This window comes from Agelaius phoeniceus, chromosome 5 (genome assembly GCF_051311805.1).
Source record: "Agelaius phoeniceus isolate bAgePho1 chromosome 5, bAgePho1.hap1, whole genome shotgun sequence".
NCBI classification, from domain to species: Eukaryota; Metazoa; Chordata; class Aves; order Passeriformes; family Icteridae; genus Agelaius; species Agelaius phoeniceus.
This window is the reverse complement of record NC_135269.1, coordinates 41182185-41470542: the sequence shown is the minus strand read 5'-3', so window position 1 is coordinate 41470542 and position 288358 is coordinate 41182185. Positions and strand designations below refer to the sequence as shown.

General features: G+C 39.5%; 3 protein-coding genes across 8 annotated transcripts in view; 2 read left to right on the top strand and 1 right to left on the bottom strand.

Moving 5' to 3' along the window:
• The window catches only part of USP15 (ubiquitin specific peptidase 15), a 60506-nt gene extending 26511 nt beyond the window's left edge, over positions 1 to 33995 (top strand). For 2 of the 4 annotated variants that reach the window (XM_054631992.2, XM_054631998.2), the window contains 16 exons: positions 7588 to 7671; positions 14000 to 14144; positions 22895 to 23068; positions 23391 to 23549; positions 24227 to 24451; positions 25830 to 25913; positions 26004 to 26098; positions 26271 to 26459; positions 27273 to 27388; positions 27518 to 27793; positions 28096 to 28166; positions 28526 to 28641; positions 30530 to 30679; positions 31060 to 31163; positions 31719 to 31807; positions 32109 to 33995. In XM_054631992.2, the coding sequence (XP_054487967.1) occupies positions 7588 to 7671; positions 14000 to 14144; positions 22895 to 23068; positions 23391 to 23549; positions 24227 to 24451; positions 25830 to 25913; positions 26004 to 26098; positions 26271 to 26459; positions 27273 to 27388; positions 27518 to 27793; positions 28096 to 28166; positions 28526 to 28641; positions 30530 to 30679; positions 31060 to 31163; positions 31719 to 31807; positions 32109 to 32294 (2263 nt within the window). In that variant the 3' untranslated portion in view covers positions 32295 to 33995. The remainder of the gene's footprint in view (positions 1 to 7587; positions 7672 to 13999; positions 14145 to 22894; positions 23069 to 23390; positions 23550 to 24226; positions 24452 to 25829; positions 25914 to 26003; positions 26099 to 26270; positions 26460 to 27272; positions 27389 to 27517; positions 27794 to 28095; positions 28167 to 28525; positions 28642 to 30529; positions 30680 to 31059; positions 31164 to 31718; positions 31808 to 32108) is intronic. The other 2 variants (XM_054631993.2, XM_077178873.1) reach the window with 1 other exon arrangement.
• A 10526-nt stretch (positions 33996 to 44521) lies between these two features.
• On the top strand, positions 44522 to 110654 carry MON2 (MON2 regulator of endosome-to-Golgi trafficking). 3 transcript variants are annotated; one of them, XM_054630899.2, is made up of 35 exons: positions 44522 to 44790; positions 57792 to 57855; positions 61798 to 61925; positions 62724 to 62855; positions 64307 to 64436; positions 65009 to 65106; positions 66306 to 66431; positions 67210 to 67404; positions 68122 to 68246; positions 68631 to 68770; positions 71378 to 71531; positions 74079 to 74308; positions 75398 to 75479; positions 76163 to 76344; positions 77608 to 77720; positions 78852 to 78956; positions 79208 to 79288; positions 79376 to 79449; positions 79528 to 79618; positions 80784 to 80885; positions 83112 to 83222; positions 83900 to 84075; positions 87267 to 87429; positions 87946 to 88239; positions 88972 to 89170; positions 90486 to 91114; positions 93984 to 94127; positions 94652 to 94669; positions 94936 to 95064; positions 97020 to 97210; positions 103872 to 103932; positions 105194 to 105317; positions 106085 to 106292; positions 107561 to 107643; positions 109547 to 110654. In XM_054630899.2, the coding sequence occupies exons 1-35, from the start codon at positions 44680 to 44682 to the stop codon at positions 109708 to 109710; spliced, it is 5157 nt and encodes a 1718-aa protein (XP_054486874.2). In that variant the 5' UTR covers positions 44522 to 44679; the 3' UTR covers positions 109711 to 110654. The 3 variants fall into 3 exon arrangements, with proteins under 3 accessions (XP_054486874.2, XP_054486875.2, XP_077034987.1); XM_077178872.1 differs by lacking the exon at positions 44522 to 44790 and adding an exon at positions 58700 to 58716 and having other exon boundaries at positions 57801 to 57855; XM_054630900.2 differs by lacking the exon at positions 94652 to 94669.
• Positions 110655 to 143590: 32936 nt separating this feature from the next.
• PPM1H (protein phosphatase, Mg2+/Mn2+ dependent 1H) lies at positions 143591 to 275269 on the bottom strand. The gene is made up of 10 exons (XM_054631771.2): positions 274656 to 275269; positions 217145 to 217313; positions 208199 to 208543; positions 201276 to 201388; positions 185774 to 185858; positions 178528 to 178646; positions 165376 to 165439; positions 163643 to 163750; positions 155043 to 155194; positions 143591 to 148463 (listed from the first exon to the last, which is right to left on the bottom strand). The coding sequence occupies exons 1-10, from the start codon at positions 274889 to 274891 to the stop codon at positions 148316 to 148318; spliced, it is 1539 nt and encodes a 512-aa protein (XP_054487746.1). The 5' UTR covers positions 274892 to 275269; the 3' UTR covers positions 143591 to 148315.
• Between the last annotated feature and the right edge of the window lie 13089 nt (positions 275270 to 288358).

Genomic DNA, 288358 nt, shown 5'->3' with positions numbered 1-288358 from the left:
TGTGCAGGAGGACCCCAGGTGGTTCCCTGCCAAGCTGCTTTCCATTTGTCACCTGCCCACACACCCACTTGTTCCTGGTGTATTGGTTCCTGGCATTGTTCCTCCCCAGGTGCAGGCCTTTGCATTTCCCTTGACTGGACTTGAGGAGGTTCCTGTTTGCTCGTTTTTCCAGCCTTTTGAGGTCTGTCAGAATGACAGCAGAATCTTTATTGTGATGATTGAAAATGAGAAACAGTAAGATGGAAAGATGTTCTGCACGTTTTCCCTGCCTCTTTCTCTCAGAAGCCTAACAGCAATTTTTCTATTGCTTCTTTTGGCAAATTTTCTATATTCCTCCTACTACAAATGATGATTGCTGTCAGTTTTTCATGAGAAGTATGTTAAATGTGTGAGCATCTTTTCTTATGCAAGAAAAGAACATACTTTGAAAGTGGCCAGGTTGGGACCTCAGTTCAGTACAGGAAGGAACACTTTTGAAAATGATAATTCTGTTTTTCTTGAGAGTATAATGAATTCGTACAAGAAAAAAAGATTAATTATCATCATAATTGTCTCTTCTTCTGAAATTAGAAAAGAGTGATTTTGAGATCCTTTTCATGTAGGAGCAGAGACCATGCCATACAACTTAAGTTCTGCATTGTGTTCAAGCTTGCCGGTGTTTGCATTTGTTTTATGTGTACTGTTCTTCTAAATTCTGAATTTACTTAATTTTGGAAGTAATTGCAATATCCACTGTAAAAACCCTGCATGATTTAATGATATTTGCTATCGTGCCATATTTTAATGCTGCTTAAAATATTTGTGAGTCTTGGGTTTTTTAGTGTGAAAGTATCTGAATGTAGTGTACATTCTTCAAATGTTCACAGGGTTAGTCAAGTTTAGGAATAGCTGGATTTTTTGATTGAGAGGTTGTTTATATCAGCTACTGGGATGTTTTTGGCTCTGGGAGGTTGACTTCTATGAAACTTTCTGTTTATTCTGGAATGTCTTAAACATCACCTGCTCCCGAAAGAGGTATTACTTAGCAGTAATGATTATTTTTGGAGAAAATTTAGTTACACTAACATGTCTGTGAGTAGCTGTCCCTCAGTGTCATACCCATGACAAATTTATACAAGTATACAGATCCCAGTTGTTTTTGTAGCTTAGTTGCTGCTGATCCCAGTATTTAATGAAGATTTCAGATCTCTGTGCAGACATCTTTTTTTTAATCTGTGTCCTTATATGAGAAATTATTCCACATGCAGAAAAAACAGCTAATCCTGTTTGAATGGTTTATTATTGTCAAGATGCTGTTTTAAACTAAAAAATATCTATAAATTTTAAAAATCTAAAATTGTAGTTCAAGTTACTTGAAGAACTGTACTACAAAATCAAGTGACTTATGTTCAGGAGAAACTGTACATAATTTAAAACCTTTCAGCCAATCTGTGATTTTAAAATTTAAGATGAGAAGAAATGAGGAACTCAAGTTTTGACATTCCATGGGTTACCGACTGAATAGCCAGGACAGGGTTTCTCTTAGTTTTCTCTTAAGTTATTTATATACCTGTTTATATGCAAATATAACAGCAGGTTAGGGAAGCATACAAAAAAGCTATAAACTAGTAGGTTATTTCCTTCTAATTTTAAAAAAGTGTTGTTGCTGGGTTTTTCTGGAAAACTTAAAAACAAGTTTTAAATCTACTGATCCATCCTATTTTTTAAAAGTGCTTTCCATATAGTAAAAAACTAAGAATTTTTAATTACCTGTCAATCTATATCTCTGTGTGTGTTTTAAAAGTAATGGATTTCATTCTGATACTTGGTTCATTTAGATAGCACTGTGGTGCTAATCTAATAGCTGGCTACTTAGTATAATTTACTGATGGCCTGCTGTTAACCTTAAACAAGTCTCATATGTGAAAGGGAATATATTGTTGGTAGTTGGGGCATTTTTTGACATACAGAAATGTGAGTCTGCATGCATTCATAGCTTAACTCTTCTTCTCTTTGTTATAATGAACATTTTCTTACAGTTTTTTTCAGATTTTTTTCTGGTTCAAACTATAGGCCTTTTTATCTTGGAAAAGCATTAAAGGCCCTTTCTCAACTCTTTTCTTTTACTGTGTTGGACCCCATAATGTCTGTTAAGAGGAGGGTAAAAGAAGGATAAAAGATGTTTAGAAGTCCTTTTTAAAATAATGTAATGCCCATTTATCTAAGTTTTTTAGGGAAGTATATCCATGAATCTTCAAAGGAAGATTGTGTGTTTGGTTTTTTCCTTGAGCAGTTGTTATGCAGACAGATGTGCATTTCTACGGACTTTTCTGTAAGAAAGAATTGTGGTGTATAGAGCTAACTGGGGACTTACTGTGATGTCTTAAATTCTATGAGCAAGAGCTGTCAGCTTGTTTGTCAACCAAGAGTTGGACTGCCGTTTGCTGATAACTAGTAATTGAGATAACCATGTGTCTGAGCTCCTGAGGGTAAACACCAAACATTGGTGATGTTCAACAGACATTTTCAAGTTAGTTTAACGAACTTTAATACAAAGTAATAGAGGATTGAAGAACTCTTAATAAATGCATGTCCTTAACATTATTTTTTTGATTGATGAATGTTAAAATATCAACCTTTTTTACTGCAAATTCCCCAAAGTGTGATTAGCTGAATTAGTTAGGGTTTGTAAGAAGAGAATAGTCTAACTAAAGCTTGCTATAAAATTGTATGCTAGCCCAATCAGAGCTACAGCTCTAAGGAATAGAGCCCTTGGTAATGGAAGGACCTCTTGAGAGAGAGTATCACCTAGTTGCCCTACTCAAAGCATGGGAAGCTGTAGCAGATTGCTTAAGACCATATCCAGGCATATTCCGTGTTCAGATGGAATTTTATTTATTTTCTTTTATACTCATAGACTTTAGTCCTTTTGGTGGGCACCACTGAGAAGGTTCTTGCTTCATCTTCTTCGTTCCCTCCATTGGGTATTTATACAAGTGGTAAGATTGTTCTGGAACCTTCTCTTCTTCAGGCTGCATGGTCTCAGCTCTCTCAGCTTCTTTGCATAGCTCAAATGATGCACCTTTTTGGTATCTCATTATTCTTGCTCCAGAGTATCCCTGTCTTTGTGGTACTAGGGAGCCCAGAAGTGAACCCAGCACTCCAGGTATCTGTAGCCAGTTCTGAGTGGAGGAGAAGGATCACCTTCCTTGAGCTGCTGACAGTGCTTTTCCCAGTGTAGCACAGTGGGCCAAGGTGGTTGGCCCAAGGACACACTGCTGGCTCATGTGCAGCTTTTTGTGCAGGAGGACCCCAGGTGGTTCCCTGCCAAACTGCTTTGCATTTGTCACCTGCCCCTCCAGGGGTAGGATGGAATGTTTCTCAGTCCATCTCACTGTACACTTACACAACCCATGTTTGATCTACTTGTCTATGAGGGAGACACTGTCCAAAGACTTGAGGAAGTTGAGATAAACCACACCCATTGCTTCCCCCTCATCTGCCAAGGTAGCCTTCTATGAAGAGATTACTATCAGGCTGGTTAGGCAAGATATCTACTACTGCTTTCACTGAGACAATCTCTCTTCACATCCACCTTGGTCAGAAGCTCCTTGTTCATCCACTCAACCTTCTGCTGCCTTTGCTTAATTTTTTACTTCTCTGGATGGACCATTATTGAGCGTAGGGAACTTAATGATCTAAGGGTTCTTCTCCAGTGTAAATGATTCTGTGAATATCATCCAGCTCTCTTAGGGGCCCCTCTTCTGTCCAGGGCTGTATCCCATGACACTTGTCCAAGCTGATCTCTATAAAATCTAAAGTCTGCTCTGCAGTAATCCAGGGCTGGGTTCCTGTTTTCTGCCATGCTCTCCCTCAAGATCTCAAATTTCACCATCTTAAGGTCATTTTGGCCAAGGCCCCAGCCTTCACATTCCCAGCTAGTTCTTCCTCCTTGGTTTTAAGTATCAGATACTGTTGAGAAGCTCTCCTCATTACCTCCTCAGTCGCCTGCATCAGATAGTTGCCCTCATTGCATCCCAGAACTTTCCTGCATTTTTTGTGCCCTGCTATGTTGTCCCACCAGCAGGTCCCCTGTAAGGACTAGGGCCTGTGAATGGCTTATCCAAAAAAGTCTTATCTGCCTTCCTTTATCCTGATCCAGTCAGTCTGGGTGCCCCCAGAGGAAAAAAGACTTCCAGCTGCAGTTGGTTTTGCTGATGTCCATATTTATCTCCTTGCTATTGGTCCCTAGGGGAGTTCTACAGCAGTTTAACCATAGTGTAAATGAAGTATGTGGGAAAGTGAGTATCTAATGTGTTTGGCATACTACAGTTAAGTGGGTTTTTTTAACCTGTCTTCTATCTTTTGCTGTTAAAATGCTAAATTATAATAAATTTTTTTTGGGGGGTTGTTTGTTACATCATTAAAAAGTTACTTTTCAAAATTACCTGTTAGATTCTGCTGCTCTTGTGGCTATGTTGAGAATTTAGTTTACTCTTCTCCTGCATTTGAAAAGCAAGCCATTTACTGATTTAGTAGACCTTAACTGGTTTCCTCTGGTTTCTTTCAGTTTTTATATACAGCAATTATACATTGAGTTTTAAAATTTAAAACTATATTGCATTTGAATTTGGTTTAAATTATACACAAGCTTCAAATTGGTTTTGAGAAGTTCCATTTCAGTTCAAAATTATTCAAATCAAATAACTTCTTCTAAAATAAATACATGTATGAATGTCATAATTAAATACTGTTCTGGATTTAAATGGGATTAAACTGACTTCAGTTTGGTATCTTTTGTGGACAGTCCATATTTTACTTCTTTGAAGACAATATTCCAAGAGAAGGATTTAGATTGATAAAGGAAATTGCAGGAAAGCTTTATGAACGTTGATCAGAATACTTGAAAAATTAACTAACATGTTCTTTATATGGTGATACATAGAATGATTTAGGTTGGAAGGGACCTTAAAAGTTGATCTAATTTCTTCTCCCTGCCTTGGCCAGGGGCACCTTCAAATGGACTGAGTTGTGTGGAGCCCCATCCAACCTGACCTCAAATACTTACAGGGATGGGCCATCCAGTTTCTCTGCCTGTTCCAGTGCCTTACCACCCTCACTGAGAAGAATTTCTTCCTAATGTCTAATCCAAACCTACTCTCTTTCAGTTTAAAGTCACTCCTCCTTAGTCCAATGACCACATGCCCTTGTAAAAAGTCCCTCTCCAGCTTTCATAGCCCACTTTAGGAACTGGAAAGCTGCTCTAAAGTTTCCCCAGAGCCTTCTCTTCTCAGTCAACCCAGGCTGAACAGCTCCAACTCTCTCAATCTGTCCTCATTGGAAAAGTGCTCCAGATCTCTGATCATCTTGTGGCCCTGCCCTGGACACACTGCAGCAAGTTCATGTCTTTATGTCGTGGTCCCCAAGATGAACACCACACTCCATGGGGTGCCACAAGAGCAAAGCAGAGGGGGAGAATCACCTCCCTCACCCTGCTGGTCCCACTGCTTTCAATGTAGCCCAGGATACAGTTGGCTTTCTGTGCTGTGAGCTCACATTGCTGGGTTATGTTGGGCTTCTCATCCACCAGCACACCCAGTTCTTTCTCTTTAGCGCTGCTCTTGATTCATTCTTTGTGGGGTCTGTACTTGTGGTTGGGATTGCCCTGACCCAAGTGCAGGACCTTGCATTTGTTGTTATCAAACTCATGAAATTTGCATCAGCACATCTCTCAAGCCAGGTCCCTCTGGATGGCATTCATTCCATCCAGCATGCCAACCACACAACACAGCTTGGTGTCAACAGCAAACTTGGTGAGCGTGCACCAATCCCTCTGTCCATGTCACTGCTAAGCAGAACTGGTCCCAGTACTGATTTGTGAGGAGTACCACTGGTTTCCACTTGGACACGGAGTCATTGACCACAACTCCTTGAGTGCAACCATGCAGCTGGTTCCTTATCCATCAAGTGGTCCATCTGTCAAATCTGTCTCCCCAGCTTAGAGACAGTGTCTAATGCTTGGCAGAAGTCCAGACTGATGATGTCAGTCTTCCCTCATCCACCTGTCTGTTTGGTTTTAGAAGGCCAGGAAATTAGTCTGACAATATTTGCCCTTAGTTGACAATATGTTGGCTGTCACCAACCATCTCCTCAGTCTTCCTGGTTGGATGGCCCATAGCAGAGCCCCACTATAATGTTGTCTGTCCCTGCCCACCCTTTATTCCTTACATATAAGGGATCATGGATCCCTAAGAGGAGCTCCCAAGAGGTTCCTCTGCCTGTCCTTCCTAAAGAGTCTATATCTTTTCATTCCAACACACCAGGAATAGTAGCCATCCCACTATTTATTTGCCAGTGATGGCAATAGGACCACACCCCTCACAGGCACACGCACATCTCCAGCTCCTCTTGTGTTTTGCCCCTTCTTGTGCATTTGCATGGAGGCATTTAAGCGGGACCCTCAACAAAGCTGGTGCTGGCTGCAGTGGCTGGAGTTCTTTTGTGGTGTACTTCAGGTTCATTACTCCTGACCTCCAAACCCTTTCCAGGCTCTGGGCAGCAGCAACTCTTGCTAGCTCTGGCATCAGTTGGTGTGAGTGGTGTGGATTGAGGTTCCCCTTCCCTGGCAACTTTTCTTTTGGAAAAGGTTTATTAACAGAAAGTTGAAAACAAATGTGAAGATATACTTGGAAAAATTCCCAGTGTAAAAACGTTCATTTCCTTATGGAGTTTAGTTCTTGAAAGGTGCTTAAAAAGTCCTGAGCATGCAGTTCTTCTCTTAATAAAGCGATGTTTACTTCAAAGCTTTTCAATGACAGCCAGAACTCCCAATTCAGTTGGAGTTACATAGAGCCCACAAAACCAGGAAGTTACATGAACTCCTTTGAGTATGCTGTCTTTTCCTTGTGCACCTGTAAGATTTACTCGAGAAAAATACACTGCAGGATAGTTGGAAATATTGCATTTGTTGTATTCAGAAGTCTTTGTGATGAAAATAATCACTATTCTTGTATTTTAAAGTAGTCCTAAACCATGGGGATAAGTGATAATGCTTATCTTTTTGGCAAAAAAAAAGTTTTGAAAAATCCAGTGTTGTGCATCATAATATCCTGAAATTTTCCAACAATATTACTGAGACAGTTTTAACTAAATGGTTCCATGCTGCTGTTAAATTAATGTGAAGTATTTATCTTGATCGTTTTCATATCTCATCTCAACATCCATTTAGTTTGAAATGAAAAATTAATAAAATTCCCACATTAGAAACTTCACATTTTAAGTTCTAGAACATCAGAATATCTACAGTTGTCCTATAAGCTGAAAACTTTTTTTTTTTTTTCTGCACAGTGGCCAGTGCTTTCTTTTGGTTTTTAATATCTCTGTTTCTTCAACGAGTTATGGAAGTTTTAAGTACTGTGAAACATTTCAAGTGTTAAAAGGCAGATTCTGAGGGCTGCATGTCCTGGGTATTTTTAGTGCTTTGCCCACTTCTAAAAAAGTATTTCTTTTCCATGCTTGTTTATCTGCTTCATTCATTTGTTATCTTTCTTTCACAGTTTTTTATATCTCAGCATTTTTGTCTAATTTATCATTTTCATATTTTTAAAGGTCCCCAGGTGCATCCAATTTTTCAACTTTACCAAAGATCTCTCCATCTCTATCAAATAATTATAACAACATGAACAACAGAAAGTAAGCAATATACCTTAAAACATTCTTTAATTAATTACCCCAGTGTAATATAAACAAAGTTCAATGTATTATAACTCCTCTCTTAAGGATTTTGAATTGCTTTGCAATATTTGGCTTGTGAATTGTTACTGGTTACTATTTCATAGCATAGGTAATGCTGACACCAAGAAATGAAACAATATTAGAAATGTTTGTAACTCTTACTCTTGAGCAGGGAAGACACTAAAAAGAATTTCAGCAGTTGTAAGGAAAGGTATAGATTTCATTTAGAGTTTATAATTCTGAAAATACATTGTTGCTATTATTATCCTGCCTGAATTTAAATGGACAACGAGAAAGGTATAAAGTACTTATCCTTATGATCAGGTTTTCCTTGTTTATTGCTCCTAAGGTGTTAGAGCAGCCTATGTACCATTACACTTAGATTCCAAATCATGACAGCTGAATCGTGTTAGCTGTAATGTAGCCAGCAGCTTAACTTCTCTTTCTTAGTGCTAGAAGTCTTGAGAGAGATCAGACTGTGTGCTTGACTTTTGCAGTGAACAAAGGCTTAGTAAGAGACTTCTCACTTTTACATTATTTACCCTTTATATTCCAAATTAGAAGGTTTTTAAAATAAATAATGGGATAAAACTCTAAAAGAAGAGCTTTTCTATTGCATCGGCCAACTTTTTGTGTAATTTTGTTGTTGTTGTTACAGTACACAACTATAAAAAAAGTTGGTGAATATAGAAAACCATGGAATTATTTCACTTTGGCAGATAATGGAGCATCTTTGAAATGCTTGAAACCAAAGAGCACTCATGTTTAATGGAAGCTGAGGGAAGTTGAAGAACTTTACTCTTACAATTCATTAAAATTTTTAGTATTTTTCTAAACATGCATTTTGTGATCACATTTGAAGATGTTAAATATTAAAAAGGTGACATAAACATTAAATATACAATATCTTCCAGTTAAATACTGCACTTATCAGAAGTGATTTTTCCTAAGGGGTGAAGTGTCACTTGTGCTTCTACCAATTGTGAGTAGCCCCAACTCTCACTGTTGAAAGTTGAAATCTGTGTAATGAACTGCAATCTATTGTACTCTGTGTGTGAATGTGTCGTAAATAGGAAGAGTTTTGTATATATGATTGTGCAAAAAGTTACTTGATCAGAGCTGAGCCTTCAGCTGAGAACTAATTTCTTCTTCTCCCAGTGTTTAGGCAAAAGGCAGTGCTATTGCCAAGCACAGCACTTAACAGTGACACTTTTTTAGGGAGCTGTGTTTTTAAATCAAACCATCAAGGCTTTCTTATTTTCTTTTTATTTTTTTTTTTTATGTTAGCTTCTTGCTGGTGATATAGTTATTTTTAGGAGGCACTTAGGAAACTTGTTGCCAGCTATTGCAACTTTTAAAGATAGTTTGTTCACACAATTTACCTGATTTTAATTTTATTTCTTGGTTTATTTTGGAGCCAAAAGGTGAGCTTTTAGAACTTGAGAAAAAATTTTGGGGTTTAGAGGTATGTTTGTTTGTTGTTATTTTACAAGTTCTAATTTTCAACAGAAATACATTTTTAAAATGAAGTCATATAAGTTTTAGATTTGGTAAGGAATTGGTCCTTTTAAGTGATTTGACTATAACTTAAGCATTTGTAAATGAGTTAATAGGTACATGTACTCTGTAGTATTATGAAATACCAGTCATTTTTCTCTTCTCTATCAAAACACAGTACATCTGGATGTTATCTGAGACAGATATTCAGTGCAGAAGTATATGGTTTTCCTTACAATGCAGTAATCCAATTATGATGACTTAAAAATATTTTATAAATCACAAATTAATAATTTAATATAAGATGTAATACAGATTAATCTTTAGCAGCACTTATCTCAGAGTCTGTGTTCAGTGATGAAGTCATATCCATTATATACTTTGTACTTTAAAATACATACTTTTGCATTAAGAATTCTTGGCTTCAAATATTAAATTGGAAGATACATTTCTGTATTTAATTCTGTTATATAATTGTGAGTTCAGAATGTTCCACTCTTCTTGCAAATATTTCCTTGTCTAAGAAAGTATTTCTTTTTAATTAATTAATAATACTATCTTTGTTACTATCTTAGTTAACTATTTAATGTCAACTTTGTCTTGAATTTATTTCCATGCTTATGCTTCTGCCTTATTTATATTATATTGCACCTTGTCCTTAGTACGTTAGTGAAATTATACATTTGTAGCTTTCTAGAACCTCTTGGCATCCCCATATGGGCATGAGATGCTGTGACTCTAAAGGAGATACCAGCATTTGGTTTGAAGATAATTTTAGCTGACAAATATGATTTATAAGGCAGAAAAAATCAAACAGGTTGTGTGTATTAATGGTCGTAAATAGTAGTCATTGCAAATCTGCTTTTGCAATTACTAGAGCTCACCTGTAGAGTACAAGTTATGTTAAAAACCTGAAAGATTCATGGTTTTTTTATATGGTACACATTTCTGTAATGTTTTTCTAATCCAGGAGGTGTTCTGTGTAAGAGTAAGCCTCAGATTGGTAGATACTTAATTTTGTGTTAAGGTAGTTGTACATTAGATACCAGAAACAGCTTGTGCAAATTTTATCCAGTCTGAAGCCTTCATTTATGTAAATGTGAGTTTGCCTTTGATGGAATGGAGGATTCCAAATAATTGATCATTGATGTTCTTTTGCCTTTACTGGTGATCTTACTGAAAGAATAACACAGGAGGATTAGCATAGTGTGTGTTAATGGATTCAGAAGAGCAGGGAGAGACATGCATCTTTTAGGTCTTACTGGAATTTCTGTTTATTGTTGTTAATAAAGCAATACATATCATATACAGTGTTTTTTAAATTATGTGGAATGGAGATTAAAAACACCTGAACAGGGATTTTGCTTGGGGAATTAAGTGGGAAGTTGTTCTGTTTCCTTCATTTGTAACCATTGCTTTAGGCTCCTAAAATGACTTGTTTGCATCATTTAGTGGTGTCAGCCTGTCAAGGGCAGCTTTGTTTATATGTGTGGTATATTTCAACATGCTTATTCTAAGAAGTATAAGTGTTAATTACATTGCATTACCTCTAAAAACAGTTTCTTCATGTTGTACCTGATACATAACCAAATATTATGACAAAGGCAATTTAAATATAATGTTATATTTTGCTTTCCAGACAATGATAATGAGCAAAAAATAAACATAGTTATCTTTATGTAGTGACATGGGCCTCTCCTACTGCTTCAGGTATCTCTAAAATCTGATGAAACCTGATAATAGATTTCTTAAAGGGGCTGGTCACAAAAATACATTGGCAGTGCATTAAAATGGTTGAAATATTACAGAGCTCAGTAAGTCTTCTCAACTTCTAATTTTCTGTACTCATTGCAACTCAAATTCTTTTATGTATGTACCCGTTGGTACATGGCATTCCTCTGTCAAATTAGGTCTTTTTCAATTCTAGTGATGCTTTTCCAGTCTTCTCTGTTCAACATCGATGCTTCACAGAGCTCTAACTGTACAGTGAGTGCTCTGGGTTTGTCATCACTGTTTGAAAGCTGCTTTAATGTCTAAAGGCACATACAGAAGGTACAAACAAGTCATTTCAGATCTAGCACATGCAGTTCAAAATTTATAGATCTACAGATAGTAAAATCTCATTTGGAAACCTCCTTTACCATTTTTGCCATTTCAAGAGCTCTGTTCAAGGGTCTGAAGATGGTTTCATGTTTTCAGATCTTGCCTTACTTTTGTGAAGCTATTTTTTGTAAGAACTGTTAGTATTTTCTTTCTGTTACTGCTCTTACTTGACTGGCTTATCCTAATCCTAGCCCTCTGCTTTTCCCTGCATGGTTCCTTCCTTAAAGTTAGGAAGGTTTTGCAGGAAAAGCAGCTGGAGGCTTGGGGACACACAGTTATCACAAGTTACTTTTTCTAGGATATTTCTGTTTGAATTAAATTAGTGTAGACTTAACTTGCATCTTTCTTTGCTTTCCATTGTTAGCTACTTATTATTGACTGTTAATAATAATTTCTTTTTCATCCATCTTAAAAGCATAAAAAGCAAAGCAACAATGTAATTTATATAAAAATAATTTTTCCACAACAAAACAGTTTGCAAATTGATGGAGCTGTAAAGAGACATCTCCTAGTATCCTCCAAACAGTAGGCAGTGTTTTGTAGGATGTTTTGATAAAATATCATAGAACCATGAAATAAAAATAAATTAATAGACCTGACTCACAGGATGAGTGGTAACATTAATCTCTAAACCTCTCAAATATATTTCTGTGGGCCAGTACAGAAGATAAAAGAGCTCCTTTCCCTTTTGAGAAGTAAACTGACAGTTTGTCCCTTAGAGTAAATACACACTGCATCTATCTGCACTGCAATTATCTTGAACTAAATTATCGTCATGGTACTCAGCTAATTTGAGAAAATCTTTCACATGAGTAAGCTACAGCCACAAAATACCAGTTGCATTTCCTTAGCTTTCTAGTGTCCCTCCAAAGTTGTCAATTTGTGAAGGAGGGAAAGCTGCAGAGAAGGAAATAAAAATGAAAATCCCTAGAAGAATTACATTCAATTTGTTCATTACCCCTACATCTAAATTTCAAAGAGATTTCTTTTTTATTAAGCATATGAACAGTGTTATCTGTAAGTCAGGTCAGGACAGCAGTAGGAAGGAAGCAAGGCTGAAAGTGTAGAAGCTTGTTGTGTACCCTGTGTGTGTGCATTGCTGTTACTGCTGTGCACTGCTGGATTGGTTGTATTGTGGGGGTTGCATTAGCACCAGTGGCAAGCTTGTGGTTTTGATTCCTGGGGGAGCTAAGGCTTACCAGCCTAAGGGAATTGGAGTTCACTGCAGTAACTGGGCTGCAGCTGGGCGATTGAAGGTAATTTTTCCTGGGGATCTCTCATACGTGGATGAATGCTAACTTTATAGGGTTTTTTCCATCAAGAATGACCAGTGAAAACAATACCTCTTAGCTAGTTTGGGGGCAAGCCAGAGAGCAGAGAAAATGCATATCTATAGAAAAGGGAAGGACTAATGGGAAAGTCAGCTATTAAAAAGAAATGAGCAGATGTAAAAGTGTGATAACGGCAGCTTTATGGACAGTGGAGCTGTAAACTACACAAATTTCTAAGACCATTGAAAGAGGGAGAAATTTTCATCCCCGTCTGTTTGAAATTTTTAATAACTTCATTAAAAAACAATAGTTATTTATGAAAAGTGAGTAATTGTGCACTGAGGAGACAGTTGGAATTCAGTAAAAGGGCATGATAGTGTTCAGGAGTAATGGCTGGAGTCTAACCTTTGGGCACTTGCATCCTCAGACTTTTGCAATTACGAATCTCAGTTTTTTATCGGGATTGATTCTTTGCACAACATATTTTTCCTTCATTCTTAGCATCTGACTTTCAAATTTTTGTTTATGTTCTAATATGAATGATGCTTAATAGCTGCAGAAATACTCCTGAACTTTAGATAAAGCTGCTGTCACACAGATTTCATTATGATCAGCGCCTGAAATGGTTAAAGTGGTTGTGGTTGCTTGGTTTTTTCTAACATATTGCAAAACATTTCCTTACAAGATTTCTTAACCTTTCTAGTGTTCTCAGATATTCTCACTTTACTGTTCTGAGGGTTAGTTTATATTTGATATTTTTGTATTTCATCTGGAAACAAATTGTTTTAAATCTCATCATTTTACCTATTTCAGTCTTCTGCAGTTCCTTCTGTCTGCAAACAAATGCAGCATAGATTTATACTGAAGTTGTTGCAAGGCATTTTGCGCATTCCTTTACCTCTCAAGGCTTTTCTGCATTTGCATGCTGGATTGTGCTGTCCTAGCAGGGAAGCTATAAATAGACTGTCTGATGCAGTGAGGCAGCTATGCCACAGTGGCCTTGGAAATCTCAGCTTTCACCTGTAACTCTGCATTCCCATTCCCACCGACCTCACTCTTGCAGTTGCAGGATGCAAAAGGAACATAAATGATTGATTGCTGCTGGTGGTGTCTAAAGTCTGAGTGTTTTAAATATGATAGAACAATGAAGAATAGAGTAAGCTGTGAAGCTGCTCCCATAAAAAATGGGTAGGGATGTAATAATTGCAGTTACTGCAGTACGTTTGATTTTGGTTGTTGGTGACATTTAAATTGACATTAATGTAATTACATTAAAGTTAAGTGTTTTAAATCTTTACTTGTTCGCAAAAGTTAGTTTAACATTTTTAATCATTTAAGTCTATAAAGTACTTGTATGCTTTAAAGTACTATAGAGTACATGTTTACATTGTGAAAGATGTCTTGTTTTCTTACAGTGTGAAAAATTCAAACTATTGTCTCCCATCATATACTGCTTATAAGAATTATGATTATTCAGAGCCAGGAAGACACAATGAGCAGCCAGGCCTGTGTGGCTTGAGTAACTTGGGGAATACATGTTTCATGAATTCAGCAATTCAGGTATGTACCTTAGAATAAAATCAGCTAGTGTTATTACTTGAAAATAGTATCTTGTTTTATTTTGTCATTTTCAAAACTGATATTAAGAGATCTGATAAGTAGCGGGATAAGATTTAAAGTGAAGAAATAATACATCTTTATTGGTCTACTTTAAAAGTTGATTTACATAGCTGCATTCATAATGCTCAATGTCAGAAAGAGGTTTGACCAGTGTTCTACATGAGTGAACTCTTGAAGTTGGATTCTTTGCTTTTTGTAGTAATTGCCATTCATATTATGTTACAAAAACTGCCTTTTCCTTTTGAAATGCACTTGAGTACCAATTGCAGTACTGAAAAAAGTGTCAAAAAGTAGATGACTGATAGATTACTGGGCCTTTATTTCTCACTCATTATGTACTTTTATTGCACAGGTTAACATGCAGGAACCTTGGAAAATATTTTCCTTTGACCTTTCAGAATAGCTATTTCATGGATGGGATATTTTACAGGAATGCATTCGCTTGTTCTTTGCTATGAATGCAAGAGAAGTACTAGTATATCTAATACTCCTCTACCAAGATGAAGAAACCTTAGTGTTCTAATTTTAAATGGAAGCTGCAGTTGCTGAATAATTGACAGTCAGAACTAGGAGTTTTGTTTGGTTATGTTTAGTTCTCGAATTCACCTTTTGTTGTTGGAGCAGTCTTCTGTCAACAGAACTGTTATGTATATTTAAGTTCTTGTTCACATATTTTCCTGCTGAGTATGAAAATATTAGATCTTAACCAAGCATGCTGCATAGTTATCCTCGTTTCCTCCTTGGTCATGACAAGAGTTCTTGGCCTATGTTTATGATTTCTTTGGGTAAAATTAAAGAAAACCCAAAACTACAACCCAAACATTGCAGTCGTTATTTAGCCTGTTGGAGTAAAAAAGGAATTTCAGCTACATTTGTATGAAGCTGTTGAAATTTGTTCAGAAGAAAAAACACACTGTTCCAGAGTGTCATAGTGTGTGTAGATACTTCTGTCCCTTCTTTGTGATGACAATCAATGAATCATTTGGCCTTAGTTTTCTGTAGCTTCCTCTTAGGTAGCTGCAGAGAGCCAAAAGCTCTCCCCTTAGTCTTGTCTTCCTCGGATTGAACTAATGCATACAGCTCTGCCTTTCCTTGTATATTGTTGTTCAGTCCCTTGACCACATTGGTGTCCTTTCTCTGCTCTTTCTTACACTGGGGAGCCCTAAACTGGACAGTGCTCCTGCAGCAGTCTCACAAGTTCCAAATGGAGGGGAAGATTTGCTCCCTTTTGCCTCTGACTGCAGTTGCTAATACAGCCCAGTTTGCAGCTGGATACCTTCTCCATGGGGATGAACGGCAGGATCACATTTCCACAGAAAAGAACTGCTGGGTCATAATGCAAAATTGCTTTCTAGCCTGTCAGCCTTCACCTGTTAGTGGTATATAGGGTAATTCCATGCTTGTTCCATACTTATTGATACAAGGCATCCATAAAACTAAACTTGTTTGTAAAAATGTTTTCATGAAGATACTTGAAGAGCAGTTGAACAGTGCAGAAATTAAATATTTTTTTAGCATGCTTTGTGAAAGATGGCTAAACTGAAAGGGGGAAGGACACACATTTTGCAGTGTCCATTCTAATTAAAAATGCTACACATAACCTCTCATGATTACTGAATTGTGTCATTGTGTTGTTGGAAAGAAAAGCATGTGGTTTTGTCTTGTGCATCAACCAGAATTATGTTTTAGGTTTGAATTCAAAGAATATTCTTGCTAAAGTTTTTTTGATGATTCTACCTTGTTCATCAGGCTATACTGATTAAATAAGGATAATTTTATTTACTCATTCAAACCTTAATTGAGCTGGTATATGTGATTTGCATGTATGTAATTCAAAAGTAACCTTTAAGTTAGAATTTGAAGCATGGGTTTTTGCCTTTAGGAGTCCTGTGCAGTATAACAGACTTGTTACACATCATATCATTATCCCATTGTGTTAAACAGATTTCATTCTGAGGTCTGCATTAGAAATTAAATCAGCTTTGACTTCATTGCTTTTCAGTTACATCTAGAGAATTAAGTTTTCAAATAATTCTGAGAAACTGTAGTGTAAATTAATAAACACAGGTTTGCTGATTACCAAGACAGTGCTCTAGGTAAGAAAATGAGGTGTTTATTGAGCAGTGTAGCTTTTAGTTTGGCATAGTACCTTTAATATGTCCTTGAAGGTGTGTTTTTTCAAATGCATTATTTAGTGGCTTTCTTAGCAAGGAAGTGTATCTTTCAGTTCATCCTACTGTATGTCTCAGTGAAAGTACTATTCAGAGTTTAATGTCATCTAAGAAATCCATGGAAGTGCAGTTTAGTGAAAGTATATGTTCTTCACTGAGGTGTGACAGGCTGCAGTCTTCCTCTTGCCACCACTTTCATCTTTTCTCAGTTACACAGAAAGCGTGCATTTCGCTTTGCTAATTTGCTATTAATTTCATGTTTTATCAAAGTAACATTGGATTATTATGCCTATAGCTGGAGCACTCTGAATATGTTTTGATCTGTCTTAGTCTTGGAAGCAACAAAAAAATGGGCCCAAATAGTATGTGAATGGCAAAACCGAGAATTCTGCTGGGGAATATTGGCTGCTCTAGGCATTTACCTGGGTGATGGAGGACACCCTCAGCAAGATAAGAGATCACACAAATCTGCAATGAGGATTTGCTATATCATATGGCTGTGCTGCCATTCGGAGGGACTTCAGTGGGCTGGAACCTCATGAAGTTCAATCCCAGGACATGCAGAGCCCTGTGCCTGGGGAGAACAGCCCCAGGAACCGGTACCCCCCCTACTGCAGCAGGGGGTCAGCGGCTGGATGGAAGGCAGCTTGGCAGAGAAGCACCCAGGATCCTGCTGGACAAAAAGCCAGCAGTGTGTTCCTGTGGCCAGGGCAGACAGCAGCATCCCAGGCTGCACAAAGAATATTGCCAGTAGGCTGAAAAAGGTGATCCTTCCACTCAGCACTGGAGAGACACCCTCCAAGTTCTGAGTTCACGTCTGGGCTCCCCAGAGAGTTTAGGGAGCAAGTCTGGTGAGAGACCACACAGGTGACCAAGGATTGCAGCATCTGACCTGTGTGGAGAGACAGAGAGCTGGGGCTGTTCAACCTGGAGAAGACTCCAGGGTGATTTTACCATTTTTTGGAAGTACCTGGTAGAGAAAAGTAAAGAAAACTAAGCCAAACTCTCCTCGGTGCCCACTAAGAAAAAGAGGCAATGGGCACAAACTGAAGCATATGCAATTCCTAAATATAGGAAACTTTGTTCTAAAATGGGATTTATCAGACAGTAGAAAATGGTTCTCAGGGAAACTGTGAAGCCTCCGTTCTTGAAGGTGCTTAAAACCGAACTGAAGTCCCAGGCAACCTGCTCTAGGTGACCTGTCTTTGAGCAAGTGGGTTGGACCAGAGAATCTGCAGAGATGCCTTCTAATCTCCGCTATTCTGTGATTCTCTGATCTGCTCTGGTCACCTACTTTATCTTACCTATCCCCCTAAGGTGTATTCCTTCACAATTGTGCTAACACAGGGCTGGTTTTCTGGATAAATGTGTTTTCTTTAAACAAAATAGTTTAATGTAGAGTACTAGACTCTGAAATGGTTTTGATTCCATTAATGTACCAAAAGCTTTGCTTCGATCCCTTCCATTCATGCTGGGTGTGATCAGTGTAGCTTCCTTCAACCAAAGCAGAGTTTGGTTGATCCATTTTCCAGCTGATTGCCACTTCTCTCAGATCTCTCTGCTTGGGAGGGAGCATTGAGGCCCTTGAGTGTTCACATAGGAGCCATTTCTGCTTCAAAAACCACTGCATTTATCACACAGCTTCTCTTTGGTCCTGTCTGATGTACAGTGAAGAAAGTTTGCATCAGAGCTGTTATCAATGTTCCTTGACAAAGAGGGACAATTCCTTCACACAGCTTCGTCTCCTGAGTCTGACAAATTTGTGTGAAGGTTCTTGCCCTGTAAACACACTAGGTAGAAGTGTGAAAATCCTGGCAATGTCTTAAATTTTGTTGCAAGTTCTTTAGTAGTTCTTCAATCTATAGGTTAGGCTTGACCCTTTATCCCTCCAAGTGATTATTGTGGGGACCTTTGCCCTTCCAAGTAGAGGTTTTCAGTGTTAAGAAGCTCAGGACAACTGGAGGACAGATGATGAAGAAATAGGTAAGATCCTCTGTGGGATTATAGACAGCTGCAAGCTGAATTAGAGTAAGGCCAAGAAGGTTAAAATACCATTGTCTATCTCCCAAGTGCTGTTCTCTTACCACTGTTCCTTAATTTAAAAAAAGCAATAATTTGGTATTCTTATTTTGGTTGTAAAGGAATCTTTGTATAGGTTTTTTTCAGATTCTTTTGAACGGAGTATTCTATGTATTTATTTTATTTCAGTGTAAACATCTAAGGCTTGAATTTTTTCTACTTTGGCCTAAATGTCTGCTTTTGCAGATCTATTTTTGCATAAATAAAACAGGAAAGACAAAAGATATGTAGATTTTATGAAGTAGATAGTATTATGACTACTTGAACCCATATTACAAAAAATATTTGTCAAGCAGATTTTTCATTCACATTCACTTAGGTACATAGGTATATTCTGAGCTGAAAATAAATTAGAAAAAATGAGTCTCATTAAGCATTGCTGTGCTGCCACCTGTGGATGTTTCCCAAGTATTACTTTCGTCTTTTGGTGGGATATTACAGATTGGAGCTCTGTGGAAATGTTTGGGTTTTTTTTTCTTTTAGAGTGAAAATGTGAGAGATCCAGAATTTTCATTTTGTGATTAAAAAATATGAGAAGGAAAAAAAAATATTTTCACTAAAAAGATCAATTTTTTCCAAGATTTTTATTTTGATGCATTTTTTCTGTTAGTGTGATTAAATACACCTGACTTCTGAACGAGCTTTGAAATGGCTATTTCAGAAGTTTTTTTTCTTCAGAAAGCTGAATAATATTCCCTCTGAAGTTACTTATGGCTGTGAGTTTATCTAGACAAAAGATAGCATATTTCACCAATACCTGAAATTCCTAAGTTTTTATAGTTCTGCTTCAGTTGCCATAGGCATGTTGAGTTTGGATTAAGGAGCGTTTTAATTAAGCGCTTTTTGCCATGTTTGATAGCATACGGACAAAAGTAGGATAGACACAAGTAGGTGTAAAGTAAATCACTTTTTTTCCTGTGCCTTGGATCTTCTTTTCAGTCTGGCAGCTCTTAGTCTTTTGTTAGAAAGATGAACTACGAAACTTCAGTGTCATTTGCATAAAATTGTTAATAAGTAGTACCTGAAGCTGAAGAGCCAGGACACTTAGAGGACTGTTCAATTTTCAGTATGTCCATTAATGATCCTACTGTCTCCTCCTCATTTCCCCAGTTCACTGGCATGATAGGTAGTGATGTTTTCTTTGTTTTGGAAGTTTATTTTTATCATTATTTTTGTGCAATATTCCATATGGGATGTGGAGAAATGTTTCCTTGTTCCCTTAGGAATTATAGAATTCCTAAGGGAACAAGGAAATAGGATTATAGAATGATTTGTGGAACTTCAGGAGGTTTCTGGTGCAACCTCCTGCTGAAAGAAGGTTGGTTCTGAGGTCAGAGCGGGTTGCCCAGGGCTTTATCCAGTTGGATGTTGAAAACCTTCCAAGAAGGTGGAGCCTCTTAGTTCCACTACTTGACTGTTCTCAGAGTGAAAACTTTTTTCCTTATATTCTTAACCTCTCATATTTCAACTGATGCCCGTTGTTTCTTTTCTTCCTAGTATGTGCCACTGTGAAGAGCCTGGTTCCATCTTCCCCTTAACTTCATAGAGATACTAGAGGGCTGCTCTTGGGCCTCCCTCAAACATTCTCTTCTGCAGCCTGGACAAGCCCTGATGCTTCAGTCTTTTCTCACAGGGCAAGTGCTTCTAGGCCACTCACAGTCTTGGTGGCCCTCTTCATTCTTTTTTTTTTCCTTTTCTTTCAATTAGGTCTGTGCAAACTCTTACATCAGAATTATTCCATACTTAAACTACAGAGATTTAGAAGAGTATGACTTGACTATTTTTATTATTATATTTCCCCCTTCTATGAAGGTTTCATAGGACAGGTAGACTTGGAATCATTATCATGGGCTGGTATTGTACACAGTATTCCAGTGAGGCTAAAGCATTGAGATGTGTGTGTGTATATATATATGTGCATGTGTACATAACACTAAAAATAATGATTTCTTTCTCATTTTCCTGTGCATCTTAATAACTTTTTTCCAGGTTATTAATATGTAATATGGAAGTATAATTTCAGTGTTAACCTTTGTTATGCTGAAGATTAACCTTTTCTCCTGTGGTTTGTCTCTTGGAGTTTCTGCCTTCTGTTCTATACTTTCCATGATCTTTTCAAATGATCAGTTCAGGTTCAGAGAACTTTACAGAAATTTTGTTAGTTAAAGAAAACTTGTAGAGACAGTAGTACCTGAAATGAAGTGACATTCTGTTAGCTCTTTAGTTCAAAGACAGTTTTCTATAGTTTTACTGTATTTGTTTGCCTATTTTGGCTGCTATTATTCCTCACATTTTGGTATACTTTTAGTTTACTTATTGTCTGTGTTTTGAAACTAACAGAAAACCCCAAATGACTAGGTTGAACAGGACACATAAATCTGGTAACTTAACTATCCAGTAGATTGTCTTGGTTTTAATAAGCACTTTCCATAAGGCTTCCTTGATAACCTACAACATATGACATGAGAAAATAAGAATGTAGGATTCCCTTCAAATTGGCTTCTGGATGCTTTTTTTCTTCTGATTTTAATCATGATCTTAAATAATTCTCCATTGTCAACCTTTTCAAAGAGGAAACATGTTTGTAATCATTTAGCTTTGTCACTTACATTGAAAAGATCAATGCATATATGGCCAACTTTATTAGCTCCTCTAGAAGCGACTCTTTTGAAAATTTTGGTATCTGTTATTTTAGAAAAATATGTCAGCTCTGTACCTCAAAACCTGCTGTGTTGCGATAGATATTTTAGCATTCCAGTACTACCATTAGTGTCATCTTATGCTGTAATGTGAATACTGTTAAAGGAAAAAAAGGAAGTTATCTGTAGTAATCCTCCTGACTTGTACTACAAATATTGATTAATATTCTGAGAAAGTGACAAAATCAGTATATTAGGTGAAAACTAGAAACTATTGAATTATTTCTTAATGGACTCCACATTGTCAGGACATTGTATAATGCTTGACTAACAGAAAGACCTGTAGAAAAATATACTATTTTTTCATTATTTAGTTCCTTGTGTTGGACATTCCTCACACTAAACTGAACAGTTGAACTGATTTCATTTCCTAAACCAGCCCAAAAATCATCCAGAAGACAACACATCTGCACGGTAGGGGGAGTTGGGATCAGCACTACTGGAAGTAAAATCTCTTTGCCATATAGCAAGAGGAAAATGAGATTGCTTCAACCTCGAGTGTCCAAAAGTGTCTGTAATACCAGGAATTTTTTTTTGCAGTGTTGACAGATCCTGAAAGCTTTAGGTGAGGAGGAAGAGAAAGGAAGGAGTTTGATATAGGCATGAAACTCAGCTCTCTACAGCATGTGACTGGTTTTGCTTTGTAATATTGCACAGGTATGATAGGCAGACATAGGAATATTTTTTTTTTTGCCCTACTCAATAAAGTTGCAATTCTTCCAGTCTAATTCTTGTATCTTATGCAATAGCATATGTGGAGCTCTTCTCCTTGTTTACAGAGAGGCAGACGAGACTGGTGAAATACTTGACCTTTCCTCAAATCTTTTAATAAAGGAAAGAATGCAGAAAAGCTTACAATATTTAATGAACAAACTCTTAAGAATATATGCTAAGGCATGGCATGGGGATTACTCCTGAGTGATGGAAATGTTTATGTTTAAAGGAGTATGAAGAGAAACACACAAAAATGGAAAGTGAAATTGTAAATCATACTGCAGTGATTACATCCTGCTGTCTCCAAATGCTGAGAGAAGAGACAAACTGGTATAATTGTCTGTAAGTCTAAACCAAGGTCCTTGCTTTCCTTGGACTAATTTCAGCTCTAAACTGTATCACAAGATTTAAAAGAACATAGCAAGGGCTACGGCACTGTGATTCGAACTTTAGTCACTCTAGCACAGATTGCTGTCTCCAACAGCATCCATAAGCTGATATTAACAAAGAGAATGAAAAGGCCAAGCATCCTCACCTTCCCTCTCCTGCCAAAATAAAAGAAATCTTTTTTCAAATATTGCTCTGAATATGTTATAATTTGAAGTAATAAGCCCTGTTGCCTCTGTCTTCCAAACATGTGCACTCTCCACTTTGCGCGTCTATTACAACCTCCAGCAACAAGTTTCATAAAGCCATTTGTGTCTCAAGAAACACCTTGTTTCGTTCGTTTTAAATCTTGATACAAATTATGTTGTCATGCTGTGGGTTGTTTGGACTACTCTGTTTTATAAATTTTGAGGTAAAGCTCTTGACAGATACTATCTTTGCATAACTTGTAATGACAGCTGTTGCCAGTCTTGGTTTAAAGCCATTATTTGTTTCTGGAAAAGATTGTTTAGGGTTTTTTTCTCTTTTCCTTCCAGGCACTAGACATTGCAGTTCATGGCTGCTTTAACAAAATTAAAACGTTCTTTGTGTAGAACTGATTCAAATCACTTTTCTAAAAAGTCTGTATTATTTTTTGCAGTGTCTGAGCAACACGCCTCCTCTTACAGAGTACTTCCTCAATGATAAATATCAAGAAGAGCTGAATTTTGACAATCCTTTAGGAATGCGAGGTGAAATAGCAAAATCTTATGCTGAGCTTATCAAGCAAATGTGGTCAGGAAAATACAGCTATGTTACCCCAAGAGCATTTAAGGTCAGTAAGGAAATTACATGGAATTACGTTTTGGTTTTGTAATTTTACGTTTATAAAACTTGGAGAAATGTGCAAAAAAAAAAATGAAGTACTGTTTATCAGTATGCAGTTCATTCATTGCACTGGTAGAACACTTGAATGTATTTTTCAGTAGGTGTCACTTGTGCTTTGAGAATTAGTTTTGACTTCCTGTCTCCATTGAAAAGCTTACCTTTTATAACTACAAGTTTTACCTTTTCAATATGCTGCAATAACATCTTAGAAGTATCTACTCTTTCTGACAGTTCAGGTATCAGGAGTGTTTTGCATTTATTTTTTTTAGACACAAGTGGGACGATTTGCACCACAATTTTCTGGTTATCAGCAACAAGATTGTCAAGAGCTACTGGCTTTTCTCTTGGATGGTTTACATGAGGATTTGAATAGAATTAGGAAAAAGCCTTACATTCAATTAAAGGATGCGGATGGGAGACCAGACAAGGTAGGGATTTTGAAGCTGATCATCTTCATTTTAGTCAAAGTTGTATGCTGTAAGATACTTCTACATGATTATGCACTGGAAGGTTGGGAAACTGATTATGTGGGGCTTTTTCTGGGAGACATTTCAGAAAATAGGACAAAATTTTAAAATTGACATCTTGAGAAACTGTGTAAATTTCTGTTTATTTTTAAGATAATGAGGGGGGATGGGAGGATGGTAAGTTCTTTTTTAAGACTTCATTAAGATAATCGTTCTTGTTCAATTCAGTTCTGAGTTCAGTTGAAAAAACAATTCCTGTTCTGTTGTTCTTTTATTTTTATACCTGCAGGATGCAGCATTCTGTCTCTCGCCAGTACTCTTACTTTAGAGAAACCCTTCTTTTGTTATGAGTTAATTCAGATGGAATTTGTAGTTTTATCTGCTTTTTGTCTTCCTCCAAGCTACTTGAAAGTCACTCTCAGACTGTGTAATACCACTGGCAGGATCTCTGTCCTAGGAAAAGCATACATCTTTTAACCTGCAAACCTGATAGTAGTAACATTCTTTACGGGTCCTTTGGAGCGACATTTCTGTGTTTAGGTGGTTACTGAAAATGTTCTGTCAAGGGCTTTTACTAATGATTCTCACTATTCATTTCCTACTTCTTTGTCATAACCCAGATCATGCTTTGTTTACAGGTGGTTGCTGAAGAAGCCTGGGAAAACCATTTAAAGAGAAATGATTCCATCATTGTAGATATATTTCATGGCCTTTTTAAATCTACTCTAGTTTGTCCTGAATGTGCTAAAATATCTGTAACCTTTGATCCCTTTTGTTACTTGACACTTCCATTACCCATGAAAAAAGAACGCACTTTGGAAGTTTATTTAGTTAGAATGGATCCACTTGCAAAGCCTATGCAGGTAAGCAGCTTAGTTTATATACAAACACTTTGATTCATGAGGCATTAACAGTGAACCCAAGTTCCTTTACACAGTGCAAATTTATAAGCAAATCCAACAAGCTTTATTTTTCTGGTATGTGTTCTGAAGTCTGACTTAGGAAAGTGGGGAAGACTATACATACTCGAGGAAGACTCTACATACCTTGTATAGTTTCAAGAAGGAATTGGTAATTTCTTTACCAATTTTCTTTCTCTGGTTGTTATAATAGGGCTTCTTAATCTTTAAAATGTATGCTGACATAATTATTTGAGAGCAGCTGTGATGAATTTTTATGTTTATAAAAATATCTATACTTAATCTGTAAGACTTAATTTCTTGGTTTCTTAATCATAAAAGGCAAATATTTGTAATAAGTGGTGGAAAAAAACCTCATGACTAATTATATTGGGTAGTCTCTCACCTCACAGTCAAAACATTTCAGATGAGATTTCTTTGTGAAGAGTATCCCTTTTGCTGTTCTTGAGGAAGGGGATGATATTACACACCTTAGAATGTCATGAAAAAATGTACATAAGGTTATCATAACCAAGCCATGATTAAATGGTTCTAGCTGTACTTTATACAGTAAGTGGGGATAAGTGAAAAAAATACAACACAGGCACTTAGGTAGGCGTTCAAAAAGGCTCTGACACATGAAATCAGTACTATAAGAAGGAAAGTGGGAGAAAAGAGTGTTCTCAAAGGCAGTATGAGTTGAGGAATTTGAAGGTGAAGGGAGATGTATTAACTGATGGGAGATGAGCCTGCTAAAAATTTAATTGTGAAAATAGGGGATGCACAGTAGTTGCACAGGGGACAAAAAGTAGTTGAAAACTACTGAAGTAGTTGAACGTGATTCATGCGAGATGGTTGTGCTGGAATTAATAGTTTGGGAAGAGTACCAGCTCAGTAGAGTTTTTGTGAGTCTAAATTATTATAAAACTTAAGGATATAGCATGCAATGCTTGGCAGTTAATTACAGAGTTAATAACAGCTTATTTCTAATTAATCCTATCTTTATTATGCAAATAACAGATAAGAGTTTTGTGTGGAGTTTTATTACAAACTTCAGGAGCACTGCATAAGGGAAGCTACAGAGAGGTTTTCTTTGACTTTATTCAAATTCTCTCTCTGCATGTGAAATGAGAATCTGTAGTCAGTGTATGTGTATTTGTAAAGTTATGCATAGAATTACTATATTTTATGCAGGTTTTGGAATTTGTTAGTTGATCTACATACTTTACACCTTAAGTTTCAAAAATATGAAAGAAATACGTGAAGTATGCTGGACATGTGTTGTTTGGGCATTTTGTATATTTGTTCTCTTAATAAATTTAAATTATATTTTCCTTTTTAGTACAAAGTAGTTGTTCCCAAAATTGGAAATATATTGGATCTTTGCACAGCATTGTCAGCTTTGTCTGGTGTTGCTGCAGATAAGGTAAGAGTGATCTCTTAAATAAAGCACAACAAATAGCATTTTAATGTGTATTAACCTGGTTTAACAATGTATACTCCATTTTCTTTTCAGATGATTGTTACTGATATATACAATCACAGGTTCCACAGGATATTTGCCATGGATGAAAATCTAAGTAGCATTATGGAACGTGATGACATTTATGTGTAAGTGTAGATAACACACTTCATGTCTCTTTGCAGTTTTAGTTATTTGTCAAAGCTTAAAACCTAGACACCAGATAAAGATCAAACTAGGAGGGGATATTTTTTTCTTTTTCCCCTTTGTAGCTTTTTCCTTGACCATTTTTCTTTGTATTTCTGATTGTTTTTCTTCTAGATTTGAAATTGCTATCAATAGAACAGAAGATACGGAACAAGTCATAATTCCTGTTTGTTTAAGGGAAAAGTGCAGGCACACTAGCTACAGCCATAGTGGTTCTTTACTGTTTGGTCAACCTTTTCTCATAGCAGTGCCTAGAAACAATACTGAAGATAAACTGTATAACCTGCTGCTGCTAAGAATGTGGTAAGTTTATTGTTAAAAGAAAAACTAGTTTGTTAAGAGTAATGCTAATAGTTGGAGTCAGTAGGCATGTACATTCATGTGCATTTCTAACATACTGATTAGATTTGAGTACTTGTATTTGTTTTCTGTTGAATATTAAATATAAAATCTTAGCCACTAATGTGGGTTTTAATTTTTTTGTTAGCATGACCTCATCCAAAAAGTATTTGAGAAGACAAATAGTTTGACAAATAGTAGAGAGTCAGTCTGTATTGTTAAATAATTCTCTTGTATGCTTAGCTGTTGGTTACGTCTTGGTAAAGTGGGAATGTTTTCCAGTTATTATGCTATGGTTATACTTCCTGTAGCTACTGTTCAAGTTTATGCACTATTTTTTGTTGTAGAAGTACATGGTAGACACTTCCTGAAACTAGACTAGAATTAGTGTCATTACATAGAAGAAATTAAAATCATATAACCTCTAATTTAAATTTATGTTTCTTTCTCTGTGGATGCAACTTTCTCTGTAATATGGTTAATGAGCAATTTAAAAAACTGAATAATGGACAAACAAAGAGTGAGACTAACAATCAAGCTGTTTCAGACCAAGTTGCTGCCAAAAATATACAGTCACATGTGAGCAGGTTTTCCTATGTGCTTGTAACACTAGACACGTTTGGCAATAAAACTGATAATCTGAGTAAATCAGAAAGGAGTGCAGAAATACAGTACAGTAGCAAGGACTTGTGAAAACGGTTTAATTACCAGTTTGAACAATGAAAATTGTTTAACAATCCATTGCTTCTGACTGTTGCTTTCATTTGTTACATTTAGCCGATACGTAAAAACATGTACTGAAAGTGAAGACACTGAAGGTTCCCTGCATTGCTGTAAGGACCATGGTATCAATGGTAATGGCCCAAATGGAATACATGAAGAAGGATCTCCAAGTAAGACTGGAATATCTACACTTGTTTAATATTTGCTGTTGAATTTCAAATGGAAGTTAACTCTCTAGTGTTTTTCAATTACTGTCATTCTGTCTCATTTCTTCCTTTTTATTCTTCCAATTGCTCAAGGTGAAATGGAAACAGATGAGCAAGATGATGAATCCAGCCAGGATCAGGAACTTCCCTCAGAGAATGAAAACAGCCAATCAGAAGACTCAGTTGGGGGTGACAATGACTCGGAAAATGGATTGTGTACTGAGGATACTTGCAAAGGTCAACCACTCACGGGACACAAAAAGCGATTGTTTACATTCCAGTTCAATAATTTAGGCAGTACTGACATAAACTACATCAAAGATGATACCAGGCATATTAGATTTGATGACAGGCAACCTAGGCTTGATGGTAAGTCACAGGGAACAGAGTGGGCAATATTTGGTTCTGAGACTCTTTTCTGACTCTAACGTTTCATTTTCTTTGTGTGCTGTTTGATATATTTTTCTTTTAAATAGTAAATTCTGTATAATTAACTCAACTTTTATTGCAGTTGACTTTTAGAAATACAGAATTTTTATATGCTTCAGTTTTTTGTAATTAATTCATTATACCATTGTTTAATTTATTTTGAAGTGTGTTTGCCCAAAGTAATACAATTTCATGTAAAGCAGGAAATAATATTAAGAGAAAACAATTTTTTTTAATCTCAGAAAGATCTTTCCTTGCTTTGGATTGGGATCCTGAATTGAAGAAGAGATACTTTGATGACAGTGCAGCAGAGGTAAGCTGTTTATGTTGCTCCCTTTCCCAGCACAAATAAAAACTAAACATAAAAAATGCAGTGTGTGACATACGAGATTGTAAGTCTTCACAAGAAGCAGCAACTATATCTTTTTTCATTTTATTCTTAGTAAATACGTTGTCATAAATAAACTTCATATATACATCCATGTAATTAGCAAATCTGAGGCTTATGAACTGGGAAGTAAATCTGAAGCTGTGGAAACTTTTTACTTGAATGGTTTCTGATCAGTTTTTCCATATATAGGAGCTTTGTAGTTACTGTTTATAGTAAGACGACATCACTAAAATGAGTTTTGTTTCATTTGTTCTCTTAACTCAAGAAATACTTCTCTTTAGGATTTTGAAAAACATGAAAGTGTGGAATATAAGCCTCCCAAAAAGCCTTTTGTGAAATTAAAAGACTGCATTGAGCTGTTCACAACAAAGGAAAAACTAGGTGCTGAAGACCCATGGTAAGCACAAAAAATTAAAATTATGTACTGTGGTCTATTTCTCAAAATTAATCAAAACCACACTTAAACATAGAGATCAGTAGCTGATTTATTAATGGCATTTTGAATCTTGTTATTTCAAACATAGTTGAAAATTCTCAAAATGCCTTTTGTTTTGGTCCATTAGTTAACCAAAATTTTTACCATGTACCAGATTTTTACCAAAAGAAGGTTTTATTTCTAAGGAAGACATTTAAAGCATTCACAGTTAGGAGGAAGGGTTGATACTTTAAGTGCTCTAGTCTGTGAACTTCGATGGACAGTGAATGAATAATATTGTGACAAATTCAATATAGTGGTTTAAACAAAGACTCCTTTCTGAGATGAGAGAGGTTGGTGCATACTGTATTTTCTTTATGCAAATACATAACTTGCCTTGCATCGATACATTAAATAGGGATGTGCGTAAACAGCAAGTGTAATGGGATGGGGGATGTCTGTAGACAATAATCCCCTCAAATTCATGTGCTAGGCATGAGGTTTTTGGCAGAGACTTTAATGCTATTCATGGTTCTTCCAAATTCTAATTTGGAATCACATCTGAATATTCATAATTACAGTATGTTCCCTTAAGATCCTTTTTTCCCAGGAATTTTCTAGCAGATAATCTTTCATCAACACCTTTAAGCACAGTATTAAGTTTGAAAAGAGAGTCTGATAATTTTTCTTCAGTGTATACCCAAAAGTTTTGAAGCTCTCCAAACACTGTCACCAGAGTTTCTCCTATATTTGTGCAGGGTAGGGAGCTAACTTACAAAATCTCTTTTTTTTTGGTTTGTGTTTGCTAGATTATACAAAACTGGATAGATTGTTTAAGCTACCATATAACTCAGGTGTGGTATGTCAGCACTTCCATTTTGGCAGCACGTTTTAAGCAGAGCATTTTAACTACTAAATACAACTGCAGAAGTCAAGCAGCTGCTACTAGATGCATCTCACTGGAGGTCATTAATCACATTTCTCTTTATTTGTTAGGTTATCACAAGTGTAATCTGCGAGAGTTCACCATCCCTAGTCCAGCACTGTTTGTGTTCTACATATTCTAAGCCAACTGGGAAAACAGATTTTCAATTCCAGCCTGCCCTTACAGTTCTCCTAATTTTTTGTCATTATCTGATGTTGCTATTTAAAGACACTTGTGCAATCTTTTCATTAGGGTTCATCTCTTTTCTTTTTTTTTTTTCCCTAGATTTTTACTTGTTAGATGCTAAAGTGTAGAATATGCATAGATTACTTCAAAGAAGAGTTTCTTCCATTCATTCTTACTTATCTTCCTCCCTGAGCATTAGTTGCTGAATGGTTCAAGTATGCATTGCAGGGAACAGAAATTTCTAAGTCACAGCCTGTTCAATACTTGCCTACTAAGAAGGGAAATTTCTGGTAATGATTTTTTCCAGGTTCCAGGTATCACTGTAATCTGGTTTTAGATGGCAGATGGGATAGGGTGGTGGATGGATAAATTTGGAAACTGAAACTTGAAAGAATCACAGTTGCTTGTTATTTTTGGCTTTTTTTTTTAATAGTTAGTTTCCTAACACTTTATCTCTCTTTCATAAAATACAAGAATGCTGTGTTTTAACTAAGGATACAGGTATCTGATCAGGGATGTAGGAGATGAGAATCCAATGTTGGGGGATGCTGCTTCTGTGTTAATGATGTTGAGCTTCACTGGGATCACACTTGCACGTTGTAAGCTGGAAGGGATGTCTATGGCATTAGTAACAGAACATGAAGAATGTCTGGTTTTTGCTCATTTAGTTCCTCCCATGAATGTGACTTTTTCTTTGGTAATGTGTTTTAACGTTCATATGGACTACAGTTACTTAAAATTTATGATTTTTCCTTTTAGGTATTGTCCAAACTGTAAAGAACATCAGCAAGCTACTAAGAAGTTAGACTTGTGGTCACTGCCCCCCGTACTGGTAGTTCATCTGAAGCGCTTTTCCTACAGCAGATACATGAGGGACAAGTTGGATACATTGGTTGATTTTCCGATAAAGTAAGAAATTCAAATATTTTGATGCTAGAAGTATAAAATCGTGACTAGGGCATGTGTTTAATACAGCAATAAAATAGGTTTGTTCTCAGTTTCCATGAGAGGATCCAGTAAACTAATGACAAAATGCTTCTGGATTAAAAGTATAAACTTGGCAAAATAATTATAATGTAAAAGTATGAAAGATTGCTTGTTCCTGTTCCATTTCTTACAGAGTGAAAGAGATGTTTTGGCAGAGTAGTCTGGTGTATTTTTGGAGGACATATGAAATAAAGGGCTCTGAGACCACCAAACTGTGGTTAAAAATGCTATTAACATGACTGAATTTTGGTTGGGTTTTGTTGCTTGTTTTACTTTATTTTTGTTTGTTTTGTTTTTAACAGTGACTTGGACATGTCAGAGTTCCTTATTAATCCCAATGCAGGGCCTTGCCGCTACAACTTGATTGCTGTTTCCAACCACTATGGAGGAATGGGAGGAGGGCACTGTAAGTTGATTTCAAGTGTCATCATTCTAGATGTCAGCTTTTATTTCTACGTTGATTTTGATTGAAGTACTGATCACTTTGAATCAATGGTGCTTTTTAATGGTTGAGGGACAATTTTTTTCTATTACCTTGAAATGCTTTCACAAGTATTTCAACACAAAAATCTGTATGCAGTGAGCTTTCAAGGGTAATTGTAGGTTCTTTTATACTTCTAGCAATGCATATTGTGAAAAGAGAAAACATAAGAGCTGCTGTACTCTTACACCTGATTTTGTCTTGCTTCTCTGTACTTCTGTTCATTGTGCTTCTCCGTGAAAGCAGAGAGAAAAAATGACTGAGGGATTGTATTTTGACTGTCCTTTTCATTGTCTTTAGAAGGGAAATGTTGGTGATTGAACTCTCTTTGCTAAAAATAAAGTGTTAAAGATGTTTAATAGTGATAATGAGGTTTAGTTAGTTAAATATTAAGTGTTAGACAGTAACACACTCTAGTAACCGATTGTATTACATCTATGAATATACAAAGTCCTGAGACATTTTACTTTTTTGTCCTAGATACTGCTTTTGCAAAAAATAAGGATGATGGAAAATGGTACTACTTTGATGACAGTAGTGTGTCCACTGCAAGTGAGGACCAGATAGTGGCAAGTATCTTTTATGTTTCCAAGTTTGGGACTGTTGATGTTTTCGTGTCAGGGCTGGAAAAATGAAGAGTAAACCATGAAACCTGTGTTAAATTTGTAGGCAGTAGTTTGTGTTCTCTCAAAGGACAGTACAAACCAAAAATGCTTTGCTACAACATGCAAAAATAACTAACATAAACAGTCTGCATTTCTTTGTAATTTCACCTTGTATACCTGGAAGCAAAGAAAAAGAGTTAGTAACCTGGATTGTAAATGTTTTGTTTGATGCCTCATGAACATAATGTTCTGCCCTCTTTTACAGTCCAAAGCAGCGTATGTGCTCTTCTACCAGAGACAGGACACAATCAGTGGAACTGGCTTTTTCCCGCTTGACCGGGAAACTAAACAAGGTGCTTCAGCTGCCACAGGCATCCCACTAGAAAGTGATGAAGACAGCAATGAAAATGATAATGATATAGAAAATGAAAATTGTATGCACACTAACTGATGGGAAGAACTAGAAGCCATAAAAGAGACTCTCTTACTGGGGATACGGATTGAAAGAGTGAAAATGCCCACCAAATTAAGAATAAAAATCTGAGATGGGGAGTTTCAGATAATAGAATGTAAATCTTTATTACATTTTAACATGTGCAGTACTTGAAGTGAAACAATAAAAACTTAAACAGAAATTGTCTCTAATGCATTTACAGTCTCATATTCACAAGGTATATATAGGAAATCACAAATAAACCCCTTTTAAGTTTTCTGCTGCTGTTCTGATGGATTATGTTTTCTTTTGTTTTGGATGTGAATTAATAACTAAAATATTAAATCTGTGGACTTCTGACATTTACTTTCCTAGTACTGCAAGAATACTACTGCCAAGTCTAGTTTCTGGATGAATATATACATGTTCCTTAGGCTGCCAACAGAGTACAAGAAAAAATGTCATAAATACCTAAAGTAGTTTTCTTGAAACAACAAGTTTTTTTTTCTCCCTATTCTTCTTCTTTTGTTTTAATTTGGTCAGAATAGAAGAAATAGCTTGAAAAAGGTGTTTTAACCTTTTGTGACATAGTGGAACATCCAGAATATTACGTTTATCTTCTGCTGTGGAACAGGTTCTAGATTTCATGCTGCATTAACAGAAAGGGTTTTCAATTAAATGTAAGTATCCGTTGTTGCTTGTTGGAATCTACTCTGCAGACATAATTCCTGTTATCTTGCTTCTAAGACATGCATAATTTTTTATCTGGTAACAGTCCAAAATTTAAATTGTGCTATAAGTTCTCTCTCCCCAGTTTTTGTAGTTTGACAGCTTGCAAACCACTCTGTATTAAGGTCAGAGTTAATAGTATTCTGTATCCATAGTAATGACTGTTTATCAGGCTTAGTTGAGAATTTTTTCAATATGACCTGCCTTTAAAATGTTAATTGACAAAATCACTTTAAAGGTAGGCCTGTTAATTTTCTTTGTGTGTTCCGGATGGAATTCACCATAGCCTTACAGTGTATCTGAAAAGGTAACTCATAAGAGAATTGGCATTTGCATGTTCAAGTCAGAACCTGTACAGTATATAAGGCATACAAACTCCAAGTTGGATTTCAGTTAACTGTGTTCAGGGGTCCAGGATGCCAAAATAAGTGTGACCGTTTGAAATATTTTTTGATTTGCTGCTTTCCCTTTGATCTAGTTGGAAGAATGTATTGTTGATTTGCATACAATACTGCCTTTGAGAGGGGCTCTTAAATGTGGGGGCACATGTCACATATCTACTACCTGGAGAATTGCTTTGTGTCCCACTGTTTAAAATTAAAAAAAGAAAAAAGCAAAAAGTATGACGTTCTTCACTTGAACTAATCAAATACAATAGGTTATAAATTGTGTATTGTAAATAAAAGTTCACTCTGTGAGTGCACATTTTGGTAAATTATTTATTTATGTTAGCATTAAAAAGTTTAAAAAATTGCATTTGACCAGGATATAAATGAGATATGTTGGACATGGCTTTGCTTTATACCTTGATATTAAACTGGTGTTTCATCCTGGTATTTTAAAGCTGCTTTGAGGTTTTTTTTTTAAATGTAAACTAACCTCCTGCATGACAGAGGTTAAAATTTTGTCTGCACTTGAGTTCACTTGGGTTTACATTTGAAATGCGCATGTTTATTTATACAGATTTCAATAAAGCTATTCAAGGCCTTATTTAGTGTTCCATTTTGTTACAAATTCTCTTCCCACGGTGTTTGTGTCATGGGTAGTCTTTGTCTGAGACTTAGATTCTCAGTTACAAACTGGTTATGTAATGACCAACATAGAACAAGATTATTAGTATTTCAAGTAGATAGTATATATAAAAAGGTTTCTCTCTTTAGGCCCTCAAACATTTATAAGACTGTAAAAACAATAATGTCATGTTGTTTGTTTGTGAAAGTAATACTGGAACAATAATCAAATGCAAATACACTAATTGTGAGATGGCTGGGAAATGAGAGAATATATTTAAGATGAGACAAACCTAGGGGGTTGGTGGGGTGGGAAATGATACAAGCTTTTGGAAGCAATTCTAGAGAAGTGATCAGCTCTTTGAATAACACATACAAAGAGCCCCCCCTATATTCATGCTCCCATTTTTCCATATGTTGTGAGCCTAAAACTTGTTTGGAAAAACCACAGAGAGCAAAGGATCTGATTTGACTTATCAAAGTACTTTAGGAGTTTGTAGATTGGAGCTTTAATATCTGATAACTCGGAGGTCTAATGTACTTCGTTCTCCCTTTGAAAATGCAAATAAACACACACATATGGAAAGTTGTATTTGAAGGAATGTACTTACCTACTAATAATTGGATCGTCCAACTAGAACTTAAAAGGATATTGATTGAAGTAACATTTAATTAGGAAAAAAAGTACATAGATTCTTTTGTTGTTGTTATAGTTAATTCAGCTTCCAAGATTACGAACACACAGTTTGTATAATCAGCTTCCTAATCAGAGATAAAAATCATTAATATCTCTATTTGAGTGTCTCAAAGGTTTCTGGGAATTCAGTCATTTTATAAAACACATTCATGTGTAAGATACAGTTCTTCCAGTGTGGACATGCTTTAAAGTACAGAAAGTATATTATTCTTTACAGCGTTTATCAAAAGTTATTCTCATCATTTATATGGAGAAGAGAACCCTAACACCTGTTAAGAATCATGTCAGATAAAAATCTGCCATGCTTTTTTTCATCAAAAAGTTTCCTGTCAGTAAGTATCAGCATAAACTCTAAAATTACAAGATTCAGTTAACTTTGTTAATGTGACGGTCACAGAAACAAAACAAAGTAGGAAGTCAGAGACAGCTTGCAATTCCCACTTATTCCGTGGATTTTGTGACAGCAATATGTAATTTAAAGCCAGGCTGGGAGGGAAGGAGAGGTAAAGAAACCCTGCCCAGGACCTCTTGTTCTAGTTGGCTTCAGTGTTCTGCATGTTTTGGTACAGATAGCTCCATGCTTTGTCCACCTAAACTGAAGTCCCACCTGCCTTCCTGGCACACTGAGGTGAAGTTTGCAGCTTACTTTAGAGCTGATGAGATGAGAAAACTGTCAAGATGTTCCATAGTTGGATGATGTGGAAACATCTGCGGCATTTACAGCTACTTGCTATGGGAAGGCCACAACCACTTCTAGGTTTCCCAAGAAGTTAGCCCCCCTGTTTTGGAGTGTAGTGTATTTTTTCAAGAGATTTGAAATCTTTAGAGGGGAATCTGTACAGCACGCAAAGAAATTAATTGGCAAACCCACTAGGTTTTTAAAAAATTTATGCTGCTTTCTTTATGTCAGAGTTGTAGTTGCAGGGTATGGTTTTTCATTGTTTCTAAGTACTACTAACTTTGACAAAATCACCATAAATGTAGTGAAACAATAGGAAAACTATATCTGATAGAATAAGCATATTCTTAGTCTGCAGGCAAATTGCTCTCTTCAGATTATTTTAGTTCTCTTTCCCTGGGGGGTAAACATTGTGAAAACAGTTCCAGTTCTCTAGTTCTAAGATTGCATGCTTTACTGGCATCATGTTCTCCTGAGACAAGCAGAGAGACCTGTCATACTGAAATTACATCTTGGAATAACATGGAAAGCCAGAATAGTCTAAATGTGACAAATTTATTTAGGGAGTCAACTGAGGTGCTATATATGCCAGGTAGTATTAACAGTCATCCTGGGCCAAATTATGCAACAGTTAATACAGGACTCTCTATTGATAAAGAATTCACATCGGTCTGTATGGTTTAATAAAAGGTAAATTTTGTTATTTGTCAGGGCAGTAACTGAAATAGGCAGTTGGTAATACAGATGCGCCTAAATTATTATAGTACTTGGCACTTAATTGTCACTTCAAGTATCACAATACTCTCATCAACACATGAATGTTCCACAGTATCATCCAACACAAAGTTTAGGAAATTACCAACAACCTCAAAATAATTCCCATTAGGAAGTCATTGTGGAATAGAGATGTTGTTGAAGAAATTGGTGGCACTTGGTCTTAAATTAATGTTTTTATTCAGTGTGCAAAATATTCAGATCATATCTACAGCATGTGGAAAGCAGTAAGCACCCCTACATCCTCTGTAGCCCCGGTGAACAAGCATTCAGCACTGAAACAGTGGCACAAGAACTAGTCCTTGGATACATAAACAGAAATGAGAAATTGGCTTAATCTTTCTGGGTCTCCGGTAAGGAGCCTGTGAAAATACACTATTTGAGTTCCTACCTTTTCAAAGTTTGGATTGTAACCTGGGACACATTATGGAAAAAAAGTTACAACCCCAGAGTTTGCACTAACAGATGGGGAGAGGAAGAGTTACTTTCTCAGAAAAGTAACTTTCTCAGACTACTCCTAGGTGCCTCAATTTGCATGGGACACCTTATGAGTGGGGACTTAACTCTATGCAGGGAGTCTTGGAGTGTAGGGAAACATTCAAATAACTAGTGGTTCAAAACTGGAACAGGACAATCTGAAAATAGAGCTAAGTGTGGGAGTCCTTTATGCAATTTTTTAAAAATGAGAAGGAAGACACTGGCAGAACAACCAGCAGAGGCAAGTGGTGGGTTGTTCTATTAACTCTGGGCTACATGCCTTCCCTGGGCGACAGAGGGAGGCAGCTGAGAGGTGCAAAGGCCCTTCCTCTTCCCGGATGGAACTTAGTCTGAGTCATCTGAGCCACCTGCCCCAGCTTTGAGATCTTTGAATCCATAAACATCCTGTTCTTTTGAGAGGAATGTTCCTCCCTCTTTAGACCAACTGTACCCATTAAAAATCACTTAGAAGTTTTGAGTGGAGGCCTGAATAGATACGTATTTGCTCTGTGCTCACCATGGTTTGAGGGAATGCCTTTACTCACTAGTGTTATAATTCATTAACAGGGGAATAAAACCCATGCTCTTGTTCAGCATAGCAAATGGTATGACTTTCCTTCCCTTCTTTCACCATGGCTTCCAACTTAAACTCATGAAGCCACTCCAAACTCTCTTGTTAGACTGTCCTAGTTCTGGCCAGGGACATGAGGGATGGAGCCTGGAGCCATGTGTGCATGGCCAAGTCATTGTGCTATTCCATATTATCTTACATCATGGCCAGGGGCAGGGAGAGGGCTCATTTCCCGGGCCAGGGCAGGCATTCCTATTTCCAGGGAGAAGTGGGGTAACAATTGTCCTGACCAGAGGGTTTCTCTACCACTGTTTTCCATTGTTTTGGGCCTGGGGGGAAACAGGGCATGAGGAGGGGCAGAGGGACATTTTTTTCTTTGTCTTGGAGCTGTGCAGCACCAAGTTGGGTAGCTCAGTTACACATTTTTTGTATGTAAATCACCCTCCTTTTTGTCTACTTTTGTTATTAATAGTGTTGCTGATATTGTACATTTTCTTATCTCATTGCTGTTTCCAGCTGTTCTTACCTCAGGATCTCTCTTTTTTCTCTCTCACTAGAGGGGTGAGGAAGAGGAGTACCTGTGTGGGGCTTAGCTTCCAGCTGGGCTTAAACCATGAAAAAGACCTTTGACTTATCATTTCCTCCAAGTAACACTTTCCCCCCATTACAGCCTATACCAAAACATATATCTCCCTTTTCCTTCTTTCTTTTCCATTCTGGAGGAACATCCTTGCCTCTCCAGGACAATTTCTGTTAAAACACAATGACCCATTCCAGACATGTTCCTGTTGAAAAATTAGTAATTCCTTAAAAATGAAAATTAAAACCTACATATGGTGCAATTGGTAAGAGGTCTGCAACCAGCTCTGGAGGCATAAAGGCATTTTCCAGAACACAATGAATGCTTGTCTGGAAAAACTTCAGATGAGCTATGCTTGTTTTCAACATCTGTCAACATTCTAAAATACATATTATGCTCTGGGTATTGTATAAATGTGGCTTTTGCCTGAGAAGAAAGTCTGCAAACACAAGGGACAGTAATTACTGACTCTGTATCATCTATACCTATTAAAAGCAAATACAAATAACATATTGATTTTAGGTATAGGAAATAATGTCTTAGCAGATGTCTTCAGAAAATTTCACCTTAGCTATTTATATAATATTTTTGAGATAAGGTAGTGCAAATTAAAAGATAAATCAAAGAAGGCTGTAGTACTACTTAATATGGGAAGTATTAGGTTATCCTCTGTGTAATCTTTGAAATTCTCTTTGCTTTATGTCACGGTCAGTCGGAAATTGTAATTTAGGAAGCTCATTTTTATGATGCACATTGTTTCTGTAATATCAGAGAGGAAGAAATAGTGCAGAACTGTGAGTGTATGTAAAAATGATGAATCACACTAAGACAAGCCAAGAGTATGGACAAGCCTATACTGCATGAATAGAAAAGAGGAATGCAATGAGAAAGTAGCTGTAGGATACTAGTAAGGAGGTGGTAAAGGATTTCAAAAAGGAGCAGTGTCCTATGGTTAAAAAAAGCAACTACTGCAAAAGTCATTAGCAGGCAACTAGAAATTAAAATCTTCGATAGTGGTGGTTTGTCTTGCAGAGATACAACAAAAATAAATTTGGTTTCTAGCAATGGATTTAACTTGTTAGTGAAAGATAATGGTAAACCAGTAGAAAGGAAACAGTCTAGAGGTGATTCCAGCCCATTATAAGGACCGGGAACTGAGTTTCTAATAATTTTTAGGGACTAGTTTACAAAGGAAGGTTTAAAATATCCTGAAGGGGGGGAAAAAAGAATGACAGAATCAATTAGATTGGAAAAGACCTCTAATTGAACAGCACCATATCAACTGGATCAGCATTTAATGCCATGTCCAGTCTTTCCCTAAAATCCTTCAGTGACAGTGGCTGCATTACCTCTTTGGACAGCCCATTCCAATGTCTAATCATCCTTTCTGTGAAGAAATTCTTCCTGATGTCCAACCTAAACCTCCCCTGGCACAGCTTAAGACTATGTCCTCTCATCCTATCACAAGCTGCCTGGGAGAAGAGGCTGACCCTCACCTGGCTAAAACCTCCTTTCAGGTAGTTGTAGAGAGTGAGTGACCCCTGAGCCTCCTCCAGGCTAAAGAACCCCAGCTCCCTCAGCTGCTCATCACAGGACAATGAAGTGTCAATTTCTTTGAAATTCTACTGTTGGTAAGGCTGGTTCTGGCTTTCTGTGATCCTGCCTCCAACAAACTAAGACATTGAAGCCCACCAGACATTTGTATCACCCATGACAAAGTGTGGCTGAGTGGGTCAGGAGTAGAGCCATTAGGTAAAGAATCTATCAATACTTACTACATGTTAACTTCTAATTTTATAGTTGTTTATCAAATGTTCTTAGATCATGGCATGGTTTAGTTAGTTATGACTGAAGCAGGGAAGCAAGGCCCTTAGAAATAAACAGCCATAGGAATCCACTGATGACCATGCTGTCAAAGGGAAATAAGGTTTCAGACTGGCTGAACAAGTTTTACATCCCACTTCATCATCTGTTCAGTAGCTCCAGGGCTTGGCTCTCAGGTGGAACAGTGAGTATTCAGACCTGGAATTTCCTATGCTCTAGCCAGCAGGTTGCCAAGAGCACATCCATGCACTGGTGTGAGGAGACAGATTGTTAAGGTGGTAAGGATGGTCAGTGTTGGGTTTTTCTGTGTAAATCATGTAGCATCTCCACATTCTCTTTCTCTTTTTTCTACACTTGACAGAAAAAATATGTATCATGTATGGGCTGCATTACACATCATACAGGGAAAACTCAGAGATGAACAGATATTAATTCTGTTATTTGTGTAAGGGAATGAAAGACAAATTCAATTTAAAGCACAGAGTAATGCTTGTTTCCCAGGCCAGCCACATACTTTCTGTGTGAGCTGGAAAGTACGAAGGGCATGGGAGATGCTGATAAAATTTTGTGATTATTGTGTCTCTATTGGTCTGTTGTTACATTGCCAGCTCTAACACAGCAATAAATTAATTCAAGCATTGGACAGCAGTTCTTTCTCACAAAAGGTGTTACCAGGTTCAGCTGATTCAATTATCAGCATGCAAAAGGCTAATTATAAAAGAACAACAACAACAACAACAAAAACTCCACTGCTTTGAAAATCTGTTTAGATAAAATTCAAGCAGGAAAAATTGGAAAACAGCTTTGCTGGCTGGTTACACGAGAGTCTTGGAAACATCTAAGCCTCTGGTCAAGAGATTTGTGTGCAGGCTCTGGAGTTCTGCACTCAACAGGAAATCACTGCTGAGTACCTAGTACACATCATAGGTCTGACATTTTGGGCATTGTTGCTTAACAGTGCTGTGAGTGACCTTAAACAAAACATGACATAATTACCAATAGTTTGCTAATGGCAAAGAGGATGATCCCAGAGAGTAGCTGGGATTGCTTTTTTAGTTGACCAAATGAAATAAAATGTGTATTAGCTGTAAACATACAAACAAAATGGGTACCAACATGTAAACATAAGGTCACTCCTATGCAGAAAGGAACACAGGCTAAATTAGTGAGCAGTTTACACTGGAAAACATACTTTTCAGTCTGCTGGTAGATCTAACTTCCTTGCACAGCCACATCCTAAAGGAACAAGGACTTAATTTCTATTCCCTAAAAAAAACCTGAAGAATACTATATACTAGGGGGAAGTTTATTACTTCTTTTAACCCATTTGTGTCACAACAAGTACTCTCTTGGCCTGCTTCTTTGGTCTGTAATTTAAGGAGCTACTGAATTGTTCACATAGTAACGACCTCCTTCGTGCTTACACAGACCAATAGAATGCATAGTTTTTATAAAAGGCTATGGGACATATTTAGTATTAATCCATCTCTCACTGTCTTTTAATTTAAAATTTAACTTTGTCCTTTGATATCAGTATCTATGCTTAATCTGAGACAAAATTTTCTCCATTGTGATTCTTAACTCTGCAGTACAAAAAATCACCAGAGACATCTGCAAACACCTTTACTTTTCCACACAATTGTTTTTTCATATCCTGAAGTTAGTTTAGTACTGTAACTACTGACAGATTCATATCACTTACAGAAGTATACAGGAGGGTAGGTAAAGTGAACTCAGAGGAAAATCACAACTCTTCCCATAACGATGAAACCAATTCATTGCCACAGTGAATGAAATCTGATAATTTTGCCTCTGTACAGCATGATGACAGAACCCTGTTCTCATATACAAAGCCTGCATCTGCATACATCTGCCAGGATGGGCTATAACTAGGACTAAACACCTGAAATTAATACAGCCAATGTTTAATCCAATTAAAAGGACTGATGCACATCATTTGGAATGAACATGAGCTAACTTAATGAGTCACAACAAGTCTCATGAGCATTTTTGTTGCTAATTAGGGCCATAAAGCTACAGGGAATTATTTCAATCACCCACTGCCCATCACAAAATAACATATAATTTAATAACAAAGCAAACCACAACATAATAATTGCAGTGCAATACAAAGTTAGCTTAAAAGCTGAGAGATAAGCCTGAGATGCAGGCAAATGTCCTATTCCCAATTAAGTCAGCCTAACAGCTAACTAGCATTCTTAACTTGCTGGTAAAAAATGTGCCCTCAGAGATGTCCACAAACACTGTGCCACCTGCTGAATCAAAAGTGACTTGAACTGTAACCAGGGTATTTCAGTGTACAAGAGACTGGCAAGCACTTCTGCTGAGGGTTAGGACTGCATGCAATAGAATCTATTGAAATGAACTGCAACTGCAGAAGTCACATTCACAAACAAATCAGTGTATCTTAAAAGGATCCTGGCTAGTTTAAACAGTTTAATTGCACTGATTTAGATTAACTGATAAATCTCTGCATTTACAAAAGGCATACATCAAAACGGTGAGAAAGATGACCTTGTTGTTTAAGAGACATGTCTGAGATTCAGGCACATGTTCCCAGTTCTTGTATTCAGCAGATCCAAGAGGAGTTTTCAATTCTACAACTGTAAGAATTCTACAAAGTGTAAGATGCATTTCCAAACTCATGAACAATCTGGCAGTATTTGGCTGGCAATGCTGAGCAGACTGAGTGTCTAAGCTGGTAGTTGAAAAGATATGTGTGATCAATGTAAGTGATATCAAGTGTGCAAACAAGCAGACAAGTAGATTCAGGGAATATCAATGTGTCCATGGCTTACTATACAGTAAATCTGTGGAAAAATCCGAACATCAAAAAGGAAGTAAATCATTAAAGCTTACCTAAGAAATACATGTGCATAGTCAATAATTGATTAATTAATTAATTATCCTAGCTAATCATCCACGTTTCTTATTAAGGTATTTGGACTGGTCTGTGAAATGCATCAGGCCTGAAGCCCAGAACAGATGCACTAAGATGGGAAAATCCTTAGGAAAATGCTTATTGATTAAACACATAAATCCTTCTACTAAAGACAACAGTCTTGCTCTTTTGTTGCTGTTTATTTTTAAGCAAGCATAGAAAAATCAAAGCTTTTGAGAATAAACAAACTAATGCACTTTGAAAGTATAACAGTATTATAGAATCATGTTTGATTTTACTGGACACAGGGGGTGAAATCCTAATTCCTTGTCTGAAGGCACATAAAGCTTAACTATCTAATTCAATTGCAGCAGCATTACACACAGTTTTAAAAACTCACATCCATGTATCCATGTATCCAGTACTGCCAAGCTAACAGCCAGTATATTGAAAACAATACAAAAATAAAGATCTTAAAATAACAAAATAGTCAGAAAACAAGACTGCATGCTTTGCTTCAGAAAGCACCCCTAAATATTTATGTATACAGGTACAGTCAATGCTGTGCCAGTGGGAGCCTGTTTACTCTATCATTTGCAATGGTTCTCACAGTAAATGAACTCAACATACAAGTAGGGATGCTCAAATTTATGAAACATTTTTACTTTTTCATTACAAGACAAAAACCCCAGTATATTAGAACATTGTCTGAGTAAGACTGAAGACTTTCAGGAAAGTCTAAAGAAAAGCTGTTACTCAAAATTTTTTAAATCAAATGGCAGTTAAAATTTGTCCTTCATTTGGCTTCTTCATAATTTTTCTTTCAAGATTCCCAGGTTGGAAAACTACAGCATGTCAAAACTCGTGGATGTTTCCCAACTCCCTGAGTTTATAGATGGAGAACAGAACCATGCTGCATAACATGTGGGCAGCCAGCACAGTACAGCATTTGCAGTACCAAGAATATGGAAAAATTATTATTGCAGAGACCAAAATCTTTGTGAAATGTTAATTGTTATGGTGAATGATGAATGGTATCCTCCAGAAGGAAGCTCCCAGACAACCATCAGGCCTAAGCTCCCCTGCATTATAAGTAAGAGATACTGAAGAGCGTGTTCGAGTTGTTCAGGAGCCAGCTTTAGAAATGGGTTAAAAATTGCTGGTATGGAATTCCGAGGGACACTGCTGGTGACATGGAAGGTACCTGGGACCCAACCATTTCACATGCCCTCGTTTTTTGCCCTGCCTGTATTTATCTCAAAGCTTCTCAATGAAGGGTTCACCCTCGCTTTGCTTGGAGGAGACCATGGAGCGCTGCGCACGCCCACGGGCCGAGGAGGGCACAGAGCTTCACTCCTGCTGAAGAACCACAGAACGACGGACAAGGCTGGAAAGGACCACTTTGGGTCATCTCGTCCGATCTGCGTGCTCATGTAGCGTCACCCCAGAGCACATTGCACAGAATTGTATCAAAACGGTTCTTGAATCTCTGGCGAGGGAGACTCCGCAAACTCTCCGGGCAATCCGTTTCAGAGCACACTCACTCGCATTGGAAAGAAAGCAAGAACTTCAGGATTCTAAAGAAAAGCAGTGTACCTCGCTTTTTGCTTTTTTAAATCAAACGCTCCTGAGAGCCGGACTTGGCCACAGGGGACCGACCCCTACAGCCCTGGGGCCGCTCGGCGGGGCTGGCGGCTGCCGAAACCCAGAGAGCTTCGCCACCTCCTTCCTCAGTGACCCTTGGCGAACGCCGCAGTTTGTGCCCTCCCCACGGCAGCTCCCCGCCCTCGGCCCAGGTCCCAGCGCCTCTCCTGCCCCTTCACGCCGACCCAGTAACACTGCGGGGAAAGAGGCCCGCTCCCCGGGCCGCGCCCGGCCCAGCCTGGCAGCACGGCTCCGGGTGCCGCCTCCGTCCCTCCCTCCCTGCCTTCCTCCCTCCCAGCCGGCGGCCGCCGCTCTCCCCGCCCCCGGCCGTGTGTGCGGAAGCTGCCGGCGCCCGGGATTGTGGGAGCGGGGGGGACGCGGAGCGGGGAGGGGACGCGGCCGGGGCCGGAGGGTTCCGGTGCGGGGCGCAGACGTGTCGGCCGGGGCCGCGGAGCGACAGGCGCTGCCCCTGCCCGCTCGGAACAGCGCCCGGCCCGGGGCCGGCCCGGCGGCGCCATGGCCGGGACCAGCAGCCCCGAAGCCGTGAAGAAGCTGCTGGAAAACATGCAGGGGGACCTGCGGGGCCTGAGTCTGGAGTGCCGGAAAAAATTCCCCCCCGTCAAGGAGGTGAGTGGCGCTGAGCCGAATCAGGCCGGGCCGTGCTGGGCTGAGCTGGACGGCGGACACCGTTCCGGAGGGGCCTCTATGGCCCCGGGGCCGGGCCGGAGCGGAGCTGCCGGCGAGCCCATGCTCCGGTACCCAGCCCGGTGCCGTTCCCGGTGAGCTCCGACCTCCACGGCCGCGGGCTGTGCCCAGATGTGCCTGTGCCCAGATGTGGCTGTGCCCAGATGTGCATGTGCCTGTCGCGTGTTCTGTGGCTGCTGTTGTCAGTGCGCTGCCGAGGCGGGGGCCGTGGGCCGGGCTGTGCCCCTCGGGGCTGGCGGACAGACCGGCTGTCGACGGGCGAAGCAGGAGCGGCCCCTCGGCGCCCTGGGGGGAAAACACAAAGTTCGGCTCGGCTGTCTCGGCACCGCGGAGCGAGCGGAACTCGCCCGAGGCGAGCTCGGCGCTGGGGCTTGGCCGCCCCGAGCGAGCGGGGAGCCCGCCGGGCGGGCTGCGGCCGAGGAGGGCCGTGCTCAGCCCCGGCCGGCCCTGCGGCTGCCGTGGGAGCCGGGGACCCCGCAGATCTCCCTCGGGTCTGTGCCTTGCCCCTCTGTCGAAGGCTCTGTGCCCGGCCCTGGTGCCTTACTCCTCAGCATTCACACCCGTGACTGCCGGTGGGAGCTGTGGCGGTCGCTCGTCATCGCTACCGCGTCGTTTTGGGGTTGTGTGGCTTTCCAACGGTGTGGGCACAACTGAGGAAGCTTGGGAGACGCAGAAGTTTGGGTTACTTTTTTTTTCCTCTTCTTAAGAAACCCTTTAATATACTCATTACAGTAGGACTGTGTATTTTGTTTTTGAAACGTGACTTTATGCTGTGCAGGCTGAGACCTCAGTAATCTTGGTGAACAGGATTATTTTAATTGAAGAGGAATCCGAATTTTTCTTGCTAACTTAAAATATACTTTTTAACCATATGTCCTTCCGTTGTTTTTATAGAGTTAGTTTAACTTTCTCCCTATCAGCAGTTTGCTGCTTGCCCTTTAAAAAAGTTTTCTATGAAATAGCGGGAAGAAAAATATGAAACAATCAGGTCAGATTAAGATGCAGCCCCAGAAGCATCTGAGAAAGGCTTTGCATGTGTTATGTGACTTAAGTTCCAATTAAGTGATATCGTATTTAATGTTGTACAAAGTAATATACACTTTAACAGCTGAATTGAAGCTAATGACTGTGCTTGTTTTGAAAGACATGAGGTGACACACTGTAGCAGAGAATGTTGTGTACTATTTTAGTTTACAGAGGAATGCTGGTGTGTTACGTGAAATTTTGTGTGGTCATAGAAAAACGAGAGAAAGTTACAATCAGTCCTGACGAATTGTGTGTGGTCACATGTAAATAAGAAAAAGCTGCAGTCAGTAGAACAGAAACTTCTGTGTGTTTGAAGGGAGATGGGAGTGCTGCTTCCACTCCCTTCTGTCTATTACTATGTGACTCTTGTTTTGTCTCTGAACAAGTTTCCCCACTGTGTTAACATTTATTTTCCTCAAGATCTCCAAAGGACTTGGGCAGTGTCGTTCATAAGCTAGTATTTTTAGTAATCCTTCATTAAGTTTGCCATGGCTCAATATTAGAGTAACTACTGCGTGTACTTCATACTTGTTCAGCACGTTTATCATATTCTTGTGTAAGCTCAACCTTTGTGTTGTTCACTTTAAATTGACAGCAATTTGTATAGCTTTCTTCATTAAAAGCACTTACCAAACTTTTTCACAATTGTTTGGGATTTGGAGAGGTTTATTGGAATAGTACTGGAAGATGTTTATGAGGAGGTGGGACTTTCTGCTGGGAGTTGTGTGCTCTTACAAAGAGTCTGAGGTGAAAGCAGTCTTACAGTAGGATGCATGATACAGTTGCAGGAAACGATCTTACTTCCTCACTTCTGGAAGCCCTTTTTTTGTTCTAGTTTTAAAGAAAATGGGTGTCCTTTTTTTGTCAAATCTCAGCTGCTTAAAGAGATATTTTAATTGCATTCTTTTGGTCTGATCGTGATTAGATTTGGCTAGAATGATCAGAGGAATGGCATATTCTTCTTACTGACTTGAAACAGCACCACTTTTTTAAACCATGTTTAAATACTGGCTTTTAAAAACAGATTCTTACGAGCTCACTTTTTAACTTGCAGTGTAACTAAACTCTCCCACATGCATTGTAATTTATGAGTTTGTATTGCAGTTGATGTGTATGCTTTCATGTCACTTAATGAGCTTACCATACTGGGATAAAACTATTGAAAAACTCCTAGTCCCAGATTCATAGTTATGAGATGTCTATCAAAGTTGTTAGATTTGATAGGTACTTTATAAAGGTAAACTGCTTCTCCTAATCTTTCTAGTGTCTGACATAGTCAAAGATTTTGCTCACAGTTGTTATCTTCAGCCACTTCTAAAATGAACTGTCTGTTCTGGTTTTGTTTTTTCTTGTTTTTATATTAATAGTATTAAAATTCTACAAAGTGAATTTAGCTGATGGGTTTGCTGTGATAAAAATAGTAATGTACTTCTCAGTTCTGGTTTTTGCTCAGATGATTAACCTGAGTAAATTCTTTAACCAATACTGTAAGGATTTAGACCAGTTGTATGATCAGAAAAATAGAGCCTGTTTTATTAAAAGGGGTTTAGTTTTCACTCTCTAAACACCTTTCTAAGGCATATGTTATTGCAAAATTATGCAGAATCTCTTAGGTTCAGAGACACCAAAACAATATTAAATGATTCTTTGAACAGGCATGTATATGACACAGCTGAAGAAGTTTAGTGGAGTTCTTTTGGAGGAGGAGGAGGGTGGAGTTTGTATACAGAAGAGAAGGGGACAACCAACCATGGGATCTAGATCTTATACTCAATTAAAAAGTAGAAGTGAGTTCTTAATGAAACCTTATTGAAAATGGAACTTGAACTCTTGAATGTTTTGAGGACTTTAATTTCATTTTTTTCTGTTACTCTGAGTCTGTAAAGTTTTCTTAGTAGGTCACGTTCATGTGAAAATTTTGTAGTTTTAAGTCCAGTAACTTAAAGCTGTAGGGTCTGAGGTTTTTGCTGACTTCAATAATCTGTTAAGAAATGTTCAAATTAGTGAGTTTCTCCCATTGTTAAACTTGGACACAAATATGGCCAACTTCCTTCCCCTTAGTTAGAGCTTTTAACTGAGAAATAACAGGATGTTTGCTCCAAAGTATCCATATGTTGTCTGTGCTCTATGTTAACAAATAATACCAAAGTAGGATTTTCCAAGGTTATGCCATTTAAGGCTTTAAAAATAGGAGCTGCAGAAAGAACCTGAAATTGTATTGCTGACAATGTTTGGGGTTTAAATAACATAACAGACTTATTTTTCTAAAGGGTGTGGAGAATACCAGTTACTATTACAGTTGAAGCCCATTTCTCTTTGTTGCTAGATGTTTTTTATGTTTGATACTTCCTCAGATCAGCAGTGACTACAGAAGTGTACTAGGCATGAATGCTATACACTATGACCAAGAAGGGATATGGTGACTATGTCTCTGATATGCCAGACCTGTTTATACTGGCAGACATGCAAATAATGACATTGCTGGAAAATATGTTTGTATTTTCATGATGTATTTCTGTTGCCCAATTAGAAAAGTAGATGCCAGCCATGGATGGGATAGAAGCTCTCAGGGAAAATGTAAATAAAACATTGCCTTTTGGAGCTTGAAATTACAGAGGATGAAACAGTCTTTGGTAGAGGCATCAGTCCTGTTGATGTTATCTCAAATAATCTGGTGTTTCCCCTAGAAAACAATACTACTTGATCATTAATACAGTGGGCTCTGAGATTTGCTCTGGACTAGAGAGTATTGCAATGCTGCTTATGCTGCACTGAATTGCATGCTGCACACACAGAGCTTTATAAACTGTTTTGACCTGCTAGTGACTGGAGTTTTGGTATCATGTGCTGCATTTGGGGAAAGCTTGTGGCGCTCTCCTTAGTGAACTGGAGTAAGAATTTTCTCTTATCACTGAATTGAAGATGGTTTACTGTCCTAAATAGGTTTACCTGCTGTTTCTTATTACAGAATGAAAATACTGCTCAGTAAACTGCATCTGATTTGGTTAGATAATTCCACTGCATTAAAAAACTTAGAAATACAAGGGGAAAATACTTATAATTGGCAGAAGTAATGGAGTTAAAATGAGAAATAAGTATACCCAAAAGTTTCTTGCAGCCTGAATTCCAGTTGTATGTAAATCCTTGTTGTTTACACAGATCCAATCAAGCAGTCGCAACTTTCTTGTAGGCTTGTGGCTTGTATTCTCTGTGTTGTCTCAAGTCTTTTCTTGACTTTTAAATAGCAGTAAAAGCAAAGTAAGTTTAAAAAAATACCACCAAAATAAAAACCAAACCAACCAAAAACAAACAAACAAAAAAACCTCTTATCCAGGTCCCTGCACAGTTTCAGGCACATCTGTGCTGGTAGGAGAGGGGAAGGCAGAGGGCTGGCAGTGTTGGGGCAGACAGGGGCTACTGCATCATCCCTTGGCAGGATCAGCTTGGCCTGGGCCAGGGCTTGCCCTTTTCTTGAGAGCTGTGTAACGGGTTGCAGGTGCTTGTATGTTTTAGGGTGTTTGTTGCTATAATAGGGCTGGAAAAAAGGTTGTATTTGATTTGCCTCCACAGGAAGAGCATCACAGAATTAGCTTTGAATATTTTGATCAATAGAAGTGCTCTCTTGAGTCTCTTGGAAGAAAGCTTTTGGTAGCCTCACTGTGCTGTTTCTTTACCCAATCCTTGTTTGAAGGAGCAGTATTGCTTTTACTTAGCTACTTGAGTTGTGCACCTTTGGCACATAGACATCTTTTTGAAACTGTATTGTAATTTGCTGTATCTAGGAAAAAGAATATAATCCAATTTTTCAGACTTACTTTTTCGTCTTTTATAAGTAACTCTTCTTGCAGGCAAGTAGTCTTACAAAGCTCATAGGGTAAAAGTTAAAAAGGTAGGATTTGAGTGATTTCTGGACAAAGCAAACTTTGAATTATTTAATTACAGTAGATGTGGTGTGGACTAGCCTGAGGCAAGAGGTGGGATTTGCTCTTACCGAGAGGCTGTGTGTTGTGTTGTGTGAAGATGAGCATTATTCTAGATTTCTTCCTTTAGGGTCCAGTCTTGTTTGCATTGAGTGACATACATGACAGTTCAGTCCCCTGGGTTAAATCATTCTTGTTGAGGAATGATATGCCAAACACATTTTAAAGCTAATGTAATTGGGAAGCTTGTTCTTTTTAGAGAACCTCTGATGTCATTGGGTAGCTGTGTGAAACTAAACATGAGGATGAATTGCAAAAGGTAAACACTCATTAAAAAGATACAGATCAGTTAATTTAGTGTGTAATGTCAAAGTGATCATTAGGACTCCTAATGCAACTGGAAGGAACAGTTAAAACGTGTGAATATTTGTTAGCTGTTTGTTCTGTAATGGTGATAATATTTTAGAAATTTTGTTGAATATAGGGCAGTAGACATACTGCAGAAGGCTAAGAAAGAAATTACATGCTGAGCTGTCTTGTGATATGAGCATCTGAGTCACTTGATGTACTTCTAGCATTGAATAGTTTCTGAGTGCTCTGCATTCATGCTACTTTAGTGGTAAAAGGATGAGCCGAATGATCCTAGGAAAGAAGAGATAAACCATTTTCTGTAGGAGTAACCAAGTTTTTGGGTTTCCTGCTTTATTTTTTGAATAAAATGGTTTAATTAATTCTGACACTATAGCCCACAGGGAATTCAACCTACACTGAACTTTCCAGGTTTATTTTCAGGTCTTCACAACATTAAAAGTATGAGAACTAGAGGGTTTTGTTTGTTGGTTGGTTTTTTTTTAATGGGTATTCACTTAAATGTGTTTTAAGGGTTCTTTCGAAATAGAGAAACAATGCTCTGTAAAATGTATGTTGTCATACTTAGGCAGCTTGCACCAAAGCATGTGTTTTGTGCATGTGACTGGAGATTACTCTGTAGCATTCTTGAGTTGCCAGCCCATAGCTGAACTGGTAACTTGAAACCAGTAATGCCTAATATCTCTTTTAGTTTCTTTTATAATTTCTGATCTTTACCATTTGCTGTGTCTGCTAGCTTCATGTTTGGAGTCCATTAATTTTGCGGTGATTTTTATTTAATATTGACCTTTATACAGTAGTATTTTTTCAAAATTATGTTTTTTAAAATAAATTCTTACAGTTACAGGGGAAATCTTCTATTCAGATGTGTTCTAAGCTTCGTGGTCCATTGTAAATCATAAATTTCATGTGAGCATTTTAGTCTGTCTGTGAATAGAAATGTCACTTGTTCTGAAGTGATTCACATAAGGCACACAGGTCAAGTTTCTTCATCATGTAAAGCCTTGAAATGTAATGAATGAAGAAAATTGTTAAAACTTTCACTATATTGGTCTGTCTTTCTGCTTTCCAAGTTACACTTTTCAGTGCAGGATAAAGTTGCCTGATGTTGGGTGTCCGAGCTTCATTGATTGTGCAGAGCACCTACACACTGGATGTTCTGCATTGCCACTTGAGATTCAATAATGTTTCCTCCTTGGCTTCCAGCCTCTGGTCCAGAGGAGCTTGGGTCTTCTGGTGTCTGCGTGTAGTTGTCTTGGATACAGAGGCCTAAGCTTAGACCTCTGCATTGAGCCCCTGCTAGTGGGTCAGCTGAATTAGCTTAAGGAGAGGCTTTAAGAATTAAGGGGCATTCAGGAGAGACAATCTCCATTGTAACGGGAGTCTAAATATTTAAATTTGTGCATCTTAATCTCTGATTTAATTCCTCCCATGGCTTCTTGAATATTATACAGGAAACTTGCAGCAGAAGTTGGAAATCCTTGGTGACTCCAGTTCTCAACTAGTGCCTGAACTGTGAACTGTTGTTTCCCTTTACCAGGTGTTTGGCAAATGGACATTGCTGACTGAATATAGTACTTGTGGCAAATCCTCAAAAGTTGCCTGGTCCCATCTGTTGTGCTAGAGAAGCTGAAGGCAACATTAGTTTGAGCTTCAAGTGTATGTCTCCCGAAGCTCTGAAACAGGGTGTTGTTTTATTTTTAACATAGAATGATAATTGTTGTGTCAAAAGTATGTAGCTACATTTCAAGTGCAAGTGCTCTGTTTCAGTGGTTTAAAATCAGTTGTGTAGTATTTGAATGGATCACTCAGAAATCTCTTAATGCTGGACATGGGCTCTCTCAGAACATCCTTATACTGCATAGGTATCTAATGTATTATATGCATTAGATATATACATGTATATAAGGTGTTATATACATTAGGTACCTATGCAGTGTAAGGGTATCTTAAGAGATATCCTCATCCTGAGAGATACCATGTATAATGTATTTTACATACTATTTAGGTATCCATATAATTTATACAGAATACAGTACAACATATAAGGTACATCCTTGCTCTCTCTGTTGAAGAGAGAAGAAGAACTTAAAATTTGTTGCTATGTGGCTTGTGTTTCTTCTCTTTCAGGTGTTAGGTTTTTTGCCTTTCTGTCTACATTAGTGCAGTTCAGTAATGAGTTGTTTTATGTTATGCCGTGTGATTGGATCTCTTAATTTATATGTGATGCTCTTTCCAGCTGAGGTGTAGTATTTTGACTGTCAAATGAAAACTTGTGGTAGTAAGTATTTCTATTTGAATATCTCTATGTTCACGTCAAGTGAGGCAGCTCCAGAGACAGCAGGTGGCAATTCTCCTGGCATTAGTGATGGTTAACCTTCAGCATTCTGAATTGGCTACTGGTACTGCAAACTGACAATTTCAGAAGATTAATGGGCCAGAGGAGTAGTCATTCCTGTTAAGTGTGACTGAGCACTCTGAATATGAGAGCAACTAATATAGTTGCACTAAAGCTGGAAATGAACAAGGTTGTGTGTTTTTGAAAAAACAAAAACTGCAATATCTTAAATCTTCAGCTGGAGAAGAAAGTGTACGATAAAATCTGTTAAAGCTTTTTTTTTCTAATTTATTATAATTTTGTAACAAAATGATAAATTCTTCAGTGTAATAAACCCCTGTGAGTGCACAGCAATGTCAGATCAAGACTGGCATTTTGCCAGTTTAAATTACATGTAAAATGAGTATACATAAAAGAGAAGGGTCAAAGTAGGGGTTGTACTCAGGGGGAGGAAGATAAAAATACAGGAGGCAAGTACAGTGCTTTTTCACACAAATGTGGTACACTTGAGTGCTTTCGTGAGACTGATTTAGTGAGGAGTTTTTTGTGTGTTCTTTTTGAGCAATTGCTTAGGAGTATGGTAATGGTCCAGAATGTGCTTTTGCACAGCAAGCCAGAATAACAATGAAGTGAAACTCTACTTTAGACAGGAGGACCTCTTATCTAAACTGTTGGATATAGGGTTAGTGTCCCAGTTGGAAAGGCAGACAGTCATGGATAGAAAAAAATTGCTCTTTTTATTTCATGTAATAGATATGGAAGTGACTACAGGTAACATATTACTCTCGTCCAGTCTTAATAAAAGGTTGGCAAACAATGTAATGTAAATACCAATAAAAATCATTCTTTCTGAATGCTTTTCTTTTGAGAATAGAGAAATCAATAACCTGTGTGCTAAGGACTTCAAATGTTAAAACAATTTTAGTGTCTCTGGAGATAGCAATTTGCTCTAATGTACAATGAAAACACAAATGGTCATTCAAAAGCACTAGCAGTGAAAATTCTTGGTTTTATTAACTTTTGGTAACCATGCTATCACATTTAGAAATTCATAGAAAAAGATTCTTGATGTTAGATCAATCCTTAGTAGAAATTAGTACATGTTTGATTGTTGCATTAAATATCCTTATGGGACTATATATTTTTTTGGTTAATAAAGTCAAAAAGGTGTTGACTTTGTTCCTAATTGTTAGATACAAATTCCTTTGAAGATGAGCATATTTATCCTTTTTAAACTTCTTTAAAAATCGTTTGAAACTTTTAAAGAAACGATTGCTATGGCAGAGACAACAATTACTTTTTCTCACTTTAGATTCAAATTTTGTGTCATCTTTCCCTTAGGAAAAGTTGTTACCTGTGTTATTATTTTTCAGTAAAAGAAGGGTAGTGCTTTCATGTTTACCCCAGAGTAATGAATGACAAATCCATAGAGATTACTGCAGAGCACCTGATGTACTGTCAGATCACATCCCAGCTGATGCCTCTGGTCCTTCACTTGCCTGTCTGTATGCATTGCAATAGAGGTCCAAGATGTACCTCTGTTAATGTTAAATGTTCAAGCATATGCCATGCCATTATTCTTTGTACTGCCAAGACAAGTCCTGTTCTTGGGCTGCAGGGTAATGTTATGGTGATCATGGAGTTAGCTCAAGTGGAATCTTTAGTTAATGTAGATTGCCTACTGCAGCTGGATTTAGGAGCTTCCACAATGTCCCAGCAGACAGATTTGAAGAACTGGTGCTTTCTAGATCCACTTACCCCTCATGGTGTGGATGGCTTGCCTTTCTGTCATGTTGAATTCATGTAGAATTGAATATCCCAGTTATCCTAATACCTTCATATGTGATTTTCGAGTTACAGATATTTATATAAAAAAAAAATCTATATTTAAATAAAGATATATTTAAATATATCTTTAAATATATGTAATGTGGAAAAATTTAGCTCATGAATGTTACCTGGATGTTGGTAAATGTTGGTTTTGCTTGAGGATGTGTTAAATCTTTCCTTCCTGATTGCCTGAGTGGATATTATCTGCCTCTCTTACTCAAAAAGTGCTTTAGATCCTAAACAAAGTAAAAGTTTCCAAAAATTGGGAAGATGGTCACAGCATATCAGATGACAGGATGGCTGAAAGTTTTCTCTGTTTCAGCTGAAGACTGAGAAGTCCATTAGGAGGGTAAGAGTTTTGGATCTGAGAAGCTCCTGAAGCTGTGTTTGGAAGTCTCTATGCACCTCCATGTTGTGGTCTCTCACATGCAGAGAACCTCTGGCTGTAAGGCAGCTGTGAATGTTGTTGTCAGATTGTACATTCAGAGAGGAACTTTCAGGCCAGAAGGTAGATGTTATGCACAGACTCCTTTTCAGTCTGCTTGAAACTGCACTCTCCTGATTTTTTTTTTTTTTTTTTTTTTTTTTTTTTTTTTTGGTACATAGGTTGTCTCTTTGCCTTACTTTGATTTCTGTGAAGGGTGATTCCCATGTAATTAGCAAATACTTGGTAATTTCCATGGAAGCAGAAAGATGATGGGGCAAGTGTTTGAGTGTAGAGGGTCTTGTTGAATTTTACTGGGGGTTATTGACTGTTTGATTAAAACCAGGTCAAAGTACTGGAAGAGATTGACTTGAATATGTGCCATCACTGAGAGTCAATTTCTCTTCTTTGTCAATATTTCACCTTCCCAGACTGGATGCTGCAGTTGCTTCAGGAGAAACATGAACCAAAACTCAATAATGGCATGTGTGTGTTTGAGACATTTTATATCAGTTCATTTCACAATTATTAAAGCAGCAGAATTGGAAATCTAATCGGCGGAAGGTTTTAAATACATTTAAGCTTTGTTAAGTTTCAGGAATTACATGTATATTTTCTTCTTTTCAAAATAAAGAGAGAACTGACTTGATTGTTAGGCTACTATGAGTTGTGGTGCTAAGGGAAGCTGGTATGTTGCAGCTAAAATTGGTGATTGATTTAAAAACATTGTGTCTTATATTTATGTGAAAGTAAATTTTCATATTTGTACCCATAAATACACACAAGATAATGCTCTCTCCTTGATTAGTGCTTTATAAGATCCTGTTCTCATGTGATAGTGTCCTGCAAACTGCTATAGTAATTGATGTAAATTTGTAAACTTAAAAGCTATGGAATATATCTTTTAATTTGCCACTTAAACTGATGCAATCCCAGCACACTTTTACATTAATGTATACAGATTAGAACTGTTTGTAGTTATCATGTTTTCTATTGGCTATTTGTGATCAACTGAGGTATATTTTTATAGTGTTAATATGTTGTCTCTTTTACATATACAATAGAGTATTTTGTAGGGTGCATGTGGTGTAATTAGTTTTTAACTGTAAACATTTTTAACTGGGATTCGGAATAGAAACCATAGCATCATGCAGATGATCATTCAAATTTCTCTATCTCATGGAGAAGAATGCTTATATTCAGCAGTTGTTTTGTTTTACTTTTTTTTTTTTAATATATATTATTTTATATAAAGCCAGCATGGAAAAAACTGGGAGCCATTATGTTGGAAAATTTTAGTGCAAAGTGCATGGTGTTTGTGAATGCCACTACTATGAGCAGGCTTATTATTTCTTGGAATCAGAATGAGTTTGTCACTCCTGGCAAGACAGAAATCAATTGCCATTAGTAATTGTGATTAGTTTTCATTTAAAGATGATTGAAGTTGGACTGTGACAAATCCTTCATATTAATTAATAGAAACAAAGTGTTATGACAAGAAGTTCAACACATTAAGTTAATATGATTAAAATAAATAAGAGCTGCATTTGGCATGCCTTATTTTAGTTATGCAAAATACATATGTTCATGTTGCTTTGTGCTCATTTGAGCATGTTGTATTGTTAATCAGGCACTGTGAATATTATTGACTTCATTTTTAAAGTAGAAAACTGTGTTCAGAAAAATTTAAATAAATCTCCAGAATTTTAAGGCAGTGTTTAGTCTTCCTATATTGTTTTGGGAAATAATTTTTTTTTTTAAAAACAACCAAACAAAAACCCCTCAGCTTTGCATTTCTCATTTTGCTATTTTGAGAAATATGTATGTCAACTCTTAATTTAAATATTTAATTGTGAATTTATACAGTCACCTTAACCTGACTTTCTATGAAACCTTTTTGGAATAATGTTCTGATGAAGAGAGAATATTAACACTTGGTAAAACTTCATGTACTATCATTTTCATATTTCTGATGACACTGTTTCTTTGCTTCTCTAATCTGTTTTATGTGGTGACAGCACACATCTTAAAATAGTAGTATCAGAGGAAAAATAGTGATGTGTAGTGTGGAAAGTGCACAGAAATACAAAGCTAAAATAAAAGGGGAAGTGTGCTTTCAAATTTGCAGAACAGAATTTTCCAGCAATTTGCATCCAGTCATTTGGGAAAACCATTTATTTTGATTTGTTTAATTCTTTCCGGAGGCTTATAGTGTGTTAATGAAATTTAAAAACTGGAAAAGCACAATGTATAATATATCTTTTTTGTTTTGTACACAAAGCTTTCAGAAGTCATGGTCTTGAAATGGTCTTGAAAGCTTCAGTGTTATGTTTCCAGTTTGGCTTGATTTCTATTAGAGAGCATGACTTGAGTGATTTCTGCAGGGAAGTGTTTGTGGGCACTGGAGAGGGAGTTGCTGTTCCCTTGGGGCCGTGTGTGATGCCCTGGCTGGGCTGGGCTGGGCAGCCCTGACCCTGCTGGAGGAGTGGGAGAGGGGCAAGGATGATATTGCTGCTCTGCCAAGTCATACCTGGGGGAAAGGGAAAGAGGAGCTGGTGCTGTGCCCTGTATGGCAGCTGGGAAGAGCAGAAAGTATTGTTAGAAAGTCACCTTTGCAGCATTGCCACGGGGTCATTTGTATAGGACATTTGGGAGCCAAAATCCAGGGGGAAGATGGGTTTCATTTTTATACTTGTAATTTGAAACTGTCTAGAGACTGTAACAGTGTTTATGCTTACTAGTGATTTTTTTTTTCCATTCATAAGACTGGAAAATAATACAATGAGAATCATGATTTCTAAAAATTCTGAATATAACTCTTCCTGTGGAATTCTAGAAAGGAAGTCCAGCAACTACAAAAATTTCACTTCTGCGTTAACTCTGCTGGCAGAAACCACTGCAAATGCATTTCTTTATCTGAGACTATACCTTTTTATTTATCTACAATATTTTTTATTTCTTTGCAGATATTGATGTATGATATAGCATCTAAACGACTTGTTTTCTTTTCTTCTAGGCTGCTGAATCAGGAATAATAAAAGTGAAAACAATAGCTGCACGAAACACAGATATTTTGGCAGGTAATTATTTGCTGTGCAGTAGGAAGAATAAAGCTGAGTTACAGATCAAAATGTTAAAAAGATGTTTTGGATATGTCTAATAATGCTACACGTCTTTTAGTGTGTGCTGTATTGTTGATGCTTTACTTTTGGGCACCTAGCAAAAAATCCAGTGTAGAAAGTATACAAGCATAGAAATTTTTTAACACTACTTGTTTCTTGTTAGTGCTATTAGGATGCTGAGGAAGGGCTCCATTTTCAGTTGATGCTCTACAAAAGTAATCATCCACTTAGAAAAGTACCATGAAATACTCAGGCCCTACATTCTCAGTGTTTTAGCCGTTGTGGTTGAGTGCTCTGTGTGGAGTCCTGCAGTATGATCCACATCTATGTATTAGTCCAGCCTTTGGAACTTGTAACTGGCAGGCAAAAATCCATCTTTATCTGAGACAAGGTCATTCAATTTAAGATGTTCCAGTGCCTTAAGAGATGGGACATATCTTGTGAGATGCAGATTTGTAAGTGCTTAAACAATATCTCCTGACTGTCTTCAGCTTTATAAAGTTGGCTTCTTGTCAGTTGCTGGTAAAGCCCTTGGCTGGATTTGAATGTCCCTGCATCAATACTTGAGTGTCTACCCCAGATGTAGTCAAAATCCTTGAAATGCTAGAAATGTTTGGCAAGTCCAGTGAAATAGCTGCAAAACCATATCTACTTTTGAGATATGTAAATCAGGTATTGTTAAGGAGGCATTTTCTAGGATTATTTGTATTAACAGACCCACTCCTCAGTATTTCACTTTAATGCCTCTTTTTTATTTGTTTATTTTCTTTGTTTTTACTGCTGTCATGTATGCTGACATAAGTGGGAAAAGTATGCCAGGTAATGTCAGCTATATCAAAATACACAAATGAAAAAGGGAAAGCAGTAGTTAGCCATTTTGGAAGCTGTCAACATATTACTGCATAAAGAAGTTTTTATTTTAGAAAGCTAGTTTCTAAAACTATCCTGCAAAGTTCTTGTTTTTTAGTTTTCAAAGGGAAGAGATAGGAAAGATCATTAAATTTAGTCATGGATGGGCAGTCTTTGCTTTCATCTTTTTGAGGGAACACTTTCTCTTAGTTGGTAAAATTTTTAAAATTATTTACTCTTGGAAAGTTCAAACTGGAATGTACTTAGTATTTATTTCATTCAAAAAACCTGCACAGATTTGTTGTTAAGAGGTGTGGGAAACCAGCAGGTCCTAAAAGTTATTTTGATTAGTTAATCTTTGCTAATAGGATAATAACTTTTTCTTCCTCTGTTCCACAGTTTTGTACTGGGAAAATGTAATTTGCCTGCACATTATCCTAACATTCCACAGTTAAAGCCTAATGTCACTAAACAGACTCAATTCTTTATGAACTTTTGTGTTTTTTGAGGTATCAATTAAAAGCTAATCTTATACATAAGGTAGTGTCAAGAGATTGTCTATCTAATATTTAAGGTCTCCTGAAGAAAAATCATATATATTACTTTGTAATAATAAAGCTGCAAAATGCTACAATGTAATTGTGGAATCTAGTGGATACATTTTGACTGCTAGATTATTTAAGAGCATCTACAAGACATTCTAGTAATACAAATAAATATTTTGATCAGGATATGATTTTTTAATATCTTGATGTAAACTGTCATTTCACTAACATAGATAAGAACAAATGTATCAGATTGTTTTGAATAAGCTAATCTGGTGCTTTCTTGAAGCGTTTCATTCTGTAGGATTATAATTTTTAGGAAAATAGATGCAAGCTTAAAATCTTTATTTAAATCTTAAAATCTTTGTTATTTTTGGTGGGATATGTTTAACCTGCCAGAACTTTGAGGTCATTGATCTAACTTCTCTCTTTCTCTTTGAAAAGTTAAGTTGAGCTGTTTCAAAGTCTTCATTCTTGGCAGTGTGTACATGCTTTATTATTTATTTATAAGAATTTGAGAAATTCCAGAGGAGGAGAAAGCCTTTTATCACAGGAGATAAATTTGAGAAATTATTTCCATGTGGCTTTGAGCTGTGCAAAAACTTATGGTTTAGGAGTTCTTCTAAAAAATCGCAATTATAATCTTGCTGATGAAATGAATAGGTAAGTTATACTTCCCAAAAACTTCTCATTTGTTATGATTCAGTAAGGTAGATTTCTTTTTAATATATTCTGCTGTAAATTGGCAGCAAAATGGAGGCAGACCTGGGAGTAACAAATTTATTGTGCATTTGAAGACTGAAGCTAATACAGCCACAGAAACACATGATCACAGAATATTCCGAGTTGGAAGGGGTTATCAGCATTTAGCTCCAGATCCTCTGAATGAGGAACAACTCTGCCTGATTGCTGTAAAACCAGATACGTACCAAAGGAGGTCTACAAAACATTTATTTTTCAGATTCATTAACTAAAAATACTTATATAGATTCTGTTGTGAGAGTGTTGCTTTTAATGGATTATAGAACAATGTATTGTAAAAGGCTAAATTTGTTCTTTGTCTTGTTATTTATTAACTCATGCCGTTTTAACCATTCAGAACTGTATCTCGAGTTTCATATTAAGGATAAATGTTTTGTAGTATCTTTTTGCTTGCTTTTTTCTGCTTAATGGTTAGAATTTAGTGGTAGTTCAGAAATGTCAACTGATATAGAGCCTGCACTGGCTCTGAAGAGGCTGATGAAACTGGACTGTGTGTTGATATCACCCTGTCAGAACTATTATCTTATAGAAAGTTGGCATCCATAATTTATAATAGCCTATCCTTTTTGTAGAAACTTCTGAGTTAGTGTTTCAGTTGGAGAATATCACTGAAGTATTTTTTTGTAGTTTTATCTTGTTTCATTTTTTTTTCCAAATTAGTTATAGTGATGCTTAGTGGTATAGATCATGTTTGCATTTTTATGTGAGAATGTATTTTTTGTTTGTGGTAACTGCTGTCCTCTGAAAAGCATGTGAAAGTTTTCATGAATATATTTCTTCTATTACACATAGACTAAAACACAGTGTATGACATTCAGTGTAAGAACAGACAATGAACTTTCAACTGTGAGGAAATTTTTAGTATCTGAAATGGTGATGAGCAGCTAAAATCTTAGAAGTTTGCATGAATCAGCAAACATACCTGCAAATGGAAAACCACTCATCAGTCAGAGACATGCTTTCCTTTCTTATTTTTGGTATTTTCATAGTCTAAAATTTTATTATGTCAGATTTCTTGAATTACTTTTATGGAAAAAAAAACCTGTTTTATATGCAGTGTAGAACGTTATATTCATTATGAAGCTTTTTCTCCTTAACAAAAAACAAAACAAACAAAAAACCAAACCAAAAAACAGGAGAGAAGTTTATGGGAACTAGTTTTCTCCTGGCAAAAGTCCATTTTAAGAAGCTACCCTTTATCACTAAAACAGCATTTGACAAATTCACAGCCAGGTGAACGTACCCAGGATACAGTCTAGTCTCTCTCTTCCTGTTTTGTCAGTGGCAGTTTGCTCTTCCCCTTCCTGCCCTGTGCTTTGGGACGTTGCTCTGTGCCAGAGTGGGTTGCTCCTGCATTAGGTGCTGAGGTGACGCAGAGCAGAAGGACAGTGCTACCAGCCTGAGCCTGGTTCCTGGGGCAAGGCCAGGGAAAGCCCTGGGGTTGGCAGAGCCTTACACCTTCCTGCTAACCACATGGACTCTTAAGTGGACGTTTTGGATTTGGAAAGTCACTTGAGTGTGTAAGGGAGAAGGTGCTTGGAATTTGAGTCTTGACCAGGGTAATTGTGGAAGTGAGCTGTGTCAGTCTAGTGTCCGTCTTCACTTGGCTTTTCCCTTGTTCCACGTGTAAATCCCAAATTTCTGAAACTAGAGATTGCTTTTATTAATAGGTGTGGTTAACAGTTTTTGCATTGTATTTTTCAAAGTATTAAGCATTGACTGCTTCCATATTTCTCTTTGAAAGCATTGAAAGAGAACAGTTCAGAGGTGGTTCAGCCTTTTCTGATGGGCTGTGGAACAAAAGAACCAAAGATCACTCAGCTGTGTCTAGCAGCCATACAGAGGCTCATGTCTCATGAAGTTGTTTCAGAGGTAAGATCGATCTTTATACAAAAGCAGAAATATTTCAGAGTGAAAAATATAGACCTCAAACGGAAGGTGAATGAGTTGTTTTAGGAGGCTTTTTATATTATAATGAACATAGTCCACAAAATATTTTACTTATATCTATTTTTCAGTAATTTAAAAGAAAACCTTTCACATTACTAAATAAAAAGGTGAGGCAATATTAGTAACCTCTAGAAGGAAATCCATGAAAATTGAAACCAGCTCATTTAGTTCACATTCTTCCACTGCAGTAACTGAACATGTAATGAACCTTGTGCATCCACAAATATACTCTGTGCAATAACATTTTTGTGCTTTTGTTACATTTTATTTTTAACAATAAGGTAAAATGGATGCACATTTTCTGCAGCAGTAAATGTCATGATAGTGTGTTGGGAAGCTGATGAAAATAATGCTGTTAAAATACACCTTCAGTTGTGCTTGCATAATGTAAAATTGCACTAATTTTACATTAGTGAATTCTGAGGGTAAAATATATTTTTACCTTGTCTTCCATATTTCCATATAAATAAAAAATGAAGTACAGGCTTTAATTTGTACTACATATTAAAACATTTCTGTTGTCACTTCTTCAAAGTGACTTTGGGAAGGTTATGACAGTGTAATTGGCTTTATAATGAAATCTCAATGTAGTGCTATGGTATAGACAAACAGGCAGATTCAGTGGTGATATGTCCTTATGGCAGTGATATTCTTACATATGTACATGATATACCAGTACATGAATATTGTAATAGGTGACAAAAAAATATTTCTTTGTAGGCTGCAGCCGGAAACATTATCAATATGCTTTGGCAGTTGATGGAGAACAGTCTTGAAGAACTTAAATTGCTCCAAACAGTTCTTGTACTTTTAACAACCAATACAGTTGTGCATGATGAAGCACTGTCCAAGGTAAGAATTTGTGGTATCAGCTACTGAATTTGAAATATCCAAGAGGAAAGATGGAGAATTTTCACATATGAGGCATGCAAAAACCGTGAACAAGAAGGGAACTTTCTTGATTCTGTTGTGTCCCTATTGTCTTTATGGCTAGACTCTGAAAACAGGATTTCTTTTAGTTTCCTTTTCCACGTGTTTTGTAATTCCTCCACAATAATGCATTTTGGACTTGATTGAAATTTGAAATAAAAACACTGAGCTAATGCCTATCCTTCTCATGTGTTAAATTTGTTGTGGTTTTGAATTGGAATCAGAGCACATAGCACAGTGTACACTTTCACTAACAGAGAAAATGTTAAAAGAAGCTGCTTTCCACCCTGTCTTAAATCTCTTGAAAACAGTCCCGTTATTGCTCTTTTTTAACTGATTTAGGGTCATAGTTTTAAATATGAAACATTTTGGATGTTATGTTTCAACTAGGACAAAAAATAAGGCCTCAGTGCATTTAATTTAAATTATAAGATACTTCTCTTTGAAGATGCAACATTGTTTACCGTCAGTGAATTGTGTAACTGCTTTGTAAGTTTCTCTCTTAGATTACATTGTACAAAATTTGTTACAGCCAGACATTTATTGCCCATTCATGTTTCAGTCAAGTTGCTGTAAGATTTTAAACTAATGTGGTGATACCATCACAGTGGAGTCCACAAATCATAGACGTGAAGAAGAGGCAAAAGGAAATTCTGAATCTTGTATGGCTCACAGCATGTAGTACTATGGCAGGGTGGGGTTGAGGTTCTTCAAATTGCAAGAACACAGTATGTGGACAGAAGAACAAGAAACACAGGTTTCACTACATATACGGATGTTAATTTTCAAAATTCATTATAAAACAGGTAAGTATTAAACTATGAGTTGGAGGTAATAACAGAATCCAGTGGGAAAAAGCATTCAGGTCATTGCCAGCACAATGACACGTTGAACTGCATGTCTTAGGAATAATAGCAGTGAAGGCATCAAGATTATGAAAGTGTTGTGATTCAGTGTAGGAGGAGGAATGACATTTTAGCTTTGGAGTTGACTGACCTTTCTATGATTAACCTTACAATCCTAATGTTCTTTTGACATAATATTCATACAAGTTGTTCTGTGTGATGATTACTGTGTATTCTCTGTATGATGACAGCAATTTTATTGGTACATTGTGATGTGTTCAGTTAAATACCACTTTTTGATTGCCTTTGTGGAGGATTACTAAAGAGTTTTTAGCTAGGGTAATCCATAAAATGTATTCTGGTTCTTCAAATTTAATTTTTTTTTTCTTTTTTTTTTTTTGGACAACCTTTTGACAAACTGTAGCAAAAAGCATTCCTCAGTCCAACAACCTTCTTGACTCTTAGCTAAAAGATGAAATGTATTTTTGTAACATGATGTTTTTTCTGTTGGTTTTTTTTTCCTTTCAGGCTATTGTACTTTGCTTTCGATTGCACTTCACAAAAGATAATATCACAAATAACACTGCAGCAGCTACGGTGCGGCAGGTGGTGACTGTCGTGTTTGAGAGAGTGGTTGCTGAAGATGAGCGATACAAAGGTGGGCATGCTGCTTACTCAGCTTGCTGTTATTTACCTGCTTTTTTGACACATATCAGATGTTTCTCTTTCAGATAACAAAGTAATAAAATGTCTATAGATGCTATAAAAAAGTCACAGACATAATTAATTTTATCTGTCTTTTATACACTTATTTGTATTTAAAGGAGATGAAATCTTTCACCAATTTGTCAGTCCAATTCAGTGCAGCAATATATAAAACCTAGATTTTTTTTTTTCAAGCTGTGAGAACTGGTCTTCTTAGTACTGTAAAGGGATTTGAGGTGAGGATGTCATTTATGGTGTAGGTACCATAGATTATTGAGTGGGAAGTATATGGCAATAGTAGTTTTGAAGAGAGCATTGGAAAGCAGTGCTTATTAGTATTGATGATCTTTGGTAGTCAATCTAATGTTTGTTTCTATAGACATGATAAGTTGGAGAAGAATTGCCTGGCCATTCTTGTAGAATATTCCTGTAGGAACACGTAATGCATACTTGGTTTTTAACAGCTCCTTTGTTCACAAAACTTTGTTTTGTTTTGTTTTGTTTTGTTTTTTTTTTCTTTCACAGATGCTGTTGACCAGCCAGCTGCAGTTCAAGGGAATAGTAATAGAAGATCTGTCAGTACACTGAAGCCATGTGCTAAGGATGCATATATGCTTTTTCAGGTAGTTGGGGAGCATATATTTATGTCTTTGCAGTTAAGATTTGTTACTTCTACATCTCTTTAAAAAATTCCAAGAATTTGCTGGTTTTGCAAATTTGCATATTGACAATGTCCTTAACCAGAGCCTTGGGCTTTCTTATGCTATTTATTCTAATTGGTGATGATATGCTCTGTCACAGGGGAATGATGGAAAAATGATTCTAAGTGGCCTTGGAAATGTTGTGCTATGAATCTTAAATATTAGCTAAGCATACATATCTGCCTTAAATTCAAGATTCTTATTTCTCTGAGCCTGTGGTGGGTTTACCCTGGCTGGACTCTCAAGTGCCCACCCAGCTAGTCTACCACTCCCTGTCCCAGCTGGATGGGCAGAGAAAATAAGATGGAAAACAATTCATAGGTTGAGATAAGGTAGTTTACTAAAGCAAAAGTTTGCATGTGTATGAGCAAAGTGCATCAGCAAGCAACGTTCAGCCACTTCCTGGGAAGCAGAGCTTCAGAATACATGGTGGTTGCTCCCAAAGGCAAACATTGTAATGAATGCCTCCCTTCCTCTCCCATTTCTTAGGTTCTATAACTGAGGTGTGGAATATCTCTTTGGTTAATTTGGGGTGACATTTTTTGTCTTCTCACAGGATCTTGCTCAGCCCCTTAGTGGTAGGGGGGGGAAATCTTGAGAGGCAGCACTGAGGCTGTGCCATTGCTATTCAGATGTAGCCAAAGCAGTGGTGTGTTAGCAGCACCTTTCTAGCTACCAATGCGAAGCTCAGCACTGTAAGGGCTGCTGTGGAGAAAATTAACTCTCTCTCAGCCAGACCCCATACAGAGCAAAATGCTGCAACTGTAGTTCAGTCCTGTCTCTTGTGGTTGGTACTGGACATTAAAGGCAAGTATGTAATGAAAAGGAGTAGTTGCATTCATCACACCAATAAAAATCTTCTTGACTTAGCAAAGTCACTGGTCTTGGGATATTTTTGAGGGTAGGAATGAACACACATGCTGCAAGGATACCAGCAAAGTTTGAAATGTCTTTTCTATACTTTATAATTTATGTTAAAAAGGTATTTAAAGAAAAATTATGTTGAAATCAGAAAATTACCTGCAGAAGAGGAGAGCGTGTAGATTTCATTATGAACTTGGGAAACTTTCTTGGTACAGGACTGTACAGAGAATGTTAAAGTTGCTGTGTTTCTTTCTAAGGATCTTTGTCAGTTAGTTAATGCTGATGCTCCCTACTGGCTCGTGGGTATGACAGAAATGACGCGGACATTTGGCCTTGAACTTCTTGAGTCGGTCCTCAATGACTTTCCACAAGTGTTTTTACAAGTGAGTAGTTCTTGGACAGAAAACAGGGAGACTTTTATTCACATAGGTAGTGAAATCTACACTTTATTAAATCCTCTTTAATTTAACAAGAATATTGTTCTCTTGAAGGACTTGTAGCTTTTACATATTGGTGGTGGTGGTGGGGTTTAACAGAAAAATTCTCTGTGCTTTATGAATGTTTTCCTATTCCCATCATTTTTCTATTCCCAAACACTTTATTTATGTTTATTCATTTTGTAGTGCTGCTTGTTTTACTCTGTTTCACTTTTGGTTTTTGCTGTTTATATCTCCTCTGAAAATGCATTTTCTTATCTTGCCTGATTTATGACAGCTCTGTAACTAAATTTGTGGAATTGTTATTTCTACAAAAACATTAACCTCACCCCACTTGTAAAGTAAGAATGAAGACTGTGAATTGCATCCATCTACTGCATATAAATGCACCATGATCCTGCAGTAATGTGTTTTACTAGCTGACAATAGGTAGATTAAAGAAATTTATCTATTTGTAAGTGATATATTAGCAGCCTATTTCAACCTGCAAAATACAAGAAGGGTGCATGGCATGAACTTGACCATTGTAATTTCATGGGTTTTGGTAGCTTTACAATGGTGTCTGCAGTTCTGCCTTTTCTTTTCCTGATTGTAATTTATACCAAGATTTGCATGATTTCAGACTGCTTGATCATAACTACAAATGTAAATAAGATGCATAATCAGAGCTGCTGGTAGCAATTAAGGAATATCTGCATATAACTTTTTCTATTTTGTTTTTCAGCATCAGGAATTCAGTTTTCTTCTTAAAGAAAGGGTATGCCCTCTTGTTATAAAGCTCTTCTCCCCCAATATCAAATTCAGGCAAGGTTCCACCACCTCATCTTCCCCAGCACCAGTGGAAAAACCATACTTTCCCATCTGTATGCGTTTGCTGCGAGTAGTTTCTGTTTTGATTAAACAGTTTTACAGCTTGCTGGTAAGAATATGCTCAAATTTTCTTCATGCAATTCTATTTTTCTATGTATATGCCAGTGCTGTGATCAGTAGTAGTATTGATTAGTTCTTGGGAACTGTTGATGTCTACTGAGGGAAGAAAAGGCAAAATACTCTTTTCCTCTTACGTTTATTTATGTTTACATGTAAACTGTACATTCTAAATGTACATTTTTGTTAAACATGGACTTGTATGAATTTCATAGTGGATTAGCTCTTGCCTTTTCTCTATTTAACTGCCTTTCAGGTTCTGGGAACCTTTTGATCTTCTGTTGTTTGCCTCACTTTAGATAATGATGATTACTGTGCCTTGTTAATTCTTTCTAAGAGGCTTTTGACTTGAGTTGCTAAAGCTGTTGACAGAATGTGGATAAAAACACATGTTCAGCTGTTCTTATGTCCTGAGTTTTGGGTATCTGCTAAAAAAGATATTTTTCATTTGTCTACTGTAGCAAATGTATGACCTTTATTGCAATGTCTCTGAGGAATTTAGTTCCTTCAGTACAATTGCATATGTGATTTTAGCTTGTCAAAAATGTTATATTTTTATATAATTCTGAGTAAATACTCATTCCAGGGATTTTTTTAGATTCTGTACAAAACTTGCTGTAATAGGATTCCTGAGATGGAAGGTTTTTTTAGAAAATATTTTGTAGGAGGCTTTTTATTTTTATTAATTATTATAAATTATATATTTTAGGTAACAGAGTGTGAAATCTTTCTGTCATTGCTGGTTAAGTTTCTGGATGCAGACAAACCACAGTGGCTACGAGCTGTTGCAGTAGAATCTATTCACAGGCTTTGTGTGCAGCCTCAGCTATTAAGGTATTAAATATATTGGCTTTTGCTTTTACATAAAGTTTAAGATATATTTTTATTATTTTTCTCTAATGGAAAATGCTTCCTAAAACATTGCAAATGTGTAGAAACTTAAATGCAATAAGCTTTTCATGATAATTTGTGTAATGCATTAGGCAATGCTTATTATGCAGGAAGGGCTGAATTACAGTTATTTGAGTATGTCTGTGTCTTAGCAGTATCAAAGGAGCATTTACCACAAATTAAATATTATTGTTTACCTAAATATTTGCTGATAAAATGTGATTTTAGTCTACAGTTCGGAGTGTATGTGGAGGTGAAGTTGCTGTTAAAATATTCTTTTAGTTCTTGATTTGTCAAATACTTTCTGTTTTATAAAATACCTTCTAGGTCTTTTTGTCAGTCGTATGATATGAAGCAACATTCCACTAAAGTTTTCCGTGATATTGTGAATGCACTGGGGTCCTTTATCCAGTCTCTATTTCTTGTACCAAGCACAGGGAACACATCAGCAACACCGAACCAAACTGGTAAATCTTTATTGTCATTTTAGTTTCCCATCATTTTCTTGTAATAATGAATTCTGTTTTGATTCAGCTCTGGTACAGCTCTGTACTTCTGTGTTTATTTTGGTGAAAAGCTAGCTTGAGACCAACTAGTGTTCTCAGCTCTGGTACAACAGGGGATTTTATCTACTTGGGGGGTTTGTGGGGAAGGCATAGACCCCAGTCAGCAGAGCAGTGCTCCTGCCTTGATTCCTGTTTCTGCAGTGACCCAGCTCCTTGTTTCACAACTTTTCAGAGGGAGATTCCAAAGGAGTTATTTCTAATTTCTGACTCTAAAAAATGTGTCTGCTTTCAGTCTCCTTGTGTGGGGGTGTCATTTATGGCAGTGCACAATTTAAGTAGTAAGAAGGTGTATGTGGGAGGCAATCACTAATTCTTCTGGATGTGCAAGGCCAGAGCTGGAGTTGAGGGAGCCAAGAGGCACCATGAAAGATGTGTACTTTATAAATGATCTCTGTCTTTTTTGTAAGCTGTAATCATACACATGTTGAAAAGAATTGATTGTCTTTTCTTGCAGTCAGGGTTTTGGCATTTCACTAGGTATATTTGTATTTTAATAAGAGGAAATGATCATCCTGTTAATGCCTTTGCAGTTGTTTATGTCCCAAGTTAAGGCTCTCTGCTTTTTCTTGTAGTTCTGGAAGCAGTCCTCACCCACAAGCAACATAAAAAAATTTTGTAAGGGTGTCTTTTGATATGCCTTCTTAAAAGAGATAAAAGCCAGATAATAAATGTAATTATTGTCTATCATATATACTACTACTACTGGAAAAGTTTGGGTTTAGACTCACACTTTTCAGTGTTCACTCATGAAATTGGAATCCCATGCTGGAGTGATAGCATGAGAAAATTTGTGTCAGTGTCTATTGTTCAGTAGCTGTCTATACAGCAGCTGATAGAACATTTCTATGAGTATTATTTCTAGGTTAGCTTAATTATCTTAAAGTAAATCAGAGGAACTCTTTTCACCATGTAACATGCACATATGAGAAGCCATTCTGTAATACTCATTCTGAAAACCTAAATTTTGCCTCAAGTGAAACAGCAGTGCAGTAGGGTCATGCCTCTAGTGCTGTTGCTATTTCTCTGGATAATTATTTCAGTTTGTTTTCTCTTTACACTTCTTTCTGTCTGAATGCTTCTCATGTCACTTTCTCATTAATTTCTTTTTTCTACCTTTTTTTTTTCCTACCCTTTTTCCTCCTGTGGCCATATTTGACATGCAAAGAGCAGATCAATGCAATGTAATTCTCAAGCTGAGTCTTCTGATTATAACAGCAGTCCTCTCATAGAAGGCTGTGTTTTGGAATTGTAGAATGGCTTGTGTTGGAAGAGACCTTCAAGGTTATTTAGTTCCAGCCCCCTGGCCATGGGCAGGGACATCTTCCAACAGACTGGGTTGCTTTAAGCCTTATCCAGCCTGGCTTTGGACATTTTCACTCCTTATACACTTGACTTTTGAGCTTCAGTCTTGCAACAGGTTACATGTTTCATGGGAGTTGGAAGCTGCATCTGCTGAAGTTCTGTGTCAATTTTACTATACTGGCCAATGTTTACCACCCACTTTAATGAATTAGATTAATAAAAAATTAATTGCATATATCTGACTACACAGTGGAATCATAGAAAATGACACCATTGTAACTGTGTTTGGTTAACCACGTGTTTAGCAGCATGATTTTATTGTTTTAGTCTGTTAAGTGTTACTGTGTTAAAGTGTATACATAAGCTTCTGTATATTCATATTGCCTAAGTTAGGAGTTTTTTGCCAAAATTAGTAGCTTACTCTTCACATACTAAAAGCAAGCACACCAAAATGGCAGTGAGTTACACGGTGAGTCGCTGTCCTGGGGACTCTGCTCTCTCTCCCCATTGTCTCTTCAGAGAGAATCTGAACTCGTGGGACCTATTCTTAGTAAGTAGAGATGTCCTTCTCAATGAAGGAAGTATATATATACAGACTTCCTTGTTCTTTTAGCTACTTTTTTTTGGCTTCCTCAGCTGGAACCAAAATTTGTCCCTTCTTAGCTGTTGGTTGGCACATCGTCACCTCATCCCTGATGGGGTTTGTTTTATTCTGCCTTGGCATGGAACAGATTCAAATGTTGCCATTCTCTGATTTTCTTCTCGTGGTTTTTGCATTTCTGAAATCTTGGAAGTTTGTTATTAAAATTAATTAAACTTTCTAGCTACTGAGTTCTTGATACAACTATGTAAATAATCCTTAACTTTCAAGTATCTGTCTGACTCTTCGCTAAAACAATACATTGTTTCAAGACTGTGAAAGTTTAATAACATTCTGTGAATGAATCAATGTTGCTGTACCTTTCACAGAAACATTACCTTCTGACTGAACATTAGGCAGTTGGCATCAATGAACTGCACAAAAGATTATGTTTTAGACAGCAGAGGGAGCTCAGAAATAGTTTTTTATGTTATTGTTGATTTTTTTATTGAACTGGGTGTCTTCAAATTAATCCTAGTGTCTCAAAAATTAAATGTAGAAAAAGGAAAAGGATATTTGATGATCACAACAAATTGGTTGATTTTCTCACTTTGTTTTTGTGACAGGAAGCAATGCATCAGGGAATACTGGCTCAGCACAAACAAACCCAGGAGTGCTTGGAATGGGTGGAGGCGCGACTGTATTACCTGCCTTTGAGTACAGAGGCACTTGGATACCCATCCTGAATGTAACAGTACAAGGCAGTGCCAAAGCTACATAGTGAGTACCTCTAGCTTTTTGAAAATGTATGTAACAGGTATTTTTATTTTGAATTTGATGATGTAAGGAGTTTTTTTCACTAGTGAATATTGAGGTTTTCGTTTCACTGGTGTTGAAGTCTATTAGGAATTTTCTCTTCGTTGGTGCCATGACGTGTTCCGGTCTTTTTGCTGTTTTTTTCTGCATGCCCTGGATTCTGATTGGGGTGTCCCCTATGATTTTAGCATCAGTTGGATTTTGTTTCCCTACCATATTACCTGTATTAACTTTTCACTTTTAGGCTTCCCTGTAGTATAGAACAATTTTGGAAAACCTGTTGCTGCATTTTGTAATGGCAGACATGAAGGGCATTAAGCAAACAGGACATCAGTGGAAAGGAAAAACAGCTTTCTCACACCAGCTTTACTGTATTTACAGTTTTAATTGAGCAGGATATTGTGGTAGATACTGGTCTGGTTGTCATTTCAACAATGTATTGACCTACATACCAAGGCTGGATTCTGAATGCTCCTTAGAATGGCAAATTATTTTGTCATGACTTTGTACAATGGAGATGGTGTTCTCAGTTTAAAGCTGCAAATACTGTTACTTTTTCAAATAGTGCAATTTTTTTTCATGTCAGTCATGACCATTGAGGGGCAAGCACTTCCAAACCTGAAGTTATTTGTACCACCATAAAGTTTTGGCATACTAAAATTCAGTGAAATCTGCAAATAGCCTGGATCTCAATATTTTTAGGGTAGGAACTCCTTTGCCTTTGAGATGCAGATGGAGAAAAAAAATCATAGTCAGATTTCAATAGTTAATGTGTATGTGTTGACTTTTTATTCCAGCAGTGGACATAAATGTTGTTTTAGTTTACCTGCCTGTTCTCAGAGAATACAATTTTTTAATTTGGTCAGCTACTACAACTCCCACTCTTTTCTTTTTTCTTGCTATCTATTCTTAACTGGATCAAGAACCTTGCAGCCACCATCATTGTCTCCTGTTTTGCTCTAAACTTGCTTGTGTTTTACCTTTGGACATCTCAAGTGACTCTGTGATTTTCTCTGCATAATTTTTGCATTTTTTCTTTTGTATAAGATTACAAAGTTGTCACAAGCATTTCACAGCAGTTTTTTTCTTCTGTCTTGTACTTCTGTCTGTAGTCCCTGTATGTAAGGAGATGACTTGCTGTAATGTCATGTTCTAGCACCAATTCTCTTCTGCTGCCATTAGATTTTCAAACAATGGCCACATTTCATACTTTTACACAAGTTTCTCCACAGACCACTATGCCTTCTCTTCCCCTTTACTTAAGGAACTAAATGTTTTTAAGAGAAATAGACAAACTATTCAAGACTTTTCACAACCACTGCTGTTTAACATTAACAACTCATATAATTTCTTCAGTAGTTAGCATTTTCTATCTTCAAAAGTAAAGGATGTGACCTCTACCTCACAAATATATTGTAACTATAAAACCCACTCATAATTTTAATTATACCTGTATATATATTCACACTTACTTGTATATAGAGATTGAAATGCTGACCATCTGATTTAGCTGTAGTTCCTGCTCCCCTAGATATCTGAGGCAGCTATCTTCAGGAAATTAGAGGTAATGACTGAAGTGTGGCATAAGTGTGGCACAGTAATAACTGAAGTTTGGGAGAAGGAAAATTTTGTGCATTCAGGAGTGGTGACACTAGAGTATAAAAGTATCTTTGGTATATTTTAGCTGGAATATATATCTTTTTAAAAAGTAGTTTGTAGAGTAAAAAAAATGATGAAATAATGATTGTTGGGGTAGCAGGTAGTTTTTGTAACAGATTGTCTCTACTTGTATAGATGCTGCTGTGTCAGCTACAATTTCTGTTGGATTTGTAACTCAGCAGTTCTTTATGTGCTTTTAAAGAAAAAAATGGAGAAAAGTGGCAATGAGACTGCTATTCCAGCACAGTGATGTTTTAATTGCATGCTTTTCAGCAGTGAATCATGTAGACATATCCTCTTTGTACAAATAACTTCCATTGTTTACCTGTGCACGTAGGTGGTGAGTATTTGGCCATGTAATACCTAGCTATGGACACGCTTTTCTAGTCATGTGGACTCAAAGATAATGATAATAGAATGTCTGGCTTGTCCTCAGATTGTTATAACTATGTTCACACTGTCATGATTTCCTGATGTATTTCTTCTGTTGTTCCTGGATAATTGTTCCTGGATAATTCTTCTGAATAAGTTCTGTTGCAGTGGCTTTAAGTAAAATAATAATACAAAGTAGAATTATTCATTATGCTTGCTTATATGTGTTAGTGTATTTTTAGAAATATTTTTTGCAGATCTGTACTCAGGATTTGTCCCTTTTGGTTACTGTCTTATTTAGTCATTCATTTACTCTTTTACCTCTTGACTTAAAGGTTTTTTTCTTGAGTTGCAATAAATCTTGAAGTATTTGGGATCTGTTTGTACTTAGCATTCATTTGGAATCTTGTTTTTTATTATTGTTTTTAAAAACAATAATAGTGGTATTGCTGCACACTTGTCATGTTTTCAATTTTTTAGTTTGGAGATGCTGGACAAAGTTGAGCCACCTACAATTCCTGAGGGCTATGCAATGTCAGTGGCATTTCACTGTTTGCTGGATCTTGTCCGTGGTATCACTACCATGATCGAAGGAGAGTTGGGAGAGGCAGAAACTGTCATTCAAACCACAACAGAGGCAACTTCATTACCAGCAGAGTCTTCAGAGCAAGATTTGCAGTCTGTTTCTGACCAATCAGAGAAAGAACTAGGTATTTCAAAATGCAAAAACTATATGAAATCAAACAGTTTTACGGAAAGCAGATTTTAAAATATTATGCATTTTTGCTTAAAATTGTTTCTTATTTCTATATAAAAACTTCCAATGAAGTGTGATTTTTGGGGATTTTTTTAATGGAACAGCATTCCATTTAAAAAAAATACTTGGCTTAGTGTTAAGCCAAAAGCAGAACACCGAGATCTAAGGTCACAAGAGACAGCCTGACTGACAGAAATGGAATTATGACCACGTTAAAAGAAACATATATTTCTAGTAACAAGATAAAAGGAATGTTTTAATGGAGAAATTTTTAGTAAGAATGCATTATATAGAGAAGGACTTCCTTAAAAGCAGAACTTCTGTGAAGTGAGGATTGTCTTTGTGGAACATATGAGTCTGTACAGGGGGGTCTGTATGTACAGAAAGACTTGTGTTTGAGCAGTGAGTTTTCCTGCCCCAGGAAGCCAAGGCAGTACAGCTGAAGTTTGAGCCAAGGCACTGGGGGTGCCAAATGGACAGGGGGAAGCAGAGGGGCTTCATCCCAGGCACTGCCTCGGGAGCAGGGCGCTCTCCGTGGTGCTGCAGGGCAGAGAGGGAGGTGCACGTGGGCTGGGCAGCTGCCCCTTTGCTAGGCCAGTACCTTTTTCCCTATTAAATGAAAGAAACAAAAAAGTTATGGAGAATTATAGATACCACGGGAGAGTATTTTTACTTCACTGCAAAATTTCATTGAGTTTCTTATCCCATAATTTTGCACTTCTGAATGTTTATTTTTATAGACAAAGATCAAAAATGGTTATATATACCATAGTAAGTTGGATTTTGATGGGGTTTTTTATGCTATTTAGAAGAGGCATTACTGGGTGATTTTTTTTTTACCTCAGAAATGTTACCTTAAATGCAAGCTGTTTAAATAATACTGGTGTGTTTCTGTGTGCACATATATGTGGCTGTGTAAACATGCATACAGAAACGCACTTCAAAAAATGCCGTAGTAAGCATTTTGTTTATGATACAGTTGAAAGTTATTAAGGAAACCACTGTGTTTCTGCTATTAAAAAGTTTATATATTTCTTTTAAGTTAGCAGAGCTGTCTGGGAAGAAATGGTGAACGCTTGTTGGTGTGGTCTTCTGGCTGCTCTATCCCTTCTACTTGATGCAAGGTATCTGGTCTTTCATTTCTCTTGATTTTTCTAAATTGATATTCCAAGCTATATTTTGAACTGACTTTTGATACTAGACAAATTGACAGTTGTGAATGTAAGTGCTGTTCATGGCATCTGAGCAGTCAGGTTTGTGGCTTAGACTGAGTGGCTAAATGACACAGAATTCCAACATAAACCTTTAATGTATTTCAATACAGAACAATTAACTGCATTTTCAAAGGGTTGCATTTAAACTATTTAAATTATCTTTATTTCTTTTTACTTTGCTTGCATGTTTCAACATATTGAAGTGATTCCAGGTCCTGATTACTGCAAGTAAGAGACTAAGTAATGTGTTGGTACTTGTTAGTACTATCTAATCTTTAAAGTGGAAAAGCTTTTTACTTGGAAATGACTGTGGTAAATTAATTGACTCTTTCAAAGGGCCTTTTGTAATCAAACACCATTTTCTGAAATTAGTTTAAAATATCTTCTCATAATATCATTACCAAGTCACTGAAAAGTATAGTTCAATTTTGTAGGAAGTGGTTCTGAAGAATTTGTTGATTGGTTATGCTTGTTCTTCAATATTTATACTGTTAATGGGTTTAAAGTATATGTTCTTATGGCTTTCAGTTTTGGTTAGCTGCCTGCCTCTGTGCTCTGTATTAATTCTTGCTGAACAATGTGTACTCTTTCAGCACTGATGAAGCTGCCACTGAAAATATTCTAAAAGCAGAATTGACCATGGCTGCACTTTGTGGGAGACTGGGTCTTGTAACATCAAGAGATGCCTTTATCACTGCCATTTGCAAAGGATCTTTGCCTCCTCACTATGCCCTTACTGTATTAAACAGCACAACTGCAGCTCTGTCCAGCAAATGTAAATATATACATTTTTCTTAATTCTGTTTCTTCGTACTGTCCTCTAAACCCAGTTTTTTTTTGGGATGTGGTTCCAAAGATATGCAGCTGTAGTATTTGGCTATATAAAATTAAGTTAGAATCCTCAGAGAGCACCTAGATCACCTGCTTTCCAGAACTGGTTAGTTTTGCAGCATTTGCTTACTGTCATTCTGATCAACCTAAAATTTCCTGAAAGATTCACATATGTCAAAAGTTCAAATTCTGAGATCTGTCTACCATTGTAAAGATCTGCTAGGATGTGTAATTAAGGCATTCAAAATCTGAAGAGGTCTCTGGGCAACTTGGATTCTAAAGCTTTGTCTAGAACATCCTGCATTTGTGATGTACTACAGTCTTATCTACAATTGTCTGGTGATGGTAATGCTTATGCATAAATGGAAGATCTAAGTTCTGGGCTCTCTGTAGCCTACAAAAAGCTGAATTGATGCATCCCACATCTTGAGAGAATGTTGTAATTCATAATATACGCTGGTTTAGGATGTACTCTGTTTCTAACTTTGAAAGTGAATTACTACTTACTAAGAAAAACAACTACCTGAAAAATATACAGATGCATCTAACATTAGAGCTCTTAATATAAAACAAAAATATCTTACTCTGGGAACAAGGACCAGCACCTTTACTTCAGTCCAGTGTACCAGCTAAGTGTATTATTAGATTGTAAGTCTGTTAAGAACTTAAGAACACATGACTGAACTACACAGATACCTATAAAAACAAAGAAGGGAACCTCAGTTATTTTGTGTAGGTTGCTCTTCTTTTTACAATTGAGTCATAAAATGGGTGTCCTGGAGTCCCATATTGGAAAAATATAATGATGCAGCATCCATGGCACTGTCATTTTCTGAGTGTACTGGTACAATGGTAGCACACGGTGATACCATTTATACACAATTACTATAAAAAACTGAGTTGAGAAAGTCTAATGCTCATCTCTTAAGCATAAATATTTCAGTCTTGACATAAAATGTATAAATGTCTAATAGTCAAGCAATGTCTAATAGTTAGAAACAGGGATTAATTGCAAGATCTTTAAATGTCTAGGGCAATGACACTGTAATCTAAATATAACCAAAGGTCTCAAAGTGAGGTATGTTAAAGGCAACACTGTAAAGAAATTTTGTGGAGTCTGTTTGCCAGGAGGTAGTTCTTACCACAAGTAAATACTGGATTTTAAATTTAGAGGGTTTTTTTCCTTCTCTTTCCAATTTTCCTCCAGCATATTCCATTCAGGGACAGAATGTTCAAATGATTAGTCCCTCAAGTGAGTCTCACCAGCAAGTTGTAGCAGTAGGGCAACCCTTAGCTCTTCAGCCACAGGGAACAGTTATGGTAAGTACAACTTGTAAGTGATCTTGCTTTGCTTAACTACTTCTTTCTGCATCTCAGTGTGTCTCAAAACCAGGCTACAGATGCACAGCATTCTTACAAATAATGGTGTAAGAATGGTGAGCTGGTCTATTGTCCTAAGGCTTTCATTTGGAACAGTCCTGGACAGTAAAGTTATCTAATTGCAAAGAATTCTTATTCTTGTTTTTTTCTGACTTCTAGCGCTGAAGTTCTTATCCATTCCACTTGGAAAACTCTGGATCCCAGCTGTGTTATGTGCATGTGTGTGAAAGTTCATTTAAGATGATGTTCATTTAAGATAGACTGATTTTTGTGGAGTGATGCAATTAAGCTGGAGTACTTGAACTTGTGTCTGAAAACAATGTGAAACTGGGAGGAGAGGGCAGTGATCAAATCAGAGAATCACAGGATGGTTTGGGATGGAAAGGATCTTAAAGATCATCTCATTCCAACCCACTTGCCATGTGCAGGGACACCTTCCACTAGACCAGCTTGCTCAAAGCCCCATCCAACCTGGTTTTGAACACTGCCAGGGATGGGGCATTGACTTCTTCCCTGGGCAACCTGTTCCAGTGAGGCTGGTGAGTTCCAGTGACTCACCAGCCTCAAAGTAAAGATTTCTTTCCTAATACTGAAACCTGTTCTCTTTCAATTTGAACCCATTCCCTCTTGTACTTTCACATGCTCTTGGAAATAGTCTTGCCCTGTTTTTCCTGGAAGTTCCTTTCAGGTACTGAAAGGCTGCAGTTAGGTCATCCCTGAGCCTTCTTTTCTCCAGGCTGAACAATCCTGATTCTCCCAGCCTTTCCTCATAGGAGGGGTGTTTTACCCCTCTAAACATCTTGGTGGGCCTCCAACAGATCGATGTCCTTCCAGTGTTGGGGACTGCAGAGCTGGATGCTGCACTCAAGTACTCATATTCAGCTTCACCAAGATAAGGCTGAGAGAAGAAGTAGAAATACTGAACTACTTCTCTAAAATAATATATTTCAGTAGTGCAAACAAAATGTAATTTTGAGGCACTTCAGTAAAAATTGGAGGTTTGCTAGAAACACTATAATTATTAATGATAAAAATTGGATGGCTGTTTGGTTGTTGTTTTTTTTTTTGTAGCTGACATCAAAAAATATCCAGTGTATGAGGACATTACTCAACCTAGCTCACTTCCATGGAGCTGTTCTTGGTACATCGTGGCAACTTGTCCTGGCTACCCTTCAGGTAATATTTCCTGTGAGGAAATATTTATGCCTTGCTGTTATGCCTTGCTGTTATGCCTTGGTGTTTTGCTATAATTTGGTTTTCGATTGCTCAGTGGGCAATAGAAGAAGCTTTCAGTCTTCTCATGGTGTTCTGTGAATTGCCTTGAATAAGTACTGTAGCTGTTTTCTCTTGAGTTCTGTTTGGTGGCTAGCTTGAGTACCGTGCTAATTTCTTCTCTGCCTGAAAAATGATCCTTCTGTATTTTTCAGCATCTTGTGTGGATTCTGGGACTGAAGCCTAGTGTTGGGGGTGCATTAAAACCTGGGAGAGCTGTGGAAGGGCCAAGCACAGTAAGTATGATTGTTTGTTTTGCAGTTAATGATTGCATATTATTTTCTGTTACAATCTGTAAGATACATTTCTGTCTTTTATTCAAGGTTCTGACTACAGCGGTTATGACTGATCTGCCATCTATATCCAGTATGATTTCAAAGCTTTTTGAAAACTCACAGTAAGAAACCTTATCTTGTAATTAAAATAATATCTGTATATCAAAGTTGACAGTGTTTTGATAGCAGTTATTTTTCAGGTACCTTGATGATGTGTCTTTACATCACTTAATAAATGCCCTTTGCTCCTTGTCCCTGGAAGCCATGGATATGGCCTATGGAAACAATAAGGTATAAAAAAGTTGTTTATTTTTTTAGATGTTTTTATGAAACAGGCAGAAGACTTGTACATTTATTCTTTAATTAATTATTCCTAACACTAAAAGCAGTAATACCTTTGATGCTAGATTAAAAAATAAAATATGAACCAGAGAAGGTCTTTTTTTTAATGGTTCATACAGTTACTACATTCTCTGAACATCCTCACTGCATTCCTGTGCTTTTTAAGGAACGTCATGTGTTTCCATTAATAAGGTTGTGGGTGGATGAAACTTTTAAAAGCCCATGTAATTTCAGAGGTTATGGATGCTGAGTAGCACAGTATGTTCGGTGAGATGTTCATTTTCATTTCAATTTTCTCTTACAATGTACTTCAGAGAAAGCCTGACAGTTAGGTATTTAAAAACCTGGTAAGTCATATTTACTTGGGAAAGCATAGTTAGTAATCATGTTGGCTTCAGTAAACAACCTTTATCCCAGAAAGATTGAATATATATTCTCCTAGTCATAATCTTATCCCAGAGGAGAGTTTCTAAAAGCTTGTCCTTAATCTGTTACACTAGAGATAATTAAGGCAGAGAACAGGTTTTATAATATTTTGCTATTACAGCAACAAAGAATGAATTTAATAAGCAAAGTTTGTGTTTAAAAGCAGTTGAAAATTAGAGTAAGAAATCAGCAGAAATGGGAAGAGATAATGATTTCAGTGCAACAGTCATTTTGACTATATGTTGATTTTAAAAAAAGTAAAATTGAATGAAGCTTATGACAAATATTTGCAGATACATTTGATGAATGCAAAATGTGTCATATTCCTGCAGAGCATTTATGAAGCCAATGAAAGCTAAATAATTAGGGTATTATGAAATGAAACATTGCCGATTTTGTCACGTCTGTGTAATTTGAAGAGTTGCATGGGCAGAAGCTGTTGTGCTGGGCAGTCACGGTACAGGGCCGGTCGGAGGCAGGGGCTGTGCCGGGCGAGCTCGCACGGGGCCGTCAGTGCTCGGTTTCTGTCAGCCGGCTGCCCCCGTGTGGCCGCTCTGCGGCACTGCGCTGGCCGCGCGGGCTCCCGGCCTCCGCGGAGCGAGCGGCACCGCGGCTTAGCAATTACCCCCAGCAAAACGCCTTATTGCAGCTACCTCCGAGTCACCTGCTCCAACTCCATTTCTTTTAGGAACCATCACTTTTTGCTGTTGCTAAATTACTGGAAACGGGACTAGTTAACATGCGCAGGATTGAGATTCTTTGGAGACCTCTGACCGGTCATCTTCTGGAGGTAACTAATGGCTTTTTATCACTTGTACTAGAATTTAGTTTGTATTAATGAAAATCTTGTGGAACTACATTGTTAATGTGTAATTAAAAAAAAAATCTAAATCATAATTGTATGTTTTACTTTAGGCACTTTATTGTTGCAACTTGAATGCATTATGGTTTGGATTTAAAAGTGAATTTATTATATTTCAATCGCAATATTTTAATATCTCTTGGTAACTTTCTCTTTATGGTGCTGTCACTCTTTATATGGTTTTGACACAGCAGTGTTTAAAAAGATCAAGTAATTATACTTCACATATTTGTTCTAATTAAGGTAGCGCAAATTTACTAATTCACACAGTACAAATATTTAGGATGATTCTGAGATAGAATCTTCCTAGAATTGAAGCCAGGAGATTTATTAAGAAAGGGTTGTTTATTGGTTTGTTTTTTTAATATTTAAGCTAATTTCTGATTGCTTTCTTTAAGAGAATACTGTTCAAGTATAAAAATGTCACAATCCTGTTGCAATTTTTTTAGTATTTTAACTTCAACATGAAAAATATACTTTACAAAGGGAAAAAACCTTCCATTTTGAATTGAAAACTCAAAACAGGTGACTGAATATAACTGTAGTTTTAGTTCTCCATATAGGAGAATAAAATGTAAGAAAATAATGTAATTCTCTATATAGGAGAATAAAATGTAAGAAAAGGGTTTGTTTCAGAGTGGGTAAAGGAGAAAGCTTTTCTTCCTCATAATTCAGAATGTATCAGATACCTCCTTAGCACCAGTGCATTGTTTCAACCAGTATCAAGGATTGGCCATATCTTTTTATGGAAGCCACATTTTGCTTTATCTAGGAAAAAAAATAGATACTTCTGGGTTTAAAGACTTAAAGCACAGTCATCTCTTTCTCTTGTTTATTTCTTGCCCTGCAAAACAATAAGGTTCACCGTCCACATCCTAAGACTGTTTCCATCTAGGGAGCAGTCTGTTTCAGTCTGTTACCCATGCAGTGCAGATAATCTGCCACTGTTTTGTAGGAAGTACAGAGTCTTTCATTTTCTTTCAAAGTGTACTGCCTTATTTCCTTTTAAACCTAAGTTGTTGAGGTACAATAAGGAAGGAGGAAACATCAGCTATGATTCAATTAAACACAACCTGAGGGAATAGCTTGTTCCCTGCTTCTGGAACTGGTCATCTGGACAGAATCAGAGCATGAAGTACTTCAAATTTTCTCTTCTTATTTTATATAAAATTTTTTAAATGTAATTAAATCAGGAGAGTGGCTATTTCTTGTCCACATTTTTAAACGTTAAGCTATCTCTTTTACATTGTTCACCTTTTCAGTTTGGCTAGTGGTTGAGAGGAGAATGGTCCACCAATAAAAAGCTTCAGCCTTCTTCATGAAACTGCCTTGGACTTGACTCTGGGTTCTCACACCATCAGAGCTAGGGCTGGAAGGTGGGGTGGGAATAATTATGGAGTGGTCAATGAAACTGTACACTTCCCATATTAGTGTGAGGGTAATGTATTAGATACAGCACAGTTCATACAAGCTATCTAAGAAATGAATATGCACAGTGTTTGTAATTTTTATATTCTAAAAAAGCAATTAGAAAAGTTGTTAGGTTTAGAGAACTTAGAGACAAAGAGAAATGAAGATACACATTTGAAACTCAAGTTTAAAGATGCTCACTATTGCTTTGTCAAGTTTTTAAAATAAAGGGAGTGTGAGGTTTATTTTGTCTTCAATATGTAGTTACTTTTTGTATTTGAGAATATAGAAGACTCTTTCTTTGTTGGCTACTGTCATGCTCCTCACTTGATTATGTTAAGCAGTGTGTGAAAATTCCAATTTTGTAGCTTTAGGTTAAGTTAAACCTCTTAGGCATTTGTTGAAGGGTTGTTTGGTGCTTTTTAATCAGTCATTATCAGAATTAGCAGTTAGTTTATTCGTTTTGGAAAATTTATTTACTTGAATTATATATGTAATTTTCATTATGTTTCCTTCTGTGTCTTTCTCTGCTTCCTATTGCTTCCTTATTCAGAAGGTATGTCTATCCAAAAGATAAATTTCTTTTTTTTACTCTGAAGCCAAATTTTACCATTTAGAAATCTATTGTATTATTCTTATACTATTGTATGTACATTCTAATATAATTAAAATACCAGTTTTTAATGTATTATATATGTTGGTTAAATAAAAGTGTCTTTAAACAAAACATTGGTGTGTTTTCAGGTCTGTCAGCATCCCAACTCCAGAATGAGAGAATGGGGAGCAGAAGCTTTAACTTCTCTCATTAAAGCAGGACTGACATTCAGACATGATCCTCCATTATCTCAAAACCAGGTAAAGTAAGTTTAAAAGCAGATGCTTTCCTCCTTCATTTTTAAAGTAGCTTTGCTATTAAGTATGTAAAGTCAGTGGCTGTAGCACTCAGTTGTAACTATTGTGGACCGTCACATGCATTGTAATGAACAATCCTCTTTCATTTTTCAAATACCTAACTAAGAGTGATGCTTGCATATTATGTCCATTTCTTGGAACAAATTATGGGTCACCCCCATGAGTGCAAAGCAACTACAAAATGTTTAGTAGTATATATGTGATTGATTCTGTGGCAGGTAGAAAATGTGTTTTATCTAACCTTCTAAATTACAGCAGTTCAATCCATGATTAATAAAATATTCTAATATTTTTACTGATAGTCATTGGATATTTTTTCCATGGTCTCTTGAGGAAGCTGAGTGTAGCCCTGCTGAGTAAACATAAAAGTTGCATGACACTTTTTATGCAACTGTAGTAGCATCTGTAGCTGCTTCCTGAGGAACCTGGAGAACAGGAGCCAGGTAGGTAGGTTTTCTGCAAAGACCCTGTATGGTCTGAATTTGAGCATTTTGTGAGTGAGCTACTGAATTAATTCAATGACTCTTTAATTTGTACTGGATGTTTTCACTCATACATAAAAATACTTAAGAATCAGTTAAATGTTAGCATCCTTAATATGCTTTACTGTTTACTTTTAGAGACTGCAGTTGCTTTTATTGAATCCACTAAAGGAGCTGTCAAACATTAGTCATCCTGATATCAGGATCAAGCAGTTGGAGTGTGTGCTACAGATTTTACAGAGTCAGGGTGACAGCCTAGGACCTGGTTGGCCATTGGTGCTTGGAGTCATGGGGGCAATCCAAAGTGATCAGGGGTAAGTGGTGGAAATAAAATTTTAAACTCATGTAAGGTAAGAACAGTAGAAAAAATTCTGCTTTTATTTTTGTACTTTAATAGCCACTTCAATAATCATAGTTTCAATGTAATTTTCGGCTTGTGAAAAATTTTACTCAACAAAAGTACACTTTTTAATTCTTCTTGAAGCACACTTTATTTTACTGAATTAATCTTCCAAAAGACCAGAATATTATTCCACTCTACATTCTCCTGTAGTCAGCATGCAGTATACACTCAGTGTGCCATTTCATTTGATCTTGACCATCTGGTGGACACATCTCTCTGTTGCTTGCCAATACTTCTGTGTGAATCAGCTCTCGCTCAGTTTATCTATTGTTTCTTCTTAAATCTTCTAGTAGTCTCTAGTGTGTGTTTTCTTCTGATAGCTCTCTCTTTTTCTTGAAGCCTTTGTACCTAAATGGTTGCTGGTAGCAGAAGGATGGAAGATTATTTACTGGCTGAGGGCGAATCCCTTGACTTAGACAATTGACTCTGTTGCCAGCAGAGGTGGACTTGTTCTCCGCCCACAAGGGAAAGTGAGAGATGAAGTTGCAATGAGTATTTTTGAAATGAGCAATGAATTGAACATCTGCCTTTGTAACTGTAAGCACCAAGAATTATACCTACACACTCAAACCATATGTATTGGTTTTTTAGGTGCTAGTCAAGACTAGCAGCAGGATAGGTCATCACATAATTCTAGTGTCAGTAGAATTCTCCTTGGCATAGCTCTCCTTTTGTCTCACCTTAGCTTTAGTCTTCTGGTCAAATAAAAACCTAAAGCCCCTTCAAATGCTTGAAGGATTTTGCTCTTGGACCAGTATTGTTTGCATTTTCAGTAATACCTACCAAAATTCCCAAGCATTTTGGCATTCTTCATTGTGAGCATCCTCTTTTTTGTAATTAAGCTTCATTTGGTAGTTGTTGTTTCCACACTTGGTGCAATGTGTTCCTGCATGCCTTTTGATTTTCACTGTTGTTAGTGATGGATGAGAACCACCACAAATTCCTTCTCAAGACAGTCTTCAGATCCCATTAAATCTCAAACCCATATCTCACTGGCTGATATCTCAAGATGTTACTAACATCTTGTGTTATATCTTAGTCTCCTTCACAAAGTATGTGGAATAATCTACTTCACCTACATGTTTGTAGCACTATTTGTCCCCATCATATTGAGTTGGAAAAAAAAAAGCATGCCTCCTTTTCCTTCAGAAAAAACTTAATTTCTTACCTAAGTTACAGCTGTGAGTGCTAGGTGCAGATGCTATTATTGTACTTGAAATATTAACTTACTGACCACAAGACTTTATTCACAACTGTCTTCCCTCTGATCGGTGAACATCCTGGATTCCAGGACAGAGTCCATTTATCTTCCTGGAGAACTACTTTCCAGGCTTTTATAAAAACAGAAAATGCTGTTTTGATAATCAAAAACCATACTTTGGTCACTTCTGGATTGTACAGTAATATCCTGCCAAACAAAAGGAAGCCTGTCTTTGAAGTCTTTTTCAGTGGAAAGCCTCTGTTTATTTTAAGCATAGATAAAGCCCTACACAATCTTAAGATTTCTCACTGAGCTAAGTTTCTTCTATTTATAGTTACCTTTTCGTGGTCACCTGTAACACCAAGGACAGTTCCACAATTTGAAGAGTTGTATCACTGTTACTACTTGCATGAGGGACTTTAAAACCTTTCTTCAAGCACATAGCAGTGTGGGACCTTAATTTGGAAAAACTGTTCTGAATTTGTTCTTGCAAACGGTAGCCTTGCATTTGAAGTTTAGAAAGACAGGTTACTTTCGCATTAGCTCAGTACTTCAGAATGAGTAGTGGAACTATACTTTCATTTCCTGCCTCCTTCTCTTTTCTCTTAGAGTCCTTGAGGGTCACATACCTCTGAAACTATGTACTGGAGGGGGAACTGCAGCAGTTTTGGGTCTGTTTCACTTTATAGACTCCTCTAATGAGTATGAGGGAAAGTATTGTTTGAGTTTTTTCTCCATAGCAATGATAAATACTTTATCATACATGGTAGGATGGATGTTTCTCTGCAGTATTCATCATATTAGAGAACTATTAGTTAAATCATTACTGTCCATGTGAAGTTTCTTGTATATTCCTCTGGTTTCTGTATCATGTTGGCTGTTACAATACAGTGAAAATGACCCACATCTGATTTTGATTTAGGATTAATAAAAAAAAATTCATTTGTAATTTTGATATAGGTAACTGACATGTCTATAGTCTGAAATTTTTTCTCAGGATGTATATCCTGAAGGACACCAAGTTTCTGTGTTACAAAGCTTTGTAGTTATTTCTGTTGTACATTAAACATTGAAAAAACCCTGCAGTGAAATTTAAATGCAGCTTCCCTATTTATGTTACCTACACTCCACCACTCCTTTTGATGCCTTCATTTTGTCTCTCACTGAACAAGATTTTAGTTGCAAATGGCCTTGCTCTTCTGAGAACTCCTTCTTGCAAACCTTTTCTGTACTATATTTTTATGTTTGTATTCAGAATCAAATTCTGAAGGCAAAGTAATTATTAAGGATCTGTTTAAGGGTAGATATTTTGAAAAGTTTTTGTCTGATATAATGTAGTATTGAAGCAAGTAAGACTACGATTATATTAGTGTGCATCTTTCCTAATAAATAAAAACAAATTTTGCCCACCTGTTTGGTATACTTGAAGTAATTTGTAACTGCTGGTATGAGAAACTCTTCAGAACAGCTTGCTCTTTGGAAGATTATCATGCTTAAATTAAGCTTGTCTTGGTTTTTTTTTTTTTGGTCCATTGTGGTTTTTTTCTAATGTTCTGGCTAACACATTTGAACTAACAAGCTTTAGAACTCTAAAACAGAGAAATGGACTTCACTATGTAAAGTTAAATAAGGACCACTGGAAAGCTTAAACTTCCAACTCCACTAGGTAGTTAACATGGACTAAACTACTTCATCAGAATTTTAAGCTTCAACTTAAAATTATATCCCAAAAACCCCATTTAAAGTGGTGCAAATTCTTCTCAAAAACATTAATTTCATTTTTTCTTTTTGTATTTAATAATGCTATCTCCTGAGGTACTGTATTCAAAATATTTCCATGCTCTTGAAGAAATGTGAAATGAGTGTGTGTGTGTGCTTTGTTTTCATTTTGTTTTTTTAAGAGAGTCCTTAATACGGACTGCATTCCAGTGTCTTCAGCTGGTTGTGACCGACTTCCTTCCTACCATGCCATGTACTTGTCTGCAGATAGTTGTTGAAGTTGCAGGAAGCTTTGGACTTCACAATCAAGAGCTAAATATTAGCTTAACTTCAATTGGTTTGCTGGTGAGTTTTTTATTAACCTACAGTGATGCTGCTTCAGGCTTTCATTTTTGCTTTTCTTTTTTAATGAAAACTTTTCTGTAGCCAGTTATACAAATGAAAACCACAACGTAGCTTTTTGGGTTCTTACTGAACTCCCATGCTGTCATTTGGAATCGTAGGTAAATTGAGTGAGCACATCTTACCTTTAATCTCCATGATTCCTGCCTTACTAAAAGAAATAACATTGCATTGCAAGCATGTTCATCAGTATCTTATTTTTAATACATTTTTTTACAAAAAATGTACTAAAATGATGAGTTCATTCTTTGTAACAGGAACCTAAAAGCTGAGAAAAAAGAGTAATTTTTGGACCTTGCAAAATTTATGTGCTGATCTTATTTCACCAGTGTAGGGAAATTAATATCTTGATGTACTTTGCAAAATACTTTGTGAAAATAAGAGACAATTTATTTCATGAACATTAAAGCATTACCCTATTTTTATTGTACAACACCATATGTCTTATTTATTTTGTAGTGGAATATTTCAGATTATTTTTTCCAAAGAGGTGAAATAATTGAAAAGGAGCTAAACAAAGAAGAAGCAGTGTTGCAGAAACAGGCAGAAGAAAAGGGGGTGTTGCTGAACAGACCTTTCCATCCTGCATCACCATTTGACTGTCTTTGGTTATGCCTGTATGCCAAACTTGGAGAGCTGTGTGTGGATCCCCGACCTGCAGTTAGAAAGAGCGCAGGGCAGACATTGTTTTCTACTATTGGTGCTCATGGAACTTTGCTGCAACATTCAACGTGGCACACAGTAATATGGAAGGTATGATGTGTAAGCTTCCTCTGAAGGTTTTGTAAAGAGCATTTACGTTTTAGTAACCATTAACCATTTACCATTTAATAACCACATCATTTAGATAATTTATTAAGACTTTTAAAAGATAACATAAGATGGCAGAAATCTAATCTCTTGGGTTTTGGGAATGTTTTTTATACTCTGTCTTCTCTGGCCTTTAAAGCCTCTTCTAAAATACAATTTTAATATCCTAATAATTTATTTTTTACTCAGGAGTTTGATAAAAAGATGGTGTCCTTCCTACAAGAATGACTTATCTTTTGTGTGAAAAGGGAGATGTTTGAGGGTCATGTGACAGGGCTGAGCTGGTATTGGATAGAGCTTTGCTTTGCATTCTGTTTTGGATCTATCAGAAGGCTGTGTTCTAAGTCATGGTCATGTTATGCTTTATGGAAACTTTGGGCTATATTTGAACCTGTCTGTTGCACCTGTGAAGTGTCTGAGAGCCACTGGTTTTAGCGTTCTCCTGGTGCTGACAGTGTTCTTGGTGGGTTTGAGTGTCCTATTTCCAGCCTTCCTCAAGTGGACGTCAGTTGACTGATTGTTAATCTTGACTGCTATGGAGACTATTTAGAACAAGGGAATTTTCAAGGTGACATAGTGACAGAAAGGATAATGAAAGAATTTGTTGGTTTACTATGAATGCAGCCATGTTATTTGAAAAGTTGCGTTTTTCCTCTTTTTTTCTGGCTGTTACAGGTTTTATTTCACCTGTTGGATAGGGTTCGAGAATCTTCTACGACAGCTGACAAAGAGAAGATTGAATCAGGAGGAGGCAACATTCTCATTCATCATTCAAGGGATACAGCTGAGAAACAGTGGGCTGAGACATGGGTATTAACACTGGCTGGAGTTGCAAGGATATTTAACACTAGGAGATACTTACTGCAGCCTCTAGGTAAAATTTATAGATATTAAAAGACAGGGTGATAAACTTTCTTCTTTTGTATGCTCTTTTCAGTTAATGTACTGGGCAAGATGCTTAGCTCAATCTTAGCTCAAAAATGTTTTTTGTTGTGTCACCTCAAAAGTTATGAAAATTATGGAGTTATTAATTCATGCTTCATAGAGCCAAAAATTGTAACTACAGATTTCCTCTTCTGTATCATGGTACTTGAGATTAAATCTCAGTAGTCACAATTCAGTCCCAATTCTGGGTGCTAAATAGCTTTAAATTATAGTAGACTGACAACAATAATACTTTGTCTTTTCTTTGTTCTTGTCAGAACATGCTTTTCCTTTTATCTGTCTAAGGGAATGCCACACTTGCCTGGAACTCTTCTGTGGTATCAGTGTGTCAAATTTAACAGCACTCTGAGAACATAAAGAGAACTTACCTGTAAAGTCAGTGGAGTATTGAACATTTTCATTGTTCAGCTGTAGGTAGTAATATTTTAAAATAGCTTGGTAATTTCTACAAGGAAAAAGTGCAAAAGGAATAGAGACTGTATAGCTTATAAAGAAAAGTTCTCATTAGATTATTCTACCTTCAGCATCCTATAGTATGCAGTTAATGTATATTAACTGGATATAAGTTGTATTTCATTTTGGTCATTTGTGATATCATGTTGTGGTATCAACATATTAACAGCTAGTAAGTGTATCAGTCATTTGCAGAAATGTGGTAGAATTTAGGCTATATTAAACTTGAGTTAAAACTGAATAAAAAAATTAGAACTACTTTAATTATTCAAACCCTGTAATTAGTAATATAGAAAATTGAAGGTTAAGGCTAAATTTAATGAAAAACTCAAATGCCTCAAATGAAATCTATCCACAGTACAATTATCAGAGCATTTTAAAATCAATTCTTTATAAATGCATTGCATGAGTAATTGCATTAATTTGACCCTTAATTCCTTGTGTGGGTTTAACCCTTCTTGAAATCAACAGGCATCTGGTATGTTTAAAAATAAGAATATTTTACTGGTATGGGATGTGGTATGTGATTTTTTGCTAGCAAATTTAGCATGAACATAGGTATATTGTTTCATTCTTCATATTTATGTGTTTCTCCGTCACATTCATTCTTTCAGCTTATGGTTGAACTGATATAAAAGTCATTCAAGTGGCCACCTAATCTCTTGAAATTTCTGTGTATTAGACTAACATGTACATGAGCAGCCTTTTAGAGAGGCAGGGTGGGTGGGAATGGGAATAGGAAGCAAGTTCCAAATTGATTTTTTTTCTGTCCTCTCTCTTTTTTTAAATAGGAGACTTTTCCCAAGCCTGGGATGTTCTTCTTGATCACATCCAGTCAGCAGCACTTAGCAAAAATAACGAAGTTTCCTTGGCTGCTCTGAAAAGCTTCCAGGAAATCCTGCAAATTGTTTCTCCTGTTCGAGACTCTGAGAAGCCTGAGACACCACCTGCCATCAATGTTTCTGTACCTTTGGTGGTAGGGACAACTACTGCCACTAGTCTTGGCAGATCATTCATGAGAACTGACTCCATAGGAGAAAGAATAGGAAGATATAATGGATCTGAACCTCCTGTAATAACAGATGAGATTGAAGATTTGAATCTTTGGTGGGCAGCCTGGAACAGCTGGTATAGGATTGGATCAGAAAGTACAAGGCCTCCAATTACTTGTGATAAATTGACTTTCATTCCCAGCCAGCCTTTTCTTACAGCTTTAATTCAGATATTCCCAGCTCTTTACCAACACATCAAAACTGGTTTCAGCATGGATGATCTCCAAAAGCTCGGTGTCATTTTGCACGGTGCTGTTTCAGTTCCAATCAGTTCAGATGCTTCCCCTTTCATCCTTCCATCTTACACTGAAGCAGTTCTGACAAGTTTACAGGAAGCAGTGCTTACAGCTTTAGATGTTTTACAAAAGGTAATCATGCAACTTCTAGTGTGTGAAAGGTAAACTACAGTGTGTGCTACTTTTACTCTATAGAACTATAGTGGGGTGATTTAAACAAGATTTAAAAAATTATTTTTAATTGCACAGTGTGTTGTATTTTAACAATCAGATCTCCATTCCTGCTGCAGAATAGATGAAAGTATTGAAAGGAATGGTGTAATCTTTATGAAATGTGCTTTGCTTGATTGCAGAAGTACCTTAAGTGTTGTGCTGTGTTTGTAGCCATTCATGTGTCCATCTAACATTGAAGTACTGTTGATACTGAAGGTCTGTACATGGAGATGGAGGAGCAGTCCCACAAACAGTGTTCCACATGATGTCCAGGTGCTGCCATGAACAGTCTAGAAAGAACAGCAATTATGAGAACTTACAGTTCACACAAAGCATAAAATATAGAAGGTTCTCTGGCAGATTACCTACATTCTGGACTCTTAATAATCAGATATTTAAGGAAAATGCTGCATCTCTGCTTAAGAAATTCTTACTATAGAACTCATGCTCAAAGAGCACCCTTCATGCAAGTAAATCTATAAACAACAAATGAGGGTGCTCTTTCTTTGAAAGCCAAAAAAAAAAGAAAATAACGCTGCTTGTTTCTTTCTTTTTGCAGTGGTAACATATCTCCTTGCAAAATTCAGTGCTCATTCACATAACTTATTTATTCAAAAGAAGCAGAGTTGATCATGAATTAAATAATGCATTTATATTGAGCACTACTTTAAAAAAACACCCCCCTCCCCCCCCAAAATAAAGCCCCCACAAACTTACTTGGGAAATGCCAGAATTAAAATATCCACATGACCTGACTTCATTTCCTTTGGGATTTCATGTTAGGACTACTTTGCTTAACATGTGGTCATGTATCCCCCTGGCTGCTGTCAGGATCCTGCCCCATTTAGCTCATGAAACACATGGTGGCTGACAAATGAGCAGCAATTCAGTGTCTTGTTTTCTCTTTTGTGTAGTTTGAGGTGATTAATCTCAGCCATCCCTTTAGCTGATGGTTCTAACAAAAATTCATTCATGTATTTTGAAAACAGAGGTATAAGAATAGCATCATAAAAAGGCTTGGGTTGGAAGGAACCTTAAAGATCATCTAGTTCCAACCACCCCTGCTATGAAAATGCTATGGAGTGAATTATTTTGTTTAAATTTCAATTCAATTGGATAGAAGTTGGTATTGAATCTCAGTTTTGTGTGGGGGTGTGTAAATAACAAAAAGTTTTAAAACCAGTCATGTCTGCATTTTCAGCCTTTTCCAGTCAGGCTTACCCTTTTTTATCCTCCCTTTTCCAGCAAGTCAGTCTAACCCAAATCCTGTTTTTCCCATTTGATCAGTCCATTTATTTATCTCAGATTTTTCTGGTTTTTAGTCTTCATATCCAGATGATGTTAGTTTCCAAAGGCTGCAGGCATTAGGGCTTTTCAAAAAAGGGGTTACAAAGTTTTAACATGGGGAAAAACTGCACATTATTATACTCTTGTGCTTGTCAAGATGTTTTAGCTAAAGGTTTCTAAACAGTAACAAAAGCCATAACTCTACATGAGGAAGTGAGACATCTCCCCTTCCCCACTCCCATTTTCAGTGGGTTACCATGGCAGTTACAAGCCTTTGCAAATACAGACTTCCATAACATGGTACCTCAAACCTCCTATCCCAGCTATAGTTATGTTACTAACACAACAGCACTGAAGTTCCTAAAAACATTAATGTGTTTTTGGACATCAGTAAGTTCTGTGAAGTTGTGTGATTGCTCCTCTTGGCTGTATAAACACAGTACAGTTCACGTGGCAGGGCAGCCAGCCAGTGCTGATGTGAAGCAAAGGCCATGAGTCAGATGGTTTTGCTTTAGGCCACAGTACCTTCTTCCTCTCTTGAAATCAATTGATACTCTCAGGAGTACACACAGAAAGCATTAAAGAAGTAAATATTTGCAATCTTTGAAACAAAACATTTCTCTGTGTTTGTGTGTAGGATCAGGTTCTTTGCTGATACAGGAAAACTTGGCTCAGTTCTGATTTTCTCTGAAGTTGTGGAACAACTTTGCAGTTTGAATAGCATGAAAAAAACTTAACATTTTTCAGACTGAACCCTGACTAGTTTAATAAATATATCTTATAATGTGATTCCACTAACAAAGGACAGGACACCATTGCAACTCAAGAACATGGGAATAGAAGGGAGCTTTGCACCTCTTTTCAGGCTTCCATATATTGAGTCCATTTTACACCCTTTGGTTTGTTCTTTTTATTTCTCATTAGAACTCGTCTTCTAATCTTTTACTGCTGTAGTATAGAGGGGATTGAGGTTTTTTGGTAGTGTAAGTACACTGTTCCTGAAATGTTTCCCATTTTAAAGCAAGATCATGAGTTTTAGCTATGCCAAACCATATAATTCTCATTTTATTTCTATTCCTCTCTATAAGACACTCTTTTAACTACTTTTTGAAGCCTTCTATAATTGACTTCTGAGATTTAAATGTTTATTGAAGTAGAACTTAAAGAAGATGTGGCTGAGATCTATATACAAGACTTATATAAGACTTTATTTTACTGACAAATCAAAGCAGAGTGAAGAAAAGTTATCTTTTATTGGATGAGATAGCTGTATTTACTGGACTATATATGCCCAGGTATCTTGCAACTTTATTTACTTCAATAAAGTAACAAAATGTAATTTCCTTAAACTATTGGAACTATACACAATCTTTCATACAACAGGACTCCTGCATAGTCTTATATGGGGAGTTTTCTGTAGGAGTTCCTTGTACTGATGCAGGTGTTAAAGCAAAAACTCAAGAAATATGTATTAAACTTCTTTTATCTTCTTTTGATAAAGGCTATATGTGTGGGCTCAGAAGGTATGCAGATAATGTATCCTGCAATCTTTGACCAACTACTGGCCTTTGTAGAATTTTCCTGCAAGCCTCCACAGTATGGACAGCTGGAAACAAAGCACATAGCAAATGCAAAGTATAATCAGGTAATTAATTAGAAATCTCACTCGTTTCACTTGGCTGGTTAATCCAATTCAGCTTCAGATATAGGTTGTCCAGCAAGATGCATTTGTTCAATCTGTAAAAATTGAACTGCATGTTGTGTAATAAGTTTTTTTACATGCTTTTGTTATCTTCTTTTACTCCCTTTGCATTTTTCTTTGCTTTTGTACTTCGTATTCCTTCATGTAGGAAAGGTCTGGCTTGGACACCAGACAAATGTGTCTGAATTTGTACATAAATTAATCTAAAATAATTTGTCCTACAAGAGATACTAAATTTAACACAGAGGCATGATAATTTTGAATGGCAAAAATTCCCTCAAGCTGCAGATTTTTGAATTGCACGTGCTGTAAAGAAATGGAACGTGTTCAGTAATTCTTTTTATCTGTGTACACTGCTGTTCACTTAAGCATGAGCATCTGATTCAGTGTAATCAAAGAGGTAACTATTATGTATGTATTAATTCTTCTTATTCTGTTTGTCCTGCAACACAATGGAATCACACTAGATACAACTATTTGCACCGGTGAGTTAAATTTCCTTAAAGATTGTCCTAATGTAGTTGTCTTGCTTAGACTGCAACATTTCTCCTACTGAAATGTACTTTACTTCAATGTAGAGTACATTTTCATAGCCAGACTATGTTGTATTTGCAGTTTTGTGGCTTGGACCATATTCTTAGCAAACCTTGCATGCATTAAACGGAGAGTTCAGTGCAAAACATACACTTTCTGTTCCTTAATTAATATGTTTTCACACATAATTTAGTAATTTACTAATTCCTTTTCCTAGGCGGAATGGGTGGCATTGAATTACGTACCATTTGCAGAGAGATCATTGGAAGTTGTGGTGGACTTATACCAAAAGACAGCTTGCCACAAAGCTGTGGTAACAGAGAAGGTTCTTCAGAACATTATTAAGGTAAAAGTTTGACCTGCATGGACTCTGAATTTAATGAGCTTATACTGAAAATCATGAGTTTTATTTTCAGCTAGTGTTGACAAACACTTCCTGGGAAGCTTCAAGCTGTAGTAAACAGATGGATATTTTATGAAGATGAGCAGCAGGGAATAATTTCTTTTGAAGCTGAAAGGCTATTTATTAGTCTATTTGTACTGTTCTTAGCTGGGTAATGTCAGCATCAGTATTTCAGTGTTAGGATAAAAATTAACAAACGTGTTAGGCCCCAAAATGTTCATCTTTGAAAGTGTTATGCACCTGAGCGTGGTAAGTAGGTGCCTTAGTAAATATGGCATTGAAGGCCAAAGCCCAGTTTCTGTAGACTGGCATAAAAACTTCAAAGGTGTATGCTCTGTTACTTTTGATTTGCTTTTAATGACTTCATGTGTCAATGCAGCTCTGAAATGTTACCTAATACACCTTATAATACATAATAAATGTACCTAATATACCTTTAAAGTAAAATTGTCAAATGCTTCACTTTTTTTGACCATTCAATTCCAGTAAAAAATTTTAGTAAATAATAGAAGTAATATTTTCCAGAAGTCTGGAAAATAAGAATGTGTCTGACCTGGCTTGTTTGCAATGAATTGGCTGACATCAGGATTTTCCGGTATAGAAATATAGAAACCTGAATGTGTTTAAAACAGATGATATTATTTGAAATCTGTTTTGAATGAAATATTTGTATTTCAAAGTTAAATAGTTGTTTTCCACTTCTGTTTTAATGGGATTGGTTGAACTGATAGAAATACCACTTTTTTATGACATTTGCAGTTGATAACAGTAGGATCTATTGTGATATATGAAAATGCTTTTAAATTTATTTTTCATGTTTCTAAAGCCCATGTTGATTTTGGAATTAGATTTGTCACATTTTGTGACATATCTGTCACAAAAGCAGAAAAAAAAGTTCTGTTTATCTCTAGGGTTAGAGTCTAGCTGTTGTGATTTTTTGCCATAGAGAGTTAATTATAATTGACTCCCTTGTGAGAGTCAGAGGGAGACTTTCCTCCTTTTGCTTTCCTCAACTCGGAGACTGCACTTAAGGCATGGAGGGTATACATACAGTACCTGAATTTAGTCACTATGTATTTGAAATGTCAAGTAGATAATTGGTTTTCCAAGAAAACCAAAAACTTACTATCAGGTTCTAAAGTTTGACTAACAATACTAAAAAGAATGCATATACGTGTAAATAGTTCATATGCCTAATTTAAAAAATTTATTAATGACTTTGTTTTATAGATACTGAAGATGACTTTCTATCTAAAAGACTTAAAATTTGCTGTACTTTCATCTGCTTTACATTTGAGTTGTATTGAAGCCTTTATCTTAGAATTTCTCTAACTGTTCTTACTTTCAAATTTCATGTGGTTTAACAGTCAATAATGACCAGATTTCTTCCAGTGTTTATGTTCCAGTGTTTAAAGTTCAACTTTACTAGGAAAAATTTAAATGCAATGAGGCTCTTTTTCTTTACTGTGGTAGCACTTGGGATGGCTTTGTAGGGACTGAATTCTCCAGAATACATTTGTGATAACAGACTGCCTGCAGTCTCTTATGTGTTAGGAAAGCCCATTTGTCAGACTTAGCAGAAATGGTGGATGGCAATACAGAAAAAGAAAATTAGTATGTGATTTCGTAGTGAAAATGATAATGAATCAATTCTGGCTTCTAACCTTGTACTTGGCTACAGACCTGTGCTTTAGCCAGCATATATATGATATATGATAAATATGATAAATTATCTTCAGAATTGCATTTGTAAAAGGCCATCTCATATACTAGCAGAAAAGGTAGGGATTGTGTATTGCCATCTATGACAGTGTCCTCCAAGATCTTGTGCGGAAACTTGCTGTAATCTTAGATTTCTCTGAGCAACTATAAATTTTGTTTTGACTTTCATTTTGCAGACACTTAGAATACCTCTTAGTCTGAAGTACTCATGTCCTTCTGAAAGCACATGGAAGCTAGCTGTGTCCTCTCTTCTCAAAGTTCTCTCCATTGGACTGCCTGTTGCAAGGCAGCATGCTTCTTCTGGAAAATTTGACAGTATGTGGCCAGAGCTAGCAAATACTTTTGAAGACTTTTTATTCACAAAAAGGTAAACACAACTTCCTTTTTTTTATTTTTAAAGGAAAATAAAAAATATTCATAAGTAATTTGTTCACTGTACATGTCAGTAGAGCTATTTGATATATGAAAATTATTTTAATGAATGATGGAGAAGAGGTAACCAATCTGCCAACTTCAAAAAGCTCTACTTTTAGAAAGTAGTACAAAAAGCTTCAATCAAAAGGTGAAGTGTAAGAGCAAGAAAGAGCTCAGCTGAACTCTCAATATATGGCATAGTCTTTCTGTAGGGACTCCAAGTATGTTTATTCTAGATTTGATAGAGTTGCTGATGTGTACACAATCTGTTCCTTTCTTCACTTTGAACAGAGTTGCAATGGTATTTTTTCTAATTAACAGCATTAACTATATGTATTTGTCCTGAGTTCCATTATGAAAAACCCCACTTACTGTGAATTTTTGAAAATTATTTAGTACACTGCTGTTCACTTAGAAGCCCATAGTTATATTTGTTTCTACCTAAGATAAATTGACTGCACCTTAATAATTAACCACACTTTATTTATTATACTCTTTGAAAAGTGTAGTTAAATAGTCATATTTAAGACTATAAAGATGGATAGATTCCTCTCAAGAATGAAACACAGTCTCAGTCTACAATGGGCAGGCTGAGGAAGTCCAGAAGTGAAAAATAGTAATGATCAGAGACAGACAGTTTAATCACAGAATCATAGAATGGTTTGAGTTGGAAAGGCTCTTAAAGATCATTTAGTTCCAGACAGCCTGCCATGGGCAGGACACCCTCCACTAGACCAGGTTGCTCAGATCCCCATCCAGCCTGGCCTTTGATCTGTTTGTTCAAATAAAAGACTACAACATTAGCAAAACATTGTAAATTTTCAGAATATAATAAAAGCTTGCTTCAGAGAAGATTTTTTTTTGTCCCTTGGCAATGGGTAAAAACTTGTTTCAGTACAGCAAAGATTTTCTAGGTTAGACACTAAGAGAATCATTTACTCTAAGGAAGGTTAGGTATTTTAGATAATTGCTTAGGAGTGGTATGGAATTTCCATCTTCTGTAAACATCTGTGGACAAGCATCTTTTAGGAGTAGTTTAAGTATATCTAATAGTGTTTTAGAATAAAGAACAAGGTGAAAAGAAAAATATTTTCAGTAACAAATAAATCTTTCTTTTGAACAGAAAACAGTAAGGTTCTTCAGTGCCTTACACTAATATGCTGTGTGTTTAGTTTTGAAATACACAAAAGTCAGCAACCAAACACAGCTGTATTTACTAATGATGGATAAATACCAGCTTGCCCAAAACAAACAGGCAAACAAAAAAAAAATACCAATGAAAATTTATTTTAGAGACACATGTGTCGCTAGTGGAAATGCATAATAATGAATGAGTTTAGAATATCATCTATAGGATTACCATTGATAGAAAGGCAATCAGGTGAAAAACCTTCCTATTGTTTTTGCATTTCCTTGAAAAAATAATTCTGTTAAGTAGGAGGACCTTAAAATAGAAAAGGTCATCCATGATGGCATAAAAGGCACTTCAATCATCCAAGTTTTTGTTTTATGCTTCACTGTTTCTTTAATGTGAAATAATCCTTGCAGTATCTTGCTTGGTTTTCTTTTCAGCTGCAGTTAGTATTCTTGCTTCCATTCTTCCATCAGACAGGCAGTCCACATCAGTTAACACTCTATAATCTCTATCATTGTTGGGTGATCAGAATTCAAATGAAGGTTTTTCAGGTTATTGTAGAAGAATGTATGTTCACTTAAAAGTTGCTTTGGAAATACATATTACTATTTGTTGTAATTTAATTATTCCTAAATATTTGCAAAGCAAATTAAACATTTCTGTTTTGCATATTCTTAGCTGAACAAGACTAGTACTACTACAGCTTCTTGGTATTAATTGGTCATAAATTCAGGGAAGCAAAATTATCTCAGCTCTTTAGTGTAATTCAGGATAGTCCACGATCATCTGCATGACTTTTTGGCCAAATCTGTTTGTCTATAACAAACATGTTTAATTTACAGTGAGCGAAATATACTTTACTTGAATATTATTTCAAACGTAGAAATTTCATCTTAATGTGTTGCTTGCTAGAAACTATTACTCTTTATGTTAATTCTAATACCTTTTTTCATTTATCATGTATGGACAAATACTCTCTGGAGTCAGAAGAAAAAATAGTACTTGTGTGAATATTTATGATGCCTTATGATGTCTGTCTTGACTGAAGTCTGGTTTTGCCTCTTAAATTATAGTATACACTCTGGTTGCTAAACATACAAAATGTGTTTTAGAGAAAATTTTTTCATCCTAATTAAAGGTGTCTTTAGAAAAGTGTAGGAAACTTTTTTTTTCACTTAGAAACTTTAAAGTTTAAATTAATTTAAAGCACTAAAAATAGGCCGATATATTGTAGAACCACATGGCTACAGCAAGATAATTTGACCTGTTAGTGTAATTAATGGCCACTATCATTACGCTTTCCAGGCTTCTTGTGAGTAGATTAATTTTGCTTATGTAGTTGTATTTTGTGTGGCTACAGAATGTCTGGGGTTGTTTTTTTTTTTTTTACCTCCCTAATGCTCATCTTTTTCTAAATAGCAGTTTGCCTTCCAAGTGTATGGTTGTCCTACATACAGTTAGAGCCTTGTCCCTTGGTATCTTTAGGATAGATAGATAGATAAACTTTCTGTTCTTTCTATCAGCCTGAGCCTTGTGCTCCTAAAAAACATTAAAGCTGAAAAGGGAATACATCTTCCTCATGCCACTAGTCAGGACAATTAGTAATAGCAGTCATTTTTCCTTTTCTTCATCCTCCTCGTTCTCCTCCTCCTCCCCATATTGCTCCTGAAGCATATCTCTCTCCCTGTGATGCAAGGAGGGCTCTAGAGATAGCTGTGGAAGTTCCCCACATTGAGGTAATTCTTTTCAAATTTCCTCTGCTAAAATCTTTCTGCACTCTGTGCAAGATGCTATGAGACTACCCTTGGCAAGTAAGGCAACCTGTCCTTTTTGGTTTGAAATTTGCTAAATTGTGTCTTCTAGTGGTTTATAATTGCAGTTTACTTAGTCTCTTAATTTGTAGTTGTTCCACTTGTAAGGAAATTGAATTCAGAATTTTCAAATTTAGTGTGTGCTTTCTTTTTTTTTTTTTTGTAATTCTAATAGAAAACATACACTAGTCATAGTGGTGCCTTATTCCAGGGTAATTTGAGAGAATCTATTCACGGTTTTGAAAATAACAGCTAAAATTTATTGCTGAGTTGACATGCATGTCATCCTTCAGGTTGCAGGGAAAGGCAGTGAGAATGTACTTTCCAACTATCCATATTAATCCTTTATTTAAGGACAGCTAGGTGGTATAGAACTGGTTTTGTTGTGTTTCCTGATTTATTTATATTAACAATGAGTTGCGTTTTTTAAAATTCTGGAACTACTTGCATTTTTGTCCATAACACCAAATCAATTAACCAAGCCACAGCTGAGAAGAGGAGAGTGGTTTTAGTTAGATTTGTGACTTGTAAACTTGAATTGGTTTTAGTAACTCTGCTGAACCTGTCCAAATGGCTTTAGTGCAGCTGTGAGTCAGGTCATCTCTGGTGGCTTCCCAACTTGCAAATGTGCCACACAGGACAGGAAGGTTTTTAAGTTAGGTGCAGGAGTGTACAAATCTCACTAAGACAGCATGGATTGAAAAGGTTTTGAAGCACAAAGAATTTGGGAAATGCAGTTCAGTTGAGTCCCCCAAGAGGCTGACAGTGAGACAGAGTAACCATTATCTGGATTTTTAGCATCCTCTAACATGTCACCCCTTGTGACAGGAATAGTTAGATATATGCAGTTAGACCTGAATATGGTTAGAACTGAAAATCCACTTTCTTATGCTGGCGTTCTGTAATTTTTCCTAGGCTCTTTGTTTCAATGAAACTGGAATGTTGTGTCACAAAATCCCCCTTCCTTTTCTTCCTTCAGTATTGATAGATTTTCATACTCCACATTTTCCACTATTAAATGTTCTAGATGTTCTGTGCTGTTGTCTGTCCAGGCTATATACAAAGTTAGGTAAATGGCTTCCTTTTGTACCTCGTCTTCAAACCTTTTCTCCAAGCCTGACTTAGGACTGCTGGGATGGTTCTATATATGAAACATCTGCATCTTTGTAAGACTCACAAAAGACTTAATGCAGTCAGTCTTCCTAACTGATTTGATTAGGTTTTTTTCCTTTTGCTTACATTAAAATATGCCAGTGCACATTGCCTTATTTTTGTATGCATGTTCTCCAAGTTTCTACCTGGCTGAGCATTGGGTAGAAAAATGAAATTTTTTCACTGATGTTCTAAATTTTTAACCAATATTTGAAACATTTTTCTGATCTAACTTGTAACTCTTCTAGTCACCATGGTCCTAGAAATCATATGTGTAGATAGCCCAATGCTTCTGGCATTGAAACTGAGTTGGCATTGATTAGACAAGAGGCCACTGTAGTTTGAACCCTTAAACCCCTAAAGCTCTGTGAATAGCTGTATTTAAAATAGTATCCCACCTCTGTCTTTTGGATAGGAACAGAATTTCAAGCCAGCTATGGAGCTTAAATGAGAGGTGATACTCAATGATGTTTAAAAAGTACAAAGCACAGCAGAAATTCTCTCTGCAGCTTTGTACAACAAGAAATTTCAAATATAGCCAGGAGAGCCCAGGTAAATGAAAAAGGAAAATGTTACGGTCAGAGCATTAGTGCTTTCTAAGACAGAAGTTTCAGCTTAAAAAAAAAATAAATTAGAGCAATCTACAGTTGAGGTGACTCAATAATCTTGATTTTTGTCATAAATCAAGACGACATTTAAAATTAATACATTTCATATAACTTAATTTACACAAAATTGTCTTCCAGTAAGAAGCTGGTATGTTTATTACTTCATATTTGTTCTTCTTTCCCAGAGGCTTTCATAGAGGCATGTCATGCCACTATATACAATAAAATTCACCAAATATATGTGTGTGTATATATATAAAATTTATTAGAGCAGAAGTCTATGCTCACATGAGGGAATTAAATCAATACTTTCCCAAAAGATGCTTCTGAGCAGAGTGCTGTGCTCAGCAGGGCTCCAGGTGCTTGTTAGGTCTTTGCTCTTGGCTCTGAAGCCATCCCTGTTCAGTGGGCAGGGGCTGGGAGCTCTTTCCTCTCTGAGGAAAGTTGCTGCCATCACACTCTTATCTTTGCTGGCTCCTGACCCTCCAGTATGGTTTGGATATGTTGTGCCAGAACAGCAAAGCATTTGGCCCCCAGATAGGTGTATCCACATAGACAAAAATCTATTTACTTGGGAATAATTTGCTACATGAACAAATATGTAACATAATCTTCAGGAGGTAAGGTAGATCAGGTATGGATGACTGGGCAGAAAAGCCTGAACACCTCTTTAGGTAAACTTCAGCTCAGAGAGTGAGTCATAAATTGAAAAGTGTCAGTCTGAAATCTTCCCTTGTATTTCAACATGACCTGCATTTCTATGCATTATAATAACTTAAATTGTTATCAAAAGGTTTTCCATACTTTAACAACTTTGTGTGTTAGAAAAGGTACTGACTGAACAGCTACTTAATATTTTATTTTATTCTATGTTTTCAACATAAAATTCCAAACTTCCTGACTCCCTAATACACAACCCAGTAATAAATACAATAATTTAATATTTTATTCTTTTATTCATACATGTGATACATGTCTGTTTCATAGATAAAGTGATCTAGACTTTATCTGCATAAATTCTCTTGAAGAGCAGAGATATATATATTTTTCAAGCAGAAACATTGGTACATATATAAAACATTCTTAATTGTCAAAACTGAAAATTAGCTGTAGATGTGAAGACTGATCTTCAGTGTTTTATGTTAAGTATTCAGAAGATGGGAAAAAAAAAAGCCTATCTCAGAAAAATCTTTGTCAGCAACATACAGGAGCATTGGAAGAAAAAATCACATAAAACAAAATGTCTGTCAGCTAAACTAATCAGATCTGAATGAGATTTCAAAACCTTCAAGGTTCTTAAACTTTTATTAAAACTGGCAATGGGACAGGGGAGGCAGGCCCAGATGAGTACCCTTATGAGGACAAGATTGGCACAGGTCCACAGTCCTATCCTGGGCAGCTGCCTTGCCTGTGAGCCTCTGCTTAGCTCTGAACTACTCACCACAGGGTCTGCTGAATCACTTCTGGGTATTTCATCTGAAAACAAATTCATATGTATGTATATATATATATATATAATGGAAGAACTCAAAAAAGTTCTAAATTTCTTCAAAACTATTGTTTATAAAATGGGTTTTTCTTTTTATAAAATTCATTAAAATGAGAACAAATGCATCATTTCAGTTAGCAGGGGAAAAGGACATGGTAATACCCCATTAATGAAAAATGTTTCATTAATATAGAAGAAAATGTAAAATTAAAAAAAAAAAAAAATTAAGATGTACCATTGGAACTCAAAAGTATTTTTGGCACAGTGAGTGAAAAGACTAGGTTGCTTGAAGCCCCCATCCAACCTGACCTTGTGATCATTAATCATTACCATATAAGAGTACCAACTTGATGCATGTAATAACTGTATTTCCCATACTTATCTCCTTATAAAGTATAACGTAGTGTGTTTATTTTTAGTACACCTCCTGATAATCTCTCAATTCAAGAATTTCAGAAGAATGAGAGTATTGATGTTGAGGTAAGGAGCCTAAAACAAATAATACTGTTAAAATTAACAAATAGTGACATTCACAAGTTGCATTTTGTTCTGAAATAATTTCTTGAAAAGTTACCCTTTCATTACTTTTTCTGTGATACTGTTTTCATTTTTGAAAACAAGTCATAGGCCCAGAATTCAGCTGCTTCAGGGTGATGCAAAAAGTAGGAAGTGGGATGCCAGAAAGTATTTCTTGTCATCTCAACTTCAAAACAGCATAGACTGGCTAAACCAAAATGCATTTCTGACTCTAGCTTTATCCTTATTTATTATGTTATTGCTGAGCATTTATGCTGGTAATTGTAGACCACAGAGAAAGCTGAGAATTAAACCTGAAATGAATGCCTTCTATGTTGAGGGGGTGGTCAGCAAAAAGCCATTTTTTCTTAGACATTGTTGCCCTTAAGATGTGTTCTCTATACTGAGAAGCTTTGGCATAAATAAAGAAGCTATGTGTAGTTTGTGCAGCACAGAGATCGCTGTATGTTTGCTTGTATAAGGCTGAAGAAAATTAGAAGATGATACCTGAAGTAAGGAGGGACTTCTCTCCTTTCACTCCAGGACAAAAACTATGGCAGAACAGAGATTAGGGATACAAAGCAAAAGGAGTTGCAGAGAAGACACAGCAGTATCTGTGGTTTCATCACCCATCATCTTTCCAGAGGGGTGGTTGGGACACAAAAATATATGGATGAAAAGAGAGTGGTTCTGCTTGCAGTGAGCAGAACTCTCAAATCTAATGCATTAATTTATGGAGATCTAAACCTATTTTGTTCCTGAATGGGAGCACCAAGACAAGGATAGAGAGCATTTCTGTTCACATGTACTGCCTTAAGCTGGTTTAGATAATTAACAAACTTGTTCTGCTTTGCAGATATCACATTATCAGGGATGTTTATGTGTGTTAATGTCATAGAGAGGATATTGAAGTGGGGTGGAGGGAGAGAGATTCCTAATGTTAAATCTTCTCTTTTCAAAACCATACATTTGACTTGAAGAATGTACTTCAAATGTCATTTGAAATCTGATCAGAAACTCTGGCCAAAGTGGCAGGGGAAAGGTTTTTATTTCAAGTTTAATGTCCCATGCAAGACCACACTTTAGGACATATCTGCAAATTTTAAATGCTAGCAATAGAAGATTTTGTGAAGTCTAATTAGGCCTTTCTCTCTTGTTAACTGTTTCTTCATACTAGATTTACAGTATTTAGAAAACCTATATAAATATATGTAATTTATTTTAGGTGGTGCAGCTTATCAGCACGGAGATACTGCCATATGCTAATTTTATTCCGAAGGAATTTGTTGGTCAGATAATGACTATGCTCAATAAAGGCTCAATACATTCTCAGTCATCCTCCTTTACAGGTATGGTACCTCAATGACAAAAATTACAGTGTTTAAATCTACTAGAAAATAATTAAAATGTTCAGTGTGCTTATGATAAAGACTTGAAGTTCCCTGGCATGTATTCAGTACAGACTGTTTGATATCCAACTTCTTGAATAAATTATATTTTGTGGAAGTTGCCAAGCTTTCCTTGCAATTTTTAAAAAATTGCTTCCTTACAGCTTGGACAGTATCATATTGAACTTGTGTTACTTTCTACATAGTTTATTTTCCTTTGTGCCAGTTCTAATAATAATTTCAGACAATTGTAAGACAGACATCCTGTTCTTAAAACCTAAATGACCCTAGTGTAACTATATGGTGTACCTAGCCAGATACCTTCTCTGTCTTTAAGAAAAACCATTTGTAGGAGTTTTTGGAAAGATGAAAAAAGTGAACATAAGCCATTACATAGAAAAATACTTAAATTGTACAGTTCCAAATATGAGTACTTATGATGTAGGATTGTTCGCTGTTTTTAAATTATTTAATGTATTTTTAATTAAAGTAATGTCAGGTATGTGATATGTTACTGAGAACGTGTCATAATTCATCTCTTATGTTCAGAACTATTGTGATTTTTGCACAGTCATTTTTTTCTTAGAATATATTCTTAATATTTGGTCTTATCACTGTTACTATTTTTTAATACTAGAGTGATAACCTTTTCTCAGCATGTAATAAGTGGATTGAAATGCAGCATCATGCGCAGTGCACAATTGAAATGCATCGTTTTACTTTGACAGAAGCCGAAATAGATATTCGAATGAGAGAAGAGTTTTCTAAGGTGTGTTTTGAAACACTGCTCCAGTTTTCATTCAGTAATAAAGTCACAACTCCTCAAGAAGGCTACATCTCTAGAATGGCACTTTCTGTGCTCCTGAAAAGGTCACAGGATGTACTGCATCGCTACATAGAAGATGAGCGATTGAGTGGGAAATGTCCTCTTCCACGGTATGTGCATTGTCTTTAGAAAATAAAGGTATTATCTGGACTTTATAAGAAGAAGTTTGCATTTGAAATATCACTTAGTCATGAAAAAAATGAGGGGAGTAGGAGAGAATGAAGTTTAAAAGGCAGGGAAATGTTTAGGGGAAGATATCTCAAAAGAAATGCTGGTACCCCATTTTTTTAAAAAAAACCTCTAAGTAACAACGGCCATATTCTGTGCTGTTAAAAGGGTTTTCAGTTACTGAAACAATATTTCTGATATCTCTAGCATTATATTTCTGAAATCTGATTTCCTTTTATTCCCATTAGAGCTACATGTAGTTTCTAAATTGAGAGGTGAGTAGAATCTCCTCAAAAATAAAGCATCCAAACAGCAATATTGGGAATCATTACTCAAGTAATTGTTCTTGAAATGGAAAAATTAGATCAAAAAACTAGGAAATTCTCTTAAATGGGAATTTACTTGAAATTCACTTCACTTCTGAAGGTTTCCATCATGAATGTGGAAATTGATTATCTTTGTTAGCCTTATCATGTACTTTGATAGGAGTGTATTGATTTCTCTGGGTCTGGATTGAAGGCACTTGAGACCGTAGTTCACATTCGGACTCAGGTGTTTATTATTTCTTATCAGTGAAACATTCTCACAACCATGAGTTCAGCAGTGTTTCATTAGCAGGGCACAAAATGGCTAACTATCTCTTGTTACAAGGTCTTTTAAGACTAAACTATCCAATTAAGAACTGACACCTAGATTATTTTCCCTTTTAACCCAATAACTGATCCCTGGAAGCCCGCAATGCGGACTTTTCTGTCCAATTACACCCAAACCCATGAAGAAGAAGAAAGAAGAAGGTAAAGAAGAACAACCTGCCTCTGCCCTAAAACCTCCATCTTGCTTCATATTTATTTCTGTATTCTAAAATACCAAACTCTTAAGTTTTCCACCCTGTGGTATTACACACTTCTTATCAACTACATACCCATAATCCCAGTACTATCAATCAATTCTGGAAGCCTTCTTCACGGCCTCAGGTCAAATGTAGTGTGCTCTTGTGGGTCTGTGCCTTTAGGCACAGAAAGTTTAAAATTCTCAGCATCCAGGATTCCAACAAGTGTTTTCAGATTGAGATTTGTATGGTGTTACTGTTTGAAGTTAAAGCTGTCCTAGATAAGACAACAGCAATGATAGTGGGAAACTTTTTTCTATAAAATTTACATCCTTGAAACAAAAACGAGTAGTTGATTGTTTGCATTGTTTTCATTTGTAGGCAGCAAGTAACAGAAATCATATTTGTTTTAAAAGCTGTCAGTACTCTCATAGATTCACTTAAAAAGACTCAACCTGAAAATGGTAAGTTATTGTTGAATAACATTGTTCCAAACAAGGTAACATTATATCTGCCCCAAAGATGGATTTATTATTTCTTTTAGTAGTGTTCACAGAAATTTGAAAAAAAAGTGTACTCTGTAAGAATCAGTATTCTGTAATTCTTTGTATATGTAGGTGACAGGTAGATGACAAGAAACCCCACTATGTTTTTCCAGTATGACTAAAAGTATAAGGACATAAAAGCATATGCTCAATGAAAGAGAAAACATCATTTTATGGTGTCCTTTTTTAGATAAAGCTTAGTGTCTTCTGAAAACAAAGAAAAAACACCGTTCCATAAAATATTAATGGAATTCTTAAAAACATGAAGCCTGGACAGATCCTTTTTTCTTTCTCATGATACCTTTTTAGGTTGTTATGGATCATGTTCACATGGGTGCACTCTGCAGTTAAAGGGGTGTACAAGTTAAATGCATGGACAGGCTGGTAGATACTTACACTCGTGGTCTTGCTTTTCCCTCTCTTCCTGCACTATTATTTTCTGTCCCCTGGGCTGAGCTTAGGTCATTGATGCCTGAGTAAATGTCTGACAGATTTATTTAAAGGGCTGAATCAAATGAAAGACTTCAACTTCATTTGTAATTACCTATCCTGTTCCTCCTGTAAGCTGCACCTCTGGTATATGTGTAGAGTTCTTGGAAGGAAACTTAATCATGAGTCTTGTTTAAGTCCATTGTATTGGACTCTCAAATTCTGACAGAATTGTGTCTACAACATTTCCCTCTACCTCCCTGTTTTTGATATTAGGAGGAACAGAAAAAACCCAACCTTTATAATCCCCAAACAAACAAACCAACCAACAAACCAGCCTTTCCAGAAAAACACAGGCAGGTCAGTTTCTGGAAAGAGGCAGTGCCTCATTTGTATAATCACTGAGCAGCCAGAGTTATAATGATGTGGTTTTCAAGGTTTCATGGCCAAAGTGTGCAGGTAGAACTATGCCAGGATGCATAAAGCCTTTTGGCTAACCCTGAAGCTGCTCTGGTGGGTCTTCCTCTAAGTGCTGCTCTGGTGGGTCTTCCTCTTAGAGGAGCAGAGAAGCTGAATCAGCTGGACTGTTCCCAACATCTCTCTTCCTGCAATGAGAGACATTCTTCCCCTGGTCCATATGCAGTGGTGCTTGCCAAACCTCCCACACACTTTCTTAGAAAGAGAACTCCTGGACAAATTGCAGAATCACTTCACTCCCACTTCTTCTACCTTTTAATAATTTTATTTATTTAAGATAATTATTAATGTCTGGTTTGGGGTTTGTTCTCTTTTGAAAGCAGAGCTAAAACAGAAATAACCAAGGAAGTGACATTATAATAAGAATCATGCTACAATGTTTAATTTTACTTGTTGGATGACCAAAACTCTACCATGAATATTTTTTGTCATTGTCCAGTGTTTTTACCTTTGCTTTCTATAGCTCTTGTATTCTGAAATGATCTGAAGTCAATAGAAAGTCTCACTGCTGACAATTTTCCAAAAGTGAAATGTGCATCCAGTTCAATTTTCTGTCAATAGCTGAGACAAGCAGGCAGAAAACACGTGTATTACACATTGAAGTATTATCTTAAATTTGTCAGTTCTTCATCCCAAAGACACAGTGAAGGACTCATATGTAGAAACACACGTGTGTAGCACTACTTTAAGGATATTATCCCATATGGCCTCTGGTTGCAGCTGAAAAAACAAATGGTTCTCCTGCAGAAATCCTGGCCGGTATCTGAGTGCCTTGCATGGATGCCACAGTACAGCATTAAGTACCTATGTTTAGGCACACTGTGAATCTACCATTTCCTAGAAGGTATTGGAAAAAATCTGTTGTCAGTATTTGGACAGTGGTAAGTGATTCAGTCTGTTCTTTTCTTCCCTGCAGTTGATTCTAGCACATGGGCACAAGTTATTGCCTTGTACCCGACTTTAGTAGAATGTATCACCTGCTCATCCTCAGAAGTGTGCTCTGCTTTGAAGGAGGCACTGGTTCCCTTTAAGGACTTCATGCATCCACCAGCAGCCAAGGTACAGAATGGAGAGTCTTGACCCCATAAAACTTCTTTTTTATTCTTGAAGGGAATATCCAAAAATGTTTGCTCCTGGGTGAAGTTTCTCTGAGGAAATCTCTTGTGACTAGTACTTTGGCAACCAGTGCTGACTGCCTCTTAACTGTACTAACAAGAGCTCAGTAAGTCGTGAATACAGGCTTTATCTCAAAGGTTCCAGAGTGAGTAGCAGTGCAAACCTTTAATAAATTTAATTGACTAGTTGGAATCATTTATAATCTAATGTACTTGCTACAGTATCTTGAAGTGGTGATTGAAAAGTGGGCTTATGTACAGCTTGTTGTGTATGTGTTAATGATGTAATTAAAAATATTTCAATTCAGTCAGATTTATTAGGCTGGTGTTTTGCACCCTTTTTTGAAGTACGAATTGTACTAAAATTTTATGCAAGATGGTACTGTAACATTCCATATATCTGTAACCAGCCTTTGTAAACAAAGGGAACTGATATACTTGTGTGTATAATAAATGGTACAGTTATGTATAAAATAGTTGCATTTATTATTTAAATTCTTTTAAAAATATTGATAATGTCAAATGCTTGAAAATGTATTTATTATGAATAAGTTGTATGCTTGCATTTTTACTTACAGTTTGCCTTCTAAATTACCAGATATGCTCATTCATATCTGATCATGTTAGTTTTTGCTTAATTGAATGTATCTTCTTTGTGGCCATTGGACATCTGCAAAGGGTCATATAACAAAAGATTGAAGCAAGCAGTCACAGTCTGCTGATCTCAAACTTCAGAGTAGTTGACCTGAAATAAGTTTGAATATGCACAAATCCACTGTAGCACTTCAACACTACCATACCTCACTTCATAATAAATTTGTTTCAAGATTTTTGTTCTACTTAAGTCTATCCATTTTTGCAGTTGCAGCCTTGCTTTAAAAATAAAACAAACATATTTGAGGGTTGTTAGCCTTTTTTGACCTTCTTGGCAAGTATCAGAGTCTTTGAATCATGACCCAGAAAAAGCAAGTTCAAATACCTAAAATACTTGGCTGTGATATTTTGTTCAATAAGTTTACGTGTCTTTTCAACCCAAAAAAATTGTTCTAATCTTTTAATTATAAACTGTGTCTGATAAAAACCATGAGAAGTGTATTTTTGAAGATAGATACTCAGTTAGAAATGCAGTAAAATTTGTCATTAAATAAATGTGAATTTGTTTCATTTTAACATAGCACACAATTGAAGCAAACCACTTTTAATGGTATTGTTTTTAAAGTTTGTGATCTAGCATTTACACTCTTATTTAATGAATTTTGATTTTAATAATGTTTCACCTGTATTCACATTTTTAATCTGTGATGTGAAAGCACAAAGGACAAATGTGAAAAAAAAAAAAAAAAAGACAGGTGCCTTTCTATGGATTTCAGAGCTTACCTTTAGGGTTTTATTTCTTCAAGTCTTTTGTAGATATTAAAAAATTGTCATGCATAAGAAATGGTATTACATCTGTTTGCTTTGCACTTTCCTCGCTCAATGAACACTGATTGGTACATGTGAATAGGTGTAAAAGCTGTAGAAGCTTCAAGCTGAAGGTGTGATGAACTGGTCAGGGTTACCCTGCACTAATAATGTTCTCCAGGCAGTTCTTTGGACAGCTTGCTCCCATAAGTCTCCAGATTATGGTCCTTTTTAAAAGCTTTCTGTTTCAAAGTATGGTAAATATTAAAGAGGCTTCAAGACCTTGCACATTTCTGTGACCAAAGTTGCATGGGATATAATTGTGAAACCTGAATAGTTTTAAGAGAATACACAGTTTACATGAAGGAAACAAATGTTTCTTGTTAATAGAATTTATGTCAAAATACCTTCTCTGGAAGAGCAGTTCCAGGATACTGCAGAACTGGATCTTATATAAAAGTAGTGACATCATCCATACTCTGAAAGTGAAAACCTGACAACTGGTCTCCTAATTAGTAGAAGATAAGTTGAGGTCATTAAAGAAACAAACTGTAGGCCAGGAAAGAAGGGAATTAATTTGTTTTACAATATCTAGGTGTGCAGTCCAAGCTATGGGTGAATTTGTTTCTAATTAGTTTTGAATGGATTTTTCAGTGATTTTTCATTGAGGCAAATCTTCATCTTTATCTGTAATTCAAAAAGGGATGCATGAGTCCTTCTTGACTCTAGACCTTAGACTACTTTACACCTATGAAAATTGATCTTCAAAAGATTTTGAAATAAACTACCAATCAGCTAACTTACCATCCTTTCCTCTTAATTACTAAATGAATAATATCTGTGCTATTTGAAGCATGTTTTGGACATGCAATCTGAGGTTGACCGTATTATTGCTTTTTTGTATTTTGTATAAATAGTTTGAAAACTAAAAACAAAGCTCCTTAGCTTAGAAAATGTTTTGACTAATTTTGTTTGTGAACAAAAATTATTCCCTTTACTGTGCCTTCTTGTCCAACACTCAAATATTTCTTCAACTTGAAATATCAATGTCTTTTTTCTATTTGTACTTTTTGCTAAGCATTCTTAGGGCTTTTTTGAGGCAAGCAGCATTTTTGAATATTTAAATTTCAAATTTTTACATGTTTCTAGCAAGGTAAATCTTGTTCCAGAAGAAATTGAATTAATTTAACATTACCTGTTGAGTAGACCCGTGTCCAAGTTCATTTCAAGTCTGTAGGGTTGCTTAGTCATGAGAATTAAAACCTGTGGACATTTTCAGGATGGGGTCCGCAGTGTGCCGCTGAAGTCAGCTAGAAAAGTGCTACAGCTGACTGTATAGAAAGGTGTCAGCTGGAAGTTAGAAGATAAGAATTAATTGCTTATTAAATGTAACCACAATCTTCACCTTTTTTCTTCTTGTTCACAACTTTAAAAAAAGATGTGGATGGGAATCCAAAGAGAAAAATTATAAGATTATTAGCACGTTCATATCAAGACTTTGCTTTACTTGGGGAAACTTGTATGTCTCAGTGCTGTGACCACTGCTTTAATGTACATGAGGATTTAAGATGGCATAGGAACTGGTTATGTAAAAAGAACAGATGTCTCAAGCTGGGAAGTTCTTACAGAAAGTCTTTATTCCCAGATGTAACCTACAGTAGTTTGCTTATCATCAGAGATGGTTATCTAACTGGACATCTGTTTTGTTCCCTTGTACATGAGCCTGCTTCTCCACCTGCTTTATTGGTGAACTGTAGGATGTTACTGGACGTTAAACCACATCAAACACATGGTCACTTAGTTAATTACATGAGCAAATAAGAATGTCTGTGAAACTTGAGTAGTTTATCATTGTACTCTGCAGATGGAGTTCTTTTTTTACCCAGGTTGAGTTGTTTCTTCTTGCCAAAAAGCAAATCATCTCATAGCTGGCCTTGAACTCTTCAGGCAAGATACTTTTAGTGAGGCTAATGCCTTTCTTTTCCTCACAATGGCAAACACAAGTACTAGTCATCAGTGTATTTTGCAGAACCTCATTTAGAAGCTCAAGATATGAGTGTTCTTGTGGGGAGGGAGGAGGAAGGCACATTTTGCACATTTTCTACTCATCTGTTTCTGTACAGCTCATTTCTGTCTCTTCACTAGCTGTTCACCTCACATTTGCCGCTAGCTACTCAGTTTCTGTATGCAATTTGTGTGTTGAAGTTTTTGGTTTGTTATGGTGATGGCTAATCAAAAACATCAGAAATCTACTGCCAGTCTATTGCTTGTGCAATTGATATGAGTAACAAGGATTACCTTTGTTACTTGCCTAGGAAAAGGGAAATGAGAGAAAATGGTTATATGTTATTAAATTGACTGAGCCTGAAGAATTTCTTCCTGGGATTTAAAGAACTGATCTGAGTAACCTCAGCATTTTTAAGATCATCTTTGTGGTGTCCTTGTGTCTGTCAGAGAGTAACATGCTAAAAACTGATCCCTCTTTTTCTAAGCTCCTTATTTAAGAATTTATGCCTTGACTATGAAACAACTGATAAAAAGGATAAGATTTACCTGTGTGTTTACTGTGCTAACTACAGGATTTCACTAGCAAGAGATGAGACTATTCATTGCTTGAATTTACTTTATTATCTATGTTTAGAGGAACTCTCAGATAAGCTTATTTTTATGATCAGCTTGATAAGCTTTTTTTCCTCCATGTTAACACATTTATTTCCACTGGTGATCCAGATGCCTGCCTTAAGAACTTACTTCATAAATAATCTCATTTATCAACAGTGTAGTTCTTTTTTCACCTAAAATATATTCCTTATGGAAAGAATGAGTTAAGTACAGCTACCATATTTTTCTTCCATCAAAAATATTGTGATGTTGAAACATACTCAAAGGCATCGGCCCCTTTGTCTGTTTTGTTTTCAGAAGAGATTATCAATAATTAAGTAAGAAGGGCAAGCCCTTGGAAGTCAGGTATCTGGCACCTTCACAGTTTTGTTACTGAAGACCCTGATCTTCAAACTGGGGTCATTCCTGCTGCCCTCTGTGCACAAAACACCTGCCTTAGACTTGACACAAGTCTCCAGTGGTATCTCCAAAGCTGAAGCTGCTTGAAGACTGCAGAAGTTCATGAGGCTGTGGTGGCTGGAAACTTGAAGTCTGATATCACTCAGTCTGATGTTTTTAATGGTAACTATTTCTTACTTAGAACAATTGAAGTTGCCAAGGAATTGCTTACATTTCTGGCTTCCTTGCCAGAAGACTCACACTTCTGTCCTGCATCACATCAAAGACCAGTGCCTGGTCGTGAGGGGTGGGGCTGAGAGGCTCCATAGAAAAATGGCAGCCAAAACTGGATTGCCACCAATTCAGAGAGAGCACAAAGAGCAGTCTGGTTTTGATCAACCTCTGTCATGAGAAAACATGGAAGGGGACAGAAATATTAAGTGCATTGTGCTGCTGGGATGTACATGTACAAAGAACTGGTTTCTGGAGTACATCACAACTATTACTTACAGATCTACTTACTGAACATCTGTTCATGCCTCTGGGCTTGGTGAAGCATTATATGGTACTACCTTCCCACTAAAATGAGCTCCAGAGTCTACACAAAGTACTGCCCTAGAACAAATGAGGAAAGATAAACATTTATCTTAGAACAGACTTATTTAAATTAAATATTTTCTCTCAAAATTCAAAATTAATAATGTCTGTTACAGCTGTATGCACTATACTGTTAAAATTTTAAGCAGTTTTGTTGTCATAGTCTCAAAGAGAATGCACTGAACTGATGGAGTTAGCATGAGCCCTCCCTTTTTATAGAGTGGGAAGCAAACTTTTGAAGTATTAATCTTCAGTCTGATAGTAGTAGCTCTTTCTTGCAGTTTAGTATCACTTTAACCACTTCAATTCAAACAACTAGGTCAAACTTGGAAATGGGTTAGGAACTGAAAAAAATTCTGCCTTTTTTTCCCTCTTCCATACACAGGATAGACCTGTGAAAGTAAAATCTGCTCTCTCTAAAAGCTGAAGGCAGTGACAACCAGAAACAATTAGTTCTGTGCTCTTTGTTAACAAAATGTATTTCATTTATGTATTCAATACTTTTAAAAGAGATCAATCTAAGAATGATTTTGAATGCCAGTTTTCATATTTTACTTTGAATCCAAACAGAGCTCTTGTCGAACTAATTAAGTGTTAAATTATCAAAAAAATGTACTCAGATGTTTTCAAATAAAATGTAACCATTTAGCATCTAACAAGCGATGTAATCTTAGCCATGTAAAATGAATTCCCTAGTTTTAGAAAGTTACCAGACTTAGTGGGACTATATTTAATTGCAAGCAAACATTTAAGTAATTGCTAATGAAATAATAATATTTTAGAGGAGATGTGTGTAGGTGCAAAATCAGGCTTAAAATGTAGTTTCTTGTTTGTTTAAGTCATTATTAAATAGAAGCTACTTTTGACAGAAATCATTCCTCCTATAATAAACTTAGGAGAGGCAGTATGGAATCTTTGAGATGCATAAGTTAGATTTCTCTTCTGAGATTTAGGTAACTAAAATTTTGAGGTCTACCACAAGATTAACTAACCTGGCTTTCATTTGCAGTCAGGGAAGACAAAATAGGTAGAGTCATTCCATCTTAAAAGGTCATCTAAGTTGCTATGTGAAAGTGGCAGTTCTTGCTACCAGAGCATAGGACAGCTTCCTTAGGCTTAGGCATATGGTGTTTCATGGTGTTTTTTTAGTTTACTTTAGACATCTCAAAATGGAGAAGATGAGAGAGCCACAGTAAAAGCAGTTGACTTTGCTGTTGCAATGTGTCAATGGTGCTACGGTTTTTTTGAGTTCCCCTAAGAGCATCTTCTTTGTGGCTTTTGTTTGTTTGGTTGTTTGCCTTTTGGGTTTTTACATATCCTTTGTAAGGGCTTGCTCTAAGGCTTGTCTGTTTTTTCCATGTGTGAAGATAATGTTCAAATATTTATCTGTTGTACCCTGTGTCTGCAAGGGACAACATGCTGTGACTTCCTTGTAGTCACGGCATCAGTCTAATTACATGAAGAGCTGAGATCTGCTATTGGAATGGGATCCCAATATTACCGGGTGGAACGTGCCTGGGCTCTTCTGGCCCTTGCTGCTTGACCAGAGGCAGCAACTGTGGTGTTTTCACCTCAGAGACACCCCTGGCTGGCTGGATGTTGCAGCTGGCACTTGGAACAAGTCCAGGCAAGCAGGAATTCAGTTTTTACCTCTAATGGGAAGGCTTTAGGCAAGGTGAAGAGGAAAAGGAGACTGATTCTGCCGGAGGGTTAATCCAGAGTTTTATCCCACAGTCACAGATCTCCAAATCTTAGTAACAGCTCCAACAAAAGGCTGACCACATGCTCTCAGTGTCCTTTTAAGCCCAGGAAAAGGGGAGGGGAAGGGGTAGGTGTGCCACCAACCAGGTGGAAGGGGGGAAGGCTCAGGGGACAATGACACCCGGACTAGCCAATGACCCCAGGGCTGAAGGGCATCTTTTGAACTTGACCAAGCAGAGGACGCCCTTGCTGGAATGTTAAGATTGACAGACAGCACTCAGCAAGGGGGCAAGGGAGAGGGGAAGGGAGAGGTTGGCACACCTGGGAAACTGGGATAGCTAAAACAGGATATTGCTTCACACTGCAACAACTGCAGTTACTGTTAGTGTACAAAGCTGAGCTCTTTTTGAGCCTTAAATTCTCCCTGCTACTGATCCATCTTGGTTTTCCATTGGTTTCCCAATTTGCATGAGTACATGATATTACTGCTCAGTAAACAGAACTAACCATTTCCATCACTGCTACACTTTTGTACACTTGTCAGACAATTTTTCTGATTGTTTTACATATTACATTTAACTGCTGCTTTTTTCACAAGTGTTTCAGATCAGCAAGGTTACAGTTACTTCTGATACCGTCCACTTGGGTGCCTGAATTCTTATTTTTGGCATTTGAATTTCTCATCTCTTAGGAAAATGAGAAAATCCTTGGCAGTAAACATGAGTTCTTTGAAAGTCGCTGCACATTTACACTCTTGGTAAACAAAACTTGAATTACTGAAAGTAACTAGGGTTCCCATCCTCAAAATCTTTCAGAGCTTTGTATTATGGCATGAAGCAGCAAGATGGGTGGTTCCAACAAACATTAGGGATTGAAAGCTTGCAGATTGGTGCAGCCTTGCATATTTCCTAGCCTATTAGGTAATTTTTCATTGCTTTCCAGGATCTACTGTAATAGATCTTGGACTTTTTAGATAAATGTGAGACAAAAAAGATGGGTAGGTCTTCTGATTTGCCATATAATAAACTGTGATGTATGCTGAGTATCTGCCAGTAGTTTGTACTGATATCCAATTATAATTTTTAAAACAATTTCTGTTTAGACATGATAAATATTCCAATTATTTAACTTACCAAACTCCAAAAAGAAACAATATCCTGCAGTTATCTCCCCTTCTTATAATGAACTTATCCAAATGATGTGGTTTGAATTTACATTTTACATTCGCCCTGAAGTGCTGATTTTCTTCAAATAAAAATTGCTAACTCCTTATCTAAGCAACTTTCTAAATAGTCTCATGATTATTAAGATGAATTTCAGTCTGTTAATGAACAAATATAAAAGATTCCTTAATTCAGGAAAGTAAGTCATTGAGATGTGAAATACTAATAGTCTTGTGTAAAAGTTGCTTTACATCATAGTTGAGGTGACCTTAGAATAAAAGGGAGCACATTAAAGGTAAAAATTAACCCAGAATTAAATAAAAACTTTAATATTCTAAGTTTTCAGGATTTTTTCCACTGCTACTATATTTTGTAATATACTTTAAAATAAATCTGCTTATTTAGTAGGAAAAATAATATTAAAATATCTAGCTTTTGCTTTTTAATAAACACTTAAATGTCCCAATTTTAAATTGTATTTCTTTTTCAGAACTGAGTTTTTATGTGTACACCAACTTAACTGAGTAGTAATGGAGCATACATTTCCCTAGTGCATCCATATTTGTAATGCTTTGCCTCTCCTTAGCTGACCTCAAAGAATACAACAGTTAAGTCTCACTGTCTCTGTGAGAAATATGGATTTACAGAGGAAAAGAGGAATTGAGAGAAAGCAGTCTGGAGGAGATCAAACGGTCCCTTTCAGAACCACAGGTAAAGGACTCGGAGTTACTGGATGCTTCTGTTTCCTCAGCTGTAGAATGTTCTTTAACATGCCACGTGCTATCAAAACCACATGAGCTTCAGGATCACCTCATCATGCACAATCTCTTAGCATGTTTTCTCCAACAGAATGTCACTGGGTTAAATGTGTTTTAAACAAGTGATTAGTGATCTGATTGTGCCTGATGCTTCATGTGTGTAGCAACTTCAAAAAGGGGGAACTACCTAATTGTAATGTATTTTATCTTTGTCTCTAAGGTGGCAATGTTTTGGCTCATTTCCAGTGCGACTTTCTCAACTGCAAATTTGTTGCAAGTTGTCATAAAAGGCATTGCATTTCCTTCTTAAGCCATGTTGTAGACAGATGTTTGCATTAGAAACTTCAAGACTATTGTCCATATTCCTATTTCCATATTCTGCACCACTGATGTTAATACAGTCTTTGTAAAGACAGTAACACGTTTTAATTTTTTAACTCTTCCAGTCTAATCCCTCTGGTGTGCCGGTAGCTGTTTTTTCAATAGATTTGTTTATAGATGTGTTGGTGGTGAAGGACAGAGAGTATAAGAATGTTAGTATTTATAACTTTCGTGAATCCGTAATGAGGTGCACAGTGGGTCAGTTTCTGTGGAATAATCGTCATGGAGTCTGTTTACATTTAGAAAGAAAAGAGCTTCCAAATTAGAAGTCGAAAGCCAAGGAAGATACTGTGTACCCTGAAAGCCCGTGCCCACTGTGCCTCTCGGGCTGAGGCGCTGAAAATCCCGCCCCGAAGCGGCCCGTGCGGTGAGAGCCCGGAGGCACGTCTGCTGCCCGGCCGGCCGCTGCCGGTACCGCGCCGCTTCGAGACCTGGCCGAATCTGCTGCTCCCGGCCGCCCCGCCTGCCCCTGCCCTGGGCCCCGTGTGGGGAGCGGGAGATGCGGCCGTGCCCGGAGCCCCGGCAGAGCGCAGCGCCCTCCTCTACGAGCAGCGGCTCCGCGCCGCCCGCGCCATCTTGGGCGCTCGTCGGGGGCAGTGCTCCCCCTCCCTCCGCAAGATGGCGGCGGCGGGGTGAGTGACATGCCCGGTCACGTGGCGCGAATCGCCCCGCGCTCCCCCCGCGCCGCGCGGTCTCTATGGCTCAGCCGGACACACGGGCGGCGGCGGCGAGGGACGGCCGGGCGGACGGAGCCGCGGCGCCCGCACGGCGCCTCCTTTGTCTGCGGCCTCGGCAAGGCGAGCGCTTTCCCCTCCCCGGCCCTCCGGCGCCCTCGCCAGAGGGCTCGGCTTCCTCCTTCCCGCCGGCAGAGGCGACGGGGGCTCCCCGCTGAGGCGGCCGGGGCGGGGGTCCTTCTGCGGCCCCTTCGCCCCGGCCGGCGACACGGCGCGTCCTCGGGCGAGCGGGGCTGGGTCCGGAGCGTCCCGGCCCATCGCAGCCTCTCCGGGGAGCGGGCGGGCAGGCCCGGCGGGGGTGGCGGGAGGTCAGGGCGGGCTGGCGGCCGCCTCTCCGCCCCGCACCCCGTTCCTCGGCGGGCTGCCCGGGGCCGGCGGGCGGCCGCGCTGCCGGGAGGGGCGGCGGGCAGATCCCGTGCCGCCGCCGTTCCGCGGGGGGGAAAGGAGGGCGGCTGGAAGAGGAGGGAGGGGGGGGTGGGGGTTTGTCTTTCGACTGTGTTTCTCTCCCCCCTTCTGCCCCCCCGGCTCCTCGCCTTTCTTCCTCCCTCCCTGCTTCCCCTCCCCGCCCCATCTGTTACAGGCTTGCGGAACTGTGGCTGTTTGAAATTAAACGTGATCTTTACTGTACCAGCTGGGGTCTGTAATGTATCTGATAAATGAAGCTCTTCCCGTCGGTTTCAGGTCATGCAAGGAAAAGGGCAAATCTGGGGAGGGAGCTGGGCGGGGTTTCCCTTTGCTTTTCACAGTCAGGCGAGAGGAGTCTGGTTGATGTCTGCAGCAGATAAAGGAGACGAGGATCATCAAAAGACCTCAGAACCCTTTTATCTTTCTTCTGTTTTTCCCTCTAATTTCATTTGTCGCTGCTGTGTTGTCTGCCTGCTTGTTTCCCCCTTGAGAAGGGGTCGGGAGCACCAGGGCCCTGGCTGAGGTAGTAGTTTGTGCTGTTGGTCGGGTTGTGACATTGCCCGCTGTGGAGATAACTGCGCAAGCTACTGCCTTGCTAGTGCTGGTGATGATCAGCTGCAGATGAAGACAATGACAATGGGAATCCCCTTTGTATTCCCGGGATTGCATGCTGCTGAGGTGGCAACAATTCTTCTCCTCCTAGTTCTGCAGGAGGAATCTAGCCTTGGCCACCGAGACAAGTAGTGGGGTTCGACCCCATCAGTAGGATGCTCCTTCCTTCGCAGAGCTGGACGACAAATCACTAGTTTCATGCTGCTCGGAGGGTACCTGAATTTGGGCTGAAGAGCAAGTGCCTGCATTTCTTCTCGTGCTTAGACCTTATTATTCACCTGGCGTCCTTGAAAGAGGTGGATTTTCTATTTTGTGAAGATGGAGATCAGTGACAGACTTGTATTTTGTGTGTTCTGAATATGCAAAACTTGTATGTGTGCTATTAAGTGGTTTTGTCTGAATGGTAAAAAATCTTGAGTATTTCTCTAACAAAAGCAAAAATATGTAATTACCACTTTATTATAGATAAGAGAGTCTTTTTACAGTATAGCTGACCAATTGTACTGCTTGGTGCTCACAATTTTAGGTGAACTTCTGAGATATCTTTCCTGTGTATTTTAACTAATTGTGACAAGCAAAGTCATTAATTTGCTGTTGTGAATTAATTAAAATCGTTGGTATATTTATAGTGATGGCTAAGGGTATCTTTTGGATACAAATTTTAGTGTGTTGATTGCTTTATTACAATGGCTTAAACTTGTTATATATTAAAACCTTTACAATAAATATACATAACTGTCTCATGTTTTTAAAAATTAATTTATTTTTCAGTCAGAATTTTTGTAAGACCTAACTATGAGTCTGTTAACTTTATAGTGAAAATTAAAGCTGTAGCTAAACACTTGAAATTAAGTCGATGCCTTAGTAATGCTTCTAGTTAATAGTTCTAATGTATTTATAATATTGAGAAGAAACTTGCAGATATTTAACTCAGCCTCTCTTTTTGAATTGTTTGAACTCATTATGTGTTTAGAAGACATGCAGAGGTTGCTCTTGCACCTCTGCTGAATGTAAAGTGTCTTGCAGAACACAGAGAAAAAGTTTAATCTGATGATACTTCATTTTGACCCTGTGCACTGCATTATTCTCTAATTCAACCTTTGTAATGAACTAAACTTTTCAAAAACTGGCTATTATTATGCTCACTAACAAACCAACACATTAAGTGTTGTTACTAGTAGCTTTTCTCTGAAGTAAAATAGCAGCCCTAGCTGTTGACTGTTTCCAAATTTAAAACACCCTTGGGTTTTTTCCCTAACTTAGTTGAAGGGTCAAAAAGGATGCTGTATCTGCCTGCTTTTCACATCCTTACAAACAGCACATACTAAGCAGAGTTTGTCTGATCTAGAAGTTAGGGTAGTATTTTCCCCATCTACCTTTAGTCATCCTATTATAACTGGCTAATCCACCAGTCCCTTTCTCCTCAGTGGAAAAGGCAGAGAAATATGCCTGATACAAACCATGCTGGCAAGTGCCTTAGTGTTATTTGATCTGAATTAGCCTTTCACTGAGCTTGTCTCTATGTTGATTGTAAAGGAGGTGAAGGTGCTTCAGCTAATCTAAGTGCTTGTAGGTTGGTTGTGTGAAATTGTCCTCCCTGTTGCTTTGCCTTATGCTCAGCCAACTTGGGTAGGATGGGTCTTGGCTCCCGTTGTAGATTTTTGGGTTTGAGGGAAAGAATCAATGAGAGAAAATGTGCTTGACCATGCTGCCATTAAGCACTTAGTTGTTGTATAAAGTATCTCCCTTAAACTTCACTTGCCTCCTGAATTGGTAGGGTTTTGTACTGTGGATGGCTTAAGGACAATATTAAGAACCTGTACTAAAATGAGACAATACTACTGAAATAATGCATGCAGTGGTCTACTGAGATGTTCTGTAATGCATGAGGGGGTTTGTCCCCATGTCCACATGGGTCTTGGTTGTGTATTACTCAGTAGGTTTTAGGTAAGTACATGTGAATTGTTTCTTTGAGAAGTTGCATACAAGATACTTAGCTTTGCTTTAGGGCTCTCCATACATTTCTTGGTTCACAACACTGCTCAATGTAGCATTCAAAACAGAGAAGTTAATCCAGGTCAGATTTCATCCTTAGTTTTGTCCTAGTCTCAGCCACTGTTTAACTGTCTGCCTTCCCTAATGTACTTGTATGATGGAGGTTGCAACATAGAGCTTTGAGGCAAAAAGATTAATTCTTGGTGGAATGGAGAGCCTTACCTTAGAGATGTTGTAAAAGTCAGGGCTCTGAAAATACTGTGAAAACCCGAAATGGCAGGAGTAGCTCGTATCTTGTAAATTTAGTAATTCTTTATTGTGATTTGATGAATTAGTTTGGAAAGAAAAATTTCATCATGCCAATTAAAAAGCAGTACTGCTGGCACATTATTGTCATGGCATCGTCTCTTTCTGAGACTTTTTCCCCTTTATTCTTCAGAGATTTCACTCAGTCAAACTTTTTGTGTGAATTTTTTATAGAAACATTAAAATAGGCACATAGCTGACTTGATGGAATTTCTCTGCAAAGTTATTTCGTTTATAGTGTCCCTATTGTGTATTGTTTGCTGTGCTGGGTGAGAAAGTACTGCAAGAAATGTTCGTCTGTAGCTTTTCTGAGCACTTCTTTTGACTCATGGAATAATAAAAATGCAGAGATTCACGGCATAGTCGATTAAGCTTTGGATGCTCTTATTCCCCGGTTTGATGTCTTTTTGTGCTATTGTCTTACCTATTTTGTGAAGAGCAGTCACCAGCTGCTAACCCCTCCAGCTACTGTCTGTCAATTCTGCTTCTAAAGATACTGGCATGCATCAACCTAAAATCTTAGATCCAAGATAGTTGCTTCCCTGCAGGGTGCAGTTGCCCTCTCTGTCACCAAGGAGAGTGCTGTGTTCCCATGCTGGCAAAATTGATATTTGAGAACTTGTCTTCACTGGGGGCTGGCTTGGGCCTTTTACTTTATTAGGTCCTGGACCATGCACATAATAATGACTGAGACCTCCTGCTTTACACTGGGCAGCAGCTTGAGACAGTAAGAGGAAATGCCAGTTTCTAGAGAATTACACCTCTAAATACCTAAGTACTTACTTAAAATGCTTCAGTGCATTAGATAAATTATATGTGGCTTTTCATTTGATACTTCTCCATAAGAATGAGTACTAAATTAACATAAGGAAATGTTTACTCTAGTAATCTCAAATGAAAGTGGACCACATTCTTTGTGTTTAAATAGTTCATGTGCATCTTCCACTATCCTGTGCCTAAGTGTTACTCAGTGAAATCAGAGAAATTAGTTCTAGAAAATTGCTTCTGGAGGAGGTTTTACATCTGTTACACACACACACACACACACACACATATATATATATAATGGAAGTGTCACTCAAGTGTGAATGTTTGGGAATCTGGTCTTACATCTGCATTACATTTGTCTAGAATGTCTTGAATATTAGTTTTCTAATACATTTTGGGTCTATTTTTACAAATGTATACATTTATTTTTAAGAAAGTAGTTAGCCTTTTTATCTGAGAAGAGTCTTTTAGCCTCTAGCTACATTATTATATAGGCTTTGTGAACTTCTGTCCAAATGAATGTGTCCTACCACTGAAGGTGTTAGACATGAGGAGAAATATAACAGCAAAAGTTACCTGCACTGGGGATCTACTGGAATCCCTGAAGTGAAAGGCTTGCATTTAATGGAAAGGGGCAGGAGTGTTTCCTTGGACAAGGAAAGGGCTACATCACAGTGAAAGCTGCCATGTTTGCTGTGAGAAGCAAGCCAGAAGATGAGCTTCTCTTTCTTTTCCTTGTCCAAGACTTTACCAGCAGAAAAGGCTCTCTTACCTGGGCTTAGTTTCTCTTACCAAATTTGGGTTGTTTCTGCTGTTACTCTGCTTCCTTTGTACCTGAAGTTCTTGCTCTTGCTTTGCCAGCTTGTCTAGCCTGCTTGTCTCTGCAACCCAAGCAAAACTGCCTGCATTTTCTCAGGTAAGAGCATTTGAAGTTTGCCTACCTGTTTTAGGCTTCTGGTGAAGGATTGCAGTGGCTGCAACAAAGAACTGTATTGATGCATAAGATTAGCTACATCCAGAACTTAGTGATGCCAATGTGTCAGTACGCACATGGAAAAGAAATCTGGTCTTGCACATTCTTTCATAAATGCTGGAAGCCTCTTATTCTAGGCCAGCTAAGCAAATAGCATCCATGGCACCTGGTTATCAGTTCCCTTCCTGATCCCTGATTACTTTATCCCTATTTTCTACCCTCTCCACAGTAACTTCAGTTCTTTTCAGCCACTTGAAAGAAGGTTGATGTTTTAAAAGAAAATTATGTACATCTGACTTCACAGAAAATAGGTTTAAACATCTTGTTAAATTAGTGTGATATAGCCAAATTCCTCCTTTCACATGAGGAGAATTTGGAATATGTCTCATCCCATTCTGAAGGATGCTTTGCCATCCAATTCACCCTTTGCAAGAAGAGAGGACTTTGTCTTAAAATTAACCAGCCTTGTTCCACAAAAATGAGAAGGAATTGGTATGAAAATGCTGGTATTGAATGAGACAAGGTCCTGTTTATCCTGTCTTCTCTGTGGATGTTGGTGTGTATTGGAAGAGAGGAGGGGATAGTTTTGCTGTTAACTTTTGAAGAACCACATTGGGAGGAACTCTCCAGGTGAAATCCCAGTGACCTTGTATTACCTGAGGTGTATGTTCCTAGAAAGAACATTACTGTGGTGCCAAGGCTTTTGACCAGAAAGGCAAGAGCATCTGTTGTGTGCCACCTGCAAAGAGAAATAGGAGGTGTGAAGGAAAGTTTAAAAAAAAAAAACGGCAACAGATTTTCAGCTGCTTTGAAATCTACTTTTTTTTTTTTTTTTTTTTTTTTAAAATCTGGTTTCTAGTTTATCTGGTAAAAATCAGTGTGGTTTGTGTTGTGTGGTTTTTTTGCTGAGGTGTTGTTTTTCAGGCTGAAGCTTACTTTTCAGTCTAAAAACTTTTCTTGTTCACCCCCAGAGTTTCTGCACCATGTTCTTAAAGGGGAGGTTGGTCCAATTAAGTTTCCAGAATGAAGCTTCTGCAAGATTAAAATAAACCTAAAAATACTAAGTTTTAATTACTACAAGCTTTGCTCATGATAGTGAGTTACATTTCAGTATTTGAAATATGAAGTGGTGCCTTTTTTCCTTAGGTAGGTATAAGTGAAAGCTGTAGCAGTCTTGTCCAGAAAAATGATACCCAACATGCATTGTGGTTTTGTACATTGTGTGGAGATTTAGGTTGGGTATCAGTAAAAGGTTTTTCACCCAGAGGGTGGTTGGGCATTGGACCAGGCTCCCCAGGGCAGTGGTCACAGCACCAGCCTGACTGAGTTCAAGAAGCATTTGGACAGTGTTCTCAGGCACATGGTGTGATTCTTGGGGTGCCCTGGCCTTGTGCAGGCCCAGGAATTGGGTTCAGTGATCCTAATAGGCTCCTTGCACCTTGGGATATCCTATGATTCTGTGAGCCTTGCTGCACCCAGTTCTGGTCAGCTGGTGGAGTGGATAATTTAGAATGGGTAAATCTGATGCCTGAATCTGCTGCTGGGATGATGATTCAAAAATCTACTGCATGATGTTTTTGCTACAGTTCTCAGGCTAAGTAGAAAATAAATCACTTCCTTACCTCCACTTACCCACCTGCTTACTTCATTAGGAGCCAGTATCCACACAGACAGTGGGCTGTACTGAATATGAGGTATCTGTGCTTTCTGAGGTCTTCTTTCCCAAGGTGATAATTGTAAGTGCCATGAAGATGCACACATGCATTGTCACAGTCCAGATTTGTCTTGTGCTGCTCTGTGTCTCGTAATCCTGTCTGATTTATGCAGTGATTTCAGTTGTGCTGAAATTTGGCAGCCTAGAGATACAGTATAGTATTGAAATAGCAATCATTTGCTGGTGCCATCATGGTGGCCTTTCATGCTGCAAAACCTGCATATGGACTCAAAAATGCTTCTGTCAGCAAGGATGCAGTAGGTTACTCTTGTGTAATCTCATGTAGGTTTGGCTAGAATGCCTAGAGGAGGGTAGGTCTGAGCTGGTATCAAGTGAGAGCTAGCAGTGATATATACATTAAGTGTTTATAGGTGTGCTGGTCTTCCAGCTAAGAGGCCAGTATTTTCCAGGTCCCTCAGGTTTCTTCCCTTTCTTGTGACTGACTTTTCCACTACTCCCCAGCCTCATGACTGTCTTTCTTCTTTCCAGCACCTGAAAGATTGCTTTCTCATCATGTTAGTCCCTGATGTCATACATGATCTGTCATGCATCCTGTACCCAGCTGTTGCCTTTGCTACATTAGTACATGGTTATAGGCTAGAGTAGAAAAGAAAATGGGGAAGGGTGGCAGAGGAAGCAAGTGCTTAAGTTTACCAATCCTTTTTAACAGTTGAAAAGTAAAATGGTCTAATAACACAAGTGCAGAACTTAAAGGAAGTAGATAAATAGTAGTGATGGCAATCAAGGCACAAAATTATCAGTGCCAAGTCTAGTGGGAGCAGAGCTGCTTAAATATTTATGCAATAAGTTCTCCCCTCCCTTTCCCAGTCTTGTACTACCTATGGCCCTGCTGTTGTAGCAGCATGATGGTCGAGTTCTTAGGATATCTTATGGCTCCTGACAACCTCCAGCAGCCACTACATGAGCTGCAGCTAGTTGAAGCTGAATCTGGAGGTGGTGTGTGAACAGATCAGGTGCCATTAAGACTTTGGTGTCAGAAATCCTTAATGCAGGTGGCTCAGCTGGTTGTGATGATCATGTGTAATGCTGCCCAGATGGCTGTGGTCAGCTCATGCCAAGGATGGACTTGGCATTTGCCCAGAAAATCCTTTATGGTAATTCTGAGGTCTTTGTGGTACCCCCACAGCCCCCTACTGAGTGGAGAGGCAGGAGGGATTGCAGGCAGCTGTGGAGCAGCACAACCCATCGTCAACATCCAGCAGAGACTGAACCACTGGAGCTGAGCTGTGCACAGGGCTGCTTCCCAAGGCCCCTCTACTCTGGCACTCATAGTCTGGCACAGTTTACTCAAGGCTAAAATTTGCACTTCTCTATATGGCTGCCAGTATTGTTCATTCCAGTTACCAATGCTCAGGAAGGCAGAATACCATCCATAATGACAGCTGCAGATGACAGAGTGATTGATGGGACTGTACACGTGGAGCATTTACTGTTACAAAGCAATCCCAATTGTTTCTTTAGTCACAGTCCAACATATTTAACACTGTCAACCATGAAGTACCATATACACTAGCAAAAAAAGTAGGCTACATCTGCAGGATGTGTTGTATAGAGACCTAAAAGTAGTTTAAGGTAACAGATGGCAACTCTCGGTCTGTTATATAAAATTATTTGTAAACGTCAGGAAAAAGATAAAAATAGAATTAATTCAGTCAAAAATTCCTGCAGGTTTAAAGAACATATGAACATATTGAGATTATATCTGATGGATAATAGGAGTGTTTGACAGGAAAATTATTGCAGTGGACCCAGTGTTTTGAAATTAAGCCTGAATGGTAGAAGAGGAGGGCTTCCCCTCTCTTCATCTCCTTTAGAATTTGTTGATTGGGTAAAAAGAGTGCAGCTTTTACCTTCAAAGTAAACACCAGTGTGGGTCACGACACTTCAGGGTTCAATCGTGATACTTGAAATCCCAAAGTTCTCAGACTAAGCCTAGGTAGCAAGGACTGAGGTGATTTTACCATCTTTACTGACTGAGCTAGTCCCAACCATTTTTCAAAATACCAAAGACTTCACTCATTTTGCCCCTTTTGTGCATTTGTTTCTCCCTCTTTCTTTTCTAGTTTTCTGATTTTTTTCCTTCATGCTAATTAAGTCTCATTTAATTAGCCAAAAACTTGCCTTCTGCAACCTTGTGATGAGGTACAAAGCAGTGTCTGATGTTACAATAAGCTTTGGTAGAGCTTTAAGTGACTGAAAGATGACACCTTTCCATTAGTAGTGGCTGGTATGGGAGAACCTTGTAAGACCAAATGGCACTTTCTTACTTTTTTAGTATTCAGGGTTTTTTCCTCCCTCTCTCTCTAGTTGTGTTTATACATCCCTTTTGGCTTCATGCTGAGAGTCTCTAAGCTATTTCAATTTGGTTTCCCATCCCTAAAAATACCATGAACACTATTACCAACATTTTGGTTTGTCAAGACAGTGAAAACAGGAGTGTTATTTCTGTTCTATATTTTGTATATCTAACATAATGGGAAAGGGATACAACTGAAGATTTAGGTTACCCTTCAAATACTTTAACTGGGTAGGACTAGTACTGCCTCCCCCACATTCTTTATAAAGTGCTTGCATATTTCTCATATGGTTGTCTGCAATGGAAGTAAGCAGGATGAAAGTGCTGAGTGCATAACTTTGACATTTCATACAAGGCAAGGCAGCATTTTGTTAACTCTTTTGCACTGATTCTGGCACTATACAAGGACCAAGGTAGTCACCACCGGGACTGTATCTCATTAGGTAAAGATTTAGGAAAGAGGCTGGCATGGTCCTCTTGAATTGGACTTACATAACACAGTGTCACTGTACAGAAAGAAAGCTATTAAGCTGAACAAAGTGATCTTCCCAGTATGCAACACTTGATTATTGTATATTGATAAACTGATCCTCTTAATTCAGAAAGAAAATGGGTCTATTGGAGAGAATTCAAAAAATTAAGTGTTTGGGGAAAACTGTCAAGATACATGCAATATATGTAGTCAGCAGATCAAATAACGGGATGGAAGGTAATATAGCACTTACATATGCCAAAGACCGTGGGCGGTTTTTAATAATATATAGAGTCACAGAAGATGCAGCTGTATCTTATGCCATTAATTTCTACAGTTTGAATTGTAGGAGTGATTAAACCTTTGAACAGTTGACTGGGAAAAGTGGTGGAATTGAAGCATGCTAGAGCTCTTAACAACTGTGTCTTTAATCAACACACACTGACCCATGTTTGACGTTTGAGAAAGTTATATGGCTGTTGTATGGAGCAAGTGACAGCAGTGGTACTGCTAGGCCAAAACATACCTGGGACTGTCTGCAGCATCAGACTCCATGTCTGCTTAATGGATGAGCTTCTCAATGATTTTAAAGTTTAGTCTTTAAAACAGACAGCTCCTTTTACCTTGGCAGTCTGGGCCCTGGACTGCCTTCTCTTTTTTAGGAGATGGTAATCCTGCCATCCATACAGTACTCAAAGTCCTCAGCTCCATTGAGTCCAAAAGAGACAATGACTATTGTAATGGTTCTTCTCTTCTTCCTGCAGTATAAAAATCTGCAGAATGCCTATGGCTATTAATTGAATATTCAAAGTCAGTGATTTCCTTTCTCTTTTCCTCCTGGGGGGGTTGGAGGGGTGGGAGGCTACATGTGGAGTGTGAACAGACTCTGGAAGTGTTATGCTGTCACCTGAAAGGAAAAGGGCTAATCAGAAAATCTCCACAAGTCACAGTCTGCACTGCTGATTTGACTGTAGGAGGAAACTTCTTCTTGTTGATTTTGTTCATGTGGTTGGTTGGTTTTGTTGTTAGTTGGAGTTTTTTGGTTGTTTTTTTTTTGGGGGAGAGGCCTTTAGCAAGCAGTGGCAAATACCTAGTAAATACTTGCTGGTGTTACAATTTAAAAATGCTGCTTATAAATGGAGAATTTCTATGCTATGAGATAAAGCTTGTCAGTGGGGCTGCGTTGGCAAGCAGGTTACAGCCATTTTAGTGTCTTGGTGTGGCTGTAACAGAATACTTCCTTTGCTTTCACTGGAGCTTCTCTTCCTTTCCTGTCATCATTGGCTCTGGTTCTGAATAGACATTGCTTCTCTTGGGGTGCTTATTCAAGTACAGCTGCAAAACCCCCCCCTCAAACAAACTCAAGTTCTCTGCTTCAGGAATGTTAGTCTTCTCAAACACTTCCCTTTTCTTTGGTCTCATCTTAATTCAAGCATATTTTGTTTTATAATATAATCCATATTATTAAATATGGATCTTCATTCAGCAGTGGATCTTCCACTTATGTCTTTTTTGCTATAGGAGGCAACAGGGGAATTGATGGATCCACTGCTGGTATGGTCAGTATTCCTTTGAAGTAATACAGGTCCTGTGCTCTATTTATGGAAGCATCTGAGCAGTTGTTGCAGCAAGAAACTATCACTTCACATGGGCCATTAGATCAATCTACATTATGGCCTGCTTGTTAATAAAAATAATATCAGAAAATCTGTGATAAAAGCTAATTTCCTTAGATTCCTCCTTCTTTATACAGGAATGATACATTTAATTTTAAGTGTCTGTGTTTGTGCCAACAGATTTTTCTCTTAAGCTAGTGCTGAGATTGCTCTTCCTCTCCAAGGACACTCCTATGTGTTCTGCTACAGGATAACCAGCTAAACCTAATCCCAGCCTTTTTCAATACTTGAAAGGAGCCATTTACAAATTTTTCAGGAAACAGACTGAGATTTTTTCAGCTGCCCAAAGTGAACTTGAAGCAGTGAGAGAACAGGGACTCAAACACAGTGCTACAGAGATGAGTCTGGTGTTTTGGAAGTAGTCTGAAGTTATGCCAAAAATGACTAACCTTTTCTGTGAAACCTGGATATACTCATATGAGGAGTCTGCAGCCACCTGCCGTGGTATTGTCACCTAAACCCCAGGGTGGCACATTCACTGCATTTTTAGGCGGTATTCTGAAACCTGGTATTGAACCTGACCCAAAACATAATTTCCTGTTTGTAGTTCAGGTGTGTTGCTGTGTAATACAACTTGTTCAGCTGCCTTTGTATTTCTAGTAAGAGCCTGGAAAGCTCAGCTTGTCTTAAAAGCTACGGGAAAAAGGTGAAGGAGCAAACAATCTTCTCTATCTCACTGTCATGCTGAGGTTATCAGAAACGCCTGTTCGTGGTATCTACAAAAGAAAAGAAGGAACTGCTTGAAAAGCAACACATGTATTTATATTTTCTCCCACTCTCACCTCCCTTCTTTTATCTACTCTAACCTGAATTTGGCAAACTGCAGGATGGGTGAATTATTGCATTTATGTCAATATTTGCAAATGATGGAAAGAAAACGGAGTTCTTACACTCTTTGGCTTGATGTGACTGTTGCTTCATAAGAACATGCTTATTTATCAAGAAGTATGTAAATAAGCAGGTCCTTAAGAGCTGCACAAATTTAAGATGAAAGTATGGTCATTTTCTCCAGCAATAACTGCACTTCTTTATTGAGTTTCCATTTTGGCTATTTTTTTCTTTCTGCATTTAAAAATAAACTTCCATTCTCCCTGAAGTGATTTAGCAGTTTGGAAAAAAGGACAGATTTTACATACACATGGAAAATAATTTTCTTAAAATGAATGCATCTATTGAGGCACTTTTTCGTACCTTTGCCTGACAGACCTTATTTTCCTTTTTTTAAAAATTATTTTGACCATTCCCATGTGACCATTTTCATTAGCTTTTCCCAAAAATACACTGTACTAGAGAGAATCCTATGCCTGTGACTGAAATCAAACCAGTTTCAAACATAAACTAATGACCTCATTTGTCTTGCATAAAATTTATGGAGTTTATTTTTGTTGGAACAGTATATAACCTTACCATGTAATGAACATAAAACGTATCTGCTGATTCAATGTTCTTATAATTTAACCCCTTCCTCCTTTTCTGAATTTGTTTACTTCTTCCTATCAGAAGACTTCACATCCTCTGATGTTTTGTTTCTTTATGGTGACTTCTTTTGTTAAGATGAGCCCAGGCAGTGCTACAGGCTGGGGGCAGAGTGGCTGGAAAGCTGCTCAGTGGACAAGGACCTTGGGGTGCTGGTCAACAGCACCTGAACATGAACCAGTGTGTGCCCAGGTCTGACTGGAAGTGTTCAAGGAATGGCTGGACATGGCACTTAGTGCTATGGTTTAGTTGACAGGGTGGTGATCTGTCAAAGGTTGGACATGATGATGTTATAGGTCTCTTCCAACCTAGATAATTCTGTGATTTTTTTTATCAACATGGTAATGAGTCCATAGTGACTAGACTTACTCTTTTATGTTTCAAATAATGCTGGTAAAAATCTCATTTTCCCTACACCAACCCCCAATTATTAATGACTACATAGAGAAGTGTGTTGTAGGAATGGGTTCTAATAGAATCCCCATGTCACTTGAAACAGAAGGGTAAAATAAATCCATAGCCACATGCTTCTTTGTTGTTCTTTCTTACTCTAAAGCTTGTTCTGCTTTATAATGTAATTTCACTTGCTTTTTTTTATCAATTGCTTTGCTATGGCTGAGCACTTGTAACCTGACTTTTTAAGAAAATAAGGTTTATGTGCTAATATTGTGCTAATATCCACTAATCTTTCCTTATGAACCTTGAATTCATTGGCCTATTTAATCAAAATTTGACCAACAGGAGGAAAAACTAGAAATGTTAAGTTTCTGAAAAAATTATGCCTTTAGCTAAACAACTTCATAAGGAAGAGAGCCTGCTAGTGGAGGCTGTCTCATCAGAGCTCAGTCTCATCAGTTACATTAAAATCCACATGAGGACATCATCCTATAGGCCCAACTCCAGAGTAAATGGCAGTGTAAGAAAAACACAGGAAACTCTAGAACTTTTAGAACTTTGTTAAACTAGTGGCATACACACATGAATCATTCTTGGTCCCAGTTTTAAAGGACTACTGATCATCCCCAGCTAAGTATCTACAGAAGGCGTGCTAAAAACTAGCATAGGGTTTCTCAGCAGTGGCACAGGATCAACATATATTCAAACAGTCTCTTTTAAAAATAAAAATTCTGCTGTTAGGAGAAAGGAGAATATATTGAGAACAAGACTGTTTCATGGCAGTTCTATTATGAAGTGCAATTTTTAAGAACATAGGGTAATTACTTCGAAGTTATGACTTTGCAAATTTTATTCTTCTGAGTAATTTCTTGAAAGCCTGCTTTTCTACCTGTGCCTATCAGTGCAGATGACAGAAGGTGATGCAACACCAGCCACAAGAAATGACTATGAATGCAATGATGGTAGCAATAGTAACAGTACAGATGAAACATGTTTCCACTAAAGGCTGAGATTTAAGTTAAATAACTCTGACTGTATTTACCACTGATGATAATGAGCAATTTAGTTCCTTTCCATAGGAAAGCAGCTGAAAGCAGGAAATACAGCATTCAGCATTTTTCTGTTACACAAATACATTCCTTCTTCTCATCTACAAGACTGTTTTTATGCCTAACTTCACATATATTCTGTACCACTTTTACACCTGTCAGTAATAGCTGTAATCCAACAGATAGTTCTTTGAATATGAGGTGGAGTCAGCACCTTTGGCCTAAAGGTAAGCAAGGGTGATCATACATCTTTGATCTCACAAACCCTCACTTGCTAGTCCCCAGCCAGTTGTGTACTGTAGTGTCATGCATTTGCACACAAGCAACTGATGATTTATATTCTCCCTATCAAAACTCCTGGCGACCCCTCCTCTCACAGGTCTATGGATGGCAACAAAGGTGCCAGTGTGGGAGTAAAAATGGAGCTTTACAAAGGATTTTCCTTGTGGTCCTGGAGCTTTAAAACTCTACTTGGAGGCTTTCTCTTACCTCTGCATTTATAAGCAATATGCTGTACACCTGACTGATAATTAACAGCTTTTTTTTTTGAAGACCAAATCAGGACGGAAGTTTCTGGGCCTGATCCTTTCTCTAGGAGATCTCAAATCATGTTAAAACTTCTGCAAAGGTAAACAACCCCCCACCCCACCACTGTCCTAACTCAGTTCCATGAGCTTATTTCCAGCAATGTTCTTCGCATGGAAGGGAATATGAGCACAATATTCACTTCAGCTGCCAGAGTTAGCTCTAGTCCTTCGTACGCAGAGCAGCGTAACCCCAGCCTGTTGTCCCAGGCAGATTGGATTTAGGTTTCTGAGGCTCTTCTGCTGCCAGTGCTCTGCCTGCTGTGGTGGTGGCTGGTGTCCTACAGTGGCATTTGCCCGTGCCTGTGTCCCCGCAGTGTTGGGTGGGCTCACGCCGGGCCCGTGTCCCCACAGTGAGGGGGTCACCGAGCGCACACGCGCTTCCTTGCCCCAAACCCTTCCTTGTGCCCGTGGTCCTGCACACACCCCCACATGCAGTGCTGTGCTTTTAGCTCATGACTTTAATTCTCACACATAGGTTATGCATTTCTGTGGGAAGAGTACTTGGCTGTAAGGTGTGCAGTGTTCTGACTGGAGCATTGCAAAGAGGTGCCCCTGAAATCCATCCTGTTTATGCTGTGCACTCCTTAAGGCGAACCAGGCTTTTCCTGGTCATGCCACATAATCTGAGCCCAGCAAACCCCCAAGCTGTGTCCTTTCTTAACCTGTGGGTACTTGCAAGAGACTTGCAGCAGCAGTTTTTGTTGTGTTTTGTTTGCAACTATATAAGAGCGGCTTTAATCACAGCCTTGGGCAGTCAGAGATTTCCTTCTAGTGTTTTCCAAGAGAAGTCTGCTTATGGTCTTTGTTGTTGGATCACAAGCAGGAGTGGGAGTGGGTTGATCCAGAGCTGGGGAGGTCAAGTGGCATCAAAGGAAGGGAATGTCTCTTTCCGTGTCTTAATGGTAAACACATTGGCACTTGAGCACATTTGTCTGCAGATCGCTCTTGCAGTAATTAAAGACACCTTTTCATGAAAACGGTTCTTAAAAGTTCAAAGAAATGAAGGAGGACAATGTGTAAAAGAGCACCTTGTAGGGCTCATCAGTTATTAGCATTTTTTTCAAAGGTTCTGTCCTCTCACATTGTCTGTCTCTTGTTAAGCAGAAATATTTTTGTGAATGCAGTAACTGAGATTTTTTTCTTAACCAAAAAAACCAACAGCCCAAGTGAATCTGTATATTCTAGATTCTAGTCCTGGGCTGCTAGTGCTTCAGCAGTAAACAAGTCACATCATAGTTTTGATCCTGAGATGCCAATTAAGCCTTCCTTAAGAATATTAAACAAGAGAAGTCTGAGATGAACAGTACTCCAGAATATCATGTGGACTCTAGCCCCTAAGAGAGAATATCCTTTAGGTTGTTGTTTTTGTGATGAAAAATAATTGTGCTTTTAAAGTAACCTGTAACATTCATTTACATTTTTATGCCATCGTGTCAAGGATTGGAATAAGTCCGTGGTAAATTAAGGGATAGGAAAAAAAAGACAAACCATTTGCTAAGAAGCAGTCTTTTCTTCCAAAGTGTTTGTGACATCTGTGCTGTTGAGGATAGTTATTTGTAATTTTCCAGAAGAAAATTTGAACTCATCCAGAATGGGATTTAAGTGGGAAGAAATACATAGCATTATTTTGGGATGGACAAAGATGCAGTCCAGTACTCTGGAGGTTTATTTTATTTTTTAGGAGACTTTTGTCATGGGTAAAAACAGTGTGAGGAAACATTTTACTGTGCTACTCATTGATTAATTTTTTTCCCTGTAGATTTGAATTTAGGTAAAGAAGTAATACTGCACATAATTTATAAAATTCTCCTGAAGTATTTATAGCGTGCTATAGGGAACAACACAAGATTGATGGCAATCACAAGATGGAAAGAAGATGCTCAAGCTGACATAAAACCTTCTGTATTCTTCAAACATGGGCTTCAGCTTTGTTTTATTTGTATGGGATTTGAGGCTTGGCTGTATGGGTACCATTGGTCCCTCAAGCCTTTTAGTGAGATTTATAGCTGTTTGTGCATGTATTCTTAATCTCTTGACAATGTGTATAAGATTTTTGTGGAAGCTTTACATAGATCATAATTTATTCTATTGTCCTAGTCTTTTCACTTCTTAAAATTACTGTTATTTTATATTTTGAAAGTCTGAAATATTTTTTTCTGTTTTTTCCCGTGTTGTATGGAGATTAAGTGGACTTAGTTTCAGGTCAGATAGCATGTCACTGGGACAGCAAAATGACTATAAGCATTTATCCCCCATGGATGAAATCCCAACCTGCAGCATTTCTGTCTCTCACCTTGGAAAGTCGATTACTGAGATCTTTGTAGATGGGCTTTAAAGCTGGGCATAATCCAGTGGTGAGTGAAATGCAGAGCCATACAAATCAGTGACATTTAACCCCACCACACGTCAGTCCAGGTGGCAAGAGAAATTGGTAAGAACTGTTTCCAGCCCATTTTCCTGGTTAGCACTCCTTATCACACACCTCCTGTGTGATCTCTGTGCAGGTGCACACACTTGTGCAAACACACTTTATTCTGTATTCAAATTTTCTAGTTCAGGCAAACTTTTAAAGCACTTGAATTTCTTTTCATGCTCCTCTTAAAAACAGTTGTTATTTCTGGAGAGACAGTAGTCACCTTTCCCTTTGCCTTTCATCCTTTCTCCTCTTATTTGTATGAAGAAATTCTATCACTCAGTTGTGACATTTCAGTAGTGGATGCTACACCCATTTTAACCGAAAGCATATTCTTCTGAAATAAAACCTAAATATTTACTTGTCAACAGATATGCTCTATAACTTCCATAAAGAGGACTGATTTATAAAAATAATAAAATATGTGAAGCGTTGAGGTGTTTCTGAAATCTGCCCTTAAAAAGAGCAAGAGCCAGCAATCCCTTGTGCCAACCTCTTTTATCTTTTGCAAAGCTATTTCTCATTTACTGTTATGCTTAACAATTCCATTTCACAGTGTGCTTTAGATTCCCAACAACAGAAAAAAAATTACTTAAGAAAAAACAACTTGCAAATCCAACACCAGGCATCTGTTTCTGCACAGTTCTAAACGAAGCCTTACAATTTCTTAACTAATGAGAATCTTTTCCATGTGGAATAAATCCTTAGTTCTTAGCAGCATTAGTAATGCTAAAAAAAAAAGTCTTTAAAATGGTTCAGTTGCCTACTGCCTTTGACTGTCTCAATAAGACATTGAAACAGACCTTCTGCTCTAAATTAATAAAGCCAATCGCAGCCACACAAAGCCCAGAATGACCGATCATTCTTCTGGTGTCCTCACTATCTTTACTGAGGTCAGATAAATCACTTTCGAGCTGTTAAATCAATGATCATAAATTAGGGCTCTGTTTTTACAGCACCTTGTGGGAAATTCTCATGGTTAAATTAATCTAACAGCTGCAGCAATGAGCACCTCCCACAAGATCATGTCAAAAGTTCTCCCCCCATACACCACCTTTTTTTAAAAAGGGGAAAAAGGACTGAATTATTTGTTTTTACCTAGCACACAAAATGGAATCCCTCCGTCTATCCCTGCTAATTCGTGTTTCAATTGTACCCAGCTGTTTAAATTGCACTGTGCAGAGATTGCCTTGATCCCCAGGTGCTGGTACTCCATCTGTGCTGTTCTGAGAGACTATTTACAGCCGAGGTTAGGCCAGTGATTGCTGGGATGGAAAACTCATTTCTCAGCCTGGCTTTTATTTACACTCTTATTAAAGATCCTTTCACTCATGTTGGAATGGCAGCTAGTGGCTGCAGTAAGCGCTTGGCACTGAGCCAAGCAGGGAAATTACCATGTTGATGAAAGATAGCCTGCTTCCATTTTAACCTTTCACTGTTCCCCCCTTTCCATCTATATTTGCATGAAGAAGGATGATTATTGAAAGAGATAGGAGGACAAAGGGATGAGAGAATCCTTGTCAGCTAAGCTTTTCAAGGGATAAACCAATGGTTTGTGACCAATTTTGAAAAATCTTTACTGCCTTATTAATTTCCTACTCCTTTCTCTTAATTGCTATTAGAGTTTGTTTTCACATGAAGCAACAGAGCTGCTCATGCTCTGCTCACATCCTTCCCCTGTGAACATGACCCTGGGTATGTCTGCAATGTTGAGGTTTCTACTTCATGCCCAATGCAGGTCACACAGAGCCACAGCAACACCCTCAAAGCATTTTTCTCCTACAAATATGCCTCCTGGAAATGAATCACCTCCTTGGGAGCAAGCAGCTCATTGCATACAGCAGCATGTTCTGTTACTGGGGAGGGCAAGGGGAGAGTGTCTGGGGAAGGCTGGCAGGCAATCATCACATTATGGCCCTAGATGCATTTAAAATAAAAAACAATAACTATTTCTCCAGAAACCTCAGCACATTTGTTTTTAAGAGCAACACTGAATTGGTGAATAGCAACACAATCCACCTCAGCTGTTGCAAGACAACAAGCAATATTGTTAAGTACCAACTATAGCCCAGTACAACAAGGAGACCCTCAAAACTTCGAGTCTCTCTTCCAAGCTCTATTTGTGAGGCAGACCCTGACCTGAAGAGCAGAAGCTGTGCTAGTTCTTGACTGCAGGTAAAACCATGCTTTTGTCTCTTTGCCTGTTTCCAGAGCAGAAAGAGAGACAAGTCCTTCTATTTTCCATTTTCCTGAGTGGAGGAGCAGTGACACTGCTGAGAGGTTTACAAGAGTTGGTGTTCATGCTCTTGAGCCTTGTTTTAGGTGGCGTGCAAATAGAAGCATTCATCTCCTAGCTCAACAGAAAAAGAAAAAAAGGGAAAAGGGAAAAAGGAAAAGGAAAAGGAAAAAAACAAGAAAGGAGGTTATACCCTGAGAGATTTATCCCTTTACTTAGGTATTCATCTGCTCTTTAGCCATTGCTCAACCTTGAAGATCCTCACAAGATGTAGGCTCAACTCATCACCCAGTAGGCTCGCTCTACCAGGATACATTAAGAAAAAATTTCAGGCCTTGGTTTTACAAAAACTGTACAAAATAGAATAAATTACCAGGAGCCTGCTGGTTGTCCAGTGCAGGTGCTTCACTGGCCCAAGCTGTCTGACAGCCATTGTCTGCTGCATTCCCAGTACGTGTGGAGAGAGGCAGCTTTTCAGTACAAGACAGCTGTGGAATCCTCCAAAGAACAAACAAAACTGAGTTGTTCAATTTTTAAAACTCAATTTTGTCTCCATTGAGTATGAGGTGCCTGGAGAAGTGGGTGTCTTATTAGCTGCTGCTTAAAGTTAGTTATTAATTTTTCCTATATTTCCATATACATATATGTACATATATGTGTGTGTATGTGTATAACTACATATATATAATTATGTATGTTCAGTTTTTATTTCTACAAAAGCTTATTCATTAGAACTCTGTCTGTGGCATATAGCTCAGGACTCCAGGTTTGTTGGGTGTGTTTTTCCCATTTTCTAATTGACTGAGTACCCAAGTCCTCGGCTACCAGCTTTCCTAATGAAGCCAGCACCTGAAGGGAAACCTTGCAGGAGCAGTAGCAAAAAAGAATGACTGGGAAATTTTTTATAACAATAAATATTTTTCCTTTTTTCCCTTTTTTGTTTTTCTTTTCTTTTTTTTTTTTTGGCACTAAACAAAGGTTCACTAAAACACCATTCTTAAAAAATGTAACCATAGTAGGATTTACCATCTCAGCATTGTGATTTATATTTTTCCCATTCACAAAATACTTATATGTCTGGACATGAAACTGAGTTTGAAGGTTGTGTTTTGATCCTTGTCTGTTTCATTTAAACTGCTTTATGCTGGTGCTCAAGCAGAGAAGGAGTAAGAATGATGTTCCAGATCTTTTAACATATTCCAAATTCCCAGATGTAAAATTCAATTGCATGAGTCCTGGCAAAAATCAAGCTCTAAAAGGGGGCACAAAGACCAAAAAAGTAAATTTATTTTTTGAATTGGGAGCATAGTGAACACAATCCTCAGAAAATACAGCATAAGAATTTTGTATTAGGAGCTTGTTCATGGAGTACCTTGATCTCAGCTAGATGAGATGCAGTTGACATTTGGCAGACAAAGCTCTAGGGAAAGCTGGCGGATGTTAAGAAATAAGACATTTGGTGCAATTAGCTGTGGTACCAACCCAGGAATGAAAGTAAACAGGCACAACATGAGGACAAGAGGATTTTTCAGAATTAAGGCCTAAACAGCTCATGGCTCCAGGAATCCCCTGCTCTTTGTACATTCCTTGGCAATTCCCTCTTTAAATAACTGATTTGTCTGCTTCTAGATCCTGGATAACTGCGACTGGGTTTGGCTTCTCGCTGTCTCCCCTTGCCCATCCCAGAATGTGCTGTGATACTGCACTGTAAACAGCTGCCTCAGCCCACATCTGCCACAAAGGGCTGCAGGATTAAAAATTAAACTAATACACATTTAAGAGATCTGGATGGGCAGGGTCAGTGTAAATTCTGAACAGACTGAAATGACTGCAGGGCTGTCAGCTGCTTTTACATCCTTGAGCTTTATTGAATATTATACTGGGCAGAGAAATGGTCTCTCTTTAGGAACAGTTTGTGCTATTTCATAAGGTGACTGCCTAGTAATTTGTCTTCCACAGTAATTCTCATGGGAAAGCAGGATCTTTCCTTGTAGTTTTACTCATGGATTTCTTGCAGACTTTCCATATTCTTAAGTCTTACCCTTTTAAAGCAAAAATAGCAGAATTTCAGGTTTCTTTGCTTAGTCCCCAGAAAGCTGTAGCAATTACAGAAATGCACAATGACTATCATATGAGAAGCTAAATGCTCTACCTGAGCTTGCATGACAGCCTTTGGATTCTCCAGACAGCCCTTCATTTGCCAAAGAGGAGTAGTTTTCCTGGAGAATAACTGAGCCAAAGAACTGGGGTAACAATGGTCAAAAAGTTGAGCCTTCTAAAACCGACCTAAAGACCATTAAAGTTTCCCCTTTCAAACTGGAGGATTAAAATATTACAGGCATGTAAGCACTAATTTAGAGGTAATGAGCAATATTAGAATAATGAAGAAACCATTTCCCCTTCTGTGAGTCTTCCCTTTAGGCAGCAGCATCCCTGCATTGCTGGTGATGCTCTTGCTGTCAGCACCTGCAGGAAGCAAGTGGTGGGAGGAGGTGGATGGCCAGGGATTCAGTGGCTCATCTCAAACAGCAGTCAACTACTCCAAAATATTTTAAATCTGAGAGGGGCACAGTAAGGAGAGGAAAGGAAGGAAAAATATCACCCCATAGCATAAATAAACCCAGAAGATGCTCTGTTGGAGTCCAGTCTGTTGGGAAAGTCCTTGAATTACCACAGACGAGCAGAACCAACAGACTTGTAAATCCAGGGATGACTGAGAAGCTCACAGAAAACACCAGAAAACACCATTACAGCTGGTTGTTTGCCATCTTGACAGAGGAACACTGTGAGGGATTGATTCCTGTCGCTTGAGGGAATAAATGCTTGTGGTCAGGATGAGGGATACTTTGACTCTTTAGAGGCTGAGAAATTATTCACTAAAACACATAAGAACATAATTCTAGTATTAGATGGCCTCAAATTCATGAAGGTTGAGAGATCTTATCTATCTACACATCTAAATAATCAGTCTGAAATTAGCTACAGTAAATATCTAATTATTTCTTCTGCTATAGCCACCTCCCTCTTCCCTTAACATTTTGTGACAGAGTGTCGTGGACTATTGCTACAGCTTCAAATTTATGATTAATTATTCTTAAGTTATTAAGAGTCTCCAACTAATGTGTCTTTATCTACCTGTAGACACATTTTGTCTACCTCCATCAAACTCCTTTGTAACAATCTCACCCTCAAAGCACCATTTCCCCTGAAATTGTTTTTACATCCCCAAAAAGTTATGGCATCCTTTGTTTTGCAAAATGGAGGATTTTTTAAAACAACCTTCATCCTTCCTCTTAACAAGAACAGGATGTGAAAAAGCCTTGTCTGATATAAGCCTTCCTGGAAAGCATGAGAGAAAGTCCAGAATCAGTAAAAGCCACTGTGTAAACGCATAAAGAAGTCAACTTTCTGTGAAAGTACATTGCTCTACCAGCATACATTAAGAAGAAACTGGTTTTACAGAAACTGTACAAAATACAATAAATTACTGGGATTGTTCCCTTATGCCACTTTAGTTAACTGGGCACATTCAGTAGAATACATGAATGGATTATTTGGCAAAGCACTTGACTTATTGCCTACATGAATTAGAGAAACTGATGTCCAAATTTTAAGAGTTGTGTGAATCACCTAAAAAAAATTAAAATAAGAAGCCTTACTTGATCTACAAACTTATAGAATTTATGGCATAGGAAATGCAAAAGGATGATGTGGAATAAGGTCCTTTAGGTTCAGTTGGTGTGCAACAGTTCCCTGTCACTGCATGCTACCAGCACTTATTATTCAGCTGACACAAGCAAGCCAGGCAAAGCTGTGCTGAAGTTTTATTTGCACAGCAATTTTAAACTTGACACTGAGGTCAGACTGCAGTAATAAACTGTAGGACTTAAGGGAAGAGTAGTGAAGCAAGAGTGAGAGAAAGTAACACATTGCCTCTCTCTGCACTCTCCACTGTGCTCAGTGGATAATACAATGGGCAGGTGCAGCATTTAAAAAGCACAGTAGCACTAGAACAGATGTTTTCAGGGCTCTTCTACTAACCATGAGGTGAAACAGGAGGCAGGAGAACCACTTGTGCTACAATGCAATATTTCAAAATATAATGAGTAGGTACATGCCCAGCTCTCATTGTCTTGCTGGCAACCCACTGCCCATGGCTGTGCTGGCACAGGGCAAGGCAGGTGCCAGTTCCTGCACCTTCAGTACCTGCAAAAGCACCTTTGGTTACTAAATAACCCTGAGAGCTTGCTTCAGTGTAACCCACAAATTCACCCTTACTCGAACATAAACTCAGAGCAGAGTTTAAGACAGTGATTCCTAAGGAACTGAGGATGAGGGAAAACTTCCTCCAACTATGCTGTCACTTCCAAAATTACATCCAATGCCTCAGAGAGCTGGTACTGGATCACTTTGCACAGCTCTTCACTGAGTCAGAACATGGCAACTGGCAGTCTGAGTGATGAATCGTGATCTGATGGCAGCACAAAGCTCTCACAGCGACCCCACAGCTGAACTCTTCCAGATCAACCCATCCACTAATCCACCTCAAAGGAATTTACTTCCCTAACTCAAGAGTCAGACCTTTTGTCAGTGAGTCATCAATTCCCTTGTAAAGCAGTGTGCTACTTGTCCGAATTGCACAATTAGTAATGCACATAAAGAGACTCAGGGAATGTTCATGACAAAGGCAGAATAAAAATGACTATACATCTAGATGGATTATATAATATATAATTTAAAATTTTATTTTAAAACTTTGCACATACACTTCTTCAGTATCCTCCTCTTTTGTTCATTGCACTGAAAAGTTTCAAAAAACACAAAATATATCCCTTTACTAAACATTTTTTGTTCTTAGGTTACAAAAAGATTAACATTTCACAGTCACAAAGCAGAAGTACATTGGTCCAAAACATCTTCCTCCAGCAGGTCCTTCCTTTCTTCAGGACATATAAACCCTAGACAGTTGTACAGATCTCAAGATATTAAGTGAGATGCCCATTGAAGGAAAGATAAATGTGGCAGGTATTAAAAAAATCAAAATTAGACACCTATGAAAGAACATCAACAGCAATGGATTAAAAAAAAAGAGGAAAACAGAATGAGCATGGAGGTGGAGAAGGGCATCCTCCTTCAAGTACATTACAGGCAGAAATACAGCAGCACAGTCACAGCATCATTTAGTCACTCTCTCTATGACAGCCACATCACTGAGTCTTCATCTAGGACACATGGAGGAAAACTACTTACATACCTAAAATGTCTGAGAGGAACAACATTTTCACACAGTTTGCCATTCATGTTTGATGGAAAAATGCTGAAAGTATTAGTACATAAAATGTAAAATAAAAGGAAAACACCAAGGCTGGAAGAAATACAGCAGATTTTCTTGAAGCATGTAGTGTTCTTTATAAACCTAGAAGCAGTTCAGAGCCAAAATCAAGAGCAGTTCTTCAGAAACACCCTGGAGGGACAGAGCTGACAGTACCTCACAAAACTTCTTGTCATATTTCTACACAGAAGTAACTGCAAATGGAAATCCACTATTAACAGCAGATTCTGACCATTTTTCATTTAGTCTGTTAGCCCTGTTGTTTCTTAGAATGTATTAAAAAAAAAAAATCTCCAGTGTGAGGCCATTAAACAGCAGCCCTCTCAGACAATACACTTTTGTGTTCATGAAGGAAGCATTATTGTCTTAATGCACCAAAAAATGATTGTGTGTTACATAATCTGGTGTAAATTAAATTTCTAACCACCTTCTTAATAAAATTAAAGAAAGAAAATTTTAGCCTGTAGTGCAAGAGAAAAACATCTGAAATGGCTGTTCTACTTTCTGCAAGAGTATTTCTGGGAGAATGGTAAAAGCTTCTTGGTTTTGAGTTTCTAGAAATGGGACTGGACTCGGCAGCAGAAGACAGTGCAGCTAACAGAACTCCTTTACTGGCACCTTTCCTTGCCATTATCCAAGAAGGGACAAGAATTTGCCCAACTTTCTAAGCACAGGCAAGGCAGAGCACTGTGTGCAATAGCAATATGAATGCAGATGTAACTGAGACTGAGGTTCCTTGCTGCTGAGGCTGTAGCAGTTTTGGATGCTGAGGGAACTTGACTGGCAAAAAGCCAGAGCACTGCCAGCATCAGGCAGTAGCTAAGATGACATGCCAGGGATCTAAAATTTGGACTTAGTGCCTAACTTGCTCCAGTTTGAGGACACAAGTGTCTTCTCCTAACTTAGGAGCCTCACTGAGCCCTAGAGCAGCTGCAAGTCTGAACATGGCAGTAGCCATCCTGCATCTGAAAAATGGCATTGTGCACCAGGAATCCTCCCTGCCATCAGTCTTTCCTAATGCTGTGTAATGCAAAGTAATTCAGCCTTTAAAGGGAATTGGAAGTGCTTTTAATTATTCTTGCTTCTCTTCAATAAGAATACCTCCCCAATAAATGACTTCTGCCTTCTGTTTCTGTGAGCCTTAGGTGTTTATATGTATTAATACCATGCCTTGAAGCAGAGCACCAGACCCCAGCTCAGGTATGCAAGAACCTCCTACTGAAAGCAGGTAAAAGTGAAAGCCCAAGTACTAATGCATGGATCAGAGATGTGCCAGACACTCCAGGGAGGCAAGCACCTAAATATGGAACAGGTACTTTCCAAAAAAGCAAAACAAAAAGCGTCACGGCATAGTTTCAGTCATATACATCTGAGTATAAAATCTTTTATTAAAGTTCTCAGAATCATTAATTGATACTAATTGTTGATACTGTATTTCTGGCCTTTCTGGGAGAGGGGCTGACAATGAACATAACTCAACCTGGGCCCAGCTGCTGCAGAGAAGCTCCTGACTGAGGGCAATGCCTCAGATGAACAACAAACACTGTGCAGGCTGATTCACCAGCACAACAGATCATGCTCTGAGAAGTCACCTGCCAGTTTGCTCCCACCAAGACATGCAGTCTGCTAACCCATCTCTTCAGGGGCACATTTAAAAACACCCCTGAATGAGAAGGTGCCTTTTCCATTGCCATTGAAATGTCACTTTCAAATTTTGGCAAACGCTACACTGGAAATCTATTTCCATCACATTGGTGGAACTCAGTGGTTTTATAGCAACTGGTATGTGTGTTGACACCATGTTACCAAATGAAGACCAACAGTGCATCAACACTGAATTATTTGACCTGGGCTTGTAGTTGGTACCAGCAAGCACCAGCGTCTTTGCTGTTTGCTTTGTCAGCACTGATTTGTCAAAGAGGATCTGAATTGCTAGAGGACTGCACAATTGCATTTGTGAGGAGACAACAGGAGTTACACAGAGCATGAAAAGCATGTTTATAAGTTCATTAGGCCAAAAAGAAAGTGCAAGAGAAGATCTTTTGCTTAAACTTTGAAACGTATGAGGGGCCATGTGAAAAATATTCTAGACTCCAAGCCTCTCTTTTCACCCAGATGCACACAGAAAAAAAGGTAAAGAGAAAAAAAATCAGGAAAAAAGCACAAAAAGACATAATCAGATATGCCATTGATTTATGCTGAAGCTCTAGAATGTAAAACATCCGTGTTCTGTACAGCTTTATCACATGAGGCACTGGGGAACTCATAGAACAGTTTTCAGGCCAGAATCATGCAGCTTGCTGCAATGTTTGAGCTGTTCCACTCTCCACATTGCCTGCTTTCATCCTGAAACTCTTCTGGGTCTAGAGATTTGCAGCAAGAGTAGTTTAAATCCACCAAACTGTACTTCCAGATGCAGTCAAGTCCAGCATCTGGGCAGCTGCACTCGGGCTGTGCTGTGTTTCCACAGCACATCATAAATTACAGAACTGGCAAGCACTGGGCCACACCTGCTCAGGAGAAAGCCTGCAAAGGGCACAGCATCTCCTTCTCTTTTGGAAAGGCCACAACGTTTGTGAGCTCCCTAGTCAATGCCCTACAGTGATGTCAGCTCCCTGTCTTTGTTCTTATTGAAGAAGTACAAACCAGATGAACAGCTCCACACCAATGTGGTCTGGGCACAAATCAGGTGGAAGCTGGTTCTCCAGCCAATATACCTGCCTGTATGCTAGAACTTTCTGATTTTGTTTTCTCTTTAATTCCTGTCAGTGAAGTAAGAGAGCTGCCTGCGTGGACTAGGCAGCCAGGTTACACTGCAGACTTGCTCACTTGTTTCTCTCCTGGACTGCTGCTTTCATGTCAAAAATGTTTACACAGATTTTCTTTATTTGAATTATCACTGCTAAGAAAAGAGCTGAAGCAAGTCAAGGGCTTGTATCTACCACAGTCATCTTGTGATCCTTGAGTAGGGTTGAGTCCAATTCTCAATGCCAAGAGGACAGAAAGTTTTAAGCTGTCCCTTTCTGATCACCGCAGTCAAGCAGGTGAAGGTGTACTGAATAATAAATGAGGCAGGAAGAACTGAAACATCTTTGAAATAGATCACTATCTGTGTATCCAAATTGCTCATGAGAACAATACCACTACTCCAAATAGAAGTCCAACTGAAAACACACTCAGGAGCCCAAACAAATTTACTAAATCTCAACTGATGGAAAAATGTTATGGTCAGGGATCCTTTCAACAGGATAAAGCAGGCAGAACCACTCAATGAATGTAAATCTCTGATCCCAAAGAAACCCCAGCCTCCAGGTAAACATCACAAAAAGCTGAATTTGCATGCTCTGTATAATCATGGTATACACACAACAAGAAATCTTGACAAGTAACTCCTTACCCCAGAATAAATTCTGCCATACAGGACTGTGACCTATTTCTCCTGGAAAACTTTGCAGGTGACTGCTTTTAGCTGCAGTAAACAGGCATAGTTACACTGAAACCAATTTCAGTTTTCCTACTAAAATACAGGAGGTATAGTCTACTGAAGAAGAGACAGGAGAGGAAAATGGGGGCTCAAAGGATTACACAAGTTTGAAGTTGCCCATAGATAAGTCATGAATACAACTTCCTGAAAGAAAACTCTTGAGTCTCATATATGTATATCTATATTCTTAAATGAGATGTGACCCAAGCCCCTTCTGAATATTTGGGGGTAGATTTCAGGAGCCTCCTTGGCTTCTGATACCCACTTCTACTTTCACAACTGAAATGGCTCTTCCAAGCTACATGGTAAACTGAGAAAAAAATTAATTCCCCACCCCACCTAGAGGGATGACAGAATTCATAATATGCTAGCAGCATTTAAATCCCATTCCTGTTAAGCACCAAAACCACTTCTGTAGGGAAATTGGAATCTTAAGGGTTATCTTTAATCATATACAGTATATGTGCAGAACCCTACCTTTTGGGCAGAAAAACACCCTCCAGCATTAGTTTTGACTAGATTACATCAACTGGAAGTGTCCTGGTCAGACCACCAAAAACCTCTTGTCTCTTACAGGCCCTTCCCAAAAAGATCCCCGTCCTGTAGCCACTCTTGGTGCTCCTTTCAGGACTGCTTGTTGCCGTGGATCAGAGGGATGACGTAGACGGAGATGTCGTCCCCGGAGCCCAGCCTGTCGTTGGATATCCGCCAGCCCCGGTCCTTCAGCACGCCCCGCGCCCGCATCACCAGGTCCTGCGCCGCCAGCGTGTACCTGCGGAGAAGGCACAGTGCAGCCAGGGAGGGTGCTCTCCGTGAGCACACCGGGCTTGCACAGCCTGCTGCCTGCCAGATTTGATGGTGTGACCCACCAAGACATGCTTCCCAGTGTTTTAGAAGCAGGCAGGAGAAGCACAAACCATGGCATATGCACAAAGCAACTCCTTCCAGTTCAGTGACAGCTCCCGAGTAAGAATGTAAAGCTATTTGACAGGCACCACTTGATCAAAAGTCACTGGCTGTTCCAAGTGCCTGGCTTCACCCATCTTCAGGAAAATATTAAACATGCTTGCCTTAACAAATTGGCTTTCTAGTAGCAGTCTGAAAAATTGAGGACCCCAATAACACTACTTGTTGAAAACTACAGACTTGTTCACTGACACCCATGAAGGTAAACATGGCTCAACTATTTCAGAAATGAGCTATAACGAAGAAAGCAATTTGAAAGCAGGTAATAGAGCATAAAAATAAAATCCAAATTTCACTTTAGGACTAACTTGTCTGTTTTCTTGACCATAGGAATGACTTTTAAATATCTTTTATTCTGAAACTGGAAAAGGAAACTTACAGTTAATATGATCAGATTAACAGAGTCCCACAGTTCTTTCACATTTATGAGTTCAGTGAAAACTGCATGAATGTGAGTGGTCAAGTGCTTAATTTAGTGAAATACCAAGTTTCACACTGCTTCAAAACTTCCAGCCTGTGTGGGGCTGAGTGGCATTGGATTTATCGGAGTTATTTTTCTGTCCGGAAAAACTACCACAGGCTGCTTGGGGGCAGAAGGGTGCCAGAGTCCAAAAGGTGCATAGACAGTGCTCTCATGTTCTCCCTTACCGCTTTACCTGCTGTTACTACATCAACACATCTGTGTACTCACTTAGAAGTTTCCTCTGAAAGAAATCTCATTATGGGTGAACAGCTACTGTCATGTGTTTTACTTTGTCAGCCCAACACCTGGCCAAGAGGTTTTGAATTTGATTGGGTGGAGGCAAGCTTCTCTGTCATTTGATAGTTAAAATTACCTGAATAGTTTAAAGAGTGACAAGAAAAAACAGAACGGTCTGCATGGTTTTTATTAAAAGTGTAAGTATCAACCTCCAGGATGATGCAGGGCTCCATGAAGGCAGACACACAGGCCTCCAGAACTAAAGCACACCTCTGCGTTTCCAAAACCAGAAAGGACAAGAAGGGTTTGCATTTCAATACCTTCTAGGGAGGATCCTTGACCAGAAATTATCTGCCTAGATCTCATCTGTAGAAAGGGAAAGAACAATATCTCTGTTGATCAGAAGCACTGTGTGTGTGAGTTTAGGTTTATCAATTACCCAGGATTCTTCTAACCTTCGAACTTTTCACCGTAGAATTCCTTATTAAGTTGTAATTTCCATCACAGAGACTTTACTCAGTCTCTAGGGATAAAAGAAGAAAAAAAAAACCCAGTCATGTTTTGTGCCTAGAGTTTTGATGCCTTGAACTTTGAGGACTCCTTTGAATCAAGATTTGATATATTTGCTCTACGAGAAAGATTTCTTCAATGCAAATGAACCAATGCTTGACTACTCAAAAGGTTTGATGACAAATCCAAGTAATGTTGTACAGCTGCAATGCACCCACTGTTCCTGATGGTACTGAGGGATAAAATTTCCAGGCCTCACTAGTTTTGACAAATGGATTACTTTAGCAGTAAAAGAAGGGCCCAAAGACATAAAATCTAACACACACGCTTGCATACACACATGCACTGCCCGCATGCTCTGAGATCAGTCTGTGCCACAACCTCGAGCTAGAACACCAGGATGTAAGAAGAAGCACTGCCCTTACTGTCCCAATGCAACATGAAATTGTCTTTTCTAAGGGAAAAAACACAAACATACATACTTGCACTCCTCAGTTCTCAAATCAGATGCAGGGATAAGGAACAAAAGGACTCCGCGTGGCAAGCAAGAAACTGAAATATTTATACACAGCATATTGGAATATGATCCCAATATTACCGGGTGGAACGTGCCTGGGCTCTTCTGGCCCTTGCTGCTTGACCAGAGGCAGCAACTGTGGCGTTTTCACCTCAGAGACACCCCTGGCTGGCTGGATGTTGCAGCTGGCACTTGGAACAAGTCCAGGCAAGCAGGAATTCAGTTTTTACCTCTAATGGGAAGGCTTTAGGCAAGGTGAAGAGGAAAAGGAGACTGATTCTGCCGGAGGGTTAATCCAGAGTTTTATCCCACGGTCACAGATCTCCAAATCTTGGTAACAGCTCCAACAAAATGCCGACCGCATGGTCTCAGTGTCCTTTTAAGCCCAGGGAAAGTGGGAGGGGAAGGGGTAGGGGTGCCACCAACCAGGTGGAAGGGGGGAAGGCTCAGGGGACAATGACACCTGGACTGGCCAACGACCCCAGGGCTGAGGGGCATCTTTTGAACTTCACCAATCACACGATGCCCTTGCTGGAATGTTAAGATTGACGGACAGCACTCAGCAAGGGGGCAAGGGAGAGGGGAAGGGAGAGGATGGCACACCTTGGAAACTGGGATAGCTAAAACAGGATATTATTGCTTCACACTGCATGTCTGATGCTGAGTGAATTTTGGCAAGAACATATTTCCCAAAGATTTCTCAGCTATTGTCAGAATTTAAGAAAGAAACACCCATCATTCTGCAAGAAAACTTTGCCTTCCTGCTTTTTCTAATTAACAAGGACTCTCCACATCTAAGAAGTACAAAGGAGTGAGTATTGCTTTTGATTGTATTTGGCTTTTGCTGCTGAATGTTTGGAGAGGGGAAGATAAAAAAAAGGAATTTTAATAAACACGAAATTCTCTTGTGGACAAACTGTGAAATACTCAAGAAAACCAGCACAATGAAGCAAAGAAAAAAGGAACAGGTGAAGGCAGAAGTGAAGTAAAGTATTCCTCTCCTGCGTAGAGCTGAATTGAAGCAAAGCTGTTCAACTTGGCACTAGAAGAGATAGGGTGAGTCTCTTGTACCTGCAGATGAATAGTAGCTGCAGTCCATTACTGAATGTTTTATTCTTCAGTGCTATGAAATTGGGATTCAGCTGTCGAGATAGCATTAGAGAACTGCTGAAGTAGTTTTAAAGTATCCACTTCCTCCTAATGAATAGTCTTGCTGGAATACAACTTTTGTGTTTTAAGAATAAATATATGGAGGTTTTTTCTTATGCCAAAGCTTTCTGTATTGATCAGTAAAAGTACTGAAGGAGAAATGGTGACAGTGGGGGAATCGTGCTGCTGTCTGAGCAGCTTCTTATCTCCTCACACCCAGCAGAGGTGGAGGAGCTCCTCAGCATCCTCATAAATCTCTAGTGAGAGGGAAAACAAGGGGACAAGAAATGACAAAAAGAAGGATGAGAAGTAAAAGATTCCCAAGGTCAGGGGTAAATGTACATACATGCAGCTGAAGGAAGTTGGCAAAGAGTCACGGTTCTCCATCTTCATACCTTTTCAGAGAGCTGATGTATGGACAGCAGCAGTGGCACTGCCACCTGTCCTTTGCTAGGAGCCAAGTAATGCTCATCTGCCACAAGACCCAGAAGAAATGAGCTGGCCAAGAAATCCAGCTCCATTCCAGCCTCTTCACTCCATCACCGCCCTCACACAGGAACTGTTCTCTAAACAAATGAGTGCCCAAATCCCCTGAGGCTGTGTCTGCATGGCTGGATGAAGAGAGACCTGAGGACTTTGCTCTCGCTGCACTTGGAGACATCCAGGCACATGCTATGTTTGACAGAATTCAGAAATGTTTTTTATGTGGGCAACAAATACTCACAGTAAGTACCACCAGGAGAGAGTCCCAAGAGCATTGCTGAGGGCTGTAAGCTCTTATCCATCAGGCTATAAAGTGACTTCTAATTCAAGTGGGAGGGATATTGGTCCCGCAAGGAGCTAATTATGTAACAGATAAGTACTCTGCAGCTCTAAAATCCTCTCTAGGCTTTTTCTTTCCTCTTTTCTAATATGCTGCTGTCAGGAAATAAGTAGGCTATTGGGTCAGGTGGATCCAGAGGCTGTTCCACAGGTTGGTTCTCCTGAAGACCATAGCATTGCCAAACCCAGGGTGCAAGTCTCTTACATTCTGACAAGTTTTCTACATCCCTAGAGATATTACATTTTCAGCTGATCACCTCACCACAGATTATGTCACTGCACCCATCACAGAACCTGACATTTTCTGGGATAACATTTCCTTTAAACATAACATTTATAATACAGCAAAGGAGATTTTTCTGTCACTGACTAGTGAGAGGAATGAATGCAGCTCCACAGCTTGAGCTGGAATGCTACAGTAAATTCATTAGTTATACCTCATTTAGACCACTGTGAAATAATTACATAGAACCTCTCACATAGTACTTAAAAACCTTTAAATATTCTTTACAACCAAGCAGCAAGAGCAATTCCACAAAGGTAATTTTCATAAATATCACTGTAAACAATATGAGGGACTGCTCTAATTACCTTTTGCATGCTGCCATGAGAAATGTCCTGCCATCACTATCTGTAAGCCTCTAAACGATCTGGCACAAAGTTGCTTAAAAGAACAAATTTATTTACAATTCAGATGTCCATTCAAAGACCAGTAGGTCAAACAGCAATAAATATGTTTGTTCTAAGTTATAAACAGCAGGCTTAGCTCTGGAATGTGTGGTACTCATGCTGGCACAAACAGTGACTAATCCCCCACAATTACTAAACCAGTAGGAGAAAATCTAAATCAAAACAAAGAAAATACAATTTTCCTTTAGTGTCTCTCATTGCTCTGAGTGTTCTATAATGGATGAAATAACTCACCTAAAAAGTTAAAAAGGTTGAAGAATCCAGCTTCCTACAGCCTGCAGCAATCATGGTGGCCATCACCATCAGCTTAGTAAAGACCAAAAGGAACAAAAGAGATGCAACACAACCTGACTATATTCTCAACAGATGGGACTGGTGAGGATGGAAGGCAGGGCCAGCCTTTCCCAAATACTAGAAGAGAATGGAGACAGAGCAGGACAGAGGTGTTGCATGTTACCAGGTGCCTCTGCAAGAATCTCAAGGGTGAAGGAATGAGAACAAAAGCACCATAGCTTTTCTGAATGGTGTTAGGGAATAACTGAAAGTCGACTGGATAGGTCATCTCCTCCTTCCTTAAATTAATGGCACATCTGCATTGCATTCTGCCTGATGCCCTGGAAGTGCCCTTAGCTGATCCTGTCTGATCTCCTCCCAGAGAGAGGGCAGACACAGATGCATGTCTGCTGAAGTAGGGATGGCCTGGGGCTGTCATTCATACCACACCTCATCTTTGGCATAAGGAGATGGGCAAAGTCAAAATATTGTAGTTGCAGCTTCATGATAATCATCAGTCATCCATTCTCCTGATAATTGCAGCAAAACCTGTTTTTGCATTCCATATTTTTGAGTGTCAGAGCAAGAAAATACTGCTGTTGAGTTATTTTGAAGGTGTTCTCCCTTTAAAACCCAAGTCACTGTCAAGGTGTCCATACCCAGTTATCTTATCTGTTGATGAACAGGGCTGATCCTGTGAAGATGACCACTTAGAAATATGACAAACAGCAAGCATTTTGAAATGGGTCTTAGCTGTTTCTGAAACTCCACTTTTCACAGACCAACTGGGGATGTGTAAAATCTCTCTTTCCTGCTCTCAGCCAAGGGTGAGGGCAGAACAAAGTGGTAGATGGCCCTAAATTCACTAGCAACACACACTTCCCTTCCTGAACAGTGCCTAAGAACAAATAACGCTCTTTCCACTTTCACAGTCCCTTTTACAAACGAGAGACTTCTGATCTCTGGCATAATGTTTTAATTCACAATGACACTGAACTCAGTAGCAGACAAACCTATGGACAAACTCAAGGCAGAAAGCCTCTAGTTGGTTGTTTGGGAACTTGTTTGTTCACATGATGGTATGTTTTAAGGACAGAAACTGATAATCTAAGATGTGATAGATAGAAAAAGGAAGAGCATGAGGTAGCTTAAAATGATGAAATGAAGCAGGATCTAATTAAATGAAATACAAGTCAGACTTTCCACCTGTTTTGTCACCACACCTATCCTGCACTGAGCATCCTCTATGGAAGGTGGTTTAAAGGTCACACCATGACTAGGAATGAGTGGGACCCACAGTGTGCAGTATTTATGTACATATACAGTGAGAGAGAGGGAGATGTTGAGGATGTCCTCCTTCTGAAAAACAATCTTTAGTGTTACGGGATTGTCCAGGTGAGAGACTTGTTGCCATGTTCTTCCAAGACCCCAGCCTCCTACAGTTTTCACAGGACCTCATATAGCAAACAAAGTGGATCCCATTCTGTATGTAGGGTATTGTGATCCCACACCTACTCCTTTGAAGGCAGGTGTTTCTGAGTTATAATAGGGCCCCTGCTCCAGCTGCTCACATTTGCTGTAGAGGCTCCATCCAATCTATAAAATGTCTTCTTGTAAGTGTTGCATATTTCCCAAATGTTATTCATATCATACTTTCTATGAAAACATGTTACAAGAAAGTGCTCTTCAATGGAGAAGCTAGAAAATGGAGGATGAGCACGAACCTGTGGGGATCATCAGGGTCACAGTTCGGTAGAAAGTTAGTGACAGCTTCTGCCACTTCTTCATTTAACAGCACATCCCAGAGTCCGTCAGTAGCTAGGATCAGGACATCATCTGGCCCATGCTCATACTGCAGGAGGTCATAGACTCGCACCTAAAAGAAAAAACCCAAGGCACATTCATGAAGGAGGCGATTGTCAGACTGGTTTGTGAAACATTGCTGAGTTTGGCTCTGAGTTTATCAGGTGCAGCCAGGGCCCTGACATAACCTCCCATGGCACTGGTGGAGCCTGTCTCAATGCAGCCCTCCCTGCTGCAGCTCAGCATGGCTCAGGTGCTAACCCAGACAGGATGGATCAAGTGTTCCAAACCAGGCTCTAAGGCTCTCTGCTGTCTGATGCCAGAAGCACTTGAAGCCTCCCCCACCCGGCAGCCTGGCTTCAGTGCATGCGGCTCCTCCCTATCATTGGCAGGACTAGTCATATGGAAGCTGAATAATTTATTTGATGAATTTTTGATATTTTCTAATAAAATATTCACAAATAATTGTTTTCACTATTTGTCCTGATCCATTTAAGCCTGCCAGATTGCATGTTTGGAAATGCCTGTGTGACAGCCGGCATTGCATTCCCTTTTCTAAACCTGAGGCAGCTGCTGCACTCGAATTTGGCCTGAGCAAGTGAGTGGTTCCATGAAATGCAGAAAAACTGCTCAGTCACATGTATCTGTAAGGATTTCAGCAGCTACAGACCGATTCAGGATCCGCACAAAAGTGAAGCTTATTTGCACTATTAAAAATACCCGCTGACTTCAATTTGTCTGTCTGCAACCCTAGTCAGGCTGATCACTGCTGGCACCTCTTCACACCCTGCCTTTTAAAACAACTTCCACCATCCTCTTCCCAGAGAGGCTGAGAGTGGTGGAGGCAGTCACAGTGGGGGTTGCTGCAGGGCCATCAGCTGAGCCAGAATGCAAGCAAAGGTCATAGAAAGTGTTTTAAAACAAGCCTTTAGCTTGGTGTAACTCCCCTTCCAGCACATGCTCTACTCCAGCTGAGAAATGCCTGCAATTCCCAGGTTGTGATGGGGAGCCATTAGGAAGCACCCACAGAGCATTTTAATTACCACAGCAACAACCACAGTTTGAAAGAACTGTAACAACCACAGTAAGGCAGACAGGAGGGAAGGATCACCTATACTGAAATTCAGAAATGGTGCACCTCATCATGCACCCTGCTCCAGCCCTGGACTCCACTAACAGCAGTTAGTCAGGACAAGCACTGGGCATAAGAAAATATGAGCTGTTTTATTCTCCCTCATGGTGCACTCTCCCCTTAGGAGCCATGGAGCAGGCAATGCATATAAAATGCCTGGACCTTTTAATGTAATTATGCTTTTATGGGACTTCAACCAGTACCACAGAAAAAAAATAATTAAAAAATCACCTAGATCTGACTGCTAATCCTTACCAGTTCGCCTTTCACTCTAAAGCACAAGAAGGTCATTTGTAAAATGTAACCTTCACTTCATTATCTGAGGTAGCAGCTGAATAAGGACTTTGGAGAGGATTAAATTCAAGGCAAGATACTCTCTTCATTAGAGCATATCTGCTTATTCAGACTTGAGTGGGAATATAGAAAAGACCCCTATATGCAGCACAGCTCTCATCTCAAGCTTATTGTACAGAAATCAGTAGCTGTCATAGTCCCTGTCTCTCAGGGAATTTATTTCAGAATTTATTTCAGCCTTAACAGCCCACAGTTGCAACTCAGAAATCACTGGGGTGTGGAGGCTGAGTTGGCCAACACAACCATCAATATACAGCACATGTCCTGGTCAGATCTCTTGGGGACCAGCAAATACTTGAGAAAGCATCACAGCTAATGCTCAGGGATCACTCAGCACCAGGCCCCTGGTAGGGCTAACCAAGCTTCAAACATCTGTGCTGGGAAAAGCACATCCCAACCGAGGCAAAAAACGCATTACATCACAGGATCCATTTTTGCAGCTTCGGTGGGGAAGAAGGTGGAAAGCAAAACCATGCATCACTGATTGGAATCCTCCTGAAATCAACCATTTTGTCTGACTGAGGAGTGGCACTGGGATGGATGAGAAACTTTTCAAAGCTACCTGCAGCCAGTCCATGAGCAACATCAAGAAGAGACCATTTTATCGAGAACATGTTTTGTTTTAGGGGAACAAGAAAAAAAAATGCATTCACTGATTTATTGTGTAATCTAGGAAGAAGGTAGGGTACTTTCCAAAAGGACAAGCTTTGTGAAGTGGGCACCTCCAGCAGAAAGGCATATGTTGAGAAGAAACTAGATGTCAGAAAAGACACAGAGGACAGTGAGGTGTTTGGCTAATCCCCAGGCTAAGGAAAAGAGAGTACCAACGTTACAGGGGACAAGCTTGGGGCAACTGATGTAAAATTGTTGCATATAAGGACCAGTAGGGCATGCAACAAAACATTCAATGAAATGCAGTTTTATCTGCCTTCCAGTTACCTTAAGTCCTTTCTTTGTGTCTTGCCTTGGATTTCTTAAATACAGTTGTAGGTTCCCCTAATATGTTGCTGACAAAAAAGTTAAGAGCTGTCCAGTCTATTGCAGGGTCAGGTTATGTTCACAGACTGCCTTGTCCAGGTGCAGAAAGTAACCAGCTCCTAACCCTTCATTCTTCTGCCAGCACCTTTGTTCTAGTTCTTTCTTGGGTCAGTGAGGGTCTCTTGCAGTAGCACCCAGTGCCTTCAGCTGGCTTGGAGCAGTGTGCCAGCAGAGCTCCTGGAGGCACACAGGCTGGGCAGCACCACCAGAGCACGGGGAATGGAAGCTCAGCCCAGCAGGGCTCACTGAACACCCACTCCACACACATCCCACGCTGTGCAGCACCCACAGCACACTCCACACTGTACAAAAAAGGTGACAGAGTATGATATGCCACAGTTTTGAAGTATGAGGAGACATCCAGGGAATTACCCAAGTGCCTGCAACAGGAATGAACTCACAGCCCTTTAAATATTACATGAACAAAAGCAGTTCAACGATTGCAATGAAAATTACTATTTAATTTTTTTAGATTCCAAAGTAAACATTCCCAATGACTGCCTCCTTCCTGTAGCTGTATTTCAGGGAAGTAAAGAGTGAGGTTTAAGGAGAGTTCTGTCTGTGACACAAGTTTGTGCAAAGCTGCTCACACTGTAAAGCAGCATTGCAGAACCCTGCTCCTTCAGGTGACAGCTGGCTGGAAAATGACTGGCAGTCATTTTCCACCCAGTGCAGCACCCTTAACAAATTTCCTAACAATGCCATCTTGGATCTTTATATTCTTTTCCTTGTGAATTGCTGCTTCTGCCAGACATCGCTGCAGAACAGAATTTGTGTCCTTGGCCTCCCATGATGTCCTGAGAGCCCTCTCAGCAACTCCCTCCAGCCTACCAATCCCTTTTGTGTGAAGAATGAGTTTCTCACTCATTTAAATTAATCTCTCTGGAATATTAGGGCAGCTCTGGAAGAAGCCAAGTTTGGTCACCATACTTCTCCCATCTGCTGATGTCTTATTGATGTAAAGTAGCTGACCTGTTAACTAGCTGAACCTGACATCAGCAACCAGAAAATGTAAAAACTGTAAGGAACAAGCAGAAGAACCTCAGCAGCACAGCAATATAAGGGTTACCCTTATATCCTACAGATAGAATAATACTACCTAACCTGACTAGTACTTACAGATCTGCTGACAGGTAACAGTGGATACACACCACCAGAGCCCATAGTCATACACATCTTTCTGAACGTGCATTATGCAGTTTGTCAAATAACATCCTTCTTCAATCCAGGTATTTGTTTCTCATATTATATATTACCTACATGCAGTCAAGAGCACTGAGAAAACTGCTCTGGGCAAGCAATGAACAAACAGGTGGGCTGGTTTTTATTTACATTTCAAACAGATCCACCCACCAGACAAACCCAGCCTTTGGCTGCTGTGAAGGAGCATGGCAGCCCTGCGAAGGCGCTGTGCCTCGCTGGCCACGTTTGTTTTTAAGAGGCAGCCAAGGCGTGTCCCTGCGGCTGGAAAACCGCTCACAACAGTGACATGTGAGCCTGCAGCCACCTGAGGTGCTCCTCAGCAGCTGGCCTCAGGGAATTCCAGCTGAACAACAGCCTGCATTCACTCCCTGCACTATTGATCAACCCAGCTACTTCAATAAATTAAGCCCTTTCTTAATTGTATCCTCCCTTTTATGCACAGTGCTATCCAGTGCAGCTTTCCTGGCAAATGATGAGATCTTTCAATACCACTCTCCATGTAATTTATATGTAAATAATAAAAAGTGGGTCCCAACACTGCTCCCTGCAGCATTCACCAATTAATCTCCTTTTAGCTTTTTACTGCCACCCTTTCTTTCCTGCCTGTTAGCCTATTTCCAGTAGACTGTGCCAACTTTCCACTTTGTCTGTAGCTTCATATCTTTTATATTAATAACCCGTGATGCACAGCAGTTTCTCAAATGTTCTGAGGAATCAAAGTGCTCTCATGCAAGAGCATCAACCGTATTTTTTATTATTATTATTATTTTAATTCTCTTGTCAACATAACCTCAAGAACCTGAAGCCACTCAAGTGTGATGTTTGCTTCCTGAAGCCACTTTGACTCCCTTTGATTATACTGTGCTTCTTTATTTATTTGCTTTATTTGTTTATTGGGATGGTGTAATTCCTGAGGATTTCTCCAAAAGGCAGATATGAATCTAAAATGGTCTCCTTGGACATATTTGTGGAGTTGTCAGAAAAATTTTATGAACACTGGAATAACAAAAATTTTTCTTCATTACCTTCTTATCACTTACTCTGATGGCTGGCTTTGGGTTCCTTGCTGGCAAGGGCCAAATGCTGCCATCAGAGCCACATCTTTCCCCACCAAATAGCTGAGATGCCATTCAAAAAATTTCAGGATAAAATTCTGCCTTTCATCTGCAACAAGGCAGCTCTAAGTTTTGAAAAGCAGAACTTCCTGCTGAAAGCTTTCAAATTAACTGTTCCATTATGAAAAATAAATATTTAATTCCATGCCAGAGAGCCTCAGCCATGGCTTGCCTGCTTTGTGCTACTCCAGTTCATTATAAAAGGTGCAAATCTCTAGAGCTCACCAACCTGCAGAAGTCCTCCAAATCTGGTCTCATAACAGCTGAGCCAGTGAATACTGATTACATTTGTCAGTCTTGGCTGCATGACTTTTCCTCCCATAGCCTGGCACTCTGTCAAAGTATCATTTCACACCACCCTCAAATTACTATTATATGCCTATTTCTGGATGTAGTGTCAGGGATGTTTACCTTTCCTTGAGCTAAATTTTGGTGGATATGGCATACCAGAACTTTGTCATGCTGGAAGTAATATGTTCAGAAAACTCACCACACTGCCCCTTACTCGAGAAAGAACACTACAATTATGGCACAGAAACGGGAGCCAGAGGACTTGGATCTTCCCTCTGTCACGACTCACTCTGTGCCTTAATTTCCTGTGCCTCCCCTTTTCCAGGTCTGGAAACCACACACTGTGCTTCCCTACCTCTGTATAAACAATTCAGAATCCAGTGCTGCACAGGGACCAAATATGACTGCTGCCTGACACCACTGCCTTTGCTTCCAAATGCCAAGCCTCCCAGATGGCAGAATAAAGATGTTGTTTCTTAATGCCGGTTTCTGTGCAAGGTGCGCTGCCCATGTTTGGCAGAACAAGTCAGGGGAAAACATGAGGAGTTAAAGCACTGCAGCTCTCTCTGGGAAGAGAGGCAAGAGATGATTAAGAGGAGGAGATGCAATAGAAAGCAAGTTGGAGCATATGCTACTTCCTAATAATACTCAGGGGTTTTTTGCCAATATCTCTAAATTAAGGTGGCTGGTGCTCTGTCTTTCCTCCTCCTGCCCTCATACATTTCTGCTGAATTTAGCTGTGAAGAGGATGTGGAAACAAAGCCAATTTTGCTCCCCTTTTGCAAAGCAGTTAAGAGATCCTGAAACGTGGCTAGCATACGAACTGGATGCCACATTCCAGAATTTGAACATGTACAGACACATTCCCCACAAATCGGAAAAGCCCATGAGAAGCTTTGGTTTATAGACACGCACAAACACTGCGGCAGCAATTGGCAGAGATGATATTGCTGGGATGCTGTGTTGCAGCCATTACGTACCCCAGAAACACTGAGTCTCAGCAAGCCAGAAAGAGAAATAAATAGGTGGAATTGCATCATTTTTCTGGCATTAAATCTATCACAGTGAGGAGGGCAGAGCTCCTGCCTGCCTGGCTGAGGAGAACAGGAGCAGGTCTCAAGTGAGGGACACCACACATTCAGAGGGGGAAAGTACACAATTGATAGCAAGGAAACATGAAGAAGGGGCTGTCTGTAGATCTCCCTCTTTTCTTCAGGGCTGGGTTCTCTCAGCACTTTTAAAATTTTTATTTTTATAATTGGAATTTTACATATAATTTATATATAATAAATATAAACATACATAAATTTTATATCTCTGTTTATAGGCCTGGAGGCGAGAGGGGACCACACCGTCACTCTGTGGAGTAAGCCAGATCTCCTTTAGTTGTGGGGTGGATTGTGGTGGTGCATCCTTCCTCCCTGCCTCTCCTCAGGCCAGACTATGATCTCAGAAATGCTGTCAGGCCTTGGCCTTGATGAACAGCACCTAGGCTGAGCTTCTCTCAACTTATCAGAAACACTGTCTGCTCCCAGGAACTTGTGCTGTGTAACGAGCTCCTGGCATTTTTCAAACAGCCTTGGAAACCTATTCTTACCTGGATAACAACCCAAATGGCACAACATCCTAACAAAGTTATCAAACTTTCAGAGAAAGTTATCACCCAAATTGCAGCCAGAATGGAAAATTAATATGGCTAAAACCAACTTTGGTGCAACCCTATCAACAGTGGGCCCAAGTGAGAGCCTTTGAGCTCTCCTGGACCAGAGCAGGCTGTGTACATATTCTTTTAGGTCTTTGTACCTATAAGAGTGAATATACCACAACAAAGGTACTAGGAATGTTGCTCTGCTAAATTCTTAAATATGTTAAATTTGTAAGTTAAGCCCATAAGTAAGTTACTGTTGTGCTTACAGTAAATTCTATAGAATCTTCTGTTAAATTGTTTAAATTTAGCTATTGATTAAGTGTTGTTAAAACCTTTAGGCCTAAACCGGTGGTCAAGCCTGGGGAAAAGTTTGGCAAAGGGGTCTACTCTGTGACTCAAAAGGAGGGTCTCCCTTATTCCTTTTTATCCTTAACCTTTCCCTCATCCTTCTTTCTTACCCTTAAGTTTTTTTGTCCCCAGCTTCCACATAGATAATTTTGGCTAACTTTAGTTTCAACTTGATTGGTTTTAGATTTTAGTCCAATTTTTTCTCTGTGTGCTCCAACAATCTAGTAAGTAGTAGAGTGAACCCTGCCAACAAACTTTGTTGTGCTTTCATTTTAATATTGAACCTGCTTTTGTTGATACTTTTGTTGGTGATTCTTTGAGCAGCCTGAAACATTCATGACAAATTTGCCTTGGAGATGTTATAAGCAAGGTTTATTTAATAATTTCGTTCCTTCTTAGCAGTATGATGTTATTTGTGTGATTTCATTCTCTCATACTGCTATAGCAAGCAACAAATTCAAGGTCAAATACTGGGTATGGTTGAAACTCTGGCAATCCAGTTGACAATGGACAGTTTTTGGGCCATGGAAGCAAAGCTGCCTCTTTTTGTGCTGTCATCAGATGGTTTGCCCTTGCTTAATATTTTATGAAAAATATGTGACATCTGTTCCTTGATGTAGGAACAGGAGGAATGCAGTTACAATGGGAGAAAAAAAAGCAAGGCTTCCATGTTCCTTGTTAACAAATAAATTTCAATCCCTTTGGAAGGCTTGATATTCTTCACTGCAAGGTCTCCAGTGGTCAAAAAGTGGGTGGAATTGCTTGTGATGAGGCCATTCAAAAAATGAAGGAGGCATTTAAAACTACTCCTAACCCAAACTACCACATAGTCTCCTCATAACACCGTCACTTGGGAATGCACAGTGTCATTATTTGGTATTAGCACAAAACGATCAAAAGAACTGACTGTTAAGGGGCATACAGATGGAAGCATGAAGTACTCTTTCTATGACTCTTGGCATTTTCCTGCTTAAGAGTTGATCTGGTATCCTCTGTGTAAAGCAGGATACTACACTCCTGTGGAAGACATCCCTTCTGCAGTACAGGGATTTACATCTTCTGTGAAGGCAGCATGATCTAGGCCTTTATGGGAGCTGCAGCACATGAAGGTGGAGGGAGAGATGGGTGTCTGTCACACTGAATGGCAAGGCTTTGGGATAACCATAGCACAGGGATGTGGAGCAATCAGCACACAGCTGGGGAACTTAGAATCTGCTATGAACTTAGCTCCTGCTATGTCGATGTTACTATCATGCTGCACTTTCGGAAAGGGCACCATGTTACCTGGACTGGATTACAGTCAGAAGGGATGATTTGAGAGGAACAAATAAACACACTAAGTAAATTTATTTCCCTCTCACAAATCAGATAGTTGAACCTTGGCTGTTTTACCTCAGGAGATGAGGACAGAAAAGGTTTGATGTATATATTGGAGTCGTGCACTTTCAGGTCATGGTCTCCCAGTCCTCGAGTCACTCCAATTGTTGCCATAACCCGAGCCTGGAAATAAAGAAAAGCAGTGGGATAAAATCTTGTTACGTGGACTGTGTCAATAAGGAATGAGATAATATTCCTACTCTGTAACTGCTACAGTTAGGGATGAATTCCCTTTTCTCTCCCAGAAACGCTAGATTTAACACAGCAAAACAACGTCAAACTTTTCACACTCAAGCCATGTCCATTTTCTTCCTTATTAAGCTTTGTTTTCATCCACATCCCACTCACCATCTCTAAGGTACTGGGTCTACAGAAACCTAACCCAGTCACCTCACTGTCCACACCAGTCTGTGAGAGCATTCCTTCAGCAAATTATACTGTTAGTATAGGTTTTACAAAGAGGACAAGGAGCTCAACTACTCACATAATAATGGTATTTTCCTATTGACATATTGTTGTACATTCCCTTTACCAGGGAAAAGTGCCAAAGGCACCTTAAATTACTGAAGACACACGTGACAGCAGCACTGACCACAGTGCTCTCTTCTAGGGAGAGTCACTCTACAGCAGGTCTGCAGTTCCCTCACATCTGCCACTTCCTTCCCCCAGCACCTTCCTCTGTGACATGAGTGGTGTCCCAAGAGGTTCTGGGCTCTCCTTCATTAAATCTGCTCCAAAGACTGACCAGCCATTCAGCCTCCCAGGGAACCCTGCTCTCTGTGCTCTACAGATCACTTCCCCCAAACTCAAGCTCAGCCACAGCAGCTTCTGAGCAAGGGAGCTCACCATCACTAACGGTGCGCAACTGACTCAGAATCATTTCGCCTCAGTGACTCCTGGCTCCACAGAGCCAAAAGAAAGTAAATAAAAAAGATGTGCATGAAACATTTTGCAAATAATTATAAACCTAACGAAATTCAGAGATAAGCTGCAGGTCTGAACCTTCGAAACATGGACAGATTTTGAAGAGCATCTATTTTTGCATTGAGATAAGAACCCAATGCAGCAGAGGAGCACTATTAAGAAACACAGCAAGCATACCAATATCAGCAAACTGACACCACTGCATCCTTATATTGATCCTACTGCTGCATCCAGCTAAGCTTGCTGGGACCAACACTAACGATCTCACTGTTCTTAATCACAGAGCTGAAAACAAAGCATAACAAACAGAACAGTGTTTCTCCCTTTCAACTATCAGCCTTCACACGGCAGAAAAATTCAACAGTGAGTTCACATAACCTTATCTTCTTCAGCTAGTGTCAAAGGTGTTATACTTTACAAATCCTGCCCTGATCCCTCCTCTTCCTAAATTAGAGTTTTGCATCTCAGAGCACTATTAAATATCTCCCTGCTTTGTTCTAACTATATTTTACAATGAAACAGGAACATTTAAAGTCAATTACTTACGACACTCTCATTGTAGCCTATTTACAATGAAAGAAAAACAAAAGCAAACTAAACAACAAATGACTGCTGTAAAATGGTTATTACTATGTTGAGCTCTCCCCACCACCCCCCAGACATGAGACTGATTTATGACAGAACCAAGATATTCTTTCAAGCTGTCAAAACGATAAAATAAAGAGATACTGAGTGGAAAGCACTGGACTGCCATGGGCTAAACTGAATGGTAAACAGCACAGAATTCCTTCTTCCTTTGGTCTGAGGAAAGCAAATGTGCCCACCTTCTTGCCTTCTCCATATATAAGGGGAAACTTCAAGTCATCTTCTTCAATGGTTTTGTATGCCCTGTGGGGGGAGAACAAACAACATTTATGAAGCTTGTAGTCAGTTAGTGACCCAGTGCCCTGAAACAAGCAGCTGTGATTTCAAAAATGGGGGGAGAAAAAAAAATCATTATTTTTCCAAGGGACTCTGTCTTTGAACCAAGATGTAAATTTCTTTTTCTGCAGGAAGGTTTTCTGTAAATAGTTATCCATTTCGCTAAAAGGAAAAGTGAAGATAAGAATATATCTAACATGCCAGGCTGCTCCTATTGATTGCAAAGAAAGAGGTGAACTGGAATAACATCCTAATCAGGTAAGATATTGTTGGATATTGTACCAGCTATACCATAACACAATGTCATAAAAAACCCCAAATCCAATCAAATAAAAAACCCAAACAAAACCAACTCCAAACCCAAGAAACTAACCAATGCCTAGATTGGCACTGTTAATGTGAAACGCGAGCAATGACAGGACATGTACACATGGCGTTAAACAGCTGTCTGATCCTGTTCTCACCCTCCAGGACCACAGAAACCAAGACAAGCTTCACGTGCTGAAGTCTTAGGATATTTAGTGCTCATTTGACCTTGACTGCAACAGTCAAGGTTGTCAGAGGTTTCACATTTCACAGCAGCTTTCCCATGGACAAGAGACAAGAGAAGTAAATGCTCATGCTCTGATTCTGTTTACCGCATGCCTGTGTACTCTACCTTTTACATATCCAGCTGCTGACACTGATGAGGTGAGAAGGTTAGCAATTTTGCCAGTGAGAAATAAAAAACAAACCAACAGAAGATGACAGTCATTCTTATAAGCTGTAGAGTCCTGTGGTTTGCATGATACATGCTTGAGCTCAGGTGCTGCAGCTTTTTGGCTAAGGTGCACTGCCCCAGAGGGGCATGCTTCCCTTCATACCACAGTGTCATCCCTCCTCAGCCCTTCCCTGCATGTTGTGCTTCCCTCCTGGCCCATCCAAGCCCAAAGCCCTCAGGGTGACACCAAAAGCACCCCGGGTACACAAACCAGAGGGGCAGGGAAGGCACTGGGCAGATCCCCTGCCAGCCACTGCCAACCCTGCTGCAGCTCTCCAGGATGGCTGCCTGAGCTCCAGGGAGTCACATGGGATCGTGTTTATGCAACGTTAAGGCTCCCATGTAAACCAGCAGGAAATTGAAAATTAAGGGTGAAATCATATATTGTAATCAAACTGCCCCTGCTTCACCAAAATATGGGACAGGCCTGGGATCAATAAATGGTGCTGTACATGCTGCATCACCCAGGCAAGACTCAGACTTCCGGAGAATTGCAGAGACATTTAAGCCCCACCATTAAATTTCCCAGTAATCACAGAAAGGGATCATATTAGAGTTCTGGAGGTGAGGAAGGACCAAGAAGAAAGAGAAAAGCCATCAAAATTCATAGAAGAAACAGTAGTGGAGGGCTCCCCTCACATACTAAAAAATATTACTATATATAAAATCCCAAAATGAAACTAGGTGAGGTTTGCAAAATACAGTGGTGGGTCCTTCATGTAGTCAAGAATATCTTAGAAAATACAACCATAATATTTGGCCATCTCTCTAAGACACAATACAGTGAAGGCATTCAAATGGAATTCTGCACTGGGCAGGGCAAATAAATTATCTCTTAAACCAAACAAAGAGGCTCAAATTACTATAAGTAGCCAACATGATAATATTTCCCTGATGTTTAAAACCTGGAACATCACTCGGTTGGGAAGGAGGAGTTGGTCATGGATTTTGCTCTTGTTCTTTCCTTTATTCCCAACAAATATCTCTGCCCCACTCACTAAGTTGGATATCCTGGTTTGAATGTAGAACAAAAAATTTACTGTTTCTGACTACTCATGAGCATGTTTCAAAGCTTCCAACTGGACCTACAGTACTGGAAGACCTGGGAAAACATCATTGAGGAATCTGAACTATGCCTTGCATAGAGCCAGCTGTGCTCTGCCACCAAGAAAAGGGGTATCAGGTGAGCCCATTGTGGGCATCAGTCAAATGACTAATCAAGCCACAAGCCTGACAAGAGAACCATTCCTACTGGATGTTCACATTGTTGTACATATTTGTTAAAAAAGCAGACAAAACTAAGGTGATGTGGCTTAACTACTTGCAGCCCCCTCTTAAAAAGAACAAACAAGCCCATTCTTTACACACAGACTATACTATCTGCAAGGTGACTATTTAAGACCAAAGCCCTCACTTTACACTGCCCTGTAAGCTGACAAAAGCAGGGACCAAGCTTTTTCCCCTCTCTCCTCTTCCACCTTATATTCTCCTGCACAACACCTCACACTGACTGTGCTTTAGGAAGAAAGGAAAAAAGTATCATTTAGGCCAGTGTCCTTCAAAAGAATGCTCCCCACTGCTGAGTGCAGATTCTTTCAGGGAACCATTAAAAAACCACTGTCCCTCAGGCCTTCAACTGTGACACCTCAGTGTAAGGACACTGGGGGAGGCTGTGTTCCAAGGGCTGCAGCCAACTTGTTCCATCAGCAGATTAGGGAGAGCAGCTGGCCAGCCTGTGACCTCCTGAAGCTGTGCAACTAAGTGAGGGAGGCCCAGAGAGCTACAGTGATTTATTTTGTGGTTACTCATAGCCTGTCACCTCTTGGGTTTAGAACTTGGGTGTCAAACTCATCTCAAATGTGCTTTTTCTGTTGATGTTGCTATTGCCTGAAAAATTGCCATCACGTAAAAAACAATGCTCAGAACTGCAATCACAGCAGCAGAGGTAGCAGAGACACACTGAAAAGCAACCTGGCCCACTCTAGAAAAGTATCTATCTCCTGCATTACCAGAGAAACAGAATTAATAATAGTCTATGTGTGGTTTGCTGCAAGAGAAGCATGAAGCACAGCTTTTCAGCTAACAACTCAGCAACTGCACTGGGGAGACAAAAAGAAGGTATGAAGTTGATTTTCATTTCTGCCCTGTGAAACCTCCTGCATTTTGTATGTGGGTTTATTTCACATAGGCTACAATACAACCTTCTGGACTATTTCTCTTGATTTTATGTAATAAAGTTGCATTTATATTGTTGTTTACTGTATGTAAAAGATATAATACAGCAGTAGGTATATCAAACACAGATACACAGAGAACCTGAGGGGGTGGTTTGGCTCTTTTAGTGCCAGCACGGCCTTATTCAGCCCTCTGTGTAATTCAGCCCAGCACACTGCTTTAACAACACAGTGTTGCAACCCTCCCCTCTCCCTCTCTCTATCTTCCTTGTCCACATCCCAGGAGGTTTTGGTGGTCACCAGGGCATGACAAGAAAGGTTATAAAGACAAGGCAATGCTATTGCTTCCAGCTCTGAATGAGCCTAAAGCCTGTTAAGTGCTTCTGCCACGTAAGCCTCTATTTTTCCAAATGGAAAAACAGGAGGAGCAGTGGGGAGTAGAAAAGGCAAGCTTGTGCCCAGCTAGATCTAGCTGCATTTTTTTCAGTTAACTTTGTTTCTTCTTTTCATTTCAAAAGAATTATGAAATGCTACTGCTGTCCAAAAATACTGAACTAGGCCTTGACATATGTACCACCCACAAAGTTACATTTGGACTCAGGATCAACATTTTGGAAAACCGGGCCAAATCGCACCAGGAGCCAAAAGAGATGTCAGAACAAAAGAACTAGGACTGACATGATGTTACTCATATGCTAACTGGAATCTGCTCTAAGTGCACGGTGAAAAAATAACCAGGAGCTGCTAAATGCACAACACAATCCACAGAAGTTTCTTATAGTGCTGGGGTGATTAGTGCTTTTACACTCTAGAAATAAAAGATTATCAAAGTTACCTGCATATTTCTGAGTCAGAACTCGAAAAACCATTTATCTCTCACATGCAAATTTCAGAGCCATAATCCTAAATAAGGTCTTACATGTGTTATGAGTTCTCCTGCCATATAAGTTGTTCTTAAAACTGGCCTTCTGAAAGCACATACAAATTCATGTAAGAGTAGAAGTTGATGACTAAAACCAAAATCCACATTTCATTTTCCTTCGTGGCAAACTGTGTAAGGTTACTGGTCACAAAAAGTATTGCATTGGCATCCCCAGGCACAACAGATGGTGTTGAAAACACAACCCACCCTGACCTGGAAGGTTCAGTTCTGTGCACAACAGGGGAATCCAGACTCTGTGCTCTGCTTTTTCATGGAACTTGGCTTTAGAAAGTTTGTGCTTCACACCTCTGCTTGAGACACCTAATAGTAAACTGAGAATTAAACCTAAGGAATAGCAAAGAAAATAATCATCAAAGGGCTTTATCTTGAAGCATAGAATACACCTACTTGTGGCAAACAACCAAGAGAAAGTACTACCGCTTCATAAAGTCCTAGTTCACACTGAGTACAAGGCTAAAGGCATCTCTGAAATAGGTTTGTAGATTTTGTGCATTTCTGGCACTGATTTGCTACCACTCTAAAAACCACCAAACCTAGGGCCATCCATACACCTTCCACCTGCCCCAACTCTCCCCCTCACCCAAAAGAACCCAACTCACAACCCAACTACTCCAGCTATCCAAAAAACCTCCTTCTCAAGCTCAACTTTCTTTAGTCATACCAACAGAAAATCATGTTTTAATATTTAAGCAACACAAAACTAGATAGAAACTCTTTCTTTCTTTTCCCCTCCCATACAAGTAATCAGTGGAATGGAGCTCACCCTTTGGGCAACAGAGCTTAAACCACCAGTCCAAAAAGAACTGTTCATCTGTACTGTCTGTTGAACTACAGGCATCTAACCAGTGTAAGTGCATGCTTACTATCAAGAAGAAAAGATGTGTAGTACAGGTTAGGCACAGAGCCACTGAAAATTGTACCATTTATGTCTCAACTCAGCCATAATCTTAAAAAATGTCCTTACACTGGTGCTTCTGCAGAGTCAGGATCTCTAAGTCCAGACAGCCCTGTCTGATACTAAGTACCCTCTAGACAGGTTAGCGCTAACGTTCAGTGTCTCAGTATTTTTCCCCTATTGCTTGTCTGACACATAGTTTAATGAAATGAAATTACAATAAACAAAGATAATTAAGGCACACAAACTTTAGCAATGTTTGTTAAGAGAAAAGATGATGGCAAAGCCAAATGAAAGACTGATGCACATGCATATGGGCACAAAACAGTTTTTAGGGAAAGATCTACCTTAACCAAGATACTCTCACAGGCCTTCTTTCAAGTAAAGAGGAAAACATACAAGTTTTAAAACACTCATTATTCACAGAAAATTCCAAAACACCTTCTTATGAACCTGAAATAATGCTTCATTTTGAAAATCCCAGTTCTGTCTACCAATCTACAAATTAAAAAAAAATAAATTCTCTCAACATGACTTGTACACATCTATGATCTCTGGCTTGGTCTAATCAGACTAATACATGAGCCTTGGACTTTGAGGGAGCCTTCACTGCTGTGTACAGTCCCAAGACGAAGTCTGCACTTCAGAGAGCACCAGCACCACATATTCCTGTGGAAGTAATTCCTAAGCAAAGCAAACAATCCATTTTGGCCAGCCCAGTTTAAAGACATGCACCAGAAATTTTTCAGGCACTTTCTGGAGTGTGGCTGACTTTTTAGTCCATTAACCTCTATTGGAGCATTAAAGAAAATGTTAGAGGAAAAGTCAGGGACAGGACTGTCAATCATCTCAAGCATTTAGAGAGGTCCTTGCCCAAAAAAAGATAAATCAGGAAGAAAATGTAATGAAGGTATTTAAAAGGAGAAGCTGGGAGGGACAGAGAAAGAGTATTGCAATCACTTTCATTCAATACTTGTGACCTGTTGAGCTTTCACTACTGAGTGACAAAACCTGTGCTCAGATACTGCAGCTGCACATCAAACAGGTTCACCTTCTGCAACAGCCTCAGCAGGCCAAGCCTTTCTTTTTTGCCCCCAGTGAACTTGCTGCCTTGAGCATTTATTAAAATTTATTTAATTTTTTCTACTCTTAAAAGACAAACAGGAAGGTTTGTCAGCAATTTACTCTGGAGATGGAGGGGTAAGGGAAGTGGTCTGTTAACACTCTGTGAACTGAGTGCACTGCAGTGCACTGTGATGGACAGAAAAACTATTTGTAAATTGGTATTTTGCTGTATCTGTTAAAAGGTTGTTGTGAGGCAGATGGGAGAAAGGCTGCATGTTAAACTCAAGTGCCTGCTCCATACTTGTTAGCTGGGATCCTCTGGAGGCAAAGGATATTGAGGTTGAGGAAGAATCGCAAAGCAAATTCTTCTGGGAAAGATCTCTGCAGTGCAGGATGGAGGAGGCATTGAGACACAGCAAGCAGAGACCTCACCATTCCACAACAGTGTTGGAAACTCCTCCAAGCAGCAAGGGGCTTCCTCTCAGCCAGAAGCAGAGCCGTAAATCAATCCTTGGTAACAAGGGAAAGAAAGAGAACTTCTATGGACCCAGCTGAGGTTATGTCAAATTTGTGCAGATGGGGAAGCCAGAGAGCACAAGTGTGGAAAGAGACTTCACCTTATCAAGAAGAAGGGATGTTTTTGCTTGGATATTCAGATTGGAAGATTATGTCATTCCAGTTTAGTTTCCTTCTGACAAAACAGACTGGGATTCTTTTTTTTGCCCTTGCATACGCAGCACCCAATTCCACACCAAGGCAAAGCCCAAGTGGAGATGTACAGCCATGCAGGGACAGGTCTTAGATGCACAGAAGGAGATGCTCTTGCAGAACATGACTCAGACCAACCTCATTCTTATCACTCTCATTTGGCCCCAGAGAGGCCATTTACACAGAGCTTTACTCCAGCCTTAAGCTTTCTCTTTTGTTGCAGCAGTATTACTTTCCTGTTTTTGCTTTCTCCTGCCCCAAAGACTCTGGCTCAGCTGCTGTGGCATGTGCACACTTGGGGGAAAGAGCCATTCATCACCGTCAGGAGACGTGCTGTACACAGCAGGTCAGCTCTCACCTCCTGCTGCTCCTGCAGTGAGGGCTGCAGATCCTGAAAAGATGCATAACATGCACATTGCAAACAGCCATTCATCATTGCAGAGCTGTGCCCCAGACAGCCAGGCACAGCCCAGCAAGCTGCTCTAGCTGTGTGCACCAAGGAGGCACGTCCCCTCCCGCTCCCCGCTGCCTTGCAGCGACAGACAAAAGCACACACACAGAAAGCTGGGCAGGTGACTGCCGACGATGGTTTCTGCTGCAAAAATTATATCCTCTCTCTCCCCTCCAGAACGGCTCAGTGCTGCAAAGGTGCCCCATAATCATTAAATTATGAAAATGTAAGTTGCTGGAAGGAAATTAATACCAGGCATGACTGGGGAAAAGGTTGCTTTCTCGTGAAGTAATTATGAAATTAAAATTTGATCTCTCCCTGGCGATTGTACAAAGGATACAGCTGAGGTCTCAAACACAACAATACAGCCAGGTTTTCAGCAGAAGAAACGTAGAATGTTTCACTAGACAAAAAAGCTCAATTAAAAAAAAAAAAAAGGGGAAAGGATGACTTTTTGTAAATTACATGATTTTGGCTAAAAGGCACAATCAAGCAGGTTAGAGCACAGGGTTTGCAGACTTCCAATTACTTCTTACAAGTTGGAATCAAGCTGTTAGGAAATGCAGCTTATCTGAATAAGACTAATAATGCTAAGCTAATTAGACCCACAGGCATTAGCCAGCAGATAAATTCAGGCCAAAAAGAGGGACACTGTCACTTTAAATACTGCCTTGGGATCGGTGGAAAAGCTAATGAGGAGTGTCAGTTGGGGCTGTTTTATTAGGTGGTTCTCTAGAGACTATAGCCTGAGGTTGCTGTAGCAGGGCTTCTGTGCTTGATTCAATAAATCAATTTATATTAAAGGAGGGTGCAGCACAGGTGCCAGCTCCATAAAGCATTTTTGTGGCATTTCTCAATCTGCTCAGGCACTCCTTGGGCAGGCTACCTGAATGTGCTGTCAAAGGACATTGAGCCCAGCAATAAAGAGTAAGATAGCGGCCACATTGGCAATATTTGCTCAAATCAGCTCACACATTACCAAGCAAAACATGTACATTGGCTCTCACCGGGTATTCTGGATCCCCAATAAGTGATTAATGAGAGCCTGGTTTTTGTGAGCTGGAGTCTGAACCGCAGACGGCAAGGCGGGCTGCACAATGAAAGCGAAAGGCATCCATCCCAAACAAAATAAAACGGCTTGAAAAGTGAAGTTGCTTTTTTAATCAGATGCTCAGAGGCTGAAAGACATTCCCTGTTGGAAAGAAAAGGGCGAGCGCAGAGCAGGCTGGCAGCTTTCCAGGCAGTGGACAATATTGACTCTAGAATAAAATAGGTTTTGCTTAGTGCTTGCCTCAGGGCACCAGCCTCCCTGCTTTGGAATAAACCATGCGGGCAGGCGATTCCCCAGCACGGTCTGACCCTCGGGGCTGACCCCGTGTGCCACCGCACTCCCTCACCAGACACACGGACACGGAGCTGGCCAGGGCTCCACTGCTGCTGCAAAGACGGTGCGCTCAGAGACTGTGCCCAATTCCCCTGCTCACAGCCACCTTGGCTTCAGCCCATGGTGTGTGGTGGGCACTACACTGCCTCAAACCATTTCAGATGGGGTGCAGCTCAGCTTTGCTGCTCAGCTTGGCCTCTTCTGGAGGGCAAAGGAAGCAACCAACAAGTAGGTCAAAAACCGTACTTGTTATCTAGGTCTCTTTTGCCATCCTAAAATCAAGTCAAATAGCTGAGGCTGTGATCTGGATACAAGCCTTTAAAGAACTGCTCTTCAATGCAAGCAGCAGTAAAGTCACTGTTTCTGTTCCAAGGAGGAGCAAAAAATTAATTTTGAAACCACTGAAGTTGATGCCAACTGGTAGTGCCTTCTGGATGCCTTTGGTTAAGCACAGTGCTGTATGGCTCCTCCAGCCCCACAGAAGGCTGGGAGGGGAACTCTGGAAGGAGCCACAGTGAAGCACACAGCCAGTCAGAAATCCAAGTTTCTGAAGGTTCTAGGATATAGTCAAAGCAAAATACCTCCAAACTGTTCACACTGGATGTACACATGAAGGAAATCTGACCAACTGTGTCTTACCTTTAAATAAAAGCCAGAGACAGAGAGCACTAATTCTGTGCAGTCCTTTAAAGGAGCAGCTGTCACCAGGCCTACTGTTTCCCTCCTCCCCCCCATTTCCACTTCAGATTACTCACCCCACTTTTTAGCACTGACCAGTCTCTGCTTACATCATGGCCTCTCGGTCTCTCCTGATGCTTATATTGCCAAGACTTGTGAAAACCACCAGGACACCTCTCTCCAATACAAGTCTAAGCTCTGCAAGGCATGGGCTTGGAAATTCCAGTCCAGAACCCAGCTGTGAAAGACTGTCAGTAACACAGATATCTGCCAGCAAATTATGGCTCGAGACAGCTTGAAAGCTTGTTCAGCAGGACACACTGCTCTTAAGATGCCTTGCCAGCTACACTGCACGTTTTGCAATCGTTGTTCAACCACAACACACATAGGGCAAGGGTGCAGGAAGGGCAGCTCATGGTCAGCTCCCAGCAGTGTGGGATTTATTTTACATATATTTAATACAGCATGATTTCTCATTGCAATTGCCACTGCAAAGAAAGGAGCCAGGGTAGGCGAGCTGGAGCGGGAAGGAAAAGGCTGGTCTCAAAGCAGTTGCAGGCAGCCTGGGCTAGTGATGTGGCACACATTGCTGGATCAGTGGTTGTCCTAATGCTGTGGGGAAACTTGGCAGCTGTGCTACCACCGTGGGCTGTGGAGACAAAGCCAGTGTGGAAACTTCACATGAAAAAGAAAAAAAAAAAAGAAAGAAAGAAAAAATAAAGGGCCAAATACATTATAACAGACCCAAAGACAATAATCTTTTGTAATCCAAACAAGCTGGGCAAGCCAAGCCATTGTTGAGAATCTGAAAAGCTCTGGAGCAAAGGAGGAGGATAAAAATGAGGAAAAAAAAGTCATACAGCCTCTAATAGAAAACACAAAAATTATACTGAATTGTAAACTAAAACAGTTTAGTTTCCTGAGGAAACATCAAAGCAGAGAGTGTTCTACATTCTCTCACTAAAGGATTAAGTAATTAAGTGTAAGAGTTGCTTTTTCTTCCTAATATCACCTGCATCTTTCTACATGTATGTGGAAATGTCAACACACAATGAGGTTAGTGACCAAAAAACAATTCACACAATTGATCATCTGCATTGTATGTGATAAAAGTTCAGCAGCATTTTAGTGTATCAAGCTCTGGCTGGCCAAAGCACCATCTGACATTTTCTAGAAAAGGAATATATATGCTAATTTATTCTCCATGATAGATAGTGTCCTTAGAAACAAATGCAAAACAGACATGTCCTCGGCCACTGTGTCCTGATGCATCAGTTGAATCCAGGAATAAGAAAGGGAAGAAAATAGAAGCAAAATCGTTGAAGTGGAAAACAGCCGCTAAGAAACCTCTGCCACTTCAAACCATCGTCTCTGAGGGCCCACCAAACTGGAAATCTAATGTCTTGTCCACAATCACAGCCACTAAAATTGACCCAGACTTTTACATAAATAGAAATGGATTGCTTCTCCTCTGCCTAGGGGTTCACTGCACACCATCCAATGGATAACAAACACCTTCGGTGAAACCTTGCAAAAAGAAATGGATCCTTATTTAGAAGGGCTCTGTTTTACACAAATGTATGGCAATAGAGCAATTTCCTCATCATTTTATTGTCCTGAGGCAACCAAACAAAGAGGTAATTGATGCACTAGTTGTGCAATATGGAGCAGCTGAAAGGTTCCAATTCTTTTATTAGGACAAAAATGTAGGCCCCATTTTTCACTTCCATCCAGAAGTCAAAAGGAACAGCAGGGAGAGGTAGCCTCACCACAGTCTCCACATGCTTCTGCTTGGCACAGGCCACCTTTTTCTGGGACAATACTGTGGTGAATTCAGACTTGAATTTTCAAGTTGCAGTTCAAACATTTATTCCAGAATAACTGCTTACAGCTAAGCATATTTGTACTGAACTGGTGACAATTTTTGCATTGACCATATTAGAATCTCTAACTGGATCAACGTGTGTCCTAGATTTCAGGAAATTCAGAAAAATCAAATGGAAAATAACTTTCTTCTCCTCCCTGCTATATGTTAGAGCTAAGAAAGTTCACAAACCAGTATTGAAAAGCAACACATTGGATCAAATCTGCCAGTCTGACTTACGAAAGCTCTTCTACCTCACTTATTATTCTACATTTAGAATTTCTGTTCCTTTTTCTAATACCACACAGTATTAACTATATAATGACCATTTTGGATAAGGTAAAGTGTTATGCATACATTCACAAGTGAGGTAGAAATATACAGAATTACCTCTTCATTTAACTTTTAAACTGTCTATTGCTGTATGAATCTCAACTTTCTGCTGGTGATTTGGACTGGAAAAAAATACTGTAGTAAGCAAAACTTCCACTGAGTTTTTTTGAATTTTCAATTTGGAACCTCTAGTGTGCATAAATAGCTTTTTTCCTCTTCATGCTTTACTTTGTATTTATCAATACCAAATTTGATCACTATGATGCCCATTTACATTAATCACTTAATTCTTTGCAGTACCTCATGGTCATTCTTGTTTAATAGGAAAAGAGCTGCAGTGTCAACTTCCAATGCTGCAACTTCAACCATTCCAACCTCATTTCCTTTCCAGACCACTAACCAACAAGGGAAATGCAAAACAACTCCCATGAACCTGAAGAAACCCTCTTTGCTTTCCAGCCATGATGACAGAAATCTGTTCTTGCCCTCTTCTCAGGAAGTTCCTGGCCTATGATACTTCTGTAGCTCTCCCCCACATGTTTTTCCTCCCAACTGGCATGTCACATCTTGAAAAAGAGCTTTTGGAAGTCTACATGAAACCATTCTTTATTGGTGTCTCCAGAGACATCTGGGAGCTTAACAAAAAAACCCTCCTTCTGCAGAAATTGGGAGAGTGTCTCATGATCTTCCAAATGTTTTGCTGTCTAAGTCCTCAGTTGATCCAATGTTCTCATTCTGTTCCTATTCTTTTGCTCATGCCTGTAGCCTTTTTAAAATGTGAAGTCATCATTCTCAGGGTGAAACTGCATATTCTACTAGCAGCTGTTCAAGATGACAGACAATGATGGTTATTCTCAGATTTACATGTTCTGCACAAACACTTCAGATTATATTAAACTTAGATCATTATTCTGCCATTAAAACATAATTATATTTATGGTCCATAAAGCATGGAACAAAGCAAAAGTTATGTAGAGCTGTACTTGTATGTGAGCATCCAGACTTCCAAACCTAAAATAAGCTTTCTTTTTAACCCCTCTGTTCCTTTTTGTCTTGAAAGGACATTTACTGCTGACACTAAAACACAAATGTCATGGAAATGAAGACCATTTGCATATATTGGGCTTTTACCTTTATAGGTCATGCACAGAACTCACAACAGCAAAGATTAGGGCTTCTCCGAGGAGCCTCTTGAACGAAGAAAAAACAATGAAGACATTTAGCCAGGAACAAAAAAGCCCACGTCATTCTTTCTGTCTTCACTTCTTTAAGTCCATGCCGTTCATTCAAGCATTTTCATTTTAGGCTGGTTGTGTTCAGACAGGCCCATGTCTAAAACAATTCCTCAAGGGATATCCAAACCAAGGGCCAGCTGCAGTGGAGTAGGGAGGAAGCTCCTCCCTTCTGCAAGCTTTCCTCAGCATGTAAGGCATGAGGGCCCAACGTCTTGGTTTAAAAGACAACGTCTGACCCACTCATCCAGAATTTATAAAAAACTATGTCCAAGATAGGAAAATTGTTTTGCTTTCAGAAAGATCCCCTGGCACATCTTTGCTTTATATGCTTTCTCCGCTTTGTAGTGCTCCCACACTACAATGAACTCTCTGGAGGGAGGTCCACTTATTTAAAACATTATCTTCTAGAAGAAAGATACACCTGAAAGAAGGAAATGCCTTTTCTTTTAGTATGCAGAGGTACACCTCCATGTTTGATGCAGTTTACACTAATCAAAGATAGGTACCAAGTAGGCATTGGCTTGGGGAGATGGCTGACCCCATGCTGAGAAGGACACATTCTTACCAGCCAGTCATGTTGAAGTCACGGTACAGCATCCTCTTTCCAACCTCCTTGCGCTGCACCCTCCGTGGAAACTCTAGATGTGTGAATTCATTTCCCAGCAAGTGAGGCTGCATGTAAGCCTGTGGGCAGAAATCAAACCACAGATACCACATAAAACTAGACATCATCTATTTTTAATGAGCTAGTATTACCATCCCTTCCTGGTCCCTTCCCACACAAATTCCACCCATTCCTCTACCCTTCTTTTCAAATAAGGACAATGATGTGCTCCATTTCAGCAAACAATGCACATACACCATTTCTGCCCCTGCCTGATATCCAGTAGCAGCCTTATGCAGCCTTAGAAGTTGTCTTGCCCTCAAAATCCTTTATTTCTTCTCCCTACTCCTCAAGGTTTGGGATCTCTAAACTACACTTCATCCATTGACCCTGAAGGAGTCTGCAGAGCTTTGTAAAACAGAACACATGCCCTTTTGTAAGTCAGCAAGAGAGAAAGGAATGATCAAATACAAAGCCATGCAGAGACTTGAAGGGGTGATTGTACAGTGAAGCTCAAGCTTTTTGACTCGCAGTTCAGCTATGCCAGCAACACAGAAAACCTAACATTGCTACCACATTTTAATTGTCACCACCTTGAGAAAAATGCACCCCATCACACAACACTGCAAATAAACACAAGCTACAAAGCAGTTTATTTTCTTGTTTTTGAAAAACTACATCCTTCATCCAAAACAGACTTTAAGAAAAGCAGCAGCAGTTTTGTGTCACAACTGCAACTAAGGCCTTTGATGGTTTAATGCTCAAATGCTGCTCATGTCCTTTGTGTTGCACTGCTCTGCAGATGTTGGGAGGCCTCTTTGCCAGAGTTGTGCTTTTGACTCATGCTCTCCAAAGCTGACCATAGACAACAGCATCATGAGGCTCTTTGTCCACCGTGTAAATTTTTGGATTGAATTTATAGACAGATCACTTGACATGATAGTTTAATCCTAAACATACTCTATTTCTTCTTTCTGAAATACATCTCACTCCTTTTTCTTTAGTACTCAAATAAACAAGCCTTTCTCTCTTCCTCTGCAAAGCTGCATTGTGAACGAGCTCTTATGAAAGACACAGTCAAATTGGCTAGGGAACTGAAAAAAAGTTGCATTTCTTAACCTTTTTGCAGATAACTCTTTTTCCTCATCCAGCCAGTTAAGGCAATAAAGCCTGTCTTATCTTCAGCAGCAGCTGCCATCAAGGGAGATGAAATGAGCTGGGGTTTAGTTTGTATATATGTCATAAATCTAGTGCTCATCAAAGGTAAACAGCAGGAAGCACTGGAAGCCCTTATTGATCTACCTGGCATCTGTCATGCAGATAGTTCACAATAAAATATTTCCTGCATTTAAGAGTTGAGCCTGCTCCCACTCAATTTAATAGGAGCTCTATCAGGCTCAGCACATCACAACACTAACTTTCTATCAGCTTGTCCCTGTTCCCATCACCAGACATCCTTCCAGAAAATACCTCAAGCTTGGTTGGAACAGGACTGAGGAAAGTTGCTGTGTGTAGCCAACAAGATTGGATTCTGCTTTCAAGAGGTGGCTTTCAAGCACACAAGAGATCTTGACATCACGATCCCTTCCTGGAACAGGAACTCCATCAAATTCTCTCTGTGTACAGTTAAGGGAATTATATTTTTTTCCTTCAGTCTACAGTCAGCCAAGGTCCCCTTCTACACCCAAACATTGTTGTCAAGGGCCCTCTAATTGGATCCCTCTCCTCATTATGGAAATAGTTGAGATGCACTAGTGACTTTTGAGAGGTTCAGCAGTATTAGTCCACATGAGACTTTTCATACTTCCAGAACTCTGGAAGTATGAAAAATGAACTTCTTCATTTAAAAGTACACGTAAGCTTTTTATTTTATTTATTTTCATTCCAGTTGCAAAAAAGATGGAAAATTCCTAATGGTTTGATGCATCACATAATATGAACGATATTTTTTCTTTGCATGATAACAAAGAGCTGGATTGGTTTTGGTATATTTAAAATTTCTTCTGGTCTATGATATTGTAAACAATGAAGTCAGTCTGCATTCAAAGTGAAATTTGGTTTGCTTTTAAAGTTGCACAGCTTATCTTGATTAAAACATTACAAACCACTACCAGCTAAATACTGTCACCTGCCTAAAAAACAAGGTCATACTTAAAAAATAATCACACCTGATATCAAAATGAAGTTATCTAACCTTCAGATTGTGAGATTACTAGTCTGAATAAGAGGTTCAGAAGAAAAACATTACAGGCTTTTAACCTTTTTTCACTTTAAACCAAGAATTTTCTTTAATGAAAAGGTAAAGCAACCAGGAGAGACTGCATTGCATAAAGATTTACTCAGATGGAAAGACTGAGGTCATAACTGAAATAAGATTAATAAAGCTGGCACAGTTACCAGTGGACTGCTAATGTTCAAATAAGACTTCTCTTCCGCCGCCAAGCCTCAATGCTTGATTTACAATCCAGGGATCTTAACTTGATTCTAATATTTTTGGCGTCAGTGAAACAGAGGGAAAAGAGCAATTTGGAAGCTTCTGGTGTCTGAGATCTGAATTCTTATGTGAAGAAATGGGGATTTTTGTTGTGCTTTGCTTTATTTATTTAATTTTTCATATTTTTTACCATTTTTAAACTGTCAATTTTGATGCTTCACTGGTAATTCTACAGAGAGAAGAATGTTCTACTACAAAACTCAGTTGCAGCTTCCAATTGGGTTTGTTGAGAACTGTTCTCCATGTACAAGGCAGGGCTCTTCTTCCCACCTCAAGAAAACCATGCTGGGCAGCAGAACCAGAAAATAAACAAAAAGGAATACCTTAAAAATCTACAGAACTTTCAAACAGATAGACATGCAGAACCATGAAATCCCCTCAAGTGATCAAACAACAACAACAAAAGATAAGTGAACTAACTACCAGAATTTCACCTTTGATGACACAATGTATCTTCCATTTTTTAATTTGTTTAGTCTCAATTTGCCGGAACCTCAGATCAGAAACACCACTCAGAGAACCTGAAATTTAACAAATAGTGTGGTGACCAAACACTTCCTGTATCCTTATGAGGTATTTTCAGACAACATTGTCATTCTGTGTTATGGAACTGGAACATTTGTCGTATTTTCTCTTTCAGAAGCTGTTAGAGCTTTTTGGCATAAATCTGGCATAGTCTTCATTGTGTGTTTTTGGTACTCTGCCATTTTATGGTGTGTTTTGTGGATGGATGCATTGCATTCAAAATTAGTTGTTTAAAATGAAGTTCACTCAAAAAAATATTAGTCATGGTTGTTTAAAAAGGGCATTTACTTCCTGCTGTGTTTCCTGGTGATTAGAAAAGCAAACATGAAATTAAGATAAACCTAGACTTACACACTAGCATGCCAGTTAATTAGGCAGCAGGAAACACTGCATGTATCTTATCTGCAACTCAGTAAGGCCTGCCACTGCCTTTTCCACTCCTTCAGTAGGCACTGCCCTGGAAAGTCGCTGGCACTAGTGATTTCACTGCATTCTGTGCTATTTTCAGATTTGCTGCTTTCCCCTACACCAGCTATTATCTTACAACTTTATACTTTTATTATATTGTGCCCTTTTCTCCAAAAGAATATTCCACTATATGGGACTACTGCTCAAAACAGCATGCACAGCCCAGCGCACCCAGAAGTTTTGCAGATAACTCAGCCATTATCATAGGGACACATTTAAAACAAAGAGAGATTAAAATTAAAGGATGTGGTGGCAAAAGGAAGGAAAAGACTAGAAGCCAAGTCCATCTCTTGATTGGTCTCTCATCTTGTGAAAGGCCAGGACCCCTTCCATGGAATCACACATCTCCTTTACCACAGCATCATCCACTGTGTCAAATGGCTGAAGTAATTCTATGCTGGGTGATACAGGGAGCCAAAACTGTAAGGGAATTACATCTTGACTGACTTGCAATTGAAGTGCTGACTGGACATTTAGGAGATCTAGGTTCATTTCCTCTTCAGGCTCAGCTTCTGCAGGCATCCTTCAGCAGGTGAATATTAGTGTCACTATTATCCTCACCTGAGCAACAAAATAAGAATAGATCCCCTTTGAGCCCATGACTATCTGGGCTCATGAACCTTTGCTTGAATGGTGGCAAACACAAAGAGCACCCATAGTCACTGGCACTGGTGGCCACCCAGTCTCTGCTAGCAGTGACACCTGCACTGGTAGAAGTGGTGTAACATTTCTGGTGAACTTTAGAAGGGCTCTTTGGCTGCACATGTGAAGATGCTACAAACACCACATTGACCTCACATGACATCTTGAAAGTGTAAATTTCAGTAACTAATAGAAATACACCCATCTGCAGTACACTCAATTCACCATTCATTTTAAACACATTTTCCAAGGGAATAAGTAACAAAATCTATCCTATTTACTGTTGCAATTTAGACTATCATGACTGAAATTAATAGTCTCCTCAGAAGATGAAAGAAAAATTGCTTCTGGCTGTCACTGCCCGCACAACTGCTGAATCTACCAGAGCAGTTCCCAGTAAATACTGGATTTTTTTTTTCCTTCAAGATACACTGATTCGGGAAGTTAGGACTTTTCCCAAGAGATGTGTGGAAGTCTCCTGCTACAGAATTTGCTACACAAATTCAGAAGGAGGCGTTTGAATGCCCACCAGTGGAAGGGAAGCAACATGGTGCACTGAACCTCTGCAGAAACTGAAGGATCAAGGGAATACTGGTGCAAAGCTTTCACATTTTACAACTTAAGAAGTGCTCTCTGACTGAATGATTGATTGTCTTCTGCAATACTCTCACAAGCTGCCTGACACAGAAGTCTGTCTCTATCATATAGCCAGCCTGAAGTCTGCAGCTGGATGCTGCCCCACCACTGCCCTCCTATGGAGTGATGACCAGGCTCAGAGTGGCTTCAAAGTCAGAATGGATGGATAGATAACTTGTTCTTTTCAGGTGTCCATGCCAGAGGCCTACTGCCAAGGTAATTCTTGGATGCATGGCAATAAACTTGCCAGGACAGGCAAGTCCTTTTGCTTCCATTTGCTTCTCTCCCCTCTTAGTTACTCAATCAGTATTAGCTGAAGCACAGTTTTGTCTAAGACTAGATTGGAGGACTTCATATAAGATACTCACATGACCTGAACAACTCATTATCCCATGGACTTCTTTCCACACAGGAATTAAGGCTCAGAAAAGAGGGCCTAAAAGAACATCCCACGTGACTGAAGGAATCAACAGGCACTAAATTTAGGCAGATGGAAGCTCCTTCATTCTGACAGCACCCAAAGTGTCTGCTGCACAGGGAACAGCTTGCAGGCTGTAAATCTATACTCTCCCTTTGCTTGTACAGTAACTTCCTCATAGTGAACAGGATCTCTGCATTTACCAAGTAAAATATTAATGCTAAAGTGATTATGGATTTTCTTCCTATCGTGCAGGAAGAACATATTTGAAGCACAACATATTTGAAACAAAGAAACTCAGCTTTAACTGCAAATAAGAAAATAGACTCCAAGTAAATAACTTTCAGACAGAAAAAGAGACAAGAGATGTTGATGGTAGAAACACAGACTAATAGAACCTGGGGACAGACAAGTGATAAGAGGATTAATTGGGATCTAATTAGCAAGATAGATGCAAACTTTGGAGTGTAATGCTTATGCCAACTTTGCAAGAAGTTTGAAGTCATCTTTTTATTTTTCTTTTTTTAAACACAAGGGTAAAAATCTTACTTAGGGAATGCTGTGTTTGAAATTATCTGTAATTTTGTTTCACGGTCTTGCTGTCTTGCATGTATTCTCTTTGAACATGATACCCGTAGACCTGGCATATTTGTTACATACAGAATTAAAATAGACAAACAAAGGTAAAGGAATTTTCCACAGGAAACAGCAGAAATGCTTTTCAGATCAGCAACTGGTTTCAAATTTAAGCCAGAAAGGACATCAAAAGAGAAAACAAAAACCCTTGTAGGCAATGTTTTATCTCATATTTCCTACAGTAGTAGCAGACTCCCTAGATGCTAAAGATACCTTTTATTTTAGAGGCAAACAAATTATTTTAAATGTAACTGAATTGTAAATATTTATTAGGCCTCTTTTCCATTTGGTTCTCTGAATATGAATAGTCCCAAAGCAGTATTTCCTCTGAAATTTTCAGCTTCAAGCCAATGAATCTGACTGAAAAAAAATTAAAAGTGACAATTGAGGAAACACAATTTTTTCTTTAAAACCTTCCACCTCCGCCTTTCAAACACTGGGATTTTGTCTAGTTTCAAACCACAGTGAAAAACGAGGCTGAAATAAAAAACACCTTAAGACCTGGGAACATCGCTAGCCTTGGCCTGTCCACCTTAAGTCAGGCAAGGCTGAGAGTGACCCCACCTTGGCTGAAGCTTAAATTTCTAAAAGAAACAGAAGAAGCACAAAGGAAATCTCTCAGCCATGTTAGAAATTACGTTCTGACAAACAACTAATTGACTTCAACCATCTGATCTGTCCATTGAAGAAAACCTTAAAAAGTAACAGGATGGTTTGTATGAAAAATAACACTATACATTTTAACTTATATTCCTAAGGCAACTTATCAGCCAACACAGCTTGGTCAATAAAGCATCCCATGTGTGCCCAGCTAGTCACCCTGTCCCAGCTTTATGGGCGCTGCTACAGTAAATAAAACTAAGCTTTGATCACCCATCCTATCCTGCAGCTACTAATGTTCACTGAGATCACCTCTAAGTTGGATATCTTTCTCCTGATGGAGATACTACTGGCATACTGTTTGAGTAAATTAATTGAACTCTGCAACATCACTCACATACAATGAGCAGTCTGTGGTATTTCATACTGTCACACAGCAAGCACTGGGATGGATTGAAATACACGTGTGGCTCGTTAACTCTGTGTCTGAGTTCTCAAAATCCAACACCAGTGTGCTGCTGAAGGGTCTGCAGCTGAACAATGTACACAAGCATAGCCACGCTAATTGATGGCCTTTGCTGAAGAGGTAATACTCCTTTCATTGAGATTTGCACCACCAGGATTTTCTCCACATCTGCTGATGGCTTAAAGACATCAGTCACTGGTGTTCAGTGGACACATCATCCTTCACTGAGCCACAGCAACTCAGCAGCATTTCTCTAAGCCTTTGACATTAGTGGGCAATGCTTGTCATCAGCAGCACTTGATTTGGTCCTCAGGTCTCTTACCAGATACTGAAGTCGCTGGCGTTCAGTCTCTGGAGTGAATTCTGAAGACATTGGAATGACTTCACCATTTCGGATTATTATAGCTCTGTAAAAGTAATAAAACATCATCAGCACAGAAAAAAATAAGTAAAACCCCCCAGAAAACCACAGGGTACAGTCACACTCTTATTCTCTTCAGAATTACAGTCAAATAATGCCATTTCTTTTCTACTGAGGTTGTCAGGAGAACAGGATAATTCCTGCCCTGCATCCTTTAGGCTGGGTAACAAAGTATACTTGTATAAGCTGAGTTCATTTTAGAGCCCACAAAAACATCCAAGCAACAAAGGCAAGAGTTATTTCAATTGATGTCTACAGGGTATCTTTATTAAGTGAAATGCAGACACCCAGAGGAGATGCTGCAGAATCACTGATTGTAGAACAACTCTTTGCAGGTTTTAATAACAGTTGTGGCTGACACTGTCTAAACTACTGGCTTCAAATGACTCATCCAAGCACTTTCCAATCATTAATTGGTCATATGTCATGTCAGAACATTTCTACTCCAACATTAAATGGAAATAGCAAAGCAAATCCTATTTAGCACAAATTTAACTAGTTACCTGCTGAAAGATGGCAGGTAATGGTATGACTGTAGATTAGACAGGAGATTTCATACACAGTTCTGCAAATTGTAGAGAGAAAATTGTCTCAAACATCTGCCTGTTGCCTCTTAACAATCTGATATGCTGCACACAAAATATGGTCCAATCTTTCATTGGTGTAATGCCACTGGCTGTAAGGAGGGAAGAATTCACTTAATATTTCTACTACATTCTGCATTCATGTATTCACTCACAGAACTATGTTCCTTTATCTTTCCATTATTTAGGCAGCTCTGTAAGTAGAGCAATGCCTGGCACTTTTGATAAACTATCTATCATCCCAAAGACTTTAATACCTGCTGTGGAACTGTTTCTCAGCCATCAGTAGATTAATTCAGTGTTTGGATAAACAGCTCTCCTCTTGAACATAGACAGAATTTGGTGTAGCTAAAAGAAGTATTTGCCACTTGGATTCCAGTTTCTCTATGTTTTAAATGTTCCCATTTCTGTGATATTTTCACCCCACTGATGTCCTATGCATGAGCTAGCTTACTTCCCTTGATCATTTGATCGATTTGCTGTCATTGCCTCTATGCCAGGTGTTCTGATGCCACTGGAATGCAACCAACAAATATGGTAGGCACACAAAGACTGAAAACTTAAACTTCTAAATTCAAAACACAGGCATCTTGAGAAAACCAACTCAGGTACAAACCTGAATTTCTAAAACTAGTGTCATTGGACAGATTTCCAAGTCTTGTGGATTGGTCGTTGGACTAAAATTGCCTCCAAATTGTCATCTACTACTGCTAGTATGCAAAAGGCAGCAGCATTATCTATGAGTAAATGAACTGTTCACATTCCTGAGATTCATGTGGCAAAGAGCAGGCAGGTTCAGGATGGTACAACAATGGCAGATGTGGGAAGAAGCTCTGGCAATGATGGGAAAACAAACGGCTTTGCTTTGAAAGGGAACAAATTTACTGCTCTTGGGCTTCACTGTCTTACTGCTCTTCACTTCCTTGCAAATAATCCTGTGTAGAAATTAGAGGTGGCAAGAGTGCATCCTACATACTGAAGGTTCCCCCTGGCCATTAATTAAAACCAATATTGTGTACTTAGGATAGACATGGTAGTTGCATGTGCTTAATTTCCTAAAAAAATTTGTCCATAATTTTTGACACATTTTTTCCTCCTTTAGGGAATCTGAGTACAGACTTACAAAAATGCCTATCCAATCAAAAATAATAAAAGTTTGCTGAAAATTTTTCTTTTGCATTTCTGAGACAGTAATTTAAATATGAATTAAGAATTCTAACACCTCTCTTCTGCAACAACACTTTTGCTTTTATTTTTGCAGTTCCTAAGGTATTCATCTTTGAATGAGATTCATTGTCTCAGACAGTGAACATTTTATATAACTTATTAAAAAGTTATTTGATTCAGGTGGAGTAGGCCTCCACCTAAGGGGTCTGTAGGTTTAGTACAGAGTATGTACTCTGGCAATAGTCTAGACTAGACTGATGAAAGAAGCTGATCAGACTCTAAACCAAATTTTACACACTAGTTTAAGCAAGTCATAAGGGATTTTCTGATCTTTTGCTTGTCTGAAAGAGCTAATATAAAACCACACATTGATATAACTGCTAGTACATCAGGCTAATTTTCTAATTATTCTTTGCTTCCCCTTTAAGCACAATTTCACAGGAAATCCATATTTTAAAGACCACTCAGACCAGTCTGGGGTTCACCTTTTTCTTTGTGCACATTGGCATGCTTCATATATATTTTGATAGCTGTCATTCTCACTTCTGTGGGTAGAATTTGGCCCTGAGGGACTCACATCATATAAAAAGCAATTCAGAGGCGAGTGGGTCAACCTTTCACAGCTCAACTTATTTTCACCAGAATTGGCAGCCACCTGGGATGAAAAGCACAACCTAGCACACACACACAAAAAAATCTTCAGAGTGGGCGGAATTAAAGCAATACTGTTGATACGTGGTAAAAGAGAGTTTTATGTTTTTCATTAATGTTTTCAGCAGTTGGACTTTATTCAACTTGCAAGTTACAGCTGTTCATAAGAGTCAAATGATTTGATCTGAGGAATGAGACAGCTCTAGATATGAGTAAAGGGAGGGACACAGACATATACGTACAAGGCACTGGTCCAAATTCAACTGTGGTGAGCTTGTAAGCCTGTACTGGGCTCTTTACCTTTCTGCCCTAACTGCTTAGCTGTTTCACGACAGCAAAGTGTATTTCTGATGGCTCAAGTGGCAAAAAGGGACACATTTGTTGGCTGTCTCACTGAGGAGACTGGGTGAAAAAGCCTGGCCGGGGAGCCACCCTGCTCAGTAGGGTTTTCCCCTGTGATTGAAAAGGTGCCAAATAAGGCCCTAATTGGGTTTGGAGACTGACGTGCCCTTTCCATGACCTTGCAGTGACAGAGCTGCCAAGCAGCAACTGAAGGCTTTTTCCACCGAGCAACCTCCAGAGCCCTGAATTCAATAGCCCAGAGTCAATAACTGCTCACGAGGAAGGAGCCTGGCTGATGCAGCAGCTGCAAACAGCTCCAGCAACTGCTTTTAGAGACCCACTCTATATGGTCCTGCAGGACAATTAATTTTGATTTTACACTTCCTAATGGCCTAAGCAGCAACATGGTGTTACATGAGCATTACTGCTTCTGCCATGCATGAAACACTCATGTATGCAAGGAAATAGTGTTCTGAAAGCATTTAACTCCCCATGTATTGAGGATATATGAATGTATTGTTTTATGCCAGAATACAGCTGTCCCATTAAACTGTCAGAAATAACTACATAGGAAGCAAGAACTCCTTGAATAGATGCAGTTCCCAGACAGCATCTGATTTTGCCATGTTTAATAGTGACATTTTAATTTCCACCACACTGGTGAAACACATTATAGCAGAGCCACAGGGCAAGCCTGCCAAAGGCAGATGGATGATTCATGTTTGCAGAGAAACAAGTATGTCAACACTAACCAAATATTCTCTGATGACAAGGTTGCTTCAGACCCATACCAATGATTAATTTATATCACCAATGAAATAGTAATTAAAAAAACAAAAGCTTTTTTTGGCAGGATTGGAAATCAGGAGTCACAGATCTGCAGCCTCCTCAGTGCATTGCCCTTCATGCTCTGATGCCCTCTCCACACAGCATCGTCTACAGTAAGAAACTGCTCTGAAGTCTTGAGGCCACAGAGGCCAGTAAGTCACTTATTCTGATCTCTTCTAAAAACAAACTAGACTTCCCTGAGTCCTTTCCTCTCTTTTGAACGCTAACTCCTCACCCACAGGAACTACAAGCTTGTACCTGCCATTGCATTTCACGTGCTCTGCATGTCAATGAACGTATGTTCACTATCCCAGAGCTAAAGTAAACAAGAATATTTTGGAGAAAAATCTCCCCAAAACACAGCTGAAGTAGCCTAAAATGGAAGAAACAAAAATCTGATTTTGTATCTTTTCTGGCCTCTTGAGTTCTTCTGCTCCAGAGAGAAGCCAGACCGTGAATAAGTAAATGGAGAGCAAGAGATGTGCCAGTGGCTCAATGCACAAGGCAGGACTGGCAGTCATGGCAAATCCTACAGCTGTCTATGTCTCCTCAGTTACAGGCAAATGAAAAGAAACACCAGGAGCTTAAAAGGCTGCATGTGCATCTGCAGAAAACAGTGTATTTATCTTTTGGATTGACACAACTGTGTAGTCCATAACAATCACCTAAATTCACATAGAACATTAGGTATATGGGTTTTTTCTATATTCAGATTCAATACTTAGAAATTTTATTTGGTGCCTTAGTATACATTTGATTTAAAATCCATGGAGAATGAAGCAACAACAGGATAAAAATCTACCACTGCACTGTACTGCTGCTGTGATGCTCAGGGTGTAGCAACAACACTGGCTTAAGGAAAACATTGATATATCAACTGCTTTTGCATTTTTAATATGCCTAACAACTACCAGCTCTCCTTGAATCAAGCAGGATTTTGGGTTTATTTTTGTTTGTTTTTTCTTTTGTGAAAAATACAATCAGCTGAAAATTGCACAGTGCCGTTTCTGTTTCTTATGAGAAACTAACAAAGGAAACTCATACATTTCAGAGGAAGCTCTTGTTGGTTACTCTCATTTCATCATACAGACAAAGCAACACTTCAGTGAACAAGGTCAAGAGTGTAATTCCACTGCTGTCACAGGTCTATTGGGATTCTGCTGTTCAAAACAAAGAGACATCTCCAACTGTTAGGAGTATTCAGGGGACACCCTGATTCCATTACACACTTTTTCAGGCAAAAATGATTTGAAATGCAACATTAAACTGCACATTTCTACAACACAGGATAAAAATCTGGTAAAGGTGACAGAGAAAGACCATTCAGAAAACCCTTTTTGACAGTGTATATCAATTCCAAGCCACAGGGAGGCCACATCCATTTTGTCAAAAGGTGTTAAGCATGTGGATTCAGTACAGATGAAGCAGAAGTGTCTGGCCTGTCTGCAAAGGTATTAGAAATGTGTCAATGAAAAAGAAAGAGGGATTAAACTGACAGAAAGAATAAGGCAGGGTTTTATTATATTCAAAAGGGAACTAAGCAGTAGATTTTAATTAGGTGTGTCACAAGATAGCTGTGGAAAAAAGAAAGTAAATCCTAGAACTATGAAATCAGTCTATATGGGTACTTGTTTATTTTGGTAACTAAATGCATATATTTAAACAAACCAGGGAAGATCAATGCTAATGGTTGCTAAGCTTCAAACCAGTTGTGCTTTTTTATTTCTTTGCATTTTCCTAATTGCTAAGAAGTGAAAGACAATGACTATAACACAATTAAAATGAGAAATGTTTTTCTCTTCTGTAAATGGAACTTACTGCCATTATGATTACTGATGACTTTTAATACATTCAGCACTGGCACCTTGGTTTTACTTCTTCAAACTGAATTACTCTCACTTAGTCCCACCCAATCCCATTTCTCAAAGTTTCTTTAGAAACCAGGTGTACAAACACCTCACTGCACTGGCAATAAGTATGGAACTGATCTCATATTCCATCCCATGTATTCACTAATAATGTGGAAGTATAGTGCAAAGCCTTTAAACTATTTCCTTAATTTTATGAATTAAGGCAGGCTGGGGATAGTGGAACAAACTATTATATAACATTCAGCTGGCAATAAAACAGGCTCCAGTGATGACATATCCATCACCATAAAACTCAGGTGGAAGCAGCAACCCTCAGCAATACCAGTGGAAAAAATTCACTATTTTATTACACTGGGAGAAGACTCTGTGCCTCCCACATGTAATACTTAAGGTAATGCCTCAACTCTTACTTGGCATCACTATCAAGAAGAAAACAATCCACAAAGCAGGGAAGGAGGAGAGCCAGTGAAAATGGTCTCTTATCCTCATTTTCTATTTACTGACACTCAACAGTTGTGCCACCCTGATTTCTTTGTATTTTTGAGCACAAACATGAGCCTGTTCACAGAAATGTTGTGACAGGATAGAAACACTGGATCATTTTTCTTTCAGCCAAACAAAGTCAACGCTAAGCGGGAGTAGACTCAGTCTGCTTGTGGCTCTTCCCATGACAATGTAGTTTCATGTTACGTTGTGGATTATAGCAGGCTGCTCAGACACTTTCATTCATCACTTGGGGGAACTTCAGCTCCCTCAAGCCAAAAAAAGGTGTGAGAACTTGCCTTGGTGAAGTATTGCAAAAGTAATTTCCTACAGGAGCGTGCTCTGGCATTTCCTGCCAGAACAATGAAGATCACTCCCAAACTTCTGCTAAGGCTTTTTGCAGACTGCCAGCCACCCCAGCTGCTCCAAGGGTTAGTATCTCAGCAGTGCAACTGCCAAGCACAGCCCTTTCTCCACCGGGACTCTGACTGGGCATTCCCAAGAATTTCCTTCAAGGTCCTTTCTTCATGCCTTTGCCACAGCATGGAGCCAAGCATGCCATACCTCTCCTGTGGCAAGATGAGAACTTCCTCCTGCCTTTGAAAAGAAGCGGACAAAGATGTAATCCAGACCCTGAAAACCCCCCTGAAAGTTGTCTTTCAGAGGCACTTGCAAGCACATGAGCTGTTCCTGTACACACACATGCAGAGCTTTACGCTGTTTCCAATTACCTGACTCATTCATATTTATATTTCTAGTGCTTACTTAGTGATTCCTTTGGAGAAGGCCTCTAGACACAACGAGGCTGCTGAAACACTCTAAAGCCACTATGCTGGTGGTCTGATTTTACTGAATTAATTGCATTATTTTTAATACAGCACCACAAATAGGCAAATAGAAACTGTTTCTGTAAGCAGACTAACACAGATTTCCATGGAAGGGCTTACTTCTCATGTTCAGTAGCACCTGAGTCAGTCAGGATTTTTCTTACTGCCACCAAGAATAACAGAAATCAGAATTTTTAGAACTGATCTGCTATTCCATCTCATATATTCACAACAACTTAGTAAGCAGCAGTTAAAAGGATTTTCTATTGTTGGCAGTCTGCCCTATATTGCATCTAACAATGAGAAGCACCTGGCTGTCACCGACAATGGAACTAAATTACCTCAGTTGTTTCTGCATCACTACTCTACAGTTTAAAATTAAATGTAATGCTGAGCTTGCAGGCTGTCCACAGAGGAAATAGCTTGGAGAAGACACGCTGCTCCATCATTTTTGACCCCTGGAGCAGTATGCTTCTAGTTGTCAGTGCCTCTTCAGTGGGCTGCAGCTCCACTCCCATGAGACTCTACTGTGAGTGAATTCCCTGCTCTCCTTTAGGTCCTCAAGTATGTTGCTTGGCTGATGAAACCAAAGCATGGAGCAATTATTAGCAGTTCACTTTATTAACTGTGTTTTATTTTAGGGCTAATTATATATTTTTTGTTATGCCCACCCTCCCACTAATGTGATGGCACTGGCTGTCTGTATGCAATGTTCTTGTTTAATTAACCAGGAAAGTAAATTTTGCTATTGAACAAGTAGTGACTTTGTAAATTTACCTATACACTTCTAGTAATGTCTACTCCAGCTCCAGTAGTACTAACCCAAATGTGAATGAACTAAACTAAAACGCTGTGTAATTAATTACTTTCCTGATGGTTTATATCTCAACACATCAATCTTTCAGAAAGGGCTTCAGCTGGCAGCTAGAAAGCTATTACAAACCAGTTTATAGTGACACTGCTAGCACACAAAACCTGCCCACCGTGGGCTCCAATACCCTTGGGCTGGGGATTTACTGCTCTCTTAGGATTCATTTTGCCCCGATGACTTCAGTGTATTCTTCATCTGAACAGAGCTAAGTACAAGGTTGCACTGATGACGGACCACCACGTTTCTGTATCATGGCTGAACAACATGCCACCAATTACTCAGGCCATGCCAGGGAAATGAACACAGAAATGCAGTCACATCTCTGTGGCCAGCTCTGAGCCTCAGGACCAGTATCTGTGGAATCAAAGTCTTTTTCCCTACTGTCCAGGATATCACATTCATCTCCAAGACAAGTTACTATGGCAACTAAACCTGGGCTTAGTGGATGAAGGCATTGCTGTGCAAGTCAGTGTTTATTTTGCCAGTAATATGGCTGGGGTATGGCTGTCCATGTAAGATGGAAGTAACAAGGATTTTTTATCTCTCTGCTCTTCACTGTCTTTCCATTGACAAAAAGAATGACTTTAGCACCTAAAGGCATATCTACTTTGATCTCAGCTTTTCTGCTTAACTCGATACCAGTTGCAGGATGATATTGGAAAAAGCTGGACTGAGATGTAAAAGCAAAGATTGCAACTCACACTCTCTGCTCACTCCTCATGGGTGAATTTTTACCAAAGCCCAGCTTCATTCACCCACACAGAAGTGACCAGAGCCGCCACCAAAAGTCGCAGGAGCACGGATCAAGCAGCACTGCATAGCTGCTGCTGAGACTGAACAGCCTGGGCTGCCTGCAGTTTGTTGAATTCAGGTGACCTGAAAAGCTTTTCAACATAGTAAGGACCACAGCAGACTCTGAAACACACCAAGCAAGCCTTGGGTGCTCCCTCTGCTCCTCCTCCCTCAGTACAGATGGGAGCTAGAGAACCAAGGTACTCAGTCTGCTTTTCATGCCTTGGTCCTGGCCCTGCAACACTGCAGTGAAGAACTTGCATGTCTCTGTGGTCAGCTACAAAGGCACAGATTTAAAAGACAGTTTGTTTGGAGTTTGCTGGAGATTTTTTCTTTCTTTTTATTTTTAAAGGCTGAAAACCCATGAGAATTAAAGTTAATAAAATTCTTTATTTCTGGAAACCAATACCAATGAACCGTGGCTTGACAGTTTACTGGTATTACTTGAATAGCCAAAAATTTTCTTCCTCATTATCTGGAACATAGGATAATGCCTGTGTGATAAGGATCAAAGATTTAACTGAATGTACCCCTCTCTGAAAATGTTTACAATGGCTTCAATACCTTGCTAATTGCCATAGGTATTGCTAAGGCATATGCTCTCCCAGGAAAAACAAGAGCTTGGAAAAGAAGTTGGACATTTGTTTTGTCTTCAAAGCCTGCAAACATTTACTACCAAATTAATAATTTCTGCCAAGTCAGTGCTAGATATGACATGCCAGTAACCTGGAACTTGTCATTCACTGGATAACTAGAAAATGCTCTTCCATAGCACTGTCCTTTGAGTGAAATGACTTCTTTCTGATCCAACACCTTCTCTTCACACCTCACCTTAAGTGTTTCTTGAAGCGCCTTCAAAAGCTTTACCCAGCACAAAATCCTGCAGTACCTGAGGCTGCTGTTATTCCAATGTATCTTGTGCTCCTGCTTCTCCCTGGAAGGAGACCAGGCAGGAAAAGGAGAGAAGGGTTTCCTGCAGGCCTGCAGATCATGCTTCTAACAAAAAGAGGCAGGAGGAACAGAGAGAGAGGACACGGCCATGGGTCCTGAACATGGCTAATCTTTTCCAATATTTTTGGCTAGTCAGGATCTGACCTCTCCACCTATCAAACTGCAGGGAAGGAGAATGTACATGGCAGAGACTTGTCTTGCTTTGAATTCAGTCTCTCCTCACTATACAGACCTGTAAGCAAACCAGACTTCTGTTATCTGTTGCCCTGAAATGATCAAACATTTTTTATTTTCAACTGATTCTGTCAGAGAACTAATAATAACCTATAGGGGGATGTACCATAGATTGGACAAACTGCAGTCCATAAGTGTTGCTCTTGCCTATGGGAGGGCATCTTCTGAGAATTTGGAGGAATGAGAACTTCAGAGAATGAAGAGAAAGCCCTACCAATTGCATGGCCCCAGTGTGTTGTTCAGTCTTGCAACTTTCTCTGCCCCTTCTTTAGGAGAAAACAGGAAAAAGAATGCTTTTCAAAATACTGCAGACTGGAGAAGCTTAGTAACTAAGTTAGTCTTTCCTCTAGAGACCTCTAAGTCTCTAGTATGAAGCACAGTTATTGTTCATGCAGACACAGATATAAGGAGACAGAGAAGGCTTAGGCCTGAGACTACTCACAGGAAACTGGGAAAATACACACCATTTCGATTAGAAGATGAGTAGTTACAAAAACCAGAAAAATAAAGCTTCCTAGACAGTAAACCAAGGACTAAAGTAAACTAATTTTATAACAGCAATGTATTAGAACACTTTTTAGTTTTCATCCTTACAGTGTTAGCACTTCTGGCAAAAACGACCCTGCTGGACTGCCTTGAGGAAGAGGTCAGATACCATGAACCACAAAAATGGCTCAGAATCATCAATTCTGACTTCTCAGAAATTCTATTTAAGCTACACTGCCAGTCAGCAGATATGTGGCTGTTTCCATGCCACTCTCATTTACTTCATAAAAGCAAATTAAACCCCAAATCTGACTTCCTATAATGAGAACTAACCATGAGGGAAGCAGCTGACAAGCACCATGACAAAGAGGAAGTATAAATGTAGTAAGCTTCAACACAAGCAGAAAATCCAAAAAGAATTGAAATGGTAAACAAATTCAATTTTCAATTCACTATTTTATTACACTGGGAGAAGACTCTTATGAACACACTCTCCCACACCTGGTCTCTTGAAGTACCAATGAAGTTACTTCACCTGCACCCACACAAAACCATCACAAAAATATTCACTCAATGAGCTCCCACCATTTAATAAGCCAAAATGCCTTAGCCGTAATTTTACACATGGGAAAAGGAGGAGAAAATCTATTCTGGACATGAGGAGGTATGTTCAAGTAGAGTGTGAATATGCCCTGAAAACATAAATCCTGGGGAGCAAAAGCAAGGAGGCAAAAAGATGATAATAAAGAGCTGATGAAGCAAAGCAAAAAATTCAGTGACCCTGCAAGTCTCTGAAGCCTTTGAAACATCAGGCTCTTTGCTTTCATGCCATGTTCTGCCAATAAATCAGGAAAGCCCAAGAACCCATTTGCAGATTTAGTGAGGGTTTCAGGGTGTATGGAAAAGTCAAATCAACTTGTGATGTTCTGCTTCTTGTATAATGATAAAGGCACAGCTTCCCTACGTGGCTCCAAGCACAGCACAAAACGGAAGTGCCTGCAGTCTCCTAGCAGGCACTTCCAGACAACACAAAAGCCAGAACAATGCCTGTGCCAAACGTGGTTAATATGATCATATTGCATTACAGTCACTGCAGTGATATTGGACAAATGTTATGTTGCATGAGGCTATACAATAATTGGGCAGTAATCAGTAAAAACATTAAGTCCCTGCTTAACAACTGCTTCATCAGTAGCTATAAAACAACATCCTAATAAAGAGCATAAAACTAAAAAGAACTGAGATTAACAAGGCGTGCCATGGCAGTTTAGACGTAAAAGTCACTTTAGCAATATAGAATTGAACAACACTGTTTAAAACCATGACCAGAGAAGATTTGCTACTCCATATTTTAAAAAGAAAATAAATAAAAAGCAGCTATTCCAATGGCCTAGTTTTCATAGCAAATATGTCATGCTGGTAAGCAAAACACAGTGCCTCGATGCTCACCAAAAAAAGCACTATATATTGGATAGCTGACTATAGCACTATCAGTCCCTAATCAGATAACCCTGCATGGACAATGCTAATCACTGAAAAGATGAAAGAGAATGAAAGAAACATTAGAAAAAGCTTTGGCCGATATTCAGATATGAATTTTGACTGTAAAAGTAGGTATATTTATGGCAGAGTCCAAGAATGATCAGACAAGCCATTAGAGAATGAAAGCAGTTCCTTCCAAGTTGTTTTTATCAGGCTCTGAATACATCACCTCATTTTTAGTAGGGTTCTGGTATCATGTGCAGTTAACATGTAATTATTACAGAACTGTGATTGCATCGTTAGCAGAAGTTTAATTATATCATTGACATTAGTGATGCCATAACATCAAGCTCAATAATAGTTCATAACAAAACCTACAATTAGCACAATTTTTCCTCCCTTTTACACCAACCAAAAGTGTTCAGCTTGGAGAAGCCTAATAGTCCATACAGAAGTGAGCTAGGGCTGAACCTGAAAGGATTGCTGGCTGGTAATTTAGTAATATGGTAATTAAAGTCTTTTCATGATGTAATTACACATCAACTACAAAAGGACAGCTGCTATACAACACTGCCAGGGTACGTGGCATGAAATGATTAGATTTGAGAAGCTTTGGTGGATAAACTGAATACCACAGACATAAGTCTGAGGTATAGCTGGCACCACACAGTACATTATTATTCAAGTCTCACACTTAACGTGTCCTTAGTCTCATTGTGATAGTAACAGTTTGTTGCACATACCTTGGTCCTCTGACAGCAGAAGCTGTTCAAAACCCCACTTTAAAAGCTTCTGCTGTTTTGAAGTTCCCTGAAATTATAAAGCCTAACCTTTGGTTAGGTTTGCATGAACCCAAAATGTTTATTTCCCACACAAAACCTTCTGTCACGGATTCCTATCTGTGGGAAACTTGATTTATTTGCAGGCTTTTTCCAGTGGGGTAGCAGAGAGGGAAGAAGGAGAATGAGGAGAGGGGAAAGGCACAAATGAGTAGGTGAACTCAGAGAAACAAAAAACTAAGGATTTCATCATCTAGTTCCAACAGCAACAAGATGAAGTCCCCTGTTTGAGAGAAGAAGCAAATCCACCCTTCTTCTCGAGAGCAGATAACCATTTCTTGAAGTAGTTTCCTTACTGTACTTCTCAATGCCCTCCCTTTTATCTGTAGAAACAATGAAGTTGAGTATACGAGGCATGAGACAGCAAAAAGAAACTTATTTTTCCCAACTAACACAAGAAAAATTTCTTGACTACATAGCTGGGCTCTTCAAAATACAGGAATGCACTGTGCACTGTGGCAGGGGGCAGACGACCTCAGAGTGGCTTGTCTAGTCCTAAAATGTCGTTTTTGTCATGACAACAACCCAGAAGTTTTGCAACAGCTGTTTTTTTTCCCTGTAAGTGGGAAAGAAGGGATTTGGTGGAAGAGAGACCCAAACCAACTGATCTACACTTTAAAGTTTTAAAATTTCTTTTGAGCAAGGAAAGTCTAGGAATGGACTTAGCTGAAAATGAAACATTTTGAAACAATTCTCCTCAGCATACCAGAGACTTTCTGTGAGATCCATTTGGGAAGTGCAAAACCAAACTATTTTGAATCTGGAGGGACTTTACTACCAACAAGATGTTAGGAACGAGAATTTGAATCCTGGTTCAAACAACACCCAATCTTCCTGATGGTTTCCTTTTTGTTTCTTGCCCTCCTTCTTTTTCTGAACAGATGTTCTGGGTAGACTTAGTGAACATGCAAAACTTCTTGAAGACTTAGTATGTTTAACTACAGTGACACCAATACTCTGGCACCAACTCCAGATCACCGCCAACAGCAGTGTCTTGTACTTGGGTATCAGAGGCTGCAGTGGAGCTGAGGCTGCTCTCACGGAGCACAGAAGGAATCCTGAGGGAACTGGAAGCAGCCAATTCCAGTCATTTAAGAACAAAGATCTTGGCTACTTAGATGTAAGTCCTGCATGCCCAGTTTTACACAGAACACTTTTAAGAGAGAGCCAACTCAGAGAAAGAGGCTCAACTGTACTTGAAGTGCAATAGCACAGGAAAACATGATTATTTCTCATTTAATGGCAGAAGAAATATAATGTATTTCAGCTAGTAGCTCTGCTGACCAGATAGGTGATCACCTCAAACATGTTTGCAGCTACCCTGTAAAGACTCACTTGACATTTGATACAAAAAGGAGATTCAAATATGACACTTGTCAATAGAAACTGAGTGAACAACTTGCAACACATACAGCAAATTTAACATCTTAAAAACAATCACCAACATGAAAAGAACAGGAATTTTATGCACAAAGGATTTATCTGCCTTCCTACACAGTGTAAAGCAGAAAGAGGCAATAAAAAATCTTAGGTTTAAACTACAAAACCCTTGAGTGTCGTCTCTGTAAGTATGTGGGTGTACACACTACAAACATGAACTGTGTATGCACAAACCTTAAACACAAACATAGCAGTCTTCACCTAAAGACTGATGCCTTAAGTTTTAGCTTTCATATTTTTCAGATTCTGAACTGCATTAGTATGTAACTCTGAATTTCATATAAAGTGTTAGCAAGTTCTCTTCACAGTTTAGTTAGACAAAACAATCTTTTTCCAGCCTGAGAACCAAGGATACCATTAAAGTTTCAGCCCCAAAAAGTGTAAACAACAGTGAATTGAGGAGAGCAAACTGGGAGGATGGGACTTCATAACCTGAAGCTGCAATTGGACAATTAACCCCAATTTGTAAATGGACCAAAACTTAAAGTGTGAAAAATCATGACCAGTCATCCATCTTGGGTGGAGCCACAGCCAGGCTTTTGTACTGCCCAAGGTGTATCCTTTAAAGGCCTTTTAATAAATACCTACTTTACTCCTTTAACACTGTCTACCCTCTGTTCCAGGTAGCCTCTTTAGGCATCAAGACAACATGGCTCAATACCCTTGCAGATGTTAATTACTCAGCTATTAATGAACAGAATACATGAGCAATTAGTATCGCATGTGAACTCTTCTCCCTGCCCTGTTTATGCAGTGCACTGCCAAAAGAAACATGTGAAGTCTGAAGTCTTGCAAGAAGAGCCTCATTATCTCTCTCCAATGGTGGTAAGGGCAGGTTAGAGAGGGGAAAAGAATGCAAGTGAGAGATTTCCAGTATGCTCCTATCTTTAGCAACATCAGAAAACAAAGAAAATGCTCCTTATCATGATTCTTCAAGAACCCAACTTCAAAATAAAGTAAAGCAACAGCTCCTAAGCAGCAGCATTCGGTTCTGAGAATTGGACAAGTACTTGAGCTAGAAGAGGACAAGGCAAAAAAGTTATACTGTGATTAGCCTGTTTCCCTCTCCTCCTCCCCTGGGGCAAGAGTAGCAGCTATTTGATCACTACCTTCAATTATGTGAAAATCTGGAAGCCAAATGGCCTATCAAGACTAGGCCTGGCAACAGGAGCCAAAGGACTTCCCATGGAACAAATGTAGCCCTACCAGCTGTTCCAGATACAGTCACCTTGTCAGTGTTCAACACACAATTCTACTACACACCCAACACCTCTTCTGTTTCAATGGCGTTTTAGCACCTTTCCACTTCTCTGCAAACATCAAGTCATTCAGAAACTGCTGCAGGACCAGAAGTGCTATCAGTTTCCCTGACTGCAACCACTGCTCAAGATACTGGAATGCTATCCCTGGCACTTGCATTCACTTCTGTGAGAAGTTGTAAGTGTCCAGCCAAGAAACAGAATCTTCTTGTGATGCTGCCTGCTTTAAGGGACTCAGTAACACCAGGCCTGGGCAGTTTGGGGTGAAGGATTAGATGGGGAGACAACACACTTACCTGCTATCCCCAGCGTTTGCCACATAAAGCTTCCCCAATAAATACACCACCACCAGGGCTGTGCAGCCGCCAGAAATGTTATACACGGTCCTCTCTCGCTCTATCTGCAAATCCTGGGGGAGAAGAGAACAAGGCTTATAAAGACAGCATTGCAATTAGTGCTTGAGAAAATGAAGTCTCCTGTAGAAACCAAAAATACAATAGAGTCTTTATTAAACTGTATGTCATGCTGTCTGCCTTTTCTTGCAGCTATGAGCTAGGAGAAGAACTGAAAGTTGAGAAGTTCCTATTACTTATACAAAGATGTTTGAGGAAAATCAGGTCAGGAGACTGTAAAACATCAGGTATTAAGGAATAAACAGCACCTCTCACAGATGCAAGAGAATTTGCTACAGCAAAATCACAATGAAGGCAAAGATAAAGGAAGCTTAGCAACAGGTACCTGATGGTATAATTGGAGAGTGCTTTACATAGACAGCAGATAACTAATGAGACCCAGCTACAACATGAATAACTACCTACTTCCCAAGAGGAATGCTAGGATTGTGGGGTATACAGCTAAAAAACAACAGCAAGATGCAGTTGTGCCACAAAGCTACCCTTCAGAAACACAGGGAATGAGTGGACACTAAACTGATTCTGAGTGCAAGAAAAGAGTCCTTCTGCTTAACAGAAGTGGAGAATGCAAATTATACTTTGCACCAACAGTCAAAGTCCTGGAAAGAAAAAAACCAAACACATAAACACACACACATGTATATATATAAATACACATACAATGCACCAAGGAAGCTTGCAGAACACACAGCAAGTAAGTAAATGAGCTACTTTCATTCATACATTTTAAACAAACACTAAAGTGTATGTAAACAAATTAATTCTGCCATCTGTAGTTTAGCTTCAGGTAGTAACACACTACAAATTACCCTTCTCTCCTGTGTCCATTTCAAACTGGTCTGTTCTTATAATATTGGATTCAAATAGGGAGCATCATTTAACATCACTATTGCAAGTACTGGCAGATCTTTTCCAGCTAAACCCTGCCTACTTTTATGTGGTATTTTTAATGAATATTTGTTGGTCTGATCTATACTTCAGCCATTTTCATATCTGCACCAAGGAACAAACAGCTCAAATTGTTCATGCCTTGGGATGAAATTTGGAGCTTTATTTTAGAGCTAAATTTATCTGAAGAAAAACACTACAATAAATAAAAACTGTGACAGGTGCAAATTTGATTTGAGGGGAGGGAGCTGACGTGGTGCAGCAGCAGGGATTCTCAGCAGCACTTGGGCACTGTCCTGAGCCAGTGGGCAGAGGTGTCTGTCACAAATAACTCGCTGACTCCTCACTGGCCAATGCACACATGTCCCATTTGTGCCATGAACACAGTGCTGAGGTGCTGTCCCAGCAGGCTATCCTCAGCTGTGTGTGCAAACTACACGTGGCTGCCACAGGGACATGGGTTCTACTGCATTCACCAACTTTTTGGCGGGGGGGATGGGTGGTAAGGACCAGGAGGAAAACACCTCGAAGCTATAAATCATATCTTGCAGAACCTTTGGTCACAGACATGGGCCTGTTATAAATGCCTCTTTATCTAATCTTGCCATAGAAAAGCTGATTCTCCTCCCTATGGCTTCTGTTTTTTTTTAAAATTAAGCTGAAAAGAAAGTTCAAAGGAATCTGACATTTCTAACCATCAAAATAATTTAAACTTACAAATACTACAGATTTTCCAAGCACTGCCAGGAATTTTAAGAAACCTTCATTTCCACAGTTCAGAATATCCTCCAAGACCTTCAAACAATGTGCAATTCCTCACCTGGTTTCAGCTCTGTCATACATATACTTTGCAAGTGCTGGAATGTCTAAATTAAAATGCATTTCTTCCAATAAGCAGATTTCAGAAGCATCTATTATAGGAGAGAATATGGATAATCCTCAGGGCGTCTTTTTCAGAACATCCTTGACTTAAACTGCATCTGTGTACTGAGTTTTCTCAAATCATTGCTGTTGTTGGGTTCTCCCATCTAGAACTTCAATTTAGTACCATGACTTGTCAGAGTACATTGAGTGCTATGCATGTTTCAATATTACATACTTTGCTTGACATTTTCTTTTTCAACAGCAAGGAAAGAAGGCAAGGCTTCCTAACAGCTCAACAAGATTTGGGGGAGAAAAAGAAAGCAAAATAAAATTAAGCTCACCAATGCCACCAATTCGTTCTAATGTAGAGACATTGGTGTTTAATGAAATACATTGTAACAGTGGTGCTGGGAACTTAGTACAAACATGGGCAGAAGCCCCAAAACGCATCTAAAGCCTTTATGAGTGTAAAGGGGCTCATTCTAGACAGAGTGTATACAAAGCTTTCCTCATTTTCCAGGTAGTGTATCTTTTGTTGATGGTGGTGGTTTTGGTTTGGGTGGGGTTTGTTTGTTTGTTTAGTTTGTTATTTTTCCCGGCAGGAGCAGTTAATTTAGCCGGAGCCCTGCCATTCGTGCCGGGACACGTGCTGCAGCGGGTGGCAGCTGCTCCCAAGGGCTGCCCCAGGCCCGCTCCCCCTTCCCTGGTGCGGGATGCGGGAGGGCGAACCGCGGCCTGCAGAAGGCACCGCGACGAACCGAGCAGGTGAGGGGGAGCAGGGCGGCTTTCCACACCGGGCCCGGCAGCGGCGGGAGCGCCTTGGGCCGGGGCGAGGCCGGGGCCGGACCGCCCACAGGCCGCGGCCGCCTCCTCGGGCCCGGCGCGGACCGCTGCTGCCACCTGGCGGAGGCTGCGCGCAGCGGCACCTCCATGAGCATCGCTCGAGCCGCAGGCCAAGGCAGGGCCGGCCACGGGAACCGGGAGGGTTTGGAATGGCCGCAGAGACGGAGACCCCATGGGCTCCCTGGGCAGCCTGTTCCAGTGCCCTGCCACCCTCAGTGTGAAGAAGCGCTTCCTCCGGTGCAGGTGGAACTGTGGTTTAGTTTATGGCCATTTATCCTCATCCTGCAGCTGGGCAGCACTGAAAAGAGTCTGGCACCATCCTCTTGACACCCGCCTTTCAGATATTTATGCACATTAATGCCATCCCCTCTCAGTCTTCTCCAGACTAAACAGCGCAGCTGCCTCAACCTCTCCTCACAGAGAGATGTCCCAGTCCCTCAATCCTCTTTGCTGCTGTGAGAAACAGCTACTCATTTTTCACAGTTTTGCATTACTTATTTATCACACTGCCCTGTGCTGGACCCTCTCCAGTCTGAGGAGCCCAGAACTGGACACAGCACTTCAGGTGTGGCCTCACTAGGGCCAAGGAGAGAGGGAGCATCACCTTCCTCAACCTGCTGGCCACACTCTTCCCACCCTCTTTTCACCTGTATTTATCCTCAGAGCAGCAACCTTTCCTCCAGGATCTCAACCTTGCTATGACAGAAGGCAGCTTTACACACACAGTATTAGATATCTGGTTTAAAAAAAAGTTTCAGAAGGCATAAACATAAGATTAACTCCTTAGGATGCTTTACATCAAATGCCTGTAATTCTATTTAAACTCTCAATTCTACTGGCTATATAATGAGAGGAAACTTTCAAAAAAGTGAACTGTACAACACATGCCATTCTCTCAAGACTGTTCAATTAATTAAAATGGCACCAATCTAGAAAAAGCACCTGTCTAGATTTCATCTAAATAAAAAAAAAACTCAATAAAAAAAGAAAATCATGATACAATGAATGTAGATGTATACCTCCCAATAAATCATACAGACTAATTCTGTGCCATTTCTTCCCATTTAAAATTAAATAGGGTTCAGAGTAGAAAAGGTGCTCTCTCCTCTTAACCTTTTGTGCAAATACATACAGCATCACACATATATACAAGGCTAAATACAGGGAAAGGACAATAATTTGATGTTTCTATCCAATATGGAACTGCTCTCCTGGCTCCTTTGAACTGAATCTATAAATGCACATCTTTAAACTCAACAGATGAAAATTAGAGGATTTGACTTTTATGACACCTTCAGAACCTAAGCTTATTTATTTCCTTTTAACTGGAACAATTGTGATACTGACAATTACTGACATTTGCTGTATTTTAGACAGAGCATTAAATTATCTGAAAACACAGCACAAACTTCCTAATTCCAGTTTCAACACAAAAAATATCATTTAGATGTACTTCAAAATGGAGACAATTTAATTGCTAAATGTCTAAGTTAGGCAATGATGATCTGTGTCAGCTTTCCACAGCATTTTACTGCATGCAGCTGTTAGACAAGAACTGTCAAAAAAACCCCACATCAAATAAAGGAAAAATAATTTTTAAAAGCCTTTTGAAAGCCATGAATTGCATTTAGTTGAGACTTGAGGAAAAAACAGGGAGACCTTAACTAGAATTCAAAAGCAAGTTGGGGAAAAATATAACGGAAATGGGGGGAAAAAATGCCCTTAGGAAAAGGGGACAAAGCCATCATTGGATAAACCTGTCAGGTCAGACTCTTTAAAAAACAGTATCTTTGTCTACTTGTTGCTTTCACTCTGTTCACAAGAATCCTTTGCAGCAATTGGTGATTCAGGAAAAACCACGAAGAAGTCTGCCAGCATGTCCAGGAAACGTGAGCTTTCCTCAAGTGCCAGCTAAACTGATACACTCTGCTGGCACAAAACCCTTGTACACACTGAACATCTTGACTGCCCTGACCTAACTCAACAACATCTATCATGTTCCAGTACAAACAAGGGCTGATTAAACAATGTGCTGTGGAAGAGGCCCAAAGTCTTCATGCAAAGACTAAAAGGAGTATAAGCTAGCAGGAAGTTAAACAGAGGCAGGGGGAAGATCAAGCACTGCAAGCACAGATGAGACACAGAAATGCTGATTTTATGAATTGCTCCCTTATACAGATGAAAGAAAACACTCTTTTGCCTAAACCAAGTATAAGTGCAAAATTCCCCTCAGAGCTTAAAGTAGATACAATTTAATTATCTACTGCATTCCTTAAGCTGGCCGTTTTTATAAGATTTCCTGTAAAACTTAATGCTGAAATTACATTGCATTGGAGTAGTCATTTGTTTATCAAAGACAATGATGAAGTTCAGCCCTCTAATACAAAGCACGTGGGAATTAAGATACTTGATATGTAGCATGTGATCAAAGATGCAGTGAGGAAAATGTTCTGTTTAGAAACAGAGAGAACAGATTAGCCTGAGCTATACAAGGAATACCTGAAGACCATAACTGTAGTGAGTTATCCAGTGTTTCTGCATTTGTCATACTCTACCCACAAAAGCCCTCACAACCAGATCTCTGAACATAAGCTAAGATGGTCTTCTGTGTGAACACCTACCAGAGATGTGAAGTCAAAATAAAGCAGTGCAATAACAGCCCTGTTCACTCAGACATATTCAGGAAGGCAGCAATGGGTAACACACACGGTGCTCTCCTAAGAGAGGTAGAGAAACAGCCCTTCTCCACTCTGTTACTTTCATTGCCCAGTCCCACAAAACTCCACTTCTCATCTTACCCACACTTGGAAACAGTTTCAACAGGAGAGAATCACATCAGGCTCTCAGAGCCTGGCACTCTTCTGGCCTCAGAGTTACACCAGCTGAAGCATGAAATTGGTGTTCTTAAGCATGATCTGAACACACTAGGGTGCAGTGGATGGGCATGGTCATCTTCTCCCTCATTTCTCAACAAAGAAGGGAGCAATCTCATCCTCCATTCTGAAAAGGTGTGATAAACTGTCAGATTTTCATGCATCCTCCTCTTTCTTTTCATCTAGCAGAAACTGAGCCCACTACCCACAGTGCACAACCCACCCACCCACACAACCCCCACTGAAGTATGCCTAAGCCATGGCTGTGAATGCTGCTCCTGGACCTACCCACCTGCAAGTCCAAACCCAGCTGGTGGGTCTGCTTGCCTGCACTTCCTTGGGAAGAAAGAACAATCCAGCAAAAGATAATTGTTATTCAGAACTCAAAGTGAAGTACTACGTGTAACAACAACTGTAGTCTCTAATTAAATGCATGTACTGGACGAAATTCATACATCAAGAAAAACAATGATCAGATATGTCTTTTCAGACAACAAATAAAACCACTGGGAAACACTGAATAGCTCACACTCCTCCTTTTCAAATAAGAGGCTTTTCGGAAACTACAGCAACAAAATTAAAAAAAAAAACCCACAACACTACCAGACCTCCCAAAACCTGATCCACATGTACTTACTGGCAGGCCAAGCCTTTGCTCTGCCTGACAAGAATGACTTTCAGTAATGTGGAGAAGTGAAGGGGGAAGTTGTGGAGGAACTACATCAACTACAGAAGAGGAAAAACCAGCTTCCATAGGGAAATAGATGGATATTCTGTTCCCATGGGGTCAAGATTTTCTGACAGTTGTTCAGGCTGTACACAAGTCAGAGAGATGGTAGGAATGAACTTCATGCCCCACTCACCCACAAATGTCTGCAGACACTCTTCAGACACTACTCCAACACCAATGTGAACTAGGGGTCACTGGACCAAGCAGCCTTTGCTGCTGCTCTGGTAGAGCAATGAGGCTTTAGCAAGTGCATGCCCACATACTCAGCCCGATAACAACTGCCAGTGCTGAAATCTGCACTGTAAGGCAATACTGATCTTTATCTTACAAAAGGAGGGGAGAAGAAAATTAAAAAGAAGAGTATTATACATTGAAAATTCAAGTAATTCATAACCATTTCCACAGTACTACCTGGGAGTTAAGATACAGCTCCAGCCCTCCCAGGGGTGTACCTGGCAGGCTGTTGAGGCTCTTAAACAGTTCTGTTCACACTGAGATGTTGTTAAAGCAATGAAAGAAAAAGAAAAAAAAATCTAAATCTTCATGATCTCCAGGTGATGTGACTCAATGTAAACAACAAGGACTTCAGAGCCCTGAGACATACATACCATTTCCTTGAATGCACTTTCTATGGCCCCAATAACCAGGCACTCATGTGGGATCTTCTTCTCCGTGAAGAAGCGTGTTGGGGGTGTGCTGGGCGAGCCCGGGGCTCCCACACCGCCGCGCAGGGAGGCCGCCCGGGTCAGTGTCCTGCTGTTGCTGGATGGGTTGTCGGGCTCCTCTCCCAGGCAGGTGGGTGGGAGGACGGCTGTGTTCCTCAGGATGTCCACAATCTCCTGCAGCTGTTCCAGGATGTGGTGCTGCAGCAGTTTGGAAGCGACCACAGCTGCCCCTGAGCCAGCATGTCCATCAAACAAGGACCAGTAGTACAGGTTGATCCCATCTGTGTCCTGGAGAAGCAAGAGGGGGAGAAAGGAAAGGAAAGGAAAGGAAAAGAGATGCTCAGTGTTAAGCAGTTGTGAGAGAGGTGACTGGTGCCACAGAGGCAGCAGGTGAAACACAAATAGCTTTCCCAGAGGTAACATTCTTTCTGAAACACAGAAATACCCATGGTGTCAGTACAACTCTGGTTGAAAGAAGAGGTGCTTATTTTTACCATCCCCAGCATGTTTTTTCTTTTCCTTAACCTCATTAAAAAAAAGCCAAAGAAAAAAATGGAATATGAAAGGCTGAACTTACAATCTTTCTTACCTTACAGCCATCACAGGCTGTAGAAGAACAGCATTTGTATATATGATAGACCTACCACCCTGAAAGATCAAAATTCTACACAAGACAGCACCTGATACTTTGTAACAGACCTTTTTTTTTGCTAGGAATGAGACAAAGGACCTCAATTTGACATCCAGGAATAAATGTGAAGTCCACTTCCATACCTGGTAGATAAGGTCCATCCATGCTGGCAGATGGGACAACTCAGGCTTTTCCTGCCTGTGCCAGCCTAGGAAACAGCACCAGCACAGACGTCCTCGAGGATGACAGACACAAGTGGGATCAGCTGCAGTTCATCTGATCTAGCCTCTATGTTCACTGCCTGGTTCTTCACAGTCCTCTAAAAAGTTTCCTGTATAGTACTGGAAATGGTGGAGTACCCTATCACTTAGGGCATTAACCCAGGGCTGGAGGCAGAGTAGCCCTGGGCATCACAAGTTCCAAAATATCTGGAAAATACCAAGGAGCCATACTCTTGATAAGCTCAACTTTTTGTGTGGAGAGAAATTCACCTACCAATCCTTAGGTAATCATTTAAGATTGCCTTAAATGATACCCACCTTTGCATGACAGCATATTTGGCAGCAGCATGGGAAAAGAGTCTTTCCTGTCTTTCCTTCCCCTCCATTTATTTTAATCTTGCACCTTCTCCCAGCTATGTAGAAACAGCTGTTAGTGGGGCTGCCTTGCAAGTCGGATGTGGGTGGACTAATACAGATTTAGAAAGAAACAATTTTGCAAGGGACAGGAATGAGGCTATACTGTTGTAAAATACCTTGTAATAAGAAAGCATAACCCAGATCTCACTACAATCAAAGAACCTCAAGATTACATGTGGTCTAATTTAGAATGACAGATGTGATTTGTTTCGTTCATCTAACACTGCTCCCTTACACTACAGGTCAGCATAAAGTCTAGGCACCACCTTCATCCCAGCTCTTCATGTCCAAAGCACTGCCTATTTCAAATTTATGGACAGGGCTGTGAACTGCAGCTCCTTTTACTTTCTGCTGTTTCAGCCACTCCACTAAGGTGCCATGATAATAAAAATCACATAGAAGTTGAGGTGTTTTTTTTTTTTTGCCTACAGTATTGTTGATGTGGTAAAGTTCAAATATATTCTTAATCAAAGCATCAACATCATAGTCATCTACACAGCAGAGAGCTCCTCCAAGAGGAGGAATTCATCAGTCCCTCATGCACTCTTCATTACTGAAATGCTGTGATAAGGGGGTATTGTCCTCAAGTACTGTTTACTTACCACAGTAAGGATAACACGGGATACATCCTAGAATGGTGGAAAAACGAACATATGTCCACATTCCCGAACACGGTTCCTTAGCCAGACACCACTCCCCTCTCCCCCCACACTTACCCAGCCTGGCAAATTCATCAATAAACCAGTTGTGAAACTTCCCACCTGAAGGCAGGACTGGCTGTTGTACTACCTTGCTCTGGGCTCAGAATCCCTCGAAATTCACAACACTTGGCTGTAAAATTCTGTGTAATTTTTAACGGCTAACAGGATTAGCAATTTTAAAACTTGCTTGTAAAAATAGATTGCTATTAATGTAAAATGCAAAGTATTTTGCCAACAGAAACAAGTTTTCCAAAGTGAAAGTATTTCAGCTGAAAACTGAAACTATTTATTCAAAATAACTACATTGTGCCTCCTGGGATATCAAACCACTTCTGCTCCCATTCTTCTCTTAAGAGTTTGTCTCCCTGCCCAAAATCCATGTTATGATGCACCATGGATAATGCTTCCACAGTTTTTGTCCTCATGTCCTTTAAAGGTGCTACTCCTTTGGAAATGTGTCCTCTTTGTAGGGGGGAAATCCCCAAGGCATATCAACTCCGATTGAGATTGAAATATTTTATCTTCCACCAAAAGGAAGCAAATGTTTTGTCATTGTTCTCCCCATGCCTCCAAACTGGAACAGAAACTTACAATTAAGAACAAGTTTGATCTGCGCTCCATTTTCATGAGTTCTCCAAAGCAAACCCCCCAGCAAAGTCTGTGTTACAGCTTTTCAGAAGATAAAGACAACAGTTATTAAAACAATTTATTCTCATTACTATGATCTCAACTCTGGATATGTCCTACACTGATCAAGCCTCATGTGAGTTTGGGAGTTAAGGATGAGACTGGGACGCTGTAAAACAGATGAAAATAGCCCCTGACAAAAAGGGAAGATGAAATGTTACCATTTATTTCCTCTAAGCCAATGGGCAGCACAACTTTGGGCAGAGAAGTTCACATGGACTTGAGCTGTATCTCAGACTTTCACTGACACATCACCCTGTCATGTACACATCAATTATGGTGGTCCACTGATCTTGTACTTTTTGGAGTAGCAATTCTTGAACAAAGAGGACGTTGCTACCAGTTCAGCTAAGCTCAGACATATACACTGCACACCTCCAAGACAGTTCTCTAAATTGCCCTTATGTTGGGCAGACAGAAAAACCCCTACATTTTCAGACTATGCTCATCTAATTCCAAAGTAGATTTATTTCTCCCTAGCAACAGCAGAAGCACCCTAGATAACTGCAAAGTCTGTATTCTGAGCACTCAGGGGAGATGACTACCATAATGCTGCTCTCATACAGACATTCTGTGTGACATGCTCTAGGGCCTTAACTTCAGCTGATTTCTGCAGGCATTACTGTAACCTAAATATTAGTCTTGAAAAACTTCTGTGTATTCCTACAAAGCTTCATTTACTTTTGAACTAGCAAAGAGGAAAACCACAGATAATATATTAGCTGTCTAAAAAAGGAAGAAAAAACAAACTCTTTTTCCCCACTCTGAGAATAAAAACAGCTCCTCTATTTGAAAGAAATTAATTCCCCAAAACCACACCGATTCAATGAGAATTAAAAATATGATGCAATTAAGGCAGTGACTCAGTGAACAAACAAGGGCCAGTAGTCAGGGCACGCAGATGAGGCAAAATGCACAGAAAGGTCCTTGCTTTTCCTCACACAGCTGAGCTGACCTCTGCAGCCACCAAGCAATTACCTGTTTTGGTGTGCATATGCATTGCTGTTTGCTCTCTTTTATATCTGGGAGCTTGAAATTCTTCTCAAAAAGAACTGACATTCTGCAAACTCAGAGAACAAGACATCTTTTTTTACTAGCACTGGCAGTATTCTATCAGAAGTAGTCTGTTTCAAACACCAGTCTTCATTTCTTCTTTTATCTGGACAGAATCCTCAAATAAGAGTGTAGTCAGTCACCACAGTGATGTATTTTAGATTTTCATTCAAAAGATTCTGACCTAACAAATAGGCTGAATAACTACCAGAAACATGAAGAGAAAACAAATCCTTCACTGCACCGACCTCACAATTAATTTCCTAGTACAGAATGTACTAGGAAATTTAATAAGCTTCAGGCTCCTCAACTGCTGACCTAGCTTTCAGGAAGGTTCAGCAGTCTCCTGGGTTTTGCAATTGTAAAAGATAATTAAGACATGCAAAGTTTTGGGTCAAGCAATGGATGAGAAATCATGAGAGAAACTGCATATATATACATACATAATTGAGCTCAATGATATGAAGAAAAAAAAAAGGAAAAAACCTTAGCAATAGCTAGTGATCATTTTGGAACATGCTTTTCAGGTAAGCTAGACAGCAGTCTTACATTGCAAACCTTCAGATTGTTGTTAAGGAGCTAATTCCAAACAGGCAAATAAATCATGTTGCCACTAAAGATTTATTCTGGGAGCTACAACCTACCCTGACTATTATTATTCCAGATATGAACTACAGCCACAAAACACTTAAGAGAGTGTTGAGTTCTCATAAAATCTGAACTGGGCCATCAATTGCCACTCCAATCCTCAGAGCAAAGCCTCCTCATGTTACCAACATGTTCAGCTGCCTGTGGTAGGCTACCAGCCTTATGCTACACAAAACATACAATATCCCAGACTTGTGGCAAAGAAGACTACAGAATTAGTAATTATGTATCCTCACATTACAGTGACAATTAATAATGCATCACATTAAGTCCTGCAGCCTGATTATCGCTATGACAATGTCCTGGTACATGATTTCCACTTTGCTTGCTGATGGTTTTCAGCATTCATCATGAAGGTACTCTGTAGTTAAAGGCATTTAAAAATAGTACAAATAAAAAAGATGTGCAATTTAACAGGAATGTTCTTGAACGGGGACAGACAGGAGACACAATTAATCAAGCAGCAATGGAGTGGGATGGGGGGAAGGGGAGAGAATTAACTTAGGGTTGAATTTAAAGAGTCTTTCCTTTCACTGCTCTGCTCATTTTATTACCTGCCCTTTCAAGAAGAAAACCATGTTTATGCTATTTAATAGCTTCCCAGAATTTGTTTGTGTGTTTGGGTTAAAGAAATGTTTACTTCTCCATTTCTGCATTTCTGGCCTACCTCCTCCTTTCCACCCCTGGAAATCTGTGTGGAGAGTCAAGACCATGGTAGTGGCATTCAAGTTTTATGGACAACACATGGATCTCCAACTCCCTTATGCTGCTTTGCCAAAGCACAGGGCTGGATCGATGGGGTTAGCATTAAAGAACAATCACACAGATGTAGCTGATGTTTCACAAACTTCCCAAAATGCAGGAGAAAACAAAAATGGCATGTGCCATTCTCAGAGAGTCTGTGGAAAATAAAAATCTGAGGATGATGAAAAGGACTCTGTTACATAAAGTTTACATTTCAGTGCCTATTTCCCTTGTGCTCCACACTTTTAAAAAATCCTTTCAATGAACTTCTTCCCTCGTTCCTTTTTCTGTCAGTATTTCTGCAGGTGCTTCAGGACATAGAGAGAATTTCAGATGGTGTGTTACAGTGGGATATACTCATGAGGCATTTACACTATTTAGCCTCTAGCTTTCTTAATAAATATTCCCTAGGATGATATTCTATCATTCACTGTAGTGTTTAAAGCCAGTATTTCTACATCTTATTCATACAAATTAAGTTGTACGCTTATCACATTTAACATCAACTTCATATACTCCTTAAAAAACATTTGCCAACAGTGCTATGTGAGCGGTATTATACCTCACAGTATAAAAATATTTAAAAAAAAAAACCACAACATAGCAATGTGCTTTTTTCCTTCCTGTTTTTAGATATATTCAACCAACAAAAGATGCAGCAAGGAAAAAATCCTACTATGTGCTAGTGTAAGACTGCCCTCTAGTAGAAAACTTTCTCCAGGAATACGCTGCCTGTTTTGGGAAAATATATTACAAATTTAAATACATAACCTGTGGTCTAATAACATGGTAGAATAGGTTTTCCTCAACTAAATAATGAGTGTGAGAGCACCTATATCGGTGCCATGTAGAAAACAGAAGTAAATCCATAGATAAGAAGAGAACATATAAATAATAAGATAAGAAGTAACTAGAAAACAGTACAATCTGTTATATGGATCATCTGGCTCCTGAATTTAGATGTTATGTTCTCATTTTGTTAAAATATGTCAGAAATAGAATCAAGAACAGAGGATTTGGAATAAAAGTGTTTCTCTCAAGAAACTTGAAAGGGAGTGGCTTTTTCATCCAAAATCAAGATGAAAGATACAGACTTGAACTAGGAAATAGTGAAAAGAGAAAGAAAAATCAGAACATTCCATGAGATACTTCTCATAAACTCTGTGTAAGTAGATATTTACTGAGGAGATATTTACCAACAATCATGAAATATCAAATGGATAAAAAGAACAGCTTTTAAAAACATGAAGTTTATTGACCCTACCATTACATTGCCAGAACAGTACATCAACTGTAACAATGGATAACAACAAGGTTAGTTAAGATGCTTTTCCAGTAAAAAAACTATTTTAGATCCCTGTATCTTTAATGCAATCTTACTGACTATGTAATGTTTTGAAAAAAGTTCCTTCTGAAGATGGTGATTAATCATGGCTTTTGCTCTTGAGAAGATTTTTATACTGAAGTTGATCAAGCTTTGTGAAACAATGCTACAAAGATTTTTATGTCCCATGCAAGCCCCTAAAATATGCAAAAACAGGCAAACTCAGTATAGTTACATTCACCCACATCCCAGGTGCAGAGGCCCCTGACCATGCATCTCACATGGTAGGTCTGGAACTTTAATGTGGTATGAGACCAAACCTCATATCTCTGCACAGCATCAAGAGGTGTGTAGCCAGGCTGGTGTGCACACAGGGGTCTTTGCAGTGTGCCTGTGTGCATGGCACAGTGATACCCATAGTGTCAAACAAACCCATCACCTGGACCAAGGTGGCTGTCTTCTTGTTATTTCTATATGCAAACAAGTACTGTGGCAAAATGCTTGCTTCATTAAACATAATTAATGCATACAAAAGTTAAATACCCTCCTGAAACCAAGCACCTTCCTGAACCAACAGCAGGCAGTTGCATGGACTTTCTAGGAAAGACTTTTAAATACACAGCTAATTAAAACAAATTCTGTTTTGCTTTGCATGACTGTATGTAGAACTCCAAGCCCCAGCAAGTTCTAGGCACAATTCTTTATCCAGGAGTTTGCAAAAAGTGTACTTGAAAAAAGAAATCATGACTGTCTGAATACAATGAGGAATAACAGCACACAGGAATTGAAACACTATTTAAAGAAAGATTTTTAAAGAGGAAAGAACAGGGCAATTTGCAAACCCTCAGGACCTGTCAGTTTGAAAATGTTGCAGCAATAATGAAGTATGAAACAGAACTGGAGGAGCAAGAGGTTGGGAGGAACACAGTACAAGAGGAATGCTTGTTTCTCAGAACCCCAATGAACCCTGCAGCGATCAGGTGTACCAAGCCATGGAATTCTGAGACAGTGACTAAAGCAGACTGCTAATCACCACCTGATTTAAAATAGACACACACATACCAACTAACCAAACAAAACCAAAACATATAAACAAACCAAGCCCCAAAACCAAAACAAAAAAACCTCCAAGCTACCAAAAAAAAAAAAAGGCTACTTACAGTCCATTGAAAAGCTAATTATCACAACCTGTGCTCTCCAGCAGCAGGAATACAGCCTATCCACATTGTCTGACTAAAACATTCAGACAGGCCATTTAGTATTACATGGTGAAATGTTGGAATTGAACACACACTATCAATCACTGCTGGAGGCTGAGCTCATGCTTAAAGAGCAGGTGAAATAATTAGCCAGTCAGGAAAAAAGACAGATGAAAAATAGCAGACAATTGCCAGTAGACAAGTGTATGACATACACCACACTTCACACAAATGAGGAAAGCTATAGTCTGCAAAAATCACTGAATTCTATGTGCTGATGACCTTACCCTACCTGCATAAACCAGAGGAGTATCCTGCTTTAGTAGTAAATTAAATTAGAGAATGCAGTATCTTTTCAACAGACTGAAGATGTGGTTTAATGGCTTAGATATAAGACATATTTTAACAGCCCATATGGTTCATATAGTTCTTTATCTGACCCCTGTGTAGGCACAGTGAAAAAAGCTGCCGTGCAGTGTCCACAGAGCTCCATGTAGTGCAAATGTGCCTACACAACAGTACAGAAACTTAGAAAGAGCAGATGGAGGTTGACCTGTGTTTTTGTGGCACCATGGGCATCTGTGTAAATTACAGAACCATAGAATGGTTTAGGATGAAAGATGATCTGGTTCCAACCCCTCTGCCATGGGCAGGAACACCTTCCACTAGACCAGAATGCTCAAAGTCTCATCCAACCTGGCCAAACGTCTCTGGGCAACCTGTTCCAGTGCCTCACCATCCCCACAGTGAAAAATTTCTGCCTAATATCTAATCTAAACCCTCTATTAGTTTGAAGTCCTTACTCCTTCTCCTGTCACTATAGGTCCTTGTGAAAGCCTCTCCAATTCCCTTTAGGTACTGGATGGCCAGTCTAGGGACTCTCTGGAGGCCTCCCTTCTTCAGGCCAAACAGCCCCAACTCCAACTCACAGCCTGTCTTCATAGACGTGCTCTAGCCTTTTCCTCATCTTCAAATTTCTCAACATTATATTTCAGAAATGAAACAAAAAGAAAAATCCAGGAGCATCTCCTTGCCCATCTTTAAACTAAAATATCTTAGATGGAAGAAGCATTTTTCAAGACAAAAAATTAAGTAGTAGAGCTAAGAAAAATATAGTGAAATGTTCTGCATTTAAGCAGAGATAATCAGTAAAGGTAACTGAAAAGATATTAAAGATTCAGAAAGCACCTTTCAATGCCAGATTCTTACACCCTTTTTAATTATTTTGTATGTCTCTACTGACAAGATACAGAAGTTTGCTTACTGAATTGTCTTTCAGCTGGAGACCTTCTCCATTGGGCAGCGATGACCTCCGTTTCGTTGAAGAGTTCTTGTTTGGTGTAGAATTACTGCCTCCAGCTTTCTTCTTGACAAAGAGGACTTCACAGCTGGCTTGATCCTCATTGTGCGTGCTCTTCCCTGCATTTATTACCCTAAACAAAAAAAGAAAACAGTGACCAGATTAGCAAAGCACAGAAGCCCCCATCTGTATCTTGCAATGTGACTTCAGAGGTATGGAACCAGAGTCTAGCACTGTTGCAATTACTGACTGAATTAAAACACCTGACTGCCTTTCAGAGATACAACCATACACACAGACATACCTTTTATTTCTGTACACATACACATGACACAACAAGCATTTTCTGCAGAACTATGTGAATAAGAACCAATGGTGTCATAAGCATATTTCACCCCTAGGCTTACCACAGTTCTTTTAAAAAGAGACTACTTTCTGGATGAAGTTGATAACACATATGCCTCCCAGTTGAAACATGAGACCCCCATTTTCTTTTCTACCTGTCAGCATCTCTGCTGTAAATATTGAATCTGCTGGCTAAGAGTGTGCATTCTGTCAAGTACCAAGTCTTTGCACAAACAAAATACCTGCTATAAATCTACAAAGCTGTTACTGCTAAAGGCAGTCTGTTCAAACAGCATATATTAGAAATGCTGTGACAGAAATACAAGGGAAAGACTTTGTCTCCGACAGGCAAGTCAAGCTTGCTTGTACCACAGTGATACAGTGATGCATACTAAACACATCCCTCTGGTACTGCACAACATAACCCCCTGCCCCTAGAAGCCTACCTCAAACCATCTGTCCCACCAGCCCTGTAGAAAACAGAAGATTTGCACTAAGAGCTGCAGGCATGCAAAACCCAGCACTAAGAGCTCAGTACAAGCTTTTAACAGCCAAAGGTATCCTGAGACTTGTACCACAGCTTCCTTCCTTCCTTTGATCAGTGATGAGGCTGAAATAAACAGCTATTCCACCAACAACTTTTATAACCTTAACCAGAAGTCTGTGTTATCCAAAATACTGTGGTTACTATCATCGATCTCAGAACAGTCAAGCCCAAACACATTTTCCACTTTCTACATGAGAATCTTATCACAAATTGACCAATTTTGCATCGGTTGAGAGTCCTGGGTTCACACAGGGAAAACCCATGCAAGACAGGATGACATCTTGTTCCAACCAAGCAAAGACACTGTGACTTTGATGGAAGCACATCTTCTCCCACAAACACTATCCACCCACTCCTCTTCACTGCGAGGTTGGGGTCAGTAAGACTGATAGTCAGAGACAGTATTTCCACTACTGGATAAGCACCGAGTTTCACAGCAGGCACACCATGTCTTTAGAAATAACTGCTGCCTCCCCAGAAACAAAAACAGCTTGAAGGCCTATCATGACCCTGATGGCAAGTTCAAGACATTCCTGACTTCTTGATCTCTAAGATTTTCATTACAGTAAAACTTTATACAATAGGAAAATACTTGCTAAAGGTTGTTGAAATGAAAAGAAAACAAAAACCAAAGGAAGGCTTGCAGGGAACCCCAGCTTGCTCGCTCTTGCTGAAATGTCAAGTCTGTATCAGCCTTGCTTAAAGGTAATACATTTTTTTCACTTTCAAGGAGCAGTATGATGCTGTGACACACATATGAGTATTCCTGCCTCTGAAAAGAAAAAAACGTTTTTCTAAAAGAGAAAATGTACATTCACTGCAGTTAACTGTTTTCAGAAATGGGAAGTTTCCTTACAGTGCTAAATGCTACACTTTGCAGCCTATCTGTATGCACAGTACCACCATTTGTTTGCATGTCTTGTAAATAAACACTAATTGTGGATAAAATTATTTTGCAAAACACATAGAGAGCAGAGATGAAGGAGCAATTAGCTGCAAGGCACTTGTGAGCAGTTTAACCACTCATCCCCTGTAGTACTTAACCTTTGGCAATTGCAGATCAAATATTGAGATGCAATAAGCTTCCAGTCTGAAAATTCTTATTTTCTTGACATTAGGAAAAGTAGAAGCATATATTCAAAAATGGGGGAAAAGTGTCTGGGGAGGAGGACAGAACACACAACACACATGACAAAATCATTATCCCAAAGCATTTAAATCAGCTGATCAAGACCTGATCAGTTTGAAACACTACAAACATGACTAAAATACTGCACCAGCAGAGAAAGTGTAGTTTTACCACATCAGGAACTAATCAATACTTAGTTTATCTGACCAGTCTCCTTACTGATGCTGCTGTTTTCAATCCCATTTTAAAAAGAAGCAGAAGACAAGTAAGAGACAAAAGTTACTCCTTACAAACACCACTGCTCTCCTACTGCTCCTTGTTCCCTATGAAAGTCATTGAACTCTTGGAGTTGCCCTGGTTTCTGAGCTTAGTGATGGACTTTAGGACTATGGTGGAAGATGTTCTGATGTTTAATGACATGTCAAGTTATGCACAATATTATAATTTTTTAAAGCTCTTACAAAGAAAAATTTTCAATGCACTGAATACATTAGAAAGACTATGAGAACAAAGTGACCCAAGAGACTGGCTTGGCAATCAGCTATCACAAAACACCTGGAGTTAAAATTATGCACAAAGCATCTTGCTAGAAAAGGATATCATCAAAAGGAACCTGGCAAGACTGAATACTGAGTAGACATGGGAGTCGGGGTGTCAGTGTATTGAGGATGGAGGAATGGGCTCTGAACAATACAGTTAATCCAAGAAATCGACTATATCTCCCAGAATTCCAGTTTTTCTTTCTTCATCAGAGGATTAAGTGTATTTTATTCCTTGTGAATACCTGAATTTTTCATAATGTCAAAATGGTGCTTATGGATCCTCCCAGCTAACACAGGGTCTAGATACCAAAAGCTACTCCTCTTTGGACACAGGCACTCTTCTACTCCCACATCCTACATCATAGGCAAATCTTGGAAAACTGCTACAGTGAAGCCCTGTGATTTTTAATTTCAAATCTTGAGCTATGTGCTGGTGCCTGATGCCAAGCACAGAAGCTGGTAGCATCTACTCAGCTTCAAACAGTTTCGACTCAACTTCAAACAGCTCTGTCTTTGCTGACTTTTGAAATCCTTTTCTTTCTGCAGTTTCCTAAATCCCTCCTCCAGGCAATTCTCTCAACCAGCTTTCCAATGCTGATTTCACTGTTGTCTTTCCTCCCTGCTCTCCCACACTGCAACTTATCAGAACAAAAATCACATCTAAGCTGCTTATACAAATATCAAAGCAGAACTAACAAGATATTCATATCACCAAAAGGTAACTCTTAATTAGACCTCTGGAATTTTTTATGGAAAATCTGCCCCTCTTTCCACTGATGAAGTACCTCAGTTTCCAAAGATTGCCCCTGTGTATTTTTTTCTGTCTAACTCAAAATATAATTTTTCCACCAGTAAAGTGAACAAAATGAGATGAAACAGCTCCAATAATTTCAATTTCATTTTACCATTAATACTAATAATAATCCAGAGAAAAAAAAGTTAAAAATTAATTAAAAGAAAAGTGAGGCCTACATAATTCTCTAGCTTACTTAAACACACATTTTCAAGTGAATTCCTCTCTTTGTTCTCTCTCCAAATTTCTCAAGACACTGATTAGACCTATTGATGATCAACTCCTTCCCATTTTTTTCCTCCTCTCCTCCAATACCCATGTATCTCCTATCCAATCTTTTGCAACATTCAACCGAATAATGTATCTAGATAAGAAGCCCCTCCTTTTACAGAATTCACTCTCTCTACTGTGTCAAACACATTTCTCAGTAATAAATAAATAATTCTAATGTTCAGTTTGAGGTATAGTGGTGCTAGTAAAACCTATCCTGCTTTCCAAACAGGAGCTTCCTGAAGCCTGCACAGTCAGGTGATGGGCTTTGGTCACAGCCAAAGTACCTGCATCAAATCTTGATGGACACTTCAGTGTTTCATGAGTCTTCATTAGTCCTCAGCTAAAGGCAAATCCACCAGATAGGGGCCAGCTAGTTTGTTTGGCTCACAATTAGGATTCTCTTGGTATCTCATGAGACCCCAAAGCCCATCTGACTGGATGGAAATGCAGGTCACACTGTGCTTCTATTCTTCTCTCAACAAGCAGAGCTCAAAGTTCTGTGCCATGATCACTGCAAAATCTGAAGTTTATCTTAAGAGAACCAAAACAGGCACGGTAAACACATCCAAAACAGGCTTTGATAGTTTCAAAAAAAAAAAAACAAACCAAAACCCAAAACAACCCAAACCAAACCACAAGCAAACACAAACTAAAAATAAAGCAAGCACAAACTAGAAATAAAAGCTTCAGTCTTATGAAGCATTTCTATTCATCCCTCTATTTTTTTTTTTTTTTTGGCATCAACACCAATATATACTCTTTGGGTGTTTTATTCCCTTCTATAACATGCTCTTTGATATTATATTAAATTGTGATCAGCCAAAATTCTAAGCTTTGCTGTAACAGTAAAGTTTGCTATGCTGTAACAGTAAAGTTTTACCCATAAAAAAAAATCCCTAATGCAGTTGCCTTACCCACTTGGAGCAAAATATAGCCCACAACAAAAGCTTCAAACAGTCTATGAGCTGCAGTGAAGGAACATTGCTGAAGGAACTGCCCTGAACAATGTTTTTACTTGGGGAACATGTGCTCATTTGCTCCACAAATATTAATCCCATAAAAATGCAAAAGCTCCTAAGGGCTAGCAAGAAAAAAAGAGCTAGAAATAAAAGGATATATCCATATGCAGCTTGTTGTACACTGCAATTTTCAATTCTACCCTCCTCTGGGGTTTCAAACTAGCAGTGGACACCTGTATTTGTTTTGACTCTGAATTAATCAATTGAGCGGGACACAAAAAGCCCTTCTCTCACAGGAGTTACAGCCAGCCTCTCCTCTTTCCAGCTGTGGCACACACACACCACTCCACAGCTGCATGACACCAGCTTCCATCCAACCCAACTAATAACACAGAAGTAACCCAGATGAATGAATACTATACATACAGACCACAGACAATACATTCCTAACAGTTTTGTGTTATATTTTCAATAGTCTTAGAGTAATGATTAAAGATATCATAAAAAAAACAACTTTCATAAAAGTGTTGCTGGCTTTACTTCCCACTCCCACCTTTCTTTTTTTTTTTCCCCTTAATGGATAAGCATGTGAGTGGATGCTGCTGCTTTTTTCTGTGACATCTCACTTACAGTCTTAGATTTCCAGGTAGGTGTCTGTTTCCTCCCTTTCACCCACATGAGATTTATTTCTGCACTGGGAATCAACTTGAAAGAGATTTCCTTCTAGCTGTTCACCTCCTCCCTCAGATGAAAGGCAGCTTTTCAAGCAGCCTAAACAGTTCCATTCATTCATTACTGTAACTGTCACACTGTGCACATCAAAACCAAAGCACTCACTAGCATTGTCCACTGCAGGCAGAAACTGAAGCCAGATCTGAATCAGTTCTTTAAATCCATGGAGCTAAATAAAACTTTCATTTTATTAACCAGTGAAGGAGTGAATATTTAGCCATGAAATCTTGCAATGATGTGCTGTGAAAATATGGTTTCTCCTACCAGCAATTACACTAGTATACTAGACCAAGCTCACTTTGAGGCCCAGCTAGAAGCTATGACACCCATCAAGCTAATAAGAACTAAAGATGAGATTAAAATAGACAAAGTATAAAAGCAGAATAGCATTTATGGAAATTTACCACAAGTTCAGTGTAATGACCATAACTTGGTAACACAGCTTGTCTTTGGGCTGAAGTCAAGGACATCTTGGAAGGGAAGTCCACTCTGATGTTATTTGTATGGACTTCCCAAAATGCTACAATGCAGCACATCATCCAGCTACCCTTTCCAAAAAAAAAAAAAAAAAGATTAAATACTAAGTGACTACAAGGAACAAAACAGCTGTAGGTCACTGCAGGAATGTGCAAGCTCTATGACCACTACACAGGGGGAGGCAGCTCTTTTTGATAATTAGCATGCAGGTATTGCAGAAGAAAACCAAGGGACAGTGAGCCCCAAGCAGATGCTGAGCCAGACCAGTGGGATACAAAGAGGGTTAAGCATGATCTCACTTCAGAGCTGAGCAGTCTCAGCCACAGCTGGCAATACAACTTGCCAAATTCTTCTTCTTCACTCCTTCTGTACTAGCTACCAGAATGGGGTAAGAAGAGATTGAAAAACCTCTTAATTAATTAATTTGACACAATAAGAGAATCACCACTTATTTCCCACAAAGGACAGTGAAATTGAAAAGAATGCCAGGTCAGACTGCTCATCGTCCATATTATATTTCAAGCAACTTTGCCTGGCTGTTGAACACTTGCTGAAATATAAGCAAGAGACCCAGAAGACAATGAGAATAAACAACTTTGCATTGACCAGTGTCCTTCTAGTCCAGTTCCCACTAATGCACTTGGACCTTTTTCTTTTTCTCTCCAACAGTTACGTTCTCAAGGGAAATGTTAAGTTCAGTTAAAACAGTTAAGTTCAGGGAAAATGGGCCTGAACTTATTCCCATTATATTCAGGAGGAAGTTGCCTTGAAAGTTCTAAAAGTTATGCTTCTTATATGAATAAAGAACATTCAATATGGTGAAGTCAGCCTCCAGATAAACATATTTGCACAAAAAACTCTGAGATTTTTATGCATTATTAGATTTTTCTAGGTTTTTGTTGCTCATAAAGCTTACCTTATGTTATTATAAAATTATGTTACCTCATTATGTTATTACGTTATAACATAATTATGTTGTTGATAATGCTCACCAGCTTTGGCTGGTGTGATAAGTTTTCAGCTTTAAATTGAAACAGAAAACATTAAAAAATCCCTAAATAGTAGTGAAAAGAAATTGACCCTTTCTACAGGAATATCCTTTATCATGTCTCATTAGCCATGTGTGAATAGTACCTGTGACTTTGCACATTAGGACTGACAGCTCTTGAAATTGAGGCACCTGGTTCAATCTACAGAAATCACACTATGATAGTATCTTTTTTATTTTGTTCACAATCATTTTATCACATATGATTTCACTGTCAGAGCCTTTAGGGGTGATCCTGGAAGTTCACTGATAAGCAGTACTTCGTTTTTGACTGCACACCAAGAAACACATCATTGGATACTGGTTATGAGCTGCTTTTACATGAGGAACATCTTTGCATATATCCTAGAGCTCACATTCAAGATGGGAATCAAAGTTCTCCCATTCCTTCCCCTCTAATGCAAAGGAAAAGCAGCCACTTCCATGTTAGTTCCCATGAGCTGTACACCACCCTCTGCATGTGAGGCTGAATAAAGTCTTGACCATGACATCCCCCATAAGGATGGCACCACAGCTGAGACACAGTCTGACAGAATGGCTGCATTTGAGGTTCAGTTGTCCCCACAGAGTTAGGTGACAAATACAGAAATCATTCTAGTTAAAATGATGAAAAGGTAAGGAAAAGCAGCCTGCCCCTAATTGCTACAGCAAGGGGCATCTGGGTTTCAACAATATTCACTCTGTCTACAAGCTCAGCACTACTATTACTACTACACCAAACCCCAACCAAAAGCTCAATTTGAATTGACCTCATAGTTTTATTTTCTTTTAGATTTTTAAATGACTGTATGCACATGACAAGGATGAATGAAGAAAACAAAAGACTACTTCCTCCTCCTCCCCAGTTTCCTTCCCAAAGTTCTACTTTTGAAAGCACATCTAAAATAAACATTCTCTTCCTTACAGAAATGCCCATTATATGCAAATAAAAGTTCTCCTTATGCTTACAGTGAAGCAAATTATATGCTTAAAGTAATGCAGTAAATCCCACATCTTTAGACTGATGCTGTAGACTGCAGTCTCAGTTTCAGGGTTAAGAGAAATCAAGATAAATGGCTTATGCAAAACTGGTCAAAGCTTTTAAAAAAATTATCTCTCATATTTAGCATGTGTGAAAGTTAACCCCAAGAGATGAGTGGTGACAGTACTAATCCCTTTTATACAGCTGTCAACTGAATTTAGCCCCAAGATAATCTCTGCAAGTGTGACAGAGAAGGTACACATTTCCACAGATACACACTAAGGCCTTTTTCACAATATCCCTCTACTGCAGCAGGTACTTGAAGCCCTCACAACCTGAAAGAAAACAATCTGCTAATTTATTCTTAAAAGTCATTATAGAAATTTATATGTATGGAAGCACACATATGCAAAGCAAGGGGGAGGAAAAAAAAAAAGGAAAACATTACATACAGCTTTATTACCACAAGTAGGAAATTAATTCAGAGCCACTCATATGCTGGTAATTTTTAATAATTTAAGAAAAAATACACCCTGCTGTTGGAGTTTTACATCCATCACTTTTCCTCTGGGAGAACCATTAGCTGGCAAATGTGCAGGAAGGGGCCATGTGCAAAAAACACTCCAGTGACTCTTTGCCATAGAAATGTGCCTCAAAAGCCAGTCTCTTCTTCTGTTACTAAAATTGCATTCCTAGACCTCATCTTTAAAGCTGTTAAAATAGAAGCTAAATGCAAACCAATGAAATGTCAGCAATCCTGAGCCTGAAATAAAAGACTACAGAAAAATGGCAGCTCCCTTAATCTTGATAGACCGTGATTCATCAAAACATTTGTAGTGATCATTCATTTATTCCTCTTGGGGTTAACAATCAATTCCAAAATTAGTTTTCCTAAATGTAAAGCATAAAAAGTCACAGTAATTAAAGCAAAACAGGATTAAGAAAATTTTGCAGTACTTTAACATATATTTTATACACACATAATACACACAAACACATCTAAAGAAAAACCTATGGCGATTCTCATGCAACTTATACAAAATTCAGTAAAATAGTATGTCATTGAAAACACTTATTTTTCATGTAATATAATTCAAAGTGCTTAATATATTTGCCCAGTTGTTCAGCCATACAGATGAAAATTTCCAGGTGCAATGTTAATTCAGAGTGAAAGTCAACATAGAAACCCTGTCAAAATCAGTGCCAGTAAAAGAAGAATAACATCCAAATGCAGAATTTCTACCCAAGAGGGGGCAAATAGCAGTGAGCAAATGAGTACCTGGCTCTGTGTGAGTGTGGGTGTGTGTGCATGCACACTGTTTGGAGACAAGGGTGTCCTTTCCAGCCCCATCTGCTCCCTTTTTCCAGAGGGAAGGTACTGAAGCTCTGAGGTCTGCACAACACCTGTTAACATAGTATGCCACAACCTCAGGGTAAATTTTCCCCAAAGTTTCCTTCTGTCCTCTCAGGGGGTGGGATGAAGAGATGAGTTCCCACCTAGGAGCAGAGGAGGCTTAACAAGGTTAAGAAGTTTTGGAAGGCGCAATATCAGAGAATCACAGAAAAGCTGAGTTTGGAAGTGCCCTCTGGAAGTCATCTGGCCCAAACCCCCTGCTCTAGCAGGGTCACCTAGAACAGGTTGTCCAGGAACTTGTCCATATGGGAATGCAGAGGGAGCAAAGCACAAAGCAAGAGGCCTGTCTTACCTGATGTGTGCACAGCAACTGGCCCTGAGCAGGAACAGCTCACTGACACCCTGTGAAGTCTGAAAGGTCATGCTTCTCCAGCACACCACTTCTCCTACTTGTGCTGTGCAATCTGCCTCCACTACAAATCTTACCCTTTCCAAAGTCAATAGCACAAGCACCTAAAAAGCCTCAATCCAAGTTTTCACTTGTACATGCAACAGGCACACTGGAAAGCTTACAGACTGGCAAATACTTTGCACAAACACAGTAAGCAGAGCCAACATTGAATATTTTAGAAAGCTCTATAACTAAGAGGAATCACTTGTGACCAAAGAGGCCTAGAGGAGATGGCATAACCTGGCACAAATTTAAGCAGCCCTGAAGGGGTAGATCTTGAACAGTGTGACCAAAGGCACGTGCAGTTCCAGAGAGGTCTCAACAAGAACAAAGTCAACACCAGAACCAACTGACTACTGCAACTTCCATGTAAACTCCATGCCTCTCAGACCACTGGGAAATTACAATTGTGTCAAGATCTATAAAAATATGTATCAGGAAATAATAAATATTAGTGTCCCTGCATCCTGCTACACCAAGGAACAACTTGCTTCCAGAAATTATAAGTTGCACAAATGTGAAGAATGCATGAAGGCAAACAGCGAAACTGGAAGTTTGAATTCACACACCCCTAGACAAGATTCTAAATAAATATTAAACAATGTGTTCAGACTGAAAAGAAAACCCACAGAATTCAGCAACTGAATAATCTGCAAAATCAGCAACAAACAACTTTTCAGGCAAAGGGTGAAAGGCAAAATCAAGTATCCCCTCTCTTGGCTTTCCCAATATAAGCAATCTTCACCTTCATATGGCAGTGAAGGTAGAAATAGCAGATAATAGGGAGGAGAAGTCCTGACAAAAATTTCTGAAAAAGAAAGCTATGAAGCTATGAATCTTAGTAGCCTTGGAAGCAAGTAAGGAGAAAGAGATGGTGCACCCCAGTTCAGCTGTATGTAACTGTGAACATCAAATACTGATACATCTCTTTTCTGGGAAAATCCACTCAAGTTTGTCATTGGTTTCAAGAAGATGAGCCCAGAGCACGTTCACCTTGGCATTGGCTCTGCATCAAGAAACCAAGTACTTTTAATCTTCTTACGTGTCTACATGTGTCTAGTCACCCACACGCGACTGTTGTGACAAGTGTGGTCCCCAGAGGTGAGATCTAGTCAGATGTCTACGGTGCAGACAGCTAAGTCTGCTTATTAAGTCTGGGTGATTAGCTAAAGAGAAAGAAGACATCTGGGGGCATGATTCATCTGACCTATTTTAGTTGTTTACATAGCATGAAACGTGTCTTCCTCTTGGCGGGTGACAAAGCTGAGCCTAGACACTGACACAGCAGGTTGTCAGCATGCAGTCAGATGATTCCCACTTACATGCCTGAGCTTATGAGGGTGGAGGGAGCAAAGCAAACATACAAACAAACAAAAAACCAAGCAAACCCCCCACAAAAACCAAAAAAGGCCATCAACTTCTCTTTCAATAATTTTTATTTGCTATTTGAAATGCGTTTTCCTCAAAATGCATCTTTTATATGTATGTCCTTTGGTATGACTAATAATGCCACCCAAGGCAGACAATTAGGGTTTAAAACAAAACAGAAGAAACAGAAATAAATGCAGCAAAAATTACTTTTAAAATAAAGGGCATATTGGCATTGTCGCTCCTGATGCAATATGTGAGTTTAGCGTGGTGTAACTATTTAAATGCATCTGAAACAGCTGGTGGGATTTTCAGACTCAAAAGGAGATAATTGTCAATCTTACTCACAGCAATTAAATCTGTATAGGCTAAAATAGGATCTATTGTTCCCCACAAATACTGAGACTGGAGCCAGAAGTAACTTCAGTGGAACAGAAAGCTGGCAGCTCAGAAAGGGGCTGAGAGCTGCATATTCTCTAGCATAACAGGGAAAAAGCCCAACCCATAACCACAGCCAAGCTCAGAGACTTTTGCATAAAAAGAATTTATCCTCTTCTGAAGGAGGGAGGTGTCAGAAATTAATACTGAAAGGGATGTCAACATAGACTTATCTCAGTCCATACTCCACACACATAGAAATGTATCCATCAATTTCTTCTGGTGACTGAAAAGAAAAAAGCTAGAGATTATTATTGCTATATTTAGGTATTAAACCTACCTACATACCTACTGCACTACCTACATACCTTTGGAGTCATTGAGCACAGGATATTTAGATGGGCACAGAAAGCTGGATAGCTCAGAGGCCAACACTGCCAATAGAGAAACAATCAATAATCTGCTCTCAATTCAAAATGATCAACAAGTGGCAGCAAAGGATTTGCAAATCGTTTGCCAAGGACAAAACACCTCCAGCAGCATTAAGTGATGGCTGTTAAACTGCAACAGAAAAAAAAAAAAAGAAAAGCCCCAAAGAGCTGGTGCATGATCTTCAAAGCAGTGAGCAGTGCACAGGCTGTCTCACACTTTTAACTGATATCAATATAATTTTCCTTCACTTTACTCATCAATCAGCTCAGAATACCAATCTTTTCTCATCAGAGTGTGTGTTTCAAGGGTAGGGGTAATTCTTCACTTGAGAAAAAGGAGATTCTTTACTCCAAAGACTCAAATAGTCACAAAATACAATCACACCACCTACTGTACAAAATTAGTATTTCCTGAACCAGTTAAAGCACCATACTTTCTTTATGTTTTGGAGACTTGCATGCATACACACACACACATTTATATATATACGTATACATATATATACGTATATATATACGTATACATATATATACGTATATATATATATGTGTATACGTGTGTGTATATATATATATATATATATATATATATTCGTATCCCATATGTATATTTTAAACAGGGATAAACTTATTTGATTAGGACACATTTTATTTACTATGCAATGATTAAGAAATGCAATCTCAGAGTGTTGAAATAAAATGCCCCACAGAATACAGGAGTAATCAGCACAGCAATTAGAAAAGAAAGATTTGAAACACAGAGGAGTCTTCCCCTCCTGGGAAGAGAAAGAAAAAAAAAGGCAAGCAAAAAAATTGTAATTCCTCTGAAAGGAAGGACTATTTGTGCTGACTATATCAGTAAGCACAAAATTCAGTCTAACAAAGAGGTGATTTGGAGTAATGTGCTTCTGGACAGAAGAAATAGGTTCTTCCACAGAATGGAGAGTGGCTGCAGCAGGAGCAAAGGTGTCTCCTGACACATTACCTGCTGTTACACACCTCTCTCTGTTAACATATCAACTAAGAATTGTGTGGCCTCTCAGGATGAAACAAGGGAAAGAAGGGCACCAGAGTGAAGGCACACTGACTGACCTCCTCCAGAGCAGCATTACACACTCAGGAGTGAGCAAGTTGCCCATTTAGGTCTGCAAAGAAACCAGCCTGCAGCAGACAACAGCAGCAACTATGTCTTCCTGCTCCCCGACCCACTGGAAGATCGTGGTGCCAACAGGAAAGAAAGATGCCAACCTTCCAACCTGCCCATAGTCCTTATGATCTGGTCCCATTCATAAACTGGAAGAAAACAGAAATCACTTTCTGAAGCATCTTCAGAATGGCCTTAGCACAGCTGTTCTGTCCCTGATGTGTCAGAACTCCAAGGTAGCATTTTGGACCAGACAGCAGGCAGCAAGCAGAGCTATTTACATATTTTACTGAACATTTTTTAAAGGAATGTTACTCTCCTGCTGCAGTACTGGGACCAGACACCTCCAAGGAAATGCCAAAAGAATGGTCCACTTCCTCCTTCATGGTCTTCTAGTGTATGTGGTGGCTGCTCCAACCTCAATGGCTGCTCCAGTCCCAGTTAATCACATTTTATCACTTGAACTTAGATAAATATGTGTCTCTGAGTGTGATTCCTTCCCTTCTTGTGAAAGTTATTCTGGTTGGAATTTCTTTTCCCTTTTATGAAGGGAAGAGGCTTTTCCAGGAGGCTGGATGCTGAAGGAAAATTGCATGTTGCTTTTTTGTTGTTGTTGTTTTGCAAGCAGTATTTCTGCTTAAGAAGGCATGGTTTTTTTTCAATTACAGCAAAAAAAAATTACTAAAATTGCTTAATCCTCTCATTTCCACATGCATGAAATTTTGCCCAGTCTTCTGGATTCACTGTACTTTTTAGACCATAACCAGCCATTGAATATAAAATGCATTTTTGCCATAAAGACATCAATGGGGGGCCAGAGGATTAAGCAATAAGTATGCCATCTTTCCCATTTATAGATGCATACAAAAACTTCACTGCACTCTATTTTCTCAACTCTATGGCAACAGTAATTCCCCACCCCTGATTTATCTTCTGCCTGCCAGCACAAACTTAAGTACACAGAAACGGAAAAAAAATCGAAATGCCTAATCATGATGGTTTTGATGGGGAAAGAGATCATTTTGGGGCTATGTCTTGGGTTTGTGCTGAATACAGTACTGATAATAGAGATAATTTTTTTTTTCGTTATTGCTGAGAGTTGTTTACATGGAGCCAAGGCCTTTTCTGCTTTCTGTACTGTCATGCTGGGGAGGAGACTGGGGGTGCCTGGGAGGTTGGGAGGAGACACAGCCAGGACTGGTGACCCAAACTGGCCACATAGATGTTCCAGACCATGTGCCATCATGCTCAGTATATAAACTGAGGGAAAGAGGGTGGGGGATATCTGATGTCATTTGTCTTCCCCAGGAACCATTACATGTGATGGGGCCTTGCTCTCCTGGAGATGGCTGAGCAGCTGCCTGCCAATGGGAAACAGTCCTTTAAAATTCCTTGTTTTGATTTGCTTGTGCAGCTTTTGCTCTCCTTGTTAAACTGTCTTTGTCTCAGCCTATGGGTTTCCTCACTTTCACTCCTCTGATTTTCTAGCTGGTAGTTGGCATCACTGTAAACCTTTTTTTTTTCTGCTGTTTCCTTCATCAGCCAACAGATAATGGTACAATGTGCTGTGAAGTATACCCCAACTAATATTTTTTTAGGATATGGTATGTTTTGAACACAACTCAAACATTCAGTAGAATTTTTTTCTCTAGCTATGAAACTTTGTGCCAAATTACATTTTGAATAGTCTCAATAATTAGTGCAAAGAGCACTACAATTATTGCATCCATTATACTTCTGTGCTTCCAGCATTTTTATCTGTCTATGACTCCACAGTGGCCTTCACAGCTGGACTTTAAATATCACAATAAAAAAAATTGAACAAAAGCACTGTTATAGTTAGTCCTCAATAGTACACAGACCTTCAAAATTGTCTTGATTAAGGTAAGACTGATCATTTTTACTACCTATTAACAAAGAAATGCATTGTTTGGACATGGGAACAATATTCCCCAAACCGTTTAAATCATCTCAGGCTTTTTCCTTTACAAAGTGTCTTCAAAACACCAAGAGAAGTGGTTAGCTTCTGTAACAAAGGCAGCATTGCTTCATTAGGAGCCCAAGGAAGCAGGGAGGGACGGGGATCACACCCAGCTTGTTTGCTCTAAGAACATTCCCCACATAACCACCCCTCTGCAGGCTTTTGTAAGGCTCAAGGGATAATACAGTCAAACTAACATTCAGTCTGTGGGGCTGTTTTGCATCATTTGCATCATTTGGGTGCATGCCATGAGGTGAACACTCCTCAACTCCATCTATGTTAGGTCTCCAAAACACACTGCAACTCTACTAAGCTTATCTACCTGAAGAATTATTCTTTCAAAAATAAGGAGACCACCTTTGCTTTCAATCTATTCGCTAATGCCTGTTTAATCAGAGAAAGAGCTATCTTGTCACTATGGGAGGAAACAGACTATCCATCTTGTCAAGTAAGGAGGTGGGCATGCTCTTAAGCACCACCACTTCGGTCAGAAGTTAATGGAAACAAGCAAGAGTTCAGAGATATGAACAGAGCTGGAGACATCTTTGTGTTGTGCATATTCCTCACCCTTCAGGCATTCTGATGATACTCATAGCTCTTGGTATCTTCAAAAGCAAGTCAAAAACTGCACAGGAGCCTGAAACAGCCTACTGGAACAAACAGCTTTTCTTTCCAGCTTTGGCAGATTACAAGAATAATGAAGGTTCCAAGCCTTTGGGAGCTGAATAAAAATAATAAAAATCCACAAACTAGCATGGGCAATTCTGTAAATGAGCAGATGCATAGAATACTATGTAAACAAAACCAGAAATGAAATGTTTCCCTTTGCCTATTGCAGCTTATTTGTAGCTACCTCCCAGCCATGCAGGCCTAGAGCCTACAATATATTCCTGGTGCACTGATGAGTGCAGGATGCAATGAAACAAGCAGAGGTGCTGCTCATTAGAATATGCCAATTTATTCCTGACTTCAGAATATATTTCAACTAGCTCTCACATATAAAATCAGAGTGCAGCTTTGTTTCTATTTGCTGCTGAGAGAAGGTGGTGAACACCAGAGTACACAGCCAGCCAGCACAGACAACTCCAAGATATTTGTCACAGTGTGAGGCTCCTGTAGGAGCATCTTGGGGTCAGTGCCCCACCAGCTTTGTTCCTGCACCACTGATGAGCTTGACTGATGACATCTACAGGGATTTCCACTGGGAAGCAACGTTTCAGTGGGAATGGGCACGGCAGCAAAATCCTCCCAGTCAGATAAAATGCAGCACAGCTTATGCAAACCCATTTTGCTGAGGTAAAATCACCCTCTAAATAGAGCTTTCTGACATAATCCCAGCACAGTAGGGAGGACAAACAGCATGAGGAATGCTTATTTGGGGAGAGAAAAGTGACAGATGAATGCATCTGATAACACATTATGTGTAAGGAGATAAACTTACATTATTTTTTCCCCCTGCATGTTCTACAGTTGTCTTGAAGTGAAAACTAAGTTATATAGACTGAAGCCATCTATCAGCACCCCAGCAATTAATAGAAATAGTCCTTCAAGTGTTTAATCAAAGTTTTTGATTTAGAAGTACATCTCTAAATCTGAATTTTGTATTTGACAACAGGTATGCCTCCATTACTTTTCAAATACATATTATTAATCAGAATGTAATCCCTTTCGTCACATCTCTCAGGTGAGACAGAACTGTAAAAAAACTTTTTTTTTTTTTCAAACTAAGAAACAGCCTTGTTCACCTACACAACTGTTACACGGCCCAGGTCAAGAGACAGAAAAGTATGCCCTTATTCTAAATCCAAACACCCCACCTCTCCTCCCTTCTGACTTCAGCCAGCAAGGCTGCTTTACAGTCCATGGAGTTTCCTTCACCTAACACCTCCAGCCAGGCAGTTTAGCAAACACTCTTCTATACAAATGTATCTTGTGAGCTGGATGGCCACTGGCTGCTCCTATTCCCAGTAGGTTTGTTGGTGAAGCCAAGTCAGGAGAAGAGTTGGAAGGCAAAACTGGGGGTTTGCTCTCCACTGGCTTAGGCACCCACATCCTCTGCTATCCTAAGCTGGTGTCCCCAGTGACAGGGTGCTGGTGCTCAGTCAACAGCATTTTCCCAAATACCAAACACACGATTTGCTACTTTCAAGACCAGGAAAACCAGTTCCACAACTCAGCATTAAAGGATGATTCTGCAGCTGAAACTGCGGGTTAAACTTTCAGTAGTCTCAAAAGCAACAAAGGGGACATGAGATACTTAAGCCTACATTTGGAGCATTTTTCCTAAAAGTAACCAAGAAAAACAATTTTTGTTTCTTCATATACAGTTACTTAGCCACTTACAAGTTTCCTTTCTCCTAACTGTAACTAAAAATAATTACAAGTTCAACATTAACAGCAGGTTGAAACAATCCCATTTTATAGGGACAGTTCAGCACCTCAGAAAAGATCAGCCCTAGGCAAAGGACTGACAGAATCAACACCTGCCCTCCCAAGTGGACTTATGTCTGCAAGAAACTTAAACACCAACTGAGAGTAACCCTGGAAAAGCAACTGCTTTTCCTGCCTATAGTTCCACATCCCCAAGATGTTAACTGAGTTAACTGTGTTCCCATCTCTCCAAACAGGGAGTTTATACTCTGCACCCCAGGAATGAGACAGGGCTGGTTTTATGCAGTCCTTCAGTCCTTCTTCTCACCCCCCCCTCCCCCCTCACCTTCTTCACCTCTGACTATCAGCTGCAGTAGATAAGCCAAGGGAAGAAAGAATTACAGCAAACTTTTTCATTATCCACCTCTACCTGCACACTCAGGAGAGATTCTAATGCAGTAGAAGCCAATATTAGCACTATTTTTAAAAAAGGGAAAGCTCCCACTCGGTATCTCATTTATTAGGAGATGGCAGATGTTCTTAACAAACATTGGTAAAGAAGGATAAAATCAGCAAAATTAATATGTATTTGCAAGCAGCACTGCACTGAAAAAAGGCAACACCATTTTCTATGTCATATCAGTCAAACCCACAGAGGTTTACCAATCACAACCTGCAATCACACTGAACATATTGGTTGCCTAAGGCAACTGCATTTTTTGCCTCAGCAGAAGAGATAACTCAGGTATTGAATCAGATAAACTGCAATTTTTAGGCCAATAAAAGCCCATATGTCAGTCTTTTATCCTTCTAGCAAATCAAGAAGAAGCTATGTTGAACCAAAGGCTCACGATTCAGCTCAGGCAATAAGCCTTCATAAAGACTCTTGTGAACCCAACTCATCATCCAAGCAAACAGGCAGCTGAGGCTTGATCACCCTCCAGGTGTCTTTGCCATCTTCCCAATAGGATTTACTGTGCCTGTGGACTCTCCACAAGCTGCCTCCAGCCCCCCTCCCCACTCACAGGCAAACCAGCCTCCAGTGAGCAATGCCAAATCAACTGCTAACAGGGCCGTGCCACAGACACCCCGCTGTCCTGAGGCATGTTACAGAAGAGTTCATCTGGTGGAGAACACAGGCAGGCAGCTCAAAGCAGCCTGTCTTAAAACAACATAAGCTGGATAACACCAGTTTTGCCAGGGGAGTTTTGGAACTCCTCTCTCACCAAGGCACAAAGGATCAGTGCAAGTATGATGCTACACTGGGCTTAGAAATCTGCATCTATTCCCTAATTCCTCACACTCAGGTTGTGAGGTTTTGAGAAAGTTGCTTCCACTTCAGACAAATTTATAGTCTACAATCTTGGCAAAAATGGGCAAAAACTGCATCAGGAGCCTCCAGATTAGCCAGTCACAAGAAGACTTCTTCTCTCAGTAAGGGTTCTTAAGACCTTTAAGTACAAGTGTCAGCAAATACAAAAGCCTCCTTTTCATTGCCTGAAAATTCATGCTAGGATAACGTAACAGCTTTCCAGTTTGTTGTCTTTCTCTTTTTGTACAGTAATGTTTGCATGTACCACAGGAAGAGGGAATTAAGGAAGAAGCGGTTTTAAACTGTTGTTCCTCCTTGGAGTACTGCCCTAACCTGGTTTCAGGAGGTGAAACTACAACTTCCGTGTATTGTCTGTAAACTTCCTTCTCCACAGCTGCATTCAGCAACAGAAAACACCTGGGTTGTTCCAGTGAGATCTCAGCTTGTGAGAACTGAACTAGACTATCAATAACATGAACTCAGTACTGATCAAAGACTCCAAGAGCAGAGAGAGGTGCACAAAGAAACAGAAATTAAAGATGATACAAAAGAAAAGAAAGCTCCAGATTTGGGTCTGGTTATTCTTAATTTTTTTTTTTTTTAGGCTGAAACTTAAGGCTCAGATTTACTGCACCCTTGTCCCAAATGCTATCTCATATCCTAGTTTACAGTTCAGAAAAAATGGTGCACATGCTAAAACCTCAGCCCAGTGCAGATGGTTTGTGCAAGTAAACAGCTTCATCCTGGCTTTGCAGGCAGGTTTTACAGCTTGCACTAGAGCTGCAGGCGGTCCTGGCCACAAAGCATTTACCAGGTTAGCTTTCTGCCAGCCCCATTCTGCACGTGATTGATGTGTACCTTGAAGTGGCTTCTCCACTCAGCAAAACACAGGTTGAAAGCTGAACTCTGCAGCAGCAGAGAAATCAGACATGGCTATAAGAGAGCTATCCTGTGCCATACAAGATTTCTTGTGTGCAAGTTTCATATTAATTGATTCTCAATTATTTTAAGGGAAAATTCTTCAATACCTGTAGGAAAAAGCAAATTTGAGAGAGAAGACACTGAAGCGATTAGAGAGTCTTTTTTGCTCTCTTGCATGGTCCTCACTTTAAGCAGCTGCTTATTTCAGAGGGTACTTTTCAATTTCCAGGAGAGGTGATTGAGGCAAGGAGACATGGCAAGTGACCTGCCATTTTGCAAGCTAATGAATTTGAACAAATGAAACTAAACTCGCATCTGCCTTTCATCAACAGAGCCAACGCAACAATCTCTCCCCAAAAGGATGTACTGATGAAACCCCAAAACCTCAAGTGCGATGAAAATCCCAGAACTGAAAGACATGTGACATCTGCAGCATCTGATATCTGCTGAGTATTAGACCAATAAGCATTGTCTACAGTCAGTATTTCCACAAAAGATGTAATAAATGTAAAACTTTGAAACCCATTGACTATTTTCAGCCAAGTAAGTAAGGTGGTGTACACAGAACACTTGCACAGATCTTGTTTGTGTAGAAAACAGAGTATATAATTGACCAGAAAAATGAAAAAATGAAAAAGATGAAAAAAAAAAAAAAAAGAATTACAGTTATTACAGACCAGACTATAGAGATCAACAGGAACAACAAGTTGGTTTCTTTGTGGTGAGTTTTAGGGAGTTCTGTTTGTTTGCTTTTAGGAACCAGGGGAAACCATGAGGCTTTACCCAGTAGATAGCTACCAAATAAAGAATCATATAAAACTGCACTGTAATTCCAATGCAACATAATAGAGATAATGCCCAAAACACAAGGTTTCCATGCTTTACCTTCAGCTTCACTGGAAGCTTACAAAGGTTTTAATCAGAATCTGATGTCCACACATAGCTCCACAAATTCAGCATAATGTACTTCTGAACAAGTACAAACTCTGTCCTGTACCTCAATTAAATAGAAATATTGCCCAACTGAAAACACATTTGTGCAACTCACTAAATAAAAGTTGCATGAGAGTTCTGCACTTTTTTCACACTATCAAATTTTAAAAATACTCTTAAGATTATCTAATAATATCCTCTTCCTCTTTTCAAAAGAGGAAACTTTTGAAACTCAAAACTACCACTGCACATGACAAGAAGATGAAATGTTACTCAATGGTAACACTCAAATTCTGCTCTACAGTAACACATATGGTCTTATATGATACTCACAAAGAGCAACAGGCACTGAATTTCATATATTCATCTTAGATTAAATATGTAATCTTTCTCCACCTCTACTATACTGTTTTTCATTCCACACTATTAAAATATAATAGGCGATGACAACATTAAATGTACAAAGTGCCTTGTAAGCATCTGAGGGCCACAATGGGACATGTGCAAGGTGAGATACTCAACAGAAACTTTAATCAACAGTCTAAGGACATGGAGAAATTGCTTCATCTCCCACAAGATAACAGGCCAATGTCTAGTGAAAGAAATTAGGTTGGAAAGTCAGGATATTCCTCATGTTTTAGGCAGGGAGAAGAAAATAACTCAGAGCAGCTGTTCTGACCAGGTCCCACCAAAGTACCTTCAGAAAGACACATTACCTGAAAGGATACAAAAGGAAGATGTAGCTTTAGCAATTCTTTGGGATATGTCAGCCCAACTGTGGGGCTCATTAGCCACTTTCACAAGCTATTTAAAATGATCGAGTAAGTAAGAAAGGATCTTAGGACTGAAAAACCCAAACAAAAACAAACAGAAAACCCAACTAAGCATAACTGTGAAAATACATTTCAATGTGTCACCTTTTTACAACTTTGAAAACAACCTTTTCCTGTAGTGAATCAAATAAATGTATTTTTAACCCTAAACCTTTACTTTGAACCAACCTGACCTCAGGACATCTGTTACACAAAAGGTACTGCACCACCGAGGACATGAAGAGTTCTTGTGATGCTCAACTCCCAGTTGAGTTGAAGGGATCTCCAAGGATAACAGCACAATCCTTCACTAAACTGTATGGGTCATGCAGGAATTGGGTGGGTCACTGCAGGGATCCAGGTGAAGAAGGAGTTTGTGTGATAAACCCTGGGCAGGCTACCTCCTTGGTACTCATTTTATTCTAAGCATGTCCAAACCTTAAGAGTCCTTACGGAATTCTGCAGTGAACATGAAGATGGCATATGAGTCATCAAAACACAGGGCAGGAGAAGCTTCTGAATTCAGCTACAGACTGATTTGAACTGACACAGATGCCATTTTACTTTAACAACCATGGCAAGTCAAACTGTATTTTTGACCAAGATTTACATCTGTTTTACCATGAAGAGCTTCCAGTGGGTTACTGCCACAGTCCTGGAATGACAGTCAGTTTACAAAAAAATAAAAAGCAAAAAGGGAAAATTTTTATTTCAAGGTAACATTTAGATTGTAGCAGGAAAATGAATTTACATCAGTGTACACTGATGATATAAATACAGATATATCTTTCTCTAGTCATATTTAATCTTGTTTAACATCTCTTGCTAAGGGGAATGACACAGCAATTGCAAGAGCAGAAAAAAATCAAGGAAAGATTTCCTATCCCTGCCTCCAAGTAGTTTTTTAACTGATCATTTGGATCAATGTTCATCTTCAGCACCAAGTTCCTCTCTGGGATACATAAGCAAGGACATATAATTTTCCTCCCTATAATACCTAAAACACTTTCTAGAGGAATTTAACAGGTGTTGGCATCAAATGTTCAAGGACTCTGTAGACTGGTTGAACGCTGTGTACTGTTTAATCAGCCAGAAGAGGAAAATATTCAAATTATTCTGTTCTTGGTATTCCTATCACATGCCTGGCAAAGAGCAAACCCGTTAACACACTCCCTCCACGTGAGCACTGCTTGGTTTCCGACAGCAGATTCACATTCCAGCTGGTGAGGAGTTACTACCCCTCCCCTAGATGATTCCCTCACTGCTAGTCAAAACTCTCCTCTTGATGCAGGGAAAGATTTGTCCCAATGATCTTGAAAATTATTGTGATTTGAAATTATAAAACCTGAAGTTAGAACAGTGTGTGCTGGATAAAGAGCAATGATCAAAAAAGAACACATTGCTCATCAAAAGAGATTGGTGAGAAATTGACCATTTGCCATTCCTTTGGGGAAAAAAAGCATCTCACAACAAAAGCAAATCAAATCAATAGGGTCATCACTGAAGCAAGCCCAGGGCAAAGATACAAGCAGTTTTCCAGATTTTTGCAGTGTGTAGCAGAATGGGAAGAACTCAGCCTAATATCCAATGAAAAGCAAAACCACTGAGACAACCAAAGTACCTGACTGCTACAAGTTCCCACACAGATAACACCGTAGAGATGTAGTTTAATTCTTATCAAAGGCCTGGTCTACAGAGTCCCACAAACAATACTAAGGCACCTGAGACCAGACAGGTCATTTTCCACTAAGGAAAATATTCATAAGAGAAGGCACAGAACACCCAAGGAAAGACAACAGATAAAACCTGGGATTTTTCTGGAGTATCTAATTCTTCTGCATTAGTGATTTTTTTTTAAATTCTGACGGGAAAACATTTTATGCAAGTGTACAATCTTGCTTTCAGTTCTCCCTGTTTGTTGGCTTGATTGCTCTATTTAAAAATTACACAAGTTATGCAGAGTAACATACATAAATGGAGTAACATTTAAAACTAGGGAGTAATCATAGAGCAAGATATGTATCTTTTAAACCAAGGTTTTGTTTGGACAGTGACAGAACTTGCCATAATGCTTCAGCTATCTGAAATCTGTCCTGTAAAATAGGATGCTTCAAATCACTATGACACTGCATGTTGCAGAATATAAACTAAAATTATTTTCACTTGCCATCTGAGAAGTGATTGCTATTTATACTGCATTATAATTCCAATTCATACTCTCCACCTTAAAACCATTTACATATATTTGGCACTGGAATAAAAGGAAAAAAAGTTTTCTGCATTCCAACTCCTTTAATAATACCAGTGAGATCACATTAAAACAAACAACCCCCTGCCAGACAGATAAGGGAAATTATTAACACTGTTAAATGAAGTATTGATGGATTACCTCTTTGAGAAGCTAAAAACCTCAGGACTTTTGGAGGTGATACGTAATCATCCACCCACCAAACGTTCAGAACAGCATCCTCCCCAGCAAGAATTCACAGCACTGAACTGACAGTGTTGAAACATGCTGTTATCCTGGATGCTATGTTTGCTTTTTCCTCATCTACAGTGAAGAATGCAAGAGGCAAAACTATCACTGTGATCCAAACATGAGAAAAACTTACTTTAAACATAACCCTTTTCTAACATGAACTCTTGGAAACCCATTGCAACTAAGCCCAAATCCACAAGGATGCCAGTTTAATTTACAGCTGCTCCTTTGCCTTTCTCCTCACCCCATTCTCTATTTAAATCAAATGAAGCAAACAGCCAGGACGGGGAATAAACAAAGACATCAATTTGCACAAAAACATCTCACTGCTAGCACCAAGTATAGCAGACATCTTTCACTGCATCCATCCCACCCCAAACCCAGCCCAGTAGGACTGGCAGCACATGCCAGCAGAGGATCATAGGAAACAGCATAGGAAAAATGGAGAGAAAGGCACCCCTGAACTTCTGATAAATCCAAATTTTAGGACTTTGGTTTGCATCACCTGTTCTCCATTGCAAGCTGTTTTAAATTAAATATACTTAATTTGTGACATGGTAGACTCAGATTGGTACAGGGTTAATGTGGTCCATAGTGGGATGAACCCCTTCCTGAAGAAACACAGAAAAGCCATCTCCCCTTCCAGAGTGAGGAGACAGCCTTTCACAGAGGGTGCAGATGAGACATACCTGAGCAGATTTATCATGAGTCCAAATCTGGCATTTCAAGAAGTACAGTGTAGTTCCAAAATGTATAAGATTGGTAAAACAAAGAGTAAATAAAATGTGAGTTTAATGATAAGTGAAAGCACAAAATGACATTCTTGTTAGTAGGATACACCTACTTAAAAACAGTAAACAACTTGTATCAATATTCAGTGCTCCCAGAAAGCAGGATCTGCTCCTACAACATGTAGCAAAAGTAATTTGACCAGCTTCCATGAAATCCAGTGTAAAACAATGTATGACACTTCTGTCAGCAAAAAGGCTTTTTCATGGTAAAACATTAAGAAACAACCAAATCCAAGCATTCTACGCCTGAAACAGTGAGAAGCCTCCACTCCTGTTTACCACACTTCAGCAGGTGAAGGAGCCTGCTCTGATCACCTATATTAACTTTGTAAAGCTGTAAAATACATAATGAGCATACTTCATGATTCAATGGTTGTCATTTTTTCTTTGTCTTAACTGCTGAGTTATCTGATAACAGTTTGATTTTAAAGATTCAAAGTTATTGAAGCAAACATTTTAAAAGTTGTCAACCTCTCCTGCTTTCCATCACTCAACTACATACCATCTCATAATTTCCATTTTTCTCCTGTCTTTTCTATTCAAAGAGTGAATAAAATTCAGACAAAGCCCTCTGACATTAAATCCAGATTTGCTATTATCATGAGAAAAATCCTAACAGTTACAGAATTTAGAGAAGGCAAAAGACTTCATCCTAAAGTTACAAACAAGCACAAAATTCAAACCATTCTTCACTGCAACTAAGTGACCATGTAAGAAGTTAGGAAGGAATACAATTCCAACAAAATTGAATACTGGATTATGCAATGTATGCTACTGCTTAATTATTAGCTTAAGGATATCACGGAGTATTAAACATTCAGTAGAGACTGACACATCCTGGCAGCTCAACTGGCAGTGCTCATGTCCAAGAACAAGCATCATTATCTTGCAGCTGGCTCTTTTTTCTTTGCACTGTCCCATACTACAGGGAATTTGGGTTTCACAGTCCCAGGGTTACTTCTGGAAAAAATATTAGAGGGCTAGAAAGCAATATGAGGTTATACCACCAGACCCACCTAACAGAACAGTTATTTCACAAAGCCATCTGCTAATCAGTCTAGTCAAAAACTAAAAGAATTGTTTTACTGAAAAATTATAGCTTTACAAAGATTTTAAGTAGAGGTGGATCATTTTACCACTGCTGCATTTAATCTGGTATGATATAAAGCCCCTTCCCATTTGCTAACACATCTGATGATGAAGATGCCCCAGGTTTATGCAGTGTGAGAGTGAAAAACAGGCCTTCTACCACTGATTTTTAAAAGTCATCAAACATCAGTAAATGTGTTCCTTTGCAAAGTCCCACAGGATTCTGCTGCTGTTTAAATGTGACAAATTTTTTCACACGTGAATTACTGTTTTATGATTTGCCTTAAAAAAACCCCAAAAACTATCAAAAGCCTGGAAGCCATTTGGGCTGTTAAAAATTAATGATCAGAGGGCTTTTAGCTGTTACTTTATACTCAAATTTCAATAGGAGCTCTGTGAACAATTTGATTAACCTGAGCAGAATTGAGGGAAGGTGCCCACACAGCCCCTTCTTACCAGGTCTAAGTGTAGCTCAGTAATTGTACAAACACCTGCTGGCTTCCACAGGATGCACAAGCAATGCTTCCAGCACAAGCAATGCTTCCAGCACAAGCCTCTGAGCTCAGGTGGAGATGCACCTGAAGGCACATCCTTGCAAGGGAAGCAGGCAAGGCTCTCCTTCCCTAATCCTCAACACACATACAGACACCACTCACTTACATGTAAATGCTTAGGTAATAAGTCATGAATAAAGACTTGAACTGGGAACTTTATCCTTCATATTATTCAAATAATGAAGCTAGGTAAGATGTTCCAAGAATTAAATTACACATGATAGACTAAAAGCAATCAGGGTAGAAACACTACTCTGGGAAGAAAAATAAAATCAATGTACACACATACCCATATCTGTCCCCCAAACCAGGCAAATAATACACACCACACCTAATTAAAAAAAAAAAGGGGATAATTTCTCAGCCCCTTGTTGCCATCTCTCCTAGCAACACCCACACAGTAGTTACGTGCAGCAAAGCAAAAAATTTTTAGGACTGCTTCCACCTGCAAAGAGCCCAGGCAAATCAGAAGTAAAAACAAAGCACTAAAATAAATCAAATTTAATCAGAGCAGCACTCCTTTCATTCCAACCCATGAACTACAGTGCCAGGTTTTAGGACCCCTTCCGGACCTGCTGGGGAAGAAGAACAAAGCAGCTGCAGGCCCCTGGGCCATTCCATGAGCTGTGCCTGGGAAGGTGTGACACCACCACAGCATTGCCTCTCCATCCCAAGCACAGACCTGGGCACAACTCAAGTGCAGTGCTGCCAAAAGCTTCCTTCATCACGACTGCTTCTTCCTGCTGGAACACATTCCAACTTTGAACGTGTAAAATTGGTTGGAAAATGCCATTTGCAAATATATCGACTGCAGTGTAACAATTTTTGCCGGTGACACAGAGACACATTGGAGCAGCCAGCAGCTGACACTCAAGCACTTCTGTCACTACTGGCATTCCTGCAAAGAGGCACACAACAAAAACTGAACACTAGGATAAAAACACCAAATCCTACAAATTTCCAGCTGCAGGTGAGCATGACCAGTAAGGGAGCCAACAGCACCAGCCACATAAAAATGGAACTTACTCTTTCAAGTTTGGGCTATACAGAATTTATCTGTCCTCTCCATGTCCAGCCAAACAACTGAATCAACTTATTTTATTCACTCACTGGAGATGCCCAGTCACAAGATGTTAGTTCTGTCAACTGGGCTGAAATACAGACTCAGGAGGACACAGCTCCAGGGCTGACATGATCTGGATCTGTCACTATGCCTCCTAATTCCCTTTGAATTCCACTCCAGCTCAGGAAGCCTGAAGCTGGCCATAAACAGGAGCTCATGCCAAACAGAAGAGGCAACCTTCATACTATGCATGGGATGGCTTCTACATTAGGGAAGAGCTGGCCTGGAGGATATCTACAAAATTTCTACTGAAAATGAAGGTTTCTGTTTCTCTTTCCTTTCTCTCTCTCTCTCTCTTTTTTTTTTTTTTTTTTTTAATAGCTTTGTCTGTTCCTAAATTGATAGTGTTAGGCTGGGACAAGTGCTCAACTTCAAAGCTAAATTAGTATCATTGCTAGTAATCAACAACGCAAACAAAAACGATGAAGATAATTAGACATCAGTTAGTAAAGAAAAGCACTAACAGTCAAACTAGCAGCAGCAAAATTCTGATTCCTGCAGAAAAGCTGGGCAACAACCCAGGGTACAAGTGGCCCATGTTTAAGCCTGGCTGGTCCCAGCTCAGCATATTCCATCAGCCAGAGACACTTAGAACAAAGTTTTCAGGTTCCTCTGATGGGTCCCTTACCATGCAGTTAAACAGATTCAAGCCAGATAAAGATGTAAGTGAAAAATGCATTTGTACTAAAAATCCCCAAACCTGACCTGCCAGTGCCACCCCATAAAAAAGCTACCATTTTAGCTACCTGCTAAAAAAGCAGGTTAAACTAAATCTCTAGTGTTGCCCCATTTTTTCGAGCTGGTGCCTGTCCATTATCTCAAGAGTGCTATGGTAGAATAAGGCAACAACATCCAGGGCAAAGACTGCAAATTAATTCAGAAGTTGTCAGTGACAGTCACAGCTGGAACTTACAGCCTACTTTTTTCCAGAGATCACTTATTTAGACTTCACAACAAATGAGAGCAAAAGAGCAATGTCATTAGTGAAGTCAGTAGATGGCTGGCAGGGATGCAACTTTGTAGAATTAAACATAACAAAATATTAAATAATCAGGTCAAACATCCAGTACCAAACATCCAGTACATACACTGTAACCCATCAAAGCTGGGTTACAGTGTATGTACTCAGTCAAACAGCTATTGAGAAAAATTCCTGAGATAAAAATGTAAAGTTGCCTTTCATATTTCCTATTTTTAATTGACTTTTAAAATAGGTATTTCAAAAGTAGACATACATTTGTTTGTAGCAATGCCTTATTTTTTTGTTTTGTTTTCTTAAATGATCTAGGGCACCTTGGTTAGGGCAACAGAATTCTCTCTGAAAAATGTTATAATTTCTGAAATAATCTTATATGGTGGGGTATTCCCCAGAACACTCAGAAAAGAAAGATGTACAGCCAGCATTCCATAATCAGTATTAACTTCTGCTAGCATACAAATTCCACATAAAAATACACCTTTCTAAGAGTTTCAGAACCTTCAGACCAAGTTTTCTATAACCAGCATCAAACATTAAATAAGCAGGAAGGCCCACAAATAATATTATTAAGATCCTTCTCTATAATAGTGATTCAAGACAAAGTAAAATATGCAGTCTAGAGATCTGAAGAAGCAGTGTAGTTAAATATTACTATAAACTTCTAAGCAAAAGAGACCAACACAACACTACTCAGAATGGTATCCTGAGCACCATGAACACAGCCCAGGACAGCCCAGCACAGTTCACTGCCTGTGACTTCCCATACCAGCAAGGATGGAGGCTGCAACCATTGGATGCCTCAGGCTGTGGGCAAGGAGAGAGGGAGCAGCATTAAAGAAAAAAAAGTGCATTACATAAAGTAATCATCCATCCACAGAAAGGGCTATGAAAATGGATGTTTTTCACACCTTTAAAAAATATTCAGAAGCAAAAAGATGCACCCACTTTGAAGTAACATCCTTCTCTGTGATGCATTCAAATTCTCTGCACAAAACCTAGATCATGAACTCCTTACTCTGAAGGTGAGGATTTTGCAAGGGAGATAATCTTATAAATAACAAAAAGCAATAAACAGGACTTTTCATTAAATACAAGCACTCAAAACCAAGCAAATTTCAGCTGTATCTGGATTGCCAGTTGTGACCAGAACATTTACAACATTTCCTCAAATCACAACATGAACTTTAGCAGAGAAGGGACTTGGTTCATCCACCTGCTTCTCCAAAGAATGACAGGTGAATGAGAAAGTGCTTTTAATGCTGGGCTCCTTCTCTCCACATGCGCCATTCTTGAGAACAGGAAGGTCCAGGCTGGAGCAGATAGGAAAGAGAGTGGCCCCAATGTGAAAACATCCTAACTGGTACAACAGAAAGGCAGTCAGGATGACTCATCCTTGACAGAGAAAGAAAGCATCACTTCAGTTTTTTGTTAACATTATAGCTTGTCAAAATATAACATAAGGCTTTACTAAGTTCTTGGGCTGGAATGTAGGTGTGTGTAGAAGCCATGGCCATCTGAAGCAGCTGAGACATTCTGTTCATGCATGGAAGACTGGCTGCACATGCAGCACATCCTGAGGGAAAGAAGGGAGAAACCCCATCAGGATGGGTAAATAAAAATATTTTTAAATGAAACAAACTCCCTGTAAAGAGTAAAGTATTTAAAAGGACTTAATTTTTGCAATTTCTGTGTATTTATCTGAGGCAATACATTATTGTCCCGTGCAGTGCCTCCACCTCATTGTGCATTCCATTAATAAAACTGAATTTTGACCATGCGCCCACAATATATGTACATTTATGAATAAAATATTTATAATTTTAAATTTTAAATTTATTTATAAATTATCTACATTTTCTGCTATTTTCCCTCCTGCACCCTAAGGGATCATCTTGCACACCCCATTTTGGAGACTACTGATCCAGTAGAAGGAGCTTTACAAAAAACATTTACTGAAGAGATTCCAAAAGACATCACATATTAAGATGAAAATATATCTAACAAGGCACCTGTTTCCCAGAGACATATCAGTTTTTCCACAATTTCTTCACAGAAACACTGATCCCACAGAGATTTTCCCAGGATGTACCCATAAGCAAAGACAATGTTCTCCAGATACCAAAACTAGAGAACATTAATGCATCTCCTCTTCAACACTGTCTAAACATCTGGAAAACAGAGTTCCTGTAAGGCCCAATACCCAGGGCCTCAAAGCACAGGTTTCAGGGGTTTGACTCCCTGCAGTGCCACATTCTCAATCTGAAATACTGGACCAACATTTTTCCTGCAAAGGGACAGCACCCACAAGCCAGCCACTGTTTTTAGGGGCAAAGGGCCCAAAACAACCAATGAAATAACTAACAAAAAAACCCCACTGACAAACAAAACTTCAACATGTATGCAGAGACCATGTTTGAAGTGCTGTATCATTGTACTCATGTTTTTCCAGAAAACCAAAATCTTCACTTAGCTCCTTTTTCTCAGGGTTTACAGATGATGAATCTGTTCTAAAATTGTGTGTTCCTTTCACATTGGATTTCACTAGCTACAGCTGCACTACACAGTTTCTCACTCAACCATATAATTAAGTTACATTTTCAGCTGACTACATCAATTGATCTTCAGATGCAATAACTGCATGTGCAGACTGACATTCTGGACATGCACAGCTACTCTTGGCTGTACCCTGCTTCCACTGAAACAAATGGCAAAGCTCCCTTTAACTCCACAACTGAAAAACACTTCTTGGAGAAAAAGCACAAAAAAACCATAGCCAGAAAAAACAAACTAGCAACACTAATTAAACTCTTCCAGGAAACAGAAGTAAATTCAGTGAAAGCTGCTGGTGAACAACAATTGATAACAAGTCCCTGACTGTTGCAGAGGGCTGTGTCTATATGGTCAATGCAAAGGGAAGAGCCCTGCTATGGAATAGACAGATCCAAGAACAGGGTTCATCTAAGATTTTGATGCCTTTATCAGTGTTTACAATTTATTTTCATAACTATTTTGCTTCATGAGACTAAAAGACTGTTTTCCTTCTTTGTTTCAGACTATTTACATTCACAACAATTTGAAGGAATAACCAACAAGAAATTAACAACATTTTGAAGGCATAATGATGTCTTCTAAATTCTTCCATTGGAGAAGAGACAGAAATAACCCTTTTGGACAAACTGAACTGTCAGTTAAGGATTTAGTCTAGACTATAAGAATGTTGGAGTTTAGGTAGAATGTTTTTCTTTTAAATAGTAATTACAGACATTTGGAAGTCAAGTAATCTAATAAAAGCCTCTCCATAATAAGCAGTCCTAACTCAAGAATTTACTTCCTGTGGCATACTGCAAGTCTATCCCTGCTTTCACAGATCAGGTACATTTTTGAGTCCTAGGAACAGCCAGAAAAGTGCTCCGGTCACTTCATTAAAATATTTATTAAATTTACACAAAAACCAATTAAGTCACATCTTGATGAATGTTTCTCTGTGGCATGTATTTTTCTTAGAAAGAATTTGAAAATATTATTCCCAGTATCTTGAATGAGTAAAGACATTTTTAAAATTATTTCTAAACCAGACTGAGATCAAGTGACTGTACAGACTACATAAATATGAAATTCCTGTCCCAGCTCTCTGCAATATCAAAGTGATAAATCCTAATGGGTTCTGGACTTCTAAGGTATGAAAGATACATTTCACCCCCTCTTCATGAGAGACCAGAATAGACTTTTGAGTCTATTCACCCATTTCCCATCACTACCCCAGTCATCTAGGAATGGTATTACAGCAGTTGTTCTGAGCTCAAAGCTTTCAGCATTTGTTGGGATCTCAAGGCAAGAACGAGGCATCATGTGAAGGCCTTTCTAAACTAGATCCAGAAAATGGCAAATCTCAGAGCATGGCAAGATCACCAGCTCTTGTAGTGATGTCCTAGAACAGCCTTGAATACCTGCACCCAAGCATTGCCCGAGAGCACGGAACAGCCTGGCTGAAACCCCAGTCAGCCTGAACAGCACTTGGCTGCAAGCCGGTGCCAAGGCACCACACAACCTGCCTCCAGCAAGAGCCTTGTGCCTGCAAGGCATCCCTGCTGACTTGCTTCTGCCACTCACCAGGCTGCCTCCCCGTTTGGGTGCATCACCTTAAAGCTATTTTAATGCATAACACATGGCCACCGATTCTTTCCCTGTTCTGCATCCATTTGCTTCCTCTTCTCTGCCCTGTTTAACAACAGCAACCCCAGTCTCCTCCTCCATCCAGCCTGCCTTGCAGGCTGGCAATAGCATTAACAGAATTCAGTTTTTAGCACTTCATCTCAGTCAGCTCATTTCTAATTTTGCTCCTATAGCTCTGCATTGTACTGTTTCTCTGTGTCTTTCTGCTTTTGCTATCTCACCACACGTCTGTTGCCAGGCAAACTGCTTAACTTGTGCATTGCAATTTGAGGGACAAGCCCTCCACCCTTAAAAGCGAGGTGGGATAAACAGATGCAACTCCTTTGCAGCAAAACAATTCCTTTCAGCTGGTGCAGCAACTGCAAGGTATTGCAGAGGAAGCATTAACCAGCTCATTTGCCTTTAAAAATGAGACTGCAACAACTCTGGAAGAGTTTTCCAGCACAAACGGAACAAAACCAGCAATTAGCAAACCAACCCAGGAATCACCAGCCATCAGCCCAGCTTGTGGATCACCCCCTGTGTAAGAGCTGCTTGCTACACTTGCACCCTTCTGTCAGCAGCCAGGGCATTAGTCTCACCTACCAGCCTTTCCTGGTCACTGGTGCCAACAGCTTTTTCCTCCCATGTGTTCTTCAATCAAACATAAGCATGGCACAACACTTGGGCTGGCCAGGGCCTTCCACCTTCTCCAATCCCCAGGATAAACACATCAGGGTACCATTTTTTCCAGCATTAAGGACAAAGCACTGAGAGGGAAACCTCCCTACACAACAGCACAGAAAACACAGACAGTTACTGAGATGGTTTCCAGCTGCCAATGACCACCAGTCAAATCTTCAGCCACCAATATCACTCACACCCTCCCAAAGACTGCCCAGCACCATTCTTCTTACCACTTCTCTTTTCAAGTCACTTGTGGCTCTTTTGGTCACAACTCAAGACTCTTCCAATCACTTTTACTGAAACAAGATCCAATGACAAAACAAAAATAGGGCGGGCTTTTGACTTTTTAAAGACAATTGTGATTGATCCTCTAGCACTACAAGACACCACACCACACCGTGCTACCAGACTATGAGTATGCACAACCAGGCAGCTGCAAGCCCACACTGGAACAGACAGCAGCCCCAGAAGAGGGAAGGTCCCCAAAGAGCACGAGCTGCCTCCCAGGAGCCACACCACTGAGAGCAGACAGAACACCACCCACAGAACACTCAACACAATACTCTACTACACTAGCTTTGGGACTTTAGTAGGAGGGCACATACATCCTTTTCCAAACTCATGATTTAACACTACATTAGGAAGAAAAAAACCCCAATAACCCCCCCCCCCCTCCCCAAGGTCTAATTAATGTACAGTGCCTAGAACAGATAGTACTGCATGTGCAAAACACTCCTTTTTTCTGAGCTGATTTTTCAGGTAATTCTGGTATAAAATACTTATTTCCCAGGTTTCCCCATCTTAGTAAAATTTTTACTTGCACAGGTCAAAGTAATAAATATGTATCTGGAGAATTATTTTCTCCTATTTGAAAGTCAAACCACCTTTGTACCAGGCTAATGATACATGCATAGGAGAGATTTATTTTTCAGAACCTCCATCTCCAAGTCATATATATTTCCAAAGACTCACATTCTCAAACAATTAAATCCAAAGCGAAGCCACTTAACTGACTTCAACAGATGCAAAATTAAGCCCTAAGGTAATAATTCATACAAGCAATCAATCTTTCATATGTATTGCAAGCTGAGATGCCTCAATAGTTTATCAGAAAAAAGGCTAGCCCTCCAACCCCCATGAAGTCATATCCCAGCTGAAGTCATATCCACATCCCAGTCATATCTTCTGTGTGAAGGCAAAGAATAGCAAGACAACATAGAAAAGTCCAGCAATATCTGCGTCTTAGATTGCAAACACCAACTCAATTATACAGGTATAAGTGGATTTTTAAGAGGCAAGGTTAAACTTCTAGCTTTTCCAAAACTTAGTGGTCCCATGAATGTCAAATCATCCTGAAAAAGATCAGATTTAATCAAATATCCCTGATGTCCAGACTTCAAAGGAAGTTTGGCAGCATTAAACTTTCAGAGCCTCACTACCACATTGTATTAGATGATGGATGTCATCACCTTTGGTAAATTCTGGTAAAAGGACTAGCACAGACAGTATGGATTTTACTGCATAATTTGTCAGCTCATTTTTAAAATCTAAAGGTTCTGAGTGCTACATGGAACATTTGTTTTCGAAACCAGCTGAAACATCAGTGCTCATATTCTTCTACGTGAAATAAGCATAACAAATAAAAGAAAAAACTCTTAGCAAAATTGTTTAGGCTTCTAGTTAGCTGATGTCAGAGTTCAGTAGTAAATGGTACAAATAGCACTTTGGAACATAAAGTATTTTAACAGATGTAATTATAAAAAATTATCACTAACTTTTTACTTCTGTGCATTGGAGTATTTTTGTCTTTTCTTTCACTTTTATAACTTAATTTCTATTTTTTTTTACCCTGAAGAGAAGGGAGAAAACAATCTCTGCACCTCCTTAACACCACAAACTAGGGCACTGAGTTCTCTTTCCCCCTTATGGTGTGGCTTATAAAGCATCTTTTCACTTAAAACCACTAGTTCTATAATCAATATTTTTAAATACCCAGCCTAAGAAGTTATAAAAAGATGTCCATTAAGAATAGATTATACTTCAACATAATGCTAAAAAAACCCTACTTATTTCTGGTAAGTTTTATTTTTGCTCTGTGGTATCAACTGGCCCTTGCTTTAGCATATTAATAATTAGGAACCAGGGCATTGATGCTCTCATGAAGGTCAATAGAGAGCTTCATTGTCTCCTCTGCATTTCAGAGGACTGGAATGACAGCAGCAGAGACAATGGAAGTTGGTCCTTATGCCCCTTGAAACACCATAACATCATGCCTCTGTCTGTCCCTGATACCAGCACAGTCTCTGTGTCCTCCCCTTTTCTGATAGAACAAATCTTCTCAGATTATTTCCAGCTCCTTCTGCACAACCTTCCTTTCAGGGGAAGAGTCAGCTTATGCAATGCCCATTCCCTTGCTAAGCATCTGCAGACTCACTGACCAGCACACCCACTCTGACAGACAACCAGGCCTGGCCAAAGAGAACAGATAAATCAAGATATTTTCAAGAAGTCTGAGAGCACTCAACTTGGAGCCCTACTCCTTGGATAAGTTTGGCTTGGAAATTTTCCTCCGCAAACTTTAAGCTGTGGATCTAACTCAAGAGATGTGATAAACAAGTGTGCATTAGTCCTTCAATTTTGACTTCACTTTTTCTACTGATTTATGTGGGGGTTTTTGTTTGTTCTACAAGATCAGTTGCACTTTAATACATATTTTGAATCAGGCAAAGAATAATACATTTTTGATCTTTTCATCCTGATAATGGTATTTTCAACTCAAATAATCTAGAATAAGATAATGGAAAGAAAGAGACTGGTAATGAAAATACTACTCTTTACAATTACAGCACAAAGGTAAGACCAAGCAGAGAAGGCAAGTTACAAATGGTTCATCCTTGCCTTGAACCAGCTGTCCTGAAAGGTTTCTGCATGTGTGAGGTCTCAAATAGCTGATTCACTTGGTCTGTCATATCTTGATGGAAACTTATTCTAAAACATATACACATATACAAATATTTACAATTATATAAATATATTCTAATACTTACATAGATATATTTAGAGAGGGAGACAGACACACAGAAATCCCTACAGTGGAGGCATTACTTTCTGTATACATGAAATTTAGCAGGCTTTTCTTTTCACTACTTGTGTTATGAAATGACATATAAACATCAAACTCATATAAGGAACAATAAATTCCATTAATACAGCCACCTCACAATTAAGTATTTATATAGAGACTGCAGAAAGCTCATAGATATTTTATAACTCCTTGGGGGCTGAATAAAATTAAATCAAAGGGAAAAGGAAATGTGGTGACGCAAATGCTCCCCCCCTTTAATTAATCAGAATTAATCAAAATAAAAGTAATCTTCTAGCAGTCAAAGCAGCACTAGGCTGAATATGATGATATAGTAAATAACCCGGCAGAAATACAAATGCTCCAAGTACAGGCAGCCCTAATTAAAATGAGGTTTTTTCAAAACTGTAAACTACCAAAGATGGGCTTTCACAGAATCCTTTCTGGGTATTTTACAGAGCAACAGTGAGAAATGACCTTCAAGATCCACTTTTGAATTCCAGCCTTGTCAAGCAACCATGGGTTGCTGCCCCTCTGAAGTGAGAAGGCTGCCCCTCTGCAAAGGGCAGCACTCCAAAGTCACTGTCACCACATCACTCCCCAGCTGTGTCCCTGGGGCTATCCCACAGAGGGGCTGTCACACTCTGTCACCAGGAGCCAGCACCACCTAGCACACCTATTTTGTATGCACACACAAGGCATCTGGGAGTTCAGACACTGCTCAGCTAATTGGCTACCTGCTTAATTACAACCCCAGCCAAGATAATGTTTTCTAAATGGGGGAAAGTGCAGAGCATCTCCACAGCCACTAACAAGGCTGTCACAATCTCTGATTAGAGTGGTGTAAGCACCATCAAGCAGGAATATGTGAAAAGCTGCAGCCAAGTGCTATAACCAATGTACCCAACTGCTATGAAAGTACAAGTGTTCTAAAAAGTATACTTGTCAGTTCTGAAGCCAGAGAAGTTAATTATCTTGTCAGACCACTGATGTACCATAGATCCTTATGTGTGATTGAAATATCTCCATATCAACAACGGTCATTTGTGTTTCTACAAGTATTTTGGTGTCTCTGGTGTGTTCACGTGATGGTTTGGAGCACAAGATAGGAGCTTCACTCATTTCCCTGATGGAGCATTGAATTACCCACCATCTCATGGAAGATTTGAGCTTCATTCTTCATTTAATTTAACAGTTTTACCTTCCAGGCCTCAGCTCTTTTTCTGCTTTTCTTCAATAGAGAAAAGAGTCCCTTCTTTCCATGCATATTTTCATAAATCTAGTAAATTCATTTCTCAACTTTTTTTTCTTTTTTCCAACCAGATAGGTTACATCCAAGTCTCCTGCTCTAAGATGCTTTCTTAGTCTTTGGAATAACTTCCACAGCCCACTTCTTCACCCTGCAGCGTTTCTAACATTCTTTAAAGGATACTGACACCAAAACATTACCCAGTGCCCATGCAATGTGATATGCAGAGGTAAAACCTATTCACCCTGCAGTTCTGGGGCATGTTAGAGACACATCAGAGAGACATGGCCAGGTTGCCTGTAAAGCACAGTGGGTCTTTTCAGGCACATCTCAGCTTAAAAACAAGGCTCAAGCTATCAAAGCCCCAAAGCCTTCAGCTCTGCCCACTTATGCCAAGGAGTGATAAATCTCTAGAACCTTCTGCATCGTCTCCTCTCCTGCTCTCTCCTCTTTCAAAGCACACCAGCTTGTTAATCTCATGCTTTGAGAGAGTGGAAAGGTCTCCACTGAAGTGACTTGCCCTATCCTGTGCCTACTCCCATTGGGTGTGTCCCTGTAGTTTTCCCTTCTCATCCCAAGAAGTGCAATAGCCACCTCAAATTTTTCAAGGTGACTTCAAAATGCAGTATAAAGTTGTAAGCACTGTGTCTGTGCTCTGCAGCACGGAAATTGCAAAATTTGAGAGAAATCCTGTAAATCTAGTGTCTGTGTTATTTTAATAGACTTCCCGTGCTAGCTGCAGTCTCTGCAGATTTATAAAACCATTTGGCAGCATGCTACACACCAGTAATTACCAGAGCAGGAAACGCTCAATAATACAGAAATAACTCCTAGTCATTACAGATACCAACTATGATGTGAAGATAGAGAGCTTTCTTTTTACATTTTTCTTTATGTACCAAACAGAAAAACAAGGAATCTTTACCCCAAACAAAAGAACTGCATGCAACTCTCCCCACAGCACTCCTCACTGCTGGCAAATGCTCCTGCAAAGTACCCTTAGGGGGCAGCTATCAGACTTGTCCAAGCCTTCAGTCCTGGAATAATGGGCAATTCTGCAAAACAGATACCTTGCCTATGCAGACCAAAGAGATAAAAGGGCCAAATTCAGCCCTGTAACAAAACAGCAGCAATGCTTTTGCCTACACAACACTGCAAGGGTTTATACTTAGTTTTTAAACAAAGCATTAGATATATTGCAACCTTCATATAAAATGATCACTCAACCACTCAATTTTCACAACCACTCAATTATCACAACCACTCAAGGGAATTCTGTAGTTTATGCAGCATTTTTAATTACTCAGTACAAAAAGGCCCAATTTTGATCTAAGAAGTGACAGTTCGACAAAATCTCCTAAGAAACAGGACTTCTCAAGCTCTGAATCTTTATCAAGGTTTTCCCATCTGCAAGAACAGTGAAGAAGTGAAAACACATAAGAAGAAATTTTACCAGGCCCAAACCAGGGAGGCTGTGGAAGATGATACACTGTTTGTAGCAAGAAAATCATAATGTATCTCTATTTAGCATATGCATGTGTGCCTATTTGCTCTAGATGCATGTATAATCAGCCCTAGTAGAAATTAGAAATCATATGAAGGATTAAACATCAATTGCCTGTCCTCCCACACTTCCCATCCCTCTGCCAGGTCCTGATTAAAACAGAAGGCACAGTAGCAATGGTTGGAAACAGATTCTGAAATTGAAATAAGAGAGGAAAATAGCCATTTTCTTTTTGTAGCAAAACCTATAAAAGCCACATTAGTATTTGACTGTCAACAAATACCACCATATTCTGAAATTAGGAAATCCTGATGGTTTTAACAGGATCTAGAAGGCGCAGAAAAGTGAGGATTATTAAAACTTGAAGATGTGACAACTATATTTGATGATGGAAGTCAGTGTTATGCAAATAATTGTTTTAATATTTCTCAGGCATCCCACATATTATAACTATTTCTCGGTGACTAGGAGGGTTTCACACAATCTTTAAGTGTAATCTTTTGCTAGCTTCACCATCTGGGAGTTCAGACAGCATTTAATCTTACTGGCTTTTTTCCAAGATACTTACTGTAGGTCTGTGGCATGTGTTTCTTTTAACAATCAAATTTGGGGGTGATTTTGTTCTTGACTGTAGCTTAAAATAGACCACTACCAAAATAATATTAGGGAGATCAGGTCTTCAGAGAGCAACAGCATTTTTTATGACAATAGCTGACAGAGCTCTAACTTAGCATGATGCTTTCCCCAAAGTATGCAGAAACTTCTGAAGAAATGAACAAATGCAGAAAACTTCTAACTACATGCAGAGAAACCATAAAAAACCAAACTGTTGGTAGAACACAGGGCACCTCATCAGACAAGAAGAGCACTAGTTGGTGAGGTGATGCAAGAAAGGGAATGAAGGGGGGCAAAGAAGGAGAGCAGAGTACAATTCAGGCCATAAAGTCATTCTACATATCTAGGGATATTCCTACCATTATGCACATGTGTATCTCTAGCTTTTTCCATTATGCATATCCAGAAGAATTACAGTCAGTTTGATTTCTCTGGTCCATTTTTTAAAAGGTCCGTTTTCTCAGGTCCATTTTTTCCTTTGTTCTTTCTTGGATTTTTCAGGGCTTTGTTTTAAAATATCTCAGAAATATCATGGCCAGGAAGATGATGGGAAGATATGAAAGATGTTCCAAACCTTCACCAACTGTCTGGAGCAAAGTTCCTGGGTGTAGAGTCACCCACACAATCCCTACTTCTCTAGACAGAGTCTACTGTACTTAAAGCACATTTATATTTCAAAATTCCTACAGCTCTGCCCTCCAAAGCATTTATTAGAAACAGTGTTGTTTCCACCCAAGGCAGGGGGGTTGGAACTGGATGATCTTTAAGGTCTCTTCCAACACAAACCATTCCATGATTCTCTGAATCTATTCTGGCACAACTCAGTTTCAGATTTTTTCCTTGGTTTGATTGTTGTTGTTGTGTGGGTAGGTTTTGTTGTTGTTTTTATTTTGTTGGTTTTGGTTTTGTTTTAATGCATTGGGAGTTTGTTGCTTACAAAGATTTTGGTGAGACTGATGTTTATTTGAAGGCTCAAGAACTAAGGGCAGAAAAAGAATGTGAGTTTAAGGTAAGTGCAACACATGAGTTGCATATAACAGGTTGCTGTTTCAGATGCCTGCTAGTTTTGGGGGATAAGGATTTCTTGGTCTGTGGTCAAACCCCAGTAGGTTTGACAAGATCTAAGAAATAAAAGCATGATGACAATTTCCTTGTCCCCTAACACTCCACAGGAAAAATGGACAGCACATCCACACTGGACATCACAGACTACAAGCTGGCTGAGGAAATAATATTGTCTCTCTTTAGACAGAAATGTTCTGTTTCATGTAGATTTGCCACACAAATAATTCAAAGGAAAAATTATCAACATAATTCACAAAACATATCTGTCACACTGCAAGATTAGACCAGCTGAAAAATAGAGCAACATTGCTTTTTTTATCTGATATAGTACTCAAGTCAAGTGGCAGCACTCTTAGATATAATTAGAAGTTTTCCATTGTATTCAACTGTTACAAACGAACAGCATGAGACTTCACAGGAGCAATTTCATGGGAAGGGCCAAAGGAAAGTAATAAGCAAAAGAAAACAAAACACTTTCACAAACACAACTACCCACAGTATGGCAACCTGCTGGGCACACTGAATAGGAGAGGCTGTGTTTCAGACAAAGGTCATAGGTTTGTTTTCTTTAAAAACCCGTCTAAAATGGCTTTTTTCAAAACATCATCTAATAGGTCATTACCAACTCATACAGATGAAATCTATACTCTCAGCTGTGGTGCACATTCCTCAGCTGCTAACACCAGCCAAAGCAGCTGCTCACACAGGAAGCCCCTATATGCAACAAGGCAACACCAATAATGGTCCTAGACTTCAAGAAGTTGTCAAGTTCTTATGTTCAGATTTCTAGAGCAAATTCCTGTTCACAGCTAGTTGAGTGGAAACTTTTTTTTAGCTACACTGTCAGAGTACTCTGCCATTCAATGGACATATTTCACTCTTTTGTAACAGGAACTGTATCCGTGAAATATGGAGGACAAGAGGGATAGAAGTCAGCTTTGCAGTCACATCACCTGCTTCACCTCCTTCTTCAGAAGATCTGAAGACATCAGAACACAGAGAGACTCTGACAAGTCAAAGCTTTCTATGGCAAATCCTTCCCATCAGCTGCAGACCACCACAGACAGATCCAGCCCCCACTCCATAGCCATGCTACCCCTGGCTTCCTTGTCCACAAATGTAACATCACTGTTGCAAAATGGAAGCTTTTATAGCTCTGCATATCTGGGCAGCAAAGCATAAGGTGAACAGACACAGGCAATGGGAAGGACCTTTCCTACAATCCATCCAAAGTTGATCAAGGGTACACACAGCTTACACAGCTACCTGGAAGTATATTATTTCTAACACTTCAAGTTATTGTTCAGATTTCACGTTGTTTCCTAAAACACCAAGCTGGAACTCTTTCACCTTCGTTTTTAAGCCTCCAATCACACTTCCTCCCATAGCCCCACAGATGTATATTTTACTTAGCTAAATTTGCACTGTGGACCAGGTTTACTTTGCTGACAAATACTGGATAAGCAATGATCTGCAGATATGCCTAAGGCATTCTTCCTTTTTCAGACACAGGAGAATAATAGCTTATGGAAAAGTTCAAGCAGGAACTTCCCAAACAAACTTATTTTGTGTCTTATATATAGAAACTTTCATCTCTTTCTACAAATTCCAAACATGCTTTTAAGTTTTGTTAAGATAAGCTCTCTGGCAAATTGCTACCCCAGCTGCCTGTGTGCTTTGGTCCCTCACTGCACTGTGACATGCTACTGTGAGCACCAGGTGCTTTTGTACTGCAAGCGCCTTCATCTGCTCAGAAAATAAATCCCACCTGCTCTAATTCCTTGAGAGTAGAACTACTTCCTCATCAATACTTTAGCTCCTCCAGGTCTTGTTAAAGATCTCACTAGGGAAAGAGTTTTCAGATTTCATTATTTTCAAAGTCAACACCACCTTGCCATTGCCCCAGACTGAGCTATTTGTTCAATGATTCTTTATGACTAATCCATTCACTAGTCACAGATCTTTGGTGCCTTCTAACCTGCCTGTAACAATGCTGGCTCGTTTATTGTAATAGGATGTTCACTTGACTTCTGTGAAGTCTTTTTCAAACAGTAATCTTGCAACACTGGGGAAAGCAGCATAGAGCCCCACAGGTCTGCAATGCTTCTGAGGAACTGTGACCGAAGAGGGAGGAAAAAAAGCTATCTGGATATATTTCTCCTGCCTTTTTTTTTCTGAAATATGAGCTAAAATATTACACAAGAACTGAAAGACAAAGAATAAGATGTTAAATGATGTAGTAATTATTTTTCTTCTTGGTGAGATAGCCTTCCTCAGTTCTTTTGTGGGGAAAAGTTTTTACTCTGGAATAGCATTGAATAAACACATGAATCTTGAAACAAAAAAAAATTGCCTTCTCCAGTGTTTAAATATACACTCCTAAAATTAAAATGCTGCCCACCATTAAAAAGAGTTGTTTTTCTTTTTTTAAAGGAAGTTCATACCAGTTTTTGGTTGTTAGTGCTGCGACTTTTGTTTTCTATTGCAGTCTCCATGGAAGGGCCCTGTCCTACCTTTTGGTATTTCCTCTGTATACTGGTTTTGGCTGGGATAGAGTTAAATTTCTTCATAGTAGCTTGTGTGTGGCTCTGTTTTGGATCTGTGCTGGAAACAGGGTCAGAAATATAGAGATGCTTTTATTATGGCAGAGTAAGGCTTACACAGCATCAAGGCAACCTTTTTGCTTTCTCACCCCATCCTACAAGTGAATGAGTTGGGGACGCACAAGGAATTGGGAGGGAGCAGAGCCAAGACAGCTGACTCCAACTGATCAAAGGGATATTACATACCATATGGCATCATGCTGGCAATAAAAGTTGATGTAAGAAGGAAGGGAGGGACATTTGGAGTGATGGCATTTGTCTTCCCAAGTCACCATTATGTGTGATAGGGCCCTGCTGTCCTGGAGATGGCTGAGCACCTGCCTGCCCATGGGAAATGGTGAATGGATTCCTTGTTTTGCTTTCCTTGCATGTGCAGCTTTTGCCTTACCTATTAAACTGCCTTTATCTCAACCCATGAGTTTTCTCATGTCTACCCTTATGATTCTCTTCCCAGTCCCACTGTGGGGGAGTGACTGAACATCTGCTGGTGCTTAAACAGAGTAAAGCCACAACACTCTGGATAATCATTCCAAACAACAACAATAAACAACTCTGGAAAAATTTTCTCAGCAGCTCAGTTTGTACCCTACTAATTGCTCTGCCTTCTATTGCACAGGTGGGAGTGGGAGAAGTAAGAGCTTAATTCAGGAATGAACCCAACCATGGCACAGCAATCCCCTTAATGCCAGTAGACACCCATCATGAAAAAATGAAAACATGAAAAAGTTCTTTATTTCAAAGAAAAAAGATGAGTGGAGGAAGATTTTAGGTTTTCAAGATACCTGTCTTTAAATACCTTTAAATCCAGGGTCCTGGGGCTTCCTGAAACAGGAGACTCTGAACTACATCTTTAACAAACTTCTCTGGTATGTCCTCATGCAATGAATTCTGCCTATATACTCTAAGGTACACAGAGAAGCATTATCTTTATTGTGGTTTACAGCTTTTCCTTTTCACAGGGATTTCTACTGCTGTCAAACCTCTCTCCCAACACAAAAATATTTAGCCTGCCTTCAGTGTGCTCTCTCCTGGCTTTTTAGGCTTCATTTTTGTTCCCCTCTTTCAAATCCTCTATGTTTTCCACTTGTTTTTTTCCAATCATTACTCCTCTTTACCTCTGCCCATAATTAAGGGTGAACACAGTCTTATTGTGCTTTAAATGTAGAGTTTCCAGAGGCAACCCATTTTCCACTATCACATCCTACTTTGATCATAGGCATGCTTTCCAAAACTATACCAGAGGGGTAACTGTATCTTCAAAACAGGTACTTGTGTAACACTACTTCAAATTATCCCTGCCAAAGACCACTACATTTCTCCAAGGTGAAATTCATCTACTCTTCCAGTGGTTTTGTGTTCTCCAGGGAGCACGAAGCAATTTCAAAGGGAAAAGAACAGAAACTCCCCCTTTATTTGATAGTGGGAGGAGCTTTGAGGATTTTTTTGTTGCTGTTGGGTGGAAGGTACTCTGTTATTTGATGGCTTAAAGAGGTTTTCTGGCCTTAGAGAAAGCTGTGAGAGAGCACAGCAGTTAAACCACATACCAAACCATCCGGATTGTAAGTAAGTGCAAGAGAGGCCATGTGTTTCATACCACATTTAAACAAAATGAGAGTTTTTACTTGTAAACAAGGCAGTTCCAAACAACCTCTCAAACACCAGCCTGACTGAGCCTATAAATTTATAGGATTAGTATTGCAACATTTTGTTGCTACAGCATCATCTCTCCCAAGCATCTGAACTATTGTAACAGGATCAACACTTGAGGCAACTCAAGACAGGAGACAGAAGTGGCTAATACTCCTTTTCAGTGAATTTGCTCCCACCTTGCAATCCTTTAGGAATGGAACCAAGCAGCTGTGTTACAGCTTGGCCAGGCACCCTTCCAGCAGTGCCTGCACACTCCCTTCTCTTCCCTGGGATTCTGTTGGCAGCTGCCACCAGGACCTCCCTGGCCCAGTGTCACTGCAGCCACGTTGGCAAGAAAGGACACCAGAGGAGGGGGAACCTGACACGAAGTCAAAGAAAAGCCTCAATTCACACAATTTCTCTAAATTGAAGAATCTCAAATTTGCCACTTGAACAAAAAAAGCAATAAGTTAAGTCCTTTGACCTCATCCTTGTCAGAGCTCTTCACTACTGAGGGTTCAGGCAGTATTTGACCCCAAAACTAGGCACACTTATTTTGAATTCCCCAACAAACTGACGAGACACAAACAAGGTATTTTCCTGCCTTAGTTTCCCATGGAAATAGAAAGCAGGCTGAGCTGCTGAGGGCAACATTTCCTCCTCCCCAAACGATGGCCACAGGGAGCATGGAACCTTTGAGACAACTAATCTGCTCATGTTGCCTTTTGCCTTTCACACAAGAGGATGCTGCCCTCTGTCCCCAGAGCAGTGTGCTGCCCATGCCCACGCTGGCACAGGCTGTGCCACAGTGCTCCTCTTCTCCTGGGGGCTTCTGCCTCTGCCTCTCTCCAGCACCCAACAGTGTTTCCAACAGGTCACACAGAAGTCCATCCTCTTGCTCCCTTAGCACTAAAAAGATGTGCCTCAAGGGAGAAGAGATCTCCAGATCATTCACTCCAGGTAGAAGCTGCAGCTTTTATTAGAGACAGCCCTATCCCTGGGCTGTGTTAAACCAGCCATGCTGCCTGTCCCAGCAGCAGCTGTCACCAATTGGCTGATAACACAATCCCAACACAAACCCTGGGCTGCAAAGCCCCAAAGAACCATGGGCAGTGTGTGGTAAGTTGTTCCATGCCCATGTTTATACACACACACCTGAAAGGATTATGCTCTTTCTCTGTTTCCATTTACATGCTCTTAGTTTCAGATTTCTAAATTATGCTGTGCAGCAAGAACTAGAAACTTACTGCTGGCTATGAGAGTTTCTTCTTCTCTTGATTCCAGTGCTTTTTCAAAGACAGATGAGCTGAGCTGCCAAAATAGTTCCTTCTCCCCTCTACGAAGGCACTTCACAGAACCAGCTTGTGATTCAGGAATCAGACACTTCTCTAAAACCAAGCAAGAATGGAATTACAGCTAATCACATTAGCCTGCAACTTTTTTCCCCTCTAAAAGCAGGATTAAAGGCAGAGATGGGGAACTTCCCACATTCCCACACACCAGCTGCATTCTTCCAGACTCAGCTTGCTGAACAGCTAATAGAATTACTATCCATAGACCTAGGATTTTCAGGGATTACTCTGGAGAGGTTGCCAAAGGAACTAACCAGACTGTAATACCTGGCTTTGCACCACCAGAAAGGGATAGAACGACCTTAAAATGACATTGAGAATTATCCCAGAGGGAACCACAGCCTGAGGAAGTTGCCATCTAGATTTTGTAAGGGCTGTGGAGACATTGATCTTAAAGTTTATTGAGAAGAACAACAAAATGAACTGAAAGCCCAGGTTTGGAGCTGTGATTGATGAGAGGAGTGACAAGGTAAGGGAGAGGGGATTGCCCTCCAAGACTGAGCTGATGTACATCTGTTTAAAGAGATCAGTGTACATTTTAATGCCTTATCCATTCCTGCATTATGCTTGAGAGCATGTATGGCTAAGTTCTAATCTTCAAATTACTATGAAAATAGCTGAAAACAATTTATTTTTTTTTTGTTCAAAGGGGAAGATGAAGAAGGGGAGAAAATTCTCTATTTATGTTCTTCAAAATGTAATTCACTCATATCAAACCAAACATACATAAAACTTTGACCTTTGTCATGACATGAGCAGCAATAATCACCGAGGCTAGCTTTATGATTATTATTTTTCATTTCTAAATACCAAAATCTAAAGTCATACTCCACCCCCTCCATGGCACCACAAATGCAATGCAGGTTTCACTGTACAACGTTTAAACTTTCTAAAGGTAAACGTTGCAAGTTTGAACTTAAGAAATTAGAAGTTTTCTTTTTTTCCCCATTTTTTGGAGAAATTTGATTTGATCTTTCTGAGTCAAGGACACCTACAAATAAGGTCAGCAAAGAAAAACAAAAATTAGTTCAGATAAATCTAGTTTCAACTCAAAACTTTAGTATTCATTTATGAAACAAAGATTCTTAATACAAATTCAGAAGAAAAAGCAGGTTCTTCAAAATGAGGTTTCAAAACAGACAAGCAGCAATTTAAGGACCCAAGCTTTTCTGCACAGGCTTCTTCAAAGCATCACCTACTGCTGAGCAAATTAAAAACCCAAGACCCTCACTCAGCCTGCCAAGGCACTTGCACAGACTTGGAGCCATGGAATTAACAGTGGGAGGGATGCAATGGGACAGAGGAAAAGGCACAAATCCCCTCTCCCCACAGCCACTGGAGCCAAGGGACTGCAACCCTTTGCACTCCAGGGCAGGAGCAGAGCTGTCCAGCTGCTTCATGAGCCTGGTCAGCAAGGAGGGACAGGAGTGCAACATGGGGGTCCTGGCCTTGGAAACTGATGATCCAGTGCAACACCAAACCTCCTGAAGAGGACCCTGCTCTCATGTACCAAGGCTGGGCCTGAATCAATTTAAGGGGTGCTCTTCCCAACCAGAAGGAAAAAGGTTGCTGCCCATTGTTAAGTTTCACAGCTTCTTGCCCTCTCCTTCCCAGACAGGCAGCAGAGATAATGAATCAAAAAGGAAAAAAGTCCACAACGAACAATAAAATAACAACTTCCCTCAAGAGAGAAGGGGAAAAGAAAAGAATTTTTTTTTTTTTTTTTAATATTAGTGGCACTTAGCTGGAAGTTGGGGAGGGGAAATGTTCCCCAAACCCACCTTTCACTCATACTGTTTCAAAACCTAACAAAATCCATGAGCTCACATGGTGACCTGACATATCTGGAAAATACAGGGATCTCTGATGAACAGCAATGTAACTTATTTTGTCTCTTCACAAGGCATCTGCACAAAATGGAGCACTGCTCAAGTTATAAGAGCTGGAGATGTGTCCTCAGTCCCACCTCTAATGTTAAACTCCACCAAGGAGCAGATTGTTAGTTATGACTGACAGGTATTTTACAGCATTACAAACATGCACTACGCATCATCTGTTTCCGAGGAGGTCTCTAACACATACCTAAAGATAGAAAAATCATACTTGGCCTAAATGAATCAATGTTGGCAGGGAAAAAAAGTGATCTGCTGCAGAACTTGGCTGGAGATGGATCTTTTTTGCTCCTTGCAGGGAGTTTGGAAAGCAGAAATTATCATAACAGGACATAAAGGACAGAGAAACAAATCAGGGAAATCCAGAAGGGCTCACAGTGGGGAGCAGAGAAGAGAAAAGAACTCACCTCTTGTCTGCACCTTTATGCAATGGAGTAGATAGGACAGCACAAAAGACACTTAGATAAGGACCAGCAGATGAAATAAAAGAAGAAATTAACTGCAAAAACTTTGGAAACAGAGCTATGCCTATAAAGGGGCAATCTCACTGATCTCTAATGCTAGTCCAAGGACATTTTGCCACAGATTTCTGGAGCAGGGGTATGCAGGACATCAGATACAATCAAAGCTCAGTGTATTTGTCCCCTTATTGTAGCAGAATACTACCATGGAAAGCATAAAGACAATGGCACATGGTCTTCTGCTCCTCCCTCCCCTCACCCTTTCTCCCTGAAATCAGGCAAAAGCTGGCTGTCTCACATCACAGTTTCAGTGTCATTATTGTTGCCAGCAAAAGAACCTGAACAGCATCAAAACAGTCAGTCAAGATCAACTACACTTAGGGCAGCACTTCAGAAAGAAGAAAGAGGGAGGGGGAAAAAAAGTATGTTAGAAATGGTTATCCACCTTTAAGCCACAGTCACCACCTGGACCTCAGACCTGCCCTCATAAGAGGGGAAGTGCAGAGCCTACAGGGTCTGACATTGCTCACAGAGTTGAAAACAAACTGGCATTATGACAAATTAGAGCGATGGACAGACAGATCTCCCCACACCAGAGAAGAGAGAGGCTGAGATGATCTTGGGGGACCAGACCCATTCAACTCCTGCTTGTCTTGGAGATGGTGCACTGAGGTCCCCATTTGGGCCACACAAGATTTTCAGTTCTATCAAGCCAGAGCCAAGTCTTCTCTGCAGACACAGCACTGGCCATACCCCTCTACCTCAAGCAGCTTGAGACTCCCTCAGCAGATTCTCTCCCCCTTAAGCCTCACTGTATTGAATACAGATCCTAAACAATGAGCAAAGCTCCAAATTTGCCACCCTACTTCATGCCAGAAAGTTGCCTGCTGGCCTCAGCCCCCTAAAACCTCTTCTAAGAAAGTTTCTTTCTTAAATCAGTGTGATAGCTGAGTTATGTACAGGGTCCATATTTTGGCATTCCCCAGTTATGCATTGACCACATACCCTCCTGCATTATCTACTGCACTTGCTAATGTTGACTGCCTCAGCATGGTGTTACTTTTGTCCTTCCCCCACTCAGACTCCAGCAATCAAACCACGCTGTGATCAAGAACCACAGACATCTCTTTGGCTGGCTTTATGCTAGCACTGCTTCCCTTGACAAAATACTGTGTGCTGCATTTATTTGGAGAATGTTAAACTCTTCAGACAAACACTTGCCTTACACACAGTATTGGGAGGAGGAATCACTCCTGCCTGCAGCCATTTTATGAGCTTCACCTACTGAACAGCTCATGCAGCATCAACCACTTAGCAACCATGGCACTTACAACCCCAAGTACAGCTGGCAGCATCTACTAGACAGCAAGTGTGCTGCTGGATGAGGGAGATAGTGGTGAGGAAGCCAAAAGGCTTCAATGAACCTGCTGGCTGTCTCCTACTTGCTGGACCCTCTAATTACCATTCCATAAAGCTTCCACCCTGTGTCAGTTGGATTTGAGGGGCAGAGCAGCTCGGCACAAGCTGAGAGCTTTCTCACCAGCTCTGCTCCCTGCTTAGTGCCCCAAGCACTTGAAGCTGTGACCTACTCCACCTGACCTCTGCTCAGGAAACCGCTCTGGATAATATGTGTATTATACCTGGACATCCCAAACATACCCTACCAAGTAAATGTGACTGGCCAGTTCAATCAGAACAGAAATCCAAGGGGAAGTGGTTAAAGATGCAGGTTAGATGTAGTTCAGCAGCCTCTATCTTCCTTGCAAATGCTGCTCCATCACAGATATAGCACCGACTCCAGCCTCATGCCACAGCAAAGCAGCTATGTCTGCTCTGCCTAAATTATCTCTCTGCACTCATTAACAGCACTCCCCCACTCCAAATCTTATTTGGGATTCAGCTCACAAAGCTGACTTAGCCCATCCTTAAACCCACAAACCATATTTCTTTCTCAAGTGGCACCCAGATCCCATCAGAGGAATGACCCGTGCTTTGCAGCACTGCCTCCTCTCAAGGTCAAGCTGAGCATGTTTCATTTGATCACATCCACAGGCTCCAAGCAGTTCACCCCGAGGGGCACAGCCCTGTCAGGTTACTTTATGCCTGCTGATAACCATGCCAAGCCACTCCCACTTACACCTATCCCGAGTGATGCAGCTGCAACAGATACAAAGGAACAAGCTGGAGTGTTTGCACTCCCATCTGCTGACTGCCACCTGTGCCAGGGCAGAAGGTCCAAAGGAAGGCTGCCTGGGAGGACACAGTCGTGCTCTGGTGACAGAAGCTGGGACCATGCTCAAGCAAGCCTTTCAGAAACATCTGAGACAACACTAGTCTTAAGCCTCTGAGGGACTAGCAATATGAGACAGCTTTGAGGGATAAATTTCATACTTGTCCCATTAGGAATCACACTTGTGCAACTTAGATAGTTGCACAAAATACCTGAGCACGATTTACCTTCTTTGTGCTCTTTCTATTTTTCTCCTTTTACCCCTGTGCAAGTTCTAAGAAATCAGAGGCCACATAGGAAAAAGCCAAGTACAAAACAGCAGGAAAAATAACTGTGTCATCAAAACACAGAACCTAAAACTTGAGATTCATTCTCCACATTCATGTCAAATCTCTTGCCAAAACTTATTCTCATGGCTGCGTTTTTTTCACTTGGAAGAACCAATACATTTACACATGTACATTCTTCTCCAAGGTTATTCTGAAATTATTACTTGCAATGCCCTTGGCAGATTAGAGGCATTACATAAATATTAGATGCTATAGCATACAGTCTTAAACAAGGAAAGGGACTTCTGAAGCTCTTAAAATTATCATGAGGTTTCTGTAGGCAGTTTTATATGAACCCAGGCTTAAACAAGAGCCAGGCAATATGCATTAAAGTTAACATTACAATATGCATAGAAGAATAATTCCTACAGAAGAAAACTGTTCAGTTGTCTCTAGCTACATGTATGGGACTTGAGTTTTTAGTGCATTCATCAGATCCTACTCAGTCTTATGCTCTGAACTACAAAAAGAATAAAAGAAAATATTTTCATCTAGACAAAGAGAATTGCAAACAGTTTTTTAAAAAGTTTAAAAATGAAAGTAATTCATTATTTCTGTGTACATAACCTGACAACCAAACAGAACAAGATAAAAAAAGTATTCCTTCTCCTATGAGTCTCATCCTCCTGAAATTTGTACCAAACAGAACACACACAAGAAATGTGCTTACAGATGGGGTATGAGTCATGCTCCCAGGTGAGGCTTAGAAAGACTACCACTTCCAATTCACAGGAGCAGGACTGTGGTGTTGTTATCTCCCATTAATAAGAAGCAATGAGGATTAGAATAAGCAATCAGTAGTTTCAAGCCCTATGCTATCCTCCAACACCAAAATATTCAATTCAGGACAAGCATTTTCTCTTTTTTGCCTTGTCTCAGCTCACAGATGTGTTAAGCTTTCACCTGCTTCATAACATTATTAAAATGCTTAGCATTTTAATAAATAGTTTGGTCTAGACAGAACATGAAAGGTAGATGAATACTTCTGTGTTATCTTAACTCACCAACGTGTTTATGATCCCTGAGAAATGCTGGAAAGCCTTTTAACAAAAACCTCCAGTTAATTCTCACATACATTCATTTGCTACAAACTAAGTAACAGAGCATGAGAAAACATGATGCAATATTATCAGCCTTACAAAAAATCCAGTAGTTTGAGAAGAAAAAAAATCCATAAACTGCTCCCCCTCTTCATTTTGAACTATAACAACTTGTCACTGTAATAGTGCTGGAAGGACACGGTCATCATACTTCACTTACAACTCTGCATTCATTATGGGTCAGTAGCCACCAACACCAAGAGGAAATGTAATTTCTACTGCAGACCCACAGAGCAGAGAAACCACAGTATCACTGAAATGTTACATTACGGAAAAACAGCCTGGACTTTGTCTCCTCAAACAAAAGGCACTGTAGGGATAATGAACTGACTTTTTAAGTCAAGAAACACACATACCAGTAAAGTTTCTGGAAACCTATTATAACTCAGGACTGCAAAGGTATCTGAAGTGTCATTTAGAATTTTTCAAAAAATAAATTAAAAACGCAGGCAAAATTGCCTCTTGCATGAGGACACAGACAACGTATCAAATCTTTTCCCCTGTCCCTTAAGTGTATTTGATAGTACCTTTTGAAGTTCTCCAAAGAGATGGCAGAAAGGCAAGAGAAAAGAGAGGAACACATGTGACACAGAAGCAACCAGCTATGGTCCCATCCCCAGGATTCATACAGTTTAGAAAAGCAATGATAGTTCTGGATTCTGAACTGTAGGAATATACATTCAAAATGGATGGAAAATGACTAAGCTTGTTTTTCTACCATAAAATGCTACTCAGTTGCAGTTTCTCTGCAACTCCACCAGCATGAGCAGCAGGCTAGTTCTTTGTCATTTGCAAATTTAGCATTTATTTTAACATGCCATATGTAGTCAAGAGAATTCAGCTAGGAGAGGTAGGCTCTGCTCCACCCTGTTCATCCTCTGCCTTCACAGAGGAAGATAAAGCAAAGAGGAAAAGGTGAAAAATAATGTTCTGGGTAGAGTTTAGATGCAGTGAATATCATCTGGGTCATTTCACGTTACATACTCTCTCTTCCTGCCTTTATTTTGCCAGTTACTTTCAGAGTTGAACACTGGGGCTGCTTATCAGCAGTGCTGCAGGGAAGCAGCAGAACACACAGAAAACAGCACAGGAAGGGACCAAACCAGAAACTTCCCTGCCAGTAACAGGGCAATCCAAGCAGAAGCTCAAGGAACAGCTCGCAGCTCAGGCAGGGAAAGCTCTAGAGCAGATCCCAGTGGCCTCGGGAGTGCAGCTGCTTGCAGAGGAGAGGGAGGGATGAGTAAATAAAGTGTGAGGCAGGATCCCTCCCACCCTCCCTTATTCAAATAAATCACTTAACTTTTCAGAGAGCAGCAAATCTCCTTACTCCTCTGGATTAGAGGCAGACTTAAAAGAACGTTTGTTAACAGACTACCCTCTCCCAGGGTCATTCCTGATGCATGCCAGCTGACCACATGCAGAAAACTAAGTTAAGGGTGCCCTTGATTAAAAATGAAAAGTTTATTTCTAAATAAAACAGTACCTTTAAAGACAATTGAAAAGCTTACTGGATGTGGGATACAATTTTAATTTTGCTTCTATGGAGCTTGATGAACATTAGACCAGTGTCTGTGGTATAAGAATATCTCTTTGAAACATGGCCTTTTGTCATCCTGTATGAGGTGAAATGAAATTCAAGGTCTCAGGGCTCCCATGCAAGGAAGAGACAGCAGGACAATCATTTCAGAAGATAACCTTTAGGCTGCTCACTGACTAAGGAGAACTGAGTCCCTATGGAATTCCCACTAAAATGTCAGGAAGCAACAATATTTTATCCCAGTACCAAGTATGTTTCTGAAGATTTCATTTGCCTGCCTACATGTTTTCCGTAATGATCACTCCATTAAAAGAGGGAAAGTTAATAATAAAAAATAAAGGCTAATTTACATTTCACTGCCTAATATAACAGAGCTAAGTAGGTAATTTTAAAAATAAGTTAAAATATATGACATGAATGAATAATGCTGCAAAATACCCATTACAAAAAAATGTTCAGTACAAGAGGAGGAAGAAAGTGGAGTGAAGGAGAAACACTTGTTCCAGGGGAATAAATCAGATGAATAGGCCCATATCACACAGACTCTAGGGAAAAGAAATAGTCAACAGGGTGAGCTACTTTGTTTAGTAAGAAATACTAATCCTCAGGAATCAAAGAAACAAGAGGAATCCCCTAAAAAATGCATATTTTGTAGATACAAACTGCTTCAGTCTGGTATGAGAACCAGGTCTAACCCCAAAATGCCTTCTCCAGCTTGGTTGAAACACCAACATGACGACATCAAAGAACTCCAGTATCATCTGTAAACTGACATGTTTAACAACTAAAGAACATGAACATTACAAATGCTTTCCTGAAACTCAGCCTCCAGGTGACCTATTCTCAGAGCCAGAATCTCTTCCTAAAGATAGTGAGACAGATGCTGCTGCTGGGTGTGGAACATAAATCCACTGACTCAAACCCTGCTGTGCAATGGCTCACTACATCAGGGCAGATACAGTACACACAGGTACAGGTGGCACACACTCTCCTTACACCTTCTGGGCCAGTCCCCACCTTCTAAGTCTACAACAAACCTCTCATTATCTTCAGGAAGTAAAAATCCCTGTGTGCATAGGCATCCCAACCCACTGCAATCGCTTTTGCTGATTTGCTAAAACATGAAAGCAAAGAAAAGGTCAGGGAAGCTGCACCTTGGCACACTGCAGGTATGGCATGTCTTCTCTCATGTCTCACACCAAAGCAAACTAGTAAGATGTGAGTTAAATAGCTGACCTTTGGGTTACATCACAAGCTGCTCGTGAGGACACCAAACTTCCTCCTAACATTCTTGTGAGTGCTCACTTGTATTGTAACGAAAGGCAAACATTGTTCTGATAGTTTCCTTAATATAGACACTAACAAAATGCTAAATAATAGCATGAAAGTGCTTTATTCCCTGCTTTCCCCAAGCCAACAAATTTCAGAATATGTATAATAGTAATTTCATCTTCCTGGTGCTTTTTCCATTTCTTTTCTTTATGTAACTCAAACCTGTTTCAAAAGAAAAACATAGTTTCAACACATATCTCCCAGCAAGTCTTACAATTATTTTCAGAAAGCCTGGTAATAGCTCAGTATGAGTAAAAAAAAAAAAAAAATCATAGTTGGCAAAATCTGAGTTTGTCCATATTTTCTTATTTTTCTTTATTCTTCAATGCTTTGCCTTGGGAAATCAATGCAATTTTCTTGGCAGTGCTTTCCTCTCAGCTTCTCCACAGCAAGCATTTGAGATCTTCAGGTTACAATGAACCCCAGTTTTGGAACATCATATACATACTTCTGGAAAGGGGGTAGTAACTCATTCACTAGCTCTCTCTAACAAGTACCACCTTTCCCTCAGATCTGTTCCACCAGCACTCCAGCCAGTAACTGCAAGGGAAGGGGATGAGACAAAAAACTGAAACCAACCAAACAAAAACAAACAAAAACCCCACAACAACAAAAAAGCTACCAGAGACAAAGCAAAAAGGCAATTTATTTTCACATAGATAACAACAGGAACTGAAAAAGCTAGTGACTTTTTTACGTCTCCCAATTAACCAAGCTGCTCAAAGCTCAAGAGGGAAGAGTAACAAGTATATGAAAACAATCCTGGTAGGTTCTGCTTTCATGACCACCAGAGCCATTTACTTTATCTCCAAATACTCTCTCACGTCAGGTTTCATGAACAGGGTCAATGAAACCTTCACTTTGCAGCAGCCACATTTTTCTGCTCCAGCAGCCTCAGGTGAAGCTCATGGGATGCACATACCTGGGAGCCAGAGAACCTCCCTTCCACTTTTGTCACCAACTTGCAATTACTGTTACTTGCTGAAAGCCACAGAACTTCACCGAAGCTGAAAATAGCAGCATGTACTTATTTTGGTAAAGAAGGGCTTTTTAAGGGACCATTATAGTGGCAGAACAATTAGAGCTTACTTTTAAATATTTAAATTTACAGTTCTTGGGGAATTTGCTCAATAATTCAATTCTTTATTAATCCGAGGAGAACAATCCAATTTAAAATTCTTTAAATTTTTCATTAAAATCTCTCTTTAAATCTCCCATTTCAGCATCCCCAATAATGTAACAACCTTTTAAATAAAGCTAGTGAATGCTCATTAACAATGTGAAGCCTTCACTGTAGTTTTTGCAACAGCTTTTTGGGGAATTCATATATGTCTAAAGAGACTATACAGAACACTTGTGGTCTGAAAGGGGGCTAAATTAGTTAACTTTAGTAATCTCTGAGCTGGTAGCAACAATGGATGGCCAGACATGCTCAAGACTTAGAAGCAGTAACAGAAAGAAACCAAATACTGAATCCTGCACCCAGAATCCTTAAGGAAAACAATGTGCCTACCGATAAAGGCATCAAGTGCAAGGACATGCCTTGCCTCTGCAGCTACTCCCACTGCCAGCTGGATGCATCCAAAGGAACACTGCCTTTCGCCTGGCTGGCAAGGCTACAACCAGGTCCTGATCAGACACCCTCTAAAGTAAATACCATTATATCAGTGAGTCAGGGCAACAAACCAGTTGGAAAGCCCAGTTTGGGGGCTAGCCAATGTGTTTGGGTTTTTTTTCCTTCAGTTTGGAGCCTGTGGTCCTCAAGCGTCTCCCCAAACTGAAAAGCATTTTAGAGATATGTGGCCAGACCCCACCAGCGAGCACAACGGCTGTCAGGTCCATAGGAAGGTGCTCCAAACCCCACATATTTCACCCTTCCTGGGCAGCTGGAAATATTTACACACGCACAAACCAACCCGGGTTTCCTACCAAAAGCATTTTTTATTCCAGGGTCAAGGACCGAGACGGCCGTTCAGTACCCGGCGGGTGTCCCATCCTTGGCCCCTGCTCCCCCGGGGCCGTCACTGCGGATAGGGGAGCCCGGTGCTGCCCCTGGGCATCCTTCGCCGACCCGTGTACCGGCCACTCCCGCGGGGACATTCAAGGGCAGCTGATCTGCATCCTCGGGCTCCCGGAAAGAGCCACCCAGGTGCAGAGCCGCGGCCAGGGCCGGACACACGGCGCCGGGGATGCCGCTCCCCTCCCCCGGCACCTTCCCCCCGCCGCTCCCGCCGCGCAGGCCCGGGGCTGCGCTCCCCCGCCTCCGGCAGCGCCGGCACCGCCGGGGCTCCCCCGGCATCGCCGCCTTTGGCCGCCGGTGCGCCCTGGAGCGCGGGCAGCGGCTCGGCCGCGCTCCACCTGCTCGCAGCCCCGTACTCACTCCGCGTAGCCCGTGGTCCAGGGCAGGCGGCGGGTGTCCTTGCTGAGGATGAGGATGGGGCGGGCGATGTGATCCGCGGAGCACTCCACCTCGTCCGGGGACAGTCCCAGGAACTCGGGTCTCCCGTAGGGGAAGCGGAGGGGCAAGTCCGCGCCGCTGCCGTGGTCGGCGCCCGCGCTGCCAGCCATGATGCCGCCCATGAAATTGGCCACGGCGGACTTCACCCGTGTGAGCATAGTACCCCCGCCGGCGGCGGCGGCGGCAGCGCCGGGGCCGCCGCGCAGGGCGGGGAGCGGGGCGCGCCGGCGGGCAGCGCTGCGGAGGCGGCTCCGGCAGCCCCCGCCGCGCTCCCGCAGTGGGGGCGCGGGGCCGGGCGAGAGGACGGCGGGCTCAGGGGCAGCCGCGGGGCCGAGGCCTCATCGCAGGTTTCCCCCTCCCGGCGCGGCGCTGGGTGAACTCAGCCCGGCGGCAGCGGCTGCTGAGTCATGTGATAGCGCGGCTGGATTCGCCCGGGCGCTTCCTGCTCCTCCTGCGGCACCGGCGGGCTCCTGGCACACGCCGGGCACGGGCGCCGCCGCCGCCGCCCGCCTCCCCGCGCCGGGGCCGGCCCGCGGCAGGTGCGCGGCGGGCGGAGCCTGCGCCCGGCGGGGCCGCCCCCGGCTGCCCGCAGCGATGCGGCCGGGACCCGCGGTCGTGCCCGCGGCCGCCTCCGGGATGAGCTGCCGGGGCAGTGCTCGGAGTCGCTCGGGGCTTCCCTACCGGGGCTGGGGATCGCCGCCCGCAGTGCGCTGCTCCTGCTGCCCCTGGGCTGAGCCAGCGCCGTCCCAACCCCGGCAGAGCCCGCTGATCCTGCGGGACAAGACTCCGCTTGGAGGGTTTACTTGCCTTCTGCTCAAACACGCCAAGAATATTTTCGCCAGGAAGCCATTTGTTAGAAAAAGAACCTGGGTCAGAGGCAGAAAGCGAGCCCTGCTGCCCGCCTGCCGTGGAGTCGGGGACATGCCCGTCCGCCGGTCAGCGCTGACCGCAGCCCCCGGGCTGCTCCGCGCTCCGCCAGGCGTTCAGGATGCTGTCATGGAGCAAAAGTGAAAGGACAGGGCGAAAATTATTCAAATCTGAGGACATAGATGTTTTAAACCCTTCTTCTCTTGTTGTGTTATTTTGACCATGTTATACTCTTTCAAATTGAAAAAAAAAATAAATTAGGAGGTCTGTTCAATGTGGTAGTCACCCATGTGTGGAGGGGTTGCAGATTTGGGTGTGCCAAGCTTTAAGAAAATGTAGGAATGGAGCAAGAACATATAGGAAGTCTGTCCACTGAAGCAAGGCTTTGTCTGAGCCCTGTGATTCTGCAGCTCTCCTGAGAGCTGTAAATCTCACTGGAAGGCAATGACCTGCGAAATGAACGAGGAAGGTATGGCAAACCTTGAGAGCAGTGAAGTACTGGAACTTAAACTTTGCAGTCTATTGGACCCAAAGACGTTGAAAAATATCATTGACTAAAACTCAAACAGAGAGAATGCAATGTTTGTTCTCCAACCCCATACTGCATCACTATTCCACTCAACACAAGGGAGAAATGTGAAGTAATATGTTAGAGTTTAAATTATTATCTCTGCTAGATGACAAGGAAAAGGCCAGATGAGACATATGGGGAGACAGCTTAGCAGCTCACCACTCAAAACAGATCTGTGCAGTTTGAAATGTATGGATGCTTACCTCTGGTACAAGAATGTTGTAAGGATACAGCAGTACAACAGGAGGGATAGGGCGTCTTCATGTTTAAAAGTACAGAGATGCCTTGATTTCAGTTCTCTGGGAAAGAGGATGATGTTCACTTTTGAGTCAGAAGTGAAGCTTCACCTCTCAAAGGAAGTAATAATCAGTCCCTGCAGGGCTCAGCAAGTTCCCCATATCCCCCAGCCCGTGATCCACCTGGTCCAAGCCAGACATTTTTCTTAGTGGCAGGTAGACCTTTAAAGGTTTTGATATTGAGTTCCAATAAAATTTTGAGCCTGAATTCTCTATGCAAATGTTTGAAAATTGACTCTCTGTCCTTCTGCAATCCCATGACTAATGCAAAAGAAAGATGTCAGGTTAGAGGTTTTTTTTTTAAATGTTACCTTATATGTGACACTGGAGCAAATCTGCTTTTCTCTCTGAATGGGTAACCATGCCGGGGAGTGAAGCTGTGTGTGGGCCAGAAACGCTTTCATATGAGCTCTTTGAAGCATCTGAATTATGCCACCTTGCTATGCATCATATTCAGCATTCAACAAATTCAGTAATTTTAATCACAATGAAAACAGATTGGAGATGAATTCTGAAAATCATGTCCTCCAGCTCCTTTTCAAAGCAGGGCCAACTTTTAAGTTATGTTACATTCTTCAGAAACACATCCAGTCAAGTTTTCAATATTTCCAAGGGTAGATTTTCAAGGATGAGGATATTAAAGCCTCTCTGGGCACCAGTTCCAATATTCAACCACCCCTTCATTAATTTTTTTCCCTTGCCATCTGTTTGGGATTTCTGTTGTTGCAGATTGTGTTTGTTGCCTCTTATCATGCTTCACCTTTGAGAATACCTCTGAGATTCTTTCCTGTCTGTACTGTCTTATTAGGTAGTTGAAGGCTGAACTAAGGTTTCTTCACCTTAGCCTTGCCTTCTAAAAGCTGAACAAATCCATTTATCTCAGCATCTTCTTGCAGAACCTTGGTGGCCCACTGCTGGACCAGTAGGTCAGCTGGGGAGCCCCAAACTGGACACAATTCTCTCACAAGTGCCATTCAGAGGGATGTGATCACTTAATGTACCCCAATATGTGCAAAGGCACATTGGTGACTGATACTCACTTTATTGCCTGCCAGGATCCTCAGGATTTTTCCTGCAAAGATGCCTTCTTGACTGTCAGCCCTCTGTATGGGTTTTCCCCATCCCAGTTTCAGGACTTTGCTCATGTTCTTGGTGAACTCCAGTTAGCTCATTTCTCCAGGCTGTTGAGATCCCTCTGAGCTGGAGTCCTGCCCTCCATTTATCAACTTATTCCACACAACCAGGAGGAAAGGAAGACAAATACTTATAGTCAGAAAAAGATTCTTAGGGCTATCATAATGTTTCTGTAGATATTATTTTTATATAGAACCATAGAATATCTCAAATTGGAACGAACCCATAATAAGGATCATGGAGTCCAACTCCCTGCTCCTTGCAGTACTACCTAAAGCTAAACCATGTGGATAAGAACATTGTCCAGATGCTCCTTGACCTCTGACAGGCTTGATGCCATGACCAGTTCCCTGGAGAGCCTGTTGCAGTGACCAAACACAGTGAGAACTTTTCCTAATGTCCAGTTTGACCTTACCTTGATGGAGCTTCATTCCATTTCATTGTGTCATATTTTTACTTTTGTAGCTACTTTTTTAAAGAACTATAAGAAAATTCACTTTAAATAAAGAAAAGGTTTGCAAAATGAAATATCCACTGGGCTGTAAAGATTCTGGTTCTAGCTCATGAGTACTTGAGCAGAAAGTATTTTATGTGGAGTAGTTGGAAGTGTATCCAGTGAAAGTGCATTGACTCAATGTGTTTAAAACTTTTTGATAATAAAAATATTTCTGGTGCAAGTCCTTTTTTGTTTATTTTGCATAATATGGCAATGCTTGGGGCTCTCTGCCTCACATGAATGTGGAATTTATTTCAACAGTGTAACTATCACTAGCCTGTACCTCGTTTATACCTTATGTTGCTAGCTTACTTGAAGGTTTTTTTCCTGTGCTTTTCATGCTCTGAATAAAAGCAATAAAAATCTCCCAAAGACTTTGGTGAGAGAAGAAGCAGGTCTGATGTGAGATGAATGCTCCATTTCTGCAGGTTTGAACTTCTGGGTCATGTTATCACAGATATAATCAATGTCCACAGGTGTGAACTGAGCTGCATAACAAATTCAGAGGGTGTGTCAGAATACATGCCTGACATTACAGGATGAAGCTGTATATGTAGGGGGGAAAAAGCTTTGACAAAAGAATTGGTTGCACTTCTCTGTAATTCCCCATACAAAAAACACGGAAAGCCTTATTTTTGCATATGATTCTACTCAGGAAGATTACCATGTCATGTGGTGATCAATGAAGTTATTCTTACCTTTTCAAAAGGACTGGGCAACCTTTAATTAGCATGAGGGAGCTCTTTATCTCTAGAGAAAGGCCCTTCAGAAGCACAGTGCCTGAAGCATCATAGAGATGTGGAGGACAAAATGCCTCTTATTAAGACATCAATCCTACTTCCAGCAATACCCAATCTCTGTCTGCCTTCAGCAATCCCCAGCATTTCTAGGCTTATCAGAGCTGATGAGATGGAAGCTGTTAGTGTTCTTGCCAGTTTGCATGCAGAAGCACCAATTAAACTTAAAAATAAATAAATGTTAGCAATACTTGAAGTGATATATTTCCTCTGCTATACCTGATATCTACTGCACCATCCTCTAGTCAATATTAATTCCATACATGGATTTCCTTTTGAGAGAATTCTGCAGCTGAAGCTCAGAGAGAGCATCTCCATCAGAACATGATTAGTGTGATGGTCCCAAGGCTTTGTGGTCCAATCCAGTCCCCAACAGAGCATGAGCTGGGTAGTCCAAATGAAGGCTGCTATCCAAAGAGTCAAAATCCACAAAATGTTATCAGGGCCAAGCCCTCATTTATGAAATTTAGGGTAAAATGTTCTTTTTCTGCTGCCATCCTAACCACAAAGTGACCAAAACCCAAAAGTATTTTTGCTTTTGTCAGGCTACAGGGACTATAGCTGGGTTTAGCTTTCATGGCCAGGTGCTCTTCATCTGCAGGTTCTCCTCTAAGTATTGTATCAGAGACCTGCTGAGGCACCGTGTGACTTGGGAACATGGGAAAGGGCAGGCTAATATACAAAGTTTCTTTTAGGCTGGTGTGAAACTAGTTGTACACATGGGGTTTGTGCTAATATGCAGCATGGACACATCAGGAGACCTGGGATGGCAGGCAGGAACAGGAGCTGGGTGTTGTCTGCTCCACTCCTATCTCCACACATGTGGAGAATTACCTTTGTTCTTGGTCATGCTGAGTGGCTAAACCCCTATACTTTTAGGGATTCAAAAACTAGAAATTCTCTCATCAGCACGACTTAACTGAGAAGGTATTTTCCTAGCACAACTCTTGTACTGAATCAGGATGGCTTTAACAAAGCAGGGGTTGGGGCCCTGGGGCCCTGGGTTCCCATTTCCCAACAGAGCCTCCCCCTCCTGCTTTAGCAGACTCATTCTGTCTGCACCTTCCCAGAAGTATTTTGGAGGCAATACAAAGAGAAGGCCTGTTGCAGCCCTGTCTTTACCCAAAAATATGTTGTCCAGCTGAGTGGGATAAGTATTCATGCCAGAAAAGTGGATATTTCTCACAGTGCAGGACTAATAAGTGCAACATTATGAGCTGCATGAAAGCAGCCTTCATTAACATACCTAGGCATAAAAAAGGCTCTGAGGAGGGATGGTAATTGACTAGCAATCACAGCAGAAGATGTCACAAAATCATAACACTTCTTGCAATCTATATAAATATAGATACTTCAACATAAGCTGTCCATAAGCCTGCAAGTGTTGCATTTGCCAAAGGCTACAGAATTACTTTTTCTACGAGAATCTACCTGCAAATATCCTAAAAATAATTTTCTAATTTCACAATAAGCATCATCATTATGATTTTGCTTCTACAGTCTCTTCTTACTTTCCATTATCTGTTCCTTTTGAATGCCTGTAGCTAAATCTGCTAATAATGGGATGGAATAGGGATTAGTTTGTTTATGTGCTTCTGTTGGCAGCTTTTCATAGGGGAGGTGGAGCAAGATGATTATATCCTCTCTGGGGCTCCTTTGCCCTGGCTCTTGTGAAAGAACATCTTGCCCTGATCAGTTGTGAGCTGCTTCAAAATGTCAGCAGTAGCAACACTTTTGCTCTCAATCTCAGCAAAAAAAAAAAAAGCTGAAAGTAATCAAATAGATTTCAATGCAGAGACAACAGGAAAATAAGCTGGTAAAAGGGCATGTAGGTGTTTGTAGGGGTAGGGGACAGTACTAAAAGCTTGACTGAGTACAGACACCTGTACTTCAGCTACCTCAACATTTCAGATCCAGTGGGAGCATGTTTCAGAACACAAGGGAGTCTTGACTGGTGCCTGGGTTAAACATGGGTTAAACACGGGTTAAACACACAGGGAAGTGATTTGTATGTGCCACATGGAGGGGAATTTTTGAGTAACCTGCCAGCTGCCTTCACTGCAGACACTCCTTACAGGGGGATGTCTCAAGATTAAGCAGGATGGGCAGATGAGGGGCTTCTTGTCTGCTGGTGGTGGCTTAGGAGCAGATGGTGAACAGGAACAAAGATTCTGTCCCTACATTTGAGCTGTGACTTCTGCTGCACAAGCTTTCCTGCAGTTCAGGCCAGCCAGGCACTGGCTTTCAATTGCATATCAACCATGGTCTTGTTGGCAGCATGGTCAAACCTTAACCATCACACTTAGAGTTAGGCAGTGCTTTTTAAAATATTTTTTTATTAATTAAATAAACAGTTCTGGCAGAACTTGAAGGTTTGCATATCAGCTTGGATACATGAAATCCCAGGTGTCTTATGTGGTACTCATTCTCAGATAGTTTTGCCAAGGAAGGAAGTAGGATATTTGAGCAAGTTGTCAAAACTCCAGGGTCCTACACTTCAGGCTGAGTTTAACAGATGTGTTATGTTTTCATAAATCACAGTTGCAGCTATAGTGAATGATGGCAGAGAAAGTTAAAGACATTATATTACTTTTGCACTTAGATTTCTGCACATCTTCTGTAAGCAGGAATATGAAAACTGTTTTTCTCATTCCCTTTTTGTGTTCTTTCCAGCATTGGTCTGTGGTGTCTGTGGCCCTGTAGAGTCAGTCTGATTATCTGCTTTCCCAAATACATGGCATTCTGATATTAATATACTGGCATTCACACTGGTACAACTAATACATATGTAACCTTGTCAATAGGCAAAACAACAACAACAACAAGAGCAGCAAGGATTTAGAATTTGTTGGCACTTCCAATATTTTGATGAAGAGGTAAAAGTGAGTATATAAATATTTACTGAAATATGTTAGGGTAAAAAAAAAGCTCTTCTGGTTTAGTTGTGAAACAAGATACTAGAAATTTTCTCCATTCTTCTACAGCATCCTTCAAAGGTCTCTTGTATCTGCTTCTTTTTCAGCAAAACCCTGTGTCAGTAGTGCAGGACATAAAGCATTTAAGCCTAGACAAGCACATGGCTCTCTTTCTCCCCTGCTCTTGCTTTATAATTTGAGTGGTCTCTTTTATTAATGGTCATGACAGTTTTATTTAAATTAATTCTTCCTCACCATGTTTTATTTATGGAGGGGTTTGGGGACTAATTTACCTTTGTTTTTTTGCTTATTTTTTAACAGATTAGAAGATATGTCTTTTGAAAATCTCCTGCAGAGTGAGTTTTAAAGTACTAGTAGTAGTAGAAGTAGTAGTAATAATAATAATAATGGAATAATTCTCTTCATGTTTCTTCCTCAAGGCACAAAAATGTAACTGTTATATCTGCTTCATTTCTCCCAGTTTGAACTGATTTAGTGACAAAACCCCAGGGGTTAATTCAGCACTACAGTGCTGCCAGTCAAGGGACAGACATGTGAGAGCATTAGCAATGTGCCAGTAATGGCCATCCTGAGTACAGCCACACTCAGGAGCTTCACTGGTTGAGAACTGGACCCATTTCAGTTGTGCTGTAATACAGCACTCAGGCTAACTTGAGGGATCTTCCAAGTTCACAGAAACCAGGCTTCTTCAAATGCTCTCAAAAATGAAGAAAAACAAGCACTGACTACTGAAGAGGTTGCATTGGGGGAAGTCAGTTCAGTTCTGGAATGAGCTGATGGGGAAAAAGTTCAAACAGGACTGACTGAACATCTCTGCTTCCGCGGCCAAGGCAGCCACGGGAAATATCCTAAGCAAACACAATGCCACAACAATAGGCAATCTGCACGACCTTCTGCTTACTCCAGCTGACATATCTGAAAATCAAATTAACCTCTGGCTTTTATGGGTCATGGTCTTTCAACTATTGTGTGTAATAACCTAAGAAACCCAACAGAAAAGATGTTTTTTAACAGATTTAAAGCAATAAAGCAAGAATCATGATCTTCCACCAAATAACTGATGTAGAATAAACATGCTGACATTCTGCAAAAATAATTATTTGTGATTTCACATCTGTATCTAGTGTTTTGGTTTTTAATTTAAAGTATTTTTTTAAAACATCTTTAATTATTTCTATGGAGCCGGAGCCTCTTTTGAGAGCGATACATGCACCTCAAATACATTCAAGTAATGAGAGTAAATAATCAGCATGCCATAACCTAATGCTGGTTGCTGCCAATTGTTTTTCAGCTTAGACACTGAAAACAGTTCTCACTGTGCTACAGGGCAGTTCCTTTTGTCCTGTCTTTTCACACTCCTTTACCCTCCACTTGAGGTCTTTCCTAAAGCCCTGCCTGAAGCAGGGAGATGCCAAGGGCTCGCTGCCCATGGCTGGCACAATGCCTCAGACTCTGAGGATGCAGTCCAGTCATGGTACCCCATGGCTAGTCCAAAATTTGTCACTAGCCTCAGGAAAACTGACTCTGGTCTCCCTGAAGACAAGAGTAAAGTAATTCTGCTGTGGATTGATGCCTTCCTCTGCCCAGCACAGTGTGGGACTGGCAGTGAACGTGATGTGGAAGTGTTGGGGGCTGCTCAGCCTGGGTTTAGAAGCTCTAGCACTCACAAATCCATCCTGAGTCAAAAAATAGGAACAATGGTCACATCTATGCTCTTGTCCTTGGTCCTTTGTGCCTATGCTTTACTATCACCAACCAAAAATGTATTCCCTCCGTGGATTTCATTATATATCCATTTGCAATTTAAGAAAGGACTTAACTGAACTACAGGAATTTACAGTTCCAAAAAAAGACCCATGATTAAGAAAAATCTACAAAAGTATAGTCTATATTTAGGCATTATGTATTTAACAATAAAGGGTTTATGTTGGTGAGGAGCACTGTGAGATACTTCCCTTGACAATGCTCAAAATAACCCTGCTGGGCAGACCTCTGTTTCAGCAGCAGTTAGGGGGAGATGTGGGCCTGAAAGTCAGGGTGAAAGTCATGGCAGCAGGGAGAGAGAGTCTGCAGCTCAAGAACAGACCAAAGAAAAGTGTTGACACCACAAACACAGCCGCAATGCCCCATTAAATCTGATGAAGCCTGAAATTCAAAGCAGGTTGGAAAGGCTTGTATAAACTGCAAAGGAAGCATTTAAAAATGCTGGTAAGCAGGCATCTCTCCGACCTTGTTGGCAGCTACCCTAATGTAGCAGGTTTTCAAGGGTGAAGTTCTTTGAGAGAAGTTTCTCAGGAAAGTTTGATCTCTTAGTGCTTTCAGTCAAAGCCAGCCATGCCCTGAGTGAAAACAAACACATATAAGGAAAACAGTGGCAACACTGTTAAGTTTCCTGTGTTGTTCTCATATGCTCCTCACAAGGGATTTTGTGTCACAGGACTGTAGCTCACACATACAATTATTGTTTTATTCCATGTCCTAAAGCCATCCAGCAAGAGTCCACATCCAGGTATTTTTTTCACAAGGGACTGAAGCTGGTGTTTGGCACTGCAGTGTGCTGAGCTTGCTGTCCCTCTCTGGGAGTGCTCAGGGGGCTCACCCAAGCAGAGCAGTGACCATGCTCCAGAATTTTTATGTGATACCTCTGCCTGGAAGGGCTTGTCCCTAGGGTCTCTTCCCTGAGCACAGACTTGCAAATGACCAGAAATCCTCCCAAGAATGGAAGCAGGAAACAAGTCTCTGCCTTTCCTGGGAAAGAAATTAGTTGCTTAAGACATGGGTGAGAAGTGGTTTGTGGGGGATAGCAGCTACCACACAGGGGAAAATGGTTGAGATTTTAAGATGGGGCAGCAGAATGTTGAAGTGGAAAAGGCATCCAGCAATTATAAAGACATTAATTCAGTAGTACAGATTATTATAATTTAGACTATTATCATAATATCATAATACCTTTGTTTCATAATAAGGTTTCAGCAAAGACTGCAGTTCTTGGTGAAAAAGAAGTTTGGGAACTACTGATTTCATTAATAAAGGGTGATTTGCTAGGTCTTAGTAAATATTAATGGTTTAGACAACACTGCCTGTTATTTTAGAGTTATGAAGGTCTTGATGTAGGAAATTCATAGCCATTTAAGCCCCCTTGATGCTGTTATTCTGCAAAACACAGCCATAAGAAACTAGAGGGTTAGAACCTGTTTCCAACTGCTTCTGAAGCTGCCAAGGAAAGCAAACCTGATTTTTAGAAAGTTCTTCCACTTGGCTTCAGTTACCTTTTAGCTTCAACAAAATTGTGTGCTTAGCAGTTCTTGAAAAGCAGTGCATTTCCATAACGTACTCGTAGCTGTCTTTTGGAGCTGGAGTTAAGCACTTGTTATATCTTGAACACTGATTCAAAAAAATAAACTTACTGTATCACAATAGTATTACTGCAAGAATTCACATGCCAAAATAATTTTTATATGATAACTTGCCAGAATTGCTCACCCATGCAAAATTAGTGATGTGCCAACATTGGCAGATGAGCACATAACCATATTGTACCATTATGATTAGCACATAACCATATTTTCTGTCCTTTTTTTGGCAATAATCAGTAGTAAAGGGGAGCTCCTGTGCATGTGGTTTTAGTTTTCATAGCTTGGGTAACAGTCATGGTTGCAGTGAAATGAAATTATGCAGATGTTAGCACAACAGAGTTTCCAGAGGAGAAATCCAGTGTTAGTTTTGATAATCTCCTTACAACCCATGCTGAAGCCCATTGCTTCTCCCTAGATAAACTGAAGGGCTCTCAGCCAGGGCTACTTCAATGAAGTCACAGAATCACAGAATGGGCAAAGTTGGAAGGGACCACAGTGGGTCATGTGGCCCAATCTCCCTGCTCAGGCAAGGTCATCCTAGAGAACAATGCACAGGATAACACTTAGACAATTCTTGAGTATCTCCAGCAAGGAAGGCTCCACAAATTCTCTGGCCAATCTGTTCCAGTGTATGGTCACCCACACAATAAAGAAGTTCTTCCTGATATTCAGGTAGAACTCTATGTGCATCAGTTTCTGCCTACTGCATCTTGTCCTATTGCTTGGCATCACCAAGAAGAGCCTGGTTTCATCCTCTTGACACCCTCACTACACATACTGATAGACATTGACAAGATCCCCTCTCAGTCATCTCTTCTTGAGGCTGAACAGCCCCATTCCCTCAGCTTGTCCCCATAAGAGAGATGGTCCTGTCTCTTAATCATCTTTGTAGCCCTCCACTCAACCCACTCCAGGAACTCCATGTATCTCTTGTAATAGGGAGCCCAAAACTGAACAGAATGCTCCATATGTGGCCTCACTAGGCCTGGCACCTGCTGTTCAGCCCATTCTCAATCCACCTCACTGTCCACTCATCCAGTCCTGAGTTTGCCTATAAGGATATTTTGAGAGATGCTATCAAAAGCCTCACAGAAGCCAAGGTAGACAACACTCACTGCTCTCCCCACATCCACCCAGGAGTTTTTTCATTGTAGAAGGTCACCAGGCTGGTCAACCATGGTTTACCTTGAGTGAATCCATGCTGACAACTCCTGATCACTTTATTGTCATTCCTGTGGGTAGAGATGGCCTCCAGATTGAGGCACTCCATAACCTTTCCAGGGACTGAGGTGAGGCTGACTGGCCAGTAGTTCCCTGGATCCTCCTTCTTGCTCTTTTCAGATACCAGGGTGACCTTTGCTTTCTTCCACACCACCCAGATTCAAAGGCAGCATGGGGGCTCTGTGAAAGAGAACATGAGATCACAGCAGCTTGTGCTTCTCAGGCTTGTAGACAGTTATCTTTTGTGGAAACACAATGCTCAATACATTTTTGTATGAGTCATATGTGTTCTTCCTCTTCGGTCTCTTCCCAAACAAGTTCTCAGTGTTTCTGCATATCACTTCTAGCCATTATCACAGTAGTTGCATATCTTGTATAATAAAAAGTGTATGTAAGCTCAGAATACTCTCAGTAAAATAGAGGTTATTTAGTTATTCCAGAACAACAACACCAACAAAATCTATGCAGAAAAATGTTGTCTTTATAATAAAGAGAAACTTTACGTGAGAATCTCCTCCAGGGTGGTGGATCTTTTGATTTTTTTTAATATAAATCTCTTAAGACTGTTTTTTCTTTTCCTTTTGCAGAAATAAAATAAAAATTTTAAAAATAGCTAGAAGGTAACATATTACCACATTTTAAATTTTGACAAGTTCTTTTGATTTCTTTCATAAATGCCATTAAAGTCAAAAGGAAATTCTGCACTTACATTCTGAAGCATTAACATGATATTTTGATTCACACTAGAATTCAATCTGAATAGTGATGTTTAATGTAGTATAAGGGAAAACAAAACTACTCCAAGGTTTCTACTTATTCTGTAGGGAAAGAATTATCTCTGTAGGAGACCTAAAAAGCTGTATCATGTACATGCATTTATGTGCCTGCATACACAGTTAATTGAAAACATCTCATGTTTTTGTGGATGGTATATGACACTCTAAGACCCCTGAATTCAAGTGGAAGAGGTTTCCAGTCTGGATGGGACGACTGAGTCTGTCCTGGTGAGCAGGGGTGATCCCTATGAGCACCCACCCTGCCCCTGCATGTCCGTGCTGCTCCCCAGGCTGCCTGCAGCCCCTGCTGCTCTGCACAGGGACAGGGCTGCGCCCTGGACAGCCTCTTGCCAGATGGCACCGAGATGCCTGTTCAGTGTTCAAGTGGCTGAAGCAGGCACTGTTCTGGTGTTCACTTTGTCTGGGAGAGAGCTTGCTCTTCCATATGTGTCCCAGTTCACTCTAACTGGACGTGGTTTACATCCACCAGTGCAAATGGGTTGCTGTGTGGGTGCACAAGCATAAGCGGGTCAGATTCAGGAACAGTTTTCTGTTTTGCCCTGGTGGTGTTGCCAGCGAGGCAGTGTGATTCACAGGGGAAATTACCACAAGTGTGCCTCTCACAAAAATCAGAGCTGTTACATTGTGGAAAAGATTGGTTCCACTCCCGGTTCCTTGCAGCCCCTATCCATCTTCTTCCTTTGCAATTCAAAGTTACAGATACACTTGCATCCCTCCCAGAGTGGAAAGGGGACAACTCAGCTGTAATTACAAAGAAGACTTTTGTGATCAAAAGGTGTCAACTGTTTCTTGGAACTGTGTTTAGACTTCAAGCTAAGTCAGCCAACTGAATGCTAACCCATGTCCTGCTGAGATGCAAATAACTTGAAAGGCGAAGAGCAGAGGTCAGAGTACTGCCTGGGGAGTTCTGGCCCAAATACAGTGAGCCATATCTCTCCTTCCTTTTCCCTGGTGGGACAGGAATGAGAGTCAGAAGAAGGTAAAATCAATTAGTTGAGATAATAGCAGTTTAATAATTGAAATAAAGTTAAATACAATAATAATAATTCTAATAACAACAGCAATGAAAAAGCAGATAAGAGAATAATAAAGGCCAAGAGAAACAAGTGATGCATAATCCAAGTGCTGACCACCCACTGATGCTCAGCCCATCC

Bases quoted from the DNA above. Each gene is read 5' to 3' on its own strand.
- MON2 (XM_054630899.2), top strand. From the start codon at position 44,680: ATGGCCGGGACCAGCAGCCCCGAAGCCGTGAAGAAGCTGCTGGAAAAC. The intron at 74,309-75,397 runs GTATTTCAAAAT...ATTTCTTTTAAG, and splicing joins CCAATCAGAGAAAGAACTAG to TTAGCAGAGCTGTCTGGGAA. The intron at 95,065-97,019 runs GTAAAAGTTTGA...TTCATTTTGCAG, and splicing joins TTCTTCAGAACATTATTAAG to ACACTTAGAATACCTCTTAG.
- PPM1H (XM_054631771.2), bottom strand. From the start codon at position 274,891: ATGCTCACACGGGTGAAGTCCGCCGTGGCCAATTTCATGGGCGGCATC. The intron at 217,314-274,655 runs GTGAGTACGGGG...TTTTTTGTTTAG, and splicing joins TGGACCACGGGCTACGCGGA to GGTAATAAATGCAGGGAAGA. The intron at 178,647-185,773 runs GTAAGAGACCTG...TTCTGCCCACAG, and splicing joins GCCAGCGACTTCAGTATCTG to GCTTACATGCAGCCTCACTT.